This window comes from Schistocerca americana, chromosome 1 (assembly GCF_021461395.2).
Source record: "Schistocerca americana isolate TAMUIC-IGC-003095 chromosome 1, iqSchAmer2.1, whole genome shotgun sequence".
Taxonomy (NCBI): Eukaryota; Metazoa; Arthropoda; class Insecta; order Orthoptera; family Acrididae; genus Schistocerca; species Schistocerca americana.
This window is the reverse complement of record NC_060119.1, coordinates 704262969-704551326: the sequence shown is the minus strand read 5'-3', so window position 1 is coordinate 704551326 and position 288358 is coordinate 704262969. Positions and strand designations below refer to the sequence as shown.

At 40.4% G+C, this 288358-nt stretch overlaps 1 protein-coding gene across 1 annotated transcript; it reads left to right on the top strand.

The window, feature by feature from the left end:
- The first annotated feature begins 62892 nt into the window (after positions 1-62892).
- LOC124593706 (proton-coupled amino acid transporter-like protein pathetic) lies at positions 62893-219981 on the top strand. The gene is made up of 7 exons (XM_047132016.1): positions 62893-62957; positions 74135-74407; positions 113851-113935; positions 136964-137239; positions 155894-156072; positions 180776-180942; positions 219710-219981. The coding sequence occupies exons 1-7, from the start codon at positions 62893-62895 to the stop codon at positions 219979-219981; spliced, it is 1317 nt and encodes a 438-aa protein (XP_046987972.1).
- The last annotated feature ends 68377 nt before the right edge of the window (positions 219982-288358 follow it).

Genomic DNA, 288358 nt, shown 5'->3' with positions numbered 1-288358 from the left:
TCCTCATGTGACATACTGAATGTCTTGGAACAAGGCAGTTAGACACATGCAATTTCTTCTCAATTTCGGATGTGCATATGACTCACAAATAAAACAACCCAAGACATACACTTCAATTTTGATTGGCTATGATATACTGTAGTGTAGAGAAAAATAAGAGAGACTGTTTTTTATACATGCCCATACAGCCGATAGGGGGGTGAAACACCACTTAAAAAAGATTGAGTTTAATATTTCTGAATGAATACCATTAAAACAATAACAGATATTAAAAACCCTTCAAATAAAAGTTCTATGGTTTTTAATCTACACTGAAGAACCAAAGAAACTGCTACACCTGCTTAACATTGTGTAGGGCCCTTGAGAGCAATCAGAAGTGCCACAACATGGTGTGGGATGGACTCGACTAATGTCTGAAGCGGTGCTGGAGGAAACTGACATCATGAATACTGGAGGGCTGTCCATAAAACCATAAGAGTATGAGATGGTGAAGATCTCTGCAGGTGATCAGATAGGAAGTTTAAGTATGTGTCACCTGTCAGAGTCATGCCTAGGCATATCAGGGTCCCATATCTCTCTAACTGCACACACTTCACACCATTACAGAGCCTCCAGTGTCCATGGATTCATGCGATTGTCTCCACACCCATATACTTCCATCCACACAATACAATTTGAAACGAGACTCGTCCGACTGGGCAACAGTTTCCAATCATCAACAGTCCAGTGTCAGTGACAAAGGGCCTAGATGAGGCCTAAGGCTTTGTGTCGTGCAGTCATCAAGAGTACATGAGTGGGCCTTCGGCTCTGAAAGCCCATATCAAAGATGTTTCGTTGAATGGTTCACACGCTGACACTTGTTGATGGCCCAGCATTAAAATCTGCAGCAATTTTCGGAAGGGCTGCACTTCTTTTATGTTGAACAGTTCTCTTCAGTCATCGTTAGTCCTGTTCTTGCAGGTTTTTCTGATCGCAGCGATGTCAGAGATTTGATGTTTTGCCGGATTCCTGATATTCACGATAAACTCGTGAAATGGTCATAAGGGAAAATCTCCATTTCATCACTACTTTGGAGATGCTGTGCTCCATCACTCGTGCCCTTAAATCTAGATAACCTGCCATTGTATCAGCAGTAATCAGTCTAACAACTGCTCCAGGCACTTGTTGTCTAACATTATGTGATCAAAAGTATCTGGACACCACCCAAAACATACGTTTTTATATTGGGTGCATTGTGCCGCCACCTACTGCCAGGTACTCCATATCAGCGACCTGAGTAGTCATTAGACATCGTGAGAGAGCAGAATGGGGCACTCCACAGACCTCATGGACTTCGAACATGGTCAGGTCATTGGGTGTCACTTGTGTCATACGTCCGTACACGAGATATCCACACTCCTAAACTTCCCTAGGTCCACTGTTTCTGATTTGATACTGAAGTGGAAACGTGAAGGGACGCATACAGCACAAAAGCCAACCTCGTCTGTTGACTGACAGAGACTGCTGGCAGTTGAAGAGGGTTGTAATGTGCAATAGGCAGACATCTGTCCAGACCATCACACGGGAATTGCAAACTGCATCAGGATCCACTGCAAATACTATGACAGTTAGGCGGGAGGTGTGAAAACTTGGATTTCATGGTTGAGCGGCTGCTCATAAGCCACACATCACGGCAGTAAATGCCAAACGACGCCTCGCTTGGTATAAGGAGTGTAAACATTGGACAAATGAACAGTGGAAAAATGTTGTATGGGTTGACGAATCATGGTACACAATGTGGCGATCCGATGGCAGGGTGTGGTTATGACGAATGCCTGGTGAATGTCATCTGCCAGCGTGTGTAGTGCCAACAGTAAAATTCGAAGGCGGTGGTCTTATGGTGTGGTCGTGTTTTTCATGGAGGGGGCTTGCACCCCTTCTTGTTTTACGTAGCACTATCACAGCACAGGCCTATAGCGATGTTTTAAGCACCTTCTTGCTTCCCACTGTTGAAGAGCAATTCGGGGATGGCGATTGCATCTTTCAACATGATAGAGCACCTGTTCATAATGCACGGCCTGTGGCGAAGCGGTTACACGACAATAACATCCCTGTAATGGACTGGTCTGTACAGAGTTCTGACCTGAATCCCATAGAACACCTTTGGGATATTTTGGAACGCCGACCTCATGCCAGGCTTCACCAACCAACATCAATACCTCTCCTCAGTACAGCACTCCATGAAGAATGGGCTGCCATTCCCCAAGAAACCTTCCAGCACCTGATGGAACATATGCCTGCGAGAGTGGAAGCTACCATCAAGGCTAAGGATAGGCCAACACCATATTGAATTCCAGCACTACCGATGGAGGGCGCCACGAACTTTTAAGTCATTTTCAGCTAGGTGTCTGGATACTTTTGATCACATAATGTATATAGGCGTTGCCGACTGCAGCGCCTTATTCTGCCTGTTTACATATCTCTGTATTTGAATATGCATGCCTACACCAGTTTCTTTGGCGCTTCAGTGCAGGTTCCAATGGACATTCAGATTTGTCAAAAAAGTCACTTTTTGCGAAATCCCCACATTCCACTATTTTGTTTTTCAATTCGACATTTGACTAAGAGTGAAACATACAGCACCATCAATACCAAATTCAAACATATATGATGAAGTGGTGTTTCAAAGATGCATTTGACAGGAATAAGTAAGAAATATCTTGGTATCACTGTACGCATGCCTGAAATGTGTCCCATTCAATGCCAGTTATTTTTTTGGGTTGTTTAATAGCTCTTTCCTATGTAAATATATTCTAAATGTTTATTCTATGTACCTGTTCTTTGAATATAAAATGTAAAAGATCTTGTGTTGAAGGTAATGATGTTTGGTTTGTGGGGCACTCAACTGCGCGGTCTTCAGTGCCCATACGAAGTCCCACTTTTTACCAGGCCAATTTTTTCACAGTCCAATATAGCCACTATTACGAATGAAATGATGAGGACATCACAAACACCCAGACACCAGGCACAGAAAATCCCCAACCTGGCTGGGAGTCGAACCTGGGACCCCATGATCCAGAGTCAGAAACGCTAGCCATTAGACCACGAGTTTCGGACATGTCTTGTGTTGTATTTAGGGTTTTCTTTTTACATTTGGTGTATTTTTTCTTTTAAAGTTGAAACCTTTTCAGATTTAATTATATTATATTTGAAATTATTTGTACATTATTGTTGTAATATTACTGTAAATCTGCACAATGGTGAGTGACCACCTCTAGCAGCAATACAGGCCTGACAACGATGGCGTATGCTGTGAATGACGTCATCAGTCTCATGTTGAGGCAACAATGCCTGTTCTTCCTGCAGAACTGCTCACAGTCTTGGAGAGTTGTTGGTGGATGCTACCAACTACCTGTGCTCCATGCAGCCGAGCATTATCGTCAATCATCCATCAGTACGAAGTCTGGGCCCACAGCACCTCGTAACAACCACAAATAAGGTCCAAGATCTCGTCACAATACCTAACAGCAATTATACCTTGCCGATTCACCCGCACAATTTCATGAGAACGGGTTCGAGTGGTCAATGTAATCCCTGCCCACAACATTAGGGATCCTCCTCGACATCGGTCTGTTTCCACAATGTTTGGGTCCCTAAATTGTGTTCCACATTCCCTCCAGATGCGAATCCATCGACAATCATTCTCCAGACCAAGCTGGGCCTTACCTGTGAAAATAACATCGGCCCACTGTTTGACTGCCCAGGTGGCATGTTGATGACGCCACTCTAGACGTTTCCTTCTGTGAAGACGCGTCAGAGGTAGACATACAGCAGGTCTTCGACAACAAAGGCCACTCTGCCGAAGCCTTCTGCACACAGTTTGCCTCGATATAACACGTCCAGTGGATGTTGCGAGCTCACATGCCAGTTGTTGTGCAGCACTAGGGCGGTAATGTCGTGTCCTTAACAGCCAAATAACGGTCCTCTTCTGAAGTCACAAGTGGTCGGCCCTGCCCTGGTCTTCGGAACACAGTTTCAGTCTCTATACACTGTCGCCACATCAGAGAAACAACAGAACGATTCGTACTATGCCATCAGGCCACATCATTTTGCGACTGTCCTGCTTCCTTTCTTTCTCTGCCCCCCACCACAGATTGTCTGGTAGACATCTTCTCTGTGCCATACTGCACTGTCTGTGCCTGTGTACACAGCGATAGTGGATTTGTGGCTACCCGGAAAACACTACCTTGTTTCATAGGTGCCCTGACGTCATCATCGGCACGGTTATCCGCTGACTGGAATGCCATCATAAAGACGTCTGGTTGATGGTTTGTATGATTATATCGTGAATTAGGCACAGGATGGGGAAACAGCTGTTTGCTGAATTTTGGCCTAGTGTATAGTTCTACATCTACTCCTAAACCACTAGACCTACTCCAACCAAACTTGCTACACACGTCACTTACTGTCTGGGAAGAATCACTGAGAGGATAAGAACCACCTAACTATCAGGGTTGGGAGTCAAAAACCAATGTAGCCCACGACGCACAAAAATCCACACTTTAAGTCACCTAGTATTTGAAACTGTTAGCATGTAGAGACTTGCAACAAACTTTACATATAATTTCAAACCTTAAAGAAACTTTTTCTCGCTGATAACCCTCACAAAATGATGAAAGTAAAAAGTTTATCGCTTACTACATTTTCGCCGTTCACGCAGTAAAACAGCCGTATCGGGCATGATTTTTAAATTTATTACTTCTGTGCTACTAACATTATTTACAACAAATGTCACAGACAGCATTACGTACACCATCAAATGTACTAGAAAAATTACATCGGTGTGCAACACTTAGTCCAGGCGGTATGAAGTCATAAACACTGAGACGCGAGAAACGCTGACGCATCATGCATAATTTTTTAATTTATTACTTCTTTACTACTAACTCTATTTGCAATAATTTTGGCAGACAGCATCCACATGTATTTCTGAGTGTACTTACAAAGATATATCATACTACGACACATCACTCAGGAAATATGATGCGAAATACTGAGATGCGTAAAAAACTGGGGCATCATGTAATACGTTTTAATTTATTACTTCTTTGCTACTCACTCTATTCGCAACACATTTCGCGGACAGTATCTACACATGCCACTGAATATACTTAGACAAATATGTCTTTTTATATCACGCTCAGATGACGTTTTTATTTATCACTTATGTACTACTAATTCTATTCACAACACATTTCACAAAGAGTAGCCGCATATAACACTGGATGTACCTACGAAATGATGGCATCGTATAGCACATAGTTCAAGAGATACAACATCATAATCCAGAATGAGATTTTCACTCTGTAGCGGAATGTGCGCTGATATGAAACTTCCTGTCAGATTAAAACAGTGTGCCGAACCAAGACTCGAACTCGGGACCTTTACCTTTCGCAGGCAAGTGTTCTACCACCTGCGCTACCCAAGCATGACCCACGCCCCGTCCTCACAGCTTAGGAGACGAAGTACTGGCAGAAGTAAAGCTTGGGTAGCTCAGTTGGTACAGCACTTGCACGCGAAAGGCAAAGGTCCTGAATTCGAGTCTCGATCTCGCACACAGTTTTAATCTGCCAGGAAGTTACAACGTCATAATGTTATCTGTGTGAAAATGAAACAGTGGGGTGAAACTGGTTAGACATAGAGGTGAAATATACGCACAAATACGTTTGAAATGTTTCAAATATGTGTGAAATACATTTGACATGTGCATATATGGGCAAAGCTACGAGTAAATAGCTCATCCTTATCCCTGAAACGATCAGATTTTGTACAAATATTAGTTACAATTTGGAAAGAAATACTATAGGGGTAAAAACCACCAGTTTCCTGCTGAGATGAGCGTGATAAAGATAAGAGCTGAGGAGGAGAGTGTGCAAGACAGTGAGGGGGAAGGAGGAAACATGCACAGATAGAAGGATTAGAAGGAGTTGGACAGAGGCAGTGGAGGGTGTATATATATATATATATATATATATATATATATTGCAAGTTGAAATGTGTAAACTACTCCGCTGTCATCTAGCGAACGGCCGACGTAACTCGAGAGAGCAGCACTGCATTGAGGAAAGCGTGACGAAACCCGCATCTGGTGTGTTGCTACAGTGGTAGAGTCTTTGTCTAGGAATAGAAAGATTTTAGGATCGAATCTCAGTTGGATAACTTTCTTCCAGTCTGCTTTTTAATCTATTATTCACCCTAAAATGTCGTGGAGATTCGCCAGGAACGAAACATTGTTCGAATTCCACGTTTCATTGTTGCTCCCCTTTGCCCATTTGGATAAGTGGTTAAGGACGCGGAAGTCATCTAAGTGACATCCTGGTGATTGCTGTCGTTCCAGAACAGCAGTGTAGCGAAGTAACATGCGAGTCCAAAACTTGTGTTTTTCAATTATTTGTGAATAGAGTAAAACGCAGTGTGGGATGGAGCTTTACTTCGTTTATACACACATCAAAAAAAGTTTTGCAGCACCTCGGTTCCGAGTGTTCCGGATCCTGTACAGAAAATTGGAACAGAGATCAACATAAACATCATTGCATGTTTTACCGCCATACAGCGAGACCTTCAGAGGTAGTGGTCCAGATTGCTGTGCACACTGGTACCTCTTATACCCCATAGCACGTCCTCTTGCACTGATGCATGCCTGTATTCGTCGTGGCATACTATCCACAAGTTCATTTAGGCACTGTTAGTCCAGATTGTCCCACTCCTCAACGGCGATTCGGCGTAAATCCCTTAGAGTGATTGGTGGGTCACAGCCCTTTTCAATCTATCCCAGACATGTTCAATAAGGTTCATGTCTCGAGAACATGCTGGCGATTTCTTTATCCTGAAGGAAGTCATTCACAAGATGTGCACGATGGGGGCGCGAATTGTCGTCCATGAAGACTAATGCCTCGGCAATATGCTGAAGATATGGTTGCACTATCTGCCCGAGGATGGCATTCACGACTCGTACATCTGTTACGGCGCCTTCCATGACAACCAGCGGCGTACATCGACCCTACATAATCATGATGATGATGTTGATGATGTTTGGTTTGTGGGGCGCTCAACTGCACGGTTGTCAGCGCCCATACAAATTCCAAACTTTTGTTCAGCCCAATCTCGCCACATTCATTAATGATGATGAAATGATGAGGACAACACAAACACCCAGTCATCTCGTAGCAGGTGAAAATCCATGACCCCGCCGGGAATCGAACATGGGACCTCATGCTCAGGAAGCGAGAACGCTACCGCGAGACCACGAGCTGCAGACCTCCACACAATGCCACCGCAAAACAGCAGGGAACCTGCACCTTGCTGCACTCGCTGGACAGTGTGTCTAAGGCGTTCAGCCTGACCGGGTCACCCTCAAACACGTCACTAACGATTGTCTGGTTGAAGGCATATGCGACACTCATTGGTGAAGAGAACGTGATGCCAATCCTGAGTGGTCCATTCGGCATGTTGTTGGGCCCATCTGTACCGCGCTGCTTGGTGTCGTGGTTACAAAGATGGACTTCGCCATTGACGTCGGGAGTGCAGATGCGCATGACGCAGCCTATTGCGTACAATCATACAACGTAGGCTTTCACGGCCGGTGTTGTCTTCACTTGAAACTTCCGGGCGGACGACCTCAGAAGATGGCTCCCGAGATGGAGACGAAACGTTAGGTGGAAATTTTATATATCGACCACGGCCTGTCAGCCCGGAAGTTTCAACTGAAGACTATTTCGTACAGTTTGAGTCGTAACACGACGTCCTGCGGCTGCACGCAAAGCTTTATTCAATACGATGGCGTTGCTGTCAGGGTTCCTCAGAGCCAGAATCCGTAGGTAGCGGTCATCCACTGCAGTAGTAGCCCTTGGGCGGCCTGAGCGAGGCATGTCATCGGCAGTTCCTGTCTCTCTGTATCTCCTCCATGTCTGAACAACGTCGCTTTGGTACATTGCGAGACGCCTGGACACTTCCCTGTTGAGAGCCCTTCCTGGTACAAAGTAACAATGCGGACGCGATCGAAGGTCGGTATTGGCCGTCTAAGTATGGTTGAACTTCAGACAACACGAGCCGTGTACCTACTTCCTGGTGGAATGACTGGAATTGATCGGCTGTCGGACATCCTCCGTCTAATAGGCGCTGCTCATGCATTGTTTACATCTGTGAGCGGGTTTAGTGACATCTCTTCCACAGTCAACGTATATCTTCCGGAGTTCTGGGAACCAGAGTGATGCAAAACTTTTTTTGATGTGTTTTTCAGCAGTGCAACTAATGATTCAGCTTTTAGCTTTCTCTGAATCAAACCTAGATGTGGAGACGACTCTTTACATAGCAAATCGAAGAAGTCTTCCATGTAGACTCCATGACAAACAATCTCAGTGCATCTCACTCTGAACTAAGCTTCATAAGATGAGTGCTGTAACACTGGCTAATCATGTAGATCATTTGTATTTTTGCTTATTTTTTCTTTTATTTGTGCCACCTCACCCAGCCTCCAAAAGATATTGAATGACACACACACACACACACACACACACACACACACACACACACACACGTATACTCATGATTCGCATCCAATATTTACACTGGTTGTACACATATCAGCCTACTTACGTCATGATGTGCTCGCATCATTGCTATGACATGTCACTCCAAAGGCCAATTCGACATGGAGCACATAACATTAATGACTTCAGGCAACTTTACTGGTGTCGCTGCTTACATCGGGTAAGTTATACGAAAGTGATGACACTTACTGTGATGAACCATATGATTATTATTATTTTCTCTTTTTTTCCTCTCGTTCTTTAAAATATGTACAGTAATTTTGTACCAGTGATACTATAGGGTCACAAACAAAACGAGGAGAGAAATGCTCTTCAGTTTTTTAATTCCTTTAGATTCAGCTGTACGTCTCTGCACGATATAGCGACGCACGTATTACGAGCTCCTCTGAGTTAATATTGTTAAAAATCTGTCCGTCTCCATAAGTGATAGTGGGCGGACGTATTGCGAGTTCCGCCGAGTTAACATTGTTAAAATAAAATGTGTATTCCAATTGTACATTAAAAAGTGTTATCAAGATAGCAAAGTTTATTCGCATAGTCATTTTCCGCACATTATTCCGCGACGCGCCGAGAATCCTGCATGAAGAGGATAGAAACAAACAAGAAGAATTCGCGTGAGCAGAGGTGGGGCTATCTGGAACCAGTATTGTCATACCAATCTCCATGTACAGTAGCGGTAACAAAAAAAGGATGAACGTAAATTTACGAATGTTAAATCCTGAATATATGTATTGAATATTGAAGGTCTGTTTATATTAGCGCCAGTTAAAGTTCATTCAGAATACGAATACTTTCCAATTTTTTCAATTATTCTTTCAAAATTTTCCTTTTAATTATTTAAGCAGCAAATTTTTATTAAGATTTCCAATATATTTCACATTTCTAGTCCCCCCCCCCCTCCGCCACTATTCAATGGCGACCGTTCAAAGAACGGCGCCGAGTGGAATATGAACAGACCTTTCAATTGTTGATATAATTTGTTTTAATAAAATTATCCATTTTATCATTTCAAGAAACAAAAGAGGCCTTTGTTCAATTTGTTACATGTCCGTGAGATTGGAACTATTAACAATTTGAAGGAGCAAATCAAAAATCAATAATTAAATACTGCCTACAAACGAGACGGGCCGGGAATGCGGATTTCAACGGTGAAGATAGGAAGCTGCTACACTGTATGCTTATATGGCCGCGGTTGGCGCCGTCTCGCTCGCAGTAGATAATCTCTTTTCCTTCCAATTAATATCCTTCACGGAAAGTGCATTTCTCTATAGAAGACAAAAATCTGTGTAAAGTGCTTATTAAGGTGCAAAATAATTCTTTCAAACTCTGTAAGACTGTATCAATAGGACTGTATCAAAGAATAATTCGGTTCATTAATGAAAACGCACATAACACTAGTTTAATTGAAGGATACTGATACAAACAAAATTCCGTTTCTGAAAATCATTTTTTCTATTTTCATAATTTTGTTAAACACTTTACACAATGGAGTAAAGGGCAATGGCCCTTCTTGAAAACTCATTACAAAATGCAGTATGCCAAAATGGCGGAAATCCGAGCTTGCCAACAGTTGAGAGTAACGCGCCAACTCGGGAACTGGTCGATGGCTACCAAAATAACCAGGCTGGCGTCACACTATTAATAATTAATGACGATGGTTATATACCTAATCATGATGTCGCTTTTATCACGCTCGATAAGACAATTTCTCAGTTCTCACCGGGAAACATTTTTTCAAATAGTGAAACTGAAATGCGCGACAGCAAAAATTCCTTTGATTATTTGCTCACGACGTCGCGAACGCAAGCACAGGAAACAGTTCACAATAGCAACGCAAATACTACTGAGACACACACTTTGACAGAGCTAATGCAAATAACAACAAAACAGTTTGCAAAGAAAAACCAGGCGTTTAACGATTTCAAGAATAGTATTCGTCAACAGTTCAGTGAGGTGAGCAAAACTATACGCACTGATTTAACTGACGAATTATCCGGTAAGCTCACAGAGCTCGGTAAACAGCTAAAACAAGAAACAATTACCGACAAACAGGAACAACTTGCAGGTGAGTTATAAAACCTCAGTGAGGCATATTCTCAAATTCAGGTTCAAAAATGGCTCTGAGCACTGTGGGACTTAACTTCTGGGGTCATCAGTCCCCTAGTACTTAGAACTCTCTCTCTCTCTCTCTCTCTCTGTGTTCGTTTAGTCGGTTCCGACTCTCCGTGACCCCATGAACCAAATCACGCCAACTTTTTCCTGTCTTGCACTTTCTCCCGTAGACCTTCCAGGTTGGAACACATTGCTTCTGTGATGCCATCGATCCATCTCATCCTCTGACGTCCTGTTCTTCTAGTTCCTTCAATCTTCCCCAGCATTAATGTTTTTTTCCAGCGAGGCATGCCTTCGCATTGTGTGTCCAAAATAGGTCAGCTTTTGTCTTAAGATTAGACCTTCCAGAGAGAAATCTGGTTTAATTTGCTCCAGTATTGATCTGTTGGTTCTCTTTGCAGTCCATGGAACTCTAAGAAGTTTCCTCCAACACCACAATTCGAAGGAGTCAATTCTTCGCCGTTCAGCCTTTCTAATGGTCCAGGTCTCACATCCATACATCACAACTGGAAAGACCATAGCCCTCACAATACGGATCTTTGTTGCTAGTGTTATATCTCTGGACCTTATAACCTTGTCAAGGTTTGACATCGCCTGTCTACCGAGCAACAGGCGTCTCCGGATTTCATGGCTGCAATCACTGTCAGCAGAAATCTGGGAACCGAGATAACTGAATGTGGTCACTACCTCCATGGTACTTAGAACTACTTAAACCTAACTAACCTAAGGATATCACACACATCCTTGCCCGAGGCAGGTTTCGAACCTGCAACCGTAGCGGTCGCACGGTTCCAGACTGTAGCGCCTAGAACCGCTCGGCCACCTCGGCCGGCTCAAATTCAGGAGACGCAATCCCAAGTGGATGCGTCGGTAAAAAATGTCACGAACGCAGTAGCGAACTGCAAGACGTATGCAAAAACCTACATACAGAAATACACAAATCGAGTCTAAGAGTAGATCATTTAAGTTTAGAGTCAGAATTTGCCAACAAACAGAGATAAGTTATGTGCAGATGTAAAGGAAATTACTGAAAAAGCTGAAGCCTGGATGCTGGATAAGGGCAGCACCCTTGCTGAAAAGGTAGTGTCAGAATGCAGAACTTATGTAGGTACTGTAGAAGAAGCTCTAAAAGAGAAAGAAAGCCAACTTCTAGCTAAAATAGACTCGGGTTGGAAGGAAGCAGAGGAAAGGTTGCGAGGCAGTGTCAAAACGACTGACATTCCAAAACAACATGACAGAAAACAAACCTATGCTTTTGGAGAAGTTAGATACCTTCACTGGTTGCCCAAAATACAGGGTTAGCCCGTCGAAGGAAAATAGCGAAGATTGCACAATGCAACAACGCATGCCGACAGTTGCACCTGTCGAGCAAGCACAGTTGCCATGCGCTACCCCACAAGCGGACATGAACACGCCTGCCACTGACAGCGCGGCGTGCATTGTCAACATTACTTGCCGATGAGGGATTACTTAAGGCATCGACAATTCCCGATATTTACTTCTGAAGCGAAAAGAACACTCCCTGTGGTCTTTATCAGAGCATTTCGAAATGTTTAACATTGTACCTGAACCAAAGCCCAGAAAATTAGATTTGTTATTGGATACACACACGGTGTCGTTCTGCTATGGGCTACGGACATGGCGGAACATTGCCACTGTTATGAACAGTTTGAGAGAGCATTTCTGGATAATTATTGGTTCAAATGGCTCTGAGCACTGTAGGACTTAACTTCTGAGGTCATCAGTCCCCCAGAACTTAGACCTACTTAAACCTAACTAACCTAAGGACATCACACACATCCTTGCCCGAGGCAGGATTCGAACCGGTGACCGTAGCGGTCGCGCAGTTCCGGACTGAAGCGCCTAGAACCGCTCGGCCACCGCGGCCGGCGATAAGTATTGGTCTGAGGCCGTACAAGAGAGGCTCTGAAGTATTCAACGCAGCCCCGTTCAATAGCAAGTACGGAAGCTTGAGGGGCTATTATGAAAAATATTGAAAAAAAAAACTGGATACTGGATGAACCCGGTATCTCAAGTAGACGTGCTAAAAATTTTAAAATTTCGTCGTCTTCCTGCCCACATTAGGGAAAAACTCATTACCATCCCGCAACTCGACACTGAATACTTTCTATCTGTACTGGACTCATTAGATTTAACAACCGAAGCCTGTTAATACGCCGATAGCGACACAGAGATTTACGGAGGCCGGCCGGTGTGGCCGAGCGGTTCTAGGCGCTACTGTCTGGAGCCGCGCGACCGCTACGGTCGCAGGTTCGAATCCTGCCTCGGGCATGGATGTGTGTGATGTCCTTAGGTTAGTTAGATTTAAGTAGTTCTAAGTTCTGGGGGACTGATGACCTCAGATGTTAAGTCCCATAGTGCTCAGAGCCATTTGAAACATTTTGTCGTGTGATTTCGGCCTCCCGTCGGGTAGACCGTTCGCCGGGTGCAAGTCTTTCGATTTGACGCCACTTCGGCGACTTGCGCGTCGATGGGTATGAAATGATGGTGATTAGAACAACACAACACCCAGTCCCTGAGCAGAGAAAATCTCCAACCCAGCCGGGAATAGAACCCGGGCCCTTACGAGTGACATTCTGTCGCGCTGACCACTTTTTTTTTTCAAATCTCATTTTGTTAGCTTTTGTTCGTAGCATCTGCTCGGGGCGGACGTCGTAAGACATCCATTTAAGTTCGTTGTTGATCGATTAACTCAGTTTTTTTTATTATAGAGGGCAGCTAACCCTCTGACCGAACACGCTGAGCTACCGTGCCGGCACCACTCAGCTACCGGGGGCGGACGGCAACGGAGAAAGCGGTAAATGCAAAGGTGGATATAAAAGAAATGGTCAAAAGTTTAGCAAAAACAATTACACTGGGCGAGTAGCATATGGCCAGCCCGTACAATGTGTGCAGACACAAGCTACCGGCAATAATCAGACAAGCGCATGGCAAACCCAGAACAGACAATCGAATAACCCACAGACAGCGGAATTCGGCCAGCAAAGTAACACACATTTGCCGAATAACACGCAGAGGCAAAGAGAATTTCAGTCAGGAGCCTCTCAGGGCACTAATTGACGTAACCAAATTTCAAGGGTCAACACAGTGGAAGTTACGCCTAACCTAGAGGTCGATGCCACCGCGAAAACTTGAACTGGTCACGGTAGACGCCTGTTGTGTGACCTTGGAGGGGAGTGGTGCCACGAGGTTGATCAAGACTTGCTTTATCAGGTACGATGATGGTAATGTTGTGAGATATGATCTGTATCAAGATAATGATGGTACACAGAAAATTTGACAGAGAGTAAGGTACAAGTTACTATTAAAGCCAAAATATTTGACCTTGATGTACCGATTGCGCTTGACACAGGTGCTAAGACTAATTTGATGTCATAGGAATTCTTTCAAGAATTGATGAAACGTGAGCGTATACCTACACTGCCAGTGCAAAATTGCAAGATCCAAACTGCCACTGGTCAGAAATTGAAAGGAGACAAGATACAAGCCTTAATTCCCATACAATTAGGACAGTTTTCTGTACGATGCAATTTATTGATAGTAGAGAAATTAATAGTTGATTTTTTAATCGGTATGGATACATTTAGGACATACCAAGTACAAACTGATATAGGAAAGGACCCATGTCATTTCACTGTAAATAACCAATTATTTGTGATAGACCTGATCAGGGTAAGTACTAATAGATGTAAAACTGAAGTTACTCAAGACCTTGAAGTTCAATTGGTAAATCCCATAGTTATGTCTGTCTACACATACAGTAACGAACGGTCATCAGCAGAACCAAATAAACGTCGACACAATAAGCACAAAGGTAAGTGAATCAAAGTGCTTGTCTAAAGAACAGCAAGCGAAACTTAGGGAATTGATATTTGCTTATAGTCCTATACATGTATTCGAAAAAAGACCAGGTATTATTAAGGATTTCGTGTACAAAATGGAAGTGTTATTACCATCTCAAAGAAGAGGGTATGCAGCCATTTGTACACCTCTAAGTTGTACATATGTACAGTAATATTAAATTTAGGATGCTGGAAAATCACATTCCAGAATTTATGTTGTTAGCTGTTAAGGAAAGTTTTTGTTTAGGTATTTTCTTATAGCCGGCCGCTGTGACCGAGCGATTCTAGGCGCTGCTGCTATGGTCGCAGGTTCGGATCCTGCCTCTGGCATGGATGTGTGTGATGTTCTTAGGTTAGTTAGGTTTAAGTAGTTCTAAGTCTAGGAGACTGATGACCTCAGATGTTAAGTCCCATAGTGCTTAGAGCCCATTTTTCCTTCTTATATTTCAAATGTGTAAATGATAAGGTAAGTGGACGTAACAAGGAAGAATTTTTACTTTCATGCGTCTAGCGATGACGATACTTTAAACACAACGCTTCGCCTTGCGTGCAGCCCAGTTGTAAATGAATAAACGAACTTGTGAAACACACGATAGCGCGCACTGCAATACACGACGTTAGCGCTAACAGAGCGACGCAGCACATACGCATTGGGGAGAAAGTTAGTCAACAAACCGCAAGCGCGTCGCGCCAGACACAGCTGACAGTGTTGGACCACCCAAAACGAACGAGCCCTACGAGCTACAGCCTGCACTAGCATTTTTAGAGCCTATTGCATAAAATGGGACATGGAAAATTAAGGGAAGGTCTGTACTACAACTACGACCATCTACACAATACACACAAACAAAGATAAGTTAAGGGATTGTATACACAGAAAGGGATCTATACTACGAAATATTTACTGAAGTTATGTTGCTATGTACACTGTATCTATATGTTTACAAATTTAAATAGTGAAAGTATATGCACTAACTATAATTGAGGGACCAGAAAAATCTTGCTGCAGGTAAACAAGCGAGTACAATATATGGGGCAAGCTGAATGAGAGGTCGCACCACGCCAATATTACACTTTATCTTCAGATTTATGAGGTACGTAGAGATGCACACACAGGACATTAAATGAGTTTGTGATAGCACAACTGCACACGAAGGTAAATGAATACATGCTTATATACGTAAAAGAGGTATTATGAAGATTTTGTTTTAAGTTAGTATTAAGGTTTTTTTTTTTTTTTTTTTTTTCTTCCAGGGAATGATGCATCGAGATGTCCCATTGTGAAGAAAGGTAAATGCTTGTCTAGTGTTAGGTACCATATAAACATAAGATTGGACCACACCGCAAGTAAGTATAGTTCTAATTTGATGTTATGTATGAATGTGACAGTGTAAAAATTATTTGTACAAGAATACTGTTGCAGTACGTCACATATCATGATGCTGAACTAAGGTGGAGCGCTACCAAACAATCAAGGGGTCAAAACCGAACTACTGTGAGCGTCGACTACTCATGAAAGTGTCAAACACCAGATTTACATTGAACTTTTTTTTGTACGTTTGTTACCTATATAAACACTATTTTACGCTTATTGTACATGACATATAGTATTGATGATATAACCTTGTATACCTCAGCATATGAAATAATTATCCTTTATATGCTGAACATAACAAGCAAATACTGAGGTGCACCTTAAACACTGAATAAGTACTTGATGCAATTGGTATCGTAAGGTTGTGTTTATAAACAACAAACTATTTTGGGGAATCACAATTAAGTCTAGTAAAGAGACGTAACTGAGCACATAAATGCCTTTCCGTGAAATTTCCTCAACCTGTAGTGTGTAGATCCTTCCAGGAGAATGCTAGAGAGGCGAGGCCACGCGTAGTTATGTAAGCAGCATGTAGAATCTGTTGTAGTGACTATTGTTTACTTCTTTAATTCTTTGAAACTGATAAATATGCTCCAACAAGAAGTCATTGTAAACTGAAATGAAATGTATGACAATTTATGCCATAAAGGAAAACAGAATATATTACTGTATGAATGTTATGTAAAGAATGTAAAACCAAACGAGATGAAACAGTGTACGCACATGATTGGAATTGAACAATGTAACGAAATTATTATGTAACAAAATGCACTAAACAAAATGACAATTAGACAATAATGTATTTTATTATTTCTTTCGTTATGTGTATAGTATGTGGAACAGCCACTACAGGAATTTTGTGTAATGCAATAGTATGAAAGACGCTCAAAAACAAAGCGCAAAAACATACGAAACTTGCCTGCAAAGTATTAAGTGTCCCTGTGAGATACGTGGGTGTGCGCGTGATGAACTAAAAAAAATTACAATACTTCGTAAAAACATGAAATTTCTGTGCTCGACAACGTCGTAGAAACAAGAATTTTCTATGCTCGACTGCGTCCTAAAAACATGAATTTTCTGTGCTCGACGACGTCTTAGAAGCGGCAAAGAAACTTCCCTCGTTGGTGGATGTCGGATGTACGGCTGGTATCCCCACTGAATAAGAGCGAGCGACGAGGTGAAATACTTTCCTCGGGCCGCTGATATGGTAACCAGTTACTACCGCATCGAAGATTCCATGAAGGATCTCGTCGCTAAACACGAGCTTCACGAATTTGTGCAGTGAGGACTGTATGAACGCACGACACGGGCACTCTGGCTACGTATTAAACACGTGAAAGCTAGCAGGGTCAGTAACGTAAGTAGAGCTGCACGCGCATGCTTCACAAGCTAAACACTGGGCAGATAGATATTGACTGACGATAATGGGAATATGCGTTTACAGCAAGCACTTCGTTATGAAGTTTGGCGGGGGGGGGGGGGGAGGAGCGACCCCCCAATAATTTAAGAAAATTGTTAGTTATATTATGCTTTGTAAAATCACAAAATTATGTTGGTATTTTTTATTTTCCTTCTTTGACGATAGTTCCCTTTGAAATACTTTCAGTAACGAGTTGACACAAATAATTATTACGGCAGTAAACAGGTTAACTGAAAACGAGTGGCGTGAATCATGATAGTGTTACGGTGCTGCGGGCACACTTAGAAACTGTCCTGGTGCGCGAAGCTTGGGTAAAGTCTGGCACCGGCGGGCCAGCGCTGCGGCCGTGGCGACAATTCGTGGGTGGGGTAGAATGCTGCACTGTTATTGGCACCCTGGATAAAATGGTGAGCCGGCCGTCGTGGCCGAGCGGTTCTAGGCGCTTCAGTCTGGAACCGCGCGACCGCTACGGTCGCCGATTCGAATCCTCCCTCGGGCATGGATGTGTATGGTGTCCTTAGGTTAGTTATGTTTAAGTAGTTCTAAGTTCTAGGGGACTGATGACCTCAGCTGTTAAGTCCCATAGTGCTCAGTCATTTGAACCATAAAATGGTGGATGGAGGTGGCAGAGATTATATAAACCATTGTCGTGGTGCAGTCGCTCTCATTCTGTCTTCATCAGTTTGCCTGTGTGGTTGATTGTGTGTTCTTGTGCCAGGTTTTTTTTCTTTTTTTGAGGGGGGGGGGGATGGGAAAAGATGAAGTGTACAGTTTCCAGTGCCAGTATCAGCAGTGGCAGCAGCAGCAGCAAATGCCATCGCCAGAACAGTCTCCCATTTTCTAAGTTAATTGTTCTAATCTGTGTGCCCCGTATTTTTGGTATACCTCGCAGCAATTTTTTAGGTCGTAGTCGGTAGAGGCATACCCCTGTGCTAACGAGCTTTTGAATGGCTCGCTGCTGTTATTTTAGTGTGACGAATTTTTATTCCACATCTGGTATTACAGTCCTTTTTTTCTTGTCATTGTTGCCTTCGTCCCTGATATGATGGATGGTTGATTTAGATTGACAGTTGGAGGCTGAGAGACTATTTCAACAGCCTCCAGCAATAATAACCGCGTCGGCGCAGCAGAAACGTAAGTACATTTATCTTTTACCTTTTTTTTTAGCATGTGGCTGTTTCGTTCACGAAATGTACTGTGGTTCTAATGATGAGGGCTGTGGAATGTACATTCATTTTATTTCGTAACATGGTATATTCAATTGTCTGAGACTCATTCTTTGCTTTTCTATGGATGAGGAAGGAGACGTAGAGGTATGTGATGAGGTAAAGAGCCAGGAGCAATCGATTCAGTTTTGTAAGTAGCACAGTACGATTTTCAAATTCAGTGTGTTTCATATGTAAATAATTTTAGTGAACTACAGAATACGATTCCCTGTTTATATTTCAGTGAGTAAAAGTAAACGATTTTCAGTTCGATATTCTGTGTGTATGTGTCTTAATATTTTTATGAAATAATTACATTCAGTGTCTTATTGTTGTAGCTAGCGTCAGTGAACAAGATAAATGGCCCTGAGGCGAGGGTGAAATACCAGAGTGGGTGCATGAGATGGCGGCTGATGCAGAGGAAGCTGAAAGGCAGCGCCATCTCGCCCTTTTGGGGGAGGATGAGGAAATACTGGGTTGGATGGGAGAGCTACTGGAAAACCCGACTGAACTTCTCAATCCTTGGATTCAGAGTAGGAAAGGTGATTATAAAGCAACCGTCGTTGTTACAGCATATAATTATTATTATTCTCAATTGTTGTTATTTGTTTACAGCATATATTTTACAAAATCTTGAGCATTGTACTTAATTTTCTTTCGTTATTCCTATGTTACAGAGGCACCACAGTTGCTACCAGCACCACAACAGTTTGACGTGGCACGGGCGTCTAGAGCAGTGGTTGTGGGGGAAGGAATGAACCACTAGCAACTGCACAAGCGGCGGTGGCATAAACTGCGGCCGCTGCAGCGCCAGCCCCCGCCCCCTGCACCATTGCCTACGCTGTGACATCATTGGGGGGGTTCAGTCGGAAGGAGAATGAGAAGTGGAAGAATAGCAATAATCTAACAATCCCCCCCATCCCCGTCAGGCTGATGGTGGTGAAGGCTACAGCATACAGCAGCAGCATGGACTCTGATTCCCACTGACCCTCACTCCCGCCACCTCATCCTACCCCAGCCCTGACTGTTCGCTCTTGGTGGCAATGGAAGGTGTGTGTGCCTCGGCACATACCCATATGCACCTCATCAACTCAATCATCAAATGAGCTCCTCAAAGCAGTCAATGATCTGTGGTATCCCGCATTGAATTCAGTGTAGTGCTCTGCATCGAATTATCAGCCCCCCTCCCCAAAGTTGCCTCTGTCATTGAAGAGACAAGTCTTCATTATCTTTGGGGGGATAATGGCAAAATAACGCTGAGCACGTCATTAACTGAGAGGTTTTGTGAATCCACTTTGGGTTGCTATACTGACCTGATTTTCTGAGATGGAAGTGAGAGGGTCAGCTAAAGCACTCAACTGAATATTGCACCTGCACATCCATAAACACATCTATGATCCGTTAAAAGGAGGGCGCAGCTATCTGAAGTTCCCTGAGGATACATCTGATAAGATCAGGCTTATTTTGCATGGTCAATCCGGGCTTGCGGGAGAAATTACAATCATAGGGGTTATCCTGAGTGTCCCGATACATACCACGTAGGTGATAATATTCGTGGATGTTATAACTTTGATGGTATCGAGTTCCCAGTCAAGATCCAAGCCATACCTACATTTGAGGCACAGAATACCTGAATAGCGGTTCATGTTTATGGCCAGAGAAGAAAAAGAAGTCAGATGAACAGGAGAAGCATGTAGTCATTGGCCTCCCCCTTTTCTCAAAATTTGCCAGTGAGCATGAGATATGTGTAAACATGCAACTCTTCTCGGAAAGTGATAATTATCATTATCTTTGGATCAAAGACATGTCCTGACTCCTTTCCACCTAACTGAGTAATCATAATGGTAAATGGCATATTTGCTTAAGGTGCCTCAATGCCTTTAGACAAGTTATCAGTAGAGCAGTTTGCATTTCCAAGAACCTGGTACATGTTATTATACCTACTGAGGAAATCAAATACAGTAAGTTTAAAAATGTTTACCACCAGGAGCAATGCCTGTTTGTAGTGTATGCCTCCTCGCTCCTGTGACCCAATGCGAAGGTGACCCTGAGACCACACATATTACCTTTAAAGAAAAACACGTACCATATGCGGCAGCATACCAAATTGTATCATCCTACGATTGTAGACTTAACTGCTACGAATCTTATGTTGAGGATAATCTTGCAGTTTGGCTGCTAACCAAGTTCGAAAAACTTTCATGGGAGGTTGGTAAGCTTAACAGTGACAACGTTCTCATGACCAAATCGAAGAAGAATGAATATTTGTACAATAATGCGATTGACTGTCATATTTGTCGGCTTCTGTTAGATAGAGAAGGGGAAACTCCTCATAGGGATCACGGTCATCTTATGGGAAAGTTCCATGGTGCAGCTCACAATAAATACAATTTGAAATAACAGCTACCAAGGCACATATCGGTTTGCTTCCATAATTTAAGTGGGTATGATGCTCACTTTTTTGTTGCGCCCTTGGCTGATTTTGGCACGGAGAATGATCAGATCACACCGGTAAGGCGAATGTCCGTGGGAGTACGAGCTGAATAATACTCTGTAGCCATCTGCTGATTGATGTAGCGCTCTGCGTGACATATTTCATTCCAATCGAACTCAAAAATAGGCACTTTAACACCCTTTGGTGCATTTTCAATTTCTATTCTCACATGTAAGCCCCAGTCATGATGTGCTTCTATACCCATGTTTACACATTTCATTCCACTGGGAGTTAAACTGTATGTGGAACTGAAAAGCATGGGTACACTTGACACCTTCTTCTCCACAGCATCCGCACTCTGTGCCTGCACCAGCACAGGAATGTTCTGCTGGAATGGGTCGTGTGTTGGTAATAAGTACTGTCCATCTTGCTGTTGTTTAGGACCACCAGCAGCTTACGATATGTTGGGAGCAGACCGATTGTCCTCATCACTCACCCCTGCAGGCTTGGATGTGTCAAAGGCACTGCTGAACAAAAATGAGGAGGAAGCATTACATATGGACCAAGACATGAAAACAACCAATAATAATAACGCTAACTACAGACAGATCAAGATGTGATATGGGATACTTACATTTCCGTTTCGTCTTGTTCTGCTGGGCTGCGCCAGAACGCGACTGCTGTTGATGCTTCATGGTTCTTCTTCTTCTGCTGCTGCTGCTGGCTGACTGAGCGAGACTTAAGTCGCAGAGCTGCTGAGCCTGCCCTATATCCCCTGATGACGTCACCAGATCCTGCATTCCTATTGGCTGAAGCCTAACACATGCTCAGATTCAGGGTTCCTATTGGTTCCCGCCCTTTTTTTCTGGACAGCCATCTTTAACTACATCACGGGAAGAAGGGGGTGATGGAGAGCTGATAGTGCACTAGGTGGCGGTGTTGTAAACTAGTCCACTTGGTCTCCAACCCTCAAGATGGACACCTATGGTTCACTGTGGAATAGGGTGAAGTTGATGTGCCGTATTATGCAATTTCAAAAAAGGTAGGCGGTTCCAACACAAGCATGTATCTGTGTGAGTACTGAAATGCTTGTTCATGCCATCCCACTGCATTGCCATTATTTGTCAAAAAGTAGTCACCACATGCTCGTCCATTATCTTTTCTTTCCACTCAATGTGTAGGGTGCTGTGGATGTAGTCCTCAGCTGTGTGCTTGCATGTAGTACACATATTAAATTCGCCCCTGCTCGCCACCAGCATTTCATCAGTTGTACACATGTATGCTTGAGCTGGAATGGGCTAACATCTTGCCTATTGCAGTTCAGTATACTGACTGACTGGACCTTTCTCGAATGATCTACATTTACAGCACACACATTTATCAGCATGAGTTGCAAAGCCTAACTTAGCCCATATTCTTTATTTCATTAAGCATATTCGTCTTCAATAAAATATCAATGCCATTGACACAGTCCTCAGATGCTAATATACCCCTCCTTCTCCAGCACAGTCATCTCATCCACACTGTACACAGATACGTCCGTCCTCCCAGAACAGTAGCTAGACACAGACAGAGTCCATTTCCCACCATTTTTCCCCAGACCGCCATACTGGATTATGTCACTGGAGGGGAGAGAGGGAAGGATGACAGCACCCTTTGGTGGCAGTGTTGTGAACTAGGTCAGTTGGCATCTGGACCTCACGGTGAACACAATGGATGGAGCTACTGCCAACGACAATTCAAATTGTTTAAATAAATAATGCACGCAAAATGAAGACTTACATCATCCTATCTGGCAACCCAGCACAGACTGAGTAAGGGGACGGGAGGCGGAAGAGGAGGGGAGGGGTTTAGGTTAGTGGAGATAGCCCAACTGACCTATTTTTTTGCCAAAATTTGAACTTCCTGATATGACGTCACTGTGACATTGCCACATTTATGGCCGTCTTCTTGGATCCGTCATCTTGATTAAATTTTGCGACGATACAGAGTGAAGCCATAGCCCCTTTGTTTTTCTGCTCCTCATTACTACATATGGATCACAGTTCTTCACCAAATAGATGAAGCTATCTGTATCTGTATAAAGTAATTTAGGATCTGCTAAATGAGTTTTCACAATCTCATAATGAAAGCGATACATAATAAAATAGAGTATGTACATCACCACATAAATAGGTTTTGTAAACTCTACTGCAGTCTTCACCATCTCAACAGCAACGAAGTTCTTATTGAATATGGTGACCAACTTAAAATTTGGTTTGGCAATGCATTTTCTTACCACAAAATGCACATCGCATTTGGATTTAATCAACATTTCATGTTGTTCCCTCAAAATCTCCAGTTTTGCCAAAAATTGAACTATTTATCAATTTATAAATATATTTCTCAAAATCACATGTTGCATAAGCTCTTTGACTCCTATTCAAATCAATATACTCCTTCAACCAAGGGAACTACTTGAAATATATAGCCCAAGTGATTCTAACCAACTCCACTCCCAGGTTAAGGCACTGTTGGAGATTGCGATTAAGAATAATGTATCCCCAATTATCCCCAGCGTTGTCATCAGTTTTTGGGTGGAGCATCCTCCTGAAACACTTGCCCTGGAACAGCGGCGCGCATCATGCAAAGTAACAGGGTATGTGAGTCCTGCCTCTACCAGATACCCCACATCAAAATCAGCTGCCATACCCCTCATGATTTTTGCACCTAATCCCTTGCATTCATCTTCGCAGACCCATCAAAACTCATCAATTGGCAATGTTTGTTGCAGGGTGTGCACATATAAATTATTTACATCCAAGTACATTATGTAACTTGAATCAAGGGCTGCATTGAACCTGGCACCCATCCGTGGGTTCTTAGCCTTAGTATGCCTATGGACACATTGGCAAAGTCCCCCACCGATCCCTCGCTCAAAGAAAAGATGCGTGTCAGCATCAATGCTGCACTTCGTTTTCTCGAGCATTGCGTTCCAAGACAAACCAGGCACGGAGTAATAAAAGGCGGGATCCAGAGAGTATGTGCTCATGCATAGACTACAGAATTTCTCGAAAACATCCGCAAGCAAGTGCACGTCTGTGTCCATGTAAAGCTGTGTGTACTCCCCTAAAGTGGAGATGTTGAATTCCCACCAGACATTCATGGCATTCTCATTGATGAATTCACGCTCATGTCTAGCTCTCAACCTGAGAAAATGGAAGCACATAGACAGAACATTCACTTGTACACGGATGCGAAAATTCAGGCTATTGTGCATAAAGTTGGAGTTATGCGCATGGAGCTAGAGACGTATTACCGGCTCTTCTGAGAATGATCAATGCATATTTGGGTTATTTACTGACAAGGGGAGGCCGCCAATTGTGAAATTCAGATTCGATTCGTACTGCGCATAATAAAAGCTCATGGCCAGAGGTGTAATGTGGCAAAGCACCAAGATGCACTTCTCAGCCGTTGTCGAGAAAATCGACAGTTAAAAGAAACCGTTGCGGTGAAATGCTCTCTATGATTAACAATTTTCTACAGCGTCGTGGCGCAGCGGAAAGCGCTCGGGTTCGTAATCCGAAGGTCGCCGGATCTAATCTCGCGCTATGCAACTTTTTTTTTTATTATTAGTTTTTTGTAATTCATATATATATATATATATATATATATATACTATTAATGAATTGCTTATGCATGTTGGTGAAGGCGGATCGCTCTACAATTGTACCGCCTCCATTTTTCCCTTTTTTTTAACAGGGTGTACCAAAGCTCTCCCGTCCGCACGGATTTTCGACGATGTTATAAGTTGCGCTAGGGACCGCATCTACCTTCTTTCGAAGTTAGCACGCAACAACGCTTGTATGCGGCGGCTCGTTTCGGCCCATTCAACATCTGTCCTTCAAGTGTAACGAGCGAGTAACGGAGTTTATATTTCATACCTGCCACAGCAAATTTGTGTTCGTGGTGTCAATATTCTAATTCGAACGTTTGACTTACGCTATACGTATTCGTTTCCGAATATCTTTTCTACGTCTTCCCTTAACTATACGTGGATAACATTATGAAGATAATTAATAACATTTGTGAAATACAACTTTGTTTGCGGAAAACATAAAACAAATACTAAAAAAAAAAAAAAAAAAAGTTGCATGCCACGAGATTTGACCCAGCGACCTTCGGACTACGAACCCGAGCGCTTACCGCTGCGCCAGACGCCGTAGATAATTATTGATCGTAGAGAGTATTTCACCGGAACGGTTTCTTTTAACTGTCGATTTTTTCGACAACGGCTGAGAAGTGCATCTTGGTGCTTTGCCACATTACACCTCTGGCCATGAGCTTTTATTACGCGCAGTATGAATCGAATCTGAATTTCACAACTGGCGGCCTCCCCTTGTGAAATCGGTAAGAAAGCAACTGACCATTGGAAGGGTCGAGGCTATTGAGAGGAAAATAGATGTAGAGGTCCTTGTTGTTGAGATGCGGGTGCAGTCACATAATAAAAGGAAGAAGAAAGGATATATATAAGCCTCACGCTGCAGAGACGTCTAATTAGTATACACCGAGCAGAAAGTCATTGAAGAGCGGAAAGTCGTTTGAGAGAAATGACGGTTGCTAAGGTTAGGGCATATGAATCGACAGCAAACACTAAGAGAGACCTTTAAGTCGTTTACTGAATCTCTCAGGCAGCTCTCAGCAAAAACAAAACCACACGATAACGATGGTGTTGCCACAGACGAATTCATTAGCTGTCACGTCCCTGGCCAGACAGATAGGAGAACATTCGGCGCTGGCATGGGAAGTCCATATATGTTGGGCATGCAGACTATAAATGTACTGAGGACATAATACAGATTGGCGATTTGAGAGAACACCTGGATTAATGAACCTTATTTCCTAAGACCCACAAAAAAGAAACCTAAATTCTTCGGTTAATGATAGGGAAATGTACCGTGAAATAATGCATTTGACTGATGTTCATAAGGTCGCAAAATGCCAGAGCAACAAGAAGTAGAAAACCATTATAAAACCAATACTTGATGTTTAAAATAACAACAGCAGCAGCAGCAGGCGTGATGATACTGGCATTGAGCATAAAGCACTGAACAATCGAATCATGCGGTATATATATATTAGGACGACCCCAACGAGCTAATAGATCGACTACGTCTGCTCATGCCATCAGCTGCTGCAGGTAATGCAGCTCATTCGAATGGACTGTTTCAGTAACCTGTGAACTTAGAGAGATAGGCATCACCGAATAAGTGTGGTGACAGTAGTTCGAGAACTGCACAAACCAGCACGCAAAACGTACCCTTGTAGGTATGTTATGATTAAAGGTTTGGATGACTTGTTGCAGGCTGATCTTGTAGATATCAAGGGAGTGTTAACACGAGAATAAGGGATTCAAATATATTTTAATGGTTATTGATACATACTCCAAATTTGCCTGGACATTACCTGTTAAAACAAAGACGGGTAGAAATTTTGCTGATGTGTTTGAGCATTTGCTACAGACAGGGACGAATCTTGCCCAGACAACCTCCAAACCGATCAGAGTAGACAGTTTTACAATCTTCACATAGAATTCTGCTATTGGACGTCACTGTATTTTGCTGTGTGGAATTCAAACGTGTATATTTTGTAATGGAAGCCAAAAACCTATAGGCTATTCATGACAGTGGGCATTAAAATGTCCTGCGACGCCTCTCCTGCCTCTAGTCGACAGGTTTGACATCCTACCCCCTCCCCCCTTTTCTTAAAAAAAAAAAAAACCTCACAATTCAATACTAGATGAGATTAGTTGTAAGTGGGAGAATAAGAAATAAGAACTCAGCAGAAAACTTGCACTCTGTACTGCCTGTTAGATAACAACTTTCTCTTCTGTATGACACAAAATGAAATATAGGAAACATAACAGCGATAAAGACAAGAGGCAAGCAAGACTGTACGCATTTCTTCAATTCTTAGGTCCCAGCGCTTTTTTTCTTTCTAATCTTGCTACAGCTTCGCACAGCATGCTTTGCTTTCTGCGAAAGAATCTGTTACCTCATCAAAGTTCGTCAAACGGTTTGCTACATAAAAAACCAAGATGTCGTTGTCTAACACTGAAGAAGATGTTAATAAGAATATTACTCAATATTATTGAGGTTTCTCGATTTGATTACGTCCCTCTTCTCACGAACGAAATAGGCCTTTCTGATATTGCAGCGACTGTAATACATGCCAAATAGCAAGGCTGTTTTGGCACAAATGGTCATTTTTACCTACCTCATTTACATAAATAACACGACAGAATATAGTTCCCAAAATACCAATATCAAATGCCTATTAGGCCTACTATTAGCAAAAAATATTATCTTCGGAAATAGTTTCACATTTCATTCATACGCTCCAGTTTCTCAAGCATGAGTTCGAAAAGTAGCAGTACGAAGTTGTTATATAAATTTGGAATGGTCATAGTCTTCCATATAATTTGTGTGACGTCCGTGTTTCTTCTCCGTCCTCGTTCTAACAGACAATCTTACTGTAATTACTCCTGCCATTGTCAAAACTTATTCTCCAGTTAACTTCACTAACCCTTCCACAACCACTGGTTCAGTTAACCCGCGTTTATTCTCCGGTTAGGCATTATTACGTGTTCGTACAACGGGTTTCCCGAGAATAGAACTTAAGCGGCTGCTAAACGGGGACTGTACAGCTGACTCTCAGTAGTGTAGCCATCTGGCAATAATTTTCTGTCTAATTTCATTTTATTGGATACACTGAGAATATAATAGGTAATCTTTCTTACCTGTTATTCCTGTAAGTCGCTTATTTCCACTCTGGTAGTCCGAATGTATTGATTTCGCTAATAATTATAGCAACACTGATCATTTGCACAGCGTAAACACACAGCGATTGCCATTCACCCGTTCGGGTGTATTCAGCCCAGCTCGTATAGTTCCGTCCTCTTTTGTCGGCGCGAAATTCGTTATTTCTAGATGCGACGGGGACTCCCTTGGCCGAATCACCTACACTATGCAGGCATTCAAAAATCACCTTACGTTTCGTTCAGAAATGAACTTCGAATGTATTCAAAAATGTTTAGAAACCAACAGGGATGCGTTTCAAAATCATATGAATAATCGATAGACCAGCGTGCGCTGGATGCTAGGCACTTAGTGAGACAAGGCTTTTTCTTCAAGAAAATGAATTTGGCGCCTCCTGAAACTGCCGCCTGGGGTAGATACCCCGGTTACCCGCCCCTCCCCCTTTATATGGGCTTAAAACCGTGAAAGAGTGAAAAACTACTCTTTCCCTGCCTACCGAGAGAACTTCCATATTACAGGATCGTAAATAAATAACCACTTCAGTATCATCGGGAATCGTACGGATGTCTAATGCGGAAATATTAGCTTCCATGCTGGCAAATGAATTTCGTGGTTGTGTTACCGGTACTCGATCTTCACAGCATATCCGACGCTAAAGATCTACACAGCTAGCAAATAATGCCGAGTGAGTCTAAAACTTGGCGAAAGCTGAATTGTAGCTTCATAAACTTTTTTGAGACTACACGTAGTAAGACGTTTAGCTAATAAGGAAACTGCAGAACATTGTTCGTGGTTTAATCGTTGGAGGATGTTTTTCATTAGCATGACGCTGCAAAACCAAGATGTAAACATTTAGCTTGAGTTTACATTCCGAATGGAATGAAAAGTTTCTTTAAGAAGTGTAATAATTTTACACATCGTTACGAATAAGTAAAATATCTTTTTACGAATGAAAAACCCTTGAAAGGACGGTAAGTCCTTCATTCAAGCAGTATTATTGTCTTGGGACAAAAATTTCGAATTAGGTTGAGAAGATATCTCTCCCCTCAGACAGAAAAAAGAAAGAAAACGAAAAAGTTTTGAACGCTACATTTAAATTTATTGTAAATAATCTGTTTATTAGCGAGTTTCTTCAGAGATGTTACTGTTGCCGGTGTGAAAACTATAACCAGCTCAACGCTAAAATGAAACAATTGAAAAGTTGGCTCGTAGCAAGAGCTTACAGCACCGAACCAAAACAGAAATATCATTTTTAAAGTTTTAACATAGTTTAGTGTATAACTAGCAGCAACGCCATGGCATCGGAAGAAGAGTTTATGAGCACTTTCCAACCTTTAATAGACTCGCGGGACTGGCCGCTTATGGGGTAAGTACGGACTGATTGGAAGCAGCGCGTTCTTTGAAATGAACCTTTAGCGAGAGACGGATGGATATCTTTCCTTGTTGTTTTTTCGTATTACCTAAGGCCTGGGGAAAAGGCAGCTTCTTGCAAAGCTTTGGCGAAAATACGTGTCTTTCTTATCTATTCGTCGTATTCTCATGTAAGTCGTGTAACTGTTAATATTCGGTACTGGCATTTTTCTAAAATATCCACAGTTATATCTGCACCTGTACTCTACAAGCGACTTTGAAGTGCACGGCAGAGGGTACTTCCTATTGTACCTTTTATTACATCTTCCTATTCCAGTCGCGTCTGCAGCGCTAGAAGAGTTACCTCAGTGTGCACTATAAAGCGTCTAACCTTGTCTTCGTGGTCGCTGATAATACGTAGATGGTAATAATATATTCCAAGATTCCTCCCATAACACTGGGTCTTCAACATTGTAATCAGAGTAGGCGTTTGTGGTCATTTCGCATCTTTTCTTCAACTGTCTGTCAGTTCAGATATTTCAGTATTTCCACGTCGCTCTTCCATGGATGAAACAATCTTGTGATCTTTCAAGTTGCCGTTCTCTGAATGCATTTAATATCCCCCATTAGTCATGTTTGATACAGATCATGGTAATTTCCAAGCCCATTTGGAAGCTACGTATACCGAGCGCAAGACTGTCATGGTGTCAGGTATCGATTTTGTTTACGATCTAGAAAACAACAATGACAAAAGGTGACAGTAATTTAATATACCTCACTCGTCATCCACATCTTCGTCATTGATAATTCCGCAAGTTGTGTACGCAGCCGGAAGCAATCCTTTTTTTTTTTTTGCCTTAGCTATACCTACCAAGAAAACTGAGAGAGTCTCACAGAGTGACCAGTTAAAAATACCACTAAGGCTCATGCACTTAAACATACAGTACCTTAGAAATAAGCTTAATATATTACAGGTTTTTGCAAATGAACAGTCACCTCATATAGTAGTGCTAACTGAGCATGGATTAAAATCTGATGAAATAATTTGCTGTAAACTAGAGGGCTACTCCTTAGCAAATAGGCTAGTTATTGTAGACAGCAACATAAGGGTGGTGGTGTGGCAGTTTACATTAGTGAGAATCTTGAGTACAAGAAATTAAACTATCTAGACCAGTACAACAAAGAAGGCTCCATTGAAGTGACAGGCATCGAAGTCCACACCAAAGAGTGTAGAGAGGTTATGAGAAAACATAAAGTTATTGGGATTTATCATCCACCAAAGGCTGATGTAGTTAGCTTCATAGACATACTTAGTAGAGCAGTGGGACGCTGTGGTCCCAGTGATCTAACTATACTTGGTGATCTGAATATTGAGGCAAAATCTTCCAGTTTGTGTAATATGAGGTTAATAAATACTCTTAACTCATATAATCTCGTAAATGTAGTAAACAGTGATACCAGGGTAACAAAATCCACATCTAGCAGAATTGATTACGTTATACTATGTAAACATATTAAAAACAGTGTTAGGTGCTGGAATATGGATTTTCACTACTCTGACCACAAATGCCAGCTTGTAGAGTATGTAAACACAAGCATCCCAAAAATGACAAAAGTTACCGCAAATAAAAGAATCCTAAAAGAGGGTAACATCCTTGCCCTAAGAAATAAATTAGCTATAGAGGACTGGGATCTGGTTTACCAGACTGAAGGATCTGAAAACAAATGGGCCAAATTCTATGATACTATGCTAAGACACTTCGACAGATGCTGCCCTGTTAAAAAAATACAAAGAGTGTTCACCCATAACCAAAGTGCAAAAACCAACAGACTGATACTTCCAGCAAATATGATAAAACTCAGGCAAAACATCCAGGACCTGGATGTGTTACACAAGTCAACAAACCTGCAGGTTTTTAAGGCCAAGCACAATGAAGCCAAGAAAATCTTTAAGAAAGAGCTTTCAAATCTAAGAAAACAGATATACAGCAGTGAAATAGCTCAGTCAGACAATATAGCCAAGACCTCATGGAGAATTGAAAATCAATTTCACAAAGCCACACCGAAGCCTGAAACTGAAATTGTAAATATAAGACATGAAGGAACTACAATTAAAGATACTAATAAAGTCTGCAATGTTTTCAATAAATACTTCATATCTGCAGCTGTTAGTCCAGTTAATAACACAATTGTGAGTAGTGAGGTAAGACTCTGCCCCTTTGAAGAGCCACCTTTTGAATTCAAACAAGTGAAAAAGAAATAGGCAGGATAATAAATAACCTAAAGAATAAGTACTCATCTGGATGGGATGGTTTGAGTAGTATCGTGATTGAAAAATGTAATAAGGAATTAGCTAAAATAATCACCCACCTGGTAAACTGCAGTATTAGAGAACATACATTTCCAAATGTATTGAAATGGAGCACAGTTAAACCAGTGCATAAAAAAGGATCCAAGAAAGAGGTTTCAAATTTCAGGCCCATATCATTAATACCTGTCTTCAGCAAAGTATTTGAAGTTGTGCTGCTGACACAACTTAGTGACTATTTCTTGAAAAATAAGTTCCTAACAGGCACACAACACGGATTACGAAAGGATCATAGTACTATCACAGCAATTACGGAATTTCTTCACAAAACGTATGGTGCCCTTGATCAAGGAATGCAAACGGCTGGCATATTTCTAGACCTCACTAAAGCCTTTGACTCGGTAACCATGAGTTACTTTTAAGTAAACTTGAGTCATATAATGTAAATGCTGCATCCATGCAATTGCTGGCTACATATTTATTTAACTGCAAGCAGTGTACAAAGCTGACTTCAAAATCAATAATCAGATCATTAATTTCCAGTCCAAATATGAGACAGTCACGCAAGGTGTACCCCAGGGCTCAATTTTGGGCCCTTTCCTTTTCCTAGTGTAAATAAATGATATAGAGCAACCTTTCAACTCCCAATTGGTAACCTATGCAGACGATACCTCACTGTTATTTCTTGGTAAACAAAATGATGAGTTAACGTTGGTAGCAACTGAGGGCCTACGTCAAATAACTACTTATTTCCAAAATCAAGGTTTGAAAGTTAATATCAGTAAATCTCAGTTATTGCCATTTAAACTTACAAACTCACACCAAACCTCTATCAGTGACATAGGTGGAATTGAAGTAGTGGACACAGAAGGCTGCAGATTTCTAGGTATTCACCTAGATGAAAATCTAAGATGGGTAAACCATATCAAATTTTTATGCAATAAAATCAGCAGTTCATTACATCTAATCAGCCAGTTATCAAAAGTAGTCCCACATCAGACATTAAAAACAATTTATTATGGAACCATTTTTGCACAGATTAATTACGGGATAGAGATATAGGGTTGTGCTGCCAACATACATATGAACAGAATATTAACCCTACAGATAAGAGCAATCAGAATTATCCGTGGATTAGGGTATAGAGATTCATGCAGGGAAATCTTTGTTCATCATAAATACCTCACAGTCTACTCACTGTATCTTTACAAATTAATTATATTTTTTGTGACACATCAAAACAAAGCAACAAAGTGCTCTGATATGCATGCCTATAATACAAGAAATAAAGACTGCTACTACAGACAAAGAACAAAATTAAAAAGAACAGACCATAGCCCATGCATTAGTGGTCAAATATGGTACAACAGATTACCGAGTTCTATAAGGTGACACAAAGGGAACTTATTCAAAGTGAAACTGAAATATTTCTTGATTGACAAGTGTTTATATTCTTTAAGTGAATATTAATATTTAACTAAAATAAATTATTGTATATATATATATATATATATATATATATATATATATATATATATATATATATATATATATAATAGGGAAACATTCCACGTGGGAAAAATATATTTAAAAACAAAGATGATGTGACTTACCATACGAAAGCGCTGGCAGGTCGATAGAAACACAAACAGACACATACATACACACAAAATTATAGCTTTTGCAATCAACAGTTGCTTCGTCAGGAAAGAGGGAAGGAGAGGGAAAGACGAAAGGATGTGGGTTTTAAAGGAGAGGGTAAGGAGTCATTCCAATCCCGGGAGCGGAAAGACTTACCTTGGGGGGAAAATGGACGGGTATACACTCGCACACACACACACATATCCATCCACACATATACAGACACAAGCAGACATATTAAAAGGCAAAGAGTTTAGGCAGAGATGTCAGTCGAGGTGGATGTGCAGAGGCAAAGATGTTGTTGAATGACAGGTGAGGTATGAGTGGCGGCAACTTGAAATTAGCGGAGATTGAGGCCTGGTGGATAACGGGAAGAGAGGATATATTGAAGAGCAAGTTCCCATCTCCGGAGTTCAGATAGGTTGGTGTTAGTGGGAAGTATCCAGATAACCCGGACGGTGTAACACTGTGCCAAGATGTGCTGGCCGTGCACCAAGGCATGTTTAGCCACAGGGTGATCCTCGTTACCAACATACACTGTCTGCCTGTGTCCATTCATGCGAATGGACAGTTTGTTGCTGGTCATTCCCACATAGAATGCATCACAGTGTAGGCAGGTCAGTTGGTAAATCACGTGGGTGCTTTCACACGTGGCTCTGCCTTTGATCGTGTACACCTTCCGGGTTACGGGACTGGAGTAGGTGGTGGTGGGAGGGTGCATGGGACAGGTTTTACACCGGGGGCAGTTACAAGGGTAGGAGCCAGAGGGTAGGGAAGAAGGTTTGGGGATTTCATAGGGATGAACTAAGAGGTTACGAAGGTTAGGTGGACGCGTGGAAAGACACTCTTGGTGGAGTGGGGAGGATTTCATGAAGGATGGATCTCATTTCAGGGCAGGATTTAAGGAAGTCGTATCCCTGCTGGACAGCCACATTCAGAGTCTGATCCAGTCCCAGAAAGTATCCTGTCACAAGTGGGGCACTTTTGTGGTTCTTCTGTGGGAGTTTCTGGGTTTGCGAAGATGAGGAAGTGGCTCTAGTTATTTGCTTCTGTACCAGGTCGGGAGGGTAGTTGCAGGATGCGAAAGCTGTTGTCAGGTTGTTGGTGTAATGGTTCAGGGATTCCAGACTGGAGCAAATTCGTTTGCCACGAAGACCTAGGCTGTAGGGAAGGGACCGTTTGATGTGGAATGGGTGGCAGCTGTCGTAATGGAGGTACTGTTGCTTGTTAGTGGGTTTGATGTGGACGGACGTGTAAAGCTGGCCATTGGACAGGTGGAGGTCAACGTAAAGGAAAGTGGCATGGGATTTGGAGTAGGACCAGGTGAATCTGATGGAACCAAAGGAGTTGAGGTTGGAGAGGAAATTCTGGAGTTCTTCTTCACTGTGAGTCCAGATCATGAAGATGTCATCAATAAATCTGTACCAAACTTTGGGTTGGCGGGCCTGGGTAACCAAGAAGGCTTCCTCCGAGCGACCCATGAATAGGTTGGCGTACGAGGGGCCATCCTGGTACCCATGGCTGTTCCCTTTAATTGTTGGTATGTCTGGCCTTCAAAAGTGAAGAAGTTGTGGGTCAGGATGAAGCTGGCTAAGGTAATGAGTAAAGAGGTTTTAGGTAGGGTGGCAGGTGATCGGCGTGAAAGGAAGTGCTCCATCGCAGCTAGGCCCTGGACGTGTGGGATATTTGTGTGTAAGGAAGTGGCATCAATGGTTGCAAGGATGGTTTCCGGGGGTAACAGATTGGGTAAGGATTCCAGGTGTTCGAGAAAGTGGTTGGTGTCTTTGATGAAGGATGGGAGACTGCATGTAATGGGTTGAAGGTGTTGATCTACATAGGTGGAGATACGTTCTGTGGGGGCTTGGTAACCAGCTACAATGGAGCGGCCGGGATGATTGGGTTTGTGAATTGTAGGAAGAAGGTAGAAGGTAGGGGTGTGGGGTGTCGGTGGGGTTAGGAGGTTGATGGAGTCAGGTGAAAGGTTATGTAGGGGGCCTAAGGTTCTGAGGATTCCTTGAAGCTCCGCCTGGACATCAGGAATGGGATTACCTTGGCAAACTTTGTATGTGGTGTTGTCTGAAAGCTGACGCAGTCCCTCAGCCACAAACTCCCAACGATCAAGTGCCACGGGTGTGGAACCCTTGTCCGCCGGAAGAATGATGATGGGTCTGTCAGCCTTCAGATCACGGATAGCCTGGGCTTTAGCAGTGGTGATGTTGGGAGTAGGATTAAGGTTTTTTAAGAAGGATTGAGAGGCAAGGCTGGAAGTCAGAAATTCCTGGAAAGTTTGGAGAGGGTGATTTTGAGGAAGAGGAGGTTGGTCCCACTGTGATGAAGGACGGAACTGTTCAAGGCAGGCTTCAATTTGGATAGTGTTTTGGGGAGTTGGATCATTAGGAGTAGGATTAGTATCACTTTTCTTCGTGGCAAAGTGATATTTCCAGCAGAGAGTACGAGTGTAGGACAGTAAATCTTTGACGAGGGCTGTTTGGTTGAATCTGGGAGTGGGGCTGAAGGTGAGGCCTTTGAATAGGACAGAGGTTTCGGATTGGGAGGGAGGTTTGGAGGAAAGGTTAACTACTGAATTAGGGTGTTGTGGTTCCAGATTGTGTTGATTGGAATTTTGAGGTTTTGGAGGGAGTGGAGCTGGAAGTGGGAGATTGAGTAGATGGGAGAGACTGGGTTTGTGTGCAATGAGAGGAGGTTGAGGTTTGCTGGAAAGCTTGTGAAGGGTGAGTGTGTTGCCTTTCCGGAGGTGGGAAACCAGGAGATTGGGTAATTTTTTGAGGTGGAGGGTGGCATGCTGTTCTAATTTATGGTTGGCCTGTAGGAGGATGCTTTGAACAGCCAACGTGGATGTGGGAGAGGAAAGATTGAGGACTTTTATTAAGGATAGGAGTTGACGGGTGTGTTCATTGGCTGAGTTGATGTGTAGGTGAAGGATTAGGTGGGTGAGGGCAATGGATTGTTCAGTTTGGAACTGGTATAGGGACTGATGGAAAGAATAGTTGCAGCCAGAGATGGGAACTTTAAGTGTGAGGCCTTTGGGGGTAATGCCAAATGTCAGACAAGCCTGAGAGAATAAAATATGGGAGTGTAATCTGGCTAGGGCGAAGGCATGTTTGCGGAGGGAATGTAAATAAAACTTAATGGGGTCGTTGTGGGGGTGTTGTGAGGGTGACATGGTATTAGAAGGTGGAAAGTGTAACATGAGGCTGAAATGAAAATGAAAAAAATATATATATGGCGAGAGATAAAGGTGATCTAGAAAGCAACTGGAGATCTGGTGTGAAAAAAGGCGAAAAAGTGTTGGTTGTGTTGATCCTGTGGTGAACTTGGGTTGGTAGACATAAGGTTAGGTGGTTGCGTTGCCGCCAAAACACGTAAAAGGGTGGAGAAATTCAGAAAAATTGCGAAAAAACTACGTTCAAATGTGTTAAAAGGAGATTTTGTGATGGCAGATTCTGAGAATGAGGCTAACAATTGTCTGACGAAGAAATAATGACGTTAAAACCTGTGGGAAGCGGCTAAAAATGATCAATGATGTGTGAAAAAACGGAAATGGAAATAAAGCGAAAGTTATTAGAACTAGCCGAAATGGTTGTTTAATAGGTGAAAGGAACTGTTTGTGAACTAGAAGTGGTGAACTAGAAATGTGAACTAGAAATGAAATTACATGCAGTCTCCCATCCTTCACCACTGCTGAAGCCCAGGCTATCCGTGATCTGAAGGCTGACCGATCCATCATCATTCTTCCGGCGGACAAGGTTTCCATGACCGTGATACTTGATCGTCGGGAGTATGTGGCTGAGGGACTGCGTCAGCTTTCAGACAACACCACATACAAAGTTTGCCAAGGTAATCCCATTCCTGATGTCCAGGCGGAGCTTCATGGAATCCTCAGAACCTTAGGCCCCCTACAAAACCTTTCACCTGACTCCATCAACCTCCTAACCCCACCGACACCCCGCACCCCTACCTTCTACCTTCTTCCTAAAATTTACAAACCCAATCATCCCAGCCACCCCATTGTAGCTGGTTACCAAGCCCCCACAGAACGTATCTCCGCCTACGTAGATCAACACCTTCAACCCATTACATGCAGTCTCCCATCCTTCATCAAAGACACCAACCACTTTCTCGAACACCTGGAATCCTTATCCAATCTGTTACCCCCGGAAACCATCCTTGTTACCATTGATGCCACTTCCTTATACACAAATATCCCGCACGTCCAGGGCCTTGCTGCGATGGAGCACTTCCTTTCACGCCGATCACCTGCCACCCTACCTAAAACCTCTTTACTCATTACCTTAGCCAGCTTCATCCTGACCCACAACTTCTTCACTTTTGAAGGCCAGACATACCAACAATTAAAGGGAACAGGCATGGGTACCAGGATGGCCCCCTCGTACGCCAACCTATTCATGGGTCGCTTGGAGGAAGCCTTCTTGGTTACCCAGGCCTGCCAACCCAAAGTTTGGTACAGATTTATTGATGATATCTTCATGATCTGGACTCACAGTGAAGAAGAACTCCAGAATTTCCTCTCCAACCTCAACTCCTTTGGTTCCATCAGATTCATCTGGTCCTACTCCAAATCCCATGCCACTTTCCTTGACGTTGACCTCCACCTGTCCAATGGCCAGCTTCACACGTCCGTCCACATCAAACCCACCAACAAGCAACAGTACCTCCATTATGACAGCTGCCACCCATTCCACATCAAACAGTCCCTTCCCTACAGCCAAGGTCTTCATGGCAAACGAATCTGCTCCAGTCCGGAATCCCTGAACCATTACACCAACAACCTGACAACAGCTTTCGCATCCCGCAACTACCCTCCCGACCTGGTACAGAAGCAAATAACCAGAGCCACTTCCTCATCCTCGCAAACTCAGAAACTCCCACAGAAGAACCACAAAAGTGCCCCACTTGTGACAGGATACTTTTTGGGACTGGATCAGACTCTGAATGTGGCTGTCCAGCAGGGATACGACTTCCTCAAATCCTGCCCTGAAATGAGATCCATCCTTCATGAAATCCTCCCCACTACACCAAAAGTGTCTTTCCGCCGTCCACCTAACCTTCGTAACCTCTTAGTTCATCCCTATGAAATCCCCAAATCTTCTTCCCTACCCTCTGGCTCCTACCCTTGTAACTGCCCCCGGTGTAAAACCTGTCCCATGCACCCTCCCACCACCACCTACTCCAGTCCCGTAACCCGGAAGGTGTACACGATCAAAGGCAGAGCCACGTGTGAAAGCACCCACGTGATTTACCAACTGACCTGCCTACACTGTGATGCATTCTATGTGGGAATGACCAGCAACAAACTGTCCATTCGCATGAATGGACACAGGCAGACAGTGTATGTTGGTAACAAGGATCACCCTGTGGCTAAACATGCCTTGGTGCACGGCCAGCACATCTTGGCACAGTGTTACACCGTCCGGGTTATCTGGATACTTCCCACTAACACCAACCTATCTGAGCTCCGGAGATGGGAACTTGCTCTTCAATATATCCTCTCTTCCCGTTATCCACCAGGCCTCAATCTCCGCTAATTTCAAGTTGCCGCCACTCATACCTCACCTGTCATTCAACAACATCTTTGCCTCTGCACATCCGCCTCGACTGACATCTCTGCCTAAACTCTTTGCCTTTTAATGTCTGCTTGTGTCTGTATATGTGTGGATGGATATGTGTGTGTGTGCGAGTGTATACCCGTCCTTTTTCCCCCCAAGGTAAGTCTTTCCTCTGCCGGGATTGGAATGACTCCTTACCCTCTCCTTTAAAACCCACATCCTTTCGTCTTTCCCTCTCCTTCCCTCTTTCCTGACGAAGCAACCGTTGGTTGTGAAAGCTAGAATTTTGTGTGTATGTATGTGTCTGTTTGTGTTTCTATCGACCTACCAGTGTTTTCGTATGGTAAGTCACATCATCTTTGTTTTTAAAGAAATAAATAAATAAATAAATAAATATACTGAATATTTGTAATAGGTACGAAGTAACACCCAATATTGTGCCTTATTAGGTACAATGGTACATTTGTATCATGTATATGTAATCACATATGTATATGTGGCTGTACTAAACTTGTAAAAAAATGCTATGACGTTAAAAAAAAAAGACAATAAAGAAGCTTTTTGCCGTCTAATCGCAAATTGTGAAAGTACAGTTACCACACTGAAATTTATATAGTTTGTCACAATCAAATAACACATCTCACGACGAAAACCATTGTAAATGCAACCAGTATCTGTGGACGCTGGTTATCTAGTCTGAAGCAGTGACTTCCAACGTATATTCTGTAACCCAGCGACAGATTAAAATAATATTCTGCTGCATCGTTAATCGACATCTATCGAACCATGTGCTTTTCTTGATCGTAGAAAATTAACGTCGATCTTTTTTTTTTTTAGCGTGTTTCAGTCGCGTGTATCCACTACAATCCAGACGATGCCTATGATCGTTATTCGGTGATAAATAACCACAACAGATATCTAAACTACTTTCCACAGTACCCTGCTAAGGCAATAAAAGGACTGCTTCCGGCTGCGTACACAACATGCGGAATTATCAATGATGAATATGAGGATGACACGATCTCGTAATTAACTCCTGCCGGGTAAGAATAGTGTAGGTCAACACAGCACCGGCTTCACTCATCTTTAGGGTACTGTTTACAAGGTTCACTATTACAAGATGTTCTGTTATCAACGGTGCAAACAAAACCAATAAATAATTGAGCATTGCTGACAACGCTCACTATTATAAGATTTTATGTTATCGGATTTCTAGTTTCGGCATTTGCCTTGCAACCTAGGAAACCTCCCAAAAACCATCGCCCATCTTTGATTATATGTCCCAGATTAAAAAAAAAAATGAAACCTAATGTATGTGAATGTGTGTTCGTTTATGAGTGTACAGAGTAAAGTCGATAACGTGCTCGACATGTGCTGTATACTTACGCCATCATGTGTGTGCTGCTTCTCCTTCCACCTATAATAGCTGTGCTATCGGCTGCGAAGTCACCAGTGCCCAATCCAGCGCCATATACAGGGTGATTCAGGAAGATACGCAAATATTTTTGTATGTTATTCTATAAGTAAAACTAAAGAAAAAAGTTCATATGAACATAGGTCCGCAAATGCTTAGTTACAGTGTCGCGGCTGATAAAAAATTTTGCCTAAAATTTAGCAACTTCGCTAATATGAATTCAACAAAAAAATTTGAGAGGTTGAAGTAAAGCATGATATCCATTTATATTGTTTTTATTGGTCTGGTGAATCTAGTGAAACGTGTCCCAGACGTTTATCTGCGGTAGTGTTGCAGAACATCCAGAGAAGCAAAGTTTATTATACCAGTAAATTTGTTTACTTTCTATTAAGTATGTAGAAACGTTTATGTCATTGTTGGCAACGTTAGTGAGTTGTTTCAGGAGTTTCCTAACCTTGAAACGAGTCAGTTTCCTGTATTGTTCAGTAAAATGCGCTTCATTTATGTTGGCGGCCGAGTTTAGGTTCGTTCTGCGCATCTGACGTCACAAAACAGTCAGCCAATGAACAGAGAACGACGTAGCCACATCTCGACTGCAGTGCAGAGCATGGACGAGTGTCTTCAGTTTTAGAAACGTTCAGTCATAAATAAAGTAATAGAACAAAAGCAATGTCTTGATAGCAGACATTCTTTTATAGAAAGTTTGGGAAAAGCATTCTTTATACCAATTGCTTCATATTCTATTAATTAATTAAACCAAACAAGGAATAAGACTCCTAATTCAGGCGATAGCAAGGAAAGGTGTTTGTATCACTCTCACGAACCGCTTTTTCGCAATAAAGAACAGCGGTAATTATTTATTTCCTATTGTACTTTGACGAAGTGTGAGTAATTCATAGTCATACCAACAGTGTTTGTCAGTATTTTGCGTGACGTCTTATACTCATCGTGGCGTTATGTAGTCAGATGATGTGCGTTAGCGTAATGGTTAAGGTGTTGGGCTGCTATGCGATAGATTATGACTTTAAACCTTGTGCGGTGCTTAATATTTTCCTTATTTAAAAACAATATCGAAGTGCCTTACTTCACGAATTATATTCGTTTGAATGCAATTTTTTGAAATTTCTAGTGCTTTGTCTCTTCATTATCCCTTTCGCTGCTGCAGACACGTGCTCCCCACATTTCGCGCTGTGCGCGATTTTGTCATCACTGCACTGCTCGCCTGTGCGGACACATGGTGTTCCCACTGCTTTGACACACTCATCATTCGATTTCACAAAAACTATTCGGCCCAAAATTTTGATTTTTACACGTCTTCTTGACTGATATCTTCCCCCCATAAATGACTTAATTTTGTTTCGATGTTCAACGCAGTTATTATGCAGCATTAAATGTAGTAAACCATTGCACGAAATTTTGAAGAGTTTGCAGAGGTAGAAGTCCATAGCGTATACTTTCCGTATGGTCGATTTTACTTGCCACAATGTTGAGAATAAAATGTGGACAAGATACCTAAATTTCATATAAAATTTACTGTACAACAATATCTCGTTTAATTTAAGTACGACATAGGTGTCGTATGTAATATTGAGAAATATTCCATCTTTCGCGACTGTAATAAAAGTATTATTTACACTGGATGCGTTTGGCTTTATTTTAAAGCACTTCAATCAAGGAAAGGTATGGCACATACACAATGGTACTCATGTTATCTTTCTTATTTTTGTTCCACAGTCGCAGTTTTACTAATGGTACTGAAATATATTCCTCTTCTGCAACTGTAATAAGGGACTTACTTAGACCAGACGCGTTTCTCTCTTTTGAAGCATCTTCAGTGGACAGCATTTTGTCTCCTCCATTGCCAAGTCACTTTTCGTAGCTTTGTGCTGCAGTAATTCAACGTTTGTGTTGGCAGATCAGTGTTTTAGCAAATAAATGATGTTTGTGTGTGCCACACACAAAAATTATACTTGACATAGCTCAGAGCACTTCACTGATAGGCGGTATATTCAAGTCCTAATGTTTTTGTAAGTCCACAGTTTTGTTTAATGTATTATGTCTACTTCCTTTTGATTGATTGAAGTGCTTTAAAATAAAGCCAAACGTGCTCAGTGTAAATAAAACTTTTGTTCCAGTCGCGAAGGACGGAATATTTCTCAATATTACATACGACACCTATGTGGTACTTAAATGAGCTATTTTATACAGTAAATTTTATATGAAATTTAGGTATCTTGTCCACATTTCATTCTCAACATTGTGGCAACTAAAATCGGCCATACAGAAAGTATACTCTATGGACTTTTACCTCTGCAAACTCTTCAAAATTTCGTGCAATGGTTTACTATATTTAATGCTGCATAATAACTGCGTTGAACATCGAAACAAAATTAAGTCATTTACGGGGGGAAGGTATCAGTCAAGAAGATGTGTAAAAATCTAATTTTTGGGCCAAATAGTTTTTGTGGAATCGATTGATAAGAGTGTCAAAGCAGTCGGAACACGATGTGTTTGCACAGGCGAGCAGTGCAGTGACAAAATCGCGCACAGCCGTGGTGGCTTTACTTCACGAACTGCGCACTCCCCCCTACACGTAAGCTTGCGAACTATGCTATACTATGGCGCTGCTTCTATTGGCGCGTGTGTCGTGTGCAACTGGCAACGCAGCAATCTCCGGCGTCTGGGCGGACATGCGCGAGCCGCCAAGATAAAAGAATTGAACTATAAAAGAAGATAATAACAACAGAGTATTTAGGTGAAACAACATAGTAACTGTTGTAGTTTGTAGATTATTTATGGAATACTGACACATTCATACAGTTACAGTTAACGTTATTACCATCATTTTTCCAAAATTAAATTCTCTGCAACTTCTGTTGAAAACTTTGTGTAATTGTCTGGAGTTTAAAAAAACAAATTGAGCCAAGTAGTTAATAAATTAAAATTTTTACTAAAGTACTTCTCTGGATGTTCTGGAAAACTACTGCAGATACACGTCTGAGACACGTTTTATTAGATTCACCAGATCAGTAACAACAAAATAAATAGAAATCGTGTTTTACTTTAACCTCATAGTTTTGCAATGGCTTCATATTAGCAAATTTACTAATTTCAGGCAAGATCTTTTACTAGCCGTAGCTTCGTAACTAAACATTTGCGGACGTCATTGTATATAAATTTTCTTTAGTTATATTTATGGAACAACATATTAAAATATGCTATATCTTCGTGAATCATCCTGTAGATATAAGTTTCCACAGGCCATGTAAATTGCATAGTGTCGACAATATATCTCTGCTATGTTATCCAGCAACATTGAGGCCACATAAATTGCATCCTCACGTACATTACCGGCAACTGCTGCCCGGCATTGTTTGCAGCATTACATTTTGTAAGTGTTAACACTGCTGCCAAAAAATGGATGAACGTGAGGTAGTGGAAGTGAGTGCATTTCTTCGGCATTTGCACCACAGAAGGAATAAAGTTAGGAAGAACAAGAGAAATTGAGCTTTGTCGATGCCTTCTTTTTTTAAGTAAGCAGAATACGTCACAAAATGTAACTCGTGAACTGATGCATGATGCATACCTTTTCCAGGTTTACCAGAATGTCAAAATACGATTTTGAGTAGGCCTATCTCACACAAGCAATTAGTCCAAGGATTGCTGAAACTGATGCCGTACACAGAGAGTATACCACAGCCACCCGGTTGGCGATCACCCATCGAGTTTTAACTACTGGTGAATCATACACAAGATTAATATACACGTACTTTACTATACCTCTTTAAAATTCACTGTTCGTCAATAAGTCTCTTAGTAGTAGAAGTATGGTAAGCAATACTTTGGTATAGGAAGTTTGAAATAGGAATACTGGTACAATATTTATTATTTGTGTTTACCAGCAGACACCACTGTTGTTATTATTATTTCCTGCTTAAGGCACGCCTCGAGATAGTATGAAACGCGTGGTATTAAGTACAAGCCATGTGGATGAAAAGCCACCTGCATTTCCACTGTTCCTATGTAGCTTTTCTGCCTCGCATTTGGCGTGGGTTGAAAGACATTTTGTATGATTCATGAAGCTTGATTCCAAGCTCATCAGTAAAAACTTGTCAGATATCCTTTCTCATTTTGCCATATGCGTACACATTACTTTCGACACTGCTGTACACAAAGAGCTCACAAGAAGAAATCACTAAGATCTTGCTGTTTGCGCTCACACTCATGACTGCAACTCTTTTGGTGAGAGGAGTGTGAGCGAGAGGGGAGCACTTACAGACTTAACAGACATTAGACATTGTCCTGCAATACGAAGGGTGGACAACACTGACATCCCCTCGCCTATACGTCAGCAACTACCTGCCACATCAGCAACATTGACCAGCCATATTACAAAGTTGCTGTGTACGCCAGCCACAAGGCGGCGATGTTTAACCTTCAGTTTCCCTGCTGTTTTATACTCCTGTGTTATGTATTTTACCGACACTCGTCTCCAACAGTTTTCATGCGGGTGCTGAAGACCTTGGTGTCATGCATCCATACAAACATGTCCATACATCCATCCATCATAATTTTATGGATGGATTCAACGAAGAATTGATAAAATGTCGCAACAATGATATCTTCTTATGCTTTATGTACAAGAGCCTCTGTACTTCTCTGACAAAATACACTGACGAGCCGAAGAAACTGGTACACCTGCCTAACATCATGTAAGGAATCCACGAGCACACGGAAGTGTTGCAGCATGACGTGGCTTGGACTCGCAAGGCATCTCGTATATTCTCAGTAACATTCATGTCTTGGAGTGTTCGTGGAGCCTCTCTGCTGTAATTCTGAACTTGTAGGATGTCACATTGTCCTACTGGTATTGCCCAAGTCCGTTGGAATGCACAATGTTCATTAATGGATGCAGGTGACCAGTCAGGATGCTTACATACATGTCAGAGTCATATGTAGACATATCAGGGGTCGGTTATCACTCCAACTGCATATGCCCCACACCATTACAGAGCCTCCACCAGCTTGAACAGTGCCCTGCTGACATGCAGGGTCCATGGATTCATGAGGTCTCCAGACCTGTACACGTTCATCCACTCGATACAATTTGAAATGAGATTCGTGTGAGCAGACGACATGTTTCCAGTCATCAACAGTCCAATTTTGCTGCTGACTGTCCCAGGCGAGCTGTAAAGCTGTGTGTCGTGCAGTCATCGAGGGTACACGACAGGACCTTCGAGTCCGAAAGCCCATATCGATGATGTTACATTGAATGATTCACACACTGACACTAGTTGATGGCCCAGCATTGAAATCTACAGCAATTTGTAGAAGGGTGCACTTCTGTCACGTTGAACGATTCTCTTCAGTCATCATTCGTCCCGCTCTTGCAGGATCTTTTTCTGGCAGCAGCAGTGTCGGAGACTTGATGTTTTACCAGATTCCTGATGTTCATGGTACACTCGTGAAATGGTCATACAGGAAAATCCCCACTTCATCTCTTCCTCAGAGATGCTGTGTCCCATTGCTCATGCACTGACTGTAACACCATGTTCAGACTCACTTAAATCTTGATAACCTGCCATTGTAGCAGCACTAACCAATCTAACAACTGCACCTGACACTTGTCGTCTTAAATTGGCGTTGCCGACTGCAGCACAGTATTCTGTCTATTTACACATATCTCTTTCTGAATATGTGTACCTACACCAGTTTCTTTGGCACTGTGTGTGTATGTACCTGCAGATTTGATAAAAACGTTTTGGGTGTTAAACTTTGGCCAGATTTGGGAGCCTACATCTCAACATTTATTCATTAATCAGTTCATATCAACGATCTGTGTGACAGACTGAATTCAGGAGCATTTGCCATTCGCTCAATTTCATCTGTTTGTGACTTGGAAACAATTAAAGCTGCACACCTATGATATTTCCATTCACTTATGACACATACTGAAACAGCTTGGGATCCTCACCTCTTCAGTACACTTTTTCACTAATGTTCTTTTTGAACAGCAATGATACAATTTACAAAACAAACAGTGAACATCATGATAATGATACAAGAAGTAAACATGATATTCACAAACATATAAAAAAATCTCAGCATGTTACAGAAAGAAGTACATTATTCAAGCCTAAAAGTATACAATAAACTTACATTTCATGTTAAATCAGTCATTGGAGATATGACTAAATTCAAAAATCAGCTGAAACTCATCTTTTGAATAGTTTTTTTCTAATCTGTACAGGAATTTTTGATAGTGTTTAACAATTAGTACTAAGTGTTTAATTTTAAGCACTTTATCGATCAGTTTCACTTCCTGTATCGTACATAAGTTTTTGGACACCAATTTTGGTGCCACTGACTGCCCTTATGCTGTAAATTTAATTGGTTTTGTGGAAGGTCTTCCAGTTTTTGAAGAGACAGTCTATGCAGCACTGACATATCAATTGACAACAGAATGCCTTTTATATGCATTATAATGTAAGACTTATAATTTGTTTGTGTAATCAGTATTACTACCATAATCTATATTGTTGTTTAAATACCTGAACCTCATGTATCTGTTTATATGTGTTTTAGTTTGTAAGCCTTATGACCATTTAGAAATGGCTATGACTGTAATAATCTGACACATTCTACAGCTTAGCAATACACTCGCAGTGAGGATCTTTGGAACACAAAAATGAATAAATAAATATTTCTAGAAAGAGTACTCTTTAAGCTTAAGAAGCTATGTTGTTTACATCTTGAGCTATGCATGCTTATGGCTGAAAAACATTGCTCAAATTTATAGCCTGTCATACACAGTATGCATGCTCAAATGTGACATTAATGAGTAACCAGAAGTAAAATAACTGAGATCTACTTTTATGTCAATAAAAATGCAAGTGTAGTTATGCATAAATCAACTTCAAGCAGTAAGTTGAAATGAATCAAAACCTTTCAAAAAAGTTATCCAAAGTTGGCACTTTGGCATGTGGTGCAAAATTGGGAAACCTGTCTACAAGAGGCTACAGAAATGGAACGGAAGGAGATATTCAGCTGAAACTTTGTACACATCTATCCAAGAAATTGTTGAACCTACTCTGAAAATGTCATTGGATTCAGAAATGGTCAAGGGGGAACTGTCTTTAAAACTGGTCCACTTCATCTGAATGACTTGATGTAATAATTTGCCAACAGCTCATATTGCTGTTGGTAAATTATTGCATCAAGAAGTTCATGCCAGCCGTCATCCCACGGTCCATAATGGATCAACGAAGATCATCTGAATGAGTTCACAGTAAACACTATTGATGAGACACCCTTTAAGTTTTCGGCATACAAGGGCGTCAAGGAATGGCATGACACCATCTATCTCTATCCTCATTGTGGAGTTCATTTGGTTGTGGATGTTGTTGTACTCAGAGAACTCTTCCAGCTTTTCACATCTGTGATGCTAGATAACATTGCTAAGCACAACTTAGTTGACCTGGTCATCATAATCTTGAATTGGTCATAGCTTGTGCACAACCAAAACATTACTTTACATAATCCTGGACTGGGCACCATTGATGTCACAGTAGCACGACTACATAAAGACGAAAGCAGGAACTAGAAGACACTCACTACTTGACCAAGGCTAAAGAGCACTCATCTGAAAGCTCATAATTTTTAATCTCTTGACATGGCTGGAAGCTCAAGCAAATTTTATTGTGTTATAAGATTCTACAACAGATATAAGCCAGAGACACTGGATGAGAGTTTTGAGGATCTCTTCTGCTACCCACCTTGTAGGTAAGTGTGAGCTGTGCTTTCTTCCAGTTACTGACCTCAGTTTTGTTTTCAAGGGCTCTACAGTATATTATGGTTAGAGGCTAATTCAGTTGCAAGTTTTGTGTAGGATCTGATAGGATTCCATCGGACCACACAGTTTTGTTCAGTTTTAGTCGTTTCAGCTGTTTCATAATGCAACAGACATTGATATTTGTTTCACTAATCTAGACTAGGATCTGAGAATTGAAGTGAGGCGGTGATCCTGCATTTTCCTTTGTAAAGGCAACCTTTAAAAATGCATGTAACCATTTTTGCTTTCACTTTAATCATCAGTTTCACTTCTTGTGTCATACATACAGGATTTTGGACACCATGCCACAGACATCCTTTATGTATGATCTAAATTTAATTGGGTTTTGTGAAAGGTCTTCCAGTTTTTGAAGAGACAGATAGATTACCAGTTTTTGTAATTGTGCTCGCAGCATATAACTGTAAGAAACACAAAATCTGTGGTACACTGCACCTTCAACACTTTGGCCCTGTGATGTGGTACACTGCACTTTCAGCACTTCAGTCCTGTGTGTTTCAGACCGAATGCTGGCAGAGGTATGTAATTAACACCCTTTACAGTTATTAACAGAGGAAATCTTTGACAGACTGATTTCTCCCTTAAACTGTAGCACAAACTGCAAATATCAATATTATGCCTGAAATAAAGGAAAGGCAATCACTCATCTGCAGCTAATTTGTGTGGTGCATAGAAACATGGAGTGGAAAGTATTTATACTAGCTTTTGAGCTTTTGCTCTTTCTCTAGTGGAAATACACACATTCACACAAATACAACCACGCAGACACCAACACACACACCAGGAAAATGCATTTTGGTGTTAGTGTGTTTTTGTACGTGACTAGAGAAAGAGCAAAAGCTTGTACAAATAGTTTTTTGTTGCATATTTCTATGTGCCATACATCAGTCACCTGTGAGTGAGACACTTTTCTGGACAAGTAAGAGAGTGGTTTGAAAAGGTCTCAGAACGGAATAGAAAAAAAGTACTTACATCACTGAAACTTTTTTTATTTTTCAATATTGTCTCCTTGTAGATTAATGCAGTTGGTCCAACGATGTTCCAGTGCCTTGATTCCATCTCGAAAATGAGTTTCCTCCAGGCCTGAAAAATAGTTGTCAACTCCTGCTATCTATTCTTTGTTTGAAGTGAATCTTTCTCCACTAAGAAAAATTTTCCATTTTGTGAAGAGTTGGAAGTCTGACGGAGCCATATCAGGTGCATAAGGTGGGTGTGGCAACAATTCTTACCTGAGTTTACCTAATTTTACCATGGTGATGGCATATGTGTGCGGGTGCGCATTGTCTTGATGGAAGATGACTTTCTTCCTTGCTAATCCTGGCCTTTTTCGCATATTTTTTGTTGCAATTTGTCCAGGAGGTTAGGATAGTATTCTCCAGTAATTGTTTGCCCAGTGGGCAGATAATCTACAAACAGAATCCCCTTTGCATCCCACAACACTGAGCCATGACTTAGAGTATATGTACCAAAAAGAGATGGATGATGTAGTACCTTCCATATACACTTCACAAAATGACCATAATGAACTGGAACTCACTCAGAAGCTTTCTGGCAGTTTTTCTTTCTGGCTTTGGCTTCACAGGAAAGGAGTGTGGTGGAGTAAGTATAGAAAGACAGAATGATACCCCATAGGTAATGCCGTCTTGTGAATATTATTTCTGTGCTGCTGATCTCCAGCTTTACTGGAGTGTCATACCGGGAGATATCAATATTTTCATCATCCAGGAAAGTGAGTGACAACCTGTCTCCGATGTTTAGGTAGTGGTAAAAGCTTGTGGCATAACAGAAACAGATATTAAGAGATGATGTGCAAGCTTAGTTGAAAGCTATATGTTTAGTGTTGAAAAACATTGGAGTAGCCACAGTGCAACAAATACAATGAATAATGGTACTTCTTAGTGAAACAACAAGAATGTTAGTGGACTAGGTACTATATTTTTTTGAATGCATTGAGAAGTGAATTAAAGAAAAAACTGTGTCACTTATCAACTCCATACACCCTCCAATGTATTCAACTTGTGTATGCATTAAAAAAAATGTTTTTGACATATGGACCTCATATGTCAGTTTATGAATGAAGTACGTTACATCAGAGGGGCAGACAATGTCATCGCCGATTTACTATCTCGTGTATCGGTTTTATCTTCACAACTGGACCTCAGTGAACTCCCTAAATTGTAAACAGACAATACTGAACTCGCCGCATTGCGCTCCGATGTTAAAACAGAACTCTAATTAGAGTTACAGACACTTCCTGGGTTTTTATCACCCATCTAGTCCAACATTTCAACAGGACGCATGTATCCAGTGATTCCTGCACCTCTCCGCTGGGCCATTTTTAATAGTATCCATGACTTGGCACACCCTGGCATTTGTGCCACCACACATCTGGTATCTGAATGTTTTGTTTGGCCTGGGGTGATAAAACAATGTCGCAGTTGGGTGTGAGCATGTGTGGCATGTCAGCTTACAAAAGTAGGACATCATGCACAGCCCACCATGGGTACGTTCAATGTGGCAAAAAGAAGATTCCAGCACATACACATCAATATTGTTGGGCCCTTACCCCCCTCGGGCCCCTTCTGTTACATACTGTCTACCATTGACAGGTTTACCTGCTGGTTAGAGGTAATTCCTCTTACTACTATCACAGCTGACGCAGTGGCCCAAGCCCTTTTGTTAAAGTGGATCTCGCGCTTCGGCTGCCCAGTTTCTATCACCACTGACCAAGGCCGCCAATTCGAGTCTGCCCTCTTCTGACAGCTTTGTGACCTGTGTGGGGTGAAACGATTTTGACTACAACATATCATCCCTATAGCAATGGGCTTGTCGAATGCTGGCACAAAACACTTAAAGCTTCCCTGATGTGCCAAGGAGGTGAGTGGGCCAACACCTTACCATGGGTAATGTTAGGTGTTTGGACTGTGTACAAAGAGGACCTTAGCACATTTCTGGTGGAGGTACTATACAGAGAACCCCTCACACTCCCAGCAGAGCTAGTCAAGCCTTCACCTCCTCCAGATCAAATCTGTGACTTGACATTCATCGGGCATGTTAAGGAGCTAATCACTAACATTCGCATGCCTCCTCCTTGACCGCACTCACTCCCTCCCATATTTCTGCATAAGGACTTGGTGTTGTGCACTCACGTCATGGTGTGCCATGGCACTGTCCGACCGGCACTCAGACCTCCATACTCGGGCCCACACAGAGTCATATCGCAGTGTACCAACATGTTTGAAGTGCTCCTTAACGTCACACCTCAAATAGTATCTTGTCTGCCGCCTCAAACTGGCGTGGTCTCTGGGAGAACTGCCCAATACCCCACCCAGTCAGCCTCCACCCCCTGCTACTGCTGCCTCACAGGAGGCATCTACCGACGGCCCGCGGATAAGTGATGCCCATTCCCACACGAGTGACGTTACACACTCCCATACGTGTGACAGTGCTACAGGTGCATGTGACATTCCCCAAAGAGTGATGTGTGGGATGACTCCCCCTCCTACAGGCAGCCCCCCGCCTCTCCCCTGTTAGGATTTAGTGACATATCAGAGGCCAGCCTCGGAACGTGTGATGTCGCTGACGATGACTCAAGTGGAGATTCTGTCAACCCGTAAATGGAAGTGGTAGTGAATGTCAACACAGATTTTATTTGCAGCTCTGAAGTGTTTTTCATTATGCAGCTGGGTAATATGTGTGTCTTCTACGAATGAACCAGCCCCCCAGTGACAACTTAACCCACATTCATCTTCTCCAGTCTGTCCCCTTGCCTGTTGCTACTGACCCATCAACGGTAAAAGTCCTATGTTCTGCAACAGGCATTCAGGTTCACTACCCCAGCTCCTCACAATGCACTGTTGAATCCCCGGTTCCCTTGACGGCTGTACAAGGATTTGCTCGATCAGGCAGGACCATTCGCGCCCCTCTCTGGCTCGAAGACTTCAATTACTAATGTAATGCAATGTAAGGTATGGTTTCGGTTTAAGCACCCTCTCCCCCCCCCCCCCCCCCCCCCCCCTGGGTATTACTTTACATGTGTGCCCCAACATTTATGTTATGTGCTCCACACTCTAGATGGGGGGGCACTAGTGTGGCGACTATTGACTAAGTTGTGTGTAATATCTTTGTTTTGGCAAGCTCTTTGCAAACAGTATGTGGCCACACGTGAAACAGTACACACGTGAACTGAGAATCAAGAATGTTTATAACTGTATATGTGTGCTTCCGAGTAATAAATTAGTGCTTATTACGTGTTATATACTGTGCATCATTGGACCCTGCAATCCTACAACACTAAACCCATGCATTCTTTCCTTTCATAAAGAAGCTGCTATCGTCCACAAACAGTATGGCATCTGCTGTTAAAAAGTGTTGTGGTACACCGTTAAAAAAAAAACAAGAATAACAATGGGCCCAATACTGAGCCCTGAGGCAACATGTAATTAACATTTTATGTTCAGATTGGTGTACTTTGCCTTCGTAACAAATTGCCTCTCATTGTTTCCTGTCAGATAAATATTATCTGTTGAACCACCCATAGAAAACACTAGAAGCACCATAATTATTTAGTTTATTGTTTGTCACAAAGCCAATGTATCGTGATAGTAGGCAGCACAAATGATGTATATAGAAATGAACTGAAAGTAGCAACAAGAGTATTAAGACAGACACTTGGTACATTTGAGGATCAGAAACTGATTGTGCTAGGCATACTGTATAGACATGATCTTACTGAATCGTCAAACGTAAACAAAGAGATCCACAAAGCAAACAAGGCTTACAAAAAGATATGTCAATCCACTTTAAATGCTGTTTTTCTCACCCTAAATGACATGAAAAGAAAGCACTTTACAAGACATGGAATGCACCTAAATAAGTGGGGCAAATAATTAATCTCCCAGAGGATCAAAATGTGCATGACAAATGTTTTTTCTAGAAGTGGGAAATATGACAGTTGCAGTGCCAAAAGCAGGAGAGATTTGCAGAGTATCTTGCACAAGCAAAGCGGTCAATGTCGTGGAAAACCCTGCCTGCCTAATGAATCCAGCTGTAGCAATGCTACAACATAGAGAATGATCATATATAGAAGTAAGTGTCAACAGGAAAGCTTTTGTGACAATACTGGCAACAGCAGCAATAAAAGACCTAGAACCAATGTCTACAGAGGGAAAGGAAATGGTCACAACATGTACATCTACACAACCAGCAACAACAGCAGCAAAAAATGACTCAGGAGCAACTCCACCAGAAGAAAAGGAAACAACAAATGAAATGCACAGTGTAGCAAGCAGGTGGAAAACAGTGCCTCCACACCATCTGAAAGACTTTTTACTATCAACCACGAAGAGGAGGAGGCCACCACAATAAGTACAACTAAATGTTTAGCAGTACTTTCCCAGAATATACAATCCACAAAAAACGAAGTTCAACAGAAGTAAATTTACAAACATGAGACAGTTCAGTTGTGTGTCTTACGGAACACTGGTACAAAGGTAATGAAATCTCATATTTAGTCTTAGCCTCATAAGAACTTCCTTGTTTTTACAGTAGTCTCTCCATGAAAGCTGGGGGTTCATGTATTTATGTGGAGAGAGGTATTTCATTTAAAGACAGAAATGACCTTACAGCATTAAGTGTTGATAAACATTTTGAACTCTCAACTATTCAAGTAACAGAACACAACAAGTCAAAAACACAAATGGTAATTTGTGTGTACCGATCACTGAGTGGTGAGGTGGATATTTTTTTCTCAAAACTAAATCAAACACTAGATAAGGTATCTTGCTCAAAAACAAGCATAATTGTCTGTGGGGACCTCAATATCAATACAATGAAGTCAGATGATATCAGCCATGCCCATTTAAATGTTTTGTACAGTTATGGCATGACTTCACTTGTAAACTGTCACTCTAGAGTAACCAAACGATCTTCTTCATTGATAGACCATGTAACAACAGATATAGACAGGAAAAAATGCTATATACATCTTCAAGATCTAGGCTTAGCAGATCATTTGTGTCAGAAATTAAAAGTGAATTTTGTGTAGAAAAGCCCCCTAAATGAAAAGTATACAAAAGGCTCTTCTCAAAGTCAAGCCTGCATGAATTTTCATCCCAGATACAATATGAAGGGTGGGAGGAAGTCTATGCGAAAACAAATGTGAGCAAAATGTTTAATAGTTTCATGCCCATTTTTAAACTAAAATTTGAGGAAGCATTCCCCAAAACTTTGCATACCATTGCAACTTCAGAAAAAAATATATGGATAACCAGATGTATCAAAAAAATCCTCTGAAACTCTTCAGTATCTTGCTTCAATCAAAAATAGACAGATTGACCCAGCCTTTTGCAATTTTATAAAAACTACTAGTGAATCTGCAGAAAGGTACTACTAGCTGCTAAAAAACTCACAAACCATAAAATACTACAGCAGGCAGGAAACAAAAGCAAAGCAGCCTGGAATATTATCAAATGGGAAACAGCAAACACAGAGCAAAATCATTTTAATTCACAAATTAAGAACACAAATAGACAAATGAATCACTCAAAAAAATGGCTAACTTTGTAAATGTGTACCTCAACAGCATTGCTAAGAAATTACAACAGAACTTTCTAGACACTTATGTCTTACCCATCCAGAACCATTCACCAAGCTCAATGGCACTCTATTCAGCAACTGAGAAAGAGATCGCACAAGTTTTACATCAATTAAAAAATAAAATAATCAACTGGTCTAGATGAAATACCAGCTTCTGTCCTTAAAGAACGTGTAAATTCCACAAAACCTCCATTAACAAAAATAATCAGTGAATCATCCAAATCTGACTGTTTTCATGAGCACCTAAAACAAGCAAAAGTGAGACCATACTTAAAAAAGGTGATGCAGAAAATGTAGAAAACTACAGACCAATCTCTCTACTGTCCACCATTTCCAAAATTATTGAAAAAGTAATGAAAAATAGGTTAATGCAGTATCTAAATAAGTTTAACTTTCTTTGCAAAGAACAACATGGTTTCAGCCCAAAAGAGATACAGAATTGGCTATTGCACAGTTTACAAAGGTAATTCTTGAGGCGCTGGACAAAGGTGACCAAGTGAATGGAATTTTCTTGGACTTATCAAAGGCATTTTATACAGTGGACCACATAAATTAGAGTTACTAGGAATAAGACGTGTGATTAAGAAGTGGTGAAGTTCTGCCTAGAAAACCAGATGCATCGTGTTGAGATTTCACATACTTCAGAAGGATTTATAGTAAAACACTTACCAGATCCAAAAAAATATTAATATAGGCATCCGGCAAGGTAGTGTATTAGGTCCAGTCCCTTTTCTTATTTACATTAATGATTTACTACAGAGTATCAGATGTGTGGAAAAAATACTATTTGCTGATAACAGCAAAATAGTGATCACAGCCAAAACTCCAACACAGTTGACAGAAAAGGCTAGTGCAGCCCTCAGAGATGTTCACAAGTGGTCATGGAAAAATAAAGTAACTTTAAACGCAAAGAAAACTAATTGTATGTACTTCCGGTTGAATAAAAGACACAATGATGGTGAATTAACAATTAATGATGATAAGAAAATGTGTAATGGAAACCAAATTTTTGGGCTTGAAAGTAGATTGTCAACTGAAATGGACAGAGCATAAAAAAGCTTTAACAAAGAGACTATCCACAGCGTGTTATGCTCTACGAATACTTGCAACACTGTGCAATATTTCATGCCTCAAAATGACATATTTTGGATACGTGCACTCAATCCTCAGTTATGGAATCATGGGAATATTCAGTCTGTCTTTAACGTGCAGAAAAGAGCTGTATGGATAATAACAAATAGCAGCAATCGGGCCAACAGTACCAATTTATTCAAAAAACTGGAAATTCTGACTGTCCCATAGACTATAGCTAATGTGAGGAAAAATAATCATCTGTATGCTATAAACAGCTCAACACATGACCGTGAAACTAGATCCAGCCACTACTGATACCTAAAAAAGAAAAACAAGTCCAAAACACAGAACAGTATGTTACGTAATGTCCTAAAACTGTACGACAGGCTCCCACAGGAAATAAAAGGTGTAAACAAACTTCATATCTTTAGGCAAAAGGTAAAAACATATTTATTAAGTAAAAGATGTTACAAAGTAAATGAGTATTTAGCATAATTGTAGATAGCTATAGACACATATATCACATAGGCCTATATAAAGAGACAGTATATTGCATACCTGTAATTATTGTAAGAATTGACCTGCAAAAAATTGTAAGAACTGAATTGTAAACATTGTAAGAACCCATGTATGTTTTAGGTCATAAGACAAAATGGACAACATCCTTACAATTTGCATTGTTAGAAAGATGAATAAACATCAATCAACCAATCACATTGGAAAGGTTGAAAAACAAAGCACATTTTAATTCATTATCCTCTATAGCTTTGGAAACAAGTTTTAGTTAATGGGAGAGAAGTGTCTCCATTGATTAGCGTTTTCTGAAAACATTCTATGTGCTGTGGCCTTCTCCACCAGACATCACAGCGCCTAGAATATCAGCAACCAAACTGACAGCCAGCAGCCGCGGTTGCCCGCCTTGCAGGCACACCAAAGCACTACACAACCGACAGGCAACATTGATGAACGGTCACAACAACAACGCTACAGCAAAGACACCAGCGGCCGCCAAGGGCTACTACCGGCCCACATAAACATGAGGAAGAGGTCACTGCAGATCCTGGAACTATTTTCAAACGTGATGGAAAATAGTTCTGAGGTATTCATCCGCCGAAGTGCTATAAAGGCCAGCGCTTGGCCACACATCAGCAGTTCATCGACCGCCAGCAGACATGGATAGCTGCCGCCCTGGCAACCCAGCTTGGATCTTCTCGCTGATCTCTGGATTAGGCTTGGTATATCGGAGAAGTCTCTGGCAGAGACTAGTAGGAACATATTTCAGTTATTCTTGTAATGAGTTGTGATTCGAAGATGGATCACTGTTTTGTGTTGGTGTTATACTTGGAGAATTTGTTTTGGTTAATTGAAGAGTTCAATAAATTGTTTTTGGACTTGATCGTTAGTTTCCTCTGCTTACGCAGACATATCACTATGCAGTAACAAGAACTTTGGCTTTGTCTAGAATATCTAGTAATCAATCATATTGTATAGTGGCGTCACTTTGAACTAATTTTGGATTGTGTTTCAAACAAAATCATCTGATGCATGGTAGTTTTGTAAGTTTTGTAAAATGACTTGTGGTTATCACGTATTGTACAACCGTAATAACACACTTTAGATGTAGAATATACATTTATTTAGCACAGAAGTAAGGAAGAACAATATGGCAGTACAAAAGTTATGCGCATAGACAAAGCAAAATCAAAGATGATCGAGTCCAAAGATATGGCACTTTACGCCAGAGGCACCACAGAGCACCCCCCACCCCCTCCGGTAGTGCAGAGCACGGCGGAGCAAAGCTTTCTTACTCAAACACAAAATCTTCATGCCAGTGCGGCGGTAGAAGGCGGCATCCAGCGTGAGAAGTGGGCACGTCGGAACCACGCCAACAGGGTCACGTGTATCAGACTGCTGCTTAGGCGGCGGAATGTTGCCCGAAGTCATGTCATCGGCGTCAGTAGGTGGGGCAGCGGCGACAGCAGGCAGATCTGAAGCGTCGGAATGCAGGTCAGAGAGGGACCATATCAGTTTTAAACGGTTGATGGAAACTGTTTGAAGTCGTCCATTGAGATGAATTACTAACATATTCACTCCATGACGTTAGACGTGGTGCAGGCCCAAATAAGGTGGTTGGAAGGAGTCATCACGCAGCATCATGAATTCACATGATGCCAGGTCCTTGTGGACGAACACTGGCGGCGTGGTATGAGGGCGAGGAGGGGGGTTCGTAGGTGAGCGACGTGTGCATGCACCCATTCCACAAGGGCCAGAAGGTCGATCACATCAGCCGACAGTGTGTCCTCTGTGAATTTGCTGGCAGGAGGAGGGGCTCTCCGTATAGGATCTCGCCAGCAATGCTTTCAGGTCTCCTTATGGGCAGAGAGGGTGCCAAGTATGAACCAAGGGAGGGCCTCAGACCATAACCCACCGTGACACATGAGCACATCTTTTAGAGATTGCTGCCATTGTTGAACCAGGCCGTTCGTCTGCAGGTGATAGGCCATATTGTGGAATTTTGCTACACCGCACAGCTCACACAGTTGAGCAAAAATCATGGATTCGAATTGTTGTCCCTGATCGGTAGTGAGTGAAAGAGGGCAGCCAAACCTTGCGACCCGTGCAGATAAAGAAGTGCGAGCAATGATTTCTGCCATTATGTCGACGAGAGGAACTGCCTCGACCCAACGGGTTATGTGGTCGATCATAGGTAACCCTCAGAAGGGGGAAGCAGACTGACCACATCAATGTCGACATGCTGAAGGCGACCCCTTGGGGATGTCAGACTTGCCTAATGGAGGCTGCGTGTGTCTGTTGACTTTACTACTTTGGTGTGGGACACACACACAGGTGCAAGTGCGGCAGTCATGCCGCACGCTGGGCCAGACAAAGTGTTCAGTGACTAGTCTCATCATTGCCCGTGTTCTGGGGTGTGCCAAGTTGTGTAAAGCATTGAAGATCCCACGCTGAAAAGTGGATAGTACAAAGGGGCAGGGGGAGCATGTAGACACGTCGCAAAGGACCGGGGTTGTCAACCAGTGTAGGACAAGAGGTTGTACAGCGAGCGAAGACTCGACGTCCGAAACTAATCGCTGTCTATCGATGTGTTTGATCTGCAGTCAGGTGAGGTCATCTAAGTACAAGGGTGTGGTAAGCACTGAGATACGAGATAGATGTTCAGCTACAACATTCTCCACACTGCAGATGTAGCAAGCATTCGAGGAATGTTGGCAAATTTAGTCCGTATGGCAGAAATGTCTTGGTGGAAGGTCCTTTGCCGGGTTGCATATCGTGTCCATCAGAGGCTTACGATCTGAGTAGATAGTGAAAGGTTGCCCCTCGAGGTCACTCTGGAAGTGTTTGATTGCCTCATAAACTATGAGAAACTCGTGGTCGAAAGCTGACCACTCACACTGGCTCCTGGTTAGTTTTTTTGAAAAGAAGCAGAGAGGCTGGGTAAAGTCAGCAGTGTGCTGTTGTAAAACAGCACCCACAGCTGAGTCACTTGCGACAGTTGGAATAGAAAAACGGGCTTCAGGATTGGGGTGGACAAGTGTGACAGATTTTGTGATGACTGTTTTGAGATTATCAAATGCGTTGAGCATGGGTTTGGTTCAGTTCAACTTTTGTTTCCCCATGGTATTTTTGCCGGAGAGGGTGTCGTTGAGGGCCAATTGGACTGAGGCGGTTTGAGGGATGTGGTTGGCATAGATAAAATTTTACCATACCCAGAAAACAATGGAGTTGAGCATAATCTTCAGGAAGAGGCAGGGCGAGAACGGTTTCGACATGAGAATCCGTTGGTTGGAGGCCGTTGGCTGAGACAGTATGGCTTAGGAATGTAACTGATGTAGAACAGAGTTGAGATTTATTGTGGTTGATGAAATGCCATTGGCTGTGAGAGCTGAATGGACTGCATCAAGGTGAACCTGGTGCTCCTTGGCAGAGGAGGAAAAAATCAGAATGTCGTCCAAATAAGCAAAAGCAAAAGGCATAGGTAGCAAAATGGAATCAATGAACTGTTGCCATGTCAGTGTGGCATTTTTCAAGCCATAAGGCATGTAACAGTATTCAAATAGGCCGAAGGGTGTGAGGATGGCTGTCTTTGGAATATCCAGGGGGTGCATAGGAATTTGGTGATATGCCTTCGAACAGTTTAAGACAGAGAAGAACTTCGAGCTGTGCAGTAATTGCGTGAAATCCTGGATATGAGGAATGGGATAGTTATTGATAATTGTCCAAGCATTAAGGGACCTGTAGTCCCCGCACATGTGTAAGGAGCCATCCTGTTTAGGAACAAGGTGGATAGGTGAAGACTAGTTGTTGTCAGATGGTCGGAGCACGCCTGAAGATAATAAATCCTGAATGATTTCTTTCGTGAGCAGAGGTTGGGAAACGTTAAGATGCCTAGCTTTGTAACGTACAGGTGAGCTGTCTGTGGTGTGGGTTCTATGACAAGTGCCATTGCTGATGGCCGATACCTGCGGAAGGAGGCAGGCAGGGGGCCACGGGAGGGGGGGCCATGTGCAACGACTGTTCACTGACCTTGCCAGACTGGAATAGCGTGGCCAGGGCGTCAGCAGCAGATGACGACAAAGAGCATGGCGTGGCAACCACATGATGTGAGGAATGCCATGAAGTGAGAACAGGAGCATCCTGTACATTAGCCTGCGACGACGTGGACACGGTAGCAGGCTTAGGGAAGCTTGACACACGAGCAGTGTAGTGCGAGTGATAGTTCCGTATGTTGCGGTTCTGCAGACGGGTCGCAAATTGTACTCCATGCATGTGATAATTCAGCAGAGGCACTGGCAATGCAGGTGCTTAATGCCTCATTATGTTGCGGAGCTCGTTGATTTGTGCACACATGTCCGATAAATCAGAGAGCCATACAGTAATAAGCTCAAGCAGAGGTGCGCATGTGGAAAGCATAGCCAAGGAGTCAGAGAGCAAAGTTGTGCTGAACTTGTTCAAGCATGGATCAGTAGAACCAGATGTGTAGCAGAGGGTGGTGACCTGCAGGTCTGGGAAAAGTTCGTAATGGTGTAGGAAGTCCACCGCGATCACAGGTTCATCCACATCAGTGACATGGAAAGTCCAAGGGAAAGTGGCGACTGGTGATATGCGAAGTGACATCTTGATGGAGTCAAGGACCATGATAGGAGAGTGATTTGTAGCAATCAAAGTGAGGTAAGCAGGAGAAAGCATGCTGCCTGCGTGCTTTGCCGGGATAATGCTGACATAATGCTGACATCGGCACTGGTGTTGACGAGAAACTGAGTGCCTGATAACAAGTCCGTGACATAGAGGCATTGTGCCACTGGAGCAAGTGGTGCAGCACCGGATGGTAGGCACTGTGAAGGATTGTGGCAAGACGCGACGCCTAAATGCCAACGCGGCAGTTGGTGAGTGGTATCCCCATAAGTAGCATGGTACCAGCATAGCAGGTAAGCTTGGATGCGAGGCAGTGTAGGGTGTGAGGGGGACACAGCTGACTGCGTCGTTGCTTGAGACAACTCGGGCTGTTACTCGGGCGGGGTCAGCTGCTGTTGAGAGGCTGCAGCCAGTATCCCCTGTAGGCTGCTAGATGGCAGCTCCTGACAGGCTGCTGAGGTGAGCGCGCTGGCCTCTACCAGCAGAGTGAAGAACCAAAGGTGCAGGCATGCCAACTAGTGGCGATGAGGATGTCATCCATGACAGGCGGTGTCGGTGATGAATGATAGTGTAGGCTCGGTCAGCCGCGCATAGGCAAACCTCAAGATGGTCAGTGACGTGAGATAGCAGGTGAAGTTATAGGTCCGATGGCCATGTGCAACGACTGTTCACTGACCTTGCCAGACTGGAATAGCGTGGCCAGGGCGTCAGCAGCAGATGACGACAAAGAGCATGGCGTGGCAACCACATGATGTGAGGAATGCCATGAAGTGAGAACAGGAGCATCCTGTACATTAGCCTGCGACGACGTGGACACGGTAGCAGGCTTAGGGAAGCTTGACACACGAGCAGTGTAGTGCGAGTGATAGTTCCGTATGTTGCGGTTCTGCAGACGGGTCGCAAATTGTACTCCATGCATGTGATAATTCAGCAGAGGCACTGGCAATGCAGGTGCTTAATGCCTCATTATGTTGCGGAGCTCGTTGATTTGTGCACACATGTCCGATAAATCAGAGAGCCATACAGTAATAAGCTCAAGCAGAGGTGCGCATGTGGAAAGCATAGCCAAGGAGTCAGAGAGCAAAGTTGTGCTGAACTTGTTCAAGCATGGATCAGTAGAACCAGATGTGTAGCAGAGGGTGGTGACCTGCAGGTCTGGGAAAAGTTCGTAATGGTGTAGGAAGTCCACCGCGATCACAGGTTCATCCACATCAGTGACATGGAAAGTCCAAGGGAAAGTGGCGACTGGTGATATGCGAAGTGACATCTTGATGGAGTCAAGGACCATGATAGGAGAGTGATTTGTAGCAATCAAAGTGAGGTAAGCAGGAGAAAGCATGCTGCCTGCGTGCTTTGCCGGGATAATGCTGACATAATGCTGACATCGGCACTGGTGTTGACGAGAAACTGAGTGCCTGATAACAAGTCCGTGACATAGAGGCATTGTGCCACTGGAGCAAGTGGTGCAGCACCGGATGGTAGGCACTGTGAAGGATTGTGGCAAGACGCGACGCCTAAATGCCAACGCGGCAGTTGGTGAGTGGTATCCCCATAAGTAGCATGGTACCAGCATAGCAGGTAAGCTTGGATGCGAGGCAGTGTAGGGTGTGAGGGGGACACAGCTGACTGCGTCGTTGCTTGAGACAACTCGGGCTGTTACTCGGGCGGGGTCAGCTGCTGTTGAGAGGCTGCAGCCAGTATCCCCTGTAGGCTGCTAGATGGCAGCTCCTGACAGGCTGCTGAGGTGAGCGCGCTGGCCTCTACCAGCAGAGTGAAGAACCAAAGGTGCAGGCATGCCAACTAGTGGCGATGAGGATGTCGTCCATGACAGGCGGTGTCGGTGATGAATGATAGTGTAGGCTCGGTCAGCCGCGCATAGGCAAACCTCAAGATGGTCAGTGACGTGAGATAGCAGGTGAAGTTATAGGTCCGATGGCAGTTTAACCATCCACAAAGTCCAAGGCACAATGTCCAGCAGCGCTTGATCATCAATTAATGTACAAAGGTGCTGCCAAAGCTGTGAAGGTGTGCGGTCATCAAGGTGCTCATTGTGAATAATGCGGTGGATAGCCTCTGCTGGAGGGTGAGAAAGGCATTCGATGACAAATAGTTTCGCCATTAAATACATGGGCGAGGAGATCAATGATGAGGTCTGTGTGAGCATGGAGGTGGCTCACCAGACAGATGAAAGGTGCGTGGTCATCTGAAATCCCATGGGATATCCAGTAGGTGATCCACCAATGTGAACCAAGTCTTAGGATTATGCTTTTGCAAAGCAGGCAGCTTAGGAAAGCTTCTGGGTAACAAATGTTGATGCAGCACTGGTAGGCAAAGATCTGGTGTGCGGGGCAGGAAGCCCCCTGACATCGGGTGTGCAGTAGCGGTGGACAGTGCATCCCCCAAGGTCTTAGGTGGGGGCAGCCACAAGTAGCGCGTGATGTGGAGTGAGCAGGTGCGACCGATAACATGATGTGTCCCAGGTGCAGGCCTGACAACGAATGCAGCATGGGTGTAACAGCTGGTGGCATTGCAACAGCAGGCAGAAGGCGGTCATGATGCTGCCACGGGGGGCTGATCCAGTAAATAGCATGGGCAGAAAAGCTGGTGCCGTTACATAAGCGGGCGGAAGGTGATTATGGTGTGGGCCAGCACAAGAAGTCTGTTAATGATGAAAAGAACCACAAAATAACTCGCAAACAAATGATGACAATATAAGAGTCACGACTGTAATTATCACGTATCATAGGGCAATTCTGGGTTTTTAGGAACCCCCACCTGGTTCAGTCTCCATGACCAACTACATCCTCACCCACAATTACTTCTTCTTTGAAGGTGTTACCAACAAACAAATCTGCGGTACGGCTATGGGCACCCGCATGGCACCATTCTATGCTAACCTATTCATGAGCCATCTAGAGGACTCCTTCCCAAAAACCCTGACTCCTAAACCCGTCACCTGGTTCAGATTGATTGATATCTTTACTATCTGGATTGAAGGTGAGGACACCTTATTCACATTCCTCCAGAACCTCAACAACTTCTCCCCCATTTGCTTCACCTGGTCCTACTCAACCCAACAAGCCACCTTCCTAGATGCTGACCTCCACCTCAGAGATGGCTACATCAGTACCACTGTCCACGTCAAACCTACTAACCAACAGCTATATCTCCACTTCGACAGCTGCCACCCATTTCATACCAAGAAATCTCTTCCGTACAGCCTAGCCATCCATGGTCGTCACATCTGCAGTGACGAGTAGCCCCTCTCTAAATATACCAAGGGTCTCACTGAAGCCTTCACTGACCATAATTATGTTCCCATCCTTGTACAAAAACAAATCTGCCATGCCTTATCTTTCCAGTCTCCCACCACCTCCCAAAGTCCCACAGTCCGGCCACAAAGGAGCATTCCCCTTGTAAATCAGTACCATCCGAGACTGGAGCAACTGAATTACATTCTCCGCAAGGGTTTCAATTACCTCATGTTGCGCCTTGAAATGAGAAAAGTCGTACCTACTATCCTTCCCACCCCTCCTAACATGGTATTCTGCCATCCACCTAACCTACACAATATACTCGTCCATCCTTACACAACCCCTGCTCCCAATCCCTTACCTCATGGCTCATACCCCTGTAATAGACCTAGATGCAAGACCTGTCATGTGATCTACAAGCTAAGCTGTAACCACTATGCTGCATTCTATGTAGGCATGACAATCAACAAACTGTCTGTCCACATGAACGGCCACCGACAAACTGTGGCCAAAAAACAAGTGGACCACCCTGTAGCTGAGCACACTGCCAAACATGATACCCCTCAGCCCAAACTTTCGTTAGTCACTCTCCTCACCCATCCAGCCCCCTCCCAGTTCCCATTCCAGCACTCCACAGCCGTTATTTCACCACCACACCCAGTCTTTTAATTTCTTTTATTTTTATTTCTCTCCTTTCTGCTACTTACCCCCTCCCCCCTCCACACCTTCTCTTCTACCCTCCGTCTAAACTGCAACACTTCACTGTCCGCCACTCCCACCATACTATCCCTCCCCCTCCCTGCCCCAGCCTCCACCTTACCCCCACCCAATCGCCACTCCCATCATGCACTGGTGCTGCTGCTCGCAGTGTAGTTTCAGCTCTCTGAGACTGCAGATGTGTGTGCAAGTTGAGCTTGCTTAAGTGTGTGTGTGTGTGTGTGTGTGTGTGTGTGTGTGTGTGTGTGTGTGCGTCGGGCTATCGCAGCTCTACATCTCTGCTGCATGGTGAGTAGCAACTTTCCTTGTCTTATATTGTTACAAAAAAGACCATCTAGTAACACAGACAAGCACGTAAACAAATTAGCTTTAGTGGAGCTATTTAACCTTTTGAATAAAAAACTCTCGGTGTACATGCCGCGTCAATTCAGGATAAAGCTCCAAGCTTTCAACCACTACATCCATGATCGTCGTCAGGGCTAACACTGACTGTCGTAAACTAGCGAGGTAGCCATATTTAACCTTTTTTTTGAATTTTGATCATTTTGTTTTGTATCAGATTGAAATAATGTGGTATGGTTTGGCACTGCACAAATTTCAAAGAAGGACTCATATGGAGAAAATCAACTGACGACCCGATTAAAAGTCATTATGTCGTGTTGTTAAGTTTGTTGAAGGTGCATGAAACGACATACTTTTTAATTCAATTTAAATAGGCCTCACATTAAAAACTTATTTTTATTTAACTAATTACTTTCTCTTCCCCATGAACCATGGACCTTGCAGTTGGTGGGGAGGCTTGCGTGCCTCAGCGATACAGATGGCCGTACTGTAGGTGCAACCACAATGGAGGGGTATCTGTTGAGAGGTCAGACAAGCGTATGTCTACTGAAGAGTGGCAGCAGCCTTTTCAGTAGTTGCAGGGGCAACAGTCTGGTTGATTGACTGAGCTGGCCTTGCAACACTAACCAAAACGGCCTTACTGTGCTGGTACTGCGAACGGCTGAAAGCAAGGGGAAACTACGGCCGTAATTTTTCCCGAGTGCATGCAGCTTTACTGTAAGGTTAAATGATGATGGCGTCCTCTTGGGTAAAATATTCCGGAGGTAAAATAGTCCCCCATTCAGATCTCCAGGTGGGGACTACTCAAGAGGACGTCGTTATCAGGAGAAAGAAAACTGGCGTTCTACGGATCGGAGCGTGGAATGTCAGATCCATTAATCGGGCAGGTAGGTTAGAAAATTTAAAAAGGGAAATGGATAGGTTAAAGTTAGATATAGTGGGAATTAGTGAAGTTCGGTTGCAGGAGGAGCAAGACTTCTGGTCAGGTGAATACAGGGTTATAAATACAAAATCAAATAGGGGTAATGCAGGTGAAGGTTTAATAATGAATAAAAAAAATAGGAGTGCGGGTAAGCTACTACAAACAGCATAGTGAACGCATTATTGTGGCCAAGATAGACACGAAGCCCATGCCTACTACAGTAGTACAAGTTTATATGCCAACTAGCTCTGCAGATGACGAAGAAATTGAAGAAATGTATGATGAGATAAAAGAAATTATTCAGGTCGTGAAGGGAGACAAAAATTTAATAGCCATGGGTGACTGGAATTCGAGAGTAGGAAAAGAGAGAGAGGGAAACATAGTGGTTGAATATGGATTGGGGGAGAGAAATGAAAGAGGAAGCCGTCTGGTAGAATTTTGCACAGAGCATAACTTAATCATAGCTAACACTTGGTTCAAGAATCATAAAAGAAGGTTGCATACATGGAAGAATCCTGGAGATATTAGAAGGTATCAGATAGATTATATAATGGTAAGACAGAGATTTAGGAACCAGGTTTTAAATTGTAAGACATTTCCAGGGGCAGATGTGGACTCTGACCACAATCTATTGATTATGAACTGTAGATTAAAACTGAAGAAAGTGCAAAAAAGTGGGAATTTATGGAGATGAGACCTGGATAAACTGAAAGTACCAGAGGTTGTACAGAGTTTCAGGGAGAGCATAAGGGAACAATTGACAGGAATGGGGGAAGTGAATGCAGCATAGGATCAAGTAGGTAAAAAGACGAGGGCTAGTAGAAATCCTTGGGTAACAGAAGAAATATTGAATTTGATTGATGAAAGGAGAAAATATAAAAACGCAGGCAAAAAGGAAAACAGATGTCTCAAAAATGAGATTGACAGGAAGTGCAAAACGGATAAGCAGGGATGGCTAGAGGACAAACGTAAGGATGTAGAGGCTTATCTCACTAGGGGTAAGATAGATACTGCCTACAGGAAAATTAAAGAAGGTTGAAGGAGTATACAGAGGGTCTATACAAGGGCGATGTACTTGAGGACAATATTATGGAAACGGAAGAGGATGTAGATGAAGATGAAGTGGGAGATACGATACTGCGTGAAGAGTTTGACAGAGCACTGAAAGACCTGAGTCGAAACAAGGCACCGGGAGTAGACAACATTCCATTGGAACTACTGACGGCCTTGGGAGAGCCAGTCCTGACAAAACACTACCATCTGTTGAGCAAGATGTATGAGACAGGCAAAATACCCTCAGACTTCAAGAAGAATATAATAATTCCAATCCCAAAGAAAGCAGGTGTTGACAGATGTGAAAATTAGTGAACTATCAGTTTAATAAGTCACAGCTGCAAAATACTAACACAAATTCTTTACAGACAAATGGAAAAACTGGTAGAAGCCAACCTCGGCAAAGATCAGTTTGGATTCCGCAGAAATGTTGGAACACGTGAGGCAATACTGGCCCTACGACTTATCTTAGAAAATAGATTAAATACAGGCAAACCTACATTTCTAGCATTTGTAGACTTAGAGAAAGCTTTTGACAATGTTGACTGGAATACTCTCTTTCAAATTTTAAAGGTGGCAGGGGTAAAATACAGGGAGCGAAAGGCTATTTACAATTTGTACAGAAACCAGATGGCAGTTATAAGAGTCGAGGGGCATGAAAAGGAAGCAGCGGTTGGGAAGGGAGTGAGACAGGATTGTAGCCTGTCCCCGATGTTATTCAATCTGTATATTGAGCAAGCAGTAAAGGAAACAAAAAAATTTCGGAGTACATATTAAAATCCATGGAGAAGAAATAAAAACGTTGAGGTTCGCCGATGACATTGTAATTCTGTCAGAGACTGCAAAGGACTTGGAAGAGCAGTTGAACGGAATGGATAGTGTCTTGAAAGGAGGATATAAGATGAACATCAACAAAAGCGAAACGAGGATAATGGAATGTAGTCGAATTAAGTCGGGTGATGCTGAGGGAATTACATTAGGAAATGAGACACTTAAAGTAGTAAAGGAGTTTTGCTATTTGGGGAACAAAATAACTGATGATGGTTGAAGTAGAGAGGATATAAAATGTAGACTGCCAATGGCAAGGAAAGCGTTTCTGAAGAAGGGAAATTTGTTAACATCGAGCATAGAATTAAGTGTCAGGAAGTCGTTTCTGAAAGTATTTGTATGGAGTGTAGCCATGTATGGAAGTGAAACATGGACGATAAATAGTTTGGACAAGAAGAGAATAGAAGCTTTCGAAATGTGGTGCTGCAGAAGAATGCTGAAGATTAGATGGGTAGATCACATAACTAATGAGGAGGTATTGAATAGAATTGGGGAGAAGAGGAGTTTGTGGCACAACTTGACAAGAAGAAGGGACCGGTTGGTAGGACATGTTCTGAGGCATCAAGGGATCACAAATTTAGCATTGAGGGGCAACGTGGAGGGTAAAAATCATAGAGGGAGACCAAGAGATGGATACACTAAGCAGATTCAGAAGGATGTATGTTGCAATAAGTACTGGGAGATGAAGAAGCTTGCACAGGATAGAGAGCATGGAGAGCTGCATCAAACCAGTCTCAGGACTGAAGACAACAACAACAACAGTAACACAGAAAAAAATCAAATATATATTTTTGATTAATATGAATATCAGCCAGCAACATTGGTCTTTAAATGGTTTTTATCTTATAAATCACTCACAATGAGCCCATTTCAGCATAGTGGCATGATCAGCTGTTCTTACTTGTAATATTGTAGCTGCCATTTTTTGTCTGTTTTTAGAATTATTAGTTTCTCCTTAGCTGTATGTTGGAGACATATATCTGACTTCAGTCAGTTTTTATGTATGCTATTTCTCCCTTGACAGCATGGTTGACAGTGGATCAGCAAAATGTCGAAATGGGCTCATCATGAGTAATTTATAAAATAAAAACCATTTATAGAGCTGTGTAGCTGGCTGATATTCATATTAATCATGTAATTAGAAGACATATTTTACACTGTTGGCCCCAAAGAACAAAAATGTATTTCTGAAATTTTATAATGTTTCAAAAATTGGTGCAAATTATTTCCTGAAGTATATTACTTTGCATCACTCAATATAAACTTTATTTTAAGATAGGGCAATACCATGGGATAAATGTACCCTCTTCACAATTCAATTTTTTTTATCCTATAGAACAATAATGAATCAACACATGTATATTTTTCAGTATTAAAGGGAAAAATAATAAAAATTCAGTGTTATGTAGCTCTTTTATATAACAGGTAAGAAAAGTAACAAACATGAACTAAATTTAGTGTTGTTTTGCTAACAAAAAAAAAGGCCAATGCTTCATTAGGTATGTTGGCATATCAAAATGTCAGGGACTACACAAGGAAAATGTTTCCACAGATTCACCACCACTGACCCACTTGGGTATTGGTAAAATGCTTATTTTGCTTAAAATTTTTGGCTGTTTGTACATCCTACCATATCCTGCCACTTGTAGAGAAGTACATCTTTATTTACAAGCCATTTGTAATTATCAGGAGATGGCATCATGGTATTTATGGTTGCATTATCTTCCTTAAAACTTACAATAACACCAGAGTAATGTTTATTTTCATTTTGTACAACCACAAACAACCATTCTGCTTACTGATAGGTTTCAGTTTTTTCTCTGCTTTTGATAGGACCTCTTGATTCACTGCAGATACTGTTAACACTTCCATTTGATTTCTTCTGTATGATTATGAATTTTTGTCTGAACTTCTGTCAAGCATTTGTTCTTCTAATAGATCTTCATCAGTAGAATTGTCTGTATTTTTCTCTCCTTAGGCTGTTTACTAGTACCTGGTACTGATTTAGAAGCATTTTGTGACATTTCGAGCAAGTGTTCCATGAGGTCCTAGCTTCTGTTTACACTTTACTGTACCATAACAACATTATTATATTATCAGTTCTTATTTCCAATATAACAAGTTTCATCCCAAGCTGAATCACATCTAAAATCAAGTCATGTAAATACTGTGGGGCTGCAATCGTCTACCTTGTCAGTGGTGCAAAGTTCCCCCAGCTTTTCCAGAAAATAATCTTCACAGCTGCTTTCAATCATATAGTTATAAGTAACATGTTGATTACAATTTTGTGGGTTTGATTCAGACAACAGATAATTTCAACACATAAATAAATGTCATTTATGTTCTGTTTAAATAGTTTTACAGTAGCAAAAAACACTTTTTCTTGGTAAAAGTTACCATTAAAAGTACATTAGTACAGATTAGTTAGCAGAAAATATCCAGGATAGCAAGTGGAAGAGTGACTCAAACTCATGGAGTAGTAGAAACTGTCAACTGTTGGACACAATTGAAAATGTTACACAATATTTATTGGAATAGGAGCTACACAGGATTGGATCTTTTTTTCAGTGTGGCTAAGTTACTACTGTAGGAGCAAAGTAGTCCTACTTCATTTTATTTTTTAATTTTTATTTATTTATTTATTTATTTGAAGTTTTGAATGTCAAACTTGTCACTGCTTTCATAAACTGGTAATACTGTTGATAGCTTAAGTCAACTTGAAAACACCCCTGTCACAAAGGAATAATTGACTACACCAGTAAATTGAGAGACAATATTGTCAGCACTATACTAAACAGTTTTGTCCAGGATGCTATGAAATCATAAGTAATTTTATTCTGTAGTTTACTCATAGTCCTTTGCACTTCAAGTGTTACTGGGTATCAGTACATTCTCTTTGTGTTTGGACACTGAATTTGAGCAATACCAATGTAATGGGGGTATTATGTTTGTCTGTGTGATTATTTATAATTTTTGCACTAACTACATTTTTTTGGTTCTCCTTTGAATCATTGTATACCTCTTTTGCTGCTACTATAGCTTTCCTGTACTTTTTGCTAAAGAAGTTCATCTACATCTACATACATACTCCACAATGTACCATACAGTGCATGGCAGAGGGTACCTCGTGCCACAATTAGCATCTTCTCTCCCTGTTCCACTCCCAAACAGAACAAGGGAAAAATGACTGCCTATATGCCTCTGTACGAGCTCTAACCTCTCTTATCTTATCTTTGTGGTCTTTCCGTGAAATATAAGTTGGTGGCAGTAAAATTGTACTGCAGTCAGCCTCAAATGCTGGTTCTCTAAATTTCCTCAGTGGCAATTCACGAAAAGAACGCCTCCTTTCCTCCAGAGACTCCCACCCGAGTTCCTGAAGCATTTCCGTATCACTCGCATGATGATCAAACCTACCAGTAACAAATCTAGCAGCCTGCCTCTGAATTGCTTCTACGTCCTCCCTCAATCCAACCTGATAGGGATCCCAAACACTCGAGCAGTACGCAAGAATAGGTCGTATTAGTGTTTTATAAGTGGTCTCCTTTACAGATGAACCACATCTTCCCAAAATTCTACGAATGAACCGAAGATGACTATCTGCCTTCCCCACCACTGCCATTACATGCTTGTCCCACTGCATATCGCTCTGCAATGTTACGTCCAAATATTTAATCCAGGTGACTGTGTCAAGCGCTACACTACTAATGGAGTATTCAAACATTATGGGATTCTTTTTCCTATTCATCTGCATTAATTTATATTTATCTATATTTAGAGTTAGCTGCCATTCCTTACGCCAATCACAAATCCTGTCCAACTCATCTTGTATCCTCCTACAGTCACTCAACAACGACACCTTCTCATGCACCACGGCATCATCAGCAAACAGCCGCACATTGCTATCCACCCTAACCAAAAGATCATTTATGTAGATAGAAAACAACAGCGGACCTAGCACAGTTCCCTGGGGCACTCCAGATAATACCCTCACCTTCGATGAACACTCACCATCGAGGACAATGTACTGGGTTCTATTACTTAAGAAGTATTCGAGCCACTCACATATTTGGGAACCAATCCCATATGCTCGTACCTTAGTGAGGAGTCTGTAGTGGGGCACCGAGTCAAATGCTTTCTGGAAGTCAAGGAATATGGCATCCGTCTGATACCCTTCATCCATGGTTCGCAAGATATCATGTGAAAAAAGGGCAAGTTGCATTTCGCAGCAGTGATGCTTTCTAAAGCCGTGCTGATGCATGGACAGAAACTTCTCTGTCTCAAGGAAATTCATCATATTCGAATTGAGAATATGTTAGAGAATCCTGCAACAAACCAATGTTCACAAATGGATTCAAGGTATTAGTCTACTTTGCATATTTATGTAGCATTCAGTGACTTTCTGATGATCTTTTCGTTATGCTTGTTACCCATACAACTGATTTTTTTTTTTTTTTGTTAATTTTAATCCTCTCAAGAAGGTGAAGTATCATAACAGTATTTATAGTAAAAAAAGTGTTGAATTTTATATCTACAAACCTGTTAGTTTCCTTGTCCCAATTTTCATTTCTTAAAATGCTGTCTTCATGAATAAACTTTCTCTCTACATATTTGTCATTGTTACATTTCTGGTGAGATTTCTTTTAAATCAATGTAATTACTTGATGATCATAGAAATCTGTATCCATGACCTCTGCTTTATAGCCACATTTTGTTTTATAAATGTATTTTGGGTCAATTGTAAGCTTCAATTTTCCTAGTGGTGTCTTCTTCACATAAATACTTATTTTACGTTCTTAGCGGAATAATCAGTAACTGACCATCTGCATAGTTATTGCCGAACTTAACACTGAACTCCCCAAGAACAGTTATGTATTTTGACTGTCTGTATAGGCAATTAAAAAGGGTTTCCAAATTATTAGCAAATACCTTTAAGACTTTCAGATGATGACCATTTAGACCTGCAATTAGAATTTTACTTTCAGTTAGCTCACTCAAATATTACTGCATTCAATATCTTTTCCATACATCTGACAATTTTAAGCTTTGTTTCCTTTGATTTAATACGTGTTTGTACAAATTAACACATTTCTGTACTATAGATGAAACCCAAGTAGAAAATATTACAGTGCAAAAATGATAAAAATACTGAAAAGTACCAAAATTATAAAAAATTATGAGATTTCTGTAAAAAATGAAAATTACCATATGTAGCTCAAAACAGCAAACTAAGAATATTGAGACACATTTGTTATGTAATTCATAGAAAGTACAAAATTGGAGATATGTGCAAAATTGGAAGAGAAGTGTAAAATTAGCGAAAAGACTGTGCAAGTGGCAGTTATACAATATGTTTACAGAGCTAAAATAATCTAATTACTTAAAACTGTAAAATAATGCCATTGCTTCGACTTCATCCCTGACCCATGTTTGTGTGGTCAGATGCTCAACTCAAACATGAGGGTTGGGAAGGATACTTGAAGTTTACATACAATTTTTAGCTTAGGACAAAGACCTTGTTCTAATTTTTCTGCCAAAATTTAAATTTGCTACTATTTTTACATCATGTAAATTGGCTGAAGTAGGTAAACATACTAGAGGAAAGGGGTGAAGGGAACACAGTTCTGCAGTTTTTCCAAGGTATTGCACAGGGTCGCAGGTAGCAACATCCTTAGTTGTACGTATCTGTACTTTTTTTATCTTTTGTCGTTGTTTTGAACCAACTCCATGTATTGCCCCTAAACAAATAGAGTCAATATTCTTAATGACTAAGGTTTCATTGACTTTAGGCAGGTCATTACAGAAACATTTGTTTTTTTGTTAGAATGTTTTCAATTCTGTTATTGCATTGTGAGAAATTTGAATAAAATCTCAAGCTTTTTTAAAAACTTCCTCCTCTGTTTTTTCAGGAGCAAGCAACTGCTTGTCAGTTTCTTGCTACTGATGCAAAGACTGTAGAGGCACTAATCAACATACTGAGATTTTAACCATATCTGACAAGTGAATTAAGATGGTTTTACCCAACAATGATATAGTATATAGCCAGTAGATGTGTATTTGAGAGAAACAATAATCAAACCCCACCATGATTTAGTATTTCCATGGATTCAGGTAGGTTTTAACCAGTTTATACCTCTGCCCCCATGTCCTTAAATAGTCTTCAAAACTAAAAGAAATACTTTCTTTTGAATCTTAAAGTCTACCATACATATGCTCAGCAACTAATATTGTGTCCATTATATTGAACTGTTTCAGTGACTGTGAAGTGCTAACACACCTCCTGAAGGCAGCACTAGGCACGGGTGTCTTAGCAATGCCAATCGGCTTCAAGAATGCTGGTCTGTCGATGGGTGTGTTGGGATCAGTGCTGGCCACCGCTGTCTGCACACACTGTGCATACTTAGTTGTGAAGAGTGCACACATATTGTATGTGCGTACCAAAGTCAATGCCATGACCTTTCAGGAAGTAGGAGAGGTCACATTTGCCACTGGTCCTGACTGGGGCAAGAAGTTCAGCCGTACTGCCAGGTGAGTAACCTTTCCTAACATCCACTGATGTGTGTCATGCCTTTACTTTGTGTGCAAAATAGCCTAACAGATGAACATATGTGATTAGTTTCTGACATAGGTGGAAGTATTCAATGAAGACCCACAAGGTTCCATATTAAATCCACTACTTTTTCTCTTGTAGAGTATTTTCCATTTAACATACAACAATTAGAATTAATCTTTGCTGCTAATAATGCAAGCATTGTCTATCTGACATGCAGCAAGAGATGAAGTAGTAATATTTGAATTGGCTTAATAACTAGTTTTCAACAAATGTACTCTCCCTTAATGTCAAAAAGTCAAAAACACTGGCTTCCATAAATTAGAGAAAAATAATGAAAACGGAATTAATTGAAAAAAAAAAATGAGGTAACTGATACAGAAATTGAGTAAGTTGTTACAACAATATGTAAACAACCAGTGGGTTTACTGCTGTAAACTGCTTTTAAGATAGATTCTCAAATAATGGATGCTACTCAGTATTTAAATTACTTTAACTGTTTTACAGATTTATTAACAACTGAAGCAATATGATGACTAATCTCAGTTCTCACCTGAGATTACAGTCACAGGTAGTCAACCCACAATAACCTCCAAAACCTTTTGAGAGTGGCTAACTGTTTACAGTGCACTTTCAAAACTGAATCTTGGCAGATAAATGTCACAAAGCAGACATCTAATTACATAGTTAGTGGACACACTAAGTTCCAAAATAGCTTGCATTAAATCACATCAGTGTACAAAGTTAACAGAGAGAAATAAATACCATAATCAAAGCTGATGACAACCTTGAAGCGCAGCATGACTGATATTCGGGCACAAATGGAACTTGTGGGAAATGAGGTCCTATACTCACCAGAGAATAAAATGATTCACCACTTGATTGTAAGATTGAGGTTTTATTACATAAAACTCTGATGTACGAGACATAAACAAAGTACAAGAGAAGAAGGTGGACCTGACTAGTGATCACTAAAAGAGCTTCGGCTAAAGCTCCAGAGACCATCAAAGACTATGGTGGTGTAACTATCAACAATCACCACAGAGAACCTCCCCCCCCCCCCCCTACCCACACACACACACACACACACACTGTGCAGCATGGAGGAGGACTAGAAGTGTCAGTGCAGCAGACAGCAGGGACAGGTGGTGAGTGCTGTTCAGAGTCCTGAACATCTGTATTACTAGTCAGCTCATGGCTGGCCCCGTGGAGGGGGAAAGACTTGACGGACTGTTTCTCATAAGGTATGGTCGTGACTCGATGCTGAAGGCTGAGATGATGAAGTCCCGTAGCCAGTGCGGTGGATGTAGGGTCGGCTTGTGTGGGAAATGGAATCATTTGGTCATGCGCCTTAGAGTATTGGCCATGAGCTGAAGGGTATGATGACCATAAGGTGGCCATTTGTGTTGATCGGAACCAAAACTTTCTCATCAGTGGCATCCAGTTGAAGGTGATAATAATGGAGGAGTGTGATGCAGTTAGTGGTTGGGTCGTGAAGCAAGTGTGAGGAAACATATAGTACGAAGAGCGTGCCATTGTGTAATTGGAGGGAAAGGTCATCAGTGCATTATGATGAAATGTCAGTGCAAAAGGTGGCCACTCTGGATGGGATGGGGCAAAGATGTAGAAGAAGGCAGCAGGGGAGAAGGCACTTCACATGCAGCACTCATATCTGTGGGCACACACGGCAGAAGTGTTGGGAGAACCTCTAGACTGCTGGGGTACCCAGAAGAAAGAGCAGTGGTGGTGGTGGTAGTGGTGGTGGTGGTGGTGGTGGTGGGGGGGGGAGACATGTTATGTGTAACACTCAAATCTGAGGGCATAGTTGGTGAGTTGCACATGGGTGGATCTAGGCTGAGAAACTTGGAAAAAGGTCATCCAGATTTGAGGTTGGATGGAGGTCCTCATTGATTGACAGCACTGATTTAACTCTGTTGAGTGATACAGTTTGGCACTTGCTATTCAGGTAAATGTCCATCGTATTGACTGTATGGTGAAGTACTCTGTGCAGTCTGAAGTGCAGTGCTGCAAAACTGCCCAAACTGAGTCTTGGAGAGCACAACAAACTCACACCAGTCGAGTTTCTTGTGAACAAGCACATGAGGCATAGAATCAGCACATTGAGGGGGGGATGCATATGTGGACAAAGTAAGAGCAGATGTGCTCAACTAGTGATGGAAGCTCAGACGGAGAAAGAGGAGAAGAGTCCTCCACAAACTGAGTCAGAAGCACCAAATGTTTACCATACAGGAATTGAGATTGTCCTTGAAAGTAGTACATACACTGAGTAACACCCAAGGTGGCATTTCAGACCAGGATCTGCTGTTACACATCAGAATTGAAAGTGTGGTGCCAATGGTTGACTGACCTATTGCTCTGAGGTTGGTATTTGGTTGTGTGGAATTTTTTGGCACTCCACAAGAAACACAGCTTGGGAAAAAGTAATGACTCAAGTTGCCACCCCTGGTCAGTTGTAATGGAGAAGAGGCACCTGAAGCAGGCTATTGAATGAATTAGCTAAAATGTCAATCAGGGGCAGTGCTTCCACTCATCTGCTGGCACGGTCGATCGTTGAGAGAATGTATCTAAAACTAAGAAGGGGGCTGAGGGCCTACAAGATTGAGATGTATGTGACAAAACCAAACAGTAGGGATCTCAAAATGTCCCAGAGGAGGTTGGGTGTGTCAACCAACTTTGCTCTGCATTGGCAGGGTAAACATGCACATGCCCAACTGCAATAGTCAATTTTAATTCCTAGCCAGAAAAATCATTTGGGCAGAAGGCACATGGTAGCCGATATGCCAGGGTGCACCAGTTTATGTGTGATTTTTTTAAAAAAAAAAAAAAAAAAAAAAAAAAAAAAAAAAAAAAAAAAAAAAACCTTGTGCCATAAAGGTGTGGGAACCACAGATGAGGGTATCTGTAGATGGGTCGCATAAAACCAGCAATGAAGAACAGAGAGGGTAATGCTGTTGCACAGTCAAAGAGAAAGAGTTACAATGTAACAAGTTTTGGACATTTGGGAGCTAGCACTTGCAGGTGAGCTAGATCATTTAAGTTCAATGGGAAGGAAATAGCATGCAGATGCGGCATACATTCAGCCATGACGTTTTTGGCTCCTTTAACATAGCAGAAATCTGTGGCATATTGGTAGATGAGGTCCTTGTGTCAAAAACAGCACGATGAGAGGCCAGCTGCAAGGCCACAAAGTGCGTCTGTAAGCAGTCGGTGAGCAGTGAAAGCCATGATCTCTTGCCCTTCTTTGTCTTTATAGACGAAATGGACTGCCTCGTAGATCACTAACAATTCTCTGTCAAAGGTCAACCATTTGCATTGTGGGGAGGAAAGTCTTTTGGAAAAGAAGTGTAGTGTCTGTGAGGTGTCACCAACATGTTGTTCAAAACAGTACCAATCAAAGATTCACTCCTGTCCATTGTGACGGAGCTGTGAGCATCGATGATTGGGTGTGCAAGAGTGATGACATTCAGAAGAGAAGTCTTGAGGTCGCTGAACACACGCGTCATATCTTTGGACCATTGCACCTCCTGTGGGCCAGAAGTGTTTTTGCTACCATGGCATCTGTCAGGGGGTCCTGAAGAGAAGCAGCATGAGGAATGTGACTCTGAAAATAGTTCACCATGTCAAGAAACCATCTGAGTCTACAGTAAGCTTCAGGAGAGGCAGTTCATTAATGAAGGATAAGCTGTTGCACCTCAGATGAACTCCTTCAGAAGTAATGGTGTGGCTGAGGAAGGTTGTGGCATGTCATGGTTTATCTCTACACCATTATCTGAGAGAATTTTTAACACATGAGATAAGTGTCACTCATGCTCTTTGGCAGAGGTGGGGAAGATGAGGATATTATCTAGGTAAACATAGCAAAAAAAAAAAATTAAGGAAAACAGCACAGAGCTGATAAACCATTGTGACATTTGGGCAGCGTTCTTCAGATCATGAGGCATAAAACAATTCTCAGACTGGCTGAAAAGCATGATGATGGCAGTTTTAGGAATATTCTGACAATAAGCTTTCCAGTAGTCAATAACACTAAGGAATAGTGTGCTGTGGAGCTGCTGCATGAAGCCCTGATTGCGTGGGATTGGATAATTGTCCATTACAATATGTGCATTGGGGTTTGTGATAGTCTCTGCACAACCTAAAGGTAACGTCTTTCTTAGGAATGAGGCAGATGGCTGATGACTAATTGCTATGGGCACATGATACTTGCCTCTAAGAGTTCTTGCATGGCAGCCATCACGCGATGAGTTTTTTTAGCTGTAAGACACCTAAATTTGCAATGAACAGGAGGACCTTCCATCATGCATAACCTATGGCAGGTACTATTCCGTGCCTGTTTGGTGCCAACGACGGTCTTTGTAGTACTTGGGAATGCTGTATGTGCAGCTACAGGAGGGGGAGAGAATCTTCATATGAAACATTGATAGTTTGTGAATTGCTGACCTGAAGTGTCTGCAGTGGAGGTGGCAATAAGGGGAGTGACAAATGCACAGTCTGAAGCCTTGATAGGAGATGAAGTTGTCAATCATGCGGAGAGTACACACCAGATTGGGTGATGCATTGGTGATCAACTGATGGAAGATGTTGTTGTTGATGCGAAGGTCATTGATATCTCAATGCTGAGTCATGAGCTCTGCCAGTGAGTTCATGAGGTTAGCTGTCAGGCAGGAACCCTTGGAGATGGTGTAAACAAGAGGCACACGTAGAATCACAGATTAGGAAGGGGAAAGGGTGAAGGAGCCAGGAATGCTCATGCTCAATGTGTGATGGAGTAAGGCAGAAGCATGTAGGTCAGGAGAAAGACTAAAATGCTTAAGAAAATCTATCCTGAAGACAGAGACCTCCAGCCTGGCCCCATGGAAGGTCCAGGAGAATTGAAGAGGCAGTGTAAACTGCAACTGAAGTTTGGTGGTGCCGTGGACAGTGATATTGGAGGTGTTTGTCGCTCAACCATTGATGCTGGGAGATGGCTCCAGGGACTGAAGGAGGAAGGGATGATACTTGAATCTGCACCTTTATCAATGAGGAACTGTATATTATTTGCTCGATCAAGCACACAAAGTCTGCCACTGGAAGAAGACACCAGGGACACTAAGTATGATGACTCACTCTGGAGATGGTATCTGGTTGCAGCAATGCAGGACGAGGCACCTAAACCAGCCCACATCATGAGTTTGAGTGCCTTATGCATGGGGTTTAATAGTTTCTTGCAGCATTGCTGAACATCATGTGAAACCAGCAAAGTGAGTAGAAGGGATATGGGGCAAGTCGGGTGACGCCTGCACCATCTGTTGGGCCGTGACTAGCAGTGGCAGAGTGTGAGTCGGCAGCTGGAGCAGAGGGCAAAGAAGGAGCCAGTAGTGCCAAGAGCTGGTCCCCAGGTGGCTGCATGATGCTGTCAGGTTTTGTGTGAGATCTCATGAAACCTTGCCGTACAAGTGTGGAGGGATGGGTGGTGGTGTTTGAAGCATTGCTGCCAACCTTGTTTGTCTGAGAGCAATTTGTTGCAGGCAGAAATTGATGATGGCAAATGACATGATAGGCACAATCAGTGAGCTGGACTCGAATGTCCAGTGGCTGTGTGCAATGTAATAGCAGCTGCAGCTGGAGATCATGAAACAGTCTGATCACCCACAATGTCCATAGAGCAACCTCTGGGTCCACAAGAGCACATAATATCTGCCAGAGCTGTGAAGGACATTTGTCTCCTAGGTGATGTGCCATAAAGTGTCCTCGTGTGAAAGAACTGGGTTTGGTGATAATCACAAGTGCATTGGCATGTTTTGGAGGAGACAGACAGGTCAAGTCACTGATCAGGTCTGTGTGGTCACGTAGGTGGCTTATTAAGCACAAGAATCTGGTGTATGCCATGTGTGTCCAGGACATTATCCACCAACACGACCATGTTTTCAGATTGTCTTTAAGTAGCTGAGTGTTCATTCTGCATCAAGTGTCCTAGGGATCTCCACTCGACCATCTCCGATTTTGTTAAAAATTTGTATGTGTGTACATATCTATGTGTTAGCTCAGTGTGCAAAATTTTGGCTCTTTCTTTCAGTGGTTCCAGAGCTAGGGCCACCTTAGTGGACCTATACCAAATCATAAAGTGCACAGGGTTAATAAAATGGCCACCTTTGGTATAGCTTTGTGCATCTTTCACCTTGAATTTTTGTACACTAGTTCAACTTTTAGTGCTTAATGCAGCTATAGCACTCAAATTGCTCAGGAATTACTGTCCCTTATGCTACTTGATCTGAAAGTGCCTTCTAAAATTTATCACAAAAGATTTAAGCATCTTTTAAGTCATACTTTAAGCATCTTTTACTATAAGGGAAAAGCTTGATTTTTGAGCTGCTAGCCAACAACCAGGTGTTCACTATATTACACCAGTATTAGCATTTATGAGTTCTGATTTTATTGACCCTTGTCTCAAGTGTCAAATTGAAAATTGAAAATTTGTAGCATTTTTCAGGACCAGTTTTTAATATGGCTACTGTCTGTAATCTTTTAACTGACACAATTGGAAAGAGCTCATTTTTTGCTACAAGGAACATTAAAAAGTAAAATGGTAATTTTCCATATAAGGTTTTTAAACTAGCTCCAAAGATACCTTAGGTTTTGTGCACACTGTGTGCTTGACAGAATAGCTTTAGTGAATGGCATACAAAAACGAGCAAATAAACAACATTGTTGCGAACATAACAAAGCAAGAAGTTCACATAATGAACCAAGCATCATAAATTTGTTGCCAGAGTTCATGAAACCATTTTCATGGCTCTAAAATTCTCTTCAATGCTCTTCAGCACCTCTGATGAGTAAGTGTATATCCAAACCACGGAATTGGGACTTGGAGCTGGCAAAACGATGATTATCTGCTGCTCTGGGATCCAACAGGTGTCCTTCCTTAGGGGCCAATGGAATGAATTACTGGGACCATGTGGAAACTAACTAATCTCATTCTTCTAGTGATGTGTCACAGGTGTTTCCAATCCATCATTTGTTGTCATAAATGCAGGCTATGTATTTTACAGATTGGATGCTGTCAATTTGAACACTTGAGATGTATGTTGATTGATCAAAAATTGCAATAAATGACACTGTTTCATTGAAAACCCTGTGAATTTGTAACTGTTTTTCATCAATTGGTCTGAATCAGTGGTTTTTTCTGGACCCCGAAACTGTGCAATCATTTTCAAATCTCCTTTCTTGCAAAGATCTTGTGACATCAATTTCTTCCTTTGTGACACAAAGGAATTTGATTCCATGTTTGTCATAAAATCTGAATAGATCACTTGGTGTTAGAATTTGATCTGAAGTTGGCCATTGGAGACTTGCTCCTGCTGCTAATTGCTTTGTTGTGCCCCCAATACCATCACATGGAGACTTTCCATGGCTTTTGGTGAAGAAGTTCCATTCTGCTCTGATACTGAAGTCATTGTAGAGCTGACATAGATTCATAAAGTTCTTGAAATTTTTGTATTGGGCAGCTGATCCATCGCTGAAGTAGCTGATGTGCTTCAGCACTGGAAAGTGGGTTTTGCAGGTGATCAATCAACATGGAGCAGAAAACATGAACTGCAACTGTATCATGTCACAAACAATCACAGATGTTGCAGAAGCTAAGAGACTTGATCTTTCCAGTCACACCCTGGTAATAAATATCAAAGGGATGTAATATGGCCTGTCTATTTTCCCAATGGATAAATTCTTCAATCATTGACAGCTTTGTCTCCAGTGTATCTTGGTCAGTGCGTATCCATTCTTTGTATACAATTGCTTCATCAATGCCATTCCCTTCAAACGCAGCTTCTACAAATCTTTCCAAGACTTCTAATCCAGGGCATTGGTCACATAGTCGGAGCATGCAATCTTTTGAATCCATATTGCAAGCTGTTTTGGCTGACAAACTCTTGTAGCCATCCTTAATTGGAGTCACTGCTAGCATCAACTTGACATTTTAATGAACTGTACAAACATGAACTGAGTGTGTTGCTGTTGGACCAACTGTGATGCACCACTTTGGCTGGAGCTCACAAAATTTGGAAAAGCCAACTTTTGGTAAATGTTGTCTGCAATATTCTTGATAGGCTTCGTTCAAGTTATAAAGCAGCAAATGTTTCTGCGTATGGACTTTTGGGCCAGCTGGTGTCCTTATGGCAACAAAGTCCTTTTTTCCAGGGCAGATTCAGCTGACTTCACCAATGTCATAGAATTTTGCTACACTTTCCTTAATATCTTCTTGCAAAGCCTTTCCTTGCTTTCGATCTGGTTTTGCTAATATGCCTTTCTCTTCCTTCAGCTTTTTGGCAGTTTTCACCATTCGCTCAGACACGTTAAATTCTTCCATCATTTTCTTAATGCTCCAACTGCTAGGGCCCAAAGTTAAAATCTGAATTTTCTCAGAAGCTGAGGACACCTCCACTTTCAATTCGTTGATGAGTCCTTTGTAAGAAGAGCGATCGTGGCGTTTTTGACCTGGTTGTGGTTCTATGACATCATCTGCTTTAAGCCCACCAATTTCAGCAATTTTGGTAGCCACAACCATTTGAACTTGCCTTATCATTCATTTTGTGTATCCACTAGAATCCCGGTTTTAAATGCACTGAAATTTTAGTGGTGACACACCAATTGCTGTCAAGCTGTCTGAAGCAACTGTAGCATCATCTTCATCAGACTCTGATGATGGCAATGGCTTGGGATTTTATGCATTGATGTCAACTCTACAAGCGGGGCAAAGCTTCCGTACACGCTTAACATCAACTGTTGTAAGTTGTTTCAAAAGGTTGGTGGTTGCAACATCAATAGGACACAGACCTTTGTTGCATAAATGATTCTTCTTTTGAAATGGATTGCAGCATGATTTCTGCAGATATTTAAACCTGGTCAACAGTTGTGCTTCATGATGTAAACATATTTTGGCACCACAACGAAGCTGAAATCCAACTTGTCGAATCAGAAAATTCTGATCCTCCTCAGAGAGGTCACTAATTGACTTAAGAAGGCGTTTGTCCCTGGTGAACTTAGTTAAATGACACACGGACTTGTTGATTCATCCAACGGTGCACTGCTTTAGGTCCATATTTCCATTGTTTGAAGCCATAACAAGTTGTAACTTCAGCAATGATTCAAGAATGGATTGAAGGAAACAACCAAGCTGCAAGGTAAACATCCACAGGTAATAACCACGAATGATACAATGATTGACAATTTGCGTACAAACATGAATGATACCCAAATCATATTACATCTTATATAGTGTGAATGTATTAACTGCGAATACTGGAGAACTTTCCAGAACATTACAGAAAATTCCAGAAGTTTCTAGTACCTTGTTATAAAACTGTTGTAGCTGCATATAAGTTTCTGGAATCCAAGCCTTGTTTTATAAAACAGTCATACCTGCATATCAGATATTCAGAAACTTCCAGAACCCATGTCCTGTTATAAAATAGTCATACCTCATATCAAGTTTCCAGAAGTTTCTGGAATCTGTTATAAAACAGTCATTCCAGCATATCGAATTTCCAGAAATTTCTGGAATCCATGGCCTGTGTTATAAAACAGCAATATCTGCATCACAATGTACAGAAATTTCTGGAGTCCATGCCCTGTGTTATAAAGCAGTCATACCTGCATATCTAATTTCCAGAAGTTTCTGGAACCCATATATGAAACAGTTGTACCTGCACATCAGAGGAACAAAAGTATCATGCTGCAAATAATTTGTACTAACAAATAACATCACAAGTGCCTTGACATTCTTCAGTACAACAGCTGCCAACACAGTAATTCATGTGGTAACCATAACAGCTTAGATTTCTTTTTATCTGTTTTAAATGACTTATATGGAAAGTTACCATTCTACTTTTTCAAGTCCCTTGTAGCACAAACTGTGCTCTTTTCAGTGGTATCAATAAAAAGAAGATCAGAGTTGATACCAAGTGCTAGAAATTTGTACTTTTCAATTTGACACTTGAGACAAGGGTCAATAAAATCAGAGCTACTTACTCAATACCAGAGAAGGAAAGTTGCTACTCACCATATAGTGGAGATGCTGAGTCACGAAAGCCACAAAAAAAAGATTCACACAATTATAGCTTTCGACCATTAAGGTCTTTGTCAGCAGTAGACACACATACACACACGCGCACACACTCACACAAACGTAACTTGCACACACGTCTGCAGTCTCAGAGAACTGAAATCACACTGCGAGCAGCAGCACCAGTGCATGATGGGAGTGGTGACTGGGTGGGGGTAAGGAGGAGGCTGGGGTGCGGAGGGGAATGGATAGTATGGTTGGAGTGGTGGACAGTGAAGTGTTGCAGTTTAGACAGAGGGCAGGAGAGAAGGTGCACAGGGGGGGAGGGGGTAATTAGTGGAAAGGAGAGAAATAAAAAGAAATTAAAAGACTGGGTGTGGCAGTGGAATGACGTCTGTGTAGTGCTGGAATGGGAACAGGGAGGGGTCTGGATGGGTGAGGACAGTGACTAACAAAGATTGAGGCCAGGAGATTTACGGGAACGTAGGACGTATTGCAGGGATAGTTCCCACCTGCGCAATTCAGAAAAGCTGATGTTGCTGGGAAGGATCCATATGGCACAGGCTGTGAAGCAGTCATTGAGATGAGGGGTATCATGTTTGGCAGCATGCTCAGCTACAGGATGGTCCACTTGTTTTTTCAGCCACAGTTTGTCAGTGGCTGTTCATGTGGACAGACAGCTTGTTGGTTGTCATGCCTACATAGAATGCAGAACAGTGGCTGCAGCTTAGCTTGTAGATCACATGACTGGTTTTACAGGTAGCCCTGCCTTTGATGTGATAGGTAATGTTAGTGACCGGATTGGAGTAGGTTGTGGTAGGAGGATGTATGGGACAGGTTTTGCATCTAGGTCTGTTACAGGGGTATGAGCCATGAGGTAAGAGATTGGGAGCAGGGGTTGTGTAAGGATGGACGAGAATATTGTGTAGGTTCGGTGGACAGCAGAATACCACAGTAGGAAGGGTGGGTCTGTTACAGGGGTATGAGCCATGAGGTAAGAGATTGGGAGCAGGGGTTGTGTAAGGATGGACGAGAATATTGTGTAGGTTCGGTGGACAGCAGAATACCACAGTAGGAAGGGTGGGAAGGATAGTAGGTAGGACATTTCTCATTTCAGGGCACGACGAGAGTTAATCAAAACCCAGGCGGAGAATGTAATTCAGTTGCTCCAGTCCCAGATGGTACTGAGTTACGAGGGGAATGCTCCTCTGTGGCTGGACTGTGGGACTTTGGGAGGTGGTGAGAGACTGGAAAGATAAGGCACAGGAGATCTGTTTTTGTACGAGGATGGGAGCATAATTACGGTCAGTGACACTCTCAGTATATTTTGAGAGGGACTGCTCGTCACTGCAGATGTGATGACCATGGGTAGCTAGGCTGTATGGAAGGGACTTCTTGGTATGCAATGGGTGGCAGCTGTCGAATTGGAGGTATTGCTAGCGGTTAGTATGTTTGATATGGATGGAGGTACTGATGTAGCCCTCTCTGAGGTGGAGGTCAACATCTAGGAAGGTGGCTTGTTGGGTTGAGTAGGACCATGTGAAGCAAATGGGGGAGAAGTTTGTTGAGGTTCTGGAGGAATGTGAATAAGGTGTCCTCACCTTCAATCCAGATAGCAAAGATCTCATCAATGAATCTGAACCAGGTGCGGGGTTTAGGATTCTGGGTTTTTAGGAAGGATTCCTCTAGATGGCCCATAAATAGATTAGCATAGAATGGTGCCATGTGGGTGCCCATAGCCGTATTGCAGATTTGTTTGTTGGTAATGCCTTCAAAGGAGAAGTAATTGTGGGTGAGGATATAGTTGGTCATGGAGACTAGGAAGGAGATTGTTGGTTTGGAATCCATAAAGTGTCTGGAAAGGTAGTGTTGGATAGCAGTAAGGCCATGAGCATTAGAAATGTTAGTGACAAGCCGGGCACAATGTGGTAAAGGGACAGGAGCTATGGAGAGTTGCTTGAGGAAATGGTTGGTATCTTTTATACAGAAGGATAGATTCCGGGTAATAGTTTGAAGGTGTTTGTCTATGAGAGCAGAGATTCTCTCAGTGGGGGCACAGTAACCGGCCACAATGAGGCGTCCTCCTCCCGCCGCACCTTCTCTCCTGCCGTCCATCTAAACTGCAACACTTCACTGTCTGCCACTCCCACCATACTATCCATTCCCCTCCCCGCCCCAGCCTCCTCCTTACCCCCACCCAGTCACCACTCCCATCATGCACTGGTGCTGCTGTTCGCAGTGTGGTTTCAGTTCTCTGAGACTGCAGACATGTGTGCAAGTTGTGTTTGCGTGAGTGTGTGTGTGCATGTGTGTAAGTGTGTCTACTGCTGACAAAGGTCTTAATGGCCGAAAGCTATAATTGTGTGAATCTTTTTGTTGTGGCTATTGCGACTCAGCATCTCCACTATATGGTGAGTAGCAACTTTCCTTGTCTGGTATTGTTACATTCCGTCTTGGATTTTCCATTGTTTGACTTGAATTATTTACTCATAAATGCTAATACAGGTGTAGTATAGCGAGCACCTGGTTGTTGGTTAACAGCCCAAAAATCAAGGTTCCAGCTGCCTTTCCCTTATAGTAAAGGATGGTTAAAGTAGGGCTTGAATATTTCATGATTAATTTTACAAGGCACTTTCAGACCAAGTAGCATAATGGATAGTCATTTCTAAGGAATTTGAATGCTTTAGCTGCATTCAGCAACAAAAGTTGTACTAGGACAGAAAAATTCACTGTGATAATCACAGAAGATGCACAACGTTAAAGCAAAGTTAACTGAATTCTTCACACTGGGTGCCTTGTGACTATGTATGGGCCCACTAAGGTGGCCCTAGCTCTGGAACCACTGTAACAATTCGGCCAAAATTTTGCACATTGACCTAACACATAAATATGTATACAAAAACAAGTTTTGAAGCGTATCTGAGATGGTCGAGTGGGGACCATTTTTTATTCTAGGACACTTGATATGGAATGACCCTGAGATAGCATAGAGAAATGTCCGATATGATCTTGTTGTACTATTTAGGGGGAACACTGCATAGTACAGGGATGAGGGTGTAGAGTGGCTGTCCATTGCATCAATGTGTCGGGGTCGTCCAGAACACATCTGAAGCACAGTGATGGTGTCCATGGTAGTCACCTGAGGCCTCAGTAAATGTGTGGGAGAGGAAATAGCTGCACGAGGAATGTGGCATGACAGATGCGGTTGAAGACACAACTGGCACTGACAGAATGATCATAACCATTGAGAAGAAAGTCGAGTTGTTCAGCTGCAACTGGTCTTGAAATGAAATGAGATGAAGTATCTCCTGTTTGAAATATATGTCTCTCATTGGCTGCGACAGGATAGACAACAGTGGGGAAAGCTGTACTAATGCAGACAAATATGCGCTATATTCATGTTTACATGACACTTGTCCCTAAGGTGAAATGTTCACAGTGTCACAGCTACCAGCAGAAGTTACGGCATGTGGTGACAGCATGGCATGTTGTTCCCACCATGATAGCGTTTTCCTGCTCAGGTTATGTACATCAGCCAACATGTCTTGCGACAGGGCTTAATGGTGCTGAGTCAGTAATTGCAAAGACAAACATGGCTAGGGTACACGGGTGATGTCCAAGGTAAATGATGGCAATGGATCTGATCCATTGTGCAACACTCGGGTCTCACGTTTGCCTCCCAAATTTTCTGAAATTAGTCATGCTTGTCTAAATCTTCTGCAGAACAGGGTGTGCTGATTGTCAAATTTACTTTTTCTTGTACCTTTTGATCAATTATCTCACTCACTTTCTCCTCCAAGTCAGCAAAAACAGATTCTATTATAGCTGTCACCTCTAAATTCTTATTTTGTTCTAACATATCAAGTTTCCCCTCACATGTATGACATTTGTTCATGAATTGTTTTACATTCCCATTCACTAACCTCACTCAATTGCTTTACGTAATTATTAACCACCTTCATTTCCTTTTTTTCTCACAAGATCACGTAGTTTAGTTCCTTCTGACCACAACTCCTCAGTTAACTCATTTATTGTTGTTTGTATGTTAGAAATTGTACTATGCATTTCCTTTTTCACTTGTCTAGTTTCCCTTATATGCTTTTATAAATTCACATTCATTGTAGATAATTCTGTTTTTACATGTACCATGTTTGATTGAGTTTAGTAGACTATTTCACTCTGAAATCTACCATGTTTGTATTGAGTTCAGTACATAATTCTTTTCCAATATCTACCATGTTTGTATTGTGTTTGTAGACAATTCATTTCCAAGATTTACTATTTTTGTATTTAGCTCTTAGATTGTCATATCAAATTTTGCAGTCATCTTCTCTGCAAACACTCTTAATACCTCTTCTAAAGGCTGCAGCATATTTTGTGTGACTGTAGGCATTCTCCAAACAGTTACAAATCTGCTGCAAATCTTCACTGCAGCCAAATGTCTCAGTATTAAGCTTACATTGACCAAACTAACAAACTTTATTGTACAGTTTCACTAATGATTATCTTGCCCATACACCACAACACTGCAGTTAAACAAAGGAAATCAATTTAAGTCAAACTCAGTTCACCAAAAGTTTGTGATAGTGTCAACACCATGTGCTGCCACTGAATAGCCGCTAGTGTGACATCGCTGGTGAACTGCAACACTATTATTGCTGCCACTTGTTAAACAACTGAGCAGACCATAACCAATTGCTGTATGTCAACTTGGAACCACTAACACAAGTGTCAATCTTCCCAACAATAGACTTAATGCTCTCATCTGAGTCTTGGATATTGTTGTGGGATTTAATATTTGCTTTTCAACAGTTTGACTCAATATAAATTTTCCATTTCAGTCACAATGCTAGTAATAACTCAAACACTCTGCAAATTCTGGAGAAATTTTTTTTTCTTAAGCCAAGAATTGCCTTTTAATTTTGACTTCTTATCTTGTTAATCAAATATTATTAAGTGCTGACACAGAAGCATCCAATTAACTATCCCTGTGCAGGTGCCAGAGATGGTGTGAGTGTGGCTGTAATGGTCCACTCGTGTGGATATGTTATGGTTGCTGGGGATTTTAAATTTTGGCTTCTTTCACTTTAAACCTGTTGCAGAAGTACTGCAGCCCAGATGTTTTTGATTCAGATTCCTTTTACTCCACTGTGATGCCCATGTCAGCAGCTACTACTCAATGATATCAACTCTTCTTCTTTGCAATATGGATGTTCAACACCTGTCAACATGTCTACACGGCATTTTACAGCTGCTTACAACTCCAAGTTATACAGCCTTATCATTCACAATGTCTCTTGCACATAAGATTTGCACATCATAGCTGTCAAACAATGACTGGCCACAGTTCATGGTGCTGTCAACAGCAATATCTTCAACTCCTGGGATTTCATGGATCAGTGCGTATCTCCCAGCTGGGACATCAGTGCATGGAGTAATTGCTCACTGCATTACGTACCACAGCATGCTGTAATATCACTGTCTGCTACCCCATTTCACAGATATGCTGCATTCATCCTTAACCCCTCTTCCTGCCTTGCGCCTCACTCTCTCTCTACACTCCCCATCTGACACAACCGCCACCCTACTCAGTCCACTTGCCAAACTTTGAATGTATTGCCAAAACCAGTAAGAAAGCTTACATGTGTTTTTGGATGGGGATCTGCCTTAAGCAAAACACAATTTTGTTTTTTCATCTCAAACATGTTTCACTGCAGTTGCAGCGTCATGCAAACATACATGAAATGTTGCATTGTACTGACTGGCATAGTCTTCAATAGAATGAATTATTTCGCACTGCTGATAGCACAATTTTAACATATTACTACTGAAAGTGGTAATTTAGGAACAAATTATGCACATCAAAGATAACTGCACATTATATAATTACACCCAAACTACAACAGGCAATGTAATACTGTTAGAATGTTAGTATTTGTGTATACTGTTGCTCTGTTTTACTTACATCTTCTGGAGTGAGAAAGTGTTAAGAAAGTGTTAAATTTCAATTTCAGAAATACTGATGTTGATATTTACAAAAACGTTCTGTGAACTATTAATTTGCATAAAAAAGTTGAGTAAATAGCCAAATGTTACATAGATAAGTAATAGATGTTAAATTAAAGCTCATGCAACAGTAAAACACACAAATATACAAACTAGACAGCGCACACAATATGCAAGTAGAATGTGTAACTGCGGTATTGAATATGCTACTTGACTTGGTATTGATGTATACAGTAAAAGTTATCCTACTCTGAAACATTACAAACTGACTACAAGAACAGAACACTTGATAGGAAATGTCCTGAGGGATCAAGGAGTCATTGGTTATGGAGGGAAGTATTAAAAGAAAAATTGTGGATGGAGACCCAAGGTTTCACTACAGTCAACATGTTAAGGTGGATGTTGGTTGCAGTGTTTGTATAGAAATGAAGAGGCTTGCACAAGACAGATGAGTATGAAGAGCTGCATCTGACCAGTCTTTAGACTGAAGATCGCGAAAACAGTGACAGTAGGTGTTTCAAATCAGTTATTTCAAAATAGTTATCTACAGCCCAAACAGATACCATAACAATCATTTGATTCTCGTTTTATCTTACATAACTATGATTACGGATCTACAGAGCTTTCTCAAGGGTAATCCAGGTGACATAACTGCATTTAATAGACATGGTGTGCCACTGTTTCCTCTGCATCCTGCTAAGCCCTCATCGCAAAAACACCAGAAACATTACCAAGTGTAATAAATATTTAAGATTATAGTTGGACAACTACCTGCTATAAAACGTACTAGAAAGCTTCAACATTGACTTAAGCATCACTAGCTGCAAGTCCTTACAAATTGTGCAAGATGATACTTGAATGTATTTGAATATACTGTTATTCCATAGCTTCTTCTGTTGTTAGTACATTTAATTCCTTTTTAGCTATGTGTCTAAGGTTCTCTGGTCTCACATTTTTCTCTTTGGTCTGTTTATAGATCACAAATTTCACAAGTATCTGAATGGGATGGTAAAGTGAATGCTAGTTGAAATGTTTTATGATAATCGAGCAACAGCCCCACAGATCAATGTTCATGGTGGGATGAGTTACCTTAAATGTACAGTACATTGTCTAGATGTTCAAATCTGGGCATAAGTACAGTTTAGTTGACTTGTGCCATTAATAATTGCTATCTTGTGTTGGAAATGAGGTTTTGAGAGTTTTGATTAAACTGGCATCCTATATGCTGTATTTTAGCTTGTGCTAGTGAGACTCAGGGTTTGCTCCCTGGGGGTTGAGATAAAAGGTTTCCCTTCTCTTTTTTTCCAAATCAGTTGCTAACATGACAGTTAAACAACCCCAAAATATTTTCTAGTGACTTACAGTCACTCACTTTACAGTCTTTGTCCATCGAGTTCTCCTGTGCCTTGAAATTTGAAGTAATACTTGCTGGTGAACCAGCAAAAGACAACAACAACAAAAAATGAAGCCTTCTTGAGAAACAAAGACACAAAGTAGTGTTTACCTGCATGACAATAATAAAAGTCTACTTACTGCTACAAAATGACTAGTTGTTGTTGACAACCTGCCCACCTAATTAACTGACTAAATCAGTTCCACAGCAACACTAAAAAAATTGCTTTTGAGCACATGAAAACAATGAAAAGCATGAAAACTACTCTTTGACAAAGTGCTAAGACTCTCAAGCCTATCTCTAATCCCATTTCTGATGAGTGGCATTAACTATCCCATCTATTGATTTATTAGCTTTATCATACACTGGCATTGGTCCTTCCTGTATTATCTACCAAGAAATCTCATTTTGGATTTGTGTGTGACTTATTAATTTCCATTGTCAACACTTCAAATACAAAATGAACTTGCCAAGAATCAAATGGAACTGAAAATAAAATTAGCCACATTTTATTGAATTCTAAAGACATGTATTCTCTTGCTGCTCATCTTGGGATGTTCAACTGATCATCATTTAATGGTTTTTCTGACATTTTCCCAGAAAGAGAGCCTACCATTGCCAACAAGGTAACAAGTCAAGGAACAGGTGCAAAAACTTCAAATTGTTATAAATGAAAAGAAATAATGCATGATATGAAGGTTGTCAAACTCTTGAGGAAAAATGAAATAACTGATGGAAGAACTCTTTATGAGTCTACGGCATAGAAAGTGAAAGGCGAGGGAAACCACCACATTAAAGAGATGCAGCAAATCCCAACAAACAGCAGTTTTGTTTCACTTTAGTAATGAATATGAAGCATACTTTTGTAAAAAATTCCAGAATAGTCCCCCAGTCAGACCTCTGGGAGGGGACTGCAGAAGTCTGTGCTTCCAGTGAGATAAAGGCTATGAAGAATTGAAGAAAATGAACCACAACTTGGAATGTGCAAACATTACTGAGATGCATCAAGCTAGAAAACCTCAGGCTGGAAATGACAAGAATGGGAGTGAACATACTAGAAGTAAGTGAGATGAAATGGCTATATGGTGGAGACTTTTGAAGTGGTGACTTAAGAGTTATACCCATGTTCTGCGTATAGGAGTGATTGGGAGAAAGAGGGTTAGGAGAGGTTCTTAGGAACAAGCTCAGATGCAGAGTAGATGGTTACCAACAAATAGACAGAAGAATACTATTTGTGCAACTGGACACAAAACCAGACAAGTCAATGATAATCCAAGTGTACATGCCGACAACGACATATGATCAAGAAGGGAAAAGAATGTACAGTGAGATAAAAGGTGCTGTAGACATCTTTAAAGGATAAGAGAGCCTTTGGTTTCAACACCATCCATGGAGAAAGTGTACATGGAAGGCACCTGGAGATAGGAAGTGATATCAAATTAACTTCATTCTACGTAGACAAAGGTTCTGGAATAAAATAAGAGACTATAAAAGCTACGCAGGCCCAGCCATTGATAGTGACCATAACATAATGATAGGAATTTTGAGCTGGAATTCAAAAAAGCTAAGAACTTGTGAGAAATGGGACCTGTATAGACTAAAGGATTACATGGTTAGATAGGCATACAAGGAATGAACAGACATGGCTACAGTTATGTACAACACCTGAAATGTTGAAGAATGCTGGAGTCCTTGAAAAGTAGTGTCCTATGAGTAGCAAATGAAATAATTGATAGATGGAAGGCAAACCATAGAAGAGAATGGATTACAGAAAGCAAAGTAACAAAACAAATTTAAGACTTAAGCTGAAACTAGACTATACTAGGGAAGGACACAGGCAATACAGAGCACAGAAGAATAAAATCAATTGAGAATCAAAAAGGCTAAACAACAATTCTTGGAGGACCAATGCAAGAACATGAATGAAATGACCAAGATAGAAAATGTGCCTATAAATCAATTAACAAGTTCTTTGGAAATGGATGAAATGCAGTGGAGTCCAAAATGAAGATGGAATAGTATTATATCTACATCTACATACTTCACTAGCCACTGTACTACGCAGGTGGGGGATAGATACCCTGTCCATTTGACAGGGTAGAATGGTGACAGCTTTTTAAGATGCCAACAGAGAGAGTGGCATGAAGTATGAGGACAGAATAGTAGTGTAGAAACTGTATAAAGAAGGGGTGACTGTGATAATGTTGCTGTAATAAAGGGAGGGGCGAGAACATCAAGAAGAAGCCACTACTAAGAAAGGTGTGTGATAGGGCTGTTCAATCTCTCCAGTCTTTTTCAGTGGATACATTCAGAAGGCAATAGATGAAGCTAGGGGACAGTAGGAGCTATAGGAAGAATTAAAATTCATGGTAAGAAAATAGATATGCTGAGATTTGTTAATGACATTGCCATGGTAAGTGTAGATGTAGAACAATTATAAGAGATACTTGCCCAGATGGTAACCCCCCCCCCCCCCCCCCCCCTTTCAGCATTCTTGTAATATGAAAATTAACAAAGGTAAAACTAAAAACATAGTGTTGAATCCTTTGCCTACCCAGGGAGTAAAATTATATCAGAGAGAAAACCAAGGAAGGATATTGCAAGCCAAATCAACCAGGAAATAGGTGCTTTTAACAAGAGAATAAACCTTTTTACATCCAGCAGCATAGACAAACATCTCAGGAAAGACCTCATAAAGACATTTGGTTTGAGTGTGCTGCTATACAGAAGTGAAACATGGACATTCAGTGAAGCAGAAATACATAAAATAACAGTCTTTGAAATGTGGTGCTACCACAGAATGCTCATATTTCCTGGACAGACAAGATATCAAATATGGAAGTGATCCACAGAATGGAGGAAGATAAGCCTTGTCTCATGAAGCTCAACAAACCCAGAAGGGGCACACGGATTCACTATCTACTGCAACACGGTAGTGTCATTAAAAGTATCATTGAAGGAACATCAAAGGGAAGAATGCAAGAGACAGACTGAGACTGGAATACATCAACCAGATCATGGAGGATACCAGATGCACTACCTAAAGCCACTCTCAAGAGGAAGCTGAATACAGAAATGTGTGGCAAGCTGCCCTAAGCAACCAGATGGTTAAAGACTGAAGAAGAAAAAAGGTGAATTACTTGGCAGCTGCACTTGTACAAACAGGAAAAGGTGTAGCAGATACAAAGAAATCAAAAAGAAAGGAAATATTAAATGGAAAGGCCACTAATAGAGAGATAGTGACAGTTAGAAGCAAACAGTAATAGAAACATTATAGAATAAGATGAATTAAAAAAGGAATATTCATGAAAGTCTTTTAGAGGTCATAAAATACAATGAAATTTTAATAGGAGAAATAGATGAAAACAATGAAAGTAATAAAAAAAACAAATGGAAACTTATGTTGGATAGACACCACCTGTCAATTAAGATGGCATGAGGCACAATAACTAACAACACAGAGAAAATTCTTCAAAATCCTATTATTTCTTGCCAGGAGCTGATGATGTTTCAATATAAGTGATTGAACCTGGAGGCAATGTAATACAAAAAGAACTTGCAAAATTATGCACATAAAGTTTGGGAACAAATATTGTTCCCCAAAACAGAAACAATGCTGTACTTATTCTACTCACAAGAAAGTGGACAAACAAGATGCAAAATTCTGTATGTCTATCAGCTTTCTATCCATTATGTATGAAATGTGTGCATGTGTTTTTCACTAGTTTCATCAGCTGGTTGCAAAGGAAGTTTAGATGTGATTTTCATTCCATTATATCTATTTTGTTCATTTTACAATTTGGAATTGAATTGTGGTGCAAATGTATCTACTGACAGTGAAACCCTGTCTGTACGATCGCCTATTGTTTGTATGGGAATGGGATCAGTAATCGGGATATAGAAAACTTAATTCCCATATATGTCATAGCTTGTATATATTTACACTTGACACTGCGTCCATACAGAATGAAGTATAACAAAGAACTGACTAAAGTAAAGTTAAGATGGAGGTTCGAGAGAGCACTTAGAGTTAGTTTTAAGTTTCATGGTTGATACGAACTATCAACGCCATATAACCCTCCACCCCCCCCCCCCCACCCCCACCCCTCCACCCCCAAGATGCCCAAGGGTGAGGTCATGCAGGCATCGACGTCGGTGGAAATCATGGTCAAAAGTCAATATAGAAACGTTGTTCACTTGGTGTGGCAGCACGCTGCAGGACAAACTGATAGTAGGTGTGTGTGTGTCTCCGACATTGCAGGTGAGGGCGCGAAACCTGTGCAGGGTGAAACAGGGGGTGAGGTTGGGAAACCGACGAACGGTGGTGAACAGTCTTCGGCGGAAGAGGTGTGTGGTGAGGTTGATGGGAGCACGTCTTTGTTCTCAATCAAGGATGGATCGTCTGCAGAGTCTGACTGCGGCAGCGTGAGACCATCAGGGTTGACAAAAGCTGGTTTCAGGTGATGCAGAGAAACTGTCTGTGTGCGGTCATTAATCACGGTATCAAACGTCATGTCCCCCCGCTGCAGGATCTTGTAGAGGCAAAGAAAAGGAGGTTGAAGAGGCTACCTAGCCACATCATCATGCAGCATAACGTGGGAGCAGTCAGATAGTGTGATGGGAACATAAGTCTCAGGCGGTGAGTGACTGATGGGTGGGTGCAAACGCGTTTGTTGAAAATGAGTGCACATCCGGCTAATGAAATCAAGCGAGGGGGAAAGATCCTTGCTAACCTGGAGAAGAATGAGTTCACCTGGTAGGACCAGATTCTCAGCGAAAACAAATTCGGATATAGTCCCCTGTACCTCAGGTTTATAGGTCGAGCGTAGACCAAGTAGCACCCACGGGAGAACTTCCGACCAGAGACAATAACGGCATCAAAGGGCTGTCTTGAGGGTGTGGTGCCATCTCTCCAACTGCCCATTGCTTTGTGGATGATAGGCGGTAGAGTGTATTTTTTTAATATTGCAGAGGAGGGTGAAAAGGGAGGATACGAACTGTTGACCCCGATCAGTGGTGATAGTGGTTGGGCACCTGAAATGAGTGATCCATGAACCAATGAAAGCCTTGGCTACTGTCTTGGCAGTAATGTTAGGGAGAGGGACAGCCTCGACGCAGCGAGACAAATGGTTGATAATTGATAAGATATTTCTATGACCCTCCTAAGGAGGAAGAGGCTCGATCAGATCAGTATGTACATGACGAAATCATCCTGCGGGAATGTCGAACTTGCCCAAAGCGGGGAGGTGTGGTGGCTGATCTTGTTGCGGTGGCAAGTGATGCAGCTGCATGCCCAGGTTTGACAGTCCCATTTGATATTCTTCCAAACAAAACGTTCTGACACGAGACGTGTGGTGGCTCGAATGCCCGGGTGGGCTAGGTTATGTAGGGCGTCGAAAGCCTGTCAGCGCAGCCCGGGTGGGAGCAATGGGCGTAGGGTGCCAGTTGGAGAATCACACCACACCTCATCGGAAACACTAGGATATTTACCCTTTGTGAAAACAAGTGATGTTTGTGGGTCTCTTAGGAGAGCCTGAGAACCTTCATCAGAAACTTGGAAGGAGGTCAGATTGGAAAGATCAATGATGCTGGAAACAGCACTAATCCGCAGCAACGTTATCAGCACCCTTGATGTAACAGACATCCGTTGTGAATTGAGAAACCAAGTCAAAGTGGCGATAACGTGGAGGGGGTGGATCTTCAGGTGGGGTGCAGAATGCTTCTGCCAGTGGTTTGTGATCAGTAGAACGAAAAATGAACGTCCCTCGACGTTGGGGTGGAAATGTTTGATTGCCTCATAAAGAGCAAGGAGCTCTCTATCGAATGCATAATATTTTCTCTGAGTTGTAGATAGTTTCTTGGAGAAGAAGTAGATAGTTTCTTGGAGAAGACATGAAGGGGAGAAACTGTTGCACTTGCATTGTTGCAACACTGCCCCCACCGCAATGTCACTGGCGTCCATAGTGATGAATAACTTGGCTGAGGGGTCAAGGTGGGTGAGTGACACAACGTGAGCTAAAGAAGTCTTCAGAGCCTTGAAAGCCTCTAGTATCAGAGCAGTCCAAGAGATGGGTTTGATACCGGAAGTTTGTTTGCCTGATAGTGCGTCCATCATGGGTGCCTGAACAGTGGTGGTGGAAGCCAGATGGCGATGATAGTAATTGGTGTCGAGGAAATGGCATTGCTCTTTGTAAGTAGATGGGGGCAGCAGAGACATGATAGCCTGCACACGAGATTTGGGAGGCTGTATTCCGTCAGCGGAGACGGTGAAACCTAGGAACGAGACTGACACCTGGCGCAACTGAAACTTGTCTTTGTTGATCTCGACACTGTTGGAGTTCAAGGTCTGGAAAACCACAGACAGATGATTTTCATGTTCCTTCGCTGAGCTGCTGAAAATGAGAATGTCATCCAGATAACTTGAACTGTCGCAAGACAGAGTTAATGAAACAATGCCCACGTGTGGGTCACATTCTTTGGGCCAAAGGGCATGAAATGGTATTGGAATAAACCGAGCAGCTTGACAATGTCTTCTGGCGCCATGTGAATCTGGTGGTAGGTGCGTTTACAGTCAATAACACTTAAAATCGTGGCGCCTGATAACATATGAATGAAGTCATTGATGTTCAGCACTGGGTAATTGTCCATGACAGTATGAGTGTTTAAGCATCTGTAATCACCGCACATTCAAAAAGATCCATTGTGTTTGAGGATGAGGTGGACTGGTGAAGACCAGTTGCTGTCTGAAGGTTGCAGAACACCTGCCGCCAAAAGTTCATTAATCTGCTGCCGGGCCACGCGCAACCTGATAGGGTTGAGGTGTCGGACCTTATGCCTAATAGGAGGGCCGGCAGTGGTAACTGTCTTGTGTGTTGTTCCATCAGTGACAGTTGAAACTGAGAACTGCACATGAGATTGGTTAACATCATGGTGCTGAGTCTTTGGATGAGTAAGATGTGACAAATTGTAGCCATTAGCGTATTTGGGGAAAGGTAGCACAAAAGTCACATGTCTCTTATGGAAGTGCGGCGTGCACTTGTGTGGAGGGGGGTGGGTGTGCACACAGCGCCGAGTGAAGGGGAGTGGGCGGCAACTGTCCACTGTCACTGGACAACTGGCGCAGGCGAAAGCAGTGCTGGCATTTCACGTTGGGCCACAATGGCCACTGGGTCATGTGGCCAGTGATTGAGAGAGGGGGAATGTTTATCAACACGCGCAGTAGCTGTCCGAGAGGTGGGCGTGGTTGCAACACGCGTGTGACTGTCATTAGCAGCACTGTTTGAAACACGTGGCACTGGACGAGCCGAGCATGATGGCGGGTGGGGGAGGGTGGGGATGGGGTGGAACATCACACACAAGTAAAGTTTGTGGACTAACTTGGTGAGAGTTCGAGCTAGGCACGGCTGAGCAATCCTGTTTAGGTGGTGGCACCGTGGACTGCATTGCAGAAGCGAAGTTCGAGCCGTGACGAGCTCGCTGTAAGTGGAAGCGGACCATTGTTTCAGCTACTCGTTATCCTGGCAGAGCTGTGTCGCCAAGTCGTATTCTGACAGTAGCTCAGTAACACAGGTCACAATGTTGCCTGCGAGGGCAGAGCACTCGCGTTTGATTTTGTATGTTGTGGTGGAAACAGAGCGTTGGACATAGGTGTGTGTGCACGGCATGTGAGTGTTCGTAGGATGGTGGAGCACTGAACCCTGTATGACATTCAGAGATAGTTTGTAATGAGATAAAAAATTCATACCAAGGATCAGTTCATCGATGTTGGCAATGTAGAACGTCCAAAGAAAACATAGAGAAGGAGATGGGGTCACATTTACTGATCCTGAGGTAGGTAACATTAACCCGTTGACAGCTCATAAAAGTGACTTCGTCTGTGAAGAAGCAGATGCAGCCATTGAAGTGGATATGATTGACATGTCAGCACCAGTGTTGACCAGACAAACTAGACCTAACGCAATGTCAGTCACATAGAGGCGACCACTTGGCCGGGTGGACGAATGAACAGAGTGTGATGTAAGAGGATGCCTGTTAGGTTCCCTGCAGGACTCGGCATCTCTTAGCTCCTGCGTTTGGCATTTGAGAGTTGGCATGGCAACTTGCACTTCTTGTCGTCACCACCAAACACTTCGTGGCATCAGCAGAAAGGGTGAGCAGGTTGAGGAGGAGTGGAGACTGCAACATCGGGGGTGGCTTGTCCTCGTTGACTTATTCTGGTAAATAGACCAGTAGGTAAGGTGTGTGGGTGACCTTGGAGTGCTTGGACAGTGGAGAGAGTGAGCCGACACTGCCAGGAGAAGTAGATGATGTGACGGTGGAGCAAGCCCTGCCTCTACCAGCCGAAGGTCCGTATGCAGGGGCAGCTGTGCCGACAAACGGTGTGACGGTGTGACTCGAACGAGTGTGGTAACAGATGGATCTGTATATCGGTAGGTAGTTTGTCAGACTACACAACCCATAGTGTGGCATCGGGCATGGTATGCTCATTCACGAGCAATCAAAGGTGGTGCCAGAGTTGTGATGGTGTGCGTTCTCCCAGGTGCTTCTTGTAGAGAACCTTGATTATTAATCCCTGTGGCGAGCAGGCAAGTTGATCCTTTATAGTCTTCTTTGCAAACTCGTATTTTGGTGCAAGCGGTGGTGAAAGGAGCAGGTCACAAATGAGCGAATCCATAGTAGCGGCAGCTGGCATAGTTGACTGTGTATCACAACAACACGGTGCGGCAGGCATGGCCAGTACCGTGGAAACGGGCAGATGGACGGCACACAAGAGGGCCCAGACACTGGATCGTGAGTGACAAGTGCTGGATGGAAATGATCCACTTCCAGAACAGGGCGAGTGACCAGTGTGGCAGACAGGTGGTGCTGTGGGTGCAGCAGGCATTTGAGAAACCGGAAGCAGGGACCCCGCAAGTGCGGGGGCAACATGGTGGGGGGAGGGGGAGGGGGGCTGGGGGGTTGAAAAAGCCACTCGCGTGGAAACTATCTGATGCATAACATGCCTGTAGTGCACATAGTGGGCCACTGAGGTGAGGTAAGGGGCCCATGTTACACGAAACACTGAATTCTCCATGTAAATTAGACACAACTGGAACACCATGTGCACAGAACGGATCCAGCGTGGTTTGTAATAATGGTGGTGTTGCACACGGCCTGACAGTAACTGATGTAGCGTGCTGGTGGGTAGCTAAACATGTGTTCGAATGATCACTTTGTTGTTGAAACACTTGATTAGAAGAAATGCAATTCGAAATATTGTTCAGTTCACATTTCTCTGTCGGATGGGCATAATCCAGTGACGTGAAGACTGAGTCCATTGTTGATTTTAACAATGTAGTTGTCAACCATCGAAATTAATGAGGTTAGCACATGATGTTGGTTGAGAACACGAATCACTGTGCGTTAATGATGAATATGCCATTGGCAAAGAAATGACGAAACTCGGTGAGTGGAGTTGTGCTTCCACATCTTCGAATTTGGCATGGTCAATGTGTAGTTCATATAACCTGTTGCATAAACACCGGTGCGGAAGCTGCAAAACATGAACGAACTGCAGGGTCAGCACTATGGAAACGGGATCGATAATCGGGATATAGAAAAATTAATTCCCATATATGTCGTAGTTCACATATATCTAAAAACAAAGATGATGTGACTTTCCAAACAAAAGTGCTGGCAGGTCGATAGACACACAAACAAACACAAACATAAACACAAAATTCAAGCTTTCGCAACCAACGGTTGCTTCATCAGGAAAGAGGGAAGGAGAGGGAAAGACGAAAGTATGTGGGTTTTAAGGGAGAGGGTAAGGAGTCATTCCAATCCCGGGAGCGGAAAGACTTACCTTAGGGGGAAAAAGTATACACTCGCACACACACACACACATATCCATCCGCACATACACAGACACAAGCAGACATTTTCTGCTTGTGTCTGCTTGTGTCTGTGTATGTGCAGATGGATATGTGTGTGTGTGTGCAAGTGTATACTTGTCCTCCTTTTTTCCCCCTAAGGTAAGTCTTTCCGCTCCCGGGATTGGAATGACTCCTTACACTCTCCCTTAAAACCCACATACTTTCGTCTTTCCCTCTCCTTCCCTCTTTCCTGACGAAGCAACCGTTGGTTGCGAAAGCTTGAATTTTGTGTGTATGTTTGTGTTTGTTTGTGTGTCTATCGACCCGCCAGCACTTTTGTTTGGTAAGTCACATCATCTTTGTTTTTAGATATATTTTTCCCATGTGGAATGTTTCCCCCTATTATATTCGTAGCTCATATATATATTTACGCTTGACACTGTGTCCTTACAGAATGAATTATAACAAAGAACTGACTAAAATAAAGTTAAGATGGAGGTTCGACAGAGCCCTTAGAGTTCACAGATGTTAAGTTTCGTGGTTGATACGAACCATCGATGCCACACTTGCATTGAGAAACAGCTAAGGGATTCTGATATGTTACTTACTGAACAAAATGTGTTACTGAATGAATATTCTAATAAGGAAAATTCAAGAACAAACACTACTCAGCCCACTGGATAAGTATTTATTTTTGTTACTAAATAAATTAGTTAGCAAAAAATCTGATGTTACAGATTTTAGGAAAAAGAAGGTAGTCTTGTATTTAAAATCACCGAAGATGACTAAATTCTGAATGCATCTCTGATATCAATGTGATGAATCTTTAGCAATTTCATGCAAATAACAGGCATTCCATAGGAAAGTGTGTTGGAATACTTGTTGTTCATGTGACATATTAATGACCTGCCAAACAATATGAATAGCAACCTCAGACTTTTTGTTGATGATTCAATTATGTATAACTATATACCGCCTGAAAAAAATATGCAGAAATACCCAGTCAGGTCTTGATACAATTTCAAAGTAATGCAAAGATGGGTAACTTGATTAAATTGTTAAAGAAATATAAAGTTGTGCAAATCCCACAGCCAAGTGTCCCAGCATCAGGTATGAACAATAACTTTTCATTATTGTACATGAATCAGCTGTCGTGTGGCAGGGTCTCTTAGCAACAGAACATTTTTCGTGCACAAAAGTTTGTGCAAACGTTTTATGTCAAATATGAATTTTCCACATGTTCTGAGTACTCAGCAATGTCCAATACAATGTGCTCAAACACCAGTGACCTGGATCAGTGGCACTACAAATTGAGCAGGACACCGGATTTTGCACCAGACCGCCCCTACCCCCCCTCCCCCAACTACCAGCATCCACATATGAGTGTTTCCACTGGCACACGCCATTCCTGCCATGTGTGTTCTGCAATCGTTAGGTGATTTTAACAATTTTAATGAACATGTAGGAGAGAGGCCCGGAAACTGTACTCTGTCATTTTCCGCACATTGGTCGACTACGGTCGACTCTTCCATGACGGTCCATTTTATGCCTTTTGGCGTTACTCCGTTGAATGCCTGACTCATTGATTTCTCAACCTTGGTTGTGCCAGCTGTGCCTACCGTGCTGCGTGCTACTGACAGTGTCGTGAACTGGTGCACTACTACTGCACCTGAGGCAGTAACGCTGCAGGGCTACAAACAGGGAGTGACAGTTTCCGACAAACTGTTACGCCAAGACATCCCCATCTGTTGGCCTAAACTACTGCCTGTTCGTGAGGACCACCCATGCACGTGGTTTGCCTTAGTCGACCACGTCCTGCAACTACACGGCATTGCTGATGACAACTCTAAATTCCTTTGCTTACTGTGTCACCTCCATGATGAACTGGACCTGACCTGCAATATTGTGGCTTCACCTCCCGCTACAGACAAGCAAGAGTTCACCCAACACACCATCCTCGAGTGCCCAACCAGGTCTACAGAGGAAGCTATCTGCCTCATCATCAGTCACAAGTTGCTGGGTTCCAGATCCCTGTCACAGCTCTGGCGTCATCTCCACGCTACGATTGACGCACAGTGCATACCAGATGCTATGGTTGCTGAAACTTCCGATGGAAGTTCAAATTCACCTTCTCCATCTAACTTCGGCCCCACTGGATGCTAAACTGAAGATTGCAGACCGGGTTTACAACATCCTGCCACCCCCGCATACCTACCCCCCCGCCTCCACCCTTCCCCCACCCCTCTGGGGTGCTTGGCATGACCCCCTCCACTGCTGCTTTGGCCTCAGGCAGCTCGATGGATGACACTGCAGTTTCTATCACTCAGTACAGAGTGTGCACGACGCGCTCTGTGCATGTGTGTAGATCCAATGCTGCCTGGCAGCTGCTGCCGTAACTCCTCCCCTTCTGCAGTGCTGCCGTTGGAGGAACCTACAAACACGACCCCTCCACTGCTGCTTTGGCCTCAGGCAGCTTGATGGATGACACTATGTGCCATTGTGCTTGGAGTTATTTCCCTTCTCACTTTGGCGATGCAGCTAGGAAATGTCGTTCCCCATGTGCGTTCCCAAACTAATACCATGACCTCACTCAGGTGCTATAGGCCACGATGCATCACACAGATGCTTGTCTCTTAATACTTCTTCACCTCCTGCTCCAGAACGCTTGTATGTGAAAAACGCAGTGTCTTGCCTTTCATTTCTAGTCGACACGCAGGCCGAGGTCAGTGTCATACCTTTGTCCAAAGGTATTAAATTTGAGTGTCAGTCTTGCCCCCCACTTCAAGCTGTGAACAATTCCTTGATCCAATCTCATGGCATAACTAATTTAAACCTTAAACTGCAGGACGTTAACACCCCGTTACAGTGGACTTTCATTATCGCCAATATGGATGAACCTGTGCTTGGGATAGATTTTCTGTTAGCTCATGCTGTTTCACCTAACCTACAGTGAGGTATACTAATGTTTAACTCGATAGACTGTACCACTGGTTCCAATATTGCTTCCTTCTCATCAAAGTGCACCACTCAATTGTGTGAGTTAGCTGAAGCTGCTGTTGCAGTGCTCTCCCTTAAATCACACAACGAGCTTCGGGATAACAAAGAAGCCCTCTGCTTATGCATCACTACCGTGTGTGCCAAGATCACAGAAACTCAAAGCAGGTCACCCAGCTGTCACACATGGACATGCCCCCAGTCTCCATGCCGCCTCCTCGCATCTGCCGCCGACACGTGACTTTTTTAATGACAGACAGAAGCTGTGCTCATGACACCACCAAGTACCCCACTGAGCTCCACAACAGAGACTACCAATGGATCACCACCACTGCTGCTGATCTGCCGGCCGGGAACACACAAGTGTGTGCATTACAGGTTAGTCGTACTTCATCGCGTGCGGGCCCATCATCCTGCCGGTGTTTGCAATCAACAATGGTACTGTTCATAGAATCAATACCATGGAAGGTCCTCTGGTGTGCGCAAAGGCTAGCCATTTAAATCTGGAAAAACTTAAACATGGCAAAGCTATTCTTCTAGCAGTTGGTCGTCACCCATTCGTTTGGTGCCAGATGACAGTTTCCGCCTCTGTGGTGACTATTGGACACTTATCACCAGGATAATTTTAGATGATTATCCTGTCCAAAATATTCAAGATTTTGCTTCCCAACTGCATGGGGCACAAATTTTCAGTGTAACTGACCGTCACAAGATGTACTACCAACTGCCAATGGCATCCCAGGACATGGAAAAAACCGCCATCATCATCCCTTTCAGATTGTTTGAATATCTGTTTATGCCGTTCAGCCTTAAAAATGCTGCACAGACACGCAACGGTTCATTGACTCATTGGTTGGAAAGCTGGACTTTGTGTATGCATACCTGGATGACTTGTTAATATTTTCATCCTCACTTGAGGAACATGAACTCAACTTAATTACAGTGTTACAACTATTACAAGCAAACCATGTCACAGTGAACAATGCTGAGTGACAATTCCACTGCACTAGTGTCACTTTTGTGGGCCACATGGTTTCTGCCGATGGCATCCACCCCTACCAGAATGGGTCGAGGCTGTTAGTACAGTGCCTCTGCTGCTTCCTAGAAACTGTAAATTACTACCGCATACACATTCCCCATGCCGCCGACATAGAAGCCCCACTGACGGATGCCCTCGCAGGCAACAACACTTCTGTGTCTCGTGTGGTCACATGGACTCCAGACATGCGACAGGTAGTTGATAACCTCAAGTCAGCCTTACAGATGGCCATTACGCTCGCTCACCCCATCCCTGACGCTCCCATCTCTCTTACTACAAATGTGAGTGATACATCAGTGGGGGCGGTACTTCAACAATCTGTGGGTTCTGTTGTACAGCTGCTCAGATTTTTCTCTCACAAACTGTTTGCTTCCCAACACAAATGGTCGATCTTCAACCGGGAACTATTTACTATTTATGCTGCTATCAAATATTTCCAAGACAATATCGAATGTCACCACCTCATGCTATTTACCGACCACGAACTGTTCGTATACGCTTTCTGCAACCAAGGTGAGGACTTGTCCCTGAGATGTTTCCATCATATGGACCTCATATGCCAGTTTATGAATGACATACATTTCGTCAGTGGGGCAGACAACATTGTCGCTGCTTTTTTATCTCGTGTGTTGGTATTGTCTTCACAATTGGACCTCAGAAAACTCCGTAAATTGCAAACAGATGATACTGAACTTGCCGCATTGCACTCTGATACTAAAACATGACTCAAACTCAAGTTACAGACACTTCTGGGGTTTTTGTCACCCATCTGGTGTGACATTTCAATGGGACGCATACGTCTGGTGATTCCTGCACCTCTCTGCCTGGACATTTTTAATAGTATTCACAACTTGGCACACCCTGGCATACTCACCACCACATGTATCCAAATGTTTCGTTTGGTCTGAGCTGATAAAACAATGTTGCAGTTGGGTGTGAGCATGTGTGGCTTGTCAGCGCGCAAAAGTAGGATGTCATGCACAGCCCCCCCCCCCCCCCCCCCCCCTTGGATATGTTCCATATGGCAAAATGAAGATTTCAACACATACAGTTTGATATTGTTGGGCCCTTAACCCCCTCGGGCCCCTTTTGTTACATACTATCTGTCATTGACAGGTTTGCCTGCTGGGTAGAGGTAATACCCCTCACTACTATCGCAGCCGACATGGTTACCTGAGCCCTTTTATTAATGTGGATCTCACGCTTCGGCTGCCCAACTTCCAACACCACTGACCAGGGGCGTCAGTTCTAGTCCACCCTCTTCAGGCAGCGTTGTGAAGTGTGCGGGGTGAAATGATTTAGGACAACAGCATACCATCCCCAGAGCAATGGCCTTGTTGAATTTTAGCACCAAACACTTAAAGCTTCACTGATGTGCCATGGAGGTGAGTGGGCCCTATCATGGGTAATGTTAGGCGTTTGGGCTGTGTACAAAGAGGACCTTGGCGCATCTCTGGTGGAAGTACTATACGGAGAACCCCTCACACTCCCAGCAGAGCTAGTCGAGCCTTCACTCCCTTCGGATCAAATCTGTGACTTGACATTCATGAGGCATGTTAAGCAGCTAATCACTAACATTCACATGCCCCCTCCTCGGCTGCACTCACTTCCCCCTGTATTCCTGCATGAGGACTTAGCATCGTGCACTCAAACTATAGTGATTCGAGAATTTCTGTTTATATTCTAGAGCTACTCAGCCTTCTACCATCTTGAACACACGATATTCTAGATACGAGTGTGGCATAGTAAAATCATTCCTATGTGCGTCACATGTTTGTGTGTGCAGGTTTAAAATTAGTTGGGGAAAGGAAGTAGGCGTGGCAGTCGAACAGCACTGACAAGTATTGTCGGGCAATCCATAGATGTTTTAGTGGAAGAACCATGGAATTATTATGCAGCTCTGTACTTATTGTGTCATTGACTACTGTCATGTGAAAGAAGAACAACTGAAAAAGAAATCTAGCTAACTCTTAATCCAGCTTTGGTAGAGGCAATTTCTGTTTTTATGATTCATGTGGAGTAGACTCATAATTATTAAACCAACTTCTTTATCAATGTAATTAAATTTGTTTCTGACATTGGACAGAGCGAGTGACTTACTGGAAGTCATATATGTATGTGGAAAGTGAGAATTTTATTCTGTATGGAGTTCAAATATATCGTTGGTTAACGAAAAGTAAAGTTCGCGTATCTACTTATTTCACAAGTAGAGGGAGACGCTTACATGTTCCTGTACCTAACATCATTCTATGGAGACAAAGTCAAGAGAGTTTTCCAGCAGCCAGCTAGCCAGCAAAGAACATCAGCTGCGAATCTCAAGTAAGTCACCTCACATAAAAGAAGTGGGAAGTTTGTACATCTACTTCTCGCTTTAAATCACTGTCAAAAACATTAGAATGTGGTGACCAGTGTGAAAGGACCCGAGAAAATGGGAGTATACAGCTCTCACACACATCGCAGGGACACAGTCATAGAAACCAACCTACACTGACACCACCGGCACCAGCTGCTGTTCACCAGTGCTGACCTGCCTTTACATCCGCTCACCCATGCAACAAGACTTCTACACCAGGTGAGCATGAAACAAAATTTCATTACTTTAGGTTAAGTGGTACATACTGTTGAGTGAACTTTTATTGTGTAATTATAGTTTGTAAAGTTAATTTTAAAAGCTTACTAGGGCTAAAGCACATAAAAGCATGGACAATATACAACAAATTGAGGACACTCAAGAACCAGATATGTCTATGAGAGTTAGCAAAGAAACACCTGACTGTGCTGAGTTGGTAAATTTAATAAAAGCTCAGAGTGCGACTCTGAGTTTGATAAATTCCCAATTAAATACCCAGAGTGAAGTTTTGAATGCTCAGAGGGAAACTCTAAATGCAAGAAGTGAAACTCTAAATAATCAAGTGACTGTTTTTAAACCTGCACACACAAACATGTGATGTGCAGTAGGTAGGATTTTACCATCCCACATTTGTATCTAGAATATCATGCTCAGGATGGTAGAGGGCCGAGTGGTTCTAGAATTTATACAAAAATTCTTGAATCACTACATATCGCCCCCCTCATATCGAACACACAGTAGTTTATACATAATCATTCATAACAACATTTCACATCTTAACAATATACATTTCTTTACATAGGTTTATATACATACCTCTCCTTTCTATAACAACAATATTTCTCTTATTGTTTCTCTATTCTTTTCTTATTTTACTTCAACAATAAGACATGAACATTCACTTGAAGTTTTAGTCACTTTTCTAATATTCAGGAATTGTGAGGACTTTGTCTCTTTTCTTTATTTTCTTTTTCAATCAAAAGCCTCAGGTGTTTATGATGCATGAGTAATCTATTTTCCATTCTTATCTTTTTGTACTAGCTTTTTCCTAGTATGTACTATTTTCATTAGTTGTAGCTTGGAGGAACTCTGGGTGAAATAAAAGTGTTCTTTTGCCACTCATTTATTTCTACAAAACAGAATAATGCTAGTTGTTCATAGAATTTATGCTTTCCAGAATAATTCCTATAAAATTTGTGACTTTTGTCATGATACTGTCCCATTCTCCTAAGATCAGCACCTATTCCTTGCTGGAGGGTTGACCTTATTAGAGCACTTCCTCTTTCCATTCTGGTAGGTTCGCCCCTCATAAAACATCCCTATTTTTAGAACACACGTAGGTATGCCTCACCTTTATACTTAGTGAATGCTTGGTACACCCCCCTTATCCTTTCTGAGCAGGCCTCATGGTTCATTACCCTTTTATACATTTCTATGTATAACATGATTAAGTATTTTCTGGTAAAGATATAAATCTATCTTAAGCTTCACATTTATTCTTTAATACATCATTTGCTCTCCGGAGTCCTCTACTTATCAACTTCTGTGCTTTCAATAGATACTATGTCAACATATACTATTCATGTCCCACTATCCTTCAATTCATTAGAGTATTTATTATACTGTCATTTCTAATTGATCATCATGATTGACATTCTCTCCTGCTTTCGTTTTCTCTCTTTGCTCATGACTCTTTCTTAGTTTATATACACTTTTTCTTATGTATATTCAATGTAGAACTGTCATAGCTTCCTGTATATGTGTGCGTATTTCTAGATGTATGCTCAACGCCATGGCATGCGATGACACTGTCTGACCGGCATTCAGTCCTCCATACTTGGGCCTGCATCTTGCAGTGTAACAACATGTTCAAAGTGCTCATTGCCGGGAAGCCTCGAACTGTATCCATCTGCCATCTCAAACCAGCGTGGTCTCTAGGAGAACTGCTCGATATCCCACCCAGTCAGTTCCCACCTCCTGCTACACCCACCTCGCATGAGGTATCTACTGACGATCTGTGGGTGAGTGACAACCATCCTGGCATGTGTGACATTACCTACTCCCAGTCATGTGATAGAGCTACAGGTGTGTGTGACATCACCCTACAGAGTGACGGATGTGATGACTCCCTCTGTAGGCAGCCCCCCCCCCCTCTCCCCTGTTAGGATTTAGTGACGTATCAGGGCCCAGCCTTGGAACATGTGACATCGCTGACAATGATTCATGTGGAGATGCTCTCACCCCCTCTATGGAAATGGTAGTTAATGTCAACACTGATTTCATTTGCAGTTCTAAAGTGTTTTTTGTTGTGCATCATGATAACGTATTTGTATTCTATGAACTTGCCAGCTTCCCCAATGACAACTTGACTCACATTCGCCTTCTCCAGTCTGTCCCCTTGCCTGTTGGTACTGAGCTGTGAACGGTAAAAGTCCATCGCACTGCAACAGGCATTCAGGTTTGCTAACCCGGCTCTTCACAATCCATTGTCCCCTCCCCAGATCCCTCCACTGCTGTACAAGGATTAGCCTGGTCAGGCAGGACCATCCGCCCCTCTTGCTGGCTCGAAGACTTCATTTACTAATGTAATGTAATGTATTGTTTCTGTTTAAACACCCTCTTCCTCCCCCCTGAGTGCTTCCTTTACATGTATGCCCACATATTTGCCTTTGTGCTCCACACTCCAGGTGGGGGAGGGGAGGGCAGGGGGGAGGCTAATGTGGTGACTATCAACCAAATTGCATATGACATCTTTGTTTTCCAAGCTCTTTGTGAGCCTCTGTGGCCGCATGGGAAACAGTAAACAAGTGTGTACAGAGAATCACCAAGATGTGTATATCCATATATGTGTGCTTCAGACCAATAAAATAGTGCATATTACATGTGGTATAGTGTACATCATTGGATCCAGCAATCCTACAACACAAAACCCATATGTTTTCGAATAGAGCCAAATAAATGCTTTAAGGATCCTAGTAGTTCTTCTTCCAAATGTTTATAATTAGTACAGAATTTATATTTGTTTATAAGTAAAAAATGAAATCAAAGTCATGAAACAATTGCTAATTTCACCCTATAATGATCCGTAGCAAAAGGTATTAACTAGGAATGGTCAAAATAAATTAGGAAATTAATTACCTACACAAAACTAAGCACAAAACTAGACCTGGTGCTATATTCCTTAAGACTGAGCTCCAACCTTTCTGATTTATGGAAATGCAGATTATACTCATGCATGTTATAGTAATTAGGTAAAAATAAAAAAAAAATGAATTTAAGGAGGCAGATGGCAAAACCAGAGAAGAAATAAAGAGATGCAAGCTTGCTTCATCACAAGTTCAATCAATTTTTTTAAAAACACGAACAAACTTAATTTACCATAACATAATTAAAGAGACAGTCAATGCTGTGAAAAATGTTCTTTTCTCAGTTACTTAAAACACTTTCCGTTCAACTCAAATCCTAGCTTAGTAACTCCATGACCATGTTGATATTCATAACAGTAAAACAAATATCTATATGCTGAAAATTGGAGGCCTGCTAACACTGAGCATTGCTCCTTGTTATGCAGATAATGGAAATTTTTAATCCTTGAATATAGGTAAGCAGATTATTTATAGAAGAAGCAGCCGACAAAATTTTTTTTATATTATTTTAAATATATGGTGAGTCTCAATTTTTAATTTTGTTTCAGAGGGAATCTTGGTAAGAACCTAAACAGAGTATCGAACATCATCTGAATTCATGGCAAGGAACAAGTATTTTTCTGTCTTGTATTGTGGTTCTGTAAATTATAATTTATCTGAAGTTGATTTTTATTATTAGAAATAAAGTCAATTGAAGTGTGAATGCACTGACAAGTTATTCTTTGAGGAGGCCTCTGTAGAACCTATGCGTATCTACTTTACACAGTACTCATACTATTTACATTTGGATTGTTTGAAACTTCTTGGCAGATTAAAACTATGTCTTGGCTGAAACTCAAACTCAGACCTATTGCAGGGTAATGCTCTACGTGGGCATGACTCATGGTGTGCCCTCACAGCATTACTTCGACCATTATCACTCTCCTATCTTCCAAACTTCACAGAAGTTCTCCTGCATACCTCATGGGACTAGCTTTCTTGGAAGAAAGGATATTGTAGAGAAATGGCGTAACCACAGCCTAGGGATTGCTTACAGAATGAATCTTTCATTCTGCGTTAGAGTGTGTGCTGATCTGAAACTTCCTGGTATATTAAAACTGTATGACAGATGGGGACTCAAAGGGCATTTCACCATATGAAAAAACATTACAGGTGAAAAGATAATATTTGCAAGGGGTACATCTGTCTGTACTACACCTGATCATCTCCTACCCTCCTCTCCTGCATGGGCAGGGTCAGCTTTGTATTTTCAAATGGGAACCCTCCATTTTTATTGCATATTCGGATCCTACACTGGAAACTATGTATGGTTTACTGAAACCATTGTTTCCTATTTGTGGTAGATGACGTTGTAATCAGCATTATCAAGTGTGCCTGTTATGCAGTTAAGAACCGAAGCATTTGACTCTACATTTCACTTATGATGTAAATGGAAATTGTTGTGCCATAACAGTGGATATCCATGTCTGAAATTTACTTCAGTGTTGCAAATCTGATTATACACTACAATATGACAAGTCTTTTCAAAGTCTGGGTAGAGGTTCTCTTATTCCAATGTAAAACATAAAGACATTCCTAAAAATTAAATTTAGGTTCTTTCAAAGCCATGGCTTCTTGCAAACAATGGCTGCCTAACAAAAGTTTGCAGAACATACTGCACAAGTGAAGTACATTGTATACAAGGTGTTTGTTTAAACCTCACTGAACTGAATATCTCAAAAATGATACATCATATGGAAAACCTGTTCTTGGTGAAAACATGGTATTAGTAAAGGGGACATCTGCCTGAGCTAAGACCATCCATGATGCATGGGTGGTGTCAACTTATTATTTAGATAGGAAACCACCATTTTATTGGAGTTTTGGATTCTTTGCCAAAAGATACAAACAGTTTACTTAAACCATTGTTTCCCATTCATGGTAGATGGTCCTGTAATAGACATATACCAACTGTGCCTGTTTTTGCAATTAAGAACCAATGCATTTCATTCTCCATTTAGTTTATGATGTAAATGTAAACCTTTGCAGTCTAATGGTTGATACTGATGTTCAAATTTTACTAGAGTATTGCAAATGTGATTGTACAATACAAATTACATTGCTAGACATTGACATTTATGGCAAATAAGCTACTTGTATGATAATGTAGTTTTCTGTTAACTTTGGGGTTGATTGTGGTGAGTCCCCACAGAATTGGTCCGCTTAATTTCAGTGGCCACTCTAGAAAACCACCATCAGGTTGACTGATTTCTGTGTGTGTTTCTGTCCAACCACCATAACTGTCTTGCTAACCATTAATTGGCTACCAGCAGAACACAAACCACAACCATTATAATAAGATAAAATGTCTGTGAAGTGATAATGATAGGCACTCCTGCCATGGACACTCATTGAAATCAAACCCCCAATGGTGAAAGGCAAGAGATTCACCAAAAACAAGCACCTCAATGCTGAGAAGAAATGGGATGCACCAATATCAAGCATCCCAATGGTAACAGAAGACTATTACATCCACATTGCTGTTCCTGAATCACACTAAATGCTGTGATTGTAACTGATGTTCCTTTTATTATTTACAGGTACACTATCCTTATAGGTTTGTTTGCAACATACTTTGGCACCTGCAGTGTGTACACAGTCATTGTGGCCAACAACATTCAACAGGTATGTCAGATGAATGAAGGGGTATTACAAGGGAGATGTACAAACAAATTGGTTTTCCCTCTCTCATCTCTCATTAGTGTAACAACAAGATGAATTGCTCTGCTAACTAACTTTCTCCACCAGAATTTATTCCACATGGCATTCATCAAAACTCTACTTTCTGAACCACGTCCTACTTCTTTACATATTCTTGTAAAGTATACTATTGTGAGTCTGTGGAAAAAGCTGTAGGAGAAAGTGTTGTACTTTGAAGATAGTGTGTGTAGCAATACATGATTTTCCTGAATAGTTTTTCAATCTAGTGACCGATCTTAGAATCAGATGATGGAAGGTGCAGTAGAGACTGCCACGAGCAGTTTCTGGCATTTTCTATTATTTCTGTTGTTGTGAGGTAGAAGGTTGAGTTTTGTGCATCATTTTTAACCCTTTTAGTGCCAAATACGATCTGATCGTGATCCAGATTTTCGGCGAAAAATGCCAGTAACGATCTGATCATGATGTCTTTCTCATTCGCTAGGAAATACTAACAACTTTGCCTTCAAGTGCGGAAAAAATGAATGAGAAAGGCATCACGATCAGATCATTACTGGCATTTTTCGCCGAAAATCTGGATCACGATCAGATCGTATTTGGCACTAAAAGGGTTAAATATTTTGAGCTCTACACATGTAAATACCATACAATGTATTAAAGCTATTGGAAGATATTATTAATTCTTCAGTTACAGAATTTTATGGTGAGTTGATCACTATACATTTTTAAAATTGTTCATACAATGTTTGGATGTTTAAGCCATACTTTTTGAGTCATGCACAATCTTTTACATAGAAATGGAACATGTCATATTTGCAAATGAGTTGAGTTTCTTCAATATTGTCAATATTGGAAAATGGTTTTGGTTTTCAGTACCTTCTGTTTCATAATCTGTTTAATTTGTAATATTAAATACAGTACTGACAAAATTTCCTTAATTTCAGCACTTTTAATTTGAACACAATTTTTGTTTCTTGAACATGACCATGTTTGTACCTTGGAACAGTTTTACACATTTTGGAAAACCTTACTTTTCTGGAGTAATTTTTGTAATTTCAGATAAAGACTGCACCACACAAAAAAGTGAATGCTATCATTTAAAATGGAACTAATGAGTATTCTTAACTTATATTACAGTCCTGTCTACAGGTGAACATCTGAAGACTGTTCCAAGGTACTACACTTTCCCCTACAGTTAAGCTTCACTGTGGTTTCCTAATGCATTCTGGATTGGTACTGAGATTAACCTTTGAACACAACTGAGCTGAAATCACATTCAGCATCAAATAACTGAGGTTACAGTGTGAATTCAAGCACATGGAAAAATTCAACTGTTGAAAAATAATGAACTGTGTATGTCATCCCATTGACCCATACTTCAAACCCTTGCCACAAACACCCTACCGCAAGTCTCTGCCACAAAATGTCTATCCTAAAGCATCTGTTTCAAACCCTCTACTGCAAACACATACCCTAACCCCCTTCCCAAATTACCTGAACAAACTTCCTGTCCCAGTCTCTCTTCCCAGATATCTAAACAAACCCTATGGCCCAGACTCTCTGCTCAGACACCCTACATTAACTCCTCTTACTCAAATCCTCTTCATCAAAATACCAGCCAAAGCCCCTACCTCAAATCCATGATGAGATCCCTGGCCAAACAATCTGTGACAACTGCCTCACAGCACAATACCCTGTGCAAACCACCTAACCCAAAAACACCCTTCCTAAACTCCCTGCACTACAAAAACCTTGCCTCATAAAACCTGTAAAACTACCTGCCCAAACCCACTGTCCAAATATGGATGGTAATGTGCAGTTAACAAATCTATTAATTTACCACTGTGGTGGAGTAGTACACATGTAAAGAAGCTTCATACTTTAGCGCCCAAACTTCTATTAACAATCAAAACGGTTTATAGTAATGGGCTCTATAAAGAACGAAACTGTGTGCACAGTGAACTGCAGAATCTGAACGAAAAGATTTACTGAGAAACTTCACTTTACATACAAAAATAGGGCTTAGTTGGACAGTTGATGTGAGCACCATATTTCTGTGCTGGATAGACAATGTCAATATTCTCCAGCAATTTCTTTAGTGCACTGTTATGTTATTATTTCACAGCGGTGAATCTCATTTTCTGACATCTCCATATGTAGCCACATTACAGGTGTTTCCCCACAAGCTTTTCCTTGATCATCACAAACACACACAGCTATATTAAGAGCACACACCACAAGAATGACAGATTGCCATAGGCTATTATGATAAATAAAGCCTCTGCTTACAGACATAAAAAAAATGCTTTACATACAGAGTGGTTATAATTAAACTTTCATTATTTGAGCTGGTGTACATAGAAAACTGTTTACTGTATGGGTACCAGACAGAAATGATGTTCAAAGGGTGAGTTCAAGGATTTGCATTCATAGTAGTGTTAGTATCATGACTTGCCTTTAGGTGCTGTAATGAATCATATTATTATTATTTTTCCTCTCGTTCTTTATATGTGTGTGCATGCATGTGTGTGTGTGTGTGTGTGTGTGTGTGTGTGTGTGTGTGTGTGTGTGAGAGAGAGAGAGAGAGAGGGTGGACGTATAACGATTTCCGCCATATTAGTATTTATCAAAAATGTGTATTATAATGGCACATTAAAGAAGTGTTATAAAAGTTATTATGGAGGCTTGGTTTATATATGACTGCTTATATTAATAAACACATCTGTTCATCATTTCACCCGCACCGAGAATCCTACATCAAGAGGATCTAAGCAGACAAGAAAAATTTGCTTGAGCAGAGGAGGAGCGATCTGGAACCAGTATTGTCGTATCAATCTATGCACAATAGCGGTAACAGGAGAAAGAAGTACGTAAATTTATTGATGTTAATCTAAAAATGTATTGACTTCAAAGGTCTGTTGATGTTAGTGCCAGTTAAAGTTCACTCAGGATATGTCTACTTTCCAATTTCTTTCAATTAGTCTTTCCAATTTTTTTAAATTATTCAAGCAGCAATTAATAAACAGTTTCCATTATATGTGTATATATTATATTTTATGCCCCCCCCCCTTCCCCCCGTATTCTTGTCACTATTCAGTGCCAGTACTCACTGCCAAAATACTCTCTGCAGTTGCCAGCCCAAAATCAATCGCTCAAACACCCAGATACATCAGCTGTTAATTCACTGCATCAAAACCCAGTATCCGAAACACTATTCCACATACCATTCCACAAATACTATTTGTGGAATGCAAGTGCTTTTGCTGCCTATCAACAGTAACGGGGGACAGAGACTTCCCCTACTCTCTCAATGACAAGCCAAGTGTACCTTCTGAATGCACTTGTGGGAGACAAAGGGTTGCACAGTTAAATATTGTTATAATTTTGTAATTTAATATAGAATAATGCGGATGTGAGAAACACTAATCTTGAGCCAAATCGTTGAAGTAGTTTCCACAAAAATCACACTGTTTCATAATTTTACATTCGTCAAGGAAAAGAGACATAAGGCTGAAATTTTGAGAGTGTTTGCGGTTTTTTATGTAAAAATAAGATGTAGATAGTTTTTGAAATTTTTAAGGAAATGTGAATTTTTAACTTAAAGACAAAAAAACTTTTTCTTAGTATATTATCCTATAGTTAAATGTTAGCCAGAGTATAGAAAATACAGCAGTATATTATATATAACAAGTAATCAGGAAGTACTAGATTACACTACATTTAATGGCTTTTGCAAAGTATAGCGATAACAAAAAAAGACAGTTCAGAGGGTAGTGCTCATTCAAGGTTCCATTGAAAAAATTGAAGCAGCCACAATATTAATAAGTTGTGACAGTAAAAGTAAAGTGAAATGTTCTTCACAAACAGATTTACAATAAAAAAAGTCACAGAGACAATACCATCTCAATTGGAGAAGCTATTAATAATTTAACACATGGAGAGGTTGGTTTATAGAAACAGAGGAAGGGACACTGGAACTTTAGTAGTGATCATTCCATTTCATGGTCTGCTCCAGATGGAATCAAGGCTATATAAGAAACTTTGGAGCAGTCTATAGTTCGTTCACTCAACATCTTTCACCAACAGTGTTGTTGCTGTCAAACAGGTCAGTGCTGGTCCATGCAATGAACTGCATTGAGATGTTATTTGCAACTGGTAATGTAATCCATTGGATGACTGTGTATGAACAAACTTTAATGCTATCAAGAAATTTGAAACCATGTGATTACAGAACTGTTAGGACTGAACTTTTGCGCAAACTGCAGTATTTGAAATGACTTTTTCGTTTTGGCCTAATGTGGCTTTTGCATTACTCATCATGTTCTTGGTTCATGTGGCAAGTGTAGTATTAAAAATTTACCACTTTTAGGTGAGCAACAAACATTGAATTATTAAAACAACTATTTTCAGAATAGTAAATACAATGAAATTGAATTTTGAGGAGATTTAGGCTCTGGACTATGCAAAGTGCTGTGTTGTGGTAGTAAAGATTGATGTGCTTTATCAAAGATTTTGTGCATGTGAAATATTAAATTTTTAAATATATGTTATTAGTAAAGACAGTGAACTTTTAATTTTTCATCATTATTTCCTTACCCCTTTTCAGACTTGAGAGTATGAATTTATTTTTCAGTTTAGGTGAAGTGAAATGTGGACAACTGGAATGTACATTGTAAGCAACAAGTTTCAGGCTACATTTTGTGTGCTTATCAAAGTAATTTATATGCCCTTGTGGTGTAACAACAGGAAAATGACATGAAAAATGTGCCGCCCCACACTTGCTTAAATTGACAATCCAAATCCCCTGCCCCATACCACTGCACAAACCATCAGTTATATACAACCTGCCTTATCCCAATGCCCAATTCTTCAGCCATATTCTGTTCCCCAAATTTTCTTCAAAAACCCCTGTACTGCCACTACTTCATACCCCTGACCAAAACACCTTGCCACATACCCATGTACTAAATCAACTGCCAAGTCCAATCCCCTCTACTCAAATCACAAAATGGTACCACAAACCATCTGCTTCAAACCCCCTACACCAACAACATAGTCAATCCATGTGCCCCAAATTCCTCCCTGTCTATTTCCCCTGCCAAATCCCCTGCCCCAAGCCCCTGTATTAAGGTACCTGCCCTAAATTATCACTCAAAGCCGCTTGCTCAGACACCTGCTAAAACCCACTTCCTATAAATCTGATTGAAACCCCTTGCCACCTATTTCAAATCCTTTGGTCCAAAACACCTACATAAAACCTCCAGCCAAAGCCCTATGAATCTATCCCCTGCCCCCCGGCTCAGACCTTCTGCACCAAAAAAAACCACCTGCCATATCTCTCTACCTGACACTTCTGATAAAACTGCTGGCTCAAAACCCATAATCTACCCAATTACCCTGATAAACATCTTCCCCAGAACTCCTGCACTGAACACCCTGCCACAAACCCTCTTCTTCAATGCCCTGCATCAAACCATGTACCAAAATTTTGTGCTTCAAATTCTCTATCCAAATTCCACACTTCAAACAGTTATCATGAACCCCTCTGCCCAAACACCCTGTTACAAACCTCACACCTCAAACATCCTGCATCAAACTACCTGCTAAAACCCTGATTCTCAGTCCCCTAAACTTGCTTCCCGTGAAAAAGCCTGACCATACTGCCTGACAAAATATTTACTAAGCATGGGTCCTCAGAGGTACACTCACAACAAAACATAGTACCAAATACTTTCCATTTTCACAGTCTAAAGATTTCATTTCACTTGCATAACAAATATATGAAAAGTCACATTACACAGACATAACAGTACTCTTTGTATTTTTGCTTTCAATCTTAACAATACTGTTCATCATGGCAGCATACAAGAATAAACTCATGACAGTCTTCATCAGGTGCTAAAAGCCAACTACAATCTTCAGCTGATACAACAAACTGTGTGTAACTCACCTGCATTTGGTGCACTACCTTGACCAAAGATATTCCTACATCACAGTTGGAATACAATCTACTTTCGAAGATGAAAATGTAAGCCTTGATTTGTTCTGAACATAATTGGATTAGAAACTCATACAGTATTGTGAAATGCAGTTTGCATGGTTCTTAAAAATTAAATTTTACTTTTGCTTGTATTTGATGCAGAAATGTAAGGATAACTATTTTTATGGGATCTTCATAATCTTGATTTTAAAACACAAAATGTTCTTGTTAGCATAAAATAAATGTAGGAAGTATAATAGCTACAAAATACTTCATTGTACTGAGTGCTTTCCTATAAGCCAGGTATTGCATAATTCCCATCTAAAATGGCATCAAAATACTTGAAAGAAAAGGCTCAGTTCAGACTAAAGAGCTCAAACCTTGAAAATTGGAAGGTACATACATCCTGAGTGAACTTTAACTGGCACTAATACCAACAGACTTTCAAAGTTTATACAATTTTAGATCAACAGTCGTCATTTAATTTTACATACTTCTTTTTCCCGTTACTGCCATTGTCCATAGAGCTTGGTGTAACAATACTGGCTCTGGATCGCCCCTCCTCTGCCCACACAAATTCTTCTTGTCTACTTTGATCCTCTTGATGCAGGATTCTTGGCATGGGCAAAATGATGAACAGCAGCAGTTATTAATAAACTTCATCTCCCTAATAACTTTTATAACACTTTTTTAATGTACATTTAGAATACACATTTCTGAACAATATTAACACTGTGGAACTCATCATCTGTCCACCCGCTACCACTTATAGAGACAAACAGCTGAATATACAGAAATTAATCAATTGAAGAGTGTATCTCTACTTGTTTTGTTTCTATTCCAACGTTACCACTGGTACAAAATAACTTACTGAAAAGAATGAGAGAAGGAAAACAAAATATGATTCAATACAATTGCCCCCCACTGTGCATATGAAGGTGCACAGTATCTGGACTTATTTCCCTTTTTAAGAGTTAATAACCCTGACTGGTATGGGTATAGCCTTTATTTTTCAGCCATTGAGTAATCCTTTATGGTTATCAATTTATATGGGCATATCAGCTTCCCTTAACATATACATACAGAAGTTTTCTTTCATAACAATGTTCTTGCTGTAACCACATAGTCCCATTTTTGTCAGTCAGTATCTGCCCAGTGTTTACTCACATGTTTAGTCAGAGTGCCTGTGGCATGCATTCTCAAAAGCCTACACTGCGCAAATTCATGAAGCTTGGGTTCAGCAGCTTGATCCTTTGTGAAATCTTCAATGCAGTGACAACTGGTTTCCATATCAGTGGCCTGAGGAATTTATTTCACATCAGTGCTCTCACGTATTCAGCCACCAGCCATACATCCAACATCTGTCAACAAGGTAAGTTTCTTGCTGCTTTTACAATGTTGTCAAGCACAGAAAATTCATGGTTTATGACATGTCGAGCACAGAAAATTAATGTGACACAAAGTATTGATAACTTTAGTTTATTGTGCACACACCCATGTATCTCACTCTCCCACTTAACACTTTGCAGGCAGGTTTTGTATGTTTTTGCACTTTGTTTTTGAGTGGCCCTCTTACCATTGCATTACACAACATTTCTGTAGTGTCCTTTCCACAAAAATAAACTTCTTCTATTCATTTGCTGACATGCCATTATCATTGCTTATATACATTATAGTCTGATTGTCATTTTGTTTAAGTACATTTTGTTAAATTGTAATCTCATTACATTGTTCAATTCCAATTATGTGAGTACACTTTTTACTCTCATTTGGTTTTACATTCTTTGCATAACATTCATACAATAACAGATTCTGTTTATGGCATAAACTGACATACATTTCATTCCAATTCACAGTGACTTTTTGTTGGAGCATATTTATCAATTTCAAAGAATTAAAGAAGTAAACAATAGTTGCTACAATAGATTCTATGTGCTGCTCAAATAACTATGAATGGCCTCGCCCCTCTAACATTCTCCAGGAAGGATCTACACACTACAGGGTTGAGGAAATTGCATGGAAAGGCATTTATGTGCTCAGTTACATCTCGTTACTGGTGTTAACTGTGATCCCAAGAACCAAATACTTTCTCGTTTATAAACACAGTTTAAAGCTGATGATACCAATCGCATTGAATGCTTATTTAGTGTTCAGAGTGCAGCTCAATATTTACTTGTTATGTTCATTGTATAAAGGATAACCATTTCATATATACAGAGTTATATCTCCAATACTATATGTTATGTACAACAAGAGTACAACAGTGTTTACATAAGCAACAAACGTGCAAAAAAGTTCAATGTAAATCAGGTTTTTGATGCTTTCATGGGTAGTCGATGCTCACAGAAGTTTGGTTTCGACCCCTTGATTATTTGGTAGTGCTTAATATTAGTTTAGCATCGTGATATGTGACACACTGCAACTGTGTTCTTCTACACATATTTTCACACTATCACATTCATACTTATCAAAAAGTTATAACTATATTTGTCTTGCAGTGCAGTCCTTCTCATTTTTATATGGTACCTAACACTCTGCAAGCGTATATCTTTCTTCACTTCAGGATATGTCAATGCATCGTTCCCTGGAAGAAAACGTCATACTAACTTAAAACTAAATCTTCATAGATAAGTGTACAGTGGCTCGATGGCTACTAATATATATATATATTTGTGCTATGACACACTCATTTAATGTCATGTCTGTGTCTCTACTTACCTTATAAATCTGAAAGATAAAGTGTATTATAGACGTGGTGTGACCTCTTATTCAGTTTGCCACTTATATTGTACTCGCTTGTTTAGCTGCAGCAAGTGTTTTCTGGTCCCTCAATTATAATTAATGCATGTACTTTCAGTGCTTAAATTTGTAAATATATAGATATAATGTATGTAGTAGCATAACTTCAGTGAATATCTTGTAGTTTAGGATCCCTTTCCACGTATATAATCCCTTAGCTTATCTTTGTTTGTGTGTATTGTGTAGATAGTCATAGTTGTAGTATAGACTCTCCCTTAATTTTCTATGTCCCTGTTTATGCAATAGGCTTTACAAATGCTAGTGCAAGCTGTAGCTCATAGGGTTTGTTTGTTTTGGGTGCTCCAATACTTTCAGCTGTGTCTGGCACACACGTGCTTGCAGTTTGTTGACTAGATTTACCCCCAATGCGCATGTGCTGCATCTCTCTGTTACCATTAACATCCCAGCAAGTTGTGTATTGCATTGCCTGCTACCATGCGTTTCACTAGTTCATTTATTCATTTACAACTGGACTAAGTGCAAGGCAAAGTGTTGTGCTTAAAGTATCATCATATCTAAACATATAAAAGTAAAATTCTTCCTTGTTACATCCACTCGCCTTATCATTTACACATTTGACATATGAGAAAAAACAAAAACAAAAATTTTCCTTATCATCTAACAACATAAATTATGGAATGTGAATTTCCAGCATCCTAAATCTAATATTATTGGTTCAAATGGTTCAAATGGCTCTGAGCACCATGGGACTTAACATCTATGGTCATCAGCCCCTAGAACTTAGAGCTACTGAAACCTAACTAACCTAAGGACATCACACAACACCCAGTCATCACGAGGCAGAGAAAATCCCTGACTCCACCGGGAATTGAACCCGGGATAATATTATTATACATATACACAAATTAGTGGGAATACAGACCTTTTTCAATATACAAACATTCTCAAGTCTTTGTGCGGGTAAAGGCCCTTGTCTTCACCAGTGTTCATGGGTGCCAATCTGCATGCCCCTGGATGGGGGATTGTAGTAATTATGTATGGTTCAGTGTATAGTAATTGCCACTTATGGTTCAGTTTTCCAATTTTTGTGGATTTGGGATGTGTTCTAAGTAACACCTTTTGTCCTGTATAAAATTGTGTTGTACCTTTCAGCTTTCTGTCATAAATTCCTTTCCTATATTTAGTCCAGGTTTCAAGGTTGATTACTGCTAGTCGTATTTTATCATCCAGTGATAATTCTGGTGTCAGTATCTTGGGAAAAGGTTTTTCCCACACTCTACCTGTTTGCAAATGATCATCAGCTCATTTGGTATAAATCCATTTGATGTGTGGGCTAGGTTGTTAGCTACTTGTACGAAAGGAGTGACATATTCAGTTGACATGTTATGTTTATGAGGTATATAGATCCTCACACCCCTGTTGAATTCCTTAAACAACCTTTCTATGGGGAATGCTATGGTATGAAATTTGGATACTAAAATGTGCTTGATATGTTTGGAATCTACAAACTCTTTCCATTTACATCCCCCCAAAAACCATGGGCCTTGCCATTGATGGGGAGGCTTGCGTGCCTTAGCGATAGAGATAGCCATACTGTAGGTGCAGCCACAACAGAGGGGTATCTGTTGAGAGGCCAGACAAGCGTGTGGTTCATGAAGAGGGGCAGCAGCCTTTTCAGTAGTTGCAGGGACAACAGTCTGGACGATTGACTGATCTGGCCTTCTAACACTAACCAAAACAGCCTTGCTGTGCTGGTACTGTGAACGGCTAAAAAGCAAGGGGAAACTATGGCTGTAATTTTTCCCGAGGGCATGCAGCTTTACTGTATGATTAAATGATGATGGCGTCCTCCTGGGTAAAATATTCCGGAGGTAAAATACTCCCCCGTTCGGATCTCCGGGCGGGGACTACTCAAGAGGACGTCATTATCAGGAGAAAGAAACTGGCGTTCTACGGATCGGAGCGTGGAATGTCAGATCCCTTAATCGGACAGGTAGGTTAGAAAATTTAAAAAGGGAAATGGATAGGTTAAAGTTAGATATAGTGGGAATTAGTGAAGTTCGGTGGCAGCAGGAACAAGACTTCTGGTCAGGTGAATATAGGGTTATAAATACAAAATCAAACAGGGGTAATGCAGGAGTAGATTTAATAATGAATAAGAAAAATAGGAATGCAGGTAAGCTACTACAAACAGCATAGTGAACACATTATTGTGGCCAAGATAGACATGAAGCCCAAGCCTACTACAGTAGTACAGGTTTATATGCCAACTAGCTCTGCAGATGACGAAGTAATTGAAGAAATGTATGATGAAATAAAAGAAATTATTCAGATAGTGAAGGGAGATAAAAATTTAATAGTCATTCGTGACTGGAATTCGGTAGTAGGAAAAGGAAGAGAAGGAAATGTAGTAGGTGAATATGGATTGGGACTAAGAAATGAAAGAGGAAGCACAGAGCACAATTTAATCATAGCTAACGCTTGGTTCAAGAATCATAAAAGATGGTTGTATACATGGAAGAAGCCTGGAGATACTGACAGGTTTCAGATAGATTACATAATGGTAAGACAGAGACTTAGGAACCATGTTTTAAGTTGTAAGACATTTCCAGGGGCAGATGTGGACTCTGATCGCAATCTATTGGTTATGAACTGTAGATTAAAACTGAAGAAACTGCAGAAAGGTGGGAATTTAAGGTGCTGGAACCTGGATAAACTGAAAGAACCAGAGGTTGTACAGAGTTTCAGGGCGAGCATAAGGGAACAATTGACAGGAATGGGGGAAAGAAATGCAGTAGAAGAACAATGGGTAGCTTTGAGAGATGAAGTAGTGAAGGCAGCAGAGGGCCAAGTAGGTAACAAGACGAGGGCTAGAAGAAATCCTTGGGTAACACAAGAAATACTGAATTTAATTGATGAAAGGAGGAAATATAAAAATGCAGTAAATGAAGCAGGCAAAAAGGAATACAAAAGTCTCAAAAACAAGATCAACAGGAAGTGCAAAATGGCGAAGCAGGGATGGCTAGAGGACAAGTGTAAGGATGTAGAGGGTTATCTCACTAGGGGTAAGATAGATACTGCCTACTGGAAAATTAAAGAGACCTTTGGAGAACAGAGAACCACTTGTATGAATATCAAGAGCTCAGATGGAAACCCAGTTCTAAGCAAAGAAGGGAAAGCAGAAAGGTGGAGGGAGTATATAGAGGGCCTATACAAGGGCAATGTACTTGAGGACAATATTATGGAAATGGAAGAGGATGTAGATGAAGATGAAATGGGAGATACGAAACTGCGTGAAGAGTTTGAGAGAGCACTGAAAGACCTGACTCGAAACAGGGCCCCGGGAGTAGACAACGTTCCATTAGAACTACTGATGGCCTTGGGAGAGCCACTCCTGACAAAACTCTACCATCTGGTGAGCAAGATGTATGAGACAGGTGAAATACCCTCAGACTTCAAGAAGAATATAATAATTCCGATCCCAATGAAAGCAGGTGCTGACAGATGTGAAAATTACCGAACAATCAGTTTAATAAGTCACGGATGCAAAATACTAACGCGTATTCTCTACAGACGAATGGAAAAACTGATAGAAGCTGACCTCGGGGAAGATCAGTTTGGATTCCGTAGAAATGTTGGAACACGTGAGGCAATACTGACCCTACGACTTATCTTAGAAGCTAGATTAAGGAAAGGCAAACCTAAGTTTCGAGCATTTGTAGACTTAGAGAAAGCTTTTGACAATGTTGACTGGAATACTCTCTTTCAAATTCTGAAGGTGGCAGGGGTAAAATACAGGGAGCGAGAGGCTATTTACAATTTGTACAGAAACCAGATGGCAGTTATAAGAGTCGAGGGGCATGAAAGGGAAGCAGTGGTTGGGAAGGGAGTGAGACAGGGTTGTAGCCTATCCTCGATGTTGTTCAATCTGTATATTGAGCAAACAGTAAAGGAAACAAAAGAAAAATTCAGTGTAGGTATTAAAATCCATGGAGAAGAAATAAAACGTTTGAGGTTCGCCGATGAGATTGTAATACTGTCAGAGACATCAAAGGACTTGGAAGAGCAGTTGAATGGAATGGACAGTGTCTTGAAAGGAGGATATAAGATGAACATCAACAAAAGCAAAACGAGGATAATGGAATGTAGTTGAATTAAGTCGGGTGATGCTGAGGGAATTAGATTAGGAAATGAGACACTTAAAGTAGTAAAGGAGTTTTGCTATTTGGGGAGCAAAGTAACTGATGATGGTTGAAGTAGAGAGGATATAAAATGTAGACTGGCAATGGCAAGAAAAGCGTTTCTGAAGAAGAGAAATTTGTTAACATCGAGTATAGATTTAAGTGTCAGGAAGTCGTTTCTGAATGTATTTGTATGGAGTGTAGCCATGTATGGAAGTGAAACATGGATGATAAATAGTTTAGACAAGAAGAGAATAGAAGCTTTCGAAATGTGGTGCTACAGAAGAATGCTGAAGATTAGATGGGTAGATCATACAACTAATGAGGAGGTATTGAATAGGATTGGGGAGAAGAGAACTTTGTGGCACAACTTAACTAGAAGAAGGGATCGGTTGGTAGGACATGTTCTGAGGCATCAAGGGATCACCAATTTAGAATTGAAGGGCAGAGAGGAGGGTAAAAATTGTAGAGGGAGACCAAGAGATGAATACACTAAACAGATTCAGAAGGATGTAGGTTGCAGTAGGTACTGGGAGATGAAGAAGATTCCACAGGATAGAGTAGCATGGAGAGCTGCATCAAACCAGTCTCAGGAATGAAGACCACAACAACAACAACAAAATATGAGGCATTATCTGTTAACATGACTTCTGGTTTTCCTACTCTTGCATAATAATTCTCTTTAATTCATTTATAATTGAATTGGCTGTAACTTTCTGTACAGCATACAGTTCTACATATTTTGTGAAAATATCATACAGGCTACTATATATTTTACTCTCCCCTTGCCTCTGTGATAGGTCCAGCCACATCGAACAACACGTTTTCTAGAGGTTTCTTAGCCACTCTGGGATGTAGTTCTATCTGTTTGTAGATGTTCGAATGTTTTGCTTTCTGGAAAACAATACACTTTCTTACCACCTGTAGTACTCTTCATGTAGGGTTGGGGAAATAACAATATTTACCTATATTATCAGTGTATTTTGCAGAGACATAATGGTTCCAAGTATTGTGTGTGTATAAGATAAAATCATTCACATATTCCTCTGGCAAACACACACACCATTATTCTACTTCAGGAGGGTTCCTATGGAACAGAACATCTTTGTGAATAGTGACAAACCTTTTTAATTTTTCATCACTGTTGTGTGTGAGTTTTGCCCTGAACTTAGTCCAGCGTATGTCTTCCTGCCGTAATTGCTCCACGTGTTACACATGTGAACATAGTATGGTCAGAGTGTTTTGTCCTCCATCAACATAGCTCTTATTTCACCTTCCTGCTCTAAAAGATTGTTGAATTCCTGTAAGCCTTGTGATAGTTGAGAAAGAGCATCAGCCATTCTGTTTTGATTACCTTTTATGTATACTATTTCAAAATCAAATTCTTTAAGAGACATACACCACCTGGCTTTCCATTCAGTGTAGCAATTTAAAAGTTAACAAAATTAATAGGGACTGATGGTCATAGTATTCTTTTGTGTGTTTACCCCAAAGGAAATATTCAAACTTTTTAAAGGACCAAATTACAGCCAAACCCTCCAACTCCATGACTCTACATGAACTTTCAGCTTCAGATAAGGTGAGACTGGCAAAACTAATTACTTTAGGGAATCGATTTCCCTCTTCTTCTAACATTTGAAAAAGGCATGCACTCAGCAGACCGTGAGAAGATGCGTCGATGCGTCAACGAAAATCTTTCTTCATGTCTGGTTGAGATAAAATATTAGCATTTAATAAGGCTTGCTTGATGTTTTCGAAATTGGTTTGACATTGCTTGTCCCATAACCAAGTTTTATTGTTCAGGAGAAGATTGAGTAAAGCATCACTGTTCGTAAGTTGGTTAGGGATGAATTTCCTGAAAAATGACACTAGGCCTAAGCATGCCTTTAATTGTCTCTTGTTTTGAGGAATAGGGCAGTTCCTAATGGTATCAAGTTTTTTAGGATCTGGCAGTATGTATTCTGAAGAGATTATGTGTCCTAAAAATTTTACCTTTTCTTGTCTGAAATTAGATTTCTTGAGATTTGCTGTTACTCCATACTCAGAAAAGCAGCTCAATACTTGTTCAATTAATCTTAAATGTTGCACCAAAGTGGGTGTAGCAACTAAAAGGTCATCCACATATACTGTTACCTTAGTCAGAAGTTTGGGCCATAGCACTCTGTCAAATGCAGAGATAAATACGCCTGTATTTATGTTAAATCCAAGTGGTAATACTTGAAATTTGAAGTTCCTGCCCCCACATATGAAGGCAGTACTCTTCCGACTTTCTTCATGTACTTTTATTTGTCAATAAGAAGACCGGAGGCTGATTATAGAAAGAAATTTAGTATCATGGAATTTCATAAGCTGTTCCTCTAAATTGTCTGGATGTATTTGGACTGATACAAGAATCTTATTAATGTTATGTGCTTCGAGGACCAAGTGCACCTCACCATCTAGCTTACTCACAGCCAAAATAGGACTACAATAAGGGGAAAATAAGGTTGTATTATGTCCCATTCAAGCTTCCTGTTACTCTCTTTTTCTTACTGCTTCCCTCTTTGTCCATGGTATAGGGTATGAGGTAGGACAAAAAGTTTTGTGAGGATACACTCCCATTTTAAACACAAAATCCTTAATAATACCTAGTCTTTTTTCAAATACACCTATATAAATAGGTATCAGTTCCGTAAGTTCTGCTTGCTGTTCTGGAGACAAGTACTTTGATTCGCTTCCTTTGTGCTTATTGTGTTGATTTTTACTACTTCTGCTGCCAAGTGTTCATTATTGTATGTGTTGACAAACATAACTATGGGATTTACCAGTTGAACTTCAAGGTCTTGAGTAACTTCAGTTTTACATCTATTAGTACTTCACCTGATTAGGTCTATTGCAAATAATTGTTTATTTACAGTGAAATGGCATTGGCCTTTTCCTGTATCAATTTGTACTTGGTGTGTCCTATATGTATCGATACCGATTAAATGATCAACTACTATTTTCTCTACCATCAAAAAATTACGTTGCTAAGAAAACTGTCCTAATTGTACAGAAATTATGGCTTGTATCTTGACTCCTTTCGATTTCTGACCAGTGGCAGATTGTACTTTGCAGTTTTGCACTGGCAGAATGGGTACATGGCCACGTTTCTTCAGTTCTTGAAAAAATCCCTGTGACATCAAATTAGTCTTATCACTTGTGTCAAGCACAATAGGTACATCAAGGTCAAATATTTTGGCTTTGATAGTAGCTTGTGCCTTGCACTCTGTCACATTTTTCTGCGCACCCTCATTACCTAGATACAGATCATCTCTCACATCATTACCATGACTGTATCTGATGAAGCATGTGTCGATCAAGCTCGTGCCCCCACCCTCCTCCAAGGTTACAGAATGGGGGCCTATCATGAGTGGTTCAAGTTTTCTAGCATTGCGGTGACATCGGTCTCTGAGTTAGACATAACTTCCACTATGTGGACTGTTGGTGTTTGATTACGCCAATTAATATCCTGTGAGGCTCTCGACTGAAATTCTCTTTGCCTGTGTGCATTATTCGGCATATGTGCATTACTTTGCTGGCCAAATTCTGCTGTCTGTGAGTTATTCGGTTGTCTGGTATTGTTTTGTGTTTGCCAAGCTGTAGGCTGATTATGGCCAGTAGCTTGTGTCTGTACATATGGTATGGGTTGGCCATACACTACTCGCCCATTGTAGTTGTTTTTACTAAATTTTTGCCCATTTCTTTTATATCTGCCTTTGAGTTTATGGCTTTCTCCATTGCTGTTGTGATTACTGTTACCATTACCATGGGTCTGTGTGGGGTAAGGTTGCCATTCGTATTGTATTACAAATCCGTTGTTTACTTGTTGGTCTGTAAACCTTCGTTGCACTGTTGGCATATTAACAGGCTTTGGTTGTACTGGTCTCTCTTTGTATATCAAATCAACTGAGTCCAGTGCAGACAGAAAGTATTTGGTGCCACGTTCCGGAATGGTAATGAGTTTTTCCCTAATATGGGCACGGAGACAGCTCTTTCAAATTTTCAAGACAGCTACTTGAGATACTGGTTTCATCCAGTATCTGGTTTTGTTCAAATATCTTTCAAAGTAGCCCCTTAAGCTTCCATACTTGATACTGAATGGAGCTGTGTTGAATACTACATGTATGAGCCTTTCTTGTATGGCCTCAGACCAATATATATCTAGAAATGCTCTCTCAAAATGTTCAAATAGTGGCAACATTCTGCCATGTCTGTAGCCCAGAGCAGAATGTTACCCTGTGTATCTCCAACAACAAATCTAATTTTCTGGGCTTCAGTCCAGGTGTGAGGTAAAACATTTCAAAATGCTGTAGTAAAGACCACAGGGTGTCTTCTTTTCCCTTCAGAGGTAAGTATCGGAAATTGTTGATGCCTAAGTAATCCCTCATCTGCAAGTAAAGTTGACAAACATGCAGCACTGTCAGTGACAGGTGTGTTTATGTTCGCTTGTGGCATAGTGCATGGCAACTGTGCTTTCTCAACAGGTGCAACTGCTGGCAAGTGTTGTTGCATTGTGAATCCTTCGCTATTTTCCTTCAGTGGTCTAGCCCTGTATTCTGGGTAATGAGGGAAGGTATATAACTTCTTTAAAAGCATGGGTTTGTTTTCTGTCATACATTATTTTGGAATGTCAGTAGTTTTAGTAACACTGCCTCATAATCTTTCCTCTGCTGTCTTTAAACCCGAATCTATTTTAGCTAGAAGTTGGCTTTCTTTCTCTTTTAGAGCTTCTTCTGCAGTATCTACATAAGTTTTCCACACTGACACTAACTTTTCAGCAAGGGTGCTCTGCTCTTATCCAGCGCCCCAGCTTCAGCTTTTTCAGTTATTTCCTTTACATCTGCACATAACTTATCTCTCTGTTTTTTGTCAAATTCTGATTCTAAACTTAAACTGGTCTACTCTTAGACTCAACTTGTGTATTTCTTTAGGTAGGTTTTTGGATACGTCTTGGAGCTCACTGACTGCATTTGTCACAGTTTTTACCGGCACATACACTTGGGATTGCATCTCCTGAATTTGAGAATATGCTTCACTAAGGTTTTGTAACTCACCTGCAAGTTGTTCCTGTTTATAGTCTATGGATGTTACTTTTTCCGTTAACATATTTATATTGCGGGACATGTCGGTAATTATTTCTTGTTTTAGTTGTTTACCGAGCTCTGTGAACGTCTCAGATAATTTGTCAGACAATTCACTGCTTATAGTTTTGCTCACCTCACTGAACTGTTGACTAATACTGCTCTTGAAATTGTTAAATGCCTGATTTTGCTATGTAAACTGTTGTCCTATATTTTCCCGATGTCTTGTGAACTGCTATGTAAATTGTTGTATTATTAGTTGCATGAGTTGTGTCAAATTGTGTATCTTGCTAGTATTTACATTTCTTTCATGAACTGTTTCCTGTTCTTCCATTCATGACATCACGAGCAAATAATCAAAGAATTTTTGCTGATGTGCGATCCAGTTTCACTATTTGAAAAAATGTTTCCCAGTGAGAACTGATAAATTGTCTCATCAAGAGTCAAAAAAGTGACATTGTGATTAGTAATATTACCAGCGTCATAATTTTTTAATAGTGTGACACCAGCGTGGTTGTTTTGGTGGCCATTGGCCTGTTCACGAGTTGCCGCACCTGCCCCCACTCTCGTCCCCCCCTGTCCCGTCCCCTCCCTCCTCCCCCCTCCACCACACCCCCCACCCCGCCACCCCTCCTGCCTGCCACCCTTCACAGTTCTCGGCCATCAGCTATGGCACTTGTCTTAGAACCCGCACCACGGATGGCCCACGTATGCATTACAAAACTAGGTGACTTAACGCTTCCAAACTTCTGCACGCAAAAGAAATCATTCAGGATTTATTAGCATCAGGCATGCTCCGACCATCCAACAGAAACTGGTCTTCACCTATCCACCTTGTTCCTAAAAAGGACGGCTCCTTACACATGTGCGGGGACTACAGATCCCTTAATGCTTGGAGAGTTATTGATAACTATCCCAATTCTCATATCCAGGATTTCACACTATTACTATATGACTCGAAGTTCTTCTCTGTCTTAGATTGTTTGAAGGTGTATCACCAAATTCCTATGCACCCGCCAGATATTCTGAAGCCTATTCAAATACTGTTACATGGCTTACAACTTGAAAAATGCTGCACAGACTTGGCAATGGTTCACTGATTCCATTTTGCTATCTCTGCCTTTTGATTTTGCTTATCTGGACAACATTCTGATGTTTACCTCCTCTGCCGAGGAACACCAGGTTCACCTTGATGCAGTCCATTCGGCTCTCACGGCCAACGATCAACCATGATAAGTCTCAACTCTGTTCTACATCATTAACATTCCTATGCCATACCGTCATGGCCGACGGCCTCCGACCAATGGATTCTTGTGTAGAAATCATCCTCCCCCTGCCGCTTCCTCTAAGATTATGCTCAACTCTATCGTTTTATTGGTATGGTAAACTTTTATCGACACCATATCCCTCAGCCTGCCTCCATCCAACTGGACATCACCGATGCCCTTTCTGGCAAAAATACCACAGGGAAATGTAAGTTGAACTGGATCAAACCCATGCTCGATGCATTTGATAATCTCAAAACTGCCATTGTGAAAGCCATCACACTTGCCCACCATGATGCTGTGGCCTGTGTTTCTATTACAACTGATGCAAGTGACTCAGCTGTGGGCACTGTTCTACAACACCACACCACTGACTCCACCCAGCCACTCTGCTTCTTTTTTAAAAAAACTAACCAGGAGCTAGTGTAAGTGGTCGTCTTTTGACAGCAAGCTTTTTGTGATTTATGAGGCAATCAAACACTTCCAGTGTGACCTCGAGGGGTGACATTTCACTATCTACTCGGATCACAATCCTCTCATGGATACCAAATGCAACCCGGTGAAGGACCTTCCGCCAAGACGTTTCCACCATATGGACTATATTTGCCAACATTCCTCAGATGCTTGCTAAATCCTCTGTGCAGAGAATGTTGTAGCTGATTATCTATCTTGTATCTCGGTGCTTACCGCACCCTTTAACTTAGATGACCTGGCCTGACTGCAGACCAAAGGCATCGATACAAAGTGATTAGTTTTGGACAATGAGTCTTCACTTGCTGTCCAACCTCTTGTCCTGCCCAGGTTGATGACCCCAGTCATTTGCGATGTTTCTATGAGCTCCCCCCGCCCCTTGGTACCATCCGTTCTTCGGAGGGGGATCTTCAATGCTTCACACAACTTAGCCCACTCCAGAACATAGGCAACGATGAGACTAGTCACTGAATGCTTCATCTGGCCCAGCATGTCGCATGACTGCCACACTTGGACCCACGCATGTGTCCCATGCCAACATAGTAAAGTCGGCAGACATGTGCAGCCTCCTTTAGGCAAGTTTGACGTACCAAGGGGATGCCTTCGGCATGTCCACATTGACGTGCTCAGTCTGCTCCCCCATTCCGAGGGGTACAAATACACATTATCTGTGATTGACTGCATAGCCCGTTGGCTTGAGGCAGTCCCTTTCATTGACATAACAGCAGAAACTATTGCTCGCACTTTCTTATCCACATGGGTGTCGAGGTTTGGTTGCCCTCTTTCACTCCCTACTGATCAGGAACGACAATTAAAATCCACAATTTTTGCTCGACTGTGCAAGCTGTGCGGTGTAGCAAAATTTCTCACTACGGCCTATCACCCGCAGGTGAATGGCCTGGTTGAACGATGGAACCGAACTCTAAAAGCCCCACTCATGGTCCGAGACCCCGCCCATGAGGAGGACCTGAATGCATTGCTGGCAGAGATGCTATACAGAGAGCCACTCCTCCTGCCAGCAGAATTCGTGGAGGATGCACCATCGGCTGATGCCATTGACCTTTCGTTTGTGGAATTGGTGCATGCGTGTGTCGCTTGCCTATGAACCCATCCACCTCGCCCTCATAACATGCCACCGGTGTTCATTCAGATGGACCTGGCAGCATGTGAATTCATGATGCTGTGCAATGACTCCATGCCAGCGGCATTGCAACCACCTTATTTGGGCCCCTCACCACATATTACGTCGCTGAGTGAATACGTTCATAATTCATCTCAATGGACAACCTCAAACAATTTCCGTTAACCACTTAAAACTGGTGTGGTTCCTCTCCGACCTGCATTCTGACGCTTCTGCTTGCCATCTCCGCTGCCCCGCCTGCCGATGCCACTGACTTGTCTTCAAGCGATGTTCTGCCACCTACTCAGCAGTCCAATGCACATGACCCTGTCAGCGTGGTTTCTGACATGCCCACATCTCACGCTGGATGCCACCTTCAACCGCCGCGCTGGCACGAAGATTTTGTGTTCGAGTGATAAAGCTTCCCTCTGCTGTGCTGTGGGGGGTGGTGGGGGTTGTGGCTCTGTGGCACCTCTGGCATAAAGTGCCATATCTTTGGACTCAATCATCTTTGATTTATCTTTGTCTATGATCTATCGGCATGCAACTGTTGCACTGCCATATTGTTCTCTCGACTCAGCAGCATGCTGCATCCACAACATGGCATGGTCGACAGTTGCTGGCAGCATATCCAATATAATCAGAATAATGTGGCATCATATGCTATCTTTCAGATCAGGAGTAGTCTGCATACATCCCTGATAGACACAGTCTCTCAGATATTCCCACAACCAGAAGTCACATGGATTTAAGTTGGGCAATCTGCAAGGCCACACACCTTGAAATTGTCCAGAGATGTTGTGGTCATTAGTGAAGTTTCACAAAAAGAAAATCTTTCACCTGCCAATTGACATGTGGTGTCATCCCATCTTGCATGAAAATAGTGGTGTGGACACAGCTGGAATCACCTCTTGCACAAGGAGTCCATATAACATACAGACATCACTGCACACCTAAATAGCTTGCAAGATGTCATCTCCTCACAGAAAATTGGACTGCAAGTGAAGGAACTTGTGACACCACACCACACCACACAGTCCCTTAAGTTGAGTGCAGTGTCTGTTTCTCTACAACAGGTGGCAGAGTACAATCCCATATGTGACAGTTGTGTGTGTTTACGCGGCACCATGCACGGTGAGATGTGCCTCATCCATCCAAAAAATATTCCCCAGACATTTGTCATCCATTTCCATGTGTACCAAAAAATAAAGTGCAAAGTCATGGCATTGTAGCCTGTCTTGGGGCTTTATTTTGTGCACATTCTGAATCTTATAGGGATATCAGTGTGAAATGTGCCAGAATGTTTTTGAGATTTTGACCCGAAGAGAGACAATTTCCATGATGCAACTTAAGCACTGGTTTCAGGATCTGAAGCATATGCTTCATGGTTGATTATAGTTCCAGCAACTTCATCAACAACTGCCGCAGGAATGGGCCACCACTCTCTCCCTGCTGCATCACCTAATTTATCTGTTTCTTCGAATTTCTTGATCATATTCATTAATCAATTTATTGACATGGAGTCTCTTCACAGCTGTTTCTGTTGGTGATATTCCTGCAATGCAATGCTGCTACTGCAGCCATTCTGATGAAACGACTTTCCAGCAGTGCATGGTCTCTCTTCTCAATAGCTGTTGCATTTCATGTGGAAAACTTCTACCTTCTTAATCCTTACACCAATAGTCAGGTCACAAAAAAAAAGTCAACACATGTTGCCAAGTGACAAACAGTATACTGACTTCAAAAAGGAAATATTTCACATTCTGACTGCTTACAGAGCCAGATTTTCACTTTGTGGCAAAAAGAGGAACCATTATTTTTTCAGCATACTCTGTGAGCATACTGATTAATGAACATACCTACACCATTTCAGTGGCCTGCAACATGTAAAGCCTCCACTGTAACAATTGGAACACTGGCAGTTTAGCTATAACCATCCATTATTTTTAAAATGTAATGTGATGGTTTAATATTAAGATGTTCTTACACAATCTCATATTACAATTATTGATTTGAAACTATGATTTTACTGTAATCTACTTGGTACCAATTGACATCTATACAAAATATCATTGGATTAATGCAGGAGACTGAATTGGCTATCTGTGTTTCATAGGTGGTGGAGCACTACACCAATACATCATCAGATCAGCGCTGGTACATAGCAGGAACACTACCACCACTTATCCTGCTTGGTTGGGTACCCAGCCTAAAGTGGCTTGTGCCAGTATCCATGACTGCTAATGTTTCCATGACTGTTGGCCTGGGCATTACTCTGTACTACCTAGTCCAGGACATACCTCCTATTTCGGACCGGGTGCAATTTGCACATCCTTATGGATGGCCTCAGTTCTTCAGCATTGTCATCTTTGCTGTTCAAGCTATTGGGGTTGTAAGTATATATTTTAATGTCTCACTGTGCCATTTCCTCCTCCCCTCAATCTTTTGCTGGCCTCTTTCTCATTAATGTATATTTATATGCTAGAATTATTGCCCACAGCTTCACATGTGTATGTGTTCAACACCTATATTGATGGTGTAACAGTCTAGGAACAGTATTTGTGGATCAAAATAAGTTTATAACCACCAACTGCTTGGCGTAACATGGCCTACATTTGAACAGGCTAGGGTCAGCAAAATTCAGCAAGACATTTACTGAAATATGCAAAATTATAAACAATAAGGGAAACTAAATGTGTGTGAGTGGAGTGACAAGCTGCGTAAAGGAATAAAAGGTAAAAATCCGTTAAGAAAGTCTTAAAACAATAGGTAACAGTGAAGACACATTTTTGATGCATTTCAACATAAATGGCTTACACATGAAAAATATAAATGGCAGAGAAGCAAAAATTAACTATCTACAAATTTTCTTGATCGGAAGAAGGATACATCAGTTCTTTGCCTAAAGAACATTGGCTAACAAAAGATTGCATCAAAATTCTTGATACATTAGAGAACTGTGTTGTAGCCAGTAGCTTTTGTAGAACTAATAAAATTCAAGGGGGTCCCTGCATACTAATTAAAAATTGTTAAACATATAAAGTAAGAGATGATTTTAATTTTCTAAATTATGAGGACATATTTGAAAGTTGCTGTATACAATTATTACAAAATATTGTGATACTTTTGATGTACAGAATTCCAAGTAAAGAGGTAACAAAAATATTTCTGTTTAAACTGAGGAGTCTCTTACAGAAACTCACAAAAGAGCAAAAGAAAAGCATTACAATAGCTGCTGATTTTTGCACAAATACAATAAACAAATCCAGTGAATCAACAGAATTTATCAATCTGATTCAAGCATTTGGTTTCAATCTAAACTTCACAGAATTCACAAGAGAGAGTAAACAAACTGCAACCTGCATAGATTACATTCTGAGAAATTATTCACTTGGTGATACAAAATAATTCTGCATTGATTTAGGTATTTGAGATCATTTTGCACCGTTTTTGGAGGTACCAAAAATAAACAAACCAGCCATTAGAAAAACCTGCATCAAATGATCTTTCAGTAAGGAAAATATAAACTTGTTCCATTGTGGGTTGAAAGAAGTAAATTGGTCAGAGGATCATTGTACTACAAGTTCTAAAAATTATGACAGATATCTTGAGGGTTTTTTTCATGTTTTTAATTAAATATTTCCCGTTGCAGTCTGACATGAAAAAATAACAATCAAAGTGAAATGGATAACAGCTGGGATAAAAGCGTCAATTACCAGAAAAAGGCAGTTACATAATGAACTGGAAAGTAATACAAGTTTAGATTTTATGAACAATGTGAAAAGACCTAAGATTATATTTAGAAGGATGGTAAATGCATCAAAAGAAATGACACACAAAAAATTCAATCTGAACTATACAGATAAATCATAGGTAGTGTGGTCAGCTGTAAAATCAGAACTTGGTGTAATACCCAGCAGTCTACAAATTTCCAAAATTAAGATAGATGACAAAAATATTTTAAATCCCTCAGAAACATCAAATATTTCAATAAAATTTTCATAAATGTATCAAAAGTGGGTGTTGATGTAAGTGTTTACATAGATCATGTCCAGTCCTTTGCTTTCAATCAGAATAACATGCAAACTCTAACTCAGTTTGAATTACAGCTAAAGATGTAGAAAAAGTAATATTTTTCCTTAAAAATAAAAATTCAACTGGATGGGATGATATAGCACCTCTATCTGAAATAATAAACCAGTCATTTGAAGAAGAATGCTTCCCGGATGCTTTAAAGTATGCAGTAGTAAAGCCATTGTTCAAGAAAATCTCAAAGATGTAGGAAACTACCATACAGTAAGTCTTCTCCCAATATTTTCAAAAATATTCAGAAAAGGTTTTACAATCAAGGCCTAAAATTCATGGCAAATCTAATATCGTCACATCAAATGAGTTCAACTTCTAGAAAGGGAAGAGTAAAATATGTGCCATCAACAAATTTGGTCAGAAAATTTGCTCATCTATGGACAAATCCCAGAAAAATAACAAGAATTTTCTATGACCGTATGAAAGCTTTTTATTCTGAAAATCACTCTGTACTGGTACATTGATTAGAAAGATACAGAATAAATGGTAGTGCTTTGAAATGGTTAATTTGTAACATCAGAATGGAAAATTATTTCACATGGTATCTCACAAGGTTCCATCTTAGGCCAAATCTGACATTTATTTTATGTAAATGACTTACCACTAAGAGGCCTGTCTTAAAAGAGTCAGAAAATATTTCGAGTACCTGACAGTGTTGGCACCATAATGCTCTTCAGAGTAGGCCCCTTGTGCTTACACACACTTAGCCCACTGATCCTTCCATTGCTGGAAACATCTCTGGAAGTCTTCTTTTGGAATAGTGTTCAGCTCTGTTGTCATGTTCCACATTATCTCTTCTACACTCTCAAAATGGGATCCTTTTAATGGAGTCTTCAATTTTGGAAACAACCAGGAGTTGCGAGGAGCCATGTCTGGAGAGTAGGGAAGTTGGCAAATTGCTGTAATTCCATTTTTGGCCAAGAAATTTTGGATAAAGTGGGATGAATGTGTGGGGTCATTGTTGTGATGTAGTTGCCAGTTTTTTGCTGTCCACATGTCTGGTCCTTTGCGCTGATCTATGTCATGGAGTTGCCGGAGAACATCTTGATATTACTCCTTTGTCACTGTTTGCTCTTCCGGTGCATATTCATGATGCACAGTTCCACAGACATCCAAGAGGACAGTAAGCATCACCTTGATTTTGCTTCACACCTGCTGCACTTTCTTTGGCCTTGGAGACTCAGGATGCTTCCATTGTGACGACTGTCTTTTTGTTTCTGGGTTGTACCCATACACCCATGACTCATCTCCAGTTATCACAGTGTTCAGAAACCCAGGATCAGTGTTGGTGGTGTCCAGAAGGTCCTGTGTAACATCAAAACAGAGGTCTTTTTGTTCTGGTGACAACAACTTTGGCGTGAATTTCACAGCCACTAGGTGCTTGTTCCAATCATCACGCAAAATAGCATGTGCAGAATCTTTATTCACTCCAACCTCTTGGGCAATCTCCCACATGGTCAAATGGCGATCTGCCCTCACCAAATTTTGTACCTTCTCAACAACAGCTGCACTCTGAGCAGTTTGGGGCCTGCCAGAATGCTGGTCACTCTCCACTGATGTGCAGCCATTTTTGAATCAGTTGAACCACTCTTAGTTTGTGTTACACCCATCGCATCTTCTTCAAACACCTGCTGAATCTTAAGAATTGTTTTGCTTTGAGAATCACCAAGCTTTTGACAAAATTTGATGCAGTATCTTTGCTCAACACATTCAGTCACTTGAGAGAATCAGTAATCTGCTGAACATGTTATGTAGCACCTCACTCAGCAACTGACAGGCAGTGTCTGATGTGCAGGAAGACGGGGACAAAATTCATGCATGCGCATAAAGGTCTCTTCCTTTATTGTGTACAGTGGTGTCATGCTATCGTCCCTATTTTGCATGGGAAAATCAAAGGTTGGATACTTTTCAGACAGACCTCATAAGTACAGCATTGCACTCAGATTTATTTGTTGATGACACACCTCTACTCACTGAAAGTGTCCCTAAAGAGTCATTGACACCCTAAATAGTTTAGAACATTAGTTTCATGTCAGTGGATTAAAACTAAACTTAGAAAAAACCCACCTCACACAGTGTAAAACTAAACACTCAAAATCAAGTGACTTCCAAATCTCCATGTAATTCAGGAACTTTTGGAAGCAGAATCTGTTAAATTCCTGGGAATAGTTTTAGAAGAAAATTTATCTTGGCCTTCACATATTAAATTCAAATGGCTCTAAGCACTATGGGACTTAGCATGTGAGGTCATCAGTCCCCTAGACTTGAAATACATAAACCTAACTAACCTAAGGACATCACACACATCCATGCCCGAGGCAGGATTCGAACCTGCAACCATAGCAGTTCCATACTGAAGCACCTACAACCGCTCAGCCACAGCGGCCACACATATTAGCAACTTGACAAACAAACTAAACAATCTACCACTTGCAATGACAATGTTGTCCTACACAAGTGACACTGACACTAGTCAAGTCATTTGCCACAGCTATTTTGAAGCCACTGTGATATGGAATATAGCAAGTAGTGTAAATAGAATATTATTATTTCAAATAGCTGTTATTAGAAATATATGTAATATTAAGCAAGCCTTTATTCATGGATTTAAAAATTTTAACTATTCCATGTATTTACATTTATGAATTGTTTGCTTTTATCCATGCCAATTCAGAATAATTTAAGAAAACAATTTTCAACATATGTATGACCCAAGAAAGAAAGATAATTTCGTGTTGCCATCTCATACACTAAAACTCTACTCCCACACTCCACATTACATGGCTGTGAAAATTTACAATATATTAAAAATGAAGAACTTTCCCAGTATGGATCTAGGTCTACTTAAGATAAGGCTACTCACCATCATAGTGCAAAAATGTTGTTATTCACTTACTGAATTTTTAAATGTTGATGAAAATTTCTTTGTATAGTAATGAAACAAATTTGTAATAATTTTTGTAAATTGAGATGGTTTTTGTTCTTTGTTTGACACATTGTATGTATCTTTGATACATCATCTGTATTGACGAATCTGCTGTGCTTTAAATCAATGATTTATGTATGTCTGTCATGAGACAATAAAATTTTGATTCTGATTCAGATTCAGATTCTGACACCTTCTTCTCCCCCCTCTGTGTCCATCTCTTTTTCCACTGTCTGTTTATTTCCTCCTCCCCACTGTCATCATCTCTTCATCTCCTCCTTTTCCTCTCTTTGTCCATTTCCAACACTCCTTTCTCTGACCATAGCTTCCTCTCCCCTCCCTCTGACTATATCCTTCTTCACCTCTCTCTTTCCATCTCCATCTGCCCCTCTCCCTTTCCAGATGACTACTACCCCTCTACACCTTCCACTTACCTCATGCATCTCGCCCTGCTCCCCTCTCTCTGTCCATTTGATCCTCCCACTCACTCTAGCTGTCCACTCCTCTATCCATGTCACCCTGCCCCAGCCATGCACATCAGTATGTGTAGCCCCTGCAATACGGTTCAATAAAGTAAGTTTATACTGCTCCCACAACATGCCTGTCATGCAGAGTAGACCACACATCAGGGGAATGAAACTCTTTTATTTGCCACTGACATACAAACCACCATGCAAAACAAGTTGATAAAGCAGGCCAATAGTACATCACAACATACCAGTCGTTCAGGCCGCCTACATGTTGGGGCTTGGAAAACCATTTTGTGTCCCTGAGATGTAGGCTGGCCTGCAATGCAGGTTGCTTCGGCAACCCTGGATGTTCCAACACAGCATGCCTGTCGTGCACAACAGCCTGTTCACCAGGGACCTTGGAAAACATGTTTTGCCCATATATACACTCATGTTGCAGCTAGGAGGTTATAAACCCCACAGTGCTCATATGTATAAAACAGATAATGCATATATATATATATTTTCTCTCTGTGTTTTTCCACTAGTTTCACTTTGTATTCACCTTCTCCTTTCTACCGTAATCTACTATACAATTTTTTCCCGCCTATATATACTCAATAATACGTAACCCACTTCCAAACCATAACCAAAAAAATTTTTTTTCCGCTTTCAACACTACCGCTGCTATAAAATCCACCGTTTCTAGTTCACAAACAGTTCCTTTCAGCTATTAAACAGCCATTTCGGCTATTTCTAATAACTTTCGCCTTTTTTTCCATTTCTGTTTTTCCCACATCACTGATCTTTTTTAGCCGCTTCCCACAGGTTTTAACGTCATTATTTCTTTGTCAGAAATTGTTAGCCGCATTTTCACAATCTGCCACCACAAAACCACTCCTTTTAATACATTTGCACGCAGTTTTTTCGAAATTTTCCCGATTCCTCCACCCTTTAACGTGTTTTGGCGGCAACACAACCACCTAACCTTTGTGCACATTGTTGTCTACCAACCCAAGTTCACCACAGGATCAAAAAGCCCAGCTATAACCAACACTTTTTCGCCTTTTTTCACACCAGATCTCCAGTTGCTTTCTAGTTCACCTTTATCTCTCCCCATATATATATATATATATATATATATACACTCCTGGAAATGGAAAAAAGAACACATTGACACCGGTGTGTCAGACCCACCATACTTGCTCCGGACACTGCGAGAGGGCTGTACAAGCAATGATCACACGCACGGCACAGCGGACACACCAGGAACCGCGGTGTTGGCCGTCGAATGGCGCTAGCTGCGCAGCATTTGTGCACCGCCGCCGTCAGTGTCAGCCAGTTTGCCGTGGCATACGGAGCTCCATCGCAGTCTTTAACACTGGTAGCATGCCGCGACAGCGTGGACGTGAACCGTATGTGCAGTTGACAGACTTTGAGCGAGGGCGTATAGTGGGCATGCGGGAGGCCGGGTGGACGTACCGCCGAATTGCTCAACACGTGGGGCGTGAGGTCTCCACAGTACATCGATGTTGTCGCCAGTGGTCGGCGGAAGGTGCACGTGCCCGTTGACCTGGGACCGGACCGCAGCGACGCACGGATGCACGCCAAGACCGTAGGATCCTACGCAGTGCCGTAGGGGACCGCACCGCCACTTCCCAGCAAATTAGGGACACTGTTGCTCCTGGGGTATCGACGAGGACCATTCGCAACCGTCTCCATGAAGCTGGGCTACGGTCCCGCACACCGTTAGGCCGTCTTCCCCTCACGCCCCAACATCGTGCAGCCCGCCTCCAGTGGTGTCGCGACTGGCGTGAATGGGGGGACGAATGGAGACGTGTCGTCTTCAGCGATGAGAGTCGCTTCTGCCTTGGTGCCAATGATGGTCGTATGCGTGTTTGGCGCCGTGCAGGTGAGCGCCACAATCAGGACTGCATACGACCGAGGCACACAGGGCCAACACCCGGCATCATGGTGTGGGGAGCGATCTCCTACACTGGCCGTACACCACTGGTGATCGTCGAGGGGACACTGAATAGTGCACGGTACATCCAAACCGTCGTCGAATCCATCGTTCTACCATTCCTAGACCGGCAAGGGAACTTGCTGTTCCAACAGGACAATTCACGTCCGCATGTATCCCGTGCCACCCAACGTGCTCTAGAAGGTGTAAGTCAACTACCCTGGCCAGCAAGCTCTCCGGATCTGTCCCCCATTGAGCATGTTTGGGACTGGATGAAGCGTCGTCTCACGCGGTCTGCACGTCCAGCACGAACGCTGGTCCAACTGAGGCGCCAGGTGGAAATGGCATGGCAAGCCGTTCCACAGGACTACATCCAGCATCTCTACGATCGTCTCCATGGGAGAATAGCAGCCTGCATTGCTGCGAAAGGTGGATATACACTGTACTAGTGCCGACATTGTGCATGCTCTGTTGCCTGTGTCTATGTGCCTGTGGTTCTGTCAGTGTGATCATGTGATGTATCTGACTCCAGGAATGTGTCAATAAAGTTTCCCCTTCCTGGGACAATGAATTCACGATGTTCTTATTTCAATTTCCAGGAGTGTATATATATATAATAGAGGGCCAATGGCCAGCTTCACACGTCCGTCCACATTAAACCCACCAACAAGCAACAGTACCTCCATTATGACAGCTGCCACCCATTCCACATCAAACGGTCCCTTCCCTACAGCCTAGGTCTTCGTGGCAAACGAATCTGCTCCAGTCCGGAATCCTTGAACCATTACACCAACAACCTGAAAACAGCTTTTGCATCCCGTAACTACCCTCCCGACCTGGTACAGAAGCAAATAACCAGAGCCACATCCTCATCTCCTCAAACCCGGAACCTTCCACAGAAGAACCCCAAAAGTGCCCCACTTGTGACAGGATACTTTCCAGGACTGGATCAGATTCTGAATGTGGCTCTCCAGCAGGGATACGACTTCCTCAAATCCTGCCCTGAAATGAGATCCATCCTTCATGAAATCCTCCCCACTCCACCAAGAGTGTCTTTCCGCCGTCCACCTAACCTTCGCAACCTCTTAGTTCATCCCTATGAAATCCCCAAACCACCTTCCCTACCCTCTGGCTCCTACCCCTGTAACCGCCCCCGGTGTAAAACCTGTCCCATGCACCCTCCCACCACCACCTATTCCAGTCCTGTAACCCGGAAGGTGTACACGATCAAAGGCAGAGCCACGTGTGAAAGCACCCACGTGATTTACCAACTGACCTGCCTACACTGTGAAGCGTTCTATGTGGGAATGACCAGCAACAAACTGTCCATTCGCATGAATGGACACAGGCAGACAGTGTTTGTTGGTAATGAGGATCACCCTGTGGCTAAACATGCCTTGGTGCACGGCCAGCACATCTTGGCACAGTGTTACACCGTCCGGGTTATCTGGATACTTCCCACTAACACCAACCTGTCAGAACTCCGGAGATGGGAACTTGCCCTTCAGCATATCCTTTCTTCTCGCTATCCGCCAGGCCTCAATCTCCGCTAATTTCTAATTTCAATTTGCCGCCGCTCATACCTCACCTGTCTTTCAACTTCATCTTTGCCTCTGTACATCCGCCCCGACTGACATCTCTGCCCAAAAAATGCCCAAACTCTTTGCCTTTACAAATGTCTGCTTGTGTCTGTGTATGTGTGGATGGATATGTGTGTGTGTGCGAGTGTATACCTGTCCTTTTTTCCCCCTAAGGTAAGTCTTTCCGCTCCCGGGATTGGAATGACTCCTTACCCTCTCCCTAAAACCCATATCCTTTTGTCTTTCCTTCTCCTTCCCTCTTTCCTGACGAGGCAACCATTGGTTGCGAAAGCTAGAATTTTGTGTGTATGTTTGTATATATATATATATATATAATATATTTTTCCATTTCAGCCTCATGTTACACTTTCCACCTTCTAATACCATGTCACCCTCACTCACACCATCCCCACAACGACACCATTAAGTTTTATTTACATCTCCTCCGCAAACATGCCTTTGCCCTAACCAGATTACCCTCCCATATTTTATTTTCTCAAGCTTGTCTGACATTTGGCATTACCCCCAAAGGCCTCACACATAAAGTTCCCATCTCTGGCTGTAACCCTTCTTTCCATCAGTCCCTATACCAGTTCCAAACCGAACAATCCATTGCCCTCACCCACCTAATCCTTCACCTACACATCAACTCAGCCAATGAACACACCCGTCAACTCCTATCCTTAATAAAAGTCCTGAGTCTTTCCTCTCCCACATCCACACCGGCTGTTCAGAGCATCCTCCTACAGGTCAACCACAAATTAGAACAGCATGCCGCCCTCCACCTCAAAAAACTATCCAATCTCCTGGTTTCCCACCTCCGGAAAGGCAACTCACTCACCCTTCACAACCTTTCCAGCAAACCTCCTCTCATTGCACACAGACCCAGTCTCTCCCATCTACTCAATCTCCCACTTCCAGCTCCACTCCCCCCAAAACCTCAAAATTCCAATCAACACAATCTGGAACCACAACACCCTAATTCAGTAGTTAACCTTTCCTCCAAACCTCTCTCCCAATCCGAAACCTCTGTCCTATCCAAAGGCCTCACCTTCAGCCCCACTCCCAGATTCAACCAAACAGCCCTTGTCAAAGATTTACTGTCCTACACCCGTACTCTCTGCTGGAAATATCACTTTGCCACGAAGAAAAATGATCCTAATCCTGCTCCTAATGATCCAACTCCCCAAGACACTATCCAAATTGAACCCTGCGTGGAACAGTTCCGTCCTCCGTCACAGCAGGACCCACCTCCTCTTCCTCAAAATCACCCTCTCCAAACTTTCCAGGAATTTCTGACTTCCAGCCTTGCCTCTCAGTCCTTCTTAAAAAACCTTAATACTATTCCCAACGTCACCACTGTTGAAGCCCAGGCTATCCGTGATCTGAAGGCTGACCGATTCATCGCCATTCTTCCGGCGGACAAGGGTTCCACGACTGTGGTACATGATCGTCGGGAGTATGTAGCTGAGGGACTGCGTCAGCTTTCAGACAACACTACTTACAAAGTTTGCCAAGGTAATCCCATTCCTGATGTCCAGGCGAAGCTTCAAGGAATCCTCAGAACCTTAGGCCCCCTACATAACCTTTCACCTGACTCCATCAACCTCCTGACCCCACCAACACCTCGCACCCCTACCTTCTACCTTCTTCCTAAAATTCACAAACCCAATCATCCCGGCCGTCCCATTGTAGCTGGTTACCAAGCCCCCACAGAATGTATCTGTGCCTACGTAGATCAACACCTTCAACCCATTACATGCAGTCTCCCTTCCTTCATCAAAGACACCAACCACTTTCTCGAACGCCTGGAATCCTTATCCAATCTGTTACTCCTGGAAACCATCCTTGTAACCATTGATGCCACTTCCTTATACACAAATATTCCGCACATCCAGGGCCTCACTGCGATGGAGCACTTCCTTTCACGTCGATCACCTGCCACCCTACCTAAAACCTCTTTCCCTCATTACCTTAGCCAGCTTCGTCCTGACCCACAACTTCTTCACTTTTGAAGGCCAGACATACCAACAATTAAAGGGAACAGCCATGGGTACCAGGATGGCCCCCTCGTACGCCAACCTATTCATGGGTCGCTTAGAGGAAGCGTTCTTGGTTACCCAGGCCTGCCAACCCAAAGTTTGGTACAGATTTATTGATGACATTTTCATGATCTGGACTCACAGTGAAGAAGAACTCCGGAATTTCCTCTCCAACTTCAATTCCTTTGGTTCAATTCCTTTGGTTCCATCAGATTCACCTGGTCCTACTCCAAATCCCATGCCACTTTCCTTGATGTTGACCTCCACCTGTCCAATGGCCAGCTTCACACATCCGTCCACATCAAACCCACCAACAAGCAACAGTACCTCCATTATGACAGCTGCCACCCATTCCACATCAAACGGTCCCTTCCCTACAGCCTAGGTCTTTGTGGCAAACGAATCTGCTCCAGTCCGGAATCCCTGAACCATTACACCAACAACCTGAAAACAGCTTTCGCATCCCGCAACTACCCTCCCGACCTGGTACAGAAGCAAATAACCAGAGCCACTTCCTCATCTCCTCAAACCCAGAACCTCCCACAGAAGAACCCCAATAGTGCCCCACTTGTGACAGGATACTTTCCGGGATTGGATCAGACTCTGAATGTGGCTCTCTAGCAGGGATATGACTTCCTCAAATCCTGCCATGAAATGAGATCCATCCTTCATGAAATTCTCCCCTCTCCACCAAGAGTGTCTTTCCGCCGTCCACCTAACCTTCATCCCTATGAAATCCCCAAACCACCTTCCCTACCCTCTGGCTCCTACCCTTGTAACCGCCCGGATGTAAAACCTGTCCCATGCACCCTCCCACCATCACCTACTCCAGTCCTGTAACCCGGAAGGTGTACACGATCAAAGGCAGAGCCACGTGTGAAAGCACCCACGTGATTTACCAACTGACCTGCCTACACTGTGAAGCTTTCTATGTGGGAATGACCAGCAACAAACTGTCCATTCGCATGAATGGACACAGGCAGACAGTGTTTGTTGGTAATGAGGATCACCCTGTGGCTAAACATGCCTTGGTACACGGCCAGCACATCTTGGCACAGTGTTACTTCCCACTAACACCAACCTGTCAGAACTCCGGAGATGGGAACATGCCCATGCCCTTCAGTATACCCTCTCTTCTCGTTATCCGCCAAGCCTCAATCTCCGCTAAATTCTAATTTCAATTTGCTGCAGCTCATACCTCACCTGTCTTTCAACGACATCTTTGCCTCTGTACTTCCGCCTCGACTGACATCTCTGCTCAAACTTTTTGCCTTTACAAATGTCTGCTTGTGTCTGTGTATGTGCGGATGGATGTGTGTGTGTGTGTGTGTGTGTGTGTGTGAGTGAGTGTATACCTGTCCTTTTTCCCCCCTAAGGTAAGTCTTTCCGCTCCCGGGATTGGAATGACTCCTTACCCTCTCCCTTAAAACCCACATTCTTTCGTCTTTCCCTCTCCTTCCCTCTTTCCTGACAAAGCAACCGTTGGTTGCGAAAGCTTGAATTTTGTGTGTATGTTTGTGTTTGTTTGTGTGTCTATCGACCTGCCAGCACTTTCTTTGGTAAGTCACATCATCTTTGTTTTTAGATATATTTTTCCCACGTGGAATGTTTCCCTCATATATATATATATGTATAATAGAGGGAAACATTCCACATTTTCAAAAGTCTTTACCTTTACAAATGTCTGCTTGTGTCTGTGTATGTGCGGATGGATATGTGTGTGTGTGCGAGTGTATACCTATCCTTTTTTCCCCCTAAGGTAAGTCTTTCCGCTCCCGGGATTGGAATGACTATTTACCCTCTCCCTTAAAACCCACATCCTTTTGTCTTTCCCTCTCCTTCCTTCTTTCCTGATGAAGTAACCGTTGGTTGCTAAAGCTTGAATTTTGTGTGTATGTTTGTGTGTCTACCGACCTGCCAGCTCTTTCGTTTGGTAAGTCACATCATCTTTTTTTTATACAGGGTTATTACAAATGATTGAAGCGATTTCACAGCTCTACAATAACTTTATTATTTGAGATATTTTCACAATGCTTTGCACACACATACAAAAGCTCAAACACTTTTTTTAGGCATTCACAAATGTTCGATATGTGCCCATTTAGTGATTCGGCAGACATCAAGCCAATAATCAAGTTCCTCCCACACTTGGCGCAGCATGTCCCCATCAATGAGTTTGAAAGCATTGTTGATGCGAGCTCACAGTTCTGGCACATTTATTGGTAGAGGAGGTTTAAACACTGAATCTTTCACATAACCCCACAGAAAGAAATCACATGGGGTTAAGTCGGAAGAGCGTGAAGGCCATGACATGAATTGCTGATCATGATCTCCACCACGACTGATCCATCGGTTTTCCAATCTCCTGTTTAAGAAATACCGAACATCATGATGGAAGTGCGGTGGAGCATCATCCTCTTGAAAGATGAAGTCGGCCCTGTTGGTCTCCAGTTGTGGCATGAGCCAATTTTCCAGCATGTCCAGATACACGTGTCCTGTAACGTTTTTTGGCAGAAGAAAAAGGGGCTGTAAACGTTAAACTGTGAGATTGCACAAAACACGTTAACTTTTGGTGAATTGCGAATTTGCTGCACGAATGCGTGAGGATTCTCTACCACCCAGATTCGCACATTGTGTCTGTTCACTTCACCATTAAGAAAAAATGTTGCTTCATCACTGAAAACAAGTTTCGCACTGAACGCATCCTCTTCCATGAGCTGTTGCAACCGCGCCGAAAATTCAAAGCATTTCACTTTGTCATCGGGTGTCAGGGCTTGTAGCAATTGTAAACGGCAAGGCTTCTGCTTTAGCCTTTTCCGTAAGATTTTCCAAACCGTCAGCTGTGGTATGTTTAGCTCCCTGCTTGCTTTATTCGTCGACTTCCGCGGGCTACACGTGAAACTTGCCTGCACACATTCAACCATTTCTTTGCTCACTGCAGGCCGACCCATTGATTTCCCCTTACAGAGGCATCCAGAAGCTTTAAACTCCGCATACCATCGCCGAATGGAGTTAGCAGTTGGTGGATCTTTGTTGAACTTCGTCCTGAAGTGTCATTGCACTGTTATGACTGACTGATGTGAGTGCATTTCAAGCAGGACATATGCTTTCTCGGCTCCTGTCGCCATTTTGTCTCACTGCGCTCTCGAGCGCTCTGGCGGCAGAAACCTGAAGTGCGGCTTCAGGCGAACAAAACTTTATGAGTTTTTCTACATCTCTGTAGTGTGTTGTGACCATATGTCAATGAATGGAGCTACAGTGAATTTATGAAATTGCTTCAATCATTTGTAATAGCCCTGTGTGTGTGTCTATATATATAATGTGACTTACCGAACGAAAGTGCTGACAGGTCGATAGACACACAAACAAACACAAACATACACATGAAATTCAAGCTTTCACAACAAACTGTTGCCTCATCAGGAAAGAGGGAAGCAGAGGGAAAGTCGAAAGGATGTGGGTTTTAAGGGAGAGGATAAAGAGTCATTCCAATCCCGGGAGCGGAAAGACTTACCTTAGGGGGAAAAAAGGACACACTCGCACACACACACACATATCCATCTGCACATACACAGACACAAGATGAAAGGATGTGGGTTTTAAGGGAGAGGGTAAGGAGTCATTCCAATGTTTTATTGTGCCTATCTACCAGCGCTTTCCCACTTTGGCTTGTGTCTGTGTATGTGCGGATGGATATGTGTGTGTGTGGGAGTGTATACCTGTCCTTTTTTCCCCCTAAGGTATGTCTTTCCGCTCCCGGGATTGGAATGACTCCTTACCCTCTCCCTTAAAACCCACATCTTTTCATCTTTTCGTCTCCTTCCCTCTTTCCTGATGAGGCAACAGTTTGTTGTGAAAGCTTGAATTTCGTGTGTATGTTTGTGTTTGTTTGTGTGTCTATCAACCTGCCAGCACTTTCGTTCGGTAAGTCACATCATCTGTATTTTTAGATATATTTTTCCCACATGGAATGTTTCCCTCTATTATATATACATATATAAAATAGAATGAAACATTCCACATGGGAAAAATATATTAAAAACAAAGATTCCATGACTTACCAAATGGGAAAGCGCTGGTAGATAGGCACAATAAAAAATTGGAATGACTCCTTACCCTCTCCCTTAAAACCCACATCCTTTCATCTTTCCCTCTCCTTCCCTCTTTCCTGATGAAGCAACTGTGGGTTGTGAAAGCTTGAAATTTGTGTGTGTGTTTTTATGTGTTTTTTTTATTGTGCCTATCTACCAGCGCTTTCCCGTTTGGTAATAAAAAAGTTCACCTAGATTTATTTCCATCCACAAAGGATGAAATTAAAAAGAGCACAGGGGTAAGCCAATTTATGAAATTGTTGTAATTATTCAAGAGATTTGGGAAAATGAAGTATTTCCATAGGGATGGACTTCTGCTGTAATTCATCCACTACACAAGAAAAGGGACAGAACACATCTGAAGAACTATCATAGCATTTCTCGCACTAACAACTAATGAGATCCTCTCTATAGAATAGGGCAGAATGACAAATTGATCCAGAACGGAGGAGAGTGTTTCAGGAAGGGACGATCATGTTCTGAGCAGATTACGAATTTCATTTCTATCCTGTCATATCTGAAACTTAAGAACTGGGAATTTGTGATGATCTTCATGAATTTTAGGAAGGTGTGTGATTCAACTGGCGCTATTTCAAATATTTAGTGAGTTTGCATTAGATGACAAGAGAAATGTTTATCAAGCAAACCTTATCCAATACCACCTACGAAGTGAAGTTCAGAGAAGAGATGTCTGATACCTTTGAAATTAGGACAGGAGTGAGACAACTGTATTTTAGAAAAGATTGTCTGAGAGTGACAGAAAGAAATTAACAATTCAGGGGTAGAGAATGGTACGATGCTAAACTACAAGAATATGAACATTACAATTAACTGTCTAGCCTTTGCAGATGATCTAGACTCTGTATATGCAGCATCAAAGCCATCTTACCAACTGCAGACATGGGCAGTGAAGGCTGGGCTTTAGTGGAGAAAGGCATTGTAAGATTTTTGTAAAAACTTTTTAAAATTTTAACACATTGCATAAAGAACACTTTCTCCATTCCTAATAATGTTTACAAATTGCAGTTAATTGCTGAAAATATCTTTCCAATTTTTATTGTGATTTTCATTTCGGTGTTACACAAGGAAGTAAAAGAGACTTTGGATTTAGGAGCACTTTTGTTAATAAACCTTTTCATATAAAGAATCTTGTTGACATCTTCTTAGCAATATTGGAGACAGTTGTATGGTTTGCAATAAAGATTTTATAAAAATGTTCAAAAATATAATGAATGCAGTTTTGAAGAACTGACAGACTAAGTCTAATACATCTGCATTTATTTTATTATTGTTATACTATACTATTTTATTATTTTTATATTGTACTATCCTGTCTTGTTTTTCTTTCCCTCCATACTTTATTTTGATTAATTCATCATATAGTTTAGAGGAAAAAATATTTCTTGTGATTTAGGAATATACACTCCTGGAAATGGAAAAAAGAACACATTGACACCGGTGTGTCAGACCCACCATACTTGCTCCGGACACTGCGAGAGGGCTGTACAAGCAATGATCACACGCACGGCACAGCGGACACACCAGGAACCGCGGTGTTGGCCGTCGAATGGCGCTAGCTGCGCAGCATTTGTGCACCGCCGCCGTCAGTGTCAGCCAGTTTGCCGTGGCATACAGAGCTCCATCGCAGTCTTAACACTGGTAGCATGCCGCGACAGCGTGGACGTGAACCGTATGTGCAGTTGACGGACTTTGAGCGAGGGCGTATAGTGGGCATGCGGGAGGCCGGGTGGAAGTACCGCCGTATTGCTCAACACGTGGGGCGTGAGGTCTCCACAGTACATCGATGTTGTCGTCAGTGGTCGGCGGAAGGTGCACGTGCCCGTCGACCTGGGACCGGACCGCAGCAACGCACGGATGCACGCCAAGACCGTAGGATCCTACGCAGTGCCGTAGGGGACCGCACCGCCACTTCCCAGCAAATTAGGGACACTGTTGCTCCTGGGGTATCGGCGAGGACCATTCGCAACCGTCTCCATGAAGCTGGGCTACGGTCCCGCACACCGTTAGGCCGTCTTCCGCTCACGCCCCAACATCGTGCAGCCCGCCTCCAGTGGTGTCGCGACAGGCGTGAATGGAGGGACGAATGGAGACGTGTCGTCTTCAGCGATGAGAGTCGCTTCTGCCTTGGTGCCAATGATGGTCGTATGCGTGTTTGGCGCCGTGCAGGTGAGCGCCACAATCAGGACTGCATACGACCGAGGCACACAGGGCCAACACCCGGCATCATGGTGTGGGGAGCGATCTCCTACACTGGCCGTACACCACAGGTGATCGTCGAGGGGACACTGAATAGTGCACGGTACATCCAAACCGTCATCGAACCCATCGTTCTACCATTCCTAGACCGGCAAGGGAACTTGCTGTTCCAACAGGACAATGCACGTCCGCATGTATCCCGTGCCACCCAACGTGCTCTAGAAGGTGTAAGTCAACTACCCTGGCCAGCAAGATCTCCGGATCTGTCCCCCATTGAGCATGTTTGGGACTGGATGAAGCGTCGTCTCACGCGGTCTGCACGTCCAGCACGAACGCTGGTCCAACTGAGGCGCCAGGTGGAAATGGCATGGCAAGCCATTCCACAGGACTACATCCAGCATCTCTACGATCGTCTCCATGGGAGAATAGCAGCCTGCATTGCTGCGAAAGATGGATATGCACTGTACTAGTGCCGACATTGTGCATGCTCTGTTGCCTGTGTCTATGTGCCTGTGGTTCTGTCAGTGTGATCATGTGATGTATCTGACCCCAGGAATGTGTCAATAAAGTTTCCCCTTCCTGGGACAATGAATTCACGGTGTTCTTATTTCAATTTCCAGGAGTGTATATGAAAAGGAGTCTGATTTCTAGCCCATAGGGCTGATTACTAAATTCCTTCCTATTATTCTTTTCATGATTTCTTCCCATACCTCCTGAGCCATACATTATTTATGGATTTCTTTAATAATGTTCATCTTTGATTATTTTAAAAAAATGATTGGTATTTGTCATCATTAACATTTGACCACCATGGTAAAAAAAAACAGTTTTCATTTCTTTTACACTGAAACCACTCAACAAAGTTTGATCTAAAATAAGTTGCCATTTAATGGAGCACTATATGCTTGAACTCTTCTTGAGAACTTTACTGATAAGGAAATAAACAAATGCTGAATGTCAACAAAATTAGATATTCTTCAGTCAGTACTATCACCATAAAGTAAACGTGACACTCTCCAACCCCACCCCTCCCCCACCCTCTACCCATCCACCGCGCTACTCACCACTTTCTTTTTACTGGTTCTGAAATAATATAATATACCTGTCAAGGTTTGGATGGCATTTAGAAACACTTGGGTGGTTTGCTTTCTTGAATTCACAGAGCTTGATATGCCACTAAGTGGCATCACACTCCAATGACATTATTTCCATAATTATGATGTGAAAATCACCAAAATTAATACTATTCAATTATTTTTCCTGTAAGACATGTATGATATGTCTGTTGAAGTAGAGAGTAGGGTCAAGTAATAAAGTGAGAATTCTGTAACTTTTTTGTACTATGGTTTGATATAAAAGATGGTAGTTTGGTACCAACTGCGATTTTTAGCATGCTGATTTTGGATTAATTACTTATCTAATCTTGTCTGAGTATGTAATACTACATATTTCTTTTTTACAATTACTTGACATGTTACTGGGTTTGTACTTTACACAGTTTCTGAACATTTTTGTCTGAAATAATGATAATAGAAATCACTGGCACATTGAGAAGGCCAAAAAATATGAACAGGTGATAAACATTTAGGAAGATTAAAAACTAATATAAAGCCATATAAGCAAAAAAAGGGAAAACTCTGGAATGTGACTGTGCCAGATGACTAAGAGCCAATGTAACTTGTTTCTACACAGGTAATGCCACTTGAGAACGGTATGAAGACCCCTAGGGATTTTATTGGGTTTTGTGGTGTTCTCACTCAGGCGATGACTTTACTTTGTGTGATTTACACAACAATTGGATTCCTTGGATACCTCAAATATGGTGATTCTACTCAGGGCAGCATCACACTCAACTTGCCAGTACAGGAAGTGTAAGTAATAAATTAAATTCCTACACATGGCTACATTATATTAGATTAAATATCCCATTCATTTCAGAGACTTGTAATGAACAGATCAGTGTTGATTTAGGACTTCTTGGGACAACATATGTCTTATACAAGAATTAGCATGCTTAGATTTAATGAACACTAGTGGAGAAACCTGTCATTGCTCATGTATTTAATTATAGTTGTATGTCCATGCCCATACCAGACAGCATTTGGGCTTCCGCTTATTGTTCATGACATCATATCTCTTGAACTACGATACAATATTTAGGCACATTCAGCAGTTAATGTGGATGCTGTATGACAAATTGTGTTGGAAATGGAGTTGTGGCAACTAAGTATAAATTTAGGTGTCATGCATGATGTGGCAGTTTTTCACACATCTCCCTGTTTACAATGTCATATCTCCTGAACTGTGTGTCATACAGTGATTATTACAGGGGTACATGCAGTGCCATATGTGGATACTGTCTGCAAAATTTATTGTGAATACAGTTAGTAGCAAAGAAGTAATAAATTAAAAAACATGGTGCATGATGTAGCAATTTTTCACACATTTCATTCTATATGACATCATATATCCTGATCTATGTGTTGTACAATGATTGTATTTAGTGGTATATGTGAATACTGTCAGTGAAATATGTCACAAATACAGTTAGGAGTAAAGAAGTAATTATCATAATTTCATGCCTTATGCAGTATATTTACTGCATGAACAGCAGGAAAGTAGTAAGCGATAAACATTTTTCCTTTCATCATTTTCCAGCAGTTTCCAGCATAAAAAACTTTTCTAAAGGTCTGAAATTACATGCAAAGTTTCTTGTAAGTTGCTAAGTGCTCTCATTTTCAAATATTGGATAAATAAAGTCTGGTAATTTATGCATCACAGGCCATGCTTTTCATTTCATGTTCGTGTTTATATCTTAGTTATCACAAATGTGGATGCTATATAATTAATGAATGAATGGAAAATCCATGATGGAAAATAATATGAATTATGACAGATTGTTACTCAGCATGTAGGGGAGGTTTTGAGAAGTAAATAGGTACATTTGAAAGTGGCTTATCCAACAATCTATTTTTAAATGTGCCTGTTCACTTTTCAGCACCACCTGTCTGTGGTGAGCAGCAACCTATCATAATTCATATTGTAAACATAGATATGCCATACATACATACTAAAGTATCTAGAATAATTCTTATGGTATCTTATGTAAAGAACATAAACTAAAAGAATCTATATAGTTCTATCAATTATATGATTGAATTAAGATGTTTAGATTTCAATTAGCTTAACTAAAAAAAAATCACAATAGTAGGAGTAGTAGACTACCAGTTAATCTCTAATTAAAAATGTTTGTTACTGTATAATGGCCACCTTCCTTGATCAAACCAAATTCCATTAAGTCTTTATGTAAAACAACATTGTTAAAAGGGAGAGCATCACTCATGTGAAACTGAGCTTGCCCTTTCCTGACATGATATCATGTGAATTGTGGATATGGGGTAATAGACAGAGTCCATATTCTTCAATTTTTTAGAAGTGTTTCATACCGTGCCACATTGCAGACTGTTAATGAGGGTCGAGCATATAGAATAGGTTCCCAGATGTGTGAGTGGCTTGAAGAGTTCGTAAGTAACAGAACCCAGTATGTTCTCTTCAACAGTGAATGTTCATCAGAGACAAGGGTATCAGGAGGGCTGCAATTAAGTGTGGAGGGACCACTGTTATTTTTGAATTTTTGATACACATAAACTGTCGGGGGGTGGGGGGGCAGGGTGAGCAGCAGTATATGGATTTTTGCTGATGATGCTGTTGTGTACAGGAAGGAGTTATCACTGACTGACAGCAGGATGATACAAGATGACTTAGACATTTTTTCTAGTTGGTCTGATGAATGGCAGCTAGCTCTAAATGTAGAAAAATCAAAGTTAATGGAGATGAGTAGGAAAAACACACTCACAATGTTCAGGTACAGCATTGTTTGACAGAGTCACATTTATTAAATACCTAGGCATAACACTGCAAAGTGATATGAAATGAAATGTCCATGTAAAGACTGTAATAGGGAAGATGAATGGCCAACTCCAGGTAATTTGGAGAATTTTATGAAAGTGTTGTTCATCTGTAAAGAAGACTGCATACAGGACACTAATACAATCCATTCTGGAATACTGCTCAAGTGTCTGGGATCCACAACATGCTGAATTGAATGAAGGTATTGGAGCAATTCAGAGGCGGGCTGCTAGATTTGTTACCAGTAGTTTCGAACAACACGCAAGTATTATTGAGATGATTCAGGAACTCAGATGGGAATCTCTGGAGGGAAGGTAATGTTTATTTTGAGGAATTTCATTGAGAAAATTTAGAGAACTGTCATTTGAAGCTGCTTGCAGAATGATACGTACATTTTGTGCAAGGCCCACAAAGATAAGAAAGGAGAAATTAGAGCTCACTTGAAGCCTCATAGGCAGTCATTTTTCCCTTGATCTGCTTGTGAATGGAACAGAAAAGATAATGACTAGTAGTGGTACAGGGCACCCTCCACCATGGGCGGTACAGTGGCTTGTAGAGTGTGTATGTAGCTGTAGATATAGATGCAGATGAATTGGATGAAATTCTTCAGAGTGACAATAGAGAACAATCTGAAATGGAACAAGCATACAGATTCTTTAGGTTGCAAGCTATGTAAAAACATATTTGCCATAAACTTAATTAAGAAACATCATAAAGATATGTAGTAGGGCTACCAACTATCTGTCACATTTTGTACTTAAACGACCTTGAAAAGTGCAAAGTGATGACTTCACATGTATATGTTGTCTATATTACAATGGACAGATGACACATTAGCAGAAACCTGATACATAGTTACATAAGCAGGAAACAAGCACAAACATGCACACACACACACACACACACACCCATCCACCCACCCACCCACCCACCCACCCACACACACACACACACACACACACACACACACACACAGAGAGAGAGGGAGAGAGAGAGAGGTATGTATTTGTGAGTGACTCACAATTCAGAAAGAGTTTATTGTTAAGGCAGAATTTGAGGTGCCTCTTTTGTATGTTTTATTTGGGAAATACTGTAAGTTGCACTCTTTACATGTTTCGATAAAAAATGTAATATTTTCAAACATGGCACAAACATTCAGACTGTTTTGATACTTTTTCGTAATATTTTCAAATATGGCACAAACATTTATACTGTTTTGATACTTTTCAGCATGGTGGGTACATGCTGATTGGCTGTTTCTATTTAACAGCCATAAAAATTCTGTGATATGATTGACTGTTTCATTTTAATAAATGCTAAAATAATGTCTGTGATTGTGTGAGAGTGTGTCTGTGTATATACACTTTCCCAATCACATCACAGTATTTTACTGGCCATTAAAATGAAACAACCAGTCAGTATGTAGCTACCATAATCAAAGATATTCAAACAGTCTGAATTTTTATGCCATGTTTGAAAATATTAGATTATTTATCAAAATATGTAAAGGGTGCAACATAAAATATTTCTAACATAAAGAATATGAAAGCACCTAAAATTCTGCCTTAACAGTGAGTTGCTCTCTTCCTGTTTTATGTCACTCACAAATATTTATGTCAAATACTGTACTGCATCATTCTTAACATGAACAAAAATTATGTTCTCATATAACTTACAGTATTTTCAATCACAAAAATAAGTGGACACCTAGTGTGATACATAAAACATGACTTTGGATTCTCAAATTAAATGTCATAATGCCATTTCCATGTGTAAATTGCTACAAAATACATGTGGCTAAAAGTAATATGCTATGCAGGCAATTGAAATTTCATTTTTAGGCATAATTAGATTATGTGCCAAACCTGTTGACATAAATACTATGCTAATCAGGCAAGCTCCTAAACAAATAGGCAGTCCGAATTAGTCAGTTACTGGAAAAGTACAGTTATTGTGCAACTTATAATTGATGCATAAAATATGACTGCAAACTCTCAAATGCTGTTTCCACGTCTGAATTGTTATATAACAATACAAAACACATGTGGCTATAAAGTAGCCTGCTGAGCAGGTAGTCAACACTCCTTTTAGGTAATGAATGCTGTGCTTTTGGGTACCTAGTTTTACATACCTGTAAAAGTCACCCAACTACCTACTACTGTCTCATTTCCAAGATCAACACCAAGAAGATATTCTAGTTCTTTAGAATATGGAACAATCATTGACAATTGCAACAGTATTCTGTCATATTGAAAATTCTCAACATGACTTCCTCCAAAGTGCTAAATATCTCTCAGCTATTACAGGAGAAGACAAGTCCAACTGATGAACACTTTGGTTTTTGTTTATTATTGGTAAACCTGGACAACCTTGTTACTGCTATTGGTAACATCAGTTACACCAAAAATGGCATGCCACTTAGCAAGAAAAATTTAAATGTGCTTATATCCATGAGCGAACTCTTTGTGGTAACATTATGGAGATTAAAATCTGTAATCAAGTGGAGTGCCAAGAACAATTAGAGAAAGGCCAGTCTGTAATGTTAAAGGCAAAAATAAGCAGTGCATTTAATAATTATCTATTTTGTAAATTTTCCTAGTTTACCTTTGTGAGACAGCGCCAAGACAGAACTACCATTTTTCCTACACAGGAGTGGGAGTATGACAGCAAGTCACATATTGGAAAAAATCAGCAGAGAGGCATTGCAAACCATTACAAGGAAATATAAAAAGCCCATATCTATACTGTATAAAACACAAATTGTTGATGTTAAAAATAGGTGTACTACTGGATGAACTGCCTAGGTTAATGCAGCACTCTGAGTAGATGACAGTTACCATATGGAACTGAATATAGTACAAGATTTGGCTAAGATTTTTAACAAGCTGGCCATATGTGGCTAGTTAACATCGAATCATGGCTTCAGTGTGCAAAAAGAAAACCAAAGAAACAGCAATAAGAGTGTGAACTATGATAAGACAGTCAGAATAGACAGTTTAATGTGGATGAGCTCTATTATAGATTAAAGATATATAACAAATTTACATGTCAAATAACAAGCCCAGGAGTGAAAAATGATATTGGTAACTGTCTTACCACTTTTATAAAGTGTCCTGAATGTGTTACAAAAGACTTTTAAACTAATACACAGTATTTACAATGTGGTCTGCTGTACTGTGTGCTAATTGCTTCTATATGATGACAACTAAAGACAAACTTACAGACAGTGTACTGTGTTTAACAATATTATACAATTTGTCTACTGTCGTCATAGGAATACATGAAAGTGGGCTGGTGTACAAGTAAACCTTCCAGACAATCACAGTAAGAAAGATCACAAACTATGATATGTCTGCCTATAGTTTTAACTATTTACCTGAAAACTATGTGAAAATAGATGACACAGACTCCAACAAAGAGCACATAAGTATTATACAGAAGTATAATATTAAAGATGCAGAAACTTATTTTTTTCACTCTAACAAGGGGAGGCCACGATATTGTGATCACAGATTTACTTCAAACTTTGTACAACTTCACTAGGCCGTTAAAACAACATAACACACAAGTAGTAAGGTGTACTACTCTGGCAATTCCAAGAAAATAACAAGAGAAGTTTTACACATCTATTATATAACTGATGTATCTATGCGTAGGTGCTGGGTTTTCGAGTTCACGCTGGTCAAGTGGTTAATGTTTGAGCTACATAAGACAAATATGTATTAGGTGATGCTTCAACTCCCACTAAAACTTAATTTTTAATCCTAATCATCATGGATCATATTATGTAATATATGTGACATTTGAGAGGTAATATAATTTTAAAAACCACATGCATTTGCATGAAGTTTTAGTGAATTTCATGTTATTTGACTACTTACTATTTCAATTAAATTTAATCATTAGAACAAAAATATTTATAATTGTTGACAAGAAAATGAAGAAGTGCATAGAGTTTTCCTGAAAATGTATGCCTGTCATGATTTGTGAAATCCCTTATACATGTAATCCGGTAAGATAACTGGGACTACTTCACACCTCAACACTTTCAGCAGCAGACACAGAAGAAGGGCCTATTTGGCAGTTAAGCTGTATAGTGGTGAGACGTAACTAACTAATGTACCAAGAAGTGTAGGTGCAAATCTTTTTAAAAACAAGGAATTTACATTTGTACTACGAAAATAAAAGTTAGAGTGGGAGTTGAAGGATTGCCTCATATACGTACTCCATTGAACACCACTAGTTGACTATCATGAACTCTAACATCCAGCACTTGCCCACAGATACATCACTTACATAATAGATGTGTAAGACTTCTTTTGTAATTTTCACAGAACTGCCAGAGTAGTGTGCCTTACTAATTGCACATTTTATTGTTTTGATGGCCTACTAAAGGTGTACAAAATTTGACGTAATTCAGTGATCACAATGTCATGGCCTCCCCTTGAAAGTCATTCCTCTCCACAATACTATATAGATATTGCCAGATAAGGATTGATACCCACAACTAATGATTCTGCTGGCACTACAAAAAGTAATAAACATATCACAGAGATGTAAACCATTCCTATTAAGGAAGTTTCTACTTTAAGTGCAGTTAATGTCTTTAGCATAAGAAAAAGAAAATTGGAAAAAAATGTTATCTGAATTATTCAGTGAAAGCAATTGCCATGAAGAAAGAATATAAAGTGCTACTAGAAAGAGAAGAGGCCATTGCAGCTGTGCAGACAATGCCTATAAATGATTTTAAATGCAATGTACAGAAGAATCTGGATATGGCTTACCCTCCAAGACACATGAACACTAATTGTGTAAAATTTGGTGTAAGTAACAGAATTTTAATTAATCTTCCAACATTTTATGGTCCTAAAAAGAGTATAGGAATCAGACGATCCATCCCATTTTAAGTGATCTATGTGAATGCTGTTATTTGAAATGCATTGCAGAATTTTTCTGATATTCTGACTGATTCCATTCTGTTCCTTTACGGGGCACCAACCATTGCTCCAGATACATACTGTCAGCTACTGGCATTATAATACAGTTTTAAGATTCAGTAGCTGGCACCCACTGTCAAGTTATGACACACACCTGTCAGCTTCTGGTTTTAGAAAACTATTTCAGTCCTGAAAGCTAATTTGTTTGTGCCAACTAGCAAGGCTTTACCTCCTTAGTTATATAGTTTCTAAACTGTGGTAGCATGGTCAGCAGAAGATGACATTTTGTACTGCTAGATAGTGGAATGGAATACTACCTACTGCTTCCCAATATATTTATTAATTAATAAAATTTGTCATTAAAAACATATCTTTTTTTCAAATCAACAGCTCAGTTCACAGAATCAATACCAAAAATAAGAATAACTTTTACAAATATTTAAAGCCATTTATTTTGTTTCAGAAAGGTGCCCACTATTCAGCAATACATATCTTCAGTAACATGTTTGTTGTGGGTTGGCAGGAGAGCCAACACCGGGTACTAGAGAAAGCCAAAAGGCACGCGTCTTAGCTCACGCTGGCGTGAGGTCTGGAACAGGACAAGGAAATTAAACTTTAATCCATTAATGATGAGCATCGTTCTTGATGGTACATGATTACAGTATCAATAGTAACTGGTAATGGCGCCTTGCTAGGTCATAGCAAATGACGTAGCTGAAGGCTATGCTAAGTATCGCCTCGGCAAATGAGAGCGTATTTTGTCAGTGAACCATCGCTAGCAAAGTCGGTTGTACAACTGGGGCGAGTGCTAGGAAGTCTCTCTAGACCTGCCGTGTGGCGGCGCTCGGTCTACAATCACGTAGTTGTGACACGCGGGTCTGACGTATACTAACGGACCGCGGCCGATTTAAAGGCTACGAAGACGACATATGGTCCGGAGCGGGCAAGAGTTCCATGGCGGAGGACAACTGGTCACGGGAAGCGATCGGTGGCGCGTGACCCAGGGAGGCGCCCGGCGGTTGCAGCGATGCGTCCACTGCGAGCATCGCCGGCGGGAGAACAGGTGGCGGCGCGTCGCCACGGGACAAAATGGAAGGCAGCATCGGTAACACCTTGGGGCTGAGGCGAGCCAGTAGATGGGTCCCCAGGCTGCTGACCAGACGGCATCGTCGCTGAAAGCAGACGGGGAGCAGCAGATCCTGTGTGACGACAGAGGTGCAGCTGATTGAGATGCCGACGCACCTCACCAGAGGCCCCCAAAACCAGATACATCGCGCGGCCGAGGCAGCGAAGAGTGCGCCCTTCGAGCCAACGCCATGAATCTCGATAGTTGCGGTAGTAGACAATGTCACCTGGGGCAAAAGCAGGTGCCTGCTGCTGCACAGGAACCTGATGCGGCGGATGTAGCAAAGACATCAAGGTGCGATGAGGGCGACCGTGAAGCAACTCAGACAGCGAGCGATCATCTTGAGGCTGAGAGTGATACAAGGACAAAAAGAGCAATAACGCGTCCTCCCAAGAATGCGACTCTTTGAACTTCAACATCTGTGACTTGAAAGTCCTGACCAATTGTTCAGTGGCACCATTCGACTGTGGCGAAAACGGCGCGGACGTCAGATGTTGAATACCATTGGCCTTGCAGAGTAACTGAAATTCTGCGGACATGAATTGTGGGCCATTGTCGGAAACAATAGTCTGTTGAAGACCTTCAATGCAAAAGATAGCGGATAAAGCTTGGATGGTGGCAGATGATGTCGTGGAAGACATCCGGACAACAAAAGGAAAATTACTGAATGACTCTACCACAACCAACCATCGAGCATTCCAGAATGGACCAGCAAAATCGATGTGTAAGCGTTGCCAAGGGGAAGTGGATTTTGGCCATGCAAAGAATTTCCACGATGGTGCTGATTGTTGTTCGGCACACACCATGCAAGAAGAGCATATATTCGTAATCGCAGCATCGATTCTGAACCGAGTACAGTGCCGACGAGCAAGTTGTTTCGTTCTCACTATACCCCAATGTCCTTGGTGGAGAAGCTGTAAGACAGAGGACTGTAATGAACATGGGGCCACGAGCCTGGACTGATCATTATCAGAATGCAACAGCAAAACACCACGTCGTACAAAAAGTCTCTCCTTGTGAGCAAAAAATCGGTGAATCAATGGATCCCCGATCCATGACTTTGACAAGGGCCATTGCATAGCAAAAAAATGCAGAATGGTAGCAAGGACAGGGCCGGCAGCTGTGGCTGTAGCTACACGACGAAAATCAATTGGAAATGATTCGACCAAGTCATCGGTTTCCGAATCAATGAACATGCAAGCAAGTTCGGAGGAATCGAATGCTCTGTCCTCAGCAACAGGCAAACGAGACAATGCATCGGCGTTTCCGTGCTTAGCAGTGGACTGATATAAGATATCGTAGTGGTACTGCGAGAGGAAAATAGACCAGCGAATGAATTTCTGCACTGTATGTGGAGGTACAGGCTTGGCCGTATGAAAAAGTGATGTCAAAGGTTTGTGGTCTGTGATGATGGTAAAGTGAAGACCATACAAGAAATCATGAATCTTTGTAACACCAAATGCGAGAGCCAATGCTTCTTTCTCGATCTGTGAATAATTTCGTTGCGCAGACGAGAGCAATTTGGGCGCAAATGCAATAGGGTGATCGTGCGAACCATCTTTGTGCGCAAGCACAGCGCTGATCCCCAAATCCGATGCATCCACCATCAACAAAAGGGGCTTCTGGGGATCGAATGGTGTGAGGCAAGTATTGAAAAGCAACGCCGATTTCAACTGGCAAAAGGCGTGTTCACATTCCGTCGTCCAGACGAACGGAACACCTTTACGGTGTAAGCGATGAAGCGGAGCTGAAATGGAAGAGGCCTGTGTAACATATTTGTTATAGTAATGTATTTTTCCCAGCACACTCTGTAGCTGCTTCAAATTCTGCGGCGAAGGCAAGTCTTGTATGGCACGGAGGTGCTCCGGACTGGGATGTATGCCTTGGGCATTGAGTACATGTCCCAGATAGGGTAAGTCACGAGCAAAAAACACACATTTGTCCTTCCGCAAGCGAAGACCATTTTGTCGAAAGACCTGAAATAATGTTCTGAGATTGGCTAAATGTTCTTCTTCCGTCTTTCCGGAGATCACAATATCGTCCAGATAGTTTGCTGCAGTAGGGACCGACCCACAAACAGTTTGTAGACATTGCTGAAACAATGCAGGGGCGGAGGCACACCCTAATGGCAGTCGTTTTTCGATACAAACCAAGATGCGTGTTAACCACTAAAACTCGCTGGGATTCTTCGTCCACCGGTATTTGCAAGTACGCATCTGCTAGGTCCAACTTCGAAAAATATTTACCCAGGCACAGTTTGTCAAAAAGATCGTCCGAGTGGGGTAAAGGAAAAGTTGCAGTCACTAGTTGTGGATTCACTGTTGCCTTGAAGTCCACACAAAGTCTCAATTTTCCAGAAGGTTTTGGCAAAATTACTAAGGGTGATGCCCAGAGAGAAGCCTGCACACGCTCAATTACACCTTGTGATTCCAAATCATGTAATGTTTTTGCGACCTCATCACGCAATGCGTGGGGAACATTGCGCGCTCTGAAAAATTTCGGTTGCGTGTTAACTTTCAGTTCCAAATGTGCTTTATAGTTCTTAGCACAACTGAGGCCCGGTGCAAAAATGTCTGCAAATTCTTCACATAGTCGAGAAACACTGTCGGAAGGCACAGTCTGGTTCACTGATAGGACCTGATTTACTATAGGCAAGTTAAACAACTGAAATAAATCGAAACCAAACAAGTTCACTGCAGCAGAAGAACGAAGGACGGAAAATTACACAAGTTTTGTTTGTCCCTTGTATGTTGCAAGAAGGCTGCACTGTCCTAACACAGGGATCTTGTGAGCCGAATAGCTAGTTAACTTAACAGTTGCGGCACGCAACGGAGGTGTGCCCAGCAGTTTGTAAGTGTCTTGATTGATCAGTGAAACTGCAGCCCCGGTATCGAGCTGGAATGGTATCACTTTGCCGTTAATGTCCAATTCCACAAAAAGTTTATTGTCCTGCTGACGACAAGAGTGACTGTCTCGTGCAACGTGAACTGACACTGGTACAAAATCACTTGCGACTTGACGGGAGTGCTGACGACATCGACGCACACTATTTGTGGGACGGACACAGTCACTGTTAGAGAGAGTGGCACTGGGCGGAGTGGCATGAACTATATGAATTTCCATGGGCGAAGTGTCGCGAGCCTGAGTATCCTTGGTTCGATACCGATTCCAGCACACAGCAAAGGGCCTGGAATGGTTTTGAGCTTCCAATCTGAGCTTTTTCTGGCAAACACTTTGAATATGTCCTCTTTTATTACAGTAAAAGCAAATAGCTTGGCATGAGGGGCAATTCTCACGCGAATGTCTAGTAGCACACCGCGGGCATGATTGGAGCACTGCAGTTGCTTGCCGGTGCGGTACACGTGGCTGAGAGTCTGGCGGCAGCAGCGCGGCTGGGCGCGAGGACTGTTTACTGTTCCGTGCAGCTCGCCCGGCGGGCCGGTTAACCTGACACACGGGTGGCGAAGTTTCAAATGATTCCTGAGCAAAGTCAAGTGTGTTCTGCCGATCCAATATGTCCATCACTTGTTGAAGGGAGGGATTGACTAGTTTCAAAATCTGTTCCCGTATACGAACATCAGAAACGTTCTGTGCAATTGCATCACATACCATAGTATCTGAATAAGGGAATCCACATTGACACTCAAATTTCGTGCAGTACACTATTCTTAAAGAATTATGTGTCTTCTTGAATACTGGTTGCCAACTATTTTCCTCCATATACTTGTGGACTTATGTACAGAGCTTCAACTTTTAGACTTAAGCATTTGAAATGCTGTTAAATGTAGTTATTCCAAAGGTTTTAAGTTCTGAAAATGGCGTTTCTGTTGCTAGACAGACAGTGTGTAGTTCACCACATTTAGATGCAACACTGCTATACTTTTTAAACAGATTCAAGTGAGAATGGAGGCTTATAAACGGATTTTTCATGTACCCTCTAATATAATAAAATTCTTGGATTCATCATTTTCTTTGAGTACTTGAAGACATGGCTTCTTCCCATTAGTATTTACAGCAAATACGTAATTATGTTCTCTTCAAAGGTATTTTATTCCATATTTATCAGATTTCACAAATGAACACACTTCTTGACAACAACTGCTAACTTCCAAGTGTCTTGCACTGAAAAGGTAACATATATCCTAAGTGAAGAAGAACAGAGAGAGTAATAGTTTCACTTCAAAGATACATTTGCAGCATAATCAATATAATGGAGCAGAGAATTACAGTTTGATTAATATCTCGTGAAATAAAAATAAACAATGTTTTCTATTGATTTTATCTTTTTGAACAATTATGGAAAACAATAAGTGTGATTATTATACTAAATCTGCATATTGTTGACTTCACAAATGGACAAAACTGTGAAGTAAATTCATAATACAAAAATAATTATGTTTCTCAGAATATCGTTACTTTTATATCAGCTTAATTCTATGTCAATGTACATTTACTTAAAATCAGAGTAAGTATACAATTTTTAGTTGTAGTTGTGGTGCAAGTTATAGCTTATTGGGTTTTCAAGTACTTGATGAGAAAAGATATGTATTGAACAGTTTCGTTACAACTGCTCAACCATGACTGTGTAAGCATGAACATGTGAACAAAATTCTGACACCACAATAATAGGTAGAGAATAAAAGAGACACTTGCTTTTCTAAAAGTGAAATTCATCTAAAATATGTAGGCATTGTGGCCAAGAAGTATGGTTGTAAATGCAACTGCCTAAACAAACAGACATTTGAAAATCATGTAAGAAAATTTTTTGTAAGCTAATTATACAATACTACATACAAATACATTTTTTGTACAAGCTTTTCACAAAAATTATTTGCATTTGGTATACAATGTTTCATTGCACATTTACATCATTTACCAGTGTTTCTTACAGCAGTTAGGAACACGCAAATTATGATCTTTTGCACTTGAAGAAAAGGAATAGGTATCACTTTGCAAACATTGGTACAGACATAGTCACATTAAAACCTGTCTTCTCCTCACTTAATTAGTTCCATGTCTTTGGCAGTACATCATATTTTTGTCTGTAGTGTGTCAGTGCTTTTCACATCTGGGCTTGGTATAACATATTTTACATGAGTGTAATGTCATCTACAAGAAACATCACTAATTAGTTTGTGATGTTTTATTTTCTGGGAGAAATAAATTAATTATGAATTTTTGCTGAGAAAGTAATTCCTGCAAGAAAATTACAAGAAAGAAAAAAATAGCTCACTGTCAAAATTGTAATTAAGATCAATATCTATGTGAATCCTAATAATATGATTGTAAAGATGAAATAGTAATAATGGTACTATTATGTGTATATAGATGGATGCATATATAAAAAAATATATTTTGAGTTGGAAAATAAGTGCTGTCATCTTTGTCATAAACAAAATCATCGTTTGACTAATACACTGTAAACATTGCATTTGAAAATTCCATCTAATTATTTTTCAAATATGCTCAGACTTGTTTTAATTTTTAGTGTTGTCAAATGGTCAGCAACATCCTGACATTACAAATATTTCTTCACAGTCAATACTTCTACTAATTCTATTATTCTGCTGTGTCAAGTTACCTATCATTACAATAATTATTCAGTATTATTTTTAATGTTTCTCTTTCAGCTATCATAAACACAGTATTCTTATAACAAGATCCAAAATATGCATAAAATCTAACATGACACTACAATACAGAATTAAGTTCCCTACACTTAACTTCAACATCAGAATCACATCACCAACAGCATCATTATGAAAAACATCATCATTATCACATCATTTTCAAATTATACCTATGTAGTCTGAAAAGTAATCCTCTCTCATTGAACACAATGTTCTCCCAAAAACTTCGCTTGTGTGGGATAAAAAGTTATTTAACATTATCTGTGGTTAATGTATTACACTCTTAATGCAAAATAAACTTTATTGATTGAGTTTTTCGTAGCAGTCCTTTTCAAGTGCTGAAAGCAAATAGTAAAAGAATAAGTCTAACATCAAATATTTTACCAAATGTGTCCACAAACATGCATAAACATAACTGAAGAGGAAAGAAACCGAAAAGGCATAAATGAAATTATTTTCCTAAAAGTGTTTTCAAGATAACATAACTGATTAGGATAACATAACCAATTACTTTATGTAAACCACTTAAATCATAGCATATTTTGTTTTCTAGTGGTAATCACCCTGCAACATAGCTCTAATCTTATACAATAAGCATAATAGAAACAGAAGCATTTGGTAATCAATGTACAATAGCAAACCTGTCATCATGTAGATTCAAATATTGAATGTTCAGTTTGAACCAACATTTCATTCATAAAGCATAGATTAAAAGGTCAAGAACATGTTCATTGCTAAATGCATAAATAAACTCTCCATAGTGTGTAACAGCTAAAACTTTTTAAACATCACTGTTGCTTCTCCAGACACATTCATTCATCTGGAGGCTTCTTATATTTTTAATCAATATGAACTGTGCTACTTTATTTTTGTGCACTACAGTAATCTTCTCTTTATATTTTTTTCATGCACATTGCTTAAGTGTGATTGGTATAGCTTTACTTTCACAAATTTTCCTCTCAACAGCTTTCATATCAAATTATGATAGTTTTTGTCAGAATCATACAAGTGTTTGTGTACATTACTTACAGTGTTAGCATTATTACAAAGGTTCTTCAAGTTATTTTTGTATAATGTTTGATAAGACATGAAAATTTGTGTGTTTAAGGTGTAAATTTTTATATCAGAACTGGAAGTTGGAAATATTACATTGTTTAGCTCACTATTACAAATATGCAGGCTACTCTTTCTAAACTGACAACAAAACTTGAATTGAATTGAATTGAATTTTATTTGATCCTGTAAGATTACATTGTGTACAGTAAATGTACGTGTAATATAGGACATGTCAAAGTATTAACATTCTTTACCACTTATTTTTCTACACCTTTAGCTTACATTTTTACATCACTGATAGTGAGGAACAATATATACAAATTTAATGGCATAAGTATTCTACAACACTGTAAAACTCTTTTTCAATGAGATAGTCTTTAAGTTTCTTTGGAAAGTCATTTTGAAGTACACTATCTTGCAGGTTTTTGGGCAGACTTCTTAGTAGTCTGATACCAGAGTACTGGGGTCCTTTTTGTACCATTGCCAGTCGGTGGGGTATGCTTCAGATTGAGATTCAGATTCTTTATTAGTCATTCAGCATTGTTACATGCAACAGACTTCGTCAGTTCACTTAATCTATTAATTTTACAAAAAAAAAAAAAAGTTTACATATTTAAGTTGATATTGGGCATTTCTAAAAATTCTTCTAATGAATAGAATGGATTAGTTAACAAGAAGTTATGAACATTGTCTTCAAATAATTTGTCAGGCTTGATTGACCCATTTTTAGACAATTTGTTATATATTTTAATTGCCATATACTTATGACTATTGTTAGTTTTAGCTAATCTATTTTGTGGCAACAGCAGATAAGTACACATTCTTGTATAGTAGCCATGTCTTTCATTTGTTACACTTAAATTAGGTAGTTCAGCAAGTATGTAGTTAACACTGTCAAGAATATATAAATTAATTACTGTTAAAATTCTATATTTAGTGAACAATGGTTTACAATGTGTTCTATTATCTACCTTAGCCATTACTCTGATTGCTTTCTTCTGGATCACCATAATTTCATTTATTTTTCTGCTGTTTCCCCAGAGTATTAACCCATACCTTAAAACAGATTGAAAAAAGGCAAAGTACGCTGTCCTTACGTACTCAAATGTCACACAACACATCAGTCTCTTCAACAAATATATAACTCTTGACAACCTAACCACTATGTGATCAACATGAGAGTTCCATGTTAGACTGTTGTCAAGTACAATACCTAAAAACTTTGCCTTTTGTTTTTCTATTTTTGTAGTCTTTGATAGACTGAACCACATATTCTGGGTCTTTTCCTCATTTAATAGCAGACCATTGGCATTAAACCATGATGTTGCATTTTCTTTTGCCAATTTCATATCACTTACAAGGTTATCGAGTACATGGTTTACAGATAGAAAAGTTGTGTCATCTGCATACATATATGTCTTTACATCTATATTTCCTGGTAAGTCATTTATGTGTACAAGGAAAAGAAGTGGTCCCAATTTAGATCCCTGTGGCACTCCATGTTGAACCTCGAGTATGTTTGACAGATGACTTCCTGAACTCACCACCTGGTTCCTTTTATTGAGGTATGATTTGATGAGTTTTAGACTTTTATCACATATTCCATAGTACTCAAGTTTAGAGAGCAGAAGTGAGTGGTCAACACAGTCAAAAGCTTTGCTCAGACCACATAAGGTTACCTCTGCGTGTGCATGGTCCTCAAATGCTGCTAGAATGTCTCTGACTAAGAGCTCTATGGCATGTATAGCTGACCTTCCGTTTCTGTAACCAAACTGTGATGCACTTAACATACCATTTAGTTCTAGGTACTCATACATCTGCTTATATATTATGCCTTCAAAGACTTTTCCTAGTACTGGAATTATTGAAATTGGTCTGTAGTTTGCAGGATCTGATTTGACACCCTTCTTAAAGACTGGAGTTACCTTGGATAGTTTGAGAGGATCAGGAAAAAAACCTTCTATGAGACACAGGTTTATAGAATATGTTAATGGTGCTGCAATGTAATGTGTGATTTCTTTCAATAGATTGTTTGACATATTAAAAATATCTGTGCTGTATGAATTTTTCATTTCTTTGACTATTTTAAGAACTTCATGTTGGCATACCTCTTTGAAGTGTTTCAATGATGATCCAGCCCTATTATGATTTAGGTTTGCTCTCTTCAGATAATCTATACATGTTACATTGGGTTTACTGATCAGCTTTTTGATATCATCAGCACAGCTTACAAAATATTTATTGAATGTATCTGCTGGTATTGGGACTGTCTTGTCGAAGTTTCTGACTTCACCTTTAACAGTATTAATTACTGACCAGGCTGTTTTGCATTGGTTTTTACTATTTTTTATGAAATTTGTGTTGTATCTTAGTTTCGCTAATTGCAACTCTTTCTTATACAGTTTCTTAATGATTTTTTCGAGATCCTTAATTTCATTAGAATTGTTTACTTTGGCAAGGTGCTTCAACAGCAGTAGCTTATTTTTTAGATTCTCCAGTTCTTTGGTGTACCAAAATTTACCTTTTCTTGTTTTATGGTATTTCTTTTGAACAAGATGGGCTTTTAAAATACCTGTTAAGTAATTGTGGAATGTTTCATAAACTGTTTGGGCACAGGAATCACAGTTTTGAAATAATTTGTCCCAGTTTGTTATGCTCAACTGGTGTGTTAGTTTTATGAGATTGTGTTTTGTTAATATTAAGGTATTAGTTTTCGTTAACTTTTGTCCAGCCTTGCTCTCATCCCCTTTTATAAAATGTCTTAACTTTCCTGTTAACATGGAGTGGTCTGAGAAAACAAACTCCTTTACCTTGGTGGAGTACATATCACGAGCACAGTTGACAAAAGCATTATCCAAGCACGCTTGTAGTCTTGTTGGTTCTGAATTTACATGATGGAAGTTGTGCTGCCTTAGCATATTCAGTAACTTATTTACACTGGGTTTGTTACATGTTACATCAAAGCTTGAATTAAAGTCTCCCCCAATTACAGTTACATACTGTTTCCATTTCGTTATGTAGCAGAGTACACTGTCTAAATTATCTAAAAAAGTTTTATCATCTGAGTCAGGGGAATGGTAGATACATACTATGATAAGTTTCCGTACTTCATTCTTCATTCTTGTATTGTGGGTGTGTACACTAGCATTTGTAATCCAGTCCTCACTACCTTTTGTGATGTACATTATTGTTTTGTATATATACAACAATGAAAAAGTTAAGATACCTAAATTCTTGAAACAGTTTCTGCATGTTTCAGAGGTCTTTCTTCTTAAAATGGTCCTAATTGCTTTTTTTTGTAATGTGAACACTCGTTTTGTCTCTTGTTTGTTTGAGTTTCCCCACACAGTCACTCCATACTGTAAATATGGTTCGAAAAGTCCATGATACACTGTACACAGAAGGTTCTTGTGTGAATACTGTGATAGCTGCATCATTAAGAATATGACAGAGCTCAGTTTCTTACAGACATTATTAATATGTTTTTTTCCATTTCAGCTCATTATCCACAAGAATACCTAAGAATCTAGCAGATTCTGCTTCTTCCAGCCTTGTTCCATCAACCTCTAAATCCATGTCTACAGCCTTTTCCTTGTTTTTAAACACTGCATACATAGTCTTTTTTAGATTTATAACCAGTTCATTTTCCAACAGCCATTGAGCTGTGACATTTGCAGATATGTATGCTCTTCTCTCAAGCTGTTCCATATTTTTGACACTATTTAGTATTGTCATGTCATCAGCATACAATATTTTCCTTTCTTCCTCCTCAACACCTATATCATTAACAAATACATTAAATAACAATGGCCCCATTATCGAACCCTGCAGCACTCCATATTTGATGGATTTGGTTTCTGATTGGTACGAGTTTCCTAATGATACATACTGCTTGCGGTTGCACAAGTATGATTTTATCCATTCACCTGGTTGCCCCCGAATGCCATAGTTGCTTAATTTTTGTATCAGCATTTCATGGTCAATGGTGTCAAATGCCTTTGAAAGATCCAGAAACATTGCAGAGAGAACCTTTTTCTCATCTAAAGACTGTAAAATGTATTCTGTTAGACTGACAATTGCCGATTCTGTAGATTTACCCTTTCTGAAACCATGTTGTGAGGCCATGAGAATGTTATGTTTGTCCAAATAGTTAACTAATCTGGTATACATAAGCATTTCTAGGATTTTTGAGAAACCTGATATTAGTGAAACTGGTCTGTAGTTGTTGGGATCATCCTTACACCCTTTCTTGTACACTGGCACTACCTTCGTTATCTTCAGTTTTTCTGGAAAAATTGCATCTCTGAAAGAACAGTTTGCTATGTTCAGCAGTGGTGTTATTATCTCCTCACATACCAGCTTTATTACATGATTTGATATTTCATCATCACCAGCAGATTTCTTGGACTTCAGTTTCTGTATAGTTTTCCGCAATTCATCTACCGTGACTGGTCTTAAGAACATAGTACTGCATGATCTTTTTGGTATCTTAATACCCTTCTGTTTTTGACTATTTCTTTCCAATTTTAAGTTTTCTACTACACTGATATAGTTATTATTCAGTATGATTGCTATTTCCATACCATCTGTGACCACTGTGTTGTCTATTTTAATTGACCTAATACCTTCTTCTTTGTTTGACCCCTCTTTTTCCTTTCTTTCAGCATTGATTGCATTCCAAGCTGCCTTTGCCTTGTTTTTTGACTTCGCTATAGTGGTGTCAATTGCTCTTGCTTTCGCTTCTCTTATTGTTTTTCTATACTTCTTTTTTAACATTCTATATTTTTCAGTTTCGCCCATCCGTCTCACGTCCTGAAGTTTCCTTCGCTGTTCTAGTATTTCACTGGTAATCCACTGTGTTTGATTTTGCTGCCTTTCTTGTCTCTTTACTTTGGGAAATGCTACATTAAAATGGTACTTAACTGTTGAAATAAATGCATCATATTTTTCATTTACACTCTGGGCCTGTAGGGTTTCATTCCAGGTTTCCTTACTTAACATTGTTCTAAAGATGTTGATATTTTATTCACTGATGAACCTAATTTCTTTGGTTGTCTGTTTTGGTTCTGATACTGTGTCACTACTTCTGCAAAAGTTGATTAGTTGTCCGTGATGATCAGATATTTCTGTCTGAACTACATGTGACTCATAGTTACACATATTAGTAATTATGTTGTCAATAATTGTCTCACTTTGTGAAGTCACTCTTGTTGGTGCAGTTATTGTCACTTTCATGTTATGCTGTATTAACAATTCTTCAAAATCCTGTCTTATTTTTGTGTCTTTTCACATGTAACTGTTGAAGTCTCCACATATAATAAGATTTCTCTTCATATTCATTCTCAATAAGCTAGCAATATTTTTTAGAAAGATGCTAATATTGCCACATGGTGACCTGTGCACACAAAACACTCTAAAATCCTCTGCCACTATACCAGTACCTTCAAAGTCTTTTTCTCTAGCTATGGGAAATGTAGCAGCTTCACTGTTTACATTCTTTGATAGAGTATCTGTTTTAATATATATACAAACGCCACCACCCTTATATTTAGATCTGCAGAAGTAACTAGCTAGTTTGTAGTCCTTTATTGCCACATTATGTATTTTACTTTCAGTTAGTCCATGTTCACTTATGCATAATATGTCTGGTCTTACTTCACTCAGGAGTACTTCTGCTTCTAATTTTTTGTTACCAAAGTATTGAATATTTTGATGAAGTACTTTTATGTAATTTTTCTTTTCTTGATTTACATGTTGTGAGCTGTATTCTAGGGCAAATTCTTTAGTTTCGTCTTTTTTGGTATGGTGCTTATATTTTTCTTTTCCAGCTGGAGTGTATGATTTTTCACCCCCTTCAGGCCGTATTAGTTTCCCTTGCATCTAATGATTTTGCAGACATCTGCAAACATTCTGCTGAACGTTACAGACCCCAGGCTATTTAAATGCAAGCCATCCTTCGCTAGTGAGTTTTCACATAGGAATTTGTTTGGGTCTACAAAAATTGCCCCAAGACGATCACATTATTCTTTAAGAGCACAGTTTATTTTGGCGATATATTTTTCACTCACCGACCTTCTGTTTATGATTCCGCTAAGTATCAGACGAGATCCTGCATACATATTTCTTGCAGAATGAATCATGTTTCTCGTTTCGCTTGCCATTTCTTCCTCACTGCTGCTCCTTAACGAATTCGTTCCAACATGTATAAACACCCCATTATAGTTATGTCTGGTTTCAGAATCTGGTTCTGTAGTATTTTGTCTTGCATTTACCATATTTTTAAAATGTTTACCGAGTTGATGCGTTCTAATAGCAGGTCGTACGTCGATCTTGCAATTGGGGACAGCGACATTCTTCAGCAGCGAATCGCCAATTATTAAAAAGTCATTTTCCTTTTGTTGCGTATCTGTCGCCTTGTTTTTCCTTTCGCTGTATGTCACCACCTTCCATTTATATTTATCTTCCGGTTTTTGGCTTACTGAGTTTATCGAGACATCAACGGGAACACTTGAAATGTTGTTGTTAAAGTACGATCGGTCACTCGTATTTTCGCGATCTTCTTGCTTTTCCGTTTGATGGCTTTTACACACACAGGACTTCTTTTCTTGTATTAATGTATCGTTTTCTTTCTTGATGGTCGAAAGTTCGGTTTTTAATGCCTCAATGTCACTTCGTAGTAATTTTATAATTTCGTTTTTTGTATCAACTGCACTTACAAGATCGGCTGTTTCGTCACGTAAACAACCGTGACATGTCCACGGAAAATTATCGCTGACGAACTTTAGATTTACTTTCACGCACTTTTCGTGTAACCAGAAGTTGCATTTGATACACAGAATACCCTTCATCACACGCTTTTTACATTCTCTACACGAAGAACTGTTCATTTTTTGCCTCTTTAGCGAGAGAGAAGCGCCACTACACTTTCCTATCGGCGCCATCTTGTTTTGATAAGTTGTCCACCAATTAAGTAAGTGTGTTTGACCCCATACTTGCAGCTCACAGTGTTGTAATCATGAAGATACGGAAAAACTCAGTAAGTACACAATGAATCCCCAGTTTGTATTTGAATTGTTTCTTCAGAAGTATGGTTATCAAAGAAAAGTTTAGATGATTTCAAAATTACAGTGGCTTCTACAGACTGCATCAGATGTCTGAAGAACTGGTACCAAATGATGCTGTCATGTCTATGTTTGAGACCCTTAGAGCCAAATGTGATGAAAATTTTCCACAAATATCCAAAAGATATCCAATTGCTAAATCAAAATACAAGTGGAAAACTCTCAAATCAAAGAGCTGGTTTACCCCTAGATTAGCTAAAGTAAAATGGATCGTCAAACTACTTAATGATAAAGTCAAAGCCACTACAGATCCTGGCATTAAGGATCAACTATACTTCAATTTTTTACTGGCCAAAAGCACGCGCTGAAATTAATTGGAGAAGCAAAAAAGAAAAGCAATGACAGATTTACTGAAGAAGCTCAAAATCCTTGCTAAGCAATGTGGGATCTGGTTAGTTTGGGCTTTCAAATAATATGATGAAATGATGTGTGGTGACCCTCAACTACATACCCTCTGACTCAATGTTGAAATATTAAAAGTTTTGGCTGGTTTCATTGTCTAGGGGCTGGGATACATAGTTGGTGCATTAGAGGTCAGATACTGCTGAGTCCACAGTATACGATAAGAATACACACATGAATCAAATGGCCGAAGGTTTCCATCACTTGGCAATTGTGAATTATGAATGTAACAAATAAATTTATAAATGAAAGATTGCAATTAAATAAAATCTGCAGGTAATATCTTAATGAGTTTAAATGATGTGTATGATAGGAAAAGTACTTTTGAGAATGCGGTATATTTCTGCAAAACACTTACTGGTGTCAATGGTCCAGCAATTAAATAAAGTATAAGTTGAATAACAGGGAAACAATAGATTCCTACAGCATGTGATTAGTTATGAACAACAACACAGCTTGTGAGATACTCACTTCTAAATGCACACTACCTCTTCACTGTAGAAGCCACGGAAATCTCACAAGTGCACAAGTGGGCACTCCAAAGTATTCCTATCTGTCGCGACCACTCACAAACCGCTCCACACTTCCAAGTCTCTGCCATGACGGAGTGTCCGTGGCGCTGTCACGTCCAGCATTTCCCATGTCATGTGACATACTCCTGCACTGCTGCACTGCCCAGATCTACCTTGTCTCCTCTCCAGAAATGATTCTCCTCCCAAACCTCCATACGTCTCTCTTAGTAACGAGCACTGTGATTGGCTAGAGCACTCCCTCCATCTCTCCAAGCCAACGTGCACTCACACACATATTGAAACACGTACCAGATACTGGATTTACATTTAAATAACTTGAAATTAAATAAATATTCCTACAACTGGACCATAAACACGCTCTAACACACTATATTAAATACCTAAACAAATTAAATAAACATATATCAAAGGAATAGCAACAGAAGGTAGACCAGTAGCCTAGTGTCTCTGTGCTTTCTAAAACACAGTAAATATTCAACCAATTTCTTCATGGATAGTATATATCAGATATAAACAAAGACATAGATGAATAAATATATTTATGCTGCTACTGCTTTTTTGTGTAACTGTGGAGCACTTATGGCCTGACGCGATCAATAGTAATTGGCCACTTTGACCTCAAATAACTCGTGCACAATTCAAGTTACATGCCTGTAATTTATACCAATTTAGGTTCACACTAATAGCTTTCTAAAGACATGTCGATCGACACAATGGGATGAAGCGTTTACATTTTGGATATTCGTTGCTGGGTGTTACTTGTATAATTTATCATCAGATAGTAAACTTTAAACTAATAAAGATATTGGAAATCTGATTATACCATCAGAATCATAATGCAAATAATAGTAATGTACATGTTTCTTTTTGAGGTATCATGATTCACCTGGCTACTATTAATTCCTGTACGAACTGTGTTTCACAAAGTCCGCCATCTTTGGCACTGCTGGTGTGTCTCCTTCATCAATACAGCATCACCATGGAATTCTCAGCCATGTGGCTGGACCAACCATTGTGCAGCATCGCATGGTTGCTAAGCTAATTCATTGCAGAAATATAAAACAGAAAATTAAAAGCTTTCATGTGTTCAAAATATGCTACAGACCTTTTTTGTTTGTGCCTCCCATAAATTATAAGAAGTTTTAGATTTGTAAATCAGGTTTCATTGTTGTTGCATGTCATAGACAGATAATGAAATAAAACAGAAAACTTTCAACACTTTTTGTCTTCAGTCATCATCCCGTAAATGTTGGTATGAGTAGAAGTCTAGGTTAGGAGATTTTTAACATCGAGAAATGCATGAAGTTAATAATGGCATATAGAGAAATACTTAACTGAAGATACTTAAATATTTTGGCTTAATTGAATGTACCGAATTATTGAGGCTTGATTGAATGTGCAACATGTAGCCTCAAATATTCTGTCAACCAGTTGCTGACAGAAGAGCCAGAGAGTTTGTACATGACTCCATCCCCCCCCCTCTCTCTCTCTCTCTTTCTGTGTGTGTGTGTGTGTGTGGCCGCGTGCATGCGCGCGCGCGCGCGCGCGTTCGCACGTGTGTGTGTGTGTGTGTGTGTGTGTGTGTGTGTGAGTAAGTGTGCATGCATGTGTATGAGTGTATGTGTGCTGATGTGTGGGCAAGTGCTTTGTGTGAGTGTGTGCTTACATGCATCAGAGAGAGAGAGAGGGATGGATAACAAAACCAACAGCTGTAAAATTTCTTCGAGCTAATCTATCCATCCTCAAAATACCATGCCTCAGGTAATGTTGTTCATCACTCTTTTATACAGTTGAGGTTGTCATTATTTGAACCAACAATGTGTAAGACTTTCAACTAATGTTACATGTATTTTATTTCAGTGCTGCTCAGTCTGTAAAGATTCTAATTGCATTTGGAGTTTACTGCACATATGGCCTTCAGTTTGTTGTGCCAGTTCAGATGTTACTAAATGCTACAAGAGATAAGTTTCCTGTAAGCCCTCTTCTGGTTTCATATATTGTAAGGACACTCCTTGTTACTGCAACAGGTATATTCCATATTTTCTTCTTTATTAATTTACTGAATTTTTATCTTGACTAGAATTTCTTTTTCCAAGAAAATATGTGTTCATACTTTTGTACTATTGAGTTTGCAACAGTAGACATATGTTATGGGAAAGCCCAGGAAGATCTGATCTCTTATCTGAGACTAACATTAACAGATTCTAAAAACTAAAATTACTGGAACAATTAAGCTTCAAAAGCTGTGTTATGACAGTCACTCAGAATAAATATGACTTCTTGTCCACAAGCTCATATCCTAGGAAGATACATAAATAATACCAAACAGAGTCCCACTTTTTTGTTTCATTTTTCAACACTACATCCACATCTGTACTTTGTTGATAGTATCTTTGGTGTCACTATTATTTCCTCTCTTTCCTCTCCCATTCATAAATGGTTTATTGGAAGAACTCCATAAAAGCTCTAATGTTCCCAATTTTCCCACCATGCCCATTTCATGATACACATGTGAGAGGAAATATATTGCCCGACTCTTTTTTTTCAAATGTGTGCTGTTTGCGGCTTTCCCCTTACTTGTTTGCAGACATCTCAATGTCTTGTATCTTGATGTACAGTATTGAAAAGATATTGGAAACTAATTCAATTAAGGATAGTGCCAAATGATGTACAGCACACAACAGATGAATTGAGCTGCTCAGTGAATTAAAGTGGAAAGTGTCAAAATGGAAGTTTTGTGACCCAGAGGATTAAAGATTGCAACTGATCCACAAATTTGAATAATTTTATTCTAACATCCAATTTGTTCTGGATGGCCTTTAACTTCTATATTCTTTCACACAGATATAAAAAGAATAATAAGTAGGCTATAAAATACAGAATATACAAAAATAAACACATTATTGTTGGGAAGATACCATTATGGTACCCAAATCACATACACTGACAGCAAAACATAATGATTGATAATTTATTTATTTATATTGATTTATTTATTTACTTAGCATTCTTGTATCTCATCATTATAAAAATGATATAGGATTTGTCATGCATTGCATTACATAGAAAATAGGACATGAAAAGATTTACAATTATATGTCCATAAATAAAATATTATTACATATAAAATGAAACAATATGCATAACAACATTCATAATACGTTAAATTAGAATAATAAATGAATACAATTTAGTTTTCAATGAGCATTTTGGGTCATTATGATGAAGGAAATAAGCTACTGTATATTGAATGCTGGTGATTTACGTATTCCTTGACACTATAAAAACTCTTGCTAATTAACATTTTTTAAAGTTCTTTTTTTAATATGTGGAATTTTGGTATACTTTTAATTTCCTTTGGTAGTGCTTGGCTGATAAAGAACACTTTTTTGATATGTAGCTTTTGTGTGACTTTCTCTATGAAAGTCGTCTCTGTTTCTCATTTTGTAGTTACGAACTAGACTGTTTAACGAAGAATGTTCCTGGTGTGCCTTCATAAAACATATACTATCATAAATATAGATACATAGTAGAGTCATAATTTGTAGTGCCTTGAAAACTTTTTTACATGATTCTCTGTGTGTCATACCTCTGATTATCCTTATTGCCCTCTTTTGAAGCACAAATGAGTGTTTGGCCAAACTGGTATTCCCCCAATATATGATACCATATCTTAGTGTGCTATGTATGAGTGCAAAGTATGAACATAACACTGCATCAACACTACAGGAATTTTTTTGGATTCTAAGAACATAACAATGCTGACTTAATTTTTTGTTTAACATTTCTGTGTGTTTCTCCCAGATTAGATATTCATCTAGCCATTATCCTAAAAATTTTGTGTGTGCTCTATCTTAAACTGCTCAAGTTTTACAGTTAGGTCAGATTTTACTTTGTTTGTTTTCATCCAAACTGTTTTTCTGTCATTAACAATTAATTTGTTGGCAGAATGAGATTTTCACTCTGCAGCGGAGTGTGCGCTGATATGAAACTTCCTGGCAGATTAAAACTGTGTGCCGGACCGAGACTCGAACTCAAAGTTTGGAAGGTAGGAGGCGAGGTACTGGCAGAAGTAAAGCTGTGAGGACGGGGCGTGAGTCGTGCTTGGGTAGCTCGGTTGGTAGAGCAGTTGCCCGCGAAAGGCAAAGTACCGAGTTCGAGTCTCGGTCTGGCACACAGTTTTAATCTGCCAGGAAGTTTCAATTAATTTGTTGTTTGTAAACCACATGTTTGCTTCTTCTGTGGCTACTGTGACTCTCTCCAGTAAGTCAGTTTCATTCATATCTTTGACAAATAGACTGGTGTCATCAGCAAACAATACTGCATCTGCTGTTGAAAATGGCTTGGAAAATCATTTACAAATATTGAGAACAGCAATGGCCCCAGTACAGAGTCCTGTGGCATGCCATGCCTGACTCTTTGGTATACCGATGAGTAGATTTTACCCACATGCTGTATCTCTACCTTCTGATACCTATTAGAAAGATAGGATTTGAACCAATCATGTGCTACTCCACGAACCCCGTAGCAGTAAATTATGGTCAGTGACATCAAAAGCCTTAGACAGATCCAAAAACAGGCCACAGTTTAATTCAATTTTGTCTACAGAATTTATGATCAGTTTTAAAAAGTTATATATTGCTGTGTCAGTTGACCTATTTTTCCTATATTCAGTAAACCAGACAAAAAATCAGGAGTGTCATATCTCAATGAGGAACTTGAAAGTTTCGGCACAGGGTTGGAGCATGTACAGGAACTTTGATTCAAGTTTAAAAGAGTAGATGACAATGCACTGGATAGATATGTACCCAGTAGAACAGTTTATAAAGGGAGGGAACCTCCATGGTATACAGTTACTGTAAAGAAACTTCCAAAGATACAGATATTTCTGCATAAAAGGTGTAAGACAAAGCATAGGGCTATAGAAAGAGAGATGGTGAATGAAATGCATTTGACTGTCAAAAGAGCAATGTATGATGCCTTCAATGACTTCCATAGCAGAATGCTGTCAAATGATCTAAGTTAGTGTCCAGCCTCTTGCGAATGAGACTGCAACTGAAATTGAGGGTATCAAAGTAAGAGTTGAAATTCTGAAATCCATTTTCAAATGTCCCTTTACAAAGGAACACTCAGGAGAATTGCCCTAATTTAATCCTTGTACCACTGAAAAGATGAATTAAATAAGTGTTAGTGCAGTGGTGTTGAGGAACAGATGGAAGAAGTTAAAATTGGACGAAGCTCCAGGGCCCAGTGCAAACCCCATTATACTCATATTCTATATTGAAGGTGTGACTGAGTTAGCCCCTCTTCTAACTATAACCTACCGTAGGTCCCTTGAACAGAAAACTGTGCTCAGTTCTTGGAAAAAATCACAGGCCACACCTGTCTATAAGGAGGGAAGTAGGAATGATCCACAAAATTACTGTCTAATATCCATCCATCAGCTTGTAGTGGAATCTTAGAACATATTCTGAGCTCAAATATAATGAGGCATCTTGAACAGAATGACCATCTCAGTGGCAACCAGCATGGATTTCGAAAACATTGATCATGTGAAACCCAACTCTCATGACATACTGAAAGCTTGGGATCAAAGTAGACTGGTAGATACAGTATTTCTTGATTTCCGAAAAGCTTTTCATTCAGCACTGCACCTATGATTATTGTCTAAAGTACGATCATATGGGGTATCAAGTGAAATTTGTGTGTATATTGAGAACTAGGAAGGATGCAACATGTCATCTTGGATGGGGCGTTATTGTCAGATGTAGAAGTAACTTCAGTTGTGCTCCATGGAAGTGTGTTGGAACCATTGCTGCTCCTGTTTTATATTAATGACTTGCAGACAATATTAATAGTAAAACCAGAATTTTTACACATGATGCAGTTATCTATAATGAATTATTATCTGAAAGGAGCTGCATAGATATCCAATGTGAGCAATCAGTTTTTGGTAGGATAATGTAAACTGAAGCGCCAAAGAAACTGGTATAGGCATGTGCATTCAAGGGAAGAGATATGTAAACAGGCAGAATATGTTGCTGTGGTTGGCAATGACTATATAAGGTAACAAGTGTCTGGTGCAATTGTTATATCAGTTACTGCTGTTACAGTGGCAGGTTACCAAGATTTAAGTGAGTTTTATCGTGGTGTTATAGTCAGTGCATGAGCAGTGGGACACAGCATCTCCGAGGTAGCGATGAAGTGGGGATTTTCCCATATGGCCATTTCATGAGTGTACTGTGAATATCAGGAATCCAGTAAAACATCAAATCTTCATCATTGCTGTGGTCAGAAAAAGATCCTCCAAGAACAGGACCAACGACAACTGAAGAGAATTGTTCAAAATGTCAGAAGTGTAACCCTTCCACAAATTGCTGTAGATTTCAATGCTGGACCATCAGCAACTGTCAACATGTGAACCGTTCTACAAAACGTCATTGATATGGGCTTTTGGAGCCGAAGGCCCACTTGTGTACCCTTGATAACTGCATGACACAAAGCTTTCCGCCTCGCCTGGGTCTGTCTACACCGACATTGGACTGTTGATGACTGGAAACATGTTGCCTAGTCAGACAAGTCTCATTTCTAATTATATACTGTATGGAGCAGATGGACGTGTGCAGGTATGGAGGGAACCTCATGAATCCATGGACCCAGGGGATTGTTGAAGATGATGGAAACTGTGTAATGGGGCATCTGTAGTTGGTGTGATATGGGACATCTGATATGTCTAGATACGATTCTGACAGGTAGTGAATATGTAAGCATCCTGTCTGATGATCTACATCCATTCATGTCCATGGTACATTCTGACGGACTTGGGCAATTCCAGCAGGGCAATGCAACACCCCCACACGTCCAGAGTTGCTACAGAGTGGCTCCAGGAACTCTCTCCTGAGTTTAAAAAACATTTCCACTGGCCACCAAACTCCCCAGAGGTGAAAATTATTGATCATATCTGAGATGCCTTGAACATGCTGTTCAGAAGATATATCTACCTCCTCATAGTCTTACGAATTTTTGGACAGCCCTGCAGGGTTTATGTTGTCAATTCCCTCCAGGTGTTACCTGAGTCCATGTCATGTCATGTTGCAGCACTTCTGCATGCTTACAGGGTTGCTATGTATCTACCAGTTTCTTTGGCTCTTTGTCGTATATGGATAGATAAAAAATGTACTCACCAAATGGCAGCAGAACACACACATAAAAGAAGGTTGTAATTATTCAAGCTTTTAGAACCTGTGGCTCCTTCTTCAGGCAGAAGAATTAAATGGGAAGGAATAGGGGTGAAGGTAAAGGACTGGAAAGGTCTAGGAAAAGGGATAGATTTCAGAAAAGTCACCCAGAAGCACGGGTCAAGAGAGACTTACTAAACAGGATGAGAATGAAAGACTGATTGTTGTGGACTGCACTGGACAAGATTTGAAAACCTGAGGCTTGAAGATGGAAGACAGGGTAATATGTAAGACAGTAATTATTGCTAAAACGTTGTGTACAAGTTAATAAGAGTGAAAAACTAAGTGCATTGTACATAACAGAGGTGGGATGGGACAGTGAAAAATAGACACGTAAGAAAATAAAAAGGTGTAGAAAACTAAACTGGAGTAAAGAAAGGAGTAGTTACTGTGAAGAAATGTTGAGATGGAAGAAATTAACGTAAATTAAGGCCAGGCAGGTTGCAAGAACTGAAGACTTGTTTTAGCACTAGTTCCCACCTGTGGAGTTCTGAGAAACTGGAGTCTGGGGGAAGAATCCAGATGGTGTGCGTGGTGAAACAGGCACCGAGGTCACGATTGTCATGTTGTGGAGCATGTACTGCAACAGGATATTGTGTGTTGCCAGGATTCACCCTCTGCCTATGCCCATTCATCCTAACTGTTAATTTGGTGGTAGTCATGCCCATGTAAAATGCTGAACAGTGTTTACACAACAGTTGGTATATGACATGTGTCCTTGCACAACTTTGATAGTATATAGGGATGGGATCTTGATGGCAAATGCTGTATGTAGAGGTGTCAGACAGCTGGCATAGACCTTCACAAACATATTTCTTATGGTCAAGTACCACAGTGAGAGATCCTTTGTCAGCTGGGAGGATTGTGATGAAATCATCAGCTCTTGGGGGATGTAGAGCCTGGAGTTGTGCAGAGACCATGTTAGGGCCAAGTTGTAGGGACCTGATGAAGGGTTGTGAAGCAATGCTGGATGTGAGGAATTCTTGAAAGGCTTGGAAGGGATGATTTTGAGCTAGTGGTGGTGGATTGAGTTGGGATCATGGCTGGAACTGTTCAAGGCAGGGTGCAATGTCAAGTTTGCTGTTGGATAGGTTTGGCATTGGGTTGCAGAGTGAAATTTCCAGTTGAATTACATGTGAAGGAAAGTAGGCCCTTCACCAATACAGCACGATCAAATGCAAGTTTAGGGCTGAAAGTGAGATCCTTGGATAATACAGATAACTCAGGAGGGAAGAGTGCTGTAGACGAGAGGTTGTGAACACTGTATCATTGTGACTGGTTCTTGTGATTATGAGTTATTACTGGATTACTGGTCTGGAAGGTAGTGGCAAAGACTGTGGGATGTTAAGAAGGTTGACCAAGATTGATTTGTAGGAGAGGAGTGGTGGTTGATGTGACTGTTGAGGGAGTTGCAGAGGGACAAGAAGGGAAATGCCACTGTTAAGATAGTTTAGGAGAAGGTGGGATAGTTTTCTGAGGTGAAGTCTGGCATGTTGTTCCAAGTTGAAGTTGGCTTGGTAGATGATACCATCAAAGGTAACATGAGGGGCAGATAACAGCAGGATTTTGTAGAAGGAGAGAAGTCTGATGGAGTGGAAATTGGCTGATGAGCTATATATGTCACAGATAAGGCAGATAAAAGCAAGAGATTGCTGTATTTGAAACGTAAAAGAGCCCGGTGTAGAACAGGATTACATCCAGAAACAGGGACTTTCAGTACTAGGTCTTTTGGAGTAACTCCAGGGGACAAGCAGGTTTCAAGAAACATAATGTGGGACCTTAGTTTTGATAGTGCAAAAGCATGTTTTTGAGAAGAACAGATATACTACGTGAGGGGCTTCATCATAACAAGAAAGGATGTTTTGGAGTGTTAGAAATCATGGGAGTGGCAAAAAATATAAGTAGAGGGCGGGTAAAAGAAAGACTGGGTAAACAGAAAACAAAAGTAGTAGAAGAAAATGTAAACTACATAATGGCTCAAAATGGTTAAAATGGCTCTGAGCCCTAGGAGACTTAACATCTGAGGTCATCAGTCCCCTTAAAACTACTTAAACCTAACTAACCTAAGGACATCACACACATCCATGCCCAAGATAGGATTCAAACCTGCAATCGTAGCGGTCACTGAAGTGCCTAGAATCGCTCGGCCACACTGGCTGGCATAAACTACTTAATTTGGCAATTAAAGTAATGTAGGAGACGGCAGTAAAAGTAAATCAGAGTAGTCTGTCGAAAAACAAATGCACAGAAATGTGGGAATTATGTATTAACTAGGTAAGTGGAAGGCAGAAAAGAAAATAGCTGCCAAATTTACTAATAAATCGGCGAAATATGATCATGAGAAGGCCCTGGAGTGTGGTGAACTGTAAATTGATAATGAATTTTATGTGATTCTTATGCTGAATTTGGCTAATCAATATTGTGAATTTTACATTAGTCCTATATTTGTTCCTTATATGGTTGAAGTTCATGCATACAGTTTTCTTGTCATTGACAACTAGACAGTAACCTTTAAGCCATTTTTAGCCACTTCTTCTGTTTTGCTGATTTTTTTGCTGTGTCCTCTAATCATTCTTCCCTTTTATAAAGAAGCTGGTATCATCAGCAAATAATATAGTATCAGCCAACTGTTTTATATTCAGAATGGTACACATTACCATCCTGGACATTGGAATTCTTTGTTTCCTATCAGTTAAATATGACTTGAACCACTCTAAGAAACACCACAGACACTGTAGTTATATAGTTTTATCAGTATCAGATTATGATTTATATGATCAATGCTTTGGAAAGATCGAAAAACAACCCACAGATCAGTTCCTTGTCCTCAATAGTCTTGTAAACAAGTTTTAGGAAACTGAAGAGAGCATTTTGCATGGACTTACCTCTCCTGAAACCATTCTACGCATTTACAAGAATGTTATTTTTGTTTAGGAAGTCTAGCAATCTGTCATACATTATTCCTTCAATTATTTTTGAAAATGCAGATAATAATGATAGTGATCTGAAATTTTTAATGTCAAACTTCTCACCACTTTTATAAACTGTTATTACTGCTGACTGCTTTAGTTTACTTGGAAACACACCAGTTACAAAGGAGCCATTATGTCCACAATCTGAGAGACAACATTATCAGTACAATATTTAATAATTTTGTCAGGAATACCACCAAATCCACAGGTCATTTACTCTTTAGTTTACTGGTAGCCCTTTGTACTGCTTCCGGTGTTACAGGAGATAGGTACATTGTCCTTTCATTTATTGCATTTATTAGGAGGAGGATATTAGTGTTTAACGTCCCGTCGACAACGAGGTCATTAGAGACGGAGCGCAAGCTCGTGTTAAGGAAGGATGGGGAAGGAAATTGGCCGTGCCCTTTCTAAGGAACCATCCCGGCATTTGCCTGAAGCGATTTAGGGAAATCACGGAAAACCTAAATCAGGATGGCCGGAGACAGGATTGAACTGTCGTCCTCCCGAATGCGAGTCCAGTGTGCTAACCACTGCGCCACCTCGCTCGGTGCATTTATTACCTTTGCCTTTGGATTATATTGACCTGTGATCAAGTTTTGGGCTACATTACTATAATGATAATTAAATATATTAACTATTAGAAATAGAACTATTAGAAAATAGATCAGACTGCACCTTCTGCCAGGATAGTGGCTGCTCCTTCAGCAAGGTCCAGACAGGCACGTGGTGGTAGGGGTTTGTTAGTTATTGGGAGCTCCAATGTTAGGCGAGTCATGGAGCCCCTCAGGAACATAGCAGCTAGGGCGGGGAAGAAGTCCAACATTCACTCAGTGTGCTTGCCAGGGGGCCTTGTCCAGGAAGTGGAAGAGGCTCTTCCTGTGGCTATCGAGCATGCGGGGTGCAGCCAGCTGCAGATTGTTGTGCAGGTCAGCACCAACGATGCCTGTTGTCGGTGTTCCGAGGAAATCCTTGGATCCTTTCGACGGCTGGCTAAATTTATGAAGGTGGCCTCCATCTTTCGAAAAGTGGAAGCCAAGCTGACAATCTGCAGCATTGTACCCAGGGTGGACCAGGATCCTCTGGTTTGGAGTCGAGTGGAGAATGTAAACCAGAGGCTACGTCGACTCTGTGATGAAAACGGTTGTAGATTCCTTGACCTACGCTATGGGGTGGAAGGTTGTAGGATGCCCCTCGATAGATCAGGGGTGCACTACACACAGGAAGCAGCTACATGGATAGCACAGTACTTGAGGTGTGCACATGGGTTTTTTTTAGATTAGGTTCCTCCTCATGGGAAACAAACTGCTGGCCCAAAAAATTACCAGTTCATGACACTGATGTGGGTGTGCCAACTGTAAAAATTGTTAGTTCACCTAAACAGGTCATTCCAAAGGATTTAAATATGCTTAATCTCACATTAGTAAATTGTTGAAGTGTCTGTAGCAAGATCCCTGAGTTAATCTCCTAAATAAACAGTAGCAATGCCAATATTGTATTAGGTACCAAAAGCTGGTTGAAACCAGACATAAAAAGCAGTGAAATTTTGAACTCTGATTGGACAATGTTTAGGAAGGATAGGACTGATGCTATGGGAGGTGATGTGTTCATTGCAGTTAAAAGGTGTTTATACACAGTTGAGATCAATACTGCATCAGAATGTGAAATAGTCTGGATAAAGCTGTCAATCAGACAAGGATAGATCATTGTATTAGGATGTTTTTATAGACCACCAGCATCTGCAACAAACATCACATAATGTTTCAGGGAAAGTCTTGAGTTCATAGGAAGTAAATATCCAAATTATCCATTAGCTACAGTTGGAGACTTTAATCTATCATCCATTGACTGGGAAAATTACACGTTTATCACAGGGGGCAGAAGAAAAGATTTGTGTGAAGTAATTCTAGGAGTGCTCTCAACATACTCTCAACATACAACCTTGAGCAATTGGTTAGAAAACCAACTCGAGATGTGAACATATTAGATATCTTGGCGAAAAACAGACCTGATCTCTTTGAGGAAGTTAATCTAGAAGAAGGTATTAGTGACCATAAAGTCGTTGTGGCTTCTATGTCAGTGAAAGTTGCAAAAAAAAAAACAACAACAAATAAACAGGTCGGACTTTAAAGGTATTGTCCACCATGTGCTAGAGAAGTATGTGCCTAGCAAAAGTATAGGGGAGGGAAAGGATCACCTTGGCACAACAAACATATTAGGAAGTTGCTGAGAAAGCAGAGAATTTTGCACAGTCATTTTAAACGTAGTCAGTGCCCTGCTGACAAACAGAAATTATGCGAAATGAAAGCCGTTGTTAGAAGAACAATGAGAGATTCTTTTAATGAATTTGAAAGCAATATTTTATCTGCAGATTCTAAAAATAACCCCAAAAAATTTTGGCCATATGTAAAATCTATGAACGCTACAAATAATTCAATACCTTCTCTTGCTGACAGTACGGGTAATGTAAATGATGATGATAAACAGAAGGCCGAAATTCTAAACCTAGCTTTCAAAAACTCATTTGCAGTAGAGGACTGCAGCACCATTCCCCCTTTCAATTATCGAACAAACGAAAGGATGGCTGACATAGTGTTTAGTGTATCTGGGATTGTAAAACAGTTAACATCCTTAGACACCAGAAAGGCGTCTGGCTCAGACGGTATCCCCGTAATATTATATGTTGACTATTCTACAAATATAGCACCATTCTTACCATCATCTATCAGAGATCATTCGAATGGTGGAAAGTTCCATGGGACTGGAAGAAGGCCCAGGTCATAGCAATCTATAAAAAGTGTAAAAAATTGGATGCACATAATTACCTGCCAATTTCACTGACATCGATTTGTTGTAGAATCATGGAACATATTTTGTGTTCAGACATAATGACCTTTCTAGACTCTGAGAAGCTCATCTGCAGAAACTAGCACGGTTTTAGGAAACAGTGGTCATGCAAGACTCAGCTGGCCCTCTTTGTGCATGATATACAACAGGCTCTAGATACCGGCTCCCAGGTTGATGCCATATTTCTCGACTTTCGAAAGGTGTTCGACTCAGTTCCGCACTTTTGTTTGCTACAAAAAGTGTGTGCTTCCTGTCTATTCAGTTACATATGCAGCTGGATAGAAAGTTTTCTAACAGACAGGGAGCAGTATGTTGTCCTGAAGGGGGTAACTTCAACAGAAACAAGAGTAACTTCAGTTGTGCCCCAGGGCAGTGTAATAGGTCCTATGCTTTTTACAATTTACATAAACGATCTGGTTGATGGCATTGACAGTGGCCTTAGACTGTTTGCTGATGATGCTGTAGTCTACAGGAAAGTAGTATCACATGAAAGTTGTGAACAAATCAATGAGGATTTGCAGAAAATAAATGTGTGGTGTAATGACTGGCAGTTATCTCTCAATATTAGTAAGTGTAACCTACTGTGTATAACAAGGCAAAAATCCCCATTAATGTATGAGTACAAAATAAATGATCAGTCTTCAGAAGCGGTAACATCAGTCAAGTATCTTCGTGTGACTATTCGAAATGATCTCAAATGGAATGATCAGATTATACAAGTAACAGGTAAGGCGAACTCTAGATTGCAGTTTATTGGTAGAATCCTGAAGTGATGCAATCCTTCAATAAAGGCATTAGCTTACAATACGTTAGTTCATCTAGTCTTAGAGCGTTGTTCGTCTGTACGGGACCATTACCAGTTGGGTCTGATTCAAGAAATTGAGAAGGTCCAAAGAAGAGTGGCAAGATTCATGACTGGTATATTTAGCCATCACGAGAGCATTACAAATCTCATAGAAAGTTTCAAGTGGGACACACTTGCAGATAGACAATGTGCTAAACAGAAGGGGCTGCTCACTAAATTCCGAAATCCAATCTTCACCGAGGATGAAGCACATATTTTATTACCACCAACTTTCAAATCATGTAATGATCATCATTCAAAGATAAGGGAAATAAGAGCTTGTACTGAGGCGTTCAGACAGTCGTTTTTCCCTCGTGCAATCCGCGAGTGGAACAGAGAGGGGGGGGGGGGGGGATATGACTTTGGTGCGAATTGTGCACTCCGCCACACACCGCTTGGTGGCTAGCAGAGTATATGTGTAGATGTAATAGACTCTAGTGTTCTTTTCATTTCTGTCTTGATTTTCACCTCCTGGGAGTCCTGAACTTCTTCTTGGTTGTATTCCTCTGCAGTAGATTGGGCCATAAAAAATCATTCATATGTTGTTTGGATGCTGTCTTGTGCCTGGTGGTTCATCGTAATCCACCGGTTTTATTTTCTGGACATACTGAACATATTCAGAGAAGGCAATATGAGTGGTCACAAATTTGTTTAATCTGTGAGAAAGTGTCACAGAGATACTGAAGCAACTGACCTATCACAGGAAAGTCTGTTAAGAAAGTTTCATGAATCATCTTTAAATGATTACTCTAAGAATGTACTACAACAAAAATACTTCATCAGATCTACAGAAATAATTAAGTTGGCCATAAAATAATCAATCTTATGTTAGCATCGTGCTTTATTTATTTTTATAAAACATAAGATCATATTGGCTATAACATCAAAATTGCCGTAAATTCAAAATTACAATTACAGTCTCTTTGGATCAAGTTGTAAACTAATATGAATCAGATTGTTCAACACCTGACAATAAGAAGGAGGTGAACTGATCAGTTTCATTACAAGATAGATGTTGGATGTTTGGAAAATGTTCCACAAACAGATCACAAACATCACTATAATTATGGCCATGTTACGTCTGTGTTTACAAATCAAATACACCTTTTCTGTAGCTATCTTTCTCTTCATTGTTTCTCAGACAACAACAAACAACATAACCTCAACCTGCTAGTGTCAATTGACTAGTGACAGCTGACTTTTGCCCACATTCTATGTGATTATAGTCTGATCCAACGTACTCCCTCAACTGGGGTCAGCTGAGTTACTTGTGATTTATAAACTAAACTACTTTTTAGGTTCAGGCACAACATCAACAACACATTTAAGTATCATAGTTGTCACACACAATACCAGTAATCTCTATATAATTTTTTTTATTGTTCCTCTTATAAACTGTTTTTAATTATTTGTCAAAACTCAAGGGTAATGCCCACTTCATTTTTTTATGTTCTGCACTAGGGAGTAATTGTTAGTACATCTGGTGAATAAAGAATTCACATGGGAGGTTGCTGTAGTTATACAACTGGGTGTGTTACACTGAGGAAGCCGTCAGAAAGAGTTGGGTTTAATGACTTGGAAGCTAGGCAAACTTGTGGGAGAGGTTAAATGTTTTTTGTACCTTATTTTTATATGCAGGAAAATACATATTTGTATAAGAAATGATACAAGGGAGGAAACAGAATTTATTTGTTTGTCTCTTTGTGTATATAAGATATAAGAAAATATGATAATTTTATATTACATTTATTTCTTATGTATATTAAATATCTATGTGTTAATGTATACTAATAATATATCAGAGAATGGAAGCATATATTGATTAAATGCTGCACCAATTAAATTTTGTGAAAAAAAGTCTATTTATGATTGAATTTATGACTAATTGCAAAATTGTCTTCAGCTGAATTATGTTTGAAGTTAGGAATGCAATCAGCCAAGAATACAGCAGCAGTAAAAATAAATCTACATTCATTTTGTTCAGTTCAAAGTAAAATAATAATAATAATAATAATTTGCTGTAGTAATTAGCCAGTGTCCATAAAAATATGACACCATATGGCTCTTCAGCCTAATGTAAAGAATTTTGAGATGAAGAAAGTAATGCAGCATACGTTAATCATGAGAAAGAAATCTTTGTTTTGAGAAAGCCCTTCATGCAAGTGGAGGGAAAAACAAGTATTTTAAAATAAAACAGTGGGTAGTCTTGGAGGGAATAACAACAATAATTTGAAAAGCATAGATTGTAACTCACCATATAGAGGAGACACTGCATTTCAGACAGGCACAATGGAAAGATTGCTATACATTTTAGCTAAAAGGTGTTCCTCTGAAGAAGAAAGCGCACACAAACAACTCACACACACATGACATCTACCTCTGGTCACTGTGGCTGGATTGAATCATAACTGTGCCTGATGGGAACGGTATTATGGTGGTGGGGATAAAGAAGAGGTATAGAGGATAGATGGGTGATAGCAAGGATGGGTGTAGGAAGGCATAATGCTGCTTATGGGAGCATGAAATGATGTAGTGGGGACATCATAGGGGCTGCTATGTGCAGTGAGATGGTTTTGGGAGACAGCTCGTTGGCGATCATTCCCACATAGAAAGCAGTGCAGTGGTTGCAGCTTAATTGTAGATCACATGACTACTTTTGATGGGATAAGAAATGACTGTCAGCTGACTGTAGCAGATGGTGGTGGGAGGATGTATTGGATAGGTCTTGTATCTAGGTATACTGTAGGGGTATGCGCCCTGAGGCAAGAGTTTGGGGGCAAGGGTGGAACAAGGATAAACATATTGTGAAGGTTTGGTGGGCCACAAAATACCACTATGGGAGGGGTGGGAATGGGACATTCCTAATTTCAGGGCATTATGGTAGGAAGCTGAAACCCTGACAGGGAATATAATTCAGTTTCTCCATTCCTGGTAGGTACTCAGTCACATGGGTAGTGCCCCTTTGAGACTGGATGGAGGGTGTGTGAATGGAGAGACAGGACAGGAGATTTGTTTCAGTGCAAGGTTAGGAGGATAATTTTTGTCTTTGAAAACTTCAGTGACACCCTTGGTGGTGTAAATGGAGAGTGACTGTTCAACACTGCAGATGCAATGATCAGAGGTGGCTAGGCTGCTTTGGTGTAAATGGAGAGTGACTGTTCAACACTGCAGATGCAATGATCAGAGGTGGCTAGGCTGCATAGAAGGGACTTCTTGGTATAGAATAGTTGGCAACTGTAAAAGACAGATATTGCTGGCAGGTGGTATGTTTGATAAGCATGAAGATAATGCTGTAACCAACCTTGAGATGGAGGCAATGCCAAGGAAAGTGCTTGTTGGGTTGAGGAGGAACAGGTGAAGCAAACGGGATCAAAGATGTTAAGGTGCTGGAGGAATGTGCATTGGGTGTCCTCACCCTTGGTCCAGATCATGAAAATTTCATCAGTGAATCTGAGCCAGTTGAGGGGTTTGGGGTTCTGGGTGATTAGGAAGTATTCCTCTAGTAGGTTCATGAATAGATACACATACAATGGTGCCATATGGGTGCCACAAATCTGTATTACAACAATTACCCAATTTTGTACAGAATCACATCTCCTGTGTGTTTATCCAGTCACCTACCACCTCCTGCATTCACACTGTCCCACCACAAACTACCTCTCCCAACATGACTCAGTACTATACAGGACTGGAGCAACTCAATCACGTTCTCTACCAGAATTTCAACTACCACTCACAATCCTTCCCAACAGGCAGGGTTACCTGTAAAGGCATTCATGAGATTTACAAACCTAGCTGCAACCACTGTGCTGCTTTCTATGTGAGCATGATGAGTAAATCTCCACATGAACGTCAGCTGGACCATCCAGTTGTGAACATATTGACCAACACACTGTGCTTCTCTTCAGACTGTGACATATGGATCCTTCCTACCAATACTAGCATTACTGAATTGTGAAGGTGGGGATCTCTCCCTGCAGTATATCCTGTGTTCCCCTAACCGACTGGCCTCAACCTTCACTAGTCTCTATCCTCCAGTTACCTATCTCATTCCCTGCTCCATCTCCAGCACAACACAGCCTTCTGTTTAACCACCACTCCAAAGGGTCGCTTTCACCTTCTCTGCTTCTCTCCTTTACCATTCCCCCCTCCCCACTCCATCTGACTGCACCTAGCAGCACCTACGCTGCCCCACTACATTCCTGACTCCTTCGACAAGTAGCACTATGCCTTGCCTCACCCCCCTCTGGTATCCCCCACGTAGGCCCCATGCCTCTTCCTTATCCCCACCAGAGGACTGCTGCTCCCATCAGGTGGAGTTATGATTCAGTCTAGCCAGAGTGGCCAGAACAGTCGTCACTTGTGTGTTAATAGTGCTTATGTGAATGTGAGTGTGCTTTCTTCTTCAAAAGAATGTCTTTTGGCTGAAAGCCAAAATCTATAGCAGTCTTTTCAGTGTGCTTATCTGCAACTCAGTGTCTCCTCTATATGGTCACCAGCAATCTATCCTTTTCTTAATACTGTATTTGTAAAGTAAAGTAATGTCCTCACCTGTTGCACTGAAATCTAGTAAACCATCTTTTGTCCTTTGTATAATACAGAGTGATATTTTGTTTAATAATGGTGTTAGGTTTGTTGCTGTGGAGTGTCAGTTTTGTAGAGCCCTTTTTGTGTAAAATGCAAAGTGGGGATTCAGTGTGTAAAGACCAACTCACACTGGCTGTTACATCATGTCACATCACAGCATGTCAAAACATACCACACTGCATTTCAAATGGTGTCATTCGCAGTGGCCATCATATCACATCATGTCACATCATAGCTCTGACAACATTTCTTAGAAACAAATTTTTGACAGCTCATGTCATCATTTGCTGTTGATCATGTGATTACTAAGTTCATTTTGTCCTGATATATAGATATGCTCTCATACTCCATACTTCACTTTGGTGTGCTTTTGCTAGAGAGTGGTTTTGTTGTTGATGTCAGATGTTATTCTACATCTTTGTTATTCACTCTTTGTTAATTTTTTATAGATTGAAAACTGTTTTGAACAGCCAACTGAGTAGAGATCTCATGACATCAATTGACCTATCATGACATGATATGCCAGGAGTGTGAATACACCCTAACATGACAGTGCCATGAGAGCCAGTATGAATTGGCCATAATAATGCTGTAATTAGGAAATGTGATGTGATGGATTGAGTAATGTGGCAATGAAGCAATGAAATGAAATAATGGAGTACCAGTAGCTAATAGACAGAATATGACAATGCCAAAGGAAGCAACAAAATATTAACAAATAAGGCAATAAAGAGTTATTGAAGTAATAATGAGGTAATGAAGTGGTATTATGTGAAGCAGCACTGACTGAGGAAGTTGTAAGGGGCCTTGTCTTTGGAGTCATTTAATTCTGTAAATGGATCTTTACAGTCAACAGATTTTTAAGGAAAGAATTTAATCAGAAAGCAGGAATGAATAGATTATGAAATGTAATTGTGCATAAACAAACATGGTTTTGTTATGATACAACATCTGTGTGAGTCAAGGCATCATAGGAATAATACATGCAATTTATGACATTTTAAAGAAGGAATTGAATGCAATATTAATATTTGGACAGATTGCTAACAATATACTGTTACATATTTTATTTTACACACTATTAAAAATTGCAGTTTATGTTTTCAGCACTAATGATTTTGAGTGATAATGCACTAAAGAAAAATATACTGATAATTAACCAATGTCAAAATGTGAACTGAATATGTGGTATCTTGAAAGAAATATTAATTTCAGAGACTTTGAGTAAAGTTTGGTAAACCCCATAATATTGAACTTTATTTCAAAAGAAATATAGGGTTAAAAATAACTACCATCCCCTATAAATGAATTCATGCACATGTGGATTTTTAAACAAGTAATTGAATACTATAAAGTAGCAATAAAATATTTTTCACCTTACCAACCAGCTATTAACCCTGTAGTAAGATTTATGAATGAGATTAGACGTTTTTCTGGACTCCTTGTAGTGCAAAGTACAATTCCTGGAAGAATTATTTCACAGACTTTGAAGATCTGATGAACAGTACAACACATAAGACACTGTATTTAAGCTATGTGAAGTAATGAAGAGGGATCAGGTACCAAATTTGTTAACCAAGAAAGTACAGTTTCCACCTAGAGATGGTCTCAGTGTGTTTGAAATGAAAGGTCAGCTAAGAATAAATGATCACAAACAAGCAGAAGCCAGAACAAAGAGACATTTCATTTCATTTCATTTTATTATCTTCCTGTATATCATTTACATGATGTAGGAATTGTCACAACAAAGTTATCATACTAGTACAAGTACTACAGACATAATAATGGAATATCACTTTCAAGACATTTTTTAAAAGTACAAGTTTAGACATACAAATTAAAATTTTTGGCAATAAATTTACACACAATCAAAGTACTCATCTACGTCATAGAAAGTTTTGCTTAAAAGGTAATTTTTAAGTTCAGTCTTAAATTTTACTTCATCTATTATTGCCTTCATGTACACTGGCAGAGCATTGTAGAGTTTTATTCCAAAATAACTTACATGCTTTTGGGTTTGTGTTGTCCTTACCCTTTCTACATACAAATTCTTACGAGTTCTAGTATTATAATTATGGCAGTCCTCATTTGTATGTAGATTTTTCATATGTGCTCTTGTACACAGAATGCTTTTAAAAATATACAGTGATGGTATTGTGAGTATTTGCAGTTCTTTGAAAAGGGGCCTACAATGAGTTCTTGGCGAGTTATGTGTTATGATTCGTACAGCTCTTTTCTGAAATTTGAAGATATCTGTTAAGCTTGATTTAGTTTTATCCCAGAACACTATGCCATAAGACACGATGGACTGAAAGTAAGCAAAATACACTAGTCTAGTACAGTCTGTGCTGCATACTCTAGATAATATCCTCAATGCAAAACATGCCGAATTGAGCCTGTGGGATAAGTACTTGAGATGGTCTTTCCAGCTGAAGTTTTGATCAATGTGCATGCCCAAAAACTTTGTGGATTGTACACTCTCTATCTTCTTATCCATTAGTTTTAACTGGAGGTCCATATCTTGAGTTGCTTTGCCATACTGTATATAATTTGTTTTACTTAGATTAAGTGTTAACTCTTTAGCATTAAACCAATGTTGAATATATTTCAGGACTATATCAGTTGTGGTTGTTAATGATTTTTTATCATCACTTATAATTATGCTAGTGTCATCTGCGAACAACATTATTTTGGTAGAAATATTAGGATTTTTTATGTCATTTATATAAAGCAAGAATAATAAAGGACCAAGAACACTGCCCTGTGGGACACCTATTTCCAATTTCTTTGCATCTGAGACCCACTTGATTTTCTGATTTTTATGCTCTGCGATGATTTCTACCACCTGAGTTCTATCTTGAAGGTAAGATTCAAACCACTGCTTCACAACTCCCCTTACACCTATTGCCTCCATCTTGTTTAACAGAATTTTGTGATTTACTGCATCAAAAGCTTTAGATAAATCTAAGTTAATTCCCACTACACATTTTTTAGTGTCAAGACTCCTGACAATCTCTTTGGTATAGGCATGGATAGCTGATTCTGTGCTGTGGCCTGAGCGAAAGCCATGTTGATTGCAGTTTAGAAGTTTGTGAGCATCTAAGTAATTTATGAGTCTGGTTTTCATTAATTTCTCTAGAATTTTTGAAAATGATTGGAGAAGGGATATTGGTCTATAATTTTCTACCTTGTATGGATCTCCTTTTTTAAACAGAGGTCTAACCTTAGGGATTTTCAACCTCTCAGGAAACACACCTTCGCTGAAAGACTAATTGACAATATGTACCAGGGGCTTTATAATTTGTTGGGCAACTTTTTTTATTATTGACACAGGCACTTCATCCACACCTGCAGACATTTTTGATTTTAGACTCTTTATCACCTTTAATATTTCATTATCATTTGTGGGAATTAACAACATACTACTGTCTACTTTTAGGGCTGTTAATTTCTCATGTTTAGTAAAGTTTTTACTTAATGACACTGGTACACTTAAAAAGTAATTATTAATGTAATTTGCCAGAGTTTCATCTTTTAATTCAATATTTTCACTATTTTTGAGTACTATTTCCTGATCCTTGAGGCCCTTACCTGTTTCCCTTTTCACAATTTCCCAAATAGTTTTTGATTTATTGCCTGATTTTCTTATTAATTTATCATTACTTAGTAATTTTGCTTTTGTAATTACTTTTCTATATATTTTTTTGTAATTTGTTACATATTCTTTAAACTTGGGGTCAGTCCAACTTTTCAGTCTATAGTTAAGCATTTTCATGGTCCTGGAGGAATTTCTAATACCTGTTGTGATCCAGGAGTTAGCATGTATATGCCCATATGTGTTTGTTTTGACAAGTTTCTTAGGAAAACACATTTCAAAATTCAACATAAACAGGGAAGAAAAAACATGATGTTATCAAAGGATAAAACCTGTAGGCTCTGCAGTTGGAGATTTGGTTCTTGTTAAGGAAAAGGAAAAATCTCCAGAAATCTGTTTGGAAATAGTAGATCTTAACTGTTGTCAGAGAAAGCCAGTCTGAACTCTTAATGTCATGACTGTCCAAAGACTAAAAAGATTTTGCCAAAAGGCATGGAGAAGATGTGAAATTCTATAAGAAATCTGTAAATATTACTTGAAATATGTTTTTTTTAAATATTTTTTCTAATTAGACATAATTTTATATTATTTGTGTAAGTTCAGTTTTTTGAGCATAATGAGTAGATAAATGCAATGAAAAGTGAGGGATTTGCAAGTGAGTTAATGTGCACGGGTAGTCCTTTTCTTAATTTTGTTCATATTTCTTGTGCAGCCAAACATCAGTTTGGGACTATTTAAATAGTCATTTCTGTTGCATTATTTATGATAATTTTCTTGATGAAGTCTAAAATTTGACCAGTATATTATTGTAAACCTTGCATGCAGAATGATTAATCTGTGGTTGCTGGAGTTTATGAGGACATGACTATTTTAAACTTTCTTGAAGAATATTATGAAAAGGAAAGCTGCTACAGGGTGTGGTAGATAAGTAATGAGACTCAGTCTAGAAAAACAAATTTATTGATCCAATTTGTACAAAACGTTAATATTCTTCAAAGTACTTGCCTTGGGCATCGACACAACGTTGCCAGCGCGTTTTCCAAGCTTCATAGGCCCCACTGTAGTCCGTTTGAGTTATCCCAGTTAGTGCCTTCGTGACAGCACGTTGGATGTTCGGAATGTCGTCGAAACGATGACCCTTGAGGCATCTTTTGACCTTCGGAAATAGGAAGAAATCAGGAGGACTCAAGTCAGGGCTGTATGGTGGCTGTGGCAAAACTTCAACTCCAATTCGGGTCAAGTAGGAGGTCACGAGGAACGCTGTGTGCGCTGGAGCGTTGTCGTGGTGGAGACGCCAGTGTTGAGCAAGGTCCTGTCGCTTCCGTTTGACGGCTCTGTGCAATCGCTGAAGGACTTCTTTGTAGAATTCGGCATTGACAGTCTTCCCCTGAGGGACAAACTCTTTGTGAATTAACCCCCGCTTGTCGAAAAACACAATCAGCATTGTCTTGATGCGGGACTTTGACATTCTTGCTTTCTTCGGCCGCGGGGATGCCGGTGTGTGCCACTCCGAGCTCTGGGCTTTCATCTCCGGGTCGTACTGGAATGTCCACGATTCGTCGCCTGTTACTACGTTGTCTAAAAAGTGTGGATTATTTTCCAAATCATTCAACATCTCATGGCAAACGTCCACTCGTTGTTGCTTTTGTTCGGCGGTGAGCACTCGGGGAACCAATTTTGCGCAAACTTTCCTCATCATCAAATCTTGCGTAACAATTTGGTGAACTGTAAATTTATTCACGGAGACCTCATCGGCGATCATTTTGAGACTTAAATGACGGTCGGAGTCCATGAGTTCTTTCACTTTGGCCACCGTTTCATCCACACAACTCGTTGAAGGGCATCCAGATCGTTCCATGTCTTCAACGGATTCCCTCCCGTTTTTAAATTCATTAAACCACCGGAACACTTGAGCTCTTGACAGGGAGTCTTCTTTGTAGGCCTCCGTAATCATAGCAAAAGTTTCCGAAGCAGTTTTGCCCAAGCGAAAGCAAAATTTGATTGCATACCGCTGTTCTATCGAGCGATCCATCTTCAGCGTTTTCACAAGTGTCACGGGCACACAAACAACGTAATACGCGAAGCTCGACCCTCACTGCACCAGAGCTCCGACGCGACTGCGAACCGGTTCTATTGTTAGCTCAGATCCCCCACCACGTGACGTACAGGTGGAGACCGCCCTGCGAGCGACTGGGGTGCCGCGCGGCGGCCAGTCTCATTACTTATCTACCACACCCTGTATTCACCATATAGCAGAGACACTGAGTCGCGACTTCGATCCTGGATTTTGCATTGTTAAAACTTTATGGAAGAGTGGATTGGTAGTGAAGTGTCTCTGAGATGAGATAATTATGAAGATAACTGTATATATTTGGATGTTATTGTTATTAACCTTCTTTGTGGAATTTGAAGAACATATTTTTCATTCTAGTGCTAAGTAATATTAAAATAATGTGAAACTAGTAGTGCTGTTGTTGTTGTGGTCTTCAGTCAAAAGACTGGTTTGATGCAGTTCTTCATGCTATATTATCCTGTTTAAGCTTCTTAATCTCTGGGTAACTACTGCATCCTACATCCTTCTGAATCTGCATACTGTTTTCATCTTTCAGTCTCCCTCTATAATTTTTACCTCTCAAACTTCTCTCAAGTACTAAATTTATGATCCCTTGATGTCTCAGAATATGTACTGTCAACCAATCCCTTCTTTTAGTCAAGCTGTGCCCATTATTCTGTTGTACCCTATTTCAAAAGAGTCTATTCTCTTCTTGTCTAAACTGTTTATCATCCATGTTCCACTTCCATACATAGCTACACTCCAGACAAATGCCTCCAGAAAAGACTTCCTAACACCTAAGTCTAATCTAGATGTTAACAAATTTCTATTTTTCTGAAATGCTTTTTTTGCCATTCCATGTGTACACTTGATATCCCCTCTAATTTGGCCATCGCCAGTTATTTTGCTGCCCAAGTAGCAAAACTAATCTACTGCTTTAAGTGTCTCACTTCCTAATGTAATTTCCTCATCATCACCTGATTTAATTTGAATACATTCCATCATCTTGTTTAAATTTTAGTGATGTTCATCTTATATTCTCCTTTCAAGACACTGTTCATTCCATTCAACTTTCTTCCAAGTCCTTAGCTGTCTCTGAGGGAATTACAATGTCATCAGAAAACCTCAAAGGTTTTTGTTTCTTCTCCATGGACTTCAATTCCTATTCCAAATTTTTCTTTGGTTTCCTTTACATCTTGCTCAATGTACAGACTGAATAACACCTGGGATAGGCTACAACCCTGTCTTACTCCCTTCTCAACCATGTGCCTCAAAACTTATGACTGCCATCTGGTTGCTGTGAGAGCTGTAAAAAGCCTTTTGTTCCCTGTATTTTACCCTTGTTACCTTCAGAATTCCAAAGAGAGTATTACAGTCAACATTGTCAAAAAGTTTCTCTAAATCTACAAATGCTATAAATGTAGGTTTGCCTTTCCTTGACCTATCTTCTAAGGTAAATTGTAAGGTCAGTATTGCTTCACATGTTCTTACATTTTTCTGGAATGCAAACTGATCAGCTTCTACCAGTTTTTCCATTCTTCTATAAAGAATTCATGTTAGTATTTTGAAACCATGACATATTACCCTGATAGTTTGGTAATTTTTGCATCTATCAACAACTACTTTCTTTGTAATTGAAATTTCTACATTCTTCTTGAAGTCTAACTGTATTTCACTGGCCTAATACATCTTGCACAATAAATAGAGAGTTTGCCATGGATGGCTCTTCCAAGGCTATCAGTAGTTCTGACAGAATCTCATCTACTACTTGAGCCTTGTTTCAACTTAGGTCTTTCAATAATGTGTAAAGTTCTTCTCGCCGTATCATATCTCCCATTGCATCTTCATCTATGTCCCCTTCCTTTCCCATAATATTGCCTTTAAGTTTATCTCCCTTTTTATTTATTCATTCTTACTCCATTGATCCAACTGTGATAAACTCATAACGATATATAATGTGTCAGAAAACAATCTATACGTAGATAGTATTAAAGCAGTCAATAATACAAAAGTAATACTCCATGTTTGCATTATGCATGTGTTGTAAGACTGACAGATTACAGCAAACATTAGAGACAGAAAGTGAAAAACAAATACAAAACCAATGAAAGTAACTATGAATGTTACATATGAATGGTATCTTAATCATTGTTCAAACTTACACTATGGTATATCAAACTCAAAATTTCTGTTCCACAGATGTATTAAATTTTTTCATTGTGGCTAAAAAACTCTTCCAAATGTTAATATGACCTTTCCAGCAGAAACTGCTTCAGATGCTCCCTAAAAGAGCACTAGTTATCAAATTTGCTTTTAATATCTGGAGGGAGATCATTAAAAACTTCTGAACCAGAGAACTGCACACCATTTTGCACTGTAGTCATGTTTTTACAATCATCATGGTAACTGTGCCTTCTCCTAGTATCATGTCCATGTATTCACTATTTCATTTATAAAACTCAGCATTTTTGCTGTTGAAACATGTAAGAGAAAATATGTATTGGGAAGCAACAGTTAGAATTTATAGTTTCCAGAAAAGATGTCTGCAGCTACATCTAGAGTATATGCTGCTCATTATTCTTACAATGCATTTTTGGGCCAAGACTATTTTCTTTGTTAGTGCTTGCTTTCTCCAAAATATAATACCATATGTTATAAGAGAATGGAAATATCCATAGTATGTTACTTTCATTGTGTCTATATTTCCACTCTTGGAGAGAATGTGTAGGACAAAAATCAATGAGCCAAGTCTCTTCTGAAAATTTATTACATGATGAGACCAGTATACCTTGCATTCAATTACAACCCCTGCACCTGGGGTGCAGGGGAACAGTAGCAAAGCCATATACATATTTTTATTCATTCTTCGTTACTAGATGGGCATTCTATTAGTAAAAGGGTGAATGGCCTTTCAGACCATGATGCACAATTTTTAACACTGAAAGGCTTTAGTAGTCAAACAAATGTCACATATAATTACAAATTATGTAGGGAAGTTAATCCAACAACAACAGAGGGTTTTTTAAGAGTTGTCAAGGAACAAGAGTGCCAGGATGTTTATAGTGCCGATAACATAGATGATAAATATAATGCTTTCTGTAACACATTGCTCGTGTTGTTTGAGAGTTGCTTTCCATTAGAACATTCCAAAGGGGGACTAGCAGTAATAGGCAGCCCGGGTGGCTGACTAGTTGGATAAGGGTATCATGTAGAACAAAGCAGGAATTATATCAAAATGTTAGAAGTAGTAACAATCAAGCTACATTAGGCCATTACAAAGAGTATTGTGAGATGCTTGAAAATGTTATTAGGAAGGCAAAGAGTATGTGATATGCAAATAGAATAGCTAATTCACAGGATAAAATTGAAACCATATGGTCAGTTGTGAAGGAAGTGTTTGATCAGCAGCACAAGGTCGACGATGTAAAGTCAGTTCATAATATAAGTTTTCATTCTGCATGTGTGAAAGTTTTACAGTGTGTAGATACATTCTTCCCGCTTATTTTCAAACTTAGTTCAACCTGTTCCCATGAGTGGCGCCGTCGCAGCATGTCTTCAAAATGGCTGCTACACTTGGCGTGCTGTGCTGTGACAGTGGGAAACCTCCACAAGAGGTTGAAAAAGGTGTATGGAAATGCTGCTGTTGATCGCAGTACAGTTAGTCAGTGGGCAAGCAGGTTACGTGATAAAAGCAGGCACAGCAATATTGAGGATTGTCCTCGCAGTGGCACGCCTCGTACTGCACACAATGTGCAATGAGTTAATAAATTGGTGACTGCTGACAGATGCATCACAGTGAACAAATTGTCACGCTATGTTGGGATAGGGGAAGGAAGTGTTTGCAGAATGCTGAAAGTGTTGGCGGTAAAAAACGTTTGTGCCAGGTGGGTTCCCAGGATGTTGACAGTGGCTCACAAAGAAAGAAGAAAAATGATATGCAGCGAACTTTTGGAACAGTGTGAGAATGGTGGAAATGAATTTCTTGGAAGAATTGTGACGGATGGTGAAACATGGCTCCATCATTTTTCACCAGAGATGAAGAGGCAACAAATGGAGTGGCATCATGCAAATTCACCCAAGAAAAAAAAATTCAAAACCACACCTTCTGCTGGAAAAGTTATGGCTACGGTGTTTTTTGATTCCGAAGGACTCTTGCTTGTGGACATCATGCCAAGTGGAACCACCATAAATTCTGATGCATATGTGACAACACTGAAGAAACTTCAAACTCGACTGAATCATGTTTGACCACATCAGCAAAAGCAGGATGTTTTGCTGTTGCACGACAATGCACCTCCACATGGAAGCGATCACAAAACTTGGATGGACAACACTGAAAAACCTGCCTTACAATCCTGACATGGTTCCATGTGACTATCATCTCTTTGGGAAAGTGAAAGACTCTCTTTGTGGAACAAGGTTTGAAGATGATGACTCCCTTTTGCACGCTGCGAAACAGTGGCTCCAACAGGTTGGTCCAGAATTTTAGTGGGTATACAGGCGCTGGTTCCAAGATGGCATAAGGCAGTTGAGAAGGATGGAATTTATGTGGAGAAATGAAAATATTGTTCCTAAAGGACATACCTACACACGTAAAACTTTCAAACATGTAGAATAAAAGATGGATTTTTAAAAAAATTGTTTGCATTTATTTTGGAGTGACCCTCGTAGATATATGTTCAGTATTTAACAGACATTTTCTGGGCATTGCTGATGAATTAAATACAAATTTAGTTTTTACAGGGAATCATATAACTTTCTTGGCAAATGCCTTTCCAAGATTGATGTCTGAAATACTCCTTTGTGATACAGACAAGGGGGAGATTGAGTCATTAATTAAATCACTGAAGACTAAGGACTCTCATGGTTATGAAGGAGTGCCTGGCAGAATATTAAAGTACTGTACTGCACATGTTAGCCCTGTATTTAGCCATATTTGCAATTTTTCCTTTAGGAAGGGTCAGTTTCCTGAACAATTAAAGTACTCAATAGTAAAGCCACTTTATAAAAAGGGAGAAAGGGATAATGTAGATAATTTTAGATCTATTTCTATGCCATCAGTGTTTGTTAAAGTTATTGAAAAGGCTGTGTGTGTAAGGATAATTCATCATTTTATATCACATGATTTGCTATCAAATGCACAGTTTGGCTTTAGAAGTCATTTAACAACTGAAAATGCTATATTCTGTTTTTTTCTTTGAGGCACTGGATGGGTTAAACTAAAGGTTTCGAATGCTAGGCATATTTTTTTTATTTAACTAAGGTGTTTGATTGTGTTGATCACAAATTGTTGCTCCAGAAGTTGGACCATTACAGAATACGGGGAGTAGCTCATAATTGGTTCACCTCTTAACTTTAGCAATAGACAACAAAAGGTCACATTATTCACAATGCTGAATGGCCACTCCTGTTCCTTATTTATATAAATTATATGCCTCTAGTATTACAGGTTATTCTATTTCTGTTTGCTTTTGGTAGTAAAAGATGTTGTGTGCACCATTGGTTCGGTTTCAAATAGTGCAGTTCATGACCTATGTTCATGGCGTGTAGAAAATAAACTAATGGTAAATCACAATAAGACTCAGCTTTTACAGTTTCTAACACACAATTCAACCAAACCTGTCATTTTAATTTCATATGATCAGTGAAACTGAACAGTTCGAACTTCTAGGTGTTTAGAAGGATAGTAAACTGTCCTGGAAAGCCCAAAGACTTAATGCTGCCATTTTTACTATTTGAATGGTATCTGAAGTGAGTGATCATTCAACACAAAAATTAGTCTACTTTGCTTTTTTTCATTCACTTATGGTGTATGTTATTGTATTTTGGGGTAACTCTTCCCGTTCTAAAAGAATATTTTTGGCTCAGAAATGGGCAGTTCGGGCAATAAGTGCAGTAAGTTCATAAACCTCTTGTCGACCCCTGTTCACGAGTCTGGGTATTTTGACATTGGTCTCTAAATATATATATTCCTTACTGTCATTTCTTGTTAACAATACTAGTTTATTCCAAAGAATAAGCAGCTTTCACTCAGTTAATACTCGGCAGAAATCAAACCTGCATTTGGATTATACTTCCTTAACCCTTGTGCAGAAATGTGTTTAGTATACTGGTACATCCATTTTCAATAAGCTGCCACTCAAATTCAAAAATCTTTGCAGTAATCCACTCACTTTCAAATCAAAGCTGAAGAGTTTACTCATGGGTCACTCCTTCTATTCTGTCAAAGAGTTCTTTGAAAAATTAAGCTGATTCTTGTTGTATTGTTGATTGCATTTACTTAAACTTATGGATTGACTTTTTTCGGGTTCATAAACATTTTATTTTTATCTTTTATTTCTTTTATGTTGTAATTTCATCTACTGAAACAGTCCATGATCTGGGAGATTTGCTTCTCAATTTGGTCCTAAGTAACTTGATGTGTAAATAAATAAAGAAATCCTCAGTTTTATCATTTGCAATGAACTGAATATAGTTAGTCTCATAAAAGTGCAACAAGACTCCATTGCTGTTAAACCATTTCATTAAATTACTAAGAATATTCTTAACAGATTCTTGAAGACCTTCACGTGTATGACCACCAATCATAATGTTGGTGACATCTGCAAAAAATGGTGTGAAAGCAGTGTAGCTTTATACATTGAGGTAGGTCATTTATAAATATGAAGAATTGTAAAGGACCAAGAATGAACCCTTGGGGCACTCCATATTTAATGGTTTTCGAATTAGATTAAACCAGGTCACTATGGATCTCATCACTACTATTTATTACTACTCTCTGCTTTCTACCTTTGAAGTATGATTCTAACCACTTATTTGCTATACCACTTATTCCTAACAGGTCTGCTTTCTATAACATGATTTGGTGGTTTGCAGCGTCAAAGGCTTTTGACAAGCCACAATATAATCTCATTGTTACCATTTTGTCATTAAGTGAATCCAGAATTTAATTTGTGAAAGCAAAAATTGCTTGTTTGGTTTACAGACGCTTTTGGAAAACAAACTGACTTTTCCTCAGAATGTTATATTTATCTAGAAGCTTCAAAATTCTCATATACATAAGCTTTTCTAGAAGAATTGAAAAAGCAGTTAAAAGAGAAACTGATCTGTGATTTGTGACTTCAGTTTTGTCATCTTTCTTGAAAAGGAGTTTTACAACAGCATATTTGAGTCTGTCAGGCACAGTTCCTTGTTGCAAGGATACATTGAAAATGTGGCTAAGTGCATCACTAATAGGAGCACAGCTCTGTTTCAGTAAATTATTACAGATATTATCTACCTCAGTGGAATACATATTATTAAGAGAGATGATTGTTCTTTTACTATCAGATGCTGCGACAGGTCTGATATGAGTTTTACCTATATGTTTGAGTATAGTCTTTTGCATAAGACTCAGAACTCCATGAACAGAACCCTTACAGCCTGTCTGTTATGAAACAGACAAGAAGTGGTTGTTGAAAATGTTGGTTATGTTTTCAGGATTGTGTACTAGATTTCCTTCATCTTTAATTTTGAGTTCTTCAAAATTTCTTATGGTTTCCTTGTCTCCCTTGCAACATTATTCCAAATAATCTTAATTTTGTTATGAGAGTTATCAATTTCTTGCTTGTAATACAATACTTTTGATTTTTGTATTACTTTCTTTAGTATCTTACAGTATATTTTGTAATAGCCAGTTTTCATTGTGTACTTAGACACTCTAACTGCAATGTAAAGTTCCCTCTTTCTTTTACATGCTTGTTTAATTCCCTTTGTGATCCAGGGTTTGTTCGGTGATGTACCAGTATTGCTTCTAAAAAACGTTTTTTGGAATACCTCTTCAAAGATGGCCGAGAACACATTTATATCAAATTTAGCATTAACCTCCCCTGTATACTGGGATCCAGTCCATCAGGTTGAGTCTGTGTTTAAAGGCTTCCAGTGCAACACTAGTTGTTGACCTAATATATTTCCAGGTGCAGATTAATTTCTTGAGGGGTGTACTGTCATTCAGAGTGAAGAGTTGTCCATCGTGGTCAGAGGGTCCATTCAAGGCAAAGGTGACAGTGAAGTTACAGTGCCTACTTAAATCTATAAATATACTATCTATCAAAGTCTGACTCTCAGGTGTGATCCTAGTGGGAAAGTCCACTACTGGAATAAGGTTATTTGAATTCATCAGAAGTTGTTTCTCTAATTTAATGATGTTTTCAGTTAAAAAGTCAACATTAAAATCCCGCAGAATTTTTAGAAAATAAAGTAGATAACAATAATTCTATTCGAACCAAAAAGACCCTAAAGTTAGCTCCAAGTACCCTGTAAATAGCCAATATTATTATTGGGGAGCTATCTACTGTAACTTCTATTGGACAGGCTTCCTATAGTTTTTCTCAACAGTATTTCTGTATATCTATATATCTAAATATGATATGAAAAATGTCTGCTTGTGTCTGTGTATGTGCGGATGGATATGTGTGTGTGTGTGTGTGCGAGTGTATACCTGTCCTTTTTTCCCCCTAAGGTAAGTCTTTCCGCTCCCGGGATTGGAATGACTCCTTACCCTCTCCCTTAAAACCCACATCCTTTTGTCTTTCCCTCTCCTTCCCTCTTTCCTGACGAAGCAACCTTCGGTTGCGAAAGCTAGAATTTTGTGTGCATGTATGTGTTTGTTTGTGTTTCTATTGTCCTGCCAGCGCTTTCGTATGGTAAGTCACATCATCTTTGTTTTTAAATATATTTTTCCCACGTGGAATGTTTCCCTAGTATATTCATATCTCTAAATATGATATTATTTTTAACAAAAATATTTAGATCACCTCTTTCCTTTTTGTCCCTAGAGTAGTAGCTTGCAGTGTTGTAGGTAGAATCTAAATGTACTAAGTTAATGCCATTTGTGACATGATGTTCTGTAAAGCATAATATTTAAGCATTGTTTATACAATTTCTGTCATTTATATTAACTGATAGCTGATGTATTAACTGCTCTGCTTTGCTGCTAAGTCCCCTAATACTTTGATGAATGATATACAGGTTAGACTTGTTTCTAGAGGGTCACTTATCTTGGATGCTTCTTGTTCTTTGTATCTGCAGTTAAAAATTCTTTCAGACACAATGGACACAATAGTTTCCATCTGCTTACTGTTCCTTGTTGATTCTGCTTGGCTGTTGTGTTTACTTCTATTGCCACTGGTACCTCTTTTTCTTCTGCTGGTGATGTTATGCCTAAAACATTCTTTGTTTATTTGTTGAGTGTGGCTTGATCTTCCTGGTGAAGACCAAGTGGTGAAGTTATTTTTGGAGCTTGCAAAATTTGTGCTTCATTCACCTCCATCCTTATTGGCTTGGACCATTTCAAAATTTGCATCTGTTTTACTATTTTACTGTTACTTTCTGGCCTACTGGGTTTAAACCACTCCATAATTGATGGCTTTACTGTTTGCTGCTCGCCAAAAATACTTTGTGATTAGCACTCGATTGCCACTTGCCCTGGGTCCTTCATTGACCCATAAAATTCAAGTAAATAATTTATCAGCAAGTAGCTCCTTTCCTGATGCATTTGAGCTGTATAGAACCTTCATTCCAAAATGTTTATGTCTATAACATCAACATTCTGGAAATGAGTACATATTTCCATGAAACTCCTGTTGCGACTCTAATTTTGCAGTTCACACATGACCAACTTGGTAAATCATGATGTAGTGAGACATTCACGAGTACATTTGTATTGTACAGACCGTCTGTATACTCCTTCCATCTTTCAACTTCCCCATTTCTGCTTAGGACTGGTTTTCCATCTGAGCTGCTTCTCTTTTTTCCAAAGGTCCCTTTAATTTTCCTTTAGGTGGTATTTGTCTTTCCCCTAGTGAAATATGCATGTATTCCCTTTCACCTACTTATTTTGCTGCCTATTCATATTTTCTCCTTTCATCAGTTAAATTCAATATCTCCTGTGTTATCCCTGGATTTATACTAGGCTTTGTGCTTTTACCTATTTGATCCTCTGCTGCCTTCATTATTTTATCTCATAAAGATCTCATCTTCTACTGTATTCCTTTCTATTGTTCTTGTCAACAGTTGCCTAATATTCTCTCTGAAACTCTCCTCAACTGCTGGTTCTTTCACCTTATCCAGGTCCCATCTCCTTAATTTCATCCTTTTTTGTAATTTCTTCAGTTTTAATCTTCAGTTCACAAACATTAAATTGTGGTCAGAGTCCATGTCTGCCCCTGAAAATGTCTTAAAATTTAAAATCTGATTCTGAAATCTCTCTCTTACGATTTTATAATCAATCTGAAACCTTCCGGTGTTTCCATGTCTCTGTAATAGTAATAGAAAAGTAATATTGAATAATTTTATGTGTATTGCAGACACAAATACCTGGGAAGCAGCAAATTTAAATGTTTGTTGTGTAGAGGTCAATGTAATTTTTCTTGTGAGTGCTTCACTTGTGTTTACCTATCATGTATCTGGGAAGTTGCCATTTTTAATGTTGTGTTTGTAATTTAGAGTATTTCTTTTATGAGTGACTTAATTTTTGTGTAATTTTGTCTGAAGATAATGCTTTACAAATTGTATGCATGCACGTAACACAGGAGATGTTCCTTGAAGAATCAAGTTGAATTTTGGTATAGATCACTGGAGAAATGTAAATGGAGAGGAGCCATTCAAATTGAGTGTTTTCAAAAGTGATCAAGATCGTGGCCCTTGTGAGAATAACATTGCAGGTAAAACTGAATGAGGAAATGACATGTCACACTGGAGAGCCTTTGAGAGCAACACAAAAATGACATATGAGAGATAGTGCCCAACAAGTACCGAGAGGTTGAGAATGAAGTGTGGGCTATTAAGGGAAAACAGAGGAAGAGACAAGGGATGTGCATGAGAAGTGAGATAGCCTTGGTTTTGAATATAATAAGGGTGTTACTTTTTGAGAGGAGAGAAGTGAAGCACAATTTGATTTTCACAACATGGCAACTGTAGCTAAATTTGCAGATGTAAAATAGTGGCAGTCTGATAAGATTGAGATTGATTGTTAATTATTGTAAGGCAGCTTCCCATTTTTGTTGTTACATTATACAATGTAATAGAATTAACAGTAGAAATGTTGTATGTTAAATTTATTTTCCACACAACTATCTTTAAATACCCTGTGAGGTAATAAATACATCAATGTAGAGAGTCAATAATAACCTCTTTTAGAAAATATGCAACTCATTGTAGTAAGTAGAAAAAATCATATATTATTTCAATGATCTCAAGAAACATTAAGTATATTTTTGGTTGTCCTTTTCCATGTTTCATTGTTCTTTATGTGTGAGAATTTTATTCTTTGTGTTTCTTGATTAGTCAAGTTGATGGTACCAGTTATGCTGGAATTCATTTTCTAAACTGAAGGAGAATACTTTCAAACAGGCATATTTTCATACAAAGTTGTTTTATTTTCAGTTGACTGTGGGAATGTGCATGAGAGTCGCAAAAGCTGGTATTTTTGTTGATGTATTGAATAGTTCTACTGAATTCTTTTACTACAAAATGTCTAATATTTCACTACACTGCCAATATGCATTTTATAAAAAGCATTGTCCACAAATGATTTCAGTGCACCTCTAGTGACAATAACATTATTTTGGTACTTTTTAAGATTTAATTTTGGAATGAACTATTACAAGTAATGCTTATGTTCACTTTAGATCATATGTTGAATCCTGATGATAAACTTCATCTCCCTTGCAGGAAGTGGGTTCTTTTGAAAGCAGACTGAAACATTGTTCTTGTAATCATTTGTCTTTATTTTGTTTCATGGCTCTCTTTTCAATTTCTCTTGCTTTACAAATTTCATTTCAGTATTTTTCACTTTTATAAAAAAAATACATAAGAACTTAAGCACTGAATACTAAAGACAAAAAATGATTACTGAAGACTGAGATATGCTGACAGACTGAGACAGCAAACTCAATTGAACTTACAGGAACTGCTGCTGGCCCTTTTTTCACTTCTGTGCATATGCTAAAATTTTATTCCAGAAGCTGCAAGAACAAAAACTTCTGGGATCATCAAAACTTGTCCAGTCAAAAATGAATTACAAAAACCATACACATATTTTGTAACTACAATTTAAATGCTACCAAAGGACAGTTTTTATTCTTTAAATTAAAATTTATGATGAAAATCTCAAAAACTGAAAGGTTTGTTAACATTATTATTTTTAATTATATTTCTTTGAATAAAATGTGTTCAACAGAACTAATTTCTTAGTTAGACTCACCAGATATGTCAGCTTAATTAAATACAGAACAATAAAATCCAGTTGGAACCTTATAAATAAAACTTCCACAATTTTGGAGAACTACATGTTCCTGAGTAAGTGCCTTTCAGAATTTACCACAGAATATACATACCTAAGGAGTGAGCATTTGGATGTGCAGAACAAGAATTCTGTCTGCGATATCTCCTGTAGCTCATGTCACATGATTTTGGGACAGCACATTTTAGCCCATATGGCACATAGCATATTTTGAGTATTCTTACTTTGTTGCTTCAGAACTACTGTGAAACATTGTATACACAATTTACAGACATCTTAACAACACCAGGAACTGAAGCTGGCTTAAAGATATGAAGAGCAATGGTATTGTGCTTTTATACCATAGTTTGTAGCTCAGATTCCCCTTTATATATGTTTCTTCAGTAATGGGCTAAGAAGTGACAGCCAACCATTTTTTTTTTTTTTACCTTTTCTGTTGCACTTATTCATATTGTGAACACTGTAGATGGCACTGAAGTGTCACAAAAAACAATGTATTTCGAACTATGAAATTGTTATAGTGAATATGGAAACTGATTTGCACCACCAACTTGTCCATTATTATTTTCTGTTTTTCCTCATTTACCCTTCTGCTTTTTATAGACATGTAAATTATCTATGACATTTTTTCTCCATCTCATCATAAAAGTGAAACCATACACTATGCACCAAATAAATAAATAAAAATATAATATCAGTGCTCGAATTTTGGAGTAATAAAGAAGTGACAGCTTACAATATCTTTTTTAGGTTTTATATTGCAATGATTCATATTGTCAAATCTGTTCTAATTAAATATTCTACAATGACATTACATTGGAAATTGTCTGACGCAGTAATATTTAGATACACACAAGGGCTTGAGAACCTGCTTAAATTATAAGAAAGTAAACAGCTTATCGTGTATAAACTTTATCTGCATGTGAACATAGCACCAATATGTGAACACTCACTGACAGTTTACTCAAATTGATGTAGCACTTGTCTCATAAACACATGGCCTTAAAATTGCAGAAATTATTGCTACAATGCAAGACTTTATAATACCAAGGCTTGATATTTTTCAACATGTAAAGTGCCTCATATCAATATGGCATTTGGTTATCACTCATTAGCCAGAACATTATGACCACCTACCCAATAGCTGGTGTGTCCACCTTTGGCATGAATAACAATGGCAACACATCATGGCATGGAACCAATGAGGCCTTGGTCCGTCACCAGAGGGAACTGGCACCATATCTGCACCCACGTATTGTGTGGAATGGGGTAAATTCTGTGGAATGGTTTCGATGAGCTCTGATGTCATGTTCAATCACATCCCAGATGTGTTCAATTGAGTTGAGATGTGGTGAACTGAGAGGCAGGGGTAGGGGAGGGATGGGGGGCAGCACATCAATTGGATCTCCCACCATGTTCCTTGAACCACTCCATCATACTCCTGGCCTTGCGATGTGGCGCATTTCCTTGTTGAAAAATGTGACTGCCATTGGGAAACATGATCATCATGAAGGGGTGTATGTGAACTGCAACCAGTGTATACTCCTTGACCATAATAGTGCCTTGCATGAGCTCCACTCAACCCATGGGTGCCCACGTGAATGTTCCCCATAGCATAAAGAGCTGTCCTTAGCTCATCTCTGTAGCTCATCTATGTCCCGCAGTACAAGTGCCAAAGAACTGTTCCCCTGGAAAATGATGGATTCACAACCTCCCATCAGCATGGTGAAGAATGTACCAGGATTCATCAGGGTATGAAACACACTGCCACTGCGCCAATGACCACATGCCCATTTCAGTCCTAGTTGCCAAAGTAGTGTTGTTAATATTGGTACTTGAATGAGCTGTCAGCTGTGTAGACCCATTGCTAAGAGTGTTTGGTGTACTGTGTGTTCAGACACACATGTACTCTGCCCAGCATAAAAGTCTGATGTTAGATCCATCACAGTTCACTGCCTGTCCTGTTTTACCAGTCTGCCCAGCCTACAACATTTGACATCTGCAGTGAGGTGTGGACCCCCGGCCCCACTATGGCTGGAAGTGGTTTCACATTGGTCCACCATGTGTTGAAGACATTCACTACAGCACTCCCACCAAGTTGTGGAGTTTCTGAAATGCTCATGCCTAGACTCAGGGCCATCACAATCTGCCATTGGTCAAACTCTTATAGATCACATGCCTTCCCCATTTGACACACAGGCAGCATACTCACTGATACTACATGCACTGTGCATGAGTCTGGCTAGCAACCATTCCTCGCCAGGTGACACTGCTATTGCCTGGATGGATTTATATCAATAGTAGATTGGTGGTCATAATATTCTGGCTGATTAGTGTACATTTGTTGTACATACCTATGAAAAGTAGCTGGCCCTTCTTTCATATAATTCTCTTTACATCTGCAGCAACAACAGTACTGCACCATAGCTGTTACTTAAATTCAAACATGTAAAAGCATATATTAAACAAGATGAATACATGTAATATTCAGCTTTTGCTATTACTATAAATTGTAGACAATCAGCATCATTCCAGGATGCTCACTGATACTATATGCACTATGCATGAGTCTGACTAACAATCATTCCTCGCAAGGTGACATTGCAATTGCCTGGAGGGGTTTATATCAATAGTCTGCCTTGATGTTGAAAAAGTGCACAGTACACTATACTTACTCCATAGGTATACATTCCCTATGGAATGTACAAAGAAAAATTATGAAGGGGCTTACTAATTGTATCAATGTCCCTATACCAAAAGAAATGACGGGATGAGGAACATTTTGTGGAATTTAATATACTTAAATATTGTACAAAATAATAACGAAAAGAAATATTCTTGTTAATAGCTGTGTATTTTAAACCAATGGTTTCTTGGTTTCATTACATCTATTTTGTCACTATATGCTAGATAAAACAAAATAGGCCTTTCTAATATTGCAACAATTGTAACACATGCCAAATAAGCGAGACTGTTTTGGTGCAAATGGTCATTTTTATCTGCCTCATTTACATAGATGACATGACAGATCATGAAGTAACAGTATCAAATGTGTAAAAGTTTAACTTTTAGGAAATAGTTTCACATTTCTTTCATATGCTCCAGTTTCTCAAGCATGAAATCAAAATCATAGTAATACAAAAATGTTATATAAATCTGGAATCATCATATTCTTCCATGTAATTTGTGTAATGTCCCTGTTCCTTCTACTTCATCATTCAAACAATTTTCTCATCATTAATTCTATAACTGTTCCTGCCAATGTCAAAACTTTTTATCTAGTTAACTGCACTAACCCTGCCAGAATCACTTGTTTAGTAATCCCACAGTTATTCTCTGGTTAAGCGTTATTACCTGTTTATACAATGCATTTCCATCACTGTTCCAAGAACAGAACTTTAGTGGCTGCTAACCAGGGACTGTACAACTGGGCCCGAGTAGTGTAGCGACCTAGCAAAAATTTTCTGTCAAAATTTCATTTTCTTGGATACAATGAGAAAATTAATACTTAATCTTTCTTACTTGTTAGTCATTTATTTCCATTCTAATAGCCTGGATCCACAGATTTCACTAATAAGTGTAACAATGCTGATCATTCACACACGCAATCAGCCACATAAATAAAAAGTATTGGCATTCACCCATTTGGGTTTATTCTACTCTGCTCATATAGCCCCATCCCTTTTAGTCTGCAGGAAAATTTTTTTGAATTTCTAGATGTGACAGGAAGTCCCTTGGTGGAGACATCATGTACACTATGCACACATTCAAAAATCAACTTATGTTCCTTTCAGACATCAACTTAGAATGTGTTCAATAATCAACAATCGATAGACCAATGTACACTGGACGCTAGGTGCTTTCTGAAACAAGGCATTTTCTTCAAGAATATGAATTTGGCATTCCTTAAAATTGCTGCCTGGAGCAGATACCCCAGTTTCCCCCCCTCCCCTCCCCCCTTCCCCAAGATACAGGACTGTTGTTCAGTAAAACTGAAGAACAGTCCCTTTTGAAAGTAGCAGTTTCCCCATTTAGTTGTATTATATTAAATTTAGCTTGAGGGAGCACAAATAGTTTAAAGTGGTATAATGATAATGAATTATTACTTTAGTTTTTAGGCAATAATTCATTTTAAAGTGCTCCACAATTCATTTCACATCATTGAATGTCCTCCTCCATAAATAAATCTATGAAACGCATTTGTCAAATGAATGAATGAAAGGAAAGTGGTATGTGTGGAGAACATGTCCACTGATTCACTTATAGGATTCTGTGTGGCTAAAGTGGCCATTGTAAATGAACTAAATTAAAATTTTGTTAGTACACAATCTAGAAATTTCGATTTATTATTTTAATTTCTGTTTTTGTTCTTTTCCAGTTGGTCTGGCAGTTGCAGTGCCCACAATAGGGCCATTCATGTCTCTTATTGGTGCTCTTTGCATGTCTGTACTTGGTATCATGGTACCAGCACTTATTGAAGTTGTTACATTCTGGGATAGTGGACTTGGACGTTTTAAATGGCTACTTTGGAAAAATGTGTTGGTGTGTGTATTTGGATTAATGGCACTTATGTTTGGTACCTATACCAGCATAGAAGAAATTATTCTGGTGTATTCAAGTGATGAGAAATTAAGGATTCTCCAAAACTGAAGAATGACTTCAACCACTTCAGAGATGAAGATAAGACATTATTCAAATGTTACATGCATCTGCAGAATATATATTGCAGTTTTTGGCATGAGTGATATCCAATGAAACTAAAAGGATTTTACATTTATTTTTTTTTGTAACTTGTGCAGTTTATGTCAAACATCAGTGATTGGTGTAAATGCAGTTTTGGAGCAGTACCAAAATTGCTATTCATTGATTTAATAAATAAGAAGAAAGGAGGACTAAGCACATAATAAGGGTGCTTGTGCATGAGATGCATTATTATTGAAATAAATGTAATAGTTGTCTATTTTTAAATGAAGCGATTTAAATGCAAAAGGATTTTTAATATCTCAAATCTAGCTTATTTTAATAGGCACAATTTTATAGTAATATACTGTTATGTTTTTAAAGAAAACACAGTTACAATATTAATTTTTTTAGCTGTTACTCAAACATTCTCTTATCATACTACGTTTTGGTAAGAATCTAGAATATGAGTGTGCCATTAGATAAAGTGTTCCCCAGAGCAGTAGTGTCAGGGATTGTTATGAATGTGCAACTTCTGGTTCTAAGTGACCACTAAGAAACCAACAGACAGATGTGTTTCATAGCAGTGTATTATATAATTGTTCCAAAACATAACTACAGTTCATACAATATATTCAGCAGAAAGTGTGGTTTTAATCCTAAAAGCTTTTAACTTCTGCTCAGCATAGAAGACATTGTTCAGGTGTATACAAGTGATGAGAAATTAAAGATTCTCCAAAACTGAAGAATGACTTCAACCACTTCAGAGATGGGTTAAGCATACAGAGTATGCAGCAACATGTAAGTCTGAGGTGCACTTTCACAAACAGAGAGAAAAATCTTGTACCTATACAGGTGAAAAATACTTGACTTATAACAGAAATCTTGGACGTATACTTTTCTGCTCCAAAGCTATATGGGAAATGGTTCTGGGATTATTGCACATTTAATAAATTATTTATTACCTCAGTTTGTTTATCAGTTCAGTATATATTTTTGTGAACTGCCACATATAACCTCTAAAATCTAACATGGTCTTTTGGGACCTGATGGGTCATGGTCTGGAGGTTGAAATACTTAGAAGGACTTGGGGGCTACCCTGTGGAAAGTTCTTCAGGAATGAATGAGACCTCAGGGCCTTATCTCACAATCCGGTGTGAGTTCGGTTGTGCTGTCTCTGATAGTGTTCAAGAAAACTGAGTAAGTATGAGGTATTCATATTTGTTCTCCAAGATCAGGAAATACTGAAACTACATAGTTATCATTTCCAAGCTTGAAGTCTTCAGATATACAACACTAGTTTGTTTTCACTACAACAAAACTGTAGGTCCTCAGTACATAATTTCTCATTTATTGTGGGCTTTTATACTCGTATTTACAGTTTCTCTGTCCAAGTCATTTTATTTGCTAATATTGTTCCAACGACCCAGTTACATGTTTTTACAAAGTTCTAACATATTTGAGCCTTATAAAGTACAATTTAGAATAAGGGCTTAGTATTCACATATCATTAAATTAATATTTCAAGTATATATATATATATATATATGGTTATAATAGAGGGAAACATTCCACGTAGGAAAAATATATTTAAAAACAAAGATGATGTGACCTGCCAGCACTTTCATTTGGTAAGTCACATCATCTTTGTTTTTAAATATATAATTATACATAATATTAATTTAATGATATGTGAATACTAAGCCCATATTCTAAATTGTACTTTATAAGGCTCAAATATGTTAGAACTTTGTAAAAACATGTAACTGGGTCGTTAGAACAATATTAGCAAATAAATATATGGTTATAATAGAGGGAAACATTCCACATAGGAAAAATATATCTAAAAACAAAGATGATGTGACTTACCAAATGAAAGTGCTGGCAGGTCGACAGACACACAAACAAACACAACCACACATATATATATATATATATATATATATATATATATATATATATATATATATATATATATATATATATATATATAAAAACAAAGATGATGTGACTTATCAAATGAAAGTGCTGGCAGGTCCACAGACACACAAACAAACGCAAACATACACACAAAATTCAAGCTTTCGCAACAAACTGTTGACTCATCAGGAAAGAGGGAAGGAGAGGCAAAGACGAAAGGATGTGGGTTTTAAGGGAGAGGGTAAGGAGTCATTCCAATCCCGGGAGCGGAAAGACTTACCTTAGGGGGAAAAAAGGACGGTTATACACTCGCACACACACACATATCCATCCACACATATACAGACACAAGCAGACATATTTAAAGACAAAGAGTTTGGGCAGAGATGTCAGTCGAGGCAGAAGTGCAGAGGCAAAGATGTTGTTGAATGACAGGTGAGGTATGAGTGGCGGCAACTTGAAATTAGCGGAGATTGAGGCCTGGTGGATAACAGGAAGAGAGGATATATTGAAGAGCAAGTTCCCATCTCCGGAGTTCGGATAGGTTGGTGTTAGTAAGAAGTATCCAGATAACCCGGACAGTGTAACACTGTGCCAAGATGTGCTGGCCGTGCCCCAAGGCATGTTTAGCCACTGGGTGATCCTCATTACCAACAAACACTGTCTGCCTGTGTCCATTCATGCGAATGGACAGTTTGTTGCTGGTCATTCCCACATAGAATGCGTCACAGTGTAGGCAGGTCAGTTGGTAGATCACATGGGTGCTTTCACACGTGGCTCTGCCTTTGATCGTGTAAACCTTCCGGGTTACAGGACTGGAGTAGGTGGTGGTGGGAGGGTGCATGGGACAGGTTTTACACCGGGGGCGGTTACAAGGGTAGGAGCCAGAGGGTAGGGAAGGTGGTTTGGGGATTTCACAGGGATGAACTAAGAGGTTGCGAAGGTTAGGTGGACGGCGGAAAGACACTCTTGGTGGAGTGGGGAGGATTTCATGAAGGATGGATCTCATTTCAGGGCAGGATTTGAGGAAGTCGTATCCCTGCTGGAGAGCCACATTCAGAATCTGATCCAGTGCCGGAAAGTATCCTGTCACAAGTGGGGCACTTTTGTGGTTCTTCTGTGGGAGGTTCTGGGTTTGAGAGGATGAGGAAGTGGCTCTGGTTATTTGCTTCTGTACCAGGTCGGGAGGGTAGTTGCAGGATGCAAAAGCTGTTGTCAGGTTGTTGGTGTAATGCTTCAGGGATTCCGGACTGGAGCAGATTCGTTTGCCACGAAGACCTAGGCTGTAGGGAAGGGACCGTTTGATGTGGAATGGGTGGCAGCTGTCATAATGGAGGCACTGTTGCTTGTTGGTGGGTTTGATGTGGACAGACGTGTGAAGCTGGCCATTGAACAGGTGGAGGTCAACATCAAGGAAAGTGGCATGGGATTTGGAGTAGGATCAGGTGAATCTGATGGAACCAAAGGAGTTGAGGTTGGAGAGGAAATTCTGGAGTTCTTCTTCACTGTGAGTTCAGATCATGAAGATGTCATCTATAAATCTGTACCAAACTTTGGGTTGGCAGGCCTGGGTAACCAAGAAGGCTTCCTCTGAGCGACCCATGAATAGGTTGGGGTACGAAGGGGCCATCCAGGTACCCATGGCTGTTCCCTTTAATTGTTGCTATGTCTGGCCTTCGAAAGTGAAGAAGTTGTGGGTCAGGATGAAGCTGGCTAAGGTAATGAGGAAAGAGGTTTTAGGTAGGGTGGCAGGTGATCGGCGTGAAAGGAAGTGCTCCATCGCAGCGAGGCCCTGGACGTGCGGGATATTTGTGTATAAGGAAGTGGCATCAATGGTTAGAAGGATGGTTTCTGGGGGTAACGCACTGGGTAAGGATTCCAGGCGTTCGAGAAAGTGGTTGGTGTCTTTCATGAAGGATGGGAGACTGCACGTAATGGGTTGAAGGTGTTGATCTATGTAGGCAGAGATACGTTCTGTGGGGGCTTGGTAACCAGCTACAATGGGGTGGCCGGGATGATTGGGTTTGTGAATTTTAGGAAGAAGGTAGAAGGTAGGGGTGCGGGGTGTCTGTGAGGTCAGGAGGTTGATGGAGTCAGGTGAAAGGTTTTGTAGAGGGCCTAAGGTTCTGAGGATTCCTTGAAGCTCCGCCTGGACATCAGGAATGCGATTACCTTGGCAAACTTTGTATGTGGTGTTGTCTGAAAGCTGACGCAGTCCCTCAGCCACATACTCCCGACGATCAAGTACCATGGTCGTGGAACCCTTGTCCGCCGGAAGAATGACTATGGACCAGTCAGCCTTCAGATCACGGATAGCCTGGGCTTCAGCAGTGGTGATGTTGGGAGTAGGATTAAGGTTTTTTAAGAAGGATTGAGAGGCAAGGCTGGAAGTCAGAAATTTCTGGAAGGTTTGGAGAGGGTGATTTTGAGGAAGAGGAGGTGGGTCCCACTGTGACGGAGGACGGAACTGTTCCAGGCAGGGTTCAATTTGGATAGTGTCTTGGGGAGTTGGATCATTAGGGGTAGGATTAGGATCATTTTTCTTCATGGCAAAGTGATACTTCCAGCAGAGAGTACGAGTGTAGGACAGTAAATCTTTGACGAGGGCTGTTTCGTTGAATCTGGGAGTGGGGCTGAAGGTGAGGCCTTTGGATAGGACAGAGGTTTCGGATTGGGAGAGAGGTTTGGAGGAAAGGTTAACTACTGAATTAGGGTGTTGTGGTGCCAGATTGTGTTGATTGGAATTTTGAGGTTTTGGAGGGAGTGGAGCTGGAAGTGGGAGACTGAGTAGATGGGAGAGACAGGGTTTGTGTGCAATGAGAGGTGGTTGAGGTTTGCCGGAAAGGTTGTGAAGGGTGAATGAGTTGCCTTTCTGGAGGTGGGAAACCAGGAGATTGGATAGTTTTTTGAGGTGAAGGGTGGCATGCTGTTCTAATTTGCGGTTGGCCTGTAGGAGGATGCTCTGAATAGCTGGTGTGGATGTGGGAGAGGAAAGATTGAGGACTTTTATTAAGGATAGGAATGACTCCTTACCCTCTCCCTTAAAACCCACATCCTTTCGTCTTTCCCTCTCCTTCCCTCTTTCCTGATGAGGCAACAGTTTGTTGCGAAAGCTTTAATTTTGTGTGTATGTTTGTGTTTGTTTGTGTGTCTGTCGACCTGCCAGCACTTTCATTTGGTAAGTCACATCATCTTTGTTTTTAGATATATTTTTCCTACGTGGAATGTTTCCCTCTATTATAACCATATCATTAATTTGAACCCAACAATTACGTTTGTTATTGTCGCTGTTGCATTTCGAAATCCTTCCTGTCGTCTTATTTTCTCTTTATTTCCTCTTTCTGTTTTTACCAGTAGTCTCACTTTGTATTCACCTTCCCCTTTTTACCGTAATACAATTTTATCCCGCCTATATATACTCAATAATATGTAACCCACTTCCAAACCATAACCAAAAAAATTTTTATTTTCCGCTTTCAACACTACCGCTGCTATAAAATCCACCGTTTCTATTTCAATAACAGCTGCTTTCACGTATTAAACAACCATTTCGGCTAGTTCTAATAACTTTCACTTTATTTCCACTTTCGTTTTTCGCACATCACTGATCATTTTTAGTCGCTCCCCACAGGTTTTAACGTCATTATTTCTTCGTCAGACAATTGTTAGCCCCATTTTCGTAATCTTTCACCACAACACCACTCCTTTTAATACATTTACACGTTTTTTTCGAAATTTTCCCGAATTTCTCCGTCCTTTAACGTGTTTTAGTGGCAACACAACCACCTAACTTTCATGCACATCGCTGTCTACCAACCCATGTTCACCACAGGATCAACTTAACCAACACTTTTTCGCCTTTTTTCATACCAGATCTCCAGTTACTTTCTAGCTCACCCTTATCTCTCCCCATATATTTTTATCTTTCATTTTCATTTCAACCTCATGTTACACTTTCCACCTTCTAATGCCATGTCACCCTCACAACACCCCCACAACGACCCCATTAAGTTTTATTTACATTCCCTCCGCAAACATGCCTTCACCCTAGCCAGATTACACTCGCATATTTTATTTTCTCAGGCTTGTCTGACATTTGGCATAACCCCCAAAGGCCTCACACTTAAAGTTCCAATCTCTGGCTGCAACCCTTCTTTCCATCAGTCCCTATACCAGTTCCAAACTGAACAATCCATTGCCCTCACCCACCTAATCCTTCATCTACACATCAACACAGCCAATGAACACACCCGTCAACTCCTATCCTTAATAAATGTCCTCAATCTTTCCTCTCCCACATCCACACCAGCTATTCAGAGCATCCTCCTACAGGCCAACCGCAAATTAGAACAGCATGCCACCCTTCACCTCAAAAAACTATCCAATCTCCTGGTTTCCCACCTCCGGAAAGGCAACTCACTCACCCTTCACAACCTTTCCAGCAAACATCAACCACCTCTCATTGCAAACAAACCCAGTCTCTCCCACCTAATCAGTCTCCCATTTCCAGCTCCACTCCCTCCAAAACCTCAAAATTCCAATCAACACAATCTGGCACCACAACACCCTAATTCAATAGTTAACCTTTCCTCCAAACCTCTCTCCCAATCCGAAACCTCTGTCCTATCCAAAGGCCTCACCTTCAGCCCCACTCCCAGATTCAACGAAACAGCCCTCGTCAAAGATTTACTGTCCTACACTCGTACTCTCTGCTGGAAGTATCACTTTGCCACGAAGAAAAATGATCCTAATCCTACCCCTAATGATCCAACTCCCCAAGACACTATCCAAATTGAACCCTGCCTGGAACAGTTCCGTCCTCCGTCACAGCGGGACCCACCTCCTCTTCCTCAAAATCACCCTCTTCAAACCTTCCAGGAATTTCTGACTTCCAGCCTTGCCTCTCAATCCTTCTTAAAAAACCTTAATCCTACTCCCAACATCACCACTGCTGAAGCCCAGGCTATCCGCGATCTGAAGGCTGACTGGTCCATCGTCATTCTTCCGGTGGACAAGGGTTCCACGACCGTGGTACTTGATCGTCGGGAGTATGTGGCTGAGGGACTGCGTCAGCTTTCAGACAACACCACATACAAAGTTTGCCAAGGTAATCCCATTCCTGATTCAAGGAAACCTCAGAACCTTAGGCCCCCTACAAAACCTTTCACCTGACTCCATCAACCTCCTAACCCCACCGACACCCCGCACCCCTACCTTCTACCTTCTTCCTAAAATTCACAAACCCAATCATCCTGGCCGCCCCATTGTAGCTGGTTACCAAGCCCCCACAGAACGTATCTCTGCCTACGTAGATCAACACCTTCAACCCATTACGTGCAGTCTCCCATCCTTCATGAAAGACACCAACCACTTTCTCGAACGCCTGGAATCCTTACCCAATGCGTTACCCCCAGAAACCATCCTTCTAACCATTGATGCCACTTCCTTATACACAAATATCCCGCACGTCCAGGGCCTCGCTGCGATGGAGCACTTCTTTCACGCCGATCACCTGCCACCCTACCTAAAACCTCTTTCCTCATTACCTTAGCCAGCTTCATCCTGACCCACAACTTCTTCACTTTCGAAGGCCAGACATAGCAACAATTAAAGGGAACAGCCATGGGTACCAGTTTGGCCCCTTCATACGCCAACCTATTCATGGGTCGCTTAGAGGAAGCCTTCTTGGTTACCCAGGCCTGCCAACCCAAAGTTTGGTACAGATTTATTGATGACATCTTTATGATCTGGACTCACAGTGAAGAAGAACTCCAGAATCTCCTCTCCAACCTCAACTCCTTTGGTTCCATCAGATTCACCTGGTCCTACTCCAAATCCCATGCCACTTTCCTTCATGTTGACCTCCACCTGTCCAATGGCCAGCTTCACACGTCCGTCCACATCAAACCCACCAACAAGCAACAGTACCTCCATTATGACACCTGCCACCCATTCCACATCAAACGGTCCCTTCCCTACAGCCTAGGTCTTCGTGGCAAACGAATCTGCTCCAGTCCAGAATCCCTGAAGCATTACACCAACAACCTGACAACAGCTTTCGCATCCCGCAACTACCCTCCCGACCTGGTACAGAAGCAAATAACCAGAGCCACTTCCTCATCCTCTCAAACCCAGAACTTCCCACAGAAGAACCACAAAAGTGCCCCACTTGTGACAGGATACTTTCCGGGACTGGATCAGATTCTGAATGTGGCTCTCCAGCAGGGATACGACTTCCTCAAATCCTGCCCTGAAATGAGATCCATCCTTCATGAAATCCTCCCCACTCCACCAAGAGTGTCTTTCCGCTGTCCACCTAACTTTCGTAACCTCTTAGTTCATCCCTATGAAATCCCCAAACCACCTTCCCTACCCTCTGGCTCCTACCCTTGTAACCGCCCCCGGTGTAAAACCTGTCCCATGCACCCTCCCACCACCACCTACTCCAGTCCTGTAACCTGGAAGGTGTACACGATCAAAGGCAGAGCCACGTGTGAAAGCACCCATGTGATCTACCAACTGACCTGCCTACACTGTGACGCATTCTATGTGGGAATGACCAGCATCAAACTGTCCATTCGCATGAATGGACACAGGCAGACAGTGTTTGTTGGTAATGAGGATCACCCTGTGGCTAAACATGCCTTGGTGTACGGCCAGCACATCTTGACACAGTGTTACACTGTCCGGGTTATCTGGATACTTCCCACTAACACCAACCTATCCGAACTCCGGAGATGGGAACTTGCTCTTCAATATATCCTCTCTTCCCGTTATCCACCAGGCCTCAATCTCCGCTAATTTCAAGTTGCCGCCACTCATACCTCACCTGTCATTCAACAACATCTTTGCCTCTGCACTTCTGCCTCGACTGACATCTCTGCCCAAACTCTTTGTCTTTAAATATGTCTGCTTGTGTCTGTATATGTGTGGATGGATATGTGTGTGTGTGCGAGTGTATACCCGTCCTTTTTTCCCCCTAAGGTAAGTCGTTCCGCTCCCGGGATTGGAATGACTCCTTACCCTCTCCCTTAAAACCCACATCCTTTCTTCTTTTCCCTCTCCTCCCCTCTTTCCTGATGAGGCAACAGTTTGTTGCGAAAGCTTGAATTTTATGTGTATGTTTGTGTTTGTTTGTGTGTCTGTCGACCTGCCAGCACTTTCATTTGGTAAGTCACATCATCTTTGTGTGTATATATATATATATATATATATATATATGTGTGTGTGTGTGTGTGTGTGTGTGTGTGTGTGTGTGTGTGTGATTGTCAAGTTAGAGAAAAGTCACTGCAACTCATCACTACCTATGTATGTGAGTGCAAAATAGTAAAGTACGTACTATGAAAAAAGATTCAATTACAAGACAAATAAATGCTCTTACAAAAGGAGCAGAGGAAATAACCCCCAATTACAAGTTTTGTGTCACCAGTACACTACCATTCATGTTGCCGTGCTGTGTTTGTGTAAGTATACTACTGTATATAGACCAGTGCATTACATACCCATGTGTGACCATGTTGTGTTTAGATGATATATATCACATAGTGCAGTGTTTCTGTATAAATGTTTTCATTTATTGACAGAATGTCATTCTCAGGCTGTTACTATGTACACAGATTTTTTTTATCAGTTCATCACCTTGCTTTACTTCCTTCACAAAGTACCTGTCGTAGCATTTAAATGGGTTAAGCATACAGAGTATTCAGCAACATAAAAGTCTGAGGTGCACTTTCACAAACAGAGAGAAAAATCTTGTAGCTATACAGGTGAAAAATACTTGACATTATAACAGACATAGAAAATCATAAATGTGATTTGATGCTGCTGCGTTTCTTATTCAAACTAATTTGTGTGTTTGCATGCAAACAGATAAATACAATACCAACTAGTGTAGATCTTATATCACTGATACATATGTGTGTTTCAGATTTAATGTTTATTCTAAAATTAACTCAGGATTGTGATGTTTCATGCTCTTCAGTTTATTTAGCACTCAGTGCAACAAATATTCTCTTAGCTAGTTGAGTTATTCGGTAGTTAGGTTTTTGAATCTCTACATATTAATCTAATTTATTACACAGTTCCTGCATTTTTGTCAGTGTCTACAGCTTTAACATTATGTTCATGAGTGATGTGAGAATTTTTCTAAATTTCTTCACAAAAGTGATACTGTTCACATGGCTGACAAATTTATTTTGTGAAAGTCTTTAATTTACTTGCTATTTCACCAAGGATACAGAATCATCATTTTCACATCCACTGAGCAAATCATCATCTGCAAACTGCAGGAGGGAAAAAAAAATTTCTGTGTTATTAGAATAGTCTGTTAAATCTGCTGTGGCAAATGGTAAGACAGAGATATCGTGCATAGAGTTTTCTCTAAAGTATGTTTGACATCTGTATCTGCAGATTTGTTACATTTAATGAGAGTTCTGAAATTTGGGTTGTGATATTTAGTGTTACCTTATTGAATTTTGTGGCCATTTCAGCTAATACCATCATAGAAATTTCACTTTTGATTTCATCTTTGAATGTAATCATTGGACGCTTCAGTACTAATGTTGTCACACTAGCTAATATTTTTTGCAATATTTTCACCATATTTAGCTCACTAAAAGCGTGTGCTGGTGGAATTGTGAGAGCAGCTGAAAGAAAAATCATTTCATTTGTGATCTGTTCATTACTGGAGGTGGGATGCTCATCCTGTTGTACTGTGGCATTTTCAGAGTGAATATTGATTTCACCCACAGCAGAGTTAATATCTTCCACATTTACATTCATTTTGACCTCGTTACCTTCAGTCAAGCAGCAGCAGCTGGCCAAGACAGATGCAGCAACAGGGATGTAACCAATGTTGTGGTGTTACGAGTTCTAAGCCAGAAGCGAATTTTACAGTATCATCTGTGTACTTTAATAGTTTAGTTTCTTGAGTATCTGTGTGTTAATTTAATATCTAAGAGCCACAGTCCTCACACTTTTGTTTCTGTCAGAAAGTAAGCCAATTTTGCAACATATTACAAGTTCCTAATCAGGGGCGAATTATTTAGTTTCATCCAAGTGCTTTGGTAGTTAGGTTTTTGAATCTCTTCATATTAATCTAATTTATTAGACACAGTTCCTGCATTTTTGTCAGTGTCTACAGTAGAGTTCCACAGCACATGGCAATAGTCTGTTTATCTGGATAGCTTAGTTTTCCATGGTCTTTAGTATGGACAGGGACTGTGATTGTTGTGTGTCGATGTGAGCCGAGTTGGTGACACATCACTCTCAGCTCCAGGCTGTGATGAGCTTCGGCTACACAGCTTGAGGCTGCAGTGGATGGGCACCACTATCGTGGGCTGGCCGTGGTGATCCAATGGACATCCAGTGAGTCTGAGTCCTCCCATCGGTTCTCACCAGTGGCCAGCCCAGTTACTGTTCACACTGAGGTTGACCCCTCACCTGTGGTTGTGTGGGAGGTAGCCCTGGGGCATAGCAGACAGTGAAAGACTTCCCAGGCAGCTGCATGTGTGGCCTCCCCAGTTAGTCTGACAAACAGGTTCCAGGTGCTGTCTGTGGCTGACACTGTCGCTGAGCCAGACGCCATCACCTATCCTGTTTCCGGGGAAACCTCTCAGCCTGTAAGATTCAGACAGTCATAGAGGGTGGTATTATTGATAGTTGGGATCTCCAACATTAGGCGCATTATGGATCCTCTTAGGCACATGGCTGCCAAGAAGGGGAACAAAACCGATGTGCACTCCGTGTGCATAGCAGGTGGAGTCATTCCAAACGTGGAATGGGTCCTGCTGGATAGCATGAAGAGCACAGGGTGCAGCCAACAGTAGGTGGTTGCTCGAGTTGGTACCAATGATGTGTGTCACTTTGGATCAGAAAAGATTCTCTCTGGTTTTGAGTGGCTAACAGAAGTGGTAAAGGCTGCCAGTCTTGCTTGTGAGATGAAAGTAGAGCTGACCGTTTGCAGCATAGTCAACAGGACTGATTGTGGACCTCTGGTACAGAGCCAAGTACAGGATCTGAATCAGATGCTCAGATGGTTCTGCGACCATGTAGGCTGCAGATTCCTCGACTTGCACCAAAGAGTAGTTGGGTTTCGGGTTCCGCTGAATATGTCAGGAGTCCACTATACGCAGGAGGCAGTTAACACGGGTAGCAGGGGCTGTGTGGCATGGACTGGGTGGTTTTTTACGTTAGAGGGTCTCAGGAAAACACAAAAGGGCTTCAGTCATGAAGGATGCAGGCCAAATACAGGCACCATTGGTATAACAGTTGTAAATTGTTGTAGTAGTGTTGGGAAAGTACCAGAGCTCCAAGTGCTAATAGAAAGCACTAGCCCCAAATCATTATAGACACTGAAAGCTGGCTGAAGCCGGAGATAAGCTCAGCCAAAATTTTTGCGAAGAACCTAATGGTGTACCAAAAGGATAAGCTAAACACGGTTGGTGGTGGCATGTTTATTGCTGTTAGAAGCAGTTTATCTTGTCATGATATTGAAGTAGATAGTTCCTGAGAGTTAGTGTGGACAGAGGTCATTGTTGGCAACTGGTATAAAACAATAATTGGATCCTTTTACTGACCTCCCATTTCAGATGATACAATTGCTGAAAGGCTCAAAGAAAACTTGAGTTCGATTTCAAACATGTACCCAATTCATACGATTGTAATTGGTGGTGACTTTAATTTACCCTTGATATATTGGTGAAAATACATGTTTAATTCTGGAGGAACACATAAAACATCATCTGAAATTGTGCTAAGCACATTCCCTGAAAATTATTTCAAGCAGTTAGTTCATGAGCCTACGCCAATAATAAACAGTTGTGAAAACACACTTGACCTCTTAGCAACAAATAATCCTGAGTTAATAACAAACATCAATACAGATACAGGGATTAGTGAACACAGGATTTTTGTAGTGAGATTGAATATTGTAACACCCAAATCATCAAAAAATAAACAAAAAATATATCTAGAATGAGATTTTCACTCTGTAGTGGATGAAACTTCCTGGCAGATTAAAACTGTGTGCCGGACCGAGACTCAAACTCGGGACCTTTGCCTTTCGCAGGCAAGTGCTCTACCAACTGAGCTACCCAAGCAGGACTCACGCCCCGTCCTCACAGCTTTACGTCTGCCAGTACCTCGTCCCCTACCTGGTGGAAGTCGTGCTTGGGTAGCTCAGTTGGTAGAGCACTTGCCCACGAAAGGCAAAGGTCCCAAGTTCGAGTCTCAGTCCAGCACACAGTTTTAATCTGCCAGGGAGTTTCAAAAAATATATTTATTCAAAAAAGCAGACAAAAATTCACTTGGTACCTTCCTGAGGGACAGTCTCCATTCCTTCCAAATTAACAATATAAGTGTAGACCAGATGTGGCTTGAATTCAGAGAAGCAGATCAGCAGAAATTGAGAGATTTGTACCAAATAAAGTAACAAACGATGGAGCTGATCCTCCTTGGTACATAAAATGACTCAGAACACTGTTGCAGAAACAACAAAACAACCATGCCAAATTTAAACACATGCAAAATCCCCAAGATTGGCGATCTTTTACAGAAGCTTGAAATTTAGCACAAACTTCAATATGAGATGCTTATAATAGTTTCCACAATGAAACTTTGTCTCGAAACCTGGCAGAAAATACAAAGAGATTCTGGTCGTATGTCAAGTATGCTAGTGGTAAGACACAATCAATGCCTTCACTGCATGATAACAATGGAGATACTACCAAAGACAGTGCTACCAGAGCAGAGTTACTAAACATAGCCTTCCAAAATGCCTTCACAAAAGAAGACAAAGTAAATATTCCAGAATTTGAATCAAGAACACCTGGCAACGTAAGTAATGTAGAAACAAATATCCTCAGAGTAGTAAAGCAACTTAAATCTCTTAATAAAAGCAAGTCTTCTGGTCCAGACTGTATACCAATTAGGTTCCTTTCAGAGTATGCTAATGCAATAGCTCCATACTTACCAATCATATAGAACCGTTTGCTTGATGAAAGATCCATACCCAAAGACTGGAAAGTTGCACAGGACACCAATATTCAAGAAAGGTAGTAGGAGTAATCCACTAAATTACAGCCCCATATCATTAACATCGATATGCAGCAGGATTTTGGAACATATATTGCATCTGAATATTATGAATTACCTTGAAGAAAATGGTTTATTGACACTCAGTCAACATGGATTTAGAAAAGATTGTTCTTGTGAAACACAACTAGCTCTTTATTCGCATGAAGTGTTGAGTGCTATTGACAAAGGATTTCAGATTCATTCCATATTTCTGGATTTCTGGAAGGCTTTTGACACTGTACCACACAAGTGCTTATGTAATATCATCTCTGTTATGTGACTAGATTCATGATTTCCGTCAGTGAGGTCACTGTTTGTAGTAATTGATGGAAAGTCATCGAGTAAAACAGAAGTGATTTCTGACATTCCCCAAGGTAGTGTTATAGGCCCTTTGCTGTTCCTTATCTATTTAAGCGGTTTGGGAGATAATCTGAGCAGCTGTCTCAGGCTGTTTGCAGATGATGCTGTCATTTATCAACTAATAAAGTCATCAGAAGATCAAAACAAATTGCAAAACGATTTAGCAAAGATATCTGTGTGTTGAAAAAATTGGCAGTTGATCCTAAATAATGAAAAGTGAGAGGTCATCCACATGAATGCTAAAAGGAATGTGTTAAACTTCAGTTAAATGATAAATCAATCAAATCTAAAGGCCATAAATTCAACTAAATACCTAGGAGTTATAATTATGAACAATTTAAATTGGAAGGAACACATAGAAAATTTGTGGGGAAGGCTAACTAAAGACTGTGTTTTATTGGCAGGACACTTAGAAAAGTAACAGATCTACTAAGGAGACTGCCTACACTACACTTGTCCACCCTCTTTTAGAATACTGCTGCACAGTGTGGGATCGTTACCAGATAGGATTGATGGAGTACATTGAACTATTTCAAAGAATGGCAACAAACAACTTTCTCCTCTGAATGCAAAAATATTTTGTTGACACTGACCTACATAGGAAGAAATGATCACCATGAGAAAATAAGGCACATCAGAGCTCATATGGAAAGATACAGGTGTTTGTTCTTTCCCTGTGCTATACAAGATTGGAATAACAGAGAATTGTGAAGGTGGGTCGATGAACCATCTGCCAGGCACTTAAATGTGATTTGCAGAGTATCCATGTAGATGTAGATGTAGATGTCTGAAGGTGGGACACCAAAATTGGTTACAGATATTTTCCTTTTCCTACCAATTTTGACATTCGTAATAAAAGATAGATGAATTTCAATAAAGCATTTTTTGGATAAATGACTAACTGACAGTGAAAATATTAACACTGCTGCTGAATATCCACAACATAAACTGCATTTATCTCAATAATGGAATACGCCATAATGTACGAGATACAACAAGATCACCCATCTTGTATTTTTGGTAGTTTTTTTTTCATATATTTCCTTTATATTTCCTCTTTCTCTCATTCTAGATGTTTCAAGTACAGATTTTCATTTATTTTATGCTCAGGCAGTAGTACTTTAAGCATTCTCTCAACCATGAAAAAGACAATAATTAGTACAATGCAAACAATGACAATAACATACAATTAGATCCAGCTGGCATTATTTAGTACTTGTGCTGGTGCAATCATCAGTGTAAGTTGGCACTTCCACCTCTACCACCTCAAATATTTTAGGACGTCATTACCAGAATGAAGATTATGGTCCCGGATTCATGGTGAGAGCTCACAACAGAGGACGTGGACTGACTGAATTTTAGTAGATGTTAACTTTTCGTAACTGGGATTCACAGTCATTTAAAATTTTTTGAAAGACATCATGTTTACGCCAGTGACTATTAAACTTTTTATTTCCACTATTGCAATTTATAGCCTTAGACCATTACTAAGTGCAACTGAAATACAAATGTAATTTGCAAATTGCAATTTGATAGTTTCTCTATGCTGCATGATTGGTTTGCAAACTTCAGACTTCTATTCTGAATGACTACAGGTACCACACATGTAATGAATAAGAGTGAATATTGTAAATTAGTGATACAATGCCAGTGGCAGATCAATGCCACATCTTCACTGCAGAAATTATGTTGAAAGCTATAAGAAGAGAGACAAGTATGAACAGCCATTCTTGTCCTAGTTGCCCTCAAAAAATTTGAAGGCTGTGTTTTGTTTTATTACACAGATAATACAAGTATTACGATTGACTCAGTGGTTGCAATCTCTATACAAATGTTTTATATAAAACATATTTTTTCTTGAAAAAGGGTAATGCAGTACCCACTGCTTCATTCACACAGACTGTATGGTCTGTACAGATGTTGTTTGTTTTTCTGTAACCAAATTAGTATGTTATTGTGTCCATCGTTCATGTGTAAATCTGTGCACTATAAAAGAGTTAGTGACGCTATACATGGCTGCCAGTCTTTGGATAATTAAGGTGCTCCAGTGAAGGGAATTATAAAAGAAAGAGATAAACTGGGTAAGTGGTTCGTTAGTTATTAACACCAGTCTTACACCTGATACTGAGTTCTCATATACTTGAATGTGGTATCAATTTTGCCATCAGTAAACATTAGTTTGTGTGTTAATTACAACAAAAACAATTTTATATACGTATATTGGGCCTACTATAAATTCATGCATCAAAAATCTGTTTCTTTTTCTTCGTAATTCTGACAAAGCCAATTTGTCATAATGACTGTTAGATAGCTCTCTTTGATTGATTCCACAAATTGCAACACGTTCTAAACTTTGCACAGTATTTAAGACCATAGAAGCATAATCTTTTCTTAATGTACTCCTGACTAAAAAGTGAATGAAATATTTTCATTAACCTTTTCATCCTGTATTTCACCCCGATGGGAGTTGTTCCAAACACTCTGAAACACTTGTGGCGATCATTGATTGCCAATGACTCTGGAATGAGGAGTACACTATCTTCAGGATCAATGAGCTTTTGAACCAGTGTGACTTTTGCTGTTGTTTCGAATGCTCTGTAATGTTTTGTTGATTGTGCATTACTTAGGTGTGTTTCACTGTAAATGTTGTTTATTTCTATCTGTGTAATTCATCAGCATCAATAGAAAACTCATATTGGTGACTTCAAGTAGCACAAATATACTTCAATTTGTGCAATCTTATTACCAGTTTTACACCAGCTCAAACAATGACTCAACCTACAATCTTTCCAACAAAGCAGAATGTCACTACCATGAAATTGACTTTCGACTGTGAAGTGCAGCATTTTTCCATGGGTGCTACCAATACAATGAGAATGCTCATTTCTCCAGTGTTTACTCCACTGGAATAGATGACTCTAAGCTCCTGTGCCACTCCACACCACATGCAGCACACACCTGCACTGACACCTGCTACTGGATTCTGTGTTCACCACAAATTTTCTCTAGAATGAGATTCTGATTTCGTCTCTCCTGAGTTTCTACTTCACTCCACTACAACCATTCAGCAATTTCACAGTCCACTTGCATGGCTCCCTTGTTCCCTGTGTGATCTGCCAGTACACTTGTCACACACCTTCTATGCTGACTTTCTCGCCTCTTGCACCAGCCAATTGGACACTCGATTCAACTGCGCTGGGTTACCCCTGCATCTACCCAACCCATTGCATCACACAGATGTCAGATGATGTACTAGCCATGGCTCCACCCTGTCACTTGGCACTCAATCACAATTCCATCCCTTCCTTTGGGAGTCCATCCACATTGGTTATTTATACTTCTGTGGCTTCCACATAGGGTTTCACTCATATTCACGTGCTGCTCCCTCCTACACAGACAACAGATCTCCACCAGGTGACATTGGCACTGTTGCTTTTGTTTCATCCATCTTCTTCACAATTCTTCCATTCTGGCTGCACTGTGTTCATCGTGCGGGCATACAGGCCACTTCTCCACCTGAGATGTAAGTGCTGGTCATCATATCATGCTAACACAAGTGATGGTCTTTCATCAAAACATTACACATGGCATTGTTACACAGTCAACAACAGTGGATGCTGCTTCTCCAAACCCTCACGCGGTCCACACCCTACCAACTCACCCCCTAGATCATTTCCCAAAGCTGCTACTAAGACAACTGAACAACAGTGTGATGTGTTTTACTTGGGTGAACAACTTGTTGGAAATATACGGTATCATAGATGATGGTACTCGTTTTATTTGTTTGGTGAACCATCTGTATGACCACCCAGATCTTATTAGTGACTTTTTGCGAAACCCACCTGAGCTTAATAAATGCACTTCTGCTCATCCACTCCTCATTGAGTGTTTATCACATATGCCAGCAGATGCAATTGACAGCATTGTTTAGGATGCGATTTTAGATGACAGAGGTCCTTTCCAGCGGTGGCAATGCCTACATGCTCAGGTCATAACAGAAGCCATGCCAGACTTAGTGCTCTGGACAATGTAGTTAGTTAAACTGCTGCAGGAATTACAATTACAATTGCTTCTTCATATCTCATCATCACACAATGATAAACTATGGTTGGATGACCTGGCGTATCCCATTATTTGGCACTGCCACCTACTTCCCTTGCATAGTGCAGGATCTGCTACTGAGACTGGTACACCAGTGGCTGTATTTCCCTCATCGGATGGTAGAGGCTGGGCGTGGGCTTACCTTGGGCAACACAACAAACTGCAATCAACTGACAGCCAGCAAAGGGAACCAACAGCCCCTTCTTGCAGAGCTTCCCCACCTACAGCGGATCTAGCACGTGCCCTCCCTTCCCTTCTCCTACTGCTGTGTGAGGCATTGCAGCCCCAGCTGATCCACGCATAGCACTCCATCCAGTATACCCTCTATGCTGGATTTGCACAACTTTCAGGGATGCCATCCACAACACCCAACTGTCCTGCTTGTTGCCAATGCTTCATGCGGGGCACAGTAGGAGTCACGGCTCAAATGGATGACAGAGGGCACCTACAGATATTGCATTCTGTTCGATCTTGTACTTCACAAGGCCATCTGTACACCCTGGATTTATGCTCACATCAACATTTTCTTGTTGACACTGGGACTGACATAGCATTGTTCCACTTTCATTCATTGTAGCTGATGTGATACCAACCAAACTTTGCCTTCGAGTGACAAATAAATTGGCACTTCATGTTGATGGAATGATTGTTTTACCTATTAAAATCATCCCCAGTGAAACATTCACATGGTCCTTCCACATGGTTGATGTCAAAGACCCTCTACTTGGAACTGGTTTCCTGATTCTCTTCAGTCTGCACCTGACCTCCTGTTGTCTGCATGATTTCACCATGCTTTGGATACACATATTGCATGTTCAGTCACACTCTCAGCTCCCCTTCCCCCTTCACCACCCCAACAATTGTGATGCTGCTCTCACTGAGTGCTCTTCTCTGGCAAACTACCATTGCTCGATTCCAATCTGAGCATTCTGCAGTCTATGAGCTTTGCACTTACAACACAGAACTGAACTGCACTACCGATGACTACACAGGCCCTCCCTGATGAGAGACATTTCATGCGCCACCTGTCTACACTGTCATATCTCGACACCAGCGGCATGCCCCTTCGACACTGGCATACTTGCCTTTGCCCTCACCAATGGCATCTCAGGTTAGGGAATCCTGTTTACTACCAACTCCTGCTCAAGACATCCCCTTGTCATGTTTGTCAGTTCAAATGAACACTATTACAAGTGGAATGACACATAAAACTGTCATGACAGATGGTCCCCAGTGCATCATAAAGCAAGACTGCAGTGGATGAACTTCTGCGGGCAGGTATTGTTGACCAGTTGGACAGTAACTGGTTTGACCCCATACACTTAGTCCTCAAGGAGAACGGTACAGTGCACCTCTGTGGCACTACTGTTGTCTCAATGCATGTATTGTAATGGATAATTATAGCATCCCACACAGTCAAGACTTTGCCCAGATACTTAATGGAGCACACTTTCTCAGTGTTTTGGATTAACACAAGGCATATTTACAACTACCTATGGAACAGAACAACATACCAAATACGGCCTTGGTGACTTCCTTTGGCCCTTACGAATTTTTGTTGCATCTCTTACAGCCTCAAAAACATGGCTCAAACTTGGCAAAGTTTCATGAATTTACTTCTGTTTAACTTCTGTTATTCCTATGCATACCTAGATGACATTCTCATTTTCTCCTCTTCTGACGAAGAACATGAGCTTCACCTGGCCATGGTACAGGATTGCTGGCATGTGACAGAGTTGAGATAATCATGATAATTCACAACTTCAAAGCAACTCTATTATATTTCTTGGGTACACCACCTCCTGTGAGAGTATACGTACTCCACAAGACCAGTTCAACTGCATCTGCGATTTACCAGTCCCAGTAACTTTTCGTGATTTGTGCTGGTTTTTGGGAACCATTCTGCCTATGGCAGCAGCTATTCAAGCCCATCTTACTGATGCATTAGTTGGCAAACAAACTTCTGGTAATTGCTGGGTACAGTGGTCCGTCAATATGATGAAAACTTTCAAGGATCTCAAAACTGCTCTAAAATGCCCGGCATCCTCACCCACTCCTTGCCATGTGTTCACATCTCTAGTATCGCAGATGCAAGTGATTTCACAGTAAGTGCAGTTCTTCAACAGCATTTTGGTGACTTAATTCAGACACTCCATTGTTTTCCAAAAACTATCTAAAACTCAATGTAAGTAGTTGGCTTTCGACAGGGAACTTCTTGCAGTGTATGAAGCTGTCAAATATTTCTGCACAGACATCAAAGGAAGGAACATTGCAATTTTCAGTGATCATGGACACTATTCATGATCATGCAATTGACCTTCCTCCATGCAGATTTCATCAGATGGATCTCATTTGTCAGTACATGACAGACATCTGATATATCCATGGCTCAAAAAAATGTGGTAGCTGGAATGTGTCAATGTTATTTCATCCCATGTTAATTTTCACAAACTGCCCCCTTACAGGACAATGATATTGATCTTCAGAGCCTATGTCACACCTCTTCCACTTCTCTACAGATAGTTTTTTCCACCTTATTGGGCTTGGTCAGGCCATTATGATGGAATACATCCATGGGTGTTGCTCAGCCTATTGTCCTGTCTGCTTTATGACACCAAGTTTTTGCTGCTTTGATTAATCTTTCACACCTTGGCACTAAAGTTACTACATGTCACATCTCAGAACGCTTTGTGTGTGGGCTTGCACCTGTGTGCTGTGTCAGTGCAGTGAAATTTGCCCATCTAGGCAAATTTGACATACCAAGAGGCCATTTTGGACATGTGCACCTAGACCTCATCAGGCCGTTATGCACATCTGATGGTTTCAGATATGTCTTGTACATTGTTGACCATGCTGCATGGTGTGTTAAAGGTGATCCCTCTTGTGGTCATTATGGCAGACTCTGCAGCATGAGCCTCTGTGTCTCGCTGGATAACTAGCTTCAGGTGCCCTTCATCCATCACCACTGATCAGTGTAGGCAGTTCAAACCACTGTTGTTTAACAATCTCTGCACGCCTGGTGGTGTGGATAAATTTAATACTACATCATACCACCATCAGAGCAACAGGCTCATCGAGCATTGGCACAGGACTCTGAAAACAACCCCCATGTGCCACGGTGGTGAGCGCTTTGACACCTTTCGCAGGGTCATGTTAGGAATCTGCATGGTTTATAAGGCATACTTCTAGTTGTTGCTTGCTGAGATCCTGTTGGTGAGTCATTAGTTCTCCCAGAAGAGTCTGTCAACAATGCTGCAGCCGTCAACCTATCTGACCTCCCCGCTCTTGTCAAGCATGTCTGGTTGCACACAGCTGCCTCCTCCATGGCCTCATACCTACACCCACAGTTTTCTTGCTTTTGGTCCTGGGCACCTGCGAATTTATTATGTTACAGGATGACACAGACAAACCAGCACTACAGGTGCCTTACTATGGCCTGCATCAGGTATAGGCATTGGCATGCATGGTCCACACTACAGACTTGCTCACCATTAGCTGGCATCAGACAGTTTTACTCCAGCAGTGTAAACCAGCTTGGACAATTGAGGAATTCATCCCACAACCTTTTGAGTCAAGTTCTCCACCATCACATGATGGACTGAACCAACACATACCACCCCTCTGCCTGCGAGGCTTCCAAACCTTGTGTGCAATGAGTTGATGCTGTCAGTCAGTCAGTGGTTGTGTGTGGTGATCCTGCTCCCTTGCCTCACTCAGACTCTGAACATGTGACTATCTGCTGCCTCACATTCAACTACACATTGCTTGTGACATTACATCGTCACAAGTGTTGCCACCTGCTGTTCACCAAATGTGTTCTAGTGTTTCTCCTGAGCCACAATATTTTACCCCCTTCCCCTTCAGTGCCCTCTATGAATACAATTTATGAGATTTGCTTTTATATAAACACTTTTGGGTTCCCATGCAACGAGCTTTTTCTTACAGATCCAAGATGGAATCATCCTCCATGTGAGGAACATTTTGCACGAGGCCACACCTACTTCACATGTAACCTTCTTGTGCACAGTCTCCATTCCAGATGGAGTGGATGCAAATGGAATAACAGCAACATTCAGCACCAGTGGTATGCTTAAGATACACATCCCTCTCTTCACCACTCCTCAAACACTGCCACCTCCCATGCCAATCCAGTTCACATGTGCGGGTCGACTGGTCTGTCCTCCCTACTGCGTGGTGCACTGTACCTTGTCTAGTGCACCCTGCATTGACCTTCCGGACTCCACAAGAAATGGTCCATCCATGCCTTCTATTTGGACCAGCCACGGCATGGGTGGTCATGCTACCTTGCACAACCAACCAACAACCATTAAGCAGCCTACAACAACCCCGCATTCAACAACACCTATTTCCTCATCCCAGTGCTCCACAGTTGCAGAGGCGGGAGAGGGGGTAGCCTTCTGTAGTGATTATCAACTGCTAATGACTCTGCAATGAGGTGTGCTCTATCTCAAGAGTCACATAGCTTTGGAACCGGTGAACATTTTTGTTGTTTTGAATGATCTGCAATGTTTTATATGATTGTCCATTAATAAAGTGTGTTCGACTGTAAAAGGTTGGTTATTTCTATCCATGGAATCTGTCAGCGTTGATAGAAAACCCACACACTATTTTGTTTTTTATTTATAACCACAAGTGAATAACCAATTTTCACAGATGTAGCTTTAAAAAGGATTCAGTAGTTGTTTGGTAATGACTTATTTTCAAAAACATCTTTCACTTCCTTTGTGGCTGAATTTCTAAAAATGCTGAAACAATTATTTATTTCTGACCAACCACCATTTCTCATAGTTCGATCTTCAAAATTTCCTTAATAGCAATGTATTTTCGAAAACATCCTAATCCTCTATTTTGACCCCTTATGAGTTGAATTTTAAAAAATCTCTTCTCAAACAATGCCTACAGTATAAGATCGACACCTTCTATGTTTTAATATAACAAAATACTTTCATAAAAATTTTCATCCCTTATTTCAACCCATTAGGAGCTGAGTTTCCAAAAACACTTGAATAAGTAATTTTTTTGTTTCTAAGTGAGAAACTAAATACAAATTTTCATAGATTTTGCTTTAAAAATGCTTTCATAATGAAATGTTTTGATAACATCTTTGATCCCTATTTCATACCATTTGGGGTTGAATTTCCAAAAACACTGAAAGACATTTTTTTTAATTTCTAACCAAGAACTCAAATACAAATTTTCAAAGATTTAGCCTTAAAAATGCTTTCATAAAGAAATATTTTGATTACTCTTTTCATACATGTAACTTTCATACATGTAGGTTCAAAAATGCTTTAGTGCTCTAATAGTGATTTACTTTCAAAAAACCTTTTACATCCTTAGGGGTCAATTTTCCAAAAATGCTAAGACTGATGAAGCTGTTCTCTGCTCTGCCGTATGTAGCATGCTGACAGTATTGCCATGCATGTGTCACAGTCATAGTGACAGAAGGACCACACCACCCCAGTGGCAGCGCCTTCACTGGTGAAACTGCTAAGATGAGCTGTCTTCCCTATTGCCATTCGTCACAGTTATCAGAGTATCCTGGGGTGTTCATCTGGAGCAGATCTTGGAGATGATAGGATTCCACACATTATCCAGCTGCTAGCCACTGTCAGTGTTCATTAGATTTTCCAGAATGTGTATTTCAACTGATTATTTCATAATAGAGTCCCAAAAAGATGTTGCTGTGACCAAAATTAATGTTTTATCATACTTCATCAAATGTCCATTGGAGATGCAATGTTCCACAATTGCAGACTTGCTGGGTTGCAGGCAGTGGGTGTATCTTAACTTGATTCACGAGAACGGTCAATATACTATCAAATTAGAGAAATATGATTGTCTTTTGTTGCTGGATGGCTCTCTGGGACATTCTGTTTATCATATAACCACTTGCACTGATTTGTACTTGCACTCTTCAAATTACCATCGCCCATCCGATATAGTGAGTAACAATTATCCTTTTCATAATATTGTCATTATTCCACCCTGAATTTTCCATTGTTTAATGCATAAAAAATAAAGTTCAGCAACTAGAAGTAAATTTGCAAAAAACTAGACACTCAATTGTATGTCTTACTGAAATTGGTGAAAAGGAAATGAGATTTTTTATACATCTTTAATCTCATATGAACTTGTTTGTTTCTACAGTAGACTCTCCATGAAAGGTGGAGGTTCATATATTTCTGTGAAGAGTTATTTCATTTAAAGTCAGAAATGACTTTATATATTAAGTGTTGATGAAGATATTGAACTATCAGCTGTTGAAGTAACAGGCCATTGTATGTCAAAAAAATTAATTGTATTCTGTGTGTACCAATCCCCCAGTGGTGATATGGATATTTTTTTCTCAAAACTAAACCAGACACTAGTTAAGGTATCTTGCTCAAAAATGAACTTAATCACCCGTTGGGACTTACATATCAATACAATGAAATCAAATTATATTAGCAATGCCCACTTAAATATTTTGTACAGTTATAGCATTAGAGTAACCAATCTTCTACTTTGATAGCGCATATGGCAACAGATATAGATGGGGAAGAAAGCTATACATATATTCAAACTCTATATCTATCAGATCATCTGTGTCAGACATTAAAAGTGAAAGTGTGCAAAAGGTTCTTCTTGAAGTCAAACCTGCATGAATTTCCACCCAAGTTGCAATATGATGGATGGGAGGAAGCACATGATAAAACAAATGTGACCAAGAGATTTAATTATTTTATGTCCATCTTCAAACTGAAATTTGAAGCATTCCCCAGGACATTGCATTCCATTGCAAATTCAGAAAGGAATATATGGATGGCCAGGGGTATCAAAAAATCCTCTGAAAACCTTAGATATCTCACTTCCACCAAAAAACAGAGAGACTCATCCACTCTTTTGCAGTTTTATAAAAATTATAGGAGAATTTTCAGAAATTACAAACCATAACATTCTGTTGCAGGCAAAAAACAAAAACAAAGCTGATTCAAATATTATCAAATGGGAGATAGCAAACATTGTGCAGAAACATTTGAATTCACAAATTAAAAACAATGATAGTCAAATAACCTATCTAAAAAAAATTGTAGTCTCTACTAATATTTACTTTAACAGAAATTTCCAGATGCATATGTCTTACTCACATAAGATCACCCATCAAATTCAGTGATACTCTATCCAGCAACAGAGAGAGGGTGGCATAAGTTATACACCAGTTAAAAAATTAAAAAAAACTGATCAGGATGAAATCCTAGCTTGTGTTCTTAAAAAATGTGCAAATATCAGAAAATTTCAAGTGACAAAAATAATCAATGAATTGTTCAAACATGTCTGTCTTCCTGAGTACCTTAAGCAACCAAAAATGCCCATATTTTAAAATGGTGGTGCATAAAATGTAGAAAACTACAGATCAATCCCTTTGCTGCCAATCATTTCCAATAATATTGGAAAAAAATGAAATAGAGGTTAATGATGTACCTAAATTAATTGAACCTCCTCTGTAATTCAGGCCCAGAAGAGGTACAGCATCTGCTATTGGTTAGTTTACAAAAGTCATTCTTTAGGCACTAGACAAAGGTGATCACGTGAATGTAATTTTCTTGGATTTATCAAAGGCATATAACACAGCTGACCACAGAATTTTGTTACATAAATCAGAATTGTTAGGAATAAGAGGTGATTTACTTCAAAACTAGAAAACTGGGCGCAATGACTTGAGCTCTCACACACTTTAAAAGGATTTCTAGTAAAACACCTATCAGATACAAAATACATTAATATAAGGATCCTACAGGGAAGTGTATTAAGCCCAATCCTTTTTCTTATTTACATTAATGATTTCTCATAGAGGGTCAGATGTGTATAAAAAATACTGTTTACTTATGACAGCACAGCTAAAACTTTAACATAGTAAATGGAAAAGGCTAATGCAGCCCTCAGATATATCCACAATTGGTCACTGAAAAATAAAGTAACTCTAAACATAAAGAAAACTTATTGTGTGTACTTCCAGTTGAATTGAAACACAATAATGTTAAATTAAAAACTAATGGTGGTGTATTAGAATGTATAATGGACACCAAATTCTTGGGGTTGAAGGTAGATTGTCTGTTGAAATGGATGTAACATGTAAAAGTTTTGGCTAAGAGACTACCTACAGCACATTATGCTTTCCAAATACTTGCACCAGTTTCCAATATTTCATGCCTCAGAGTGAAATGAAACAATTGAAATTCGAGGTTGGAATATCAACACTCTCACAAAAAGGATAATGTATTACTCACTGTAAAGATGACCCATTGAGCTGCAGACAGTCACAATGAAAAAACTATTACACATTATAGCTCTCAGCCAAACCCTTCTTCAGCAAAGAAAACACACACATTCACAAAAGAAAGCGCACATGCACATATGACCATTACCACCAGCAGCTCTGATTCCTCAAAGTGACAACATATCTTGGATATATAAATTCAATCCTCAGTTACAGAATCATGTTGTGGGAAGCAACTGCTGGGAACATTCATACTATCTTCAATGTACAGAAAAGTTTTATGCGGATAGTAACAAAGAGTAGCAATAGGGCCCATTGTACTGATTTATTCAAAAAGCTAGAAAGTCTGACTGCCCCATGTGAATAAATTTTCCAGATTATAATGCATATAAGAAAAAAATATCTTTATGCTACAAAGAGCTCAATATATGACCATAAAACTAGGTCCAGGCATACTGCTTATATATAAACAGGAGAACAAGTCAAAAATGTAGAACAGTATGTTATATAATGGCTTAAAACTGTACAAGAGGATGCCACAGGAAATTATAGATGTAAACGAACTTCATACCTTTAGCTAAATGCTAAAAACATATTTATTAAGTAAAAGCTGTTACACTGTAAATAAATATTTAAAATAATTGTAGGTAGGTACATGATATTCATGGATACCCCATGCATTAAGCAACACTACATTGTATAATTATAAATACTGTAAGATTAATTATAATAGCTATAAAAATTGTAAGAATCCATGTATGTTTATTCAATAATAAACACTGTACCAACAACTGAAGACATCCATACAATTTGTATTGTTCTGTGGGAGAATAAATATATCAATCAATCAAAAGGAGCACTGAAATGTAAAACTTTTTTGAAGGATTTTAAAGGACATAGGAAAGTTATATAGAGATGTTCAGGTTTCCTCTCTGCATCACTGGTTCATTTAATCCTTTGAATCGTGATCAATCCTTGTTTGGAAGCCATTCACTCTTTTCAGTCTTGCTCCTAAGGTTACTGCAGTATTTTTCTCTTCAATTGTTTTTTTTTTTTTTTTTTTTTATTATGATTTTGGTCTCAATTTTCTCAACAACAATTCAGATTGTCCTGCCTACTTGCATATAAATGTAATCTTCCTAGCCAAGAGAGTGTGGCAGCTTTAATTTTGGTGGGAATGGCACTCCACTGGCCCACCACTTCGGTGGACGATATCAATCTGATCATATGTCGGAATCTAGGGTCTTTGGTCGAGGTGTATGTGGTTGGTTTGGTGGGCCCTGGTCTGGTACTGACAGTTAGCTGGAGGGCACTTGGCTGCCAAGTTGTTGGTTTTGAGGGACTCCTGCTATCCATTACAGGCCTCAAGAAGCTGTGAATGGTTAAATCAGTCAGAGGGAAACCCTGCTGGGTTGATTAAGAACTGATATTGGCGAGTTGTGGAAAGAGCAGCTGATTGCCAATTTCCCAGCCTACTCTGCATGCTTAAATTTTATGGCACCTTGAAGACCGCCTGTGTGGATTGGAGGCAATAACACCCCGGCTTGGAATTCTGGAAGTCCCATCTCCTTCGCACCTGAGGGGAGTTAAGTGCTGTTTTTTAATTGGTGCTTGTTATTGTAATGCCACTCCTGTATTGATATGGAATTAGACCTGTTATATTAATGCGCCTCTGAGTGATTGTGTGTATGACCATTGATCAGTGTAACTGATATAATTTATGTTTCAGGCCATATTCTGTGCAAGTATATGAGCATTCTCTGTTAGTAGAAGTAGAAGTGGAAGTTTATTGTCTCATAACATACAATTTAAAGCCATTGACTTAAAAGTTCAGTAGATTTGTCAAAAACACAAAAACTGTTTACAATTTTCCTTGTAATACCAGTAATATAATATACAGAACTGAATAATTACTTAATTAATCATTAATAATTTTTCTTCAAAAGTAACAAACTTTTAAGATTTACTGTCCTAAGTACTTTCTCTCTCCTGCTCAAATTTTCAGGTTGTCATTTATTAATTCTTTAACTGAATAGTAATATTTCTGCACTAGTTTCTCATATAAGGATTTTTTCAGTGTTTCTAAATTTATGCTGAGCGATTCTCTTCCTTTCACTTTGTTATATATTTTCATACCCATATAATGTGGAGTTTGAGCATAAAGTTCTAAATAGTGGGTGGGCAGCATAAAATTATTTTGATTTCTGGTGTTGTAATCATGTTGATAATGATTTGCTACAAATAAATCAGGGTTACTGTGAACAAAGATAATCAGCTCATATATGTATAGTGAGGGAACAGTTAGTATACTCAGATTTTTTAGGAGTGGGTGACATGATTTTCTTCATCCTACATTGTGCATATTTCTAATAATAGTTTTCTGAAGTTTTAGTACTCGGCACATATGGTTTGAGTTACCTCAAAATACAATTCCATACCTTATTATTGACTCAAAGTAGCTGTGATATGCTACTTATCTTATGCCCATACTGGTAGCATTGTGCAATATTCTCATTGCAAATACTAGGCTATTTAATTTATTTGCAAGGTAATGTATGTGTTGAGCCCCATTATAGATTTTTATCTAGTTGCATTCCTAGGAATTTCACACACCTATCTTCCAGCAAATCCTGGTTTCTGTGACTGACCTGAATATCATTTAATTTTGCTTGTTTTGTTTTAAATTGCATTAACTGAGTCTTTGAGCAGAATCCAAATGCAAATTAGCATTATATTGTGAAAAAAACATTTCCATTATCAAGAAAGATATTTATTTACCTATGCTGGAAAATAAGGAAATATAGATACTGCTACATAGACTAAATATAGTTTTAAAAATTAATATTACATTCTAGTTTGTAATTTTTGACGTGTCTCCTGTACCATAATCACATGATTTTTAAGTGTATGTTATGAGACTAATAAATCACAATTCACAATCCATGTTTAATTTTAACCCATTATAAAGTTCATCAAACTGAAATTGTAACATAGTTTGTGTCAAAGGCAAGGGATCCTTTGTAGATGAGTATGCCCTACTCATTGCATTAGCAGGTGCTGATATTTCACAATTTTAATTAGTTTTGAGGAGTGTTAAGCTTGTTGCTTGTATGTGTAGTCAGTTCTGCAATACTTTAATATTGTCTAAATCCTAGGCATTCTCATCTGTAGCCTTATTCGGGCAGATTATTGTTGCCTTCTGATGTGTGTTGGCAAGGTAGTTTTGCCAACAGATAATGCATTCCTGTTTTTGGGTCCAGAGCAGAGACATATTTTCCTTCTGCTGTAGTGACACTCCTGTTGTTGAACAACATCTAGGTTAGTCCACAATCTGGTGCCTCTACTAGCCACATCATGTTGGTTCAAGTTAAGTAAAGGTGATCATTTTATATGTGCCATGGTGCAGTGTTGCCAGTTAATCAGAAACTCTTAATCTATCCTATTTCTGAACTCAGCATGCTAATAAGCTTTGAACCATGTACTGGAAGCCCAAAGTTCCTCTTCACTATACCTGCTCTTTAACTACTTGTTTAAATCTTGCACCCTTATTGCTACTTCTGAAGATTGTTAAGCCTTTTACATATGAATATGAACTGTTGACTTATTCATCATAAGAATAAATAAACCTGATCTAAATAAACACAAATATAGTGATTGGTCAGCAGCCATAGCACATGTTCACTGGTGTCGTTACACTCTTGGAAGTAGGTCCTACTTGTCAGTGATGTGGACTGTCTTCCTCTTGAGTGTTCGTTGACATGTCTCACTTCCTTGTAATGTATTGAAATTGGCAGGGTTCAGTCCATACATGTGTAGTGTATTCAGTAAAAATAAAATGTGCTCAAGTGATGTGATGTGCATCTGTGTGTGGTCCCTGCCCTCCTCAAAAGAAGGTTAACGCTACTTATGTATTAGATATCTTATACTGTGTTATGGGAAATGAAACTTTAAGATAATCTAATTTATGACAGCCATCAATGTTTTTTCCAAATAACATTTCAGCAATGTAGTTTTTATTGCAAAAATCATGTACAGTTGCAGTATCTGTACTGTTGTGCTCTAATTGCCACACTGTTAATACATTGTGTGAAAATGTCTGACACTGATTCTTGCTCCATAGTGAAACACACGTGGAACACCATAAAAAAGTGGCAAGGAACAAGGAATGAAGCTACCATCATCAATACAGCATGGGACTTCATCTACAAATGGACTATAATTAGTAAACCCTCAATTTGATTACACATGTGTTCAGTAGCACCAGAATGGATTTTCATCTAGATGTTTAATGGCTACTGATGACACAATTTTGCTTATCAGGGTGGAGCAACCATCAACCACCAAGAGATCTCTGAAGTCAATATACTAGCATATCTTCTGTATATCTTTGTCTTTCTGGCAGTCACTGTTCTTCAGCCTTGCTCTTAACAAACGTGTACAATATTCATCTACTAAATAAAGTGATTTAGATACTAAGTTGTTCGGATTTGTTCTACTCATCATCTGCCATAGTATTTGTACCTGAATTCCGCACTGGTAATTCCAGTGATCACAAAGACACTGACACTTGCACAACTGCTTTTTTTAGAGGACCACAACATATTTTTGACCTTTGCCACAAGCTGACAATTCAATGCAGTTTTGATGCTTTGCCTTTCATCACCTCCCACGAAATTCTTCGAAATGGATTAAATCATCTACTCAGCATGTGCAGTGCACATGAGTGATAATTGTATTGTTATGGTGACTATTTCAACTTTTGTGTTTTCCTGCAGTGTTATTGCGCAATAAACAATGACACTCTTCATACTGTTGTTGCTGTGAGATCTGACATTACTGTGCATTGCACTTGGAACATTCAACATATGTTCCCACTAGTTTTAATTTGGCTGCATACCACTGTGGTGGTGTGGATCATCATTTGCCAACAGTACGGTTTTACGAAGTTTATTTATTGCACAGAGTTGTTACTATGCACAATGGATTGCCCACCATTTCCAACACCATATCTAATGTTTTCACAAACCATTCTGCATGCAGATTGTGAGACTCCAGTGCAAATGACTGCAAAAAATTGGAAAATGAAAATGCCCTCATGGCTTGCTGCAATCGCACACCCTAACCTCTACAACTTCAGGTGGTGTTCTCTTGGTGCCCCACATTCTGTGTTTACATTTGTACTTGTCGCCTTTGTACCCACTCAAGTGTCTCAACCCCCAACCATGTGCATTTCAGACATTATCTTACTGTCCAGTGTGCACCTACCATGTGCAATATACTAGATCAGACATTCAGTGTTTGGGCCCCTTAAACTATTAACTGCAACATTCCATGAGTGAGAACGTGTATTCTCCACACTCATATCCCACACATTTCATGTCAATGACAGTCATGGCTATGCATGCCACCATGGGCTCTTGGGCTTCCTTGTTCCCACCGCCTCCATCAGGGCCTCAGGTCACTCATGACACTGATAATGCACTTGGTGACCATGGCTTCCCAACTGCATCAGCCTTCTGTTCACCACACACATTCACATCAACCACAGCCATGGCTATGCATGCTGCAAAAGGTGAATACACTTCCATGTTCCACTTCCTTTTCACGGGGGCCTTGGGCAACACACTGTGCAATGGGTTCTCGTTACACCTGAACTTGGCGATACCAACGTACCCAAACTTGGCGATACCAACTGCTGCTGCTACACCAGTTAACTGCATCACCATGAGGAGGATTACCGAGTTGGTTGCACCAATAATCACACCCATTTAGCAATAGTTCATTTATTAACCTTAACACATACAAGGATCACAAATAACTGAACTGAACATGGCGGAACAGCCAAAGATAATGCTTAGAGTCCAAAGATGAATGCATATTGATGTTGGTGTCGATTTCATCACTGCCACATAGCCTCCCCCCCTCCCCCCCACAGTACGGAGCTCTCTTGAGGGGCCAGGGTGTTGGGGAGGGGGAGGGGGGGTTGTCTATGGCGTCAGATGGGGTGGTCCACAGGAGCCAGAGCACGGTCAGCTCGACACAAAGTTGGTTGACATTGCACCCCACAATAACATGCTGGGTAACCATGCTATCTGCACTGTTTGCATTTACTCTGTCCTGACTTGGCACATCTCTACCTACCTTGCAACTTTATACTGCAGTGAGTTTCGACCTCCCTCACCAACTACAACTGGTGTCAAACTGTGTGCTTGTGGGGCACAATGTCAACAAACTCCTCCTGTGAGAGTGCAGAACTGTGGAGGGTGTGGCCACCCAGCTTGTTATTGTTAGTGTTGACAAAGTAAAGACCCAGTTTCTGGGCAGTGGCTATGACTTCATTGTCAGTAGCACTTGTGTGGAGGCAGATGTTCTTGGATGTAGCATGGCAGGGGGCTGTGCACACAGTAGGCATGACACGGCTCTGCTGTCATTGTTTATATTGACTTTGCAAAGGTCTGGTTGCCAGGTAGTGCCTGTGGTGTTACTATCGATAGTGTTCATAGGGGGCCAGATGGACTCGGGTGTAGATGGCGACAGCCATTGTACACACTGGGAATACATCAACACTGTTCACTATAATGAACTTGATAGGGTGGCACAGTCGAGGGCAGCAAAATTTGTCATATGAGTGCAAACTTCACGGTATTGTTCTTGTTGTGTGTTGATGGTGCGGCGATGATGTCACTGAAAACCATGAAATAGTCATTTAATTGTCAGAACAGGTTTAGATATTTGTCGCTATCTAATATCATGTTGTTTGTGGTAAAAATCTTGCCCACAACGGGAAACCATGTTTGAGGGTCATACAGACAAATTAGTCGCAATTGCAGGCCGAAAGGTTTCAACGTCAGTGGATGGTTGTGAGCAATGAAAACTTGATTGAATAGAGCAGCAGATCCAGAGGGGTTGTCACCTGAGGTCGTTATGGTGTAGTACCAACATTACGGCCAGACGTAGTGGATGTGGTTGTGGCACCGATGAAATCGACACCAACATTGATATGCATTCATCTTTGGACTCTAGGCATTATCTTTGGCTGTTCTGCCATGTTCAGTTCAGTTCTTTGTGATCCTTGTATGTGTTAAGGTTAATAAATGAACTATTGCTAAACGGGTGTGATTATTGGTGCAACCAACCCGGTAATCCTCCTCGCTGGTGACCTGCCTCCTCGCCATTTCAGATATATGGACTTCATGTCTCAGTTCACCACCAATGTCAGACACATAAAGGGTGCTGACAATATAGTTGCTGATTTCCTTTTACAAGTCGACACCATCCATTCATGTTAGACCTCTCTGAAATGCCTAACTTCCAACCCGCCGCCGAGGAAACACAAAACCTGATTTCAGACTCTACTTCCTCACTACACTTCATCCGCACCACCTTCCCTGGCATTTCTGGTGAGATCTGGTGCAACGACAGTACGGGCACGTTATGCCCCCTCATCCCAACCACACTCCGTCGAGCTGTCTTCAACGCATTGCATAATTTAGCCCACCCTGGTGTTTGTGCATCCGCCCGCCTCGTAGCAGAGTGCCTTGTGTGGAGAAATGTCAACAAGGGCTGCCAGCAATGGGCACGCTCCTGCATCGCGTGCCAACACTGAAAAGTAGACAAGCACACTTCACCCCGCCTCAGCACCTTTTCGATCCCTCCTGGGCGTCTCCAGCATATTCATATTGACATTGTTGGCCCTCTCTCCTCTTCTAACGACTTTCGTTATGTTCTCTCATCTATCGACTGAACAACTCGCTGGGTCGAGGTTGTCCTCCTCCCCAATATTACGGCAGAAACTGTTGCTCGAGCTTTCATTGAGTCATGGGTGTCGCGTTTCGGATGTCCAGCTATCATCATGACTGACCAGGGCAGACAATTTGAGTCGGCCCTGTTCAACGGGATTTGTAACATTTGCAGCATCCGGCACATCTGTACCACAGCATATCACCCGCAAAGTAATGGGCTAGTTGAGCACTGGCACCACACTTTCAAGGAGGCTCTTCAATGCTACGACTCTCTATGGACGGAGGCCCTTCCCCTTGTGCTACTCGGCACAAGGCGATCTATAAGGAAGACCTCAAAGGCACAATAGCCGAGTTCGTATATGGCCAGAACATTGTTCTCCCTGGCGAACTTGTGAGCCCTTCCGCTTCTCTCCTCAGTCTGACTTACCTTCCTTCATGGACCGCGTCAGATGCCACTTCATCAACCTCCATATCCCTCCTCCAGCCAGCCATTCCCGCCCTAAGGTTCATGTCCCGAAATCTCTGGACAATTGCAAGTATGTCATGCTCAGAGATGACACTGTCCATGCTCCCCTCCAACCTCCATACACCGGCCCGTACTGAGTTCTCCGGCGCTCAGCCAACACCTATGACATTCAGATGAAAGATTCAGCTGTTACAGTCTCTCTCAACAGACTTAAGCCTGCTCGTGTCGAGCCTTCTTCTACCCCCCTTCAGGCCACGACCATGCCACTCACTGTCGTGGCTCACGACGCTCCGAACGCTCTCTCCACATTGGACTTACACACTCTGTCAAATGACTTCCAGCTCCAATCGTCGAGCTCTCCTCTGACCTCGCCATCTACTACGGTCTCACGTACTCCAGTGAGTGACCACATGCTTCCCACGTTGAGCTTACCTAAGATCACACCCTCACCACCGGGCCCTTCGCCGGTCCCTTTGACCTCTCCACCGTCGCCTGCCTCACCCTGTCGACGTTTCTCATGCCCCCCCATCTTGAACGTGCCCTCACCTGAGGTGTTTGTGCCTGACCCCCCAGACATAATCCATGACTGCGCGATTATACATGTCATGGGTTTCTCTTCATCCAGTGCTCATGACACAACCTCAGCCATTCCCTGCCACCTGGTGAAATGTGTTCCCCTCCCGCCCGACGTCGACCTGGACATGCTTCGTGTGTTCGCCATGCCCACCGGACACATCGTCGTTGTCGCTCCGTTCCACCCGCAAACCGTCGGCCTACCTGTTGCCACATGACCAACACGCCCAGTAGGACGTCCGGCTCGCTTCAACAACTTCCAGGTTCGGTGGCCGAACCTTTCTTCACGACATCTACCCACACAGCTCCCCAACGACGCTGTCGAGCTGACCGTGGTCTGGCTCCCGTGGACCACCCCTGCTGACACCATAGTCAACCCCCCCTCCCCTCCCCAACACCCTGGCCCCTCAAGAGAGCTCTGTACTGTGGGGGGGAGGGGGGGAGGCTATGTGGCAGTGATGAAATCGACACCAACATCGATATGCATTCATCTTTGGACTCTAAGCATTATCTTTGGCTGTTCCGCCATGTTCAGTTCAGTTATTTGTGATCCTTGTATGTGTTAAGGTTAATAAATGAACTATTGCTAAATGGGTGTGATTATTGGTGCAACCAACTCGGTAATCCTCCTCATGGTGATGCAGCTAACTGGTGTAACAGCAGCAGTTGGTATCGCCAAGTTTGGGTGCATTGGTATCGCCAAGTTTGGCGAGAACCCATTGCACAGCGCGTTGCCCAAGGCCCCCGTGAAAAGGAAGTGGAACATGGAAGTGTAGTCACCTTTTGCAGCATGCATAGCCATGGCTGTGGTTGATGTGAATGTGTGTGGTGAACAGAAGGCTGATGCAGTTGGGAAGCCATGGTCACCAAGTGCATTATCAGTGTCATGAGTGACCTGAGGCCCTGATGGAGGCGGTGGGAATAAGGAAGCCCAAGATCCCATGGTGGCATGCATAGCCATGACTGTCATTGACATGAAATGTGTGGGATATGAGTGTGGAGAATACACGTTCTCACTCATGGAATGTTGCAGTTAATAGTTTAAGGGGCCCAAACACTGAATGTCTGATCTAGTATATTGCACACGGTAGGTGCACACTGGACAAGTAAGATAATGTCTGAAATGCACATGGTTGGGGGTTGAGACACTTGAGTGGGTACAAAGGCGACAAGTACAGATGTAAACACAGAATGTGGGGCACCAAGAGAGCACCACCTGAAGTTGTAGAGGTTAGGGTGTGCGATTGCAGCAAGCCATGAGGGCATTTTCATTTTCCAATTTTTTGCAGTCATTTGCACTGGAGTCTCACAATCTGCATGCAGAATGGTTTGTGAAAACATTAGATATGATGTCGGAAATGGTGGGCAATCCATTGTGCATAGTAACAACACTGTGCAATAAATAAACTTCGTAAAACCGTACTGTTGGCAAATGATGATCCACACCACCACAGTGGTATGCAGCCAAATTAAAACTAGTGGGAACATATGTTGAATGTTCCAAGTGCAATTCACAGTAATGTCTGATCTCGCAGCAACAACAGTATGAAGAGTGTCATTGTTTATTGCACAATAACACTGCAGGAAAACACAAAAGTTGAAATAGTCACCATAACAATACAATTATCACTCATGTGCACTGCACATGCTGAGTAGATGATTTAATCCATTTCGAAGAATTTCGTGGGAGGTGATGAAAGGCAAAGCATCAAAACTGCATTGAATTGTCAGCTTGTGGCAAAGGTCAAAAATATGTTGTGGTCCTCTAAAAAAAGCAGTTGTGCAAGTGTCAGTGTCTTTGTGATCACTGGAATTACCAGTGCGGAACTCAGGTACAAATACTATGGCAGATGATGAGTAGAACAAATCTGAACAACTTAGTATCTAAATCACTTTATTTAGTAGATGAATATTGTACACGCTTGTTAAGAGCAAGGCTGAAGAACAGTGACTGCCAGAAAGACAATGATATACAAAAGATATGCTAGTATATTGACTTCAGAGATCTCTTTGTGGTTGATGATAAGCAAAATTGTGTCATCAGTAGCCGTTAACCATCTAGTTGAAAATCCATTCTGGTGCTACTGAACACATATGTAATCAAACTGAGGGTTTACTAATTATAGTCCATTTGTATATGAAGTCCCATGCTGTATTGTTGATGGTAGCTTCATTCCTTTGCAAGGAAAAATGATACATCTTAGCCTTTGAGGGAGGAATATGGGATGAGAAACATATGTCAGATGTTTTGTATGTGCCAAGGACTCAATTCACTTCATTTTCACTGGAAGAAGTTCTTAACAATGGAATAAAATTGAAATCTGATAAAACACTCCAGGGGAGATATGTTGTATAGTGTGAAGTTTAAAATTTCAATTAGTGAAAATGATGTTATTAGGAAAATAGGATTCCTAAGTTAGTTCTTAAAGTCTGGCACAACAGACTTGCATACCAACATGTTGCACATATTAAAAGGATTTTGAAAGATAGACAAATTCAAATTAAGGTACCAAGCAATGGACAAAAGGGAAAGAGCTCATCAACTTCTTCTACATTTGAGCTATCAGTATCAAATGAATTTGGCTTGTTGCCTGAAGTAGGAGGGGAAGAACCTCATACAGCTATAGGTTACAATAGGATGCAGCAGGTGTCTAGCCAGGTCAGTACCAAAAGAGAGTAGGAAGAAAAGAGTCCTTCTGCTAGGTAGTAGCCATGGGAGGGGTATAGACCAGATGTTACAGGAAAAGTTAGGAGCAGGGTACCACATCACAAGTATTGTGAAGCCAAGTGCTAGCCTTAGTCAGGTGACAGAGGTCTTAGTAAAATTGATCAAAGATTTTGGCAAAGAGGATCAGGTCATTATAGCAGGTGGATCAGGAAGTAGACTGACTAAGAACAGTAATTACAGCATTAGGGGTGACCTGGATAAAACAGGAGTAGCAACTACGCACACAAATGTGAGTTTCATGGAGGTCCTGCAGCGCCATGACCAGCCCTGGGTTAAAACTACTGTGAGCCATGTTAACTCTGAGCTGAGCAGGTTACTGCTGACTGAAATGAATTCTCATATGAGTGCAGTGCCCATTGCTACAATTGGGAGATGGGGTTATACTAGGCATGGCCTGCATCTGAATAGGAGAGGGAAAGATGGGTTGGTCGATCTTCCTGCAGAAATGTACAGGAGGCCAACCAGCATGTACTGTAAGATTCCAATGGTTGCTGGTATTCGAGGGGCACCTTTTTTTAGGTTAGAATCAAGTTTCAGGCACCCTGTTTTGTAGGAAGTCACTATAACATAAGAGCCCCACAAGAATGCACAGAAAAGTAAGGTTAGCTTATTCCATCAAAATAGTAGAGGACTGAGTAATAAGGTCAAAGAGCTTCTTGCCTACTTGAAATGTGAAGGATAATAAAAGACATCATTTGCTTGTCTGAGCACCACATAACCACAGGGTTAGATAAGTTACATATAAAAAATTGCAGTCTACCAGCTTACTCATGCAGTACTAATGTGGGAAAAGGAGGAGTTGTTTGCATATATTAAGACAGAACACAAATTCAAGAGCATTGACACAAGTAGATTTTGTAGTGATCAGCACATAGAAGTGTGTGCTTGTACGTTAATGCTGAAAAACAGTTCACTTTTAATTGTAACAGTATACAGATGCCCAGTGGTAAATTTTGAATTATTTATGAGGAACCTGAATTCCTGATTATGCTGTCTGCCAGACATCAGCGATCTGTTAATTGCCTGTGATGACTTCAGTGTGGATTTTCTAAAGGACCTTATTTGGATCCTGCAATTTGCTCTCAGTAGTTAACCTTCCAACATGGGCAGATAAAGACAGTAGGTCGCTGATTGATAGAAAATAACTGTTCACCCAGTAACAAATGCTCTCTCTGATCATGACACACAGTTAGTCAGGATAAATGACATAGTGCCTTACAATGTGGATACACCTCACTGGAAGTCAGTTAGAATCATTAATGACTACAGGGCAAATGTCTTTAAGAATAATTTACAGGAAACAACCTGGGATGCAATTTATAAAGAACCAAATGCCAATATAAAATTTAATTTATTCCATGGTCAGTACATATCAGTATTTGAAAGCTAATCAGAAGGGACATCAAACACCCATGTAAAAAACCATGGATCATTAAGGGCATTAAAGTATCTTGTGAAAGGACAAGGAAAATGTATCTTTTGCCAAGAACAATTAGAGACCCTGCAGTAGTTGCACACTACAAAAACAACTTAAATTACGTAGAAAGGTTATTAAAAAAATCAAGAAACATGCACATAATGTCAGAAATCAGTATGTTAGACAACAAAGTTAAGGCAGTATGGAATATAGTGAAGCAAGAGACAGAACAGCCAATCACAGGATAACATTACTATTGAATTGAATGGAAGGGTTATATATGACAAGTCAGAGGTAGCAAAGGTATTTAATAATCATTTCTTAAACATAGTAGAAAGCATAGGGACCAGCAGTTCAAGAGAACGATCACAGCAATATCATGAAGAAGTAACTCTCATAAAATTACATCATATGAATGTGCCACCAACTTCTACTTCTGAAATAGCGTCATACGTTCTCTCAAGAATGAAAGCTCTTCTGGTTTTGATGGTGTTCCCAATAGAGCACTAAAGATTTGTTCCCACATAATAATTCCAGTATTGTCCAAAATATGTAATGCATCACTAACTCAAGGCGTTTTTCCAGAGAGATTAAAATATGCCATTGTTAAACCCCTCTTTAAGAAAGGTGATAAGAGAGATGTCAGTAACTACCAACCTATTTCACTGCTGACATCATTTTCCAAAATTTTTGAGAAGGTGATGTATTCTAGAATAGTATCTCACCTTGGCAACAATAATATCCTCAGCAAATCACAGTTTGGGTTTCAGAAGGTTTGCTCTACTGAGAATGCCATTTACATGTTCACACACCAGATATTATGAGCATTAAATAAGAAAATAGCTCTGGTAGGTATTTTCTGTGACATATCCAAGGCATTTAATTGTGTGCATCATAGTATATTCCTAGTTAAATTGAAGTTTTATGGGATTGATGGTATAGCCAACCAATGGACCATGTCATACCTAACCAAAAGAATGCAGACAGTTGTACTTAGTAGTAACTGAACCAACAGAATCCAGGCACATAATTCTCACTGGGGAGAAATCACATACGGGGTTCCCCAAGACCCAATCTTAGGTCCACTACTGTTTCTCATATATGTAAATGATCTACCATCTAATGTACAACAAGCAGAATTATTTCTTTTTGCTGATGACACCAGTATTGTATCACTCCCAGTATACACACAGAAATGGAAGAAATGGTGAACAAAGTTCTCGAAAGTATCATTGACTGGTTTTCTGTGAATTATCTCACCCTGAATTCCATAAACATATATCTATTCAGTTCTGCACCTCTAGGGATTCTGCACCAGTGATAAGTGCAACACATGGTGATGAAATAATACATAAGGTGGAAACTTCAAAATTATTGGGTGTCCAGATTGATGAGAATTTAAATTGCAAATAACACTTTTTGGAACTCCTAAAACAAATTAGTTCAGCCACATTTGCACTTTGAATCATAGCAAATTTTGGGGAGAGAGAAATCAGTAAGTTGACATATTTTGCTAACTTTCATTCAGTAATGTCATATGGAATAATGTTCTGGGGTAATTCATCATTAAGAAAGAAGGTCTTCATTGCCCAAAAATGTGCTGTAAGAATAATATGTATTGCTCACCCATGATCATCTTGTAGACATCTGTTTAAGGAGTTAGGCTTTCTGACCACTGCTTCACAGTGTATTTATTCCCTCATGAAGTTTTTTTGTAAATAATCCACTACAGTTCAAAAGAAACAATGAGGTACATAATTACAATACTAGAAGAAAAAATGACATTCATTGCTCAACATTAAGGTTGTCTTTAGCACAGAAAAGGGTGCAAAATGCTGCAACAAAAATTTTTGACCACTTACCCACTGATATAAATAAATTGAAAAAGTTTCTCCTTGACAACTCCTCCTATTCCATAGAAGAATTTCTTTGTTTGTAATGTATAAAAAGTGGTGGGTAGGAGTTGCTAACTCAATCTGTATATCTTGTTTCTATTTCATGGGAGAATAATAATAATAATAATAATAATAATAATAATAATAATAATCCCGTGGAGGCCCGGGAAAAGAATAGGCCTCCGGTATGTTCTGCCAGTCGTAAAAGGTGACGAAAAGAACAAACCACTAATAGGGCTAACCCCCCTTTTAGTGTGATTAGTTGGTTCAGGGCAGAGCTAAAGAAGCCTCGGACAAGCGCCGTCATGGTCGGGGACGACCCTTGAACCCCATGCCCGCCCACAATGGTAACGACACTGCTAGCCAACTGGAAAATGTTTTAAATCCAAATAGAGGTGTTTTGCAGGATATGCTTCCTGCAACCACCCTAGAAGGAAAACAAAGACAGAGGATGAGATGGTCAGATGAAGTTAACCGACACATGTTCTGTTATTACCAAGCAACAAACCTAGGAACCAACACAACTGGATACAGATCACAAGTATACACAACATTTATTACCAGATACCCAGAATTAAAATTTTTAACAGAACAACGACTAGCTGATCAGATCCGTGTAATAATAAAAAATAACAGGATACCCCAGTCAGAATTAGAAAACATCAAACAACAAGTACAACAAATACTGGAACAAAATAATGTGCAATCAGAAGAAGAAGAAAATACAGTAATGGACTCAAACATCCCAGAGCAAACAAACAAAGGACAACACGCATCAATTAAACAATCAGAGGAAAACGAAATCTTAAGACAGCCACCAGAACAAGCACAAATAGAACACGAAGTGACACACATGTTAGATATAGAAGAAAAATTTCAGCTGACATATATAGAATACAAAGACACAAATACAGACATTAGACCATTCTTGCATAGACCGCCAAATAACCCACAAGTCGAAACAACAATAAAAACTATCAACACAATCATACACAACAAAATAAATGAAAACACAACTATGGAAGAGTTACAACTACTGGTTTATATAGGAGCACTCACGACACTAAATATACACACTAGGCAGAGATCATAACCAACCAACACACAGAAGAAACCCACAAAACCAGCATGGCAACACAGGCTACAGATCAAAATAGAAAAACTGAGAAAAGACATCGGACAGCTAACACAATTTATAAGAAATGAAATGTCAGAAAAAAAACGAAAAAGGTTAGGTAAAATCTCACAACAAGAGGCGATAGAGCAATTAGATGAAAAGAAGCAGAAATTACAAGCATTGGTCAAACGACTTAGAAGATAAAAAAAATGTGAAAATAGAAGGAAACAAAACCAAACATTCAACACAAACCAAAAGAAATTTTACCAGACAATAGATAACACACACATTAAAATAGATAATCCACCAAACATAACAGACATGGAACACTTCTGGAGCAACACATGGTCAAACCCGGTACAACATAACAGGCATGCACGGTGGATACAAGCAGAAACAGACACATACAAGATGATACCACAAATGCCTGAAGTGATAGTTTTGCAACATGAAGTCACCCAAGCAATTAATTCTACTCACAATTGGAAAGCCCCTGGAAAAGATAAAATAGCAAATTTCTGGCTAAAGAAGTTCACCTCAACACATTCACATCTAACTAAATTATTTAACATGAATACAATAGAGGGAAACATTCCACACGGGAAAATATATATATATATATATATATATATATATATAAAAAAACAAAGATGATGTGACTTACCATACAAAAGCGCTGGCAGGTCGATAGAAACACAAACAGACACATACATACACACAAAATTCAAGCTTTCGCAACAAACTGTTGCCTCATCAGGAAAGAGGGAAGGAGAGGGAAAGACGGAAGGATGTGGGTTTGAAGGGAGAGGGTAAGGAGTCATTCCAATCCCGGGAGCGGAAAGACTTACCTTAGGGGGGAAAAAGGACAGGTATACACTCGCACACACACACATATCCATCCGCACATACACACACACACACACATATATATATGGTTATAATAAAGGGAAACATTCCACGTAGGAAAAATATATCTAAAAACAAAGATGATGTGACTTACCAAATGAAAGTGCTGGCAGGTCGACAGACACACAAACAAACACAAACATACACACAAAATTCAAGCTTTCGCAACAAACTGGTGCCTCATCAGGAAAGAGGGAAGGAGAGGGAAAGACGAAAGGATGTGGGTTTTAAGGGAGAGGGTAAGGAGTCATTCCAATCCCGGGAGTGGAAAGTCTTACCTTAGGGGGGAAAAAAAGGAAAAAAGGACGGGTATACACTCGCACACACACACATATCCATCCACACATATACAGACACAAGCAGACGTATTTAAAGACAAAGAGTTTGGGCAGAGATGTCCAAACTCTTTGTCTTTAAATACGTCTGCTTGTGTCTGTATATGTGTGGATGGATATGTGTGTGTGTGCGAGTGTATACCCGTCCTTTTTTCCTTTTTTTCCCCCCTAAGGTAAGACTTTCCACTCCCGGGATTGGAATGACTCCTTACCCTCTCCCTTAAAACCCACATCCTTTCGTCTTTCCCTCTCCTTCCCTCTTTCCTGATGAGGCAACAGTTTGTTGCGAAAGCTTGAATTTTGTGTGTATGTTTGTGTGTCTGTCGACCTGCCAGCACTTTCATTTGGTAAGTCACATCATCTTTGTTTTTTTTTATATATATATAACAATGTCAAATGTCTGCTTGTGTCTGTGTATGTTCGGATGAATATGTGTGTGTGTGTGTGTGTGTGTGTGTGTGTGTGTGTGAGTGTATACCTGTCACTTTTTCCCCCTAAGGTAAGTCTTTCCGCTCCCGGGATTGGAATGACTCCTTACCCTCTCCCTTAAAACCCACATCCTTACGTCTTTCCCTCTCCTTCCCTCTTTCCTGACGAAGCAACCATTGGTTGCGAAAGCCAGAATTTTGTGTGTATGTATGTGTTTGTTTGTGTTTCTATCGACCTGCCAGCACTTTCGTATGGTAAGTCACATCATCTATATAAATTATTTAACAGTTACATTGCAGACCCATACACATTCCCTGATACACTTACACATGGAATAACTTATCTGAAACCTAAAGATCAAGCAGACACAGCAAAAACCCAGCTAAATATCGCCCCATAACATGCCTACCAACAATCTACAAAATATTAACTTCAGTCATTACACAGAAATTAATGACACATACAACACAGAACAAAATTATAAATGAAGAACAAAAAGGCTGTTGCAAAGGAGCTCGAGGATGTAAAGGGCAACTGATAATAGATACAGAGGTGACATATCAAGCTAAAACTAAACAAAGGTCGCTACACTACGCATACATTGATTACCAAAAAGTTTTTGATAGTGTACCCCGCTCATGGTTACTACAAATATTGGAAATATACAAAGTAGATCCTAAATTGATAGTTCCTAAACATAGTAATGAAAAATTGGAAAACCACATTTAATATCCAAACAAATTCAAATAATATCACATCACAGCCAATACAGATTAAGCGTGGAATATACCAAGGAGACTCATTAAGTCCTTTCTGGTTCTGCCTTGCTCTGAACCCACTATCCAACATGCTAAATAATACAAATTATGGATACAATATTACTGGAACATACCCACACAAAATCACACATTTGCTATACATGGATGATCTAAAACTACTGGCAGCAACAAAACAACAACTCAACCAATTACTACAGATAACAGAAGTATTCAGCAATGATATAAATATGGCTTTTGGAACAGACAAATGTAAGAAAAATAGCATTGTCAAGGGAAAACACACTAAACAAGAAGATTACATATTGGAGAACCACAGCAGCTGCATAGAAGCGATGGAAAAAACAGATGCCTATAAATATCTAGGATACAGACAAAAAATAGGAATAGATAATACAAATATTAAAGAATTAAAAGAAAAATATAGACAAAGACTAACAAAAATACTGAAAACAGAATTGACAGCAAGAAACAAGACAAAAGCTATAAATACTTATGCTATACCAATATTGACCTACTCATTCGGAGTAGTGAAATGGAGTAACACAGACCTAGAAGCCCTCAATACACTTACACGATCACAATGCCACAAATATAGAATACATCACATACATTCAGCAACAGAAAGATTCACATTAAGCAGAAAGGAAGGAGGAAGGGGATTTATCGATATAAAAAACCTACATTATAGACAGGTAGACAATTTAAGAAAATTCTTTCTAGAACGAGCAGAAACTAGCAAAATACACAAAGCAATCACTCATATAAATACATCAGCTACACCACTGCAATTTCATAACCACTTCTACAACCCTTTAGATCACATAACATCAACAGATACGAAGAAAGTAAATTGGAAAAAGAAAACACCACATGGCAAGCACCCGTATCATCTAACACACCACACATCGATCAAGATGCATCCAACACATGGCTAAGAAAAGGCAATATATACAGTGAGACAGAAGGATTCATGATTGCAATACAGGATCAAACAATAAACACCAGATATTACAGCAAGCATATTATTAAAGATCCCAATACCACAACAGATAAATGCAGACTTTGCAAACAACAAATAGAAACAGTAGATCACATCACAAGCGGATGTACAATACTAGCAAATACAAAATACCCTAGAAGACATGACAATGTAGCAAAAATAATACATCAACAGCTTGCCTTACAACATAAAGTTATAAAAGAACACGTTCCCACATGCAAGTATGCACCACAAAATGTACTGGAGAATGATGAATACAAATTATACTGGAACAGAACCATTATAACAGATAAAACAACACCACATAACAAACCTGACATCATACTCACCAATAAAAAGAAGAAATTAACACAACTAATCGAAATATCCATACCCAATACAACAAATATACAAAAGAAAACAGGAGAAAAAATTGAAAAATACATCCAACTGGCTAAGGAAGTCAAGGGCATGTGGCATCAGAATAAAGTTGACATTATGCCAATTATACTATCAACTACAGGAGTCATACCACACAATATCCACCAGTACATCAATGCAATACAGCTACATCCAAACTTATATATACTACAGAAATCCGTAATTATTGATACATGTTCAATTACCCGAAAGTTCCTAAATGCAATATAACAGATACTGTACAGTTAAAAGGAAGTGACGCTTGATCAAGGTCCTAGTCACTTTCCATTTTTAACCAGACTTAACGTCTGAGAAAGTAAAGAAATAATAATAATAAATATGGTGATGTTTAGAGTACAAATAGATGTACAAATTAATTTGCAATATGAATGTAAAATGAGTCGTTCCACATCATGACGATTTATCGTGCAAAATGATCCAGGGAACATGAAAGTAACAAACTAACTAACTAATTAACTGACAAAAGATAAAAGCTTATGTGAAGATTGCATTCTGGACAAAATTCAGTTGTTACCCTTCTGCCAAAGTGACCAAAAGTCAACAAACAAAGGTGACCTAATTAACTGTGACTTGTGTGGCCCTATGCAAGTTAATACAGTTGGTGGTTTGTGGTACTTTCCTTTGTTAAGATATGACTAGTACTTTTAATGGACTGTGTGTTTCATAAAATGTAGCTCTGAAGTTGCCAAGCACCTGAACTGCCTCATAAAAATGAGTGATATGCAAATTTAGATTGGTGTAAAAGTGATCAGAACCAATAATAGACTAGAATTCATGTATCAAGAGGTAGATAAAAATGTAGAATCATCTGATACTACATCAAAAATCAATAGTGTACAGACTACAACAGAATGATGTAGCTGAACCTGAGAACAGAACTTTTATGGAGACTGGAAGGGTAACACTTCATGGAATTGGGTTGCCAATATGATTATGGGCTGAAGCCACAAACATGGCAACTTGTATTTTGAACAGAGCAGGTGCAAGCAGTGTTGATAGAATAACACTATGCCAATTATGACCTGGATTGAAACGTGATGATGATCATGATTACTTATCATAATTACAACCACAATACAACCATGAAGACAATATATACACAGAATGTAAAAAGCACATAAAAAACAAAGGAGATAATAACTCAAAAGCATAATTATTAAACTGTCGCACATAAAAAACAAAGGAGATAATAACTCAAAAACATAATTATTAAACCGTCATTACTTCCACATGTATGCCACTGATCTATAATTGAAAGCTGTTTTACATATCTCAAAACAAATAAACGAGCCCCTAACATCTGCCATGTAGCAAGGTGCATTGTTCACTGGAGGCATGACATCTGCAACACTTGGATATATTTATGTACATCTGACACAGCAACACATTTATAAAGATTTGATGTAACACTTTGGACAACAGTGCAGTTACTTATGTAGATATGGTGAAACCCCTATTTTACATTTTCAACTGGTCCAGACTTCAAAAACACAAAATTCACAAAAATGTAGAATTGAAGAAAATGTTAAAATCCCCCAAAATGTGAGCAAAAATACGTGGAATTGGCATATATGATTAAAAATCGCAATTCTCTCCAATACTTTGTATAAAATCTGTCAAGTTAAGGAGTACAAGGTAATCGAGCTGTTTTCTGACATGCTTTGACCATAAATTATATGTTCAAAACATGCAATTTTGAGAGCTCATCCTTTGTTCTCACCCAGAAAAAAGGAAAAATTTATGAACATGTTGAATTAAACCAAAAACATTACAGCAGCTAAGAGGTTAAACCATAAGCATAAATGTAGACATCTGCTTAGTGACATATTTTTGTCACCACTGCTGTTGTTGTTTAATGCTTTTCATATGATCCACACTTCACATGCTCACCACTGTTAAAGTGTTATTTTAGGTTTGATGAGAAAAACAGAGATGTGAAAAAATGAGTTTACTTTCTCAACTGATGTTACAAGCTTGTTAGAAGTTGGCTCAGTGAATTTTTGTACACTGCGTAAAATGTAAATTTGAAGGAAAGCTCAGGTGCTACAGTTTTGCTTCATGCCCTCTATTGCTGCAGCTAATGTTTACCATCTACAGTGTGTGGTGTGTGTGTGTGTGTGTGTGGTGAAAAGTATATGCATGAGCAGATTAGATTAGATTAGATTAATACTTGTTCCATAGATCATGAATACGACACTTTGTAATGATGTGGAACGTGTCAGGTTAATAATAGATTTCTGTACAAGATATTACATTACACAAAATATTGCATGACACTAATGTTTAAGTTGGGTTTTTTCCCCTCCCTTAATTTATATCTAAAAATTCAGCCAATGAGTAGGAGGAGTTGTCATCTAGAAATTCTTTTAATTTATTTTTAAATGTTGGTTGGCTATCTGTCAGGCTTTTGATGCTGTCTGGTAGGTGACCAAAGACTTTTGTGGCAGCATAATTTACCCCTTTCTGCGCCAAAGTCAGGTTTAACCCTGCATAGTGAAGATCATCCTTTCTCCTGGTGTAATAGCTATGCACACTGCTATTACTTTTGAACTGGGTTGGATTATTAACAACGAATTACATAAGTGAATATATATACTGTGAGGTTACTGTGAGGATCCCTAGATTCTTAAAAAGATGTCTGCACGATGACTGTGGGTGGGCACCAGCAATTATTCTGATTACATGTTTTTGAGCAATGAATACTTTTCTACTCAACGATGAATTACCCCAGAATATGATGCCATATGAAAGCAGTGAATGAAAGTAGGCATAGTAAACTAATTTACTGAGATTCTTATCACTAAAATTTGCAATAACTCTAATAGCATACGTAGCTGAACTCAGACGTTTCAGCAGACCATCAATGTGTTGCTTCCAGTTTAACCTCTCATCAATGGACACACCTAAAAATTTTGAAAATTCTACCTTAGCTACACACTTCTGTTCAAAGTCTATATTTATTACTGGAGTTGTGCCATTTACTGTACGAAACTGTATATACTGTGTTTTATCAAAATCTAAAGAGAGTCTGTTTGCTGAGAACCACTTAATAATTTTGTGAAAAACATCATTTACAATTACATCACTTAGTTCTTGGTTTTTGGATGTTATTACTATACTTGTATCATCAGCAAAAAGAACTAACTTTGCATCTTCATCAATGTGGAATGGTAAGTCATTAATGTATATCAAGAACAGTAAAGGACCTAAGACCAAACCCTGTGGGACCCCGTACCTGATAGCCCCCCAGTTTGAGGAATCAGCTGTTGTTTTAACATTACATGAACCACTTATTTCAACTTTCTGCATTCTTCCAGTTAAGTATGAACTAAACCATTTGTGCACTGCCCCCCTCAAACCATAATGATTTAGCTTATCTAAAAGAATTCCATGGTTTACACAATCAAAGGCCTTTGAGAGATCACAAAAAATACCAATGGGTGATGTCTGGTTATTCAGAGCATTTAATATTTGATCAGTGAAAGCGTATATAGCATTTTCTGTTGAAAAGCCTTTCTGAAAACCAAACTGACATTTTATTAGTACTTTATTTTTACAAATATGGGAGGCTACTCTTGAATACATTACTTTCTCAAAAATTTTTGGTAGAGCTGTCAGAAGAGAGATTGGGCGGTAGTTGTTGACATCCGACGTATCCCCCTTTTTATGGAATGGTTTTACAATGGCATATTTCAGTCTATCGGGGAAAACACCCTGCTCCAAAGAGCTATTACATATGTGGCTGAGAATCCTACTTATCTGTGGGGAACAAACTTTAAGTACCTTGCTGGAAATGCCATCAATTCCGTAAGAGCTTTTACTTTTCAGTGAGTTTATTATTTTACTGATTTCAGAGGGAGAGGTTGGTGGAAATACAATTGTTTCAAACTGCACAGGTATGGCCTCTTCTATTAGTAGCCTTGCCTCTTCTAGTGAAGATCTAGATCCTATTTTCTCCACAACATTTAAAAAATGATTATTGAAAATATTTTCAATTTCTGATTGTTTTTAGTACACTTGTCATTCAGTTTTATGGCACTTAAGTCTTCCTGTGCTCTTGGTTGCCCTGTTTCCCTTTCAATAATATTCCAAATTGCTTTAATTTTATTATCAGAGTTACTGATTTCAAACATGATACACATGCTTCTGGACATTTTAATAACTTTTCTTAGTACCGCACAATAGTTTTTATAATATTGAACAATTTCGGGGTCAGTACTCCCTCTTGCTGTTAGATACAGTTCTCTTTTACAGTTGCAAGATATTCTTATTCCTTTAGTTAGCCAAGGTTTTTTATATGTTTTCTTGGAATTATGTTTAGCTATTTTCTTGGAAAAACAATTTTCAAATACCCTTAAAAATGTATCGTGAAATAAGTTATATTTCAAGTTTGCATCGGGTTCCTTATACACTTCATCCCAGTCTAGCTGCTGCAGGCTTTCACTAAAGTTTGCAATATTTATATTGTTAATTGAACGCACTGCTTTGAAATTCAGATTTGATATACTGCATGGAGCTATGTCATGTACTGTAACTAGCTGTGCACCATGATCTGAAAGACCATTCTCAACAGGATAAGCATTTATGTCCTTAAACTTATCTTGGTCTATAAAAAAGTTATCTATCAATGCCCTGCTGTTCTTTGTTATCCGAGTAGGAAAATCAATGACGGAGCTCAAATTGAAAGAACTGAGTAACACTACAAGGTCATTCTTCCTATTACACTCTTTCAGGGAATCAACATTGAAATCCCCACAAATGATAATTTGATTCCCCCTGTCTGACAGATAGCACAACAAAGCATCCAAGTTTTCTAGAAATAGCTGGAAATTCCCTGAGGGGGACCTATACACTGTTACAATTATGAAAGTGCCATCATTTAGTTTAAGTTCAGTGGCACATGCTTCCATATCTACACAAAATTTTTTAGTTTCTAAATTTTTTACACTGTGGAAGCTTTTGACATATATGGCAACTCCTCCTCTCATCACATTATCTCTACTTACATGTGCAGCTAATTTGTACCCATTGATGCTAACCTTTTGCATATCAGTGACAATGTGGTGCTCAGACAGGCATAGTACATCTATTACATTCTCAGTTTCTATATCTTCTAAACAAAGCAGAAGCTCATCAATTTTATTCTTCAATTCCCCAATATTTTGATGAAATATACTAACATTATTTTTCACTTTACTTTTGTATCTTGAACTTTTTTAACATCTTTAGTACTTGCCTGGCTGAGTTTCCCAGTGGACACTGATCTTACACTAAAAAAGAGTTTCCACCATGAGATGTAGTTCCTCCCCCCTTTAAATATCCTGCTATCAGCCCAGCCAGTTTACCCTTCACTTTCTTGTTGAGGTGTAGGCCATGTCTAGTATAGTCCCACCTACAGAGTGAATCAACAGGAACCACACCAATGTGTGACCCTGCACCAGATCAAAGTAGCCGTTCCAACTCCAAATTAACTCTCCTGACAGAAGAGCTCAAATGAGGTTGGTTGTGGCGCTCCAGAACTGACACAAACCCAACACTGGTATGATGCAATCTTTGCCAGGTCACACTCTATGCTGACCCCAGATCTCTGTCAATACTGTTGCCCGGCCCACCCACAATAACCACGGTATCTTCCTTAGTAAAGCCTCTACATAGTGAACCTAAATCCTCTGTAACTTGACCCAGTCCAGCACTAGGTTAGAAAAAACTTGTGACCTGGTATTCTGACCCTAATTCATCCTGCAGAAGTTGGCCCACACCCCTAGCATACGAACTACCTAGCAACAAGACTTTCTTTCTCTTTGCAGACTTCCCTACATTCTTATTCAATTTGCTTCTGAAAGCTAGTGTCTGTAGTTGTACATTTGCGTACTGACTGTATCATATCAGTTTTGAACACAAAAATCTTTAAAATGTGCTATTGCAAAACCCTTGTTCTATTTCCACATGTCATCTGCACAAAAAGTATAATTTCAGCATTTCACGAAATGCTTTCACCCCTACCTGCCCGCCCATCGCTGAAGAGCCACTCTCCCACTCCAGCCAATAAGAGTTCTCTAGCCAGAAATTGGTGACATTTCCTTGATAATGTCTTAGCATATTCTTTGAGATTCAGTATTTGAATTTAAAAGGTTGACGATTGACAGTGTTGCTGAATTCAGTGCATCAGAAATACATGCAAAAAGATGAGACTGAGTTATAAGTGGTATAAGAAAAGATGGTGGCTAGACCCCTTTGTCACATATTGGCTTGGTCCAGAACACTTCACATCGACTGTCTTGTTTTTCCATTATTGATACAACTACTGCTAGGTTGCAAGTTGTCTTGGCAACACTGATCGTGGATTACATCAACATTTCCCCTCTCACATCTCCCCTCTTCACAATGGCTTAAAATATTCCCTTAACTCCACCACCACCCATGGTGTGAACCTTCTGTCTTTTGTGCCACTTATAATTTGTTCAGTCACATCAAATACCAGTAGGAAGAAAATGGGACAAAGTCAAAAGTCAAGCGAGATGTCAAGTAAGAGCTTGGACTCTAGGTAAACCTTATTAGGAAGAAATGTAAAATCAGGGAATTTTTAGCATTGATCTTATGGATTTTTCACAGGAGCTACAAATTTATGGTGTAGAATCATATAAAACTTAAAATTGAAGAATGTAAAATTGAAGTTCCACTCTATGTCTTTCCTTGCTAAAGTTGTGAGATTTTCCCATAGCAGTACTTATCGTCGGTATACACAGTTGTTGCATTTCAGTCATCTGTATTGTTCTTGCTGTTTTATAACTCTTCTTCTGGTCATACATAAAGCACACCAGTGGCAAAATGCAATCAGTACCTTCACTGTGCATTAACAACGGTGAAGTCACTGATGACAGTGCCACTAAAGCAGAGTTATTAAACACGGTTTTCCGAAACTTCTTCATCAAAAAAGATGAAGTAAATGTTCCTGAATTCCAATCAAGAACAACTGCCAAGATGAGAAACATAGTAGTAGATATCCTCGGTGTAACAAAGCAGCTTAAATCACATAATAAAGACAAGGCCTCCGGTCCAGATTGTGTACCAGTCAGGTTCCTCTCAGAGTATGCTGATAAAATAGCTCCATATTTAGCAACAACCACTTGCTCACAGAAAGGTCTGTACCTAAAGACTGTAAAATTGCTCAAAAAGGGAAGTAGGAGTAATCTGCTGAATTACAGGCCTATATCACTAACATCGATTTGCAGTAGGGTTTTGGAACATATACTGTATTCAAACATCATGAAGTACCTCGAAGAAAACGATTTATTGACACATAGTCAGCACAGATTCATAAAATATCATTCTTGTGAAACACAACTAGCTCTTTATACTTGTGAAGTAATAAGTGCTATCAACAGGGGATGTCAAATTGATTCCATATTTTTAGATTTCCAGAAGGCTTTTGACACCGTTCCTCACAAGCGACTTCTAACCAAACTGCGTGCCTATGGAGTATTGCCTCAGTTGTGTGACTGGATTCATGATTTCCTGCCAGAAAGGTCATAGTTCGTAGTAATAGATGGGAAGTCATCAAGTAAAACAGAAGTAATATCCGGTGTTCCCCAAGGAAGTGTTATAGGTCCTCTATTTTTCCCGATGTATATTAATGACATAGGAGACAATCTGAGTAACCATCTTAGATTGTTTGCAGATGATGCTGTCATTTACTGTCTTGTAAAGTCATCAGATGATCAAAATTACTTGCAAAATGATTTAGTTAATATATCTGTATGGTGCGAAAAATGGCAATTGACCATGAATAAAGAAAAGTGTGAAGTTATTCACATGAGTACTAAAAGAAATCAGCTAAATTTCAATTACGCGATAAGTCACACAAATCTGAAGGCTGTAAATTCAGCTAAATACTTAAGCATTACAAATACAAATAACCTAAATTGGAACGATCACATAGATAATATTGTGGGTAGAGCAAACCAAAGACTGCGATTCATTGACAGAACACTTAGAAGGTGCAGCAGGTCTACTAAAGAGATTGCTTACACCACACTTGTCCACCCTATTCTGGAGTATTGCTGTGTGGTATGGGATCCACATCAAGTGGGACTGAAGGATGACATTGAAAAAAGTACAAAGAAGGGCAGCTCCTTTTGTATTATCATGAAATAGGGGAGATAGTGTCACATCCATGATACATGAACTGGAGTGGCAATTATTAAAACAAAGGCATTTTTCATTGCGATGAGATGTTCTCATGAAATTTCAACCACCAGTTCTCTCCTCCAATTGCGAAAACATTCTGTTGCCATCCACCTACATAGGGAGAAATGATCATCATGATAAAATAGGAGAAATCAGGACTTGCACAGAAAAATTTAAGTGCTCGTTTTTCCTGTGTGCCGTTCAAGAGAGGAATGGTAGAGAGACAGCTTGAAGGTGGTTCATTGAGCCCTCTGCCAGGCACTTTATTGTGAATATCAGAGTAATCACATAGATGTTGGTGTAGATAACTCTGTTCAGTAACAGAATCTCTATTTTTGGCCATACAGTGCAAAACAAGACGTGTCTGTGAGAGCTAATAGTTGAGGAATGTAAGAGTTTAGATTAATGTGTTTTCCTATTTTAGAAGTCTAACCTGTTTCTGCAGTTGTAACTAAGTGAAGGTAACAATCACTAAGCAAGTTACTGTATTAACTATATGTCAAAAAGTATTACCAGTAGGCCTAAATCACCAATCCATTGTGAATGCCATTCTCATTCATATAAACTTTATCTTTGCTGTGTATGTTTTCTTCAGAACAGCCCGAATCTTCTAAAGGTAGTGGATTGCTACTTCTTAGGGATTACACCCTACTCTGAGGCTTAATACAAGGAAAGAAAAAGAAAAATTAGTTTTACTGTACTGGGGGCACAGGAAACTTTGGCCAATGCATCAGTGCTGCCTTCTCACAGCCTCCAATTTTGGCACACAAAACAGATAGTTTCACAACTCAGTCTAGATGTGCATATTCATGCAGGACCTACATGATACAAAAATATTTACAGCTTAAAAAACTTGAGACATAAGATCATTATGTATACCTATGCACCAAAAATCAATTATCTAGAGACGAGTAATTGCTGTCGTCCACCTCCATAGCACAGCGGTAGCGTTACCGCCTACCACGCAAGGGGGCCCGGGTTCAATTCCCAGCAGGGGACTGGGTGTCATGTGTCCTTCATCATCATTGACACGCAAGTCACCGAAGTGGCATCAACTAAAAAAACTTGCAATATAGCGGCCGAACCCCGAAGGGGATATCCCGGGCAATAAATGCCATACGATCATTGGCTGACTTTAGTTTTAGGTGGGAGATTCTCATGAGTTGTAATTGGTTGCACATTTAGATAACAGACCGAGAACTAGCCACCATCATATGTATGTGGAAGAGAAAAGTAAACAATGGAAACTCCAGGTTGGAATATCAGCAATATAAGAAAAAGTATAGTAAAGTGACACTTTGAGTTGCAGACAGGTACAATGAAAAGACTGTTACACATTTAACTTTTGGCCAAAGCCTTCTTCTGGAAAGGAAAAACACACACACACACACACACACACACACACACACACACATATTCATTCACATAAGCAAGCACACCTCACACACACAATCAGTATCTCTGGCAGCTCCGACCGGAATGTCAATGTATTCCAGTCCAAGTGGCCAGAGATAGTGGCAGGTGAGGCGTGCTCTCCTCCTTGGCATGAATGTGTCTGTTTTTCCTTTTCTGAAGAAAGCTTTGGCTGGAAACTTAATGTGTAATGGTCTTTTCCTTGTGGCTGTCTGCAACTCAATGCATCGTCTTTACCATGAGTAGCAATCTGTCCGTTTTTCCTTACAGTGTTGGTGGAAGAATAAGGACATGATGGCACCAAGGGCAGGTAGAGATGATGACATTCACGATGTTTGCTTTTGAATACTTGAGATCACTGTATTTTTTATTGGGTGTGAGGCACCACTTGGTAGCAGGTTCATTTGTAGGACAAATAATCTCATGGAATCACATCTGATGAAAATTTGTGTGTGTCAGAAGGTGCATGCAGCTGCAAGATTTCATGCAGTTGTAGGTATCAGCACTTTTGTATTACATTTGGTTGATCTCATGTGGCTCCACTGAAAAGATCATTTAATGTATAGTTGTTTTGTCAGTTGAAATGGAAAGCTTGGTAATCAGAGCCCACATATTGAACCAAAAGTCAGAGATTGATGGCACACAGTTTTACAGTGGCTGATGATCCTGGCTCATTGCTTTAGTAGCAAGAATGAACCTCTATGAGATGCTGTTATGCCTAAGGGTGAACTCATACCATGTTTGATGTTTAGTTTGGTCATACTGTTATTTTGAAAGCACCCTATTAGTTTCTTTGTAGACTGCAGTGTAGGATTTTGCTTATGGCTCATACATTGTAATATGTCTGTGTTGTGTACTGGTGGCAATTTATGCAAACACCATTTGTCCTCATTACGTAGCTCTAATAGTAAAATAAATACTGTATTGATCTCTCACAAAAGCACGATGTCATGATTTGCTATAGGCATGTTTGGCAGACAACCTAGCCTTGAGATTCTTAGATATTATCTGCCACAGTAGCATAAACTAACTTTTCTTTTCCTCTCTTTACATTAGGCCCCTGACTGAGTGAACAAAAGTGTCAACTGCCAATGCCAACTGGAGCCACAGTATCATCTATTGTTCAATAAAACATCTTGAAAGAAGTAGTTTAACTATACTCCATGGTACTGTACATGCAAATGTATGCTTACAGCATTTGTTCTGGTGCCGCTTGTGTGTTTTACATTTGCAGTCAGTCAAATTTTACTAAATATTGCATTGGTTACTAAGATGAAAAACTACATACCAGTTTCGTCCAGGGTTCTTCAAATAATTATTATTCCTCAATACACTGAAACCACCAAACCAGAAAAGGAGTAGCAAAAAGATGTTTTATCTACATCTACCTCTATAATCTGCAAACCACTGTGAGGGGCATGGCAGAGGGTATGCTCCATTGTGCCAGTTATTGGTGTTTTTTTTCTCATTCCATTCACAGATGGAGCATGGGAAGAACAATTGATTGAATGCCTCTGTGCATGCAGTAATTATTCTAACCTTATCCTCATAATACCTATGCGAGCCGTACATAGAGGGTTGTAGTATATCCCTAGAGTCATAATTTAAAGCAGGTTCTTGAAATGTGTTAATACACTTTCTTGAGAGTGTTCCAGTTCACTTCCTCCAGTATCTCTTTGACTCTCTCCAATGGATCAAACAAACCTGTGACCAAATGAAATACATGCATTTTGGTGTTCATTTGTACAGGCAATGCAATGAAGAGCATTTTATTTTGATACAGAATACTTTTCAGGCAGAGCACACATATGTACATAGCAATAATTTAGTTTTAGGTTAATAATTGTAATGTATGCTGTTTAATGTACAAAATTAACTGCAATGTCTAGTTGCATATATATTCAAGAATGCAAGAATCATAATCTCAAATTACATACACACATTCCTGCACATTTCCACATTTGTACACTCTTGTTATCCTTATTCATTGTTTAGCGAAGCTTCCTCCAGTACAGTTTGTCAAATAGAAACATGCTCTGTGTAGTAATCACTTACTACTTTGGCAGTTATGACTATGTAAACATACTTGTAGACACTTTATGCAAGATGTTTGTTCAGTCACAGCCACCAATTAAGTATTGTATTGCTTTGAATTGGTGAGTAAATAGAAGTGAATGCCAAGTCCCACACATGCATTTCCCTGAAATCACCTCTAACTTTTTGCTATGGGAGTATGTAAAGAGTATTCTGTACTCAATGCCAATAACAACAGTAGTTGGATTTTTTTGAGTATATATGGGCTTCCTTCATAAACTTTTTCTATGGTGAAACCTAATAATACTTTTAGCAACAGTCATAAGGCATCACTAATGCCTCAGTAGGACTTACTGGCATTATTAGGTTTATATTTCAATATACTGAAAGCATCTGAAGACTCATAAGCACCATTCACTATTACTAATGGATCAACATTCTTTGTTGCAAAATGTTTTCATTGAATACATGTTATCAGTGGAACATTATTCCACACATTTACTATAACACTCAAATCAACTCACACCAAGGTACCACTTTCGATTTTTAGCTGCAGGAAGGTCATTCGTCTGTATCTGAAAAAAGTACTGAGGTGCATAATCTTTATTTATTAGTTCACTAACAGCTTGAAGCTTCTTTATTAAACAACAAAAATTGATTTTTCACACTCCGTAGACTTGTCACATTTATAGTACCAATAATTGTGCATACAACAATTACATTACAACATATAATTTTAACAAGACTGATGAAATGTAGACTCAGACCAGAAGTATCAACATTACTTATTGCAATATTTCACTCCCGACGTCCATGGCAAGGTCCATCTTTGCAACCACAACACCATGCAGCGCAGTACAGATGGGTCCAACAACATGCCGAATGGACCGTTAGGATTGGCATCACGTTCTCATCACCAATGAGTGTCACATATGCCTTCAACCAGACAATCGTCGGAGATGTGTTTGGAGGCAACCTGGTCAGGCTGAATGCCTTAGACACACTGCCCAGTGAGTGCAGCAAGGTAGAGGTTCCCTGCTGTTTTGGTGTAGCGTTATGCGGGGCCGACATACATCGCTGGTGGTCATGGAAGGTGCAGAAACAGCTGTGCGATACGTGTATGCCATCATCCAACCGATAGTGCAACCATATCGGCAGCGTTTTGGCGAGGCATTCATCTTCATGGACGACAATTCGCGCCCCCATTGTGCACATCTTGTGAATGACTTCCTTCAGGATAATGACATCGCTCGACTAGAGTGGCCAGCATTTTCTCATGACATGAGCCCTATTGAACATGCCTGGGATAGGTTGAAAAGGGCTGTTTATGGATGATGTGACCCAACAACTACTCTGAGGGATCTATGCCGGATCACCATTGAGGAGAGGGACAATCTGGACCAACAGTGCCTTGATAAACTTGTGTATAGTATGCCATGACAAATACAGGCATGCATCAATGCAAGAGCGCGCGCTACTGGGTATTAGAGGTACCGGTGTGTACAGTAATCTGGACCACCAGCTCTGAGGGTCTCGCTGTATGGTTGTACACCATGCAATATGTGGTTTTCATGAGTAATAAAAAGGGCAGAAATGATGTTTATGTTGATCTCTATTACAATTTTCTGTACAGGTTCCAGAACTCTCAGAACCAAGGGGATGCAAAACTTTATTTGATGTGTGTTTTAATACTTCATAGTATTAATTTATGTAAGTGTTCATAATGAAGTGACTTGATAAATACATTTCAGTTAGCATCTTGGCAACATTGATTTGGGTCACACTACACATATAGATGTACTGCATACTATGAATTAATACAAATTTTTATACATTATTTTCTTGCAGAATGCCAGGATTTTCTTTCGAGTCAGCTTTTGTTGGTATGAGGGATCAAACCTCTGTACTGCTTCACCCTAGCATTAGCCCACAGGATGTAAGGAAAACATCTCTTTAAAAAGCCAACAACAGGATGACTTCTTCCATCTCTCTTGTGCTTGATTTACAATGCAATGCAATGTCTTGAGGACAGCTTCAAGTTGTCAATTACAGAAGGTTGATGACACCACTGGGTCGGTAACAGCAACAAGTGGTTGACAGCATGAAGATGGCAATAGGAATGTGGGTCTGGATACTCTTCAGGATTTGGTGATGATGATGTATATGCAACAGATTGTACAACACACATTAGTTTCATGACACAGTAAACAACAACAAGATCCTGGAAGCATTATGGGCCCATACATTCATACAACACTGATGTGAGAGCAACTTTCACGTTATGTGTCACTGCCAAGTAACATAGATCAGTCAAACTTGGACCATATGTAAAAATTACTACAGCATAATACAGAAGGTAACGGAAAGAAATACACAGTAAGATGAACAGAAATGATGCTTTTATTCAAGGACAATAATTACTCTGAAACACCGTGATTTGTGATAGTCCCCTGGACGTTACAAAAAGCCAGACATGGTTCTTACTAGGATGTGTGATTATCACAGGTGGCAATGCATGCTCTGCAGTGTGCTCCCATGTTGGTCACAAGATTGGTGAGGAGATGTCTTGTGGTAGGCTGTTCCATTCCTCCAACAGTGCAGGTGATGACAGTTGGATGGTCATTGGCACATGTGGACGTGCTGGCCCAATACATCTCCCCACTACATCACATTTAAGATCAGGTTACAGGTTACAGACAGGCCATTTACCAAATATCCTCTTGTTCCAAGAGCTCCTGCACTTGTACTGTCCGAAGCACTCCTGCATTGTCACACATAAAAATGAAATCAGGGCTGAATATAACCCTGAAAAATGAAGTCAGGGCCGAATACACCCCTGAAAAAACAAACTTCGGGAAGGAGTGGAATGTCACAAAGCTGATGGCTGATGAGTGTACTGCATTCAAAGATTTGGAGGCAGTAAGCTCATGCAACATTATCGCCCCCCCCCCCCCAAAACCTAAACAACTGACCCATCAAAATGACCATGTTCAACAATTTTATTGGGTGTATTACATGTGCCTCTCTCTTGCCACATGAGACAACACATAATGCACTCAGGAACACTGTCCAACATAATTGTTTTCATGTTCCAGGATATGGTGTAGGGAGAAATAATGTTGCACAGGTGTATTGACTCCAAATCTTTGAACACAGTACACTCATCAGTCAACATCTTTTGTGACATTCCACTCCTTCTCGACATTTGTATTTTCAGGAGTGCCTTCGGCCCCGACGTCATTTTTATGGGTGACAATGTGGAACTTCATTGACCAGCACAGATACAGGAGCTCTGCAAATGAGAAGGTATAGTAAAACTTGCTCAAAATGGAATCGCCTGGGACAAAAATAATTTTCCAAATTGGACAAGTTTTCAGATTACTCAAAACTCACTGGGCTAAATAAAATATGTCAGGTATCATGCACAAAATTACAGTAAAATTTTTTAATTATGCATATACTGTATTTACATACCTTCACTCCAGGACAGTACATGTTCATTTACTGTATACTGGACTATTACAATGGACTATTACACTAATTGATAAATAACATGGCATTTCTATATTTTTACTCGAACTTTAAATTTGTTTATTATTGTATGTACATATACATTATTCCCAAGTTTATTTGCTTTACATTTTACTTTTTTCGCCACATATCAGAGAGGGCAACTTATTTTAATTTCCTGTTCAAAATAGTTTTTCTAGGCAATTTTTTGCACCATACAATATTCCAACAAGTTGGGAGAATTTGTGTGTGCTGCAAATTAGATAACATTGTTTATGCATGCAATGGCTTCTACAGATGTATTATTTTTTCTAGGGACATCATTTTGCTCCTCCTCTTGTTCCTTTGTTTCTTCATCATCATCCTCTGTGTTGCAGATTTCTATTAAATCTGTTGCTGAAGTGAAAGTGGAGTGAGTTGACAGAAAGCCATCACTTCGAATGTAACCATCTGCACTACATGAAATGTTTCGCATTTTCATTAATTCAGCAATTGCTACTGCATTTTCTTGAACTTCGATGGCCACAGAAGCATCTTGCTCTTGAACCCTAAACCCCGCTTTGATGGAGCACTTGGTAACAGTTTTGGGTTTTATTTCCTTTACTGCCAAGCCAATCCATTTTACTGCATCCAAGACATAAACTGACCGTGCAAGAGCAAAAGCACTTTTGCCTTCTTCAACACTAAGAATAAGATACTGCAATCGCCTATAATGACACTTGGATGTGTAAATAACCCCCTGGTCCATGGGTTGTTTGATGCTGGTTGAACATGGAGGGAACCAACCCAATTTCATGTTTCATAACGTTACTTTCAGGTGACACATTGCAATGTCTAGGAAAAGGAGAAACTGGTGATTTCCTTTTTTCATTTTGGCATTGAAAGAGCCCAGCCATTCTTCCATAAGACCACTCACCATCCACACCTTTTTATTGCTTTGTCTTGTGACTGGCAGCTTACAGACATCTTTGTGTCTGAAACAATGCGGTTTTGCCGCTTTTCCAATCACCAGTGGCTTCTCTATTCCACCTAACATGTTTCCACACAGCAGTACAGTGAGTCTTTCCTTGAACATTTTTCCACCGGTGTGCTTTTCACCTCGAACTACTAGCGATTCTGAAGGCAGTGTGTGATAAAACAGTCACGTTTCATTGGCACTGAACATGTCTTTCAGATCATAATTCACAATTATGTTGGACTGTATTGTCTTCCACTCTGTTGCTACACTTTCCTGCACATCCGTAGCTTCCCCACACACTTCATTCCACAGTATGTTGTGCCTAGCTTTGAAACTGTCCATCCATCGTGTGGATGCCTTAAACGCCGTAATTCAAAGCTCTGTAGTGACTTTCAGAGCCTCTCACTCTGTGACATGGGTCCAGATAAAAGTAAGTTTTTTGTCCACGTACTTACAAACCATTCCCACACTATTTCGTTAATTTCTTCATTTCCGGTCTTCTTTGTCTTTCTTTTCATCTGTCCGTTCCCTTTCATCCATTCATCCCGAATCTTATCCTTGTGTCTTAAAGTCTCATAAATTTGTGTTTTACCGCTTTTGAAATGCAACATAATTTCATGCACAGAGACTTTGTCTTTCTCCCTCACTTCAATTACATTAACCTTTTCATTAAGTGTTAATGACACATACTATTTGTTCGACATCACGTTGCTGTACCTCTTAAAGTGCTAGTAGTCAGCTGAAACTGGCAGAAAATAATGACCTTGCCAGGTCCACAAACTGAAAATACCCTTTAGCACACACTCACCAATGTCAACGAACTTTCAATGATGTGTTCTACCGGCTTCATGAAAAACAACCACAAGAATTTAAAATTCAGATTTGATTCACTGTTGTTGATTTTTACTCTCAACATACTTTTTAAAGAGATACTGATGTGTAAGTACAGCCCTGAACCAAGAAATATTGACTACAATATTCATTCGAAAAGTGACATCCACTACTAAGACACAAATTTTTAGGTTAAGTTTCACTGAAAAATTTAAAACATATGTGAAATATGGTCCAATAAATTTAATTCAACAATAAATATTTTTTTCGTAATTTTAAAATATAAATTAACTGATTAGATTACAATATTGTCAAAAGGTGGGCATAAGGTACCTCCCTCCCCCCCCCCCCCCCCCCTCTAGCCCCCCACCACCACCACCACCCCACCCCGTCTGTATTGTGGGGATTAATTCTCATTTAGAACATGTGAGGAAAAATATTGCAGCACATCCTCAGTTACCAACAACCATCCTGGAGGGGGAAGGGTAATGAAAAAGGCAAGAAGTAAAACGACTGGATGCATTGGTGCCACAGCAGGTTGTGTAGTGCTGGAATGGGTACAGGGAAGAGGCAGATGGGTAAGGACAATGACTAATGAAGGTTGAGGTCAGGAAGGTTATGGGAACATAGTGAATATTGCAGGGGGAGGTCTGGTTTTGCTCAAAGTTTCTTACAGGGATATGAGCCACGAGGCAAGGGTTTGTGAGCAGCAGTTATGCAGGGATGGATGAGAATATTGTGTAGGTTCAGTGGGTGGTGGAATACCATTGTGGGAGGGGTGTGAAGGATAGTGAGTAGGACATTTCTCTTCTCAGGGCACAACGAGAGGTAGTCGAAACCCAGGCAAAAAATGTAATTCAGTTGCTCCAGTCCTGGGTGGTGCAGAGTCACAAGGAGAATGCTCCTCTGAGGCTGGATGGTGAGACTTTGGGAAGTGGTGGGTGACTGGAAAGATATGGCATGCGAGATTTGTTTTTGTACAAGGTTGGGAGGCTAATTACAGTCTGTGAAGCCCTCAGTGAGATCCTTGGAATATTTCGAGAGGTACTGCTTGTCACTACAGATGCGACAGCCACGAGTAGATAGGATGTACGGAAGGGCCTTCTTGGTAAGGAATGGGTGGTAGCTGTCGACCAACTGTGGCCAAGAAACAGCTGGACCACCCTGTTGCTGAGCAGCTAGGTGCAGTTGGGAATTTAGACAGATGGTGGGGGAGTTGGGTGGGTAATGAAAAAGACACCTTCTTGGAATGGAATGGGTGGCAGCTGTCAACCAACTGTGGCCAAGAAACAACTGAACCACCCTGTTGCTGAGCAGCATGCTGCCCAACATGACATACCTCATTTCAACAACTGCTTCACAGACTGTGCCATTGGGATCCTTCCAATCAACACCACATTTCTTGAATTTTGCATGTGCCAACTTTCCCTGCATTTTACCCTCTGTTCCCCTAACCCTCCTGGCTTCAACCTTCACTAGTCATTGTTCTTACCCATCTAGCCCCTTCCCTGTCCCCATTCCAGCACTACACAGCCCTCTACTCCATCAATGCACCTAATCTTTTTACTTCTCTCCTTGTCTACTATCCTCCCCTCTTGCCCGCCCTCCGTCTAACCTCGTGATTGCACCTAGCTGCAATACCCTCTCTCCACCTCATCCCTGCTCGCTTCCACAAGCAGCACTTTGTCATCCCCCACCCCTACCACATTATTCCTCTCACTCCCCACCCTAGCCTTCTCCTTACTCCCACCACCACCCAGTTGCCTCTCCCATCATGCGCTGCTGCTCGCAGTCTGGCTTCAGCTGCCAGGGACTGTGGTAATGTGTGTGTGAGTTGCAGTTGAGTGAGTGAGTGAGTGAGTGAGTGAGTGTGTGTGAGAGAGAGAGAGAGAGAGAGAGAGAGAGAGAGAGAGAGAGAGAGTGTGTGTGTGTGTGTGTGTGTGTGTGTGTGTGTGTGTGTGTGTGTGTTATTTTCGACAAAGGCCTTGTTGGCCAAAAGTTCACTTTCCAATAGTCTTTTTGTAGGCCTATCTGCAACTTAGCATCTCTGCTATATGGTAAGTCACAACTATCCTTTTCATAATATTGTTACATTCCTTCCTGGATTTTCCATTGTTTGATTTTGCAAGACAGATTTTTTTTTTCCATCCCATAACCCAGTGCTTGTTTCCTCAACGAGTGCGAGCATCGTGTATCAGCTTGCCTCGGGAACAACTGTGCTAAGTTTCAGCTCTGTAGCTAACCTGTACGGTTCTGTTCTGTGCTTTCAAAATGTTTAAGACTATCAACTCACCCGCTGTGTGTGAGGTTCACTCAGTGATACGGTTTTTCGTCAGCAAGGAACCTGTCACTGCAGAAATTCATTGACAGATTTGCAAAGTGTACGGCGATACTGTCATGAGTGTAAGCAAAATACGTAAGTGGGTACAAGAATTCAAAGATGGCCGTGACAACATCCATGATGAGGACCGCTCCAGTTGCCCTTCTTTGATTACAGACGATTTGGTGGATCCAGTTGAAGTGAGGATTTGTGAGAACAGACACTTCGCAATAACAGGTCTCTCAAACAAATTTCCTGACATGTTGAGATCAGTGTTTTACAACATGGTTTCTGAACACCTAAAGTGTAGAAAACTGTGCTCCCACTGGGTCCCGAAACTCCTAACAGAGGACCACAAAAACCAAAGATTTGAGTGTGTGATGAAGTTCTTGACTCATTATCATGAAGAAGGTGATGGCATCTTAAGTCAGATCGTAACTGGAGAAGAAACATGGGTTTTGCATATCATGCCCAAATCCAAGCAACAGAGCATGGAATGGAGACACACGCACACTCGCCTGTAAAGGTGAAGGCCAAACAAACTCTGTCCCAGCACAAAATCATGGCATCGGTGTTTTGGGATACGGATGGTGTTTTGTTGGTCGACTTCATGCAACGAGGAACCACTATCAATGCAGAAGCATACTGCCAAACCCTGAGAAAGCTACGCAGAGTGATTTAAAACAAAAGACGTGGCATGCTGACAAAGGGAATTATCCTTCTCCACGACAATGCAAGACCTCACACTGCAGGTCAGATCCGTGATTTATTGGACAGTTTTGGCTGGGAAGTTTTAGACCACCCACCCTACAGTCTTGATCTTGCGCCGAGCGATTACCATCTGTTCCTCCACCTCAAACAACACCTCAAAGGCAACCATTACAATGATAATGATGACATGAAAACGGCAGTGAACTCTTGGTTATCGGAGCAGGCAGGAAGTTTTTATAAAGAGGGTATTTTAAAATTGGTTGAGAGGTGTGATACGTTTTTGAATAAACTTGGCAACTATGTTGAAAAATAGAGTGAAGTATGTACTTTCTGAAAATAAATTTACTTTTTTGGAATAACCTTTCATTGTGTACTTATGTTCAAATGGACCTTACTTAAAAAACACTCCTCGTATTACTATACTCAGTGTCCGTTCCTCTCTCTTCTCCCCTGTGTTTTTTCTGTCGCCTTACAAACTCCAATGTATGCTATAGTTATGAGCCACACTCTAACCTTCTTTTCTGGACATACGAGATGGCTACAAGACCACCCTGATTGTTGGTGCAGCGTCTCACGCCCCACATTACTCCTGCTGATATCATGAATCTTGTATCTTCATATTGATCACTCTTCCTGCATCACTCTCACATATTTCTGCATGTTATTTCCCATACCTTTCCTGTACCACACAAACTTGTATCTCATCCTACCAACACCTTCCCACCCCCACTACTCCTGCTCTCTATCCCTGTTCACACTAACTAACTTCACCTTATCTAGTCACACCTGCCATCCCCCTTCTTCACACTTATCCACCCACAGAAATGCAACCCACATTACAATCATTTTATGTATTTTTTTCTATGATTTCATTGTGCTTTCATGCCCGTTTTAGTTGGTTCTTGCCTTTCACTATCAGCCTACTCCCTCCGATTTCATCTTGTTTCGCCTTATTTTATGTGTTTCATCTTTTTTCCAATTTTTCCCATCTGTCTGGATGCATTTTTTTTAATGTTTTGGATGTTATGTTATTTATGCATTTTAAAGTATTTTTATCCATCACCATAGATCCTTGCTCCTTCAGTCTGCATCAATACAGAAAAGTTTCCTTCTCCCTAGCCAGAACCCAGTCCCACATGCTGTTCCTGTGTTGGTACTTGGCTCATGAATCCCCCCTCGCCAAATGGCCTTACCATCAAATTATCCATCTCCAGCTGCCACCCTCCCTTCCACAATGACCTCCATCTGTTCCGATTACCCCAATCCTTAACCCTCACCAACATAGTCCTGAAAAGCCATAGCAATCAAGCCCAAACCTTCTTGCAATACCTTCTCTCCATCTCTAAAATTGTCCTGCTATGCAATCCCCAATTCCTGGCTCCCATAAGCCATCCAGAAACTAGAGCAACATGCACAGTGCCACCTCAAGAAGCTCTCTACCCAGTTCACTTTCTACTCCTGCCTTGGGATACCACGCTCCACCACTTCTACAACAACATCCAAACCTCTCCCATCTCCCCGCATAGCTTCAAACCCTGTCTCACAGACCTACAACGTTTACCCCATCCTCCAAAACTCCCTCTCACCACCACACAAACCCAGAAACTAAACAGACCCAAAACACAGTCATGAACCTTTCCTCCAAAAGCTTTGTCCCCACAGAAGTGTCAGTCCTTTCCAAAGGCCTCACCTTTTACCCCACATGCAAATTTAATCATGCAGGATGTGTTAAAGACCTTCTCTCCTTCCCCTAGTCCCTACAGTGGAAACACTTTTTTCTCACCAACCCTACCAATCTGAATCAACCAAAGACGAATACTGAACACTGCCTGACTCAGT

What these genes read in the sequence shown, in the direction of transcription:
- LOC124593706 (XM_047132016.1), top strand. Translation starts at nt 62,893, where the DNA reads ATGGGCGAGGAGATCAATGATGAGGTCTGTGTGAGCATGGAGGTGGCT. An exon ending in TGGCCAACAACATTCAACAG is followed by an intron (nt 113,936 to 136,963) that starts GTATGTCAGATG and finishes TGTGTTTCATAG; the next exon opens with GTGGTGGAGCACTACACCAA. An exon ending in AACTTGCCAGTACAGGAAGT is followed by an intron (nt 156,073 to 180,775) that starts GTAAGTAATAAA and finishes ATTTTATTTCAG; the next exon opens with TGCTGCTCAGTCTGTAAAGA.